Source organism: Eublepharis macularius, chromosome 10, assembly GCF_028583425.1.
Source record: "Eublepharis macularius isolate TG4126 chromosome 10, MPM_Emac_v1.0, whole genome shotgun sequence".
Taxonomy (NCBI): Eukaryota; Metazoa; Chordata; class Lepidosauria; order Squamata; family Eublepharidae; genus Eublepharis; species Eublepharis macularius.
This window is the reverse complement of record NC_072799.1, coordinates 26,817,635-27,105,992: the sequence shown is the minus strand read 5'-3', so window position 1 is coordinate 27,105,992 and position 288,358 is coordinate 26,817,635. Positions and strand designations below refer to the sequence as shown.

General features: G+C 42.4%; 8 protein-coding genes across 9 annotated transcripts; 5 read left to right on the top strand and 3 right to left on the bottom strand.

The window, feature by feature from the left end:
- The first annotated feature begins 22,066 nt into the window (after positions 1-22,066).
- LOC129336643 (histone H2A.Z) lies at positions 22,067-24,321 on the top strand. Its single transcript, XM_054989892.1, has 5 exons — positions 22,067-22,246; positions 22,712-22,789; positions 23,066-23,179; positions 23,437-23,566; positions 23,708-24,321. Exons 1-5 carry the CDS (start codon positions 22,244-22,246, stop codon positions 23,767-23,769), a joined length of 387 nt encoding a protein of 128 aa, XP_054845867.1. The 5' UTR covers positions 22,067-22,243; the 3' UTR covers positions 23,770-24,321.
- A 1,879-nt stretch (positions 24,322-26,200) lies between these two features.
- Positions 26,201-56,483, top strand: DNAJB14 (DnaJ heat shock protein family (Hsp40) member B14). The gene is made up of 8 exons (XM_054989807.1): positions 26,201-26,621; positions 37,030-37,204; positions 40,166-40,311; positions 41,253-41,435; positions 45,016-45,110; positions 46,452-46,561; positions 47,722-47,894; positions 49,422-56,483. The coding sequence occupies exons 1-8, from the start codon at positions 26,489-26,491 to the stop codon at positions 49,544-49,546; spliced, it is 1,140 nt and encodes a 379-aa protein (XP_054845782.1). The 5' UTR covers positions 26,201-26,488; the 3' UTR covers positions 49,547-56,483.
- Positions 56,484-58,570: 2,087 nt separating this feature from the next.
- LAMTOR3 (late endosomal/lysosomal adaptor, MAPK and MTOR activator 3) lies at positions 58,571-70,487 on the top strand. Of its 2 annotated transcripts, none has more exons than XM_054990057.1 (7): positions 58,571-58,672; positions 61,610-61,657; positions 62,090-62,124; positions 63,433-63,491; positions 65,679-65,812; positions 66,822-66,885; positions 69,720-70,487. In XM_054990057.1, exons 2-7 carry the CDS (start codon positions 61,649-61,651, stop codon positions 69,791-69,793), a joined length of 375 nt encoding a protein of 124 aa, XP_054846032.1. In that variant the 5' UTR covers positions 58,571-58,672; positions 61,610-61,648; the 3' UTR covers positions 69,794-70,487. The 2 variants fall into 2 exon arrangements, with proteins under 2 accessions (XP_054846032.1, XP_054846033.1); XM_054990058.1 differs by lacking the exon at positions 58,571-58,672 and adding an exon at positions 58,724-58,745.
- A 2,179-nt stretch (positions 70,488-72,666) lies between these two features.
- DAPP1 (dual adaptor of phosphotyrosine and 3-phosphoinositides 1) lies at positions 72,667-96,874 on the bottom strand. The gene is made up of 9 exons (XM_054990696.1): positions 96,631-96,874; positions 90,520-90,642; positions 88,363-88,496; positions 82,991-83,121; positions 81,516-81,563; positions 79,456-79,518; positions 78,520-78,605; positions 76,630-76,717; positions 72,667-75,044 (listed from the first exon to the last, which is right to left on the bottom strand). Exons 1-9 carry the CDS (start codon positions 96,726-96,728, stop codon positions 74,991-74,993), a joined length of 825 nt encoding a protein of 274 aa, XP_054846671.1. The 5' UTR covers positions 96,729-96,874; the 3' UTR covers positions 72,667-74,990.
- Positions 96,875-139,565: 42,691 nt separating this feature from the next.
- Positions 139,566-153,505, top strand: C10H4orf54 (chromosome 10 C4orf54 homolog). Its single transcript, XM_054990417.1, has 2 exons — positions 139,566-144,506; positions 149,487-153,505. Exon 1 carries the CDS (start codon positions 139,566-139,568, stop codon positions 144,486-144,488), a length of 4,923 nt encoding a protein of 1,640 aa, XP_054846392.1. The 3' UTR covers positions 144,489-144,506; positions 149,487-153,505.
- A 10,703-nt stretch (positions 153,506-164,208) lies between these two features.
- On the bottom strand, positions 164,209-210,863 carry MTTP (microsomal triglyceride transfer protein). The gene is made up of 18 exons (XM_054989816.1): positions 210,712-210,863; positions 202,101-202,288; positions 200,146-200,289; positions 196,493-196,600; positions 189,318-189,434; positions 187,892-188,031; positions 187,188-187,338; positions 182,959-183,119; positions 181,628-181,796; positions 180,447-180,554; positions 179,265-179,477; positions 177,429-177,640; positions 174,561-174,658; positions 174,341-174,462; positions 172,582-172,809; positions 167,491-167,615; positions 166,448-166,618; positions 164,209-165,805 (listed from the first exon to the last, which is right to left on the bottom strand). Exons 1-18 carry the CDS (start codon positions 210,770-210,772, stop codon positions 165,637-165,639), a joined length of 2,685 nt encoding a protein of 894 aa, XP_054845791.1. The 5' UTR covers positions 210,773-210,863; the 3' UTR covers positions 164,209-165,636.
- An 11,561-nt stretch (positions 210,864-222,424) lies between these two features.
- TRMT10A (tRNA methyltransferase 10A) lies at positions 222,425-250,508 on the top strand. Its single transcript, XM_054990249.1, has 8 exons — positions 222,425-222,493; positions 225,697-225,937; positions 229,857-230,019; positions 233,574-233,645; positions 234,056-234,130; positions 235,621-235,770; positions 242,666-242,771; positions 249,431-250,508. The coding sequence occupies exons 2-8, from the start codon at positions 225,738-225,740 to the stop codon at positions 249,598-249,600; spliced, it is 936 nt and encodes a 311-aa protein (XP_054846224.1). The 5' UTR covers positions 222,425-222,493; positions 225,697-225,737; the 3' UTR covers positions 249,601-250,508.
- A 6,497-nt stretch (positions 250,509-257,005) lies between these two features.
- On the bottom strand, positions 257,006-268,735 carry C10H4orf17 (chromosome 10 C4orf17 homolog). The gene is made up of 8 exons (XM_054990416.1): positions 268,597-268,735; positions 266,510-266,704; positions 264,922-264,989; positions 263,593-263,745; positions 261,661-261,742; positions 259,652-259,820; positions 257,537-257,580; positions 257,006-257,226 (listed from the first exon to the last, which is right to left on the bottom strand). Exons 1-8 carry the CDS (start codon positions 268,733-268,735, stop codon positions 257,006-257,008), a joined length of 1,071 nt encoding a protein of 356 aa, XP_054846391.1.
- Positions 268,736-288,358: the final 19,623 nt, after the last annotated feature.

Genomic DNA, 288,358 nt, shown 5'->3' with positions numbered 1-288,358 from the left:
ATCACTCATACATTGCTAATAAAATTAATATTATCTACTTCTCACCTGAACCACTGCATAGCTTTCTCTTCATTCTTTTGTACACCAGCTCCTGTAATGAGACAAAGGTTCATCAACAAGGTTACCGACTTTTCCTTTTATTGGCCTCTGCTTCTCTGCTTAATAAATGCTAGCTATCTTGTGGCTAGACAGAAGCTGCTTAATAAAAGCTAGCTATCTTGTGGCTATTTTGTGGAGTGCCACAAGAAAGCTAGCTATCTTGTGGCACCCCACGTCCAGTGAGGTGCCACAAGATTGGAGAAGAGCAAATGTTATCCCAATCTTTAAGAAAGGGAAGAAGGGTGACCCAGGCAACTACAAGCCGGTCAATCTGACTTCTGTTGCTGGGAAGATATTAGAGCAGATTTTAAATGGATCGATCTGTAAGCATCTGAAGGACCACTTAGTGATCCAGGGAAGTCAACGTGGTTTTGTCCCCAACAGATCTTGTCAGACCAACCTGGTTTCCTTCTTTGATCGAGTGACGAGCTTACTGGATCATGGGAACTCTGTTGACGTGATTCACCTGGATTTCAGTAAAGCTTTTGATAAGGTTCCCCGTGACATTCTAATGAGTAAACTGGAAAACTGCAGATTGGACTATAGGACAGTTCGGTGGACAGGGAACTGGTTAAAGGACCACACCCAAAAAGTGGTGGTCAATGGCGTCTCATCAGATTGAAGGAAGGTGTCCAGTGGGGTGCAACAGGGCTCAGTTTTGGGCCCGGTACTTTTCAATATTTTTATCAAGGATCTGGATGAGGGGGTAAACGGGCTACTCATTAAATTTGCTGATGATACCAAATTGGGAGGAGTGGCAAACACCCAAGAAGATAGAGTTAAAATTCAACAAGACCTGAATACTCCGGAGAAGTGGGCAGTTGTGAACAGGATGCAATTCAGCATAGATAAGTGCACAGTATTACATGTGGGCAACAAAAATGTGAAGCACAAATACAGGATGGGGGATACACTTCTGGGTAGTAGTGTATGCGAAAGAGATCTTGGAGTAAGAGTGGACTATAAACTAAATATGAGCAGTCAGTGTGATGCAGTGGCAAAAAAGGCAAACTCAGTCTTAGGTTGTATCAAAAGGGCCATTGCATTGAAATCGCAGGTCATAGTCCCTCTCTATACTGCCTTGGTCAGGCTGCGCCTAGAGTACTGTGTGCAGTTCTGGAGGCCTCACTACAAAAATGATGTGGACAAAATTGAGAGGGTGCAGAAGAGAACAATGAGAATGATCAGGGGCCTGGAGACTGAGCCCTAAGAGGAAAGGCTGAGGGCCTTGGGAATGTTTAGTTTGGAGATGAGGAGATTGAGGGGGGGACATGATTGCTCTCTTTAAATATCCGAAAGGCTGTCATTTGGAGGAAGGCAAGGAGCTGTTCCAGTTGGCAGCAGGACTCGAAGAATTCTCTCAGTGTCAATGTGTAGTGAAAATGTTAGCAAGTAATTTATATCTACTCAGGAAGGTGGGTTTGGGCTGAGTCATCCTGTAAGAGTTTCCCAGGTTTTGGCATGCTAATGGGGGGAAGCTTCTCAGGATACAGTGGTTCTTTTGCATATGGATTGGTGGTTGATATGCTAATCTTATCTGTAGGGCTATTGTAAGATTTATTTTGTTAGTCTGGTGTTTTTCAGGACTGGAAACCATGCCCTCTTCATTCTTAAACTCTTTTCTTTCCTGTTGAAATTGTGCTTATGCTTATGAATTTCAATGGCTTCCCTGTGCAATCTGACAAAGTAGTTGGATGTGTTGTCCAGTATTTTAGTATCCTGGAATAAGATACTGTGTCCTGTTTGAGTTAGGCTATATTCAGCCACTGCTGATTTTTCAGGTTATCCCATTGGAAGTCACTGGTTGTCAGACAATGGTGGAATAAGGCTGTTACATCCTCTGGAAAAATCTGATTAATGTGATTGTGTCTTTTACCGGAACCTTAGTAAAAAGGGATACAGCATCAACACTGATGAGTATGTCCTGTGGATTGAGTTTCAGAGGACTAATTTTGTTTATGAAATGTGCTGAATCTTTGATGTAAGATGTGGTTTTTCCCATGTAGTCCTGTAGAAGATTGGCCAGATGTTTAGCTAATTCATATGTCGGTGAACCAATGGCACTCATGATGGGTCAGAGTGGGACTGAATCTTTATGAATTTTAGGGAGTCCATATAGTCGTGGTGGCTGTGCTTCTGTCTTGCATAGTTTTCTGTGTGTGTCAAGATGAAATAAGGAATTCTTGATCAGCGTGTTTGTTAGCCTGATGATTTTGCAGGTTGGATCTCGTTTTAGTTTTTTGTATGTGGAAGGGTCCAGAAGTTCATAAATCTTCCTTTTGTATTCTTCTGTTTTCATGATCACTGTGGCATTGCCTTTGTCAGCTGGTAGAATAATGATGTCTGGATCCGCATTGAGGGTCTTGATGGCGTTCCTCTCCTTGTGTGTTATATTGCTGGTGGGAAGCTTTGCCTTTCGTAGAATCCTGAAAACACAAGAGTAGGGTACAAAGTCAAGAAAACAATAAATATATTAAATACAAATATAATATAGTGAAATATAATATAATCAAAGTAATAAATAAACAGTCAAATCAATATAATACAAATAGTTATAACCAGGTGCTATATCACAGGACACAATCACCAGGTAAGTACAATCTATGGTTTGTATGTCAATATCAATGTAAAGTCCACCTGGTTATAACTACGTGTATTATATTGATTTGACTGTTTATTTATTACTTTGATTATATTATATTTGACTACATTATATTTGCATTTAATATATTTGTTTTCTTGACTTTGTACCCTACTTTTGTGTTTTCACTTTCTGCACTGATATTACGTTTGAGTGGGTTCCTCCTTCGTATGTGCCTTTTCGTAGAATCCTGGCAGTCTCTCCTCTTATTTCCTCAGCTTCCTCTTCAGGTAGATGACGAATGGCAGCTTCTACATTTGCAATGATGTTTGAGGACAGCCACTTTTAAGTCAGCAATGGAATGTCCTGGAAGATTAAAATGTTCTCCCACTGGTTTTTGAGTGTTGTGATTCCTAAGTCAGATTGATGTCCATTTATTCTTTTGCGTACGGACTGACCTATTTTTCCAATATAGAGAGTAGAAGGGCATTGCTGACACTTGATAGCATATATAACACTGGAAGATGAACAAGTGAATGAACCAGCGATGGTATCACTGGTGCTATTAGGTCCAGTGATCATGCTGTCAGAGTAAATATGGGAAAAGTGTTGGCATCTTGGTTTATTGCAGTCCCTGGTCCCATAGTCTGTGTCTGTGTTAGGAAGTATGTTATTGTGAGTGAGTCACATCATAGACTATATACCATTTTCAGAAGTAGATTGCAAAAAAAAAATATTGCTAGTCTGCAAGTATTTATCTGCAGCTTTGATTGAGTGTATAAGATTCTTCATCATCACATCATATTACTTGCATGTGCTTTGCCTATATTTTCTCAGCAATACTTAGAACAACCCTATAAGGTGGGCAAGAAAAGGTTTGCCTCCCAATGCTATTATAGGTGGTGGTTGATATTGTTGATTGCTTGTAGCTGAAGTATAATTTTTGATGTCTATCAGCATATGTATTTTAAGCTGCCTTGGACTCTTTGTGGGAAGGATATGGTATAAGTATTTTAAATACCAACATTATCTGTAATGCATTCCAGTCCATCATCAGTCCAAGGTTAGGACATAAGGACATAACAGCAGCCATGCTGGATCAGATCAGTGGTCCATCTATTCCAGCATCCTGTTTTGCACATCATCCCATCCGATGCCCCCAGGTTTTAGAGATCTTACAAACACTCAGATTCATACTCTTGGTTATTTTAGCTGATGACCGTCTGTCTGGGGGTAGCACCATCACCACTGTACTTATCGGAGACAAAGGGCAGAGGGCTGCCCAGCAGCAGCCTAAAGACAGCAGATGCAGTAAGACAGTTTGCCCTCTGAGGGGTGGCACACCCGACTGGCAGCCGTTCCCAACCATCAGTGCTAGAGATCTGAGCAATCCTCAGGGAGGTGGAGGCAGAGAGAAGAAGGGGCAGACACACCCCAGGGAGTCTCCCTCTTTGGGCCAAAGACTCAGGCTGGAGAGAACACACCCTCTCGCTCTCATTAGCTAACCATTTACAGAGTGGGGGGAGAGAAGGAAGGCCTAGAGTGCTGATAACTCCATTGCCTCTCAAGCCTGAAACGGGTTGAGGCTCCCACAAGGAGACCTGCCTCTGGAAGGTGTTTTGGACTCACCCAACTCCAGTGACAAGACAGACTCTCACACCATCCAAATTCTAGCATTTGAGGAATATATCTAAACTTGAAGGCACTTTACAATCTAGCCATATCTAGATTTGTGCCAACAATGCACCACCAATGGGTAACTGTAGAGATATTATGGTTCGCAAAAACAAATGCTACAATCGTACAGAACTGGATTCCTTCAATGGCACTGAAGACAACCATAGTGCAAGCCGAGATATTAACTGGTTTATATCATCCTTACCTTTTAAATATCTCTGTCCCACAATATGCTGGGCATTGGGATAGCCTAGGTGAGCATACATATGAGCCACATGGAAATGGAAGTTTTCATAACATAGCAAGATGTACAGCAGGAGAAAGATCGCGCCAAAAATAGTCAGCAACTGAAAGAAGAAGAAAAGAACAGATGCCTCTGTACCCACTTTCTTTGTTCCTCCACAGGGTTACCAACTCCAGGTTGGGAAATTCTTGGAGGTGTGGGGGGTAGAGCCTTGGGACGGTGGGGTTTGGAGAAGAGGAATTGTTTTAGAAGCACTAGCATGAATCTGTGCATGGTTCACGTTCGGATTACTGGCAACTGTTCACCTCAATCATTTCTCTTTCTGTAAAACATCTCTATAAAAAGCCCTTCAGTTCCATAAAAAAAAATCTGCTTCCCATTCCCTTCATGTACAGGTTATTCTAACACCTCCACTACCCCAACAATACAGTTTGATTTGAAGATCTGATATGGTTTCCAAGTGAGTTACATTTGGCTCTAGAGTCATAGGTTGCAGACCCCTGCATTAGTTGTTCATACAGCAAAAGATGGGCTGAAGCTCATGAGTTCATCATAAGTGAGCAACAGACTTCTGCTGCAGATCAGCATAGAACATTGGTTATTATTATTGGTGTTGTTTGGTTTTAAAAAATAGTTTTCTAATGTCCTTGGATGAGTGGGTAGATGCATACGCATCTCTGTATTGGGCTGGACAATTGCAATTTGTTTTTTCTTGTTTGATAAATAGAGAGCCCAGACTTCTTTTGTATGGGTCACTGGTGGGCCATCTTATCAGCCAATTTGCAGGCAGTGGCTGACAATTTATGCAAAGCAAACAATATCAGACAGAAGAAATCTCTGTCTTCCACAATGGGCTCAAATATTAATCAGACAACCTCTGGATCGATAAAGTCCTCCTAAGCCTTTTAAGCATGACAAATTATGCTTTTATCCTACTACACATGGTTGTTGTTTTCAAAGACAAGTCACTAAGAAGGGAAATTGATCACTCTGTCCTAAGCAATAGGTGCCACCTTGAACAAGGCTTTCAAAAGTACCCTTGAAATGCTTTGTGATATTATTAGTTGTCCTCCAGTTGTTGATTTCCCCCCCTAAAATTGTGTGATACGTTTAAATAAATCTCATTCTGTCTGAGTCATGCAATACACATACAGATATTATCTTTTTATGATCTTTTATAAGCATTTAAAAATAATATGAAACATATAGCCTTGGGTTGACAATGAGAACGCTGATCACTGAATGAGCCGAAATTAATTATTTTGCTACATAGAAAGCTGGGCTGGGCAAATTTTGTGATGTTGGAAAGTTCTTGTTCATTCACACTAATTACAGTAGTTGGCAGCTAGTTCTAGATATCCATGGTCCCCCACCCTCCAAGACAGCAGAAGATTTTAAAATCCTGTTAGCAGTGTAGAAACACCCCATGGTGCTGGGGTGGTAACGCAAACAGGAACTCATTTGCACGGACAGATTAAATTAACGTTATTTTTTATGTTATTTATAGCCCATCTTTTTCACTGAGGGTCAAAGTAGATTGGATGAGACATCCAACAAACAATGTAACAGGACTGGGGAAACCATGTGTCACTTCTGACATTCAAATATACTGCCCCTTGTTCTTTGCTCTATCCTTGCTGCAACCCTCTTCTCTGGCATTCACTTCTGACATGACATCGCATTTGGCCCAGCTTTGTGAATTGTGGTGGCTCAGCAACAGAATACCAAGGCAGCAGCGATGGCATCCAAATCCTCCTTTGTGGACGCTACTCCTCCTTCTTAGCTGTTTGGGGCAGTCAATCAGCATGAGTGGCCCGTCCACTGTGACTGAGTCCGATTATGGCTGTGCCTAGGTCTCTTTCAGGGTTTCCTGGTAGCACATGTAGGACTTGAAGTGGGGACCTCAGATATGCTAGGCCTGTGCTGTTCAATAGCACGATGCCTTTCTCTACGTTCTTTCCTGCACTGATATATAGAGCTGATTTCAACAGCAGGGACAATGGAACGTTCCAAGTGCCCCATGTTGTGCCATTTCCTTGTGTGCCCAGTTGGCTGCATGGCTAGAGAATTTTCAACAGTGTCTGTGGTGTTCATCCTGCCTCTTCTGATTAGTTCCTGGATAAAATACAAATTTTGCCTTATCCTTGGCAATATCGCTCTGTCTTTAGGGTATTAAAACAATTTATGAGTGCTTTCCCCCACTGAGCTACTGAGATGACGACAGGAATGCCTCCTCTGAATGTGCAGCTGAATGTTCTCTAGTGGCTGCCTTGGTGCCTCTGTTGCCTTGAATAAAAGCTGCTGCCTTGGACATTATCTGGGACTTGAACCCTTGAACGGTAGTGGTCATGGCCGCCTTCTGCCAAATGAGCTGTGGAAATATCTGGCTAGCATGCCAGGAGAGGCCTTGCTTGTTAGTGGTCAGAACCACTCTCATAATATTAGAAGGCTTATGGTTATGGATATACCATGAACCCCTTTTTTGAATGTGCTTCCAGCACTAAAACTACTGCCCGAGCTGGCAGAAAAAATGGATTCTGCTGCCCAAGCAGGAAGCCAGATCCCACCTGGGAGATGGAACATGCAAACATGGGGAGAAACAGGTGAGGCCAGCTTGACCCCCTTCCTTGTCCAGAGGCACACTAAAGATTCTGATACAACAGGGCCTTCCTGAATTAATCAATGCATCCCACCCTATTGATCTCACCTTACCACTTTCCTAAACGGTTCAGAGAAATGATAGCTGCACCCATCCAACTCACAGGTCATCAATCCTGGGGCAAATCCACACGCCCTTGGCGCGTCCCGGCATTGTGCTAAACGTTCGCTAAACACCCGGAAGTATAGCGTCTTTCTAGCGCGATTCAGAAATTGCGCTAGAAAGACGCTATACTTCCAGGTGTTTAGCGAACATTTAGCGCAACGCCAGGATGCTCCGAGGGCGTGTGGATTCAGCCATAATTTGATAACTTTAGTTCTGCTCAGGAAGACTTAATCAAACCTTCCAAGTTCGTTACATCCTGGAGACATTTTACCGGCTTATTGTCCCACTTTGGGAACAGTTTGCCAGCTCTTTGTCTCACCCTGAAGACAACTTCGCAATCCTTTGTCCCACCCAGGACCAACCACTCGAATCTTTGTTTCTAGTGTAGAGGATGCAATCTTGCCCCAAGGAAGAATCCATGGTATAAGACAGGCTGCCCCTCAGCTACAAACTGTATGCATGCTTGGATCCAACATTCCACCCTCAAACTCCGTTCAAGCCCTCCTGCTGCTCAACGCTCCTCCTCTCTCTCGGACATCTAGATGGTAACTATCATGCAACTTTTACTCTCTTTCCTAGTTAGCCTTGAATGTGTGTTGTGTGCTACTGATTTTTGTTATTTTCAATAAAGATTCCCTTTTTGTTTGAAACATCTGTTATTGACAAGAGTTCTCTAGCCAGGATACTCCTCTTATACATTGGTGGAGATCCCTCAGTTACCCTCTCTCACTGGCTCCTGCTTGCTGCTAATTCCCCACAACTCACAAGGAGAACTTCCCCTTTGGGTAACACTTCCTTCCTCAAAAATTGGTGCATCAAAAGGGCATGCTTGCCGCCAGGAAGAGGTTCAAACGCCTATCTGCAGAGCTCCCTGAAGTATGATAGTTGCAGAGCTCCTACTGGTCATGGCATAGTTCATCCTTCATATACTGAAGGGATGCTGTTCCCTTTGTTGCTTCCTATGCTTGGGGACATGGTGACATATGGATACGTGCGAGTACTGTGTACATTGGTTGCTGATTCCATGTGCAGTTGACACAGGGACGTTGTTGGAATACCATTTTGTGATAGATGCGTGCAGTCAGTGTCACTATGGACTCTGATGCAGTTGCTATGTGCTCAGTCAACTGGAGTTGAACCGTCTTCATTTCTTTTCTCTGCAAGTGGGTATAGGATACTGACTAGCAATGCAAGTGCCACTGTCCCAGCAATGTGTCAGCATCCAGGGTTTAGGAATGAGCTACCAATCACATTGTATGACCTCAAACACTCACAAGATACCAGAAGCATACTGCATGTAGACTACAATGAATCAACTAGGGTGCCAGAATGGCTTGTCTTGTGCTTTTAGAAATAACCTTGATCTGCAGAAAGCTGGTAAAGTTTTCCACAGCATGAAGATAAACATTGTTTCCTGCTAATGTCAAACTGAAATTAAAGGCACAGATACAGCAGGCAGATGAAAAGTTGGCAGTGCTAGAATCAACATGTTTCAAAACAAAATGCTAAGAATTGTAACAAAGGTATACTGGTTACTGAGCTGCCATTCATATTTTAATACTCTGCTGCCTCAGAGCCATGCCAGCCTAATGCGTTAGATGCTTTTGTACAAACAGGGGATCCATCAACAACTCAACATCATAAAAGGCAAACAAGCAACATCAGCCCCAGTTCCCAGCTCTGGCAACTTACCTCCCATTTACTCCACTCAGAAGGAGAAGGTTTCTTACCCCTGTGGGATAGATTTGTCTCCCAGATCTCAGCAGGAGGACCTGTTTGGCTCCTTCCTAATCGTTTCCGCTGCACTGTAGCTGATTTCATGTCCCTCCTTGTTCTCTCGTACTTCCCATTAACAAGCATTTTACTTCAATGAAGCACACTCTGCTTTATTCTCCTCCTGTAACTCCCATTCACAGTCTGTGTCCAATCCCCAATCTTTTCTTTTGTTTGCAGGTCCTGACATTGCTTCTATCTCTGATTTATAGGCAGCAAGAAGAGGTTGCACTGCTTATGGTAGCAGAGAGCAAAGAAAGTGCTTTTCTTCCAATTAGTTTCATCACTTTTGTTTTTGGCAAGGTTTGGATGCTTTAATTGCACGATAGACATGATTTCATTGAGGCTCAGCTTTCCACAGAAATGATGGGGGAAACCCAGCAGCCCAGGCAGAGAGAGCAGGAGTGAGAGAAGTGGCAACTCTACCTCTGGAAAATGCTGGAACATGCTAAACTTCTGCGTGGAATATTTATCAGCTACACTCTAAATTCATTCAGCCATTCCGTTACATGTGAACAACTACATTTTTTCACCTAAATGTTTTCAGAACCAGCTTGATTTCAGTCCAGTGGCACCTTAGAGACCAACAAGATTTTCAAGTGTAAGCTTTTGAGGGTCATAGCTCCCTTCTTCAGATCCAGCTTGGCACCCATTTACCATGTTAATGTTCAATCTATTGTTAAGTAACAAACAGGAGCAAAACTATATTACATGATTTTATTGCATACCAAAATAACTATTACTTAGCAGTGTCAGGGAAAAACAGAGGAAGGAGATGCACCACTTTAAACAAATCTGTATATAGTTACCCTTTTATGCTAACCAACGTAAGACCAAAGTTGCTTCCACACGAAGCTCTTTTTCTGCATTCCCTCTTTCCCAACTGAAGCAGTTCTAAAAATTGGGGTTCTGCACATTATCATAGTCCACCGTCCAGGTTTTCCTTGACATGACTGCAGACTTCCCAATCCTGTTCTGGTATGATTTTCTGTAAAAGATCCTACCCAAAATGTGTTTGGGGAGGATATGGATGGGAGTCTGAGGATTTCTGGGCCTCCCTGTCTGATTCTGGCACCACATCCTCCACTGCTTCCCCTTGTGCCTGCTATTCTCTTCCCATATCCTAACACTATAGCTATATTCCTGCTACTGTTTTTAAAAAATGGCAAAAAAAAGCCCACAGGAAGTGAGGGGGACAGGAATGGTAGACAGAAGAGGAAAGTATGTGGAGAAACCATGTTTTCATTTTACAAGCCAAAGCTTCATGCTTAGGATCTCTTAAAACCTAAGATCAAAAGGATATGTGTTGTTCCCTATTAATCATGAGTATAAATTTACTTAAGTGAAAATCCTCCAAGTATGAAAACAAAGTCTACCTATCTCAACAATACCAGTAACCAACAAGCACTAAGTCACTTGCTGGAATAATTTTTATTAGTCTTTTAGGTACCACTGGACTTCTTTCATTTTATTGGAAATCAACCTTTAGTCTACCAGTCTAGCCCCTGCTCATACTTGTACTAGTGAATCAGGTCAGAATTTATTAGGAATGATCACTTCTCTATTTTTGCACTATACTGCCATCAGGTGGACAAAACAGTTTTAAAAACATGTTTCTAGATGAAGCTGTCTTCTTAAATATTACATGATTCTCCTTCTCTTCCTCCAAGGAGCGAGCTGAGAGCAGCATTAGAATTGCCAACTGGTCTGAAGGAAAATGCCTTGACCCTTTAATAGAAGCTTAATGGAATGTTATTTGTCAGGTGCTGTTATTTACCTCCATTGCATGAAAAGCATCAGCTATCCATTTCCACACATTAAGCCTCTATTAAAGGAACAAGAAAGGAAAATGATTAAAGGGTCAGTTGCAGAATGGAACCTTTGTTAAATGGGACGTATCTTTAAGTAAACATTTTCCCTGTGGAGATGGTTGTTACTAGACTTTCCTTGGGAATAGGGCACTACATAGAGTGTCATGTGCAACCAGTTTTAATTCTGCTTATAACTGATGAAGATAGGGGCACCATATGGTCTGGAGAATAATGTCCTGTCCCTTTAATAAAGGCTTAACATGAGGAATGGGGCAGCTGAAGTTTTTTGCAGTATGGAGGTAAACAACATTACTTGGTAAATAAACCTCCATTAAAGAGCTGGGACATCTTTCGCTAAGCCAGTTGGCAACCCTAATAACTTTTGTTTGATGCTAAAGATATGTAGTAAATGTACCTTAATGGTTTGATCAGCAAATATACATTGCATACCATAGAGCTTTCTTCCAAGTAAACGTGCATCGCCTTGGGCTGTATCTTGTTCCAGTTATTCTTCCTGAAGTTTACCTGAATTCACAATAGTAAAGAGTCCAGTAGCACCTTTAAGACTAACCAACTTTATTGTAGCATAACTATTACTTAGCAGTGGCAGTGAAAAACAGAAGAAGGAGATGCACTACTTTAAACAATTATTATAGCATAAAGCGACAATAATTGTAGCATAAGCTACAACTAGCACACATCTGACGAAGAGAGCTGTAGCTCTCAAAAGCTTATCCTACAATAAAGGTGGTTAGTCTTAAAGGTGCTACTGGACTCTTTACTATTTTTCTACTACAGGCTAACACGGCTAACTCCTCTGGATCTATGAATTCCCAATGGTGCTCAACAAGTATATAAAAAGGCATTCAGGGCACATTCCCCCTCTTGTTTGTTGATTTTCATCAAAAAAGCCTATCTATTGAACAATGAAAAGGGTAAGATAGATAAAATTGTATATGATTAATGTTTTTATATCCAAATAATCTAGTATATAGTTATTTTGTTATGTAAATGTACTGCGAAGTAAGAAACCTAATTTTTTGATGTCTGAGAGATGACTAAAGGCTACAGTTTCTGTCGACAGCTCTTTTAGACTTTTCATTTTTGGCTAGCCCACTACATATTTCCTTGTTTGCCAGTTCTCAAATACTAGGTTCACTTCTTGAAGTCAAAAACTTTGGTTGGCTACCAAAGTTCTTAATCTGTTTATCAGAGCTGATGGCATTAACTTTTACTTGAAATTAATTTTCATTTTAACTTATTCAGGATGGGGAAGATGCTAAAATCAATTCAATGACTTTTGGTGCTGAAGGGGTTCCTTGCAGGCTGTTAATTTTTGCTAGACTAGGTTGTTCTAGGTGGGAAAGGCTGTAATGGAAACAATGTTTTTGTTGAACATAAGTGGCTACCAATCAAAGTTAACAAAACTGCAGGCTGCAATACAGAACTCTCAACAAATTTAGAATGAAAAGAAGTTGATCAGGTAACTGTACTAAGATGATCAGAGGGATACTATAAAGCAAGATGTGTGTGGGTTCTACTGTATATGAAGTTTATTGAAAAACTAGGCATGCATACATGTATAGTATAAATTGTGTAAGATAAGCCAAAGTAGGCTAGTAAAAGGTCCCTAGATAGACAGGGACCTTGTTTATTTGTAGTCCCCTGTGGAATCTTGAGTCTTTGTGGAAACACAGCCCATTCAGGCCTCTCAAAAGATGATGATGAAATGCCATTACTATATCCTCACTGTTCTTCTTCCTGGCCTCGATTCAGAGGCATGTGGTGGAGATGCTGCCAGTTTTTCCTCCTACCTTGTTCTAATGTACAGCTGCCTGTGTCTTCCTCGTTCATAGCTGATGTTGGGAGGGAAAGCTTTGTATGCTGTTGTAGCTGAACTTGGAAAGGGGCACATTTCTACAGGAAAAAGAAATGAGAGATGGGTTATAGACTTGTGGGGTGAGGAGAGTATTAGAAATAGTTATATTTCATTTGGTAGCAGAGTTTCTTAGTCAGAAGCATTTCCCCCAACTTGCAGTAATTAATCCTCAGGCAATCAAACTGTAGAAAGATAAAACTTGTAGTTATTGAGGCAGATTCCATTCATGGCAATATCTTGGAGAAGAAAGAAAGAGTCCCAGTCTAAAGAGCCACTTTCCCTATAAATACCACAACCAGAATAGTCCAGCGGTGAGGCTGCAAGGGGGTCTGTGGATGAGGCCTTCATGGCAGAGCTCTGAGAAATACATCCTTCCCTTTGGTAGGCCATAAGGCAAGAAAAAAGAAGTTTCCCAAGAGACACAAAGACAGAGAGAAGCCAGGAGGCGTTCCCAACTTAGACAAAGAAAAGCAGCTTACTATCAAGAGAACTACACATACACACAGAGAAACATACAGCGCCCCCCAATGTCCAAGGCTGAGTCACCTATTCCATCACTCCCTCTCGACTCAGTATGCCATTAATGTTCATAATGTTCTGATCATTTCACAGACCTTGATACTTGTCTCTTGAGAACGTCCACTGTCTTTTCTTCAGTGGGACAGTAGTGCAGCTTGACAACTCCTCATCTCTGAAGTTCCCTTTCATACTGCTGTTGGATTCCAGTGTTCCTTGTGCATGCGGTGTTCCCTTCTAAAAGAGAAAGACTATACAACTCTGGTTATTCTTTAAACTGGTAATGGTTCTTCAATGCCAAAATCCTCAAGTAACATTAAAAGCATCTCTAAACCTCTACATGCTTCTTAAGGTGATACAAGTTCTGCTTCGGTAGAGGAAAGAACAGTAATTTCTTATTTACTACTTGCCAAGGTTATTGCTCCATCCCCATAGAAAAATACATAACCAGTAGTAGATTTCCAGTCTGAATTTTCTTTAGCCCAGTCTGCATCAGCATAGGCCAGTAGTATGGGATTTTTGGTAGCTCGCTGCCTTAGTTTAGAGTCTGCAGTACCCTTTAAATACCCCATTGCTCTTTTTACTGCAGACCAATCATTCATGGTAGGGTTGCTTACCCTACCATGTCTGGTAGAGCTCCACTTGGTTTCTTTTCTTTGAGAAAACCTATTTCCATTGGTGTGGGTATTAGATTATCATATTCTAGACCAAAACTTCACAGAAAGTCCAGTGTCTTCTGTTTTTAACTTAGAAGATAACTGCCATCTATTTCTTGTTCAATCTGAATTCCCAAGTAAAAGTTAGCATTGCCCAAATGTTTCACTTCCTTGTTTAGATGAAATATAATTTCAGCACAATCATCTTGGTTTTCATGACAATCAAATAAATAAATGTCAATTTCCCATTTTTGTGTATGTTGTAAAGACAGAGGTCAGCTTTGCCTCATTTAAAGCCTAGATCAAGTAACAGTTTGCTCAATTTATCATTCCAGAATTCTGCAGCTTGCTTAAGCCCATAAAGTCCTTTCTGAAGTATAAATACTAGGTGTTTATTCTTTTCATCTATGAATCCAGGTGGTTGCTGCATGTATAATTTTTCCTTTATTTCACCATGCAAAAAATACAGTCTTTATATCCAGATGTCCTGTTTCTGGAAACTGCTATGCTTAAAAGCATCCTGATTGTGGAATATTTTACAACTGGTGCAAAACTCTGGTCATAATCTGGTCCATACATCTGAGAATATCCTTTGGCTACTATTCTAGCTTTGTATCTCTCCACCATTTTAATAATTTTTAGCTTTAAAAACTCATTTACTTCCAACAACATTCTTACTCTTAGGTAGTTTAATGAGAGTCCATGTCTTGTTCTTGTATAGAGCATCCATTTCTTCTTGTGCTGCTTGCTTCCATTTGCTTGCTTCTGGTTCAGGCATTCACTGAACTTCAGCCTATTATGTTGGTTCTTGTGGTAACAACGGCCTCACAAGATACGTCAATCTCTCAGCTGGAATTCCTCTGTTGGTGCACTGAGAGTGCCCGAGGTCTTGAGTCACCTCTGCCTCCTCAGTGCCTCTGGTTTTTCTGACACATCTGCTGGCTTGGGACTTTCCACCTTTACTTCCTCACCTGGTTGGGTATCTGGTTGCTTTTGCTCAGTGGCTGCATCTGTCGTCTCCTCACCTGATTGGACATCTGGTTGCATGCAAAGTGACATTATCTGGGTTATACAGCAGCAGCTGGTTGTCATTGCTATCTCCCTCTGAAGGATCAAGTGTGGGAGCACTCTGGTTGTTCCTTTGTTGCTAAGTAATTTTACTGATCTGGTCCTGTTCCCCAATGATTCTCCTAAGAGATTACACTGTCTTTTGCAGTTTTATTTGTTTTAATATACACCAACTTAGAATTTGCCAGTGTTGTTGCAATGACGCTTCTAGATTTTTTATCAGCATCCAGCCAATTCTTCACATTTGAGTCATCATCTGAACCAGAAGGTTTTAGTTTATACAAAATATGCTTTCTCTTCTTGCAATTGAGATTGTAATCTAAAAAAAATGAATCAAAATTCTCTCATGTTAGCTTTTCTAATAAAGCCTGTCTTTTTGACATTATGAAATACTCGAAAATAATTGTCTAAAAAACCTTTTATTTTCTGATTGTATGTGAAGCTGAACTCAGCCAGTCAAAAAAGTTTAAAAGAAGGCTTCTCTACACATTGGAGCCTGGGAGGGGCTGTTAAACCACTCAGCCAGTTCTTTTGTTCCCTTTTGTTAGTTTGTCTGCCAATCAATAGCCTTTTGTTCTCTCACTGAATGGCTCTGAGGCCAAGTAGGATGGAGAAAAACCCTTGCAGTTTACAATTTAAAACTCTTAGGTTACAGTTTAAAACTCTTAACATCTTAAATTCAGATCTGGGTCCATATAACTTACAGTTTATTGAAGTAGATTCCATTCATGGCAATATCTTGGAGTAGAAAGAAAGAGTCCTAATCTAACAAGTCACTCTTCCTATAAATACCACAGCCAGAATAGTCTGGTGATGAGGCTGTAAGTGGGTCTGTGGATGAGGCCTTCATAGCAGAGCTCTGAGAAATACATCCCTCCCTTTGGAAGGCCATGAGGCAAAAAAAAAAATCTCCCAAGGACACAGAGACAGAGAAGGAATCAGGAGGCGTTCCCACTTTAGACAAAGAAAAACACGTTACTATTACACATATACACAGAGAGACGTACAACACCGCCCAATGTCCAAGGCATGCTGAGTCACCTATTACATCAGAAAGAAGGGTGTAACAGGGTGAGAAAACAGATGGTGTATACAGAGATGTTAAGTGATGGGTGGAAAATGGTGTTGGTGGAAGAAGAATGCATCGACTAGAGAAGCAAGAGATGGTGGTTGACAAATGAGACTATAACAAGAGATTGAAGTTAGGAAAAGTGGGTAATGGATGTGGATAATAGAGCACAATAAATACTTTCCCTAAAATAAATATTAATTTGGTAAACTTTATCCATGGAGCTCAAGGCAATGAGTAACAGAGTGACGTGACCCTTTAGTAAGAAAAGATAAGGTTTGAGTTATACATATTGTGTGAAATGAGGTCTATCTATAGCCAGACTTTGCGTGTTCAGCAATTTCAGATCTTCCTAAGGCACCATTATGGAAGTGTAGTTTGAACCCCATATATACTGTGTCCCTATAGGAGGGGAGTTGTAGAAAGGTCTTGAATGTCTCGAGGGAGGGGAAAACACCAATATTTGTCCTTGATATACTGCTGAGCACATTTACATAGTTCCGCTTACATTCTTGGGCCATTTTCTCTCTTTGTACTGCATCCACCTTCAGGATTGCAAGTGTGAAAAAACTGCAGTCTTAGACATGAAAACTAATATATATGTAGATAGATCAAGATGGGTAGCTGTGTTAGTCTGTCTGTAGCAGTAGAAAAAAGCAAGAGTCCAGTAAGACTTATATAAGACTTAACAACATTTGTGATAGGGTATGAGCTTTTGTGAGTCACAGCTCACTTCTTCAGAGACTCTTTTCTACTTGTCAGGTTCCGCCTTGGGCGTTGCCCTGTGAGGCGCCGGCATGCCTGACTTTGGACCAGTGGTATCATCAGGGATTATGCAGGATGTTTGCCATTAAAGGTATTTGAATTGAATTGATTATGCGGGCTCCCACTCTGTGGAAGGAGGGGGGTATACCTCACCCTCGCACCCTCTCAATCAGCTTGCAGGCCCGCTCAACTGACAGAGTCCCGGCTGCCTTCCATGACAGCTGGCCCCTTCCCTCCTCCGGACTTACTCTTCCTTCTCCCTTTCATCTTCCTTCCACTCAGTTCCCCCCCCTCTCTCAAACTCCTCCACACTCCTACACAACCCACCCCACCCTGTGGGTGGACTTCCCTGGGCAGCCACACCTGTGTCTCCTCTCACGCGTCACTCTCTGGGTTAGATTGAATGAAAGCCAAGCTACACGTGACGCCTGACACAGGTTGGACACTTGTCAGCTTCCCTCAAGTTTTGATGGGAAATGTAGGCGTCCTGGTTTTACAGCTTGGCTCTCCATTACAGCTGCAAGACCAGGATGCCTACATTTCCCATCAAAACTTGAGGGAAGCTGACAAGTGTCCAACCTGTGTCAGGCGTCACTTGTAGCTTGGCTCTGAGTCAGCTGCAGGTGTGCCACAAGTCCCTGAGGAAGTCGTTTTGATGAAAGCTAGGACTGTCAGTGGCTGTATTTCTCCTGTAACACCTTGTTAAGATCATGTGAGACACCTGTAAAAAGAAACTACATTACAAAGACCAGCACAGGAATTTTCATTCTTCACCCAAGGAGTTCTTACCTTGTTCTAAGAAGAAACAAGAATGGGGTTGGTGGTCCCCTGCGGTTAAGAATGTCCTTTGGAGACACTGGAGACACTTTAATAAGAGACATTTGAAGGAACTGTGTTGTAACATGATATGTATTAGTACAGTAGTACAATGAATGTTGCATTGTGATGTGACTGTATTGTTTGCACATCATATTCTTTTTCACATTGATAAAGTTTGTTAATCATAACGTGGGATATCCGTGTGTGTTAACACATTGTTGCTATTGTCTGTAAACGGGTATCAGGCTTGTTTTGCTTATAAGCTTTCTCTACTGAGCTGACTGCTTGGGGCAGGCACACCTGTGCCTCCTTGGCTGGCTGCCAAGCTTTTCCTGTAGAGTGCCTCAGGCAGCCCCACCTGGGGTTGTTTTGCTCCCAGCTTTGCCTGGACCAGGCTACTGCCTTCTAGCTGGCTTGCAGCGGGGCTCTGTGGAAGGAGGGGGGTATACCTCACCCTCGCACCCTCTCAATCAGCTTGCAGGCCCGCTCAACTGACAGAGTCCCGGCTGCCTTCCATGACAGCTGGCCCCTTCCCTCCTCCGGACTTACTCGTCCTTCTCCCTTTCATCTTCTTCCGCTCAGTTTCTCTCTCTCTCTCTCTCTCTCTCTCTCTCTCTCTCAAACTCCTCCACACTCCTACACAACCCACTCTACCCTGTGGGTGGACTTCCCTGGGCAGCCACACCTGTGCCTCCTTGGCTGGCTGCCAAGCTTTCTCTACTGAGCTGACTGCTTGGGGCAGGCACACCTGTGCCTCCTTGGCTGGCTGCCAAGCTTTTCCTGTAGAGTGCCTCAGGCAGCCCCACCTGGGGTTGTTTTGCTCCCAGCTTTGCCTGGACCAGGCTACTGCCTTCTAGCTGGCTTGCAGCTGGAGCGTGACTCTGTGCTGCTTTGGCTGCCTCTCCTCCCTGGCTGGTAAGGCTGCTGGCTGACTGCCTTTGCGTCTTGTGCCTCCTCCCTCAGGTCTACTTCACCCCGGGGGTCCTCACTCTCCCTGCCTGGCTTCCTGGCCTCCACCCAAAGGGTGGGGCTAGCTGGCTTCCACCTGCCTCGCCTGACTCTCTGAGGCTTGGGTGCTTCTCTGCCCTCCTGTGGCTGGGGTGCCTCCTTCCCCTCTCCAGTTGTTGGTCTGTTCTGGTCCTGGGTGCCCGTTGGGGTGGCTGGGTGGCTGTCCCCCAACTGCCTCCCGTCCCCTCCTCCTGGTAAGTCCGGGAGCTGAGCCTCAGATCCCAGACACTACTGCTACAAACAGATACTGAAGAAGTGAGCTGTGACTCATGAAAGCTCATATCCTATCACACATTTCGTTAAGTCTTATAGGTACTACTGGGCTCTTGCTCTTTTCTAGAATATATGTGTGTCCTCATTTTTTTTTTATTATTATAATGTACTCTTGGAGAACCTCCTCTTGGCACTGCTGCAATCTTAGGCAACTATAACCGGAAGCTAATGAGAGAAATTTACATAGGAGAATTAGAAGTATAGCCTGTAAAATCAAGACCCAGGCTCAAAGCAAGATGGGGTGGGAGGTGGGGTGTCTACTGAACATAGAGGAAGGAAAAAGAAAATTATGGGCAGAGTAAAGGTGCCAGTTAAAACTGCCTGGAGGCTCTGAATCCATAAGAGTTTGTTGTATGGCCAGCTACAAGCAGTTAACCCTTTTTAAATAAGCAGGGTAATGGAGAATCACACCTACTGCTCAATCTTTAAAAAGGACAGGGATTAGGGCACAAGCCATTTTGCAAGGGAAAGCATCTGCCTTACTCATAAATATGAAGGAACGGCCTGTAATTCCTCAATTCAGCAAAAGAAAGGAAAGTGTACAAACACTAAAGGTGTGATACTTCTGAAATTCCGGGACTTGGCCCTGGTATTTGAAATCAAAATTATGAGGATGACCATCAAATAAGCCAAGATAATACCATCCTGTGTTGGCTCATTTTATTGCTGTGAAATAAGATTGCGAGCCTCCAGGTGGGGCCTAGCTATCTTCAAGAATTACAACTGAACTCCAGTCAACAGAGATCAGTTCACCTGGAGAAAATCAAAAAGAGTCCAGTAGCACCTTTAAGACTAACCAACTTTATTGTAGCATAAGCTTTCGAGAATCACAGTTCTCTTCATCAGATGCATGGAGGGCAAGAAGAAACTGGTCAAGTATAGAGGAGGAGAGGGGAGGGAGGAGTAGATGCAAACAGCTCCTTCTGATATGGAGATCAGTTTGCTTCTGTAAAGGAAATCAGTTACTTTTGATAATGAGATAACCATTCATAGTCCCTATTCAGTCCCAGCTTGACAGAGTCAAATTTACATATGAATTCCAATTCAGCAGCTTCCTGTTGGATTTTGTTTTTGAAAGGTTTCTGTTGAACTACAGTGACCTTTAAGTCTTTGATGGAATGTCCTGGTAGATTGAAGTGTTCTCCCACTGGTTTCTGGATGTTGCCATTTCTAATGTCAGATTTGTGTCCATTTATTCTTTTGCGTAGAGGTTGGCTGGTTTGTCCAATGTACAAGCTGGGACTGAATAGGGACTATGAATGGTTATCTCATTATCAAAAGTAACTGATTTCCTTTACAGAAGCAAACTGATCTCCATATCAGAAGGAGCTGTTTGCATCTACTCCTCCCTCCCCTCTCCTCCTCTATATCTGACCAGTTTCTTCTTGCCCTCCATGCATCTGACAAAGAGAACTGTGATTTTCGAAAGCTTATGCTACAATAAAGTTGGTTAGTCTTAAAGGTGCTACTGGACTCTTTTTGATTTTGCTACTACAGACTAACACGGCTAACTCCTCTGGATCTATGACCTGGAGAAAATGGCTGCTTTAGAGGATGGATTCTGTAGCATTATACTCCACTGGTCTCTCTGCTCCCCAAACTCTGCCTTCTCAAATCTCCTCAAATATCCAGGAATTTTTCAACCCAGTGCTGGCAATGCTATCCCTAGATTGGTGGTGAACCTTTAACAGCACCAAATGTAAATGATGTTGGATAGCATCCTTGAATAGACAGTTCGCTTGCTGGGCTGAGTTTGATCTCTGATGTAAATGTGAGGCAACAGAACTTGTCTTGCTTTCACTTAGCATGTACTTTAAACTGGGCTTCTTTCTGCCCTCAATGCAAAGAAGCTAGGGGTGCTCATTTAGAAGTCCTGCACAACAGTGGCTTACTAGTCTTCAGCATGCTTCCTGCTTTACATGTCCAACTTAAACAAAACACTGGGTGATTGCAAAGTTACAGGTGTGAACTTTTTCTGCATTGTCACTGTCACATTGAAATCTGGCCCAGATTTCATGGAGCGCAAGGTGGGGGTGTGAGAAACAGCCAGCAGTTTCTGGAACAGTTTAGCTGAACTGGAGAGTGCAACTTGAGGACTGCTTACCACAGCTGTGCTCTGGGATTCTGATGCAGACTGTGGTGTCTGTTTTCAGAAGTGCATTTGCCGTCACTATGCTGTACATATTACAAGAGCAGCTTAAGTTCCCAGTGTGCTCTGATCTAAAGAAAAGCCAGTCAGCACTGTTTCCCATGCAGCTTTTGGAACTGGAGAATGGGAATAATACCTTACCCTGCCATCTTAGAGGTACTAAAGATTGCCAATGCCAGCTCCAATTTGGGAAATTCTGGGAGATTTGTGGGGAAGGGCAGAATTTGCATAGGGGAGGGACCTCAACAAGGTATAATGTCAGAGTCCACCCTCCAAACTGGATATTTTCTCCAGGGGAACTAATCTCTATAGTGGTTGTAATTCCAGATCTCCAGCTACCACCTGGAGATTGGCAACCTGTGTACATTCAGATTTCAAATATGCTACAGGTACACAATGATCTGACTTGAAGGTATTGCAATATGTCATCTTTTTTTTTTGCATGAGGGATATTTTCGAGCATCAGTTTGCTTTGAAAAACGTGCTTCCCTCATTTATGTTTTTTTTCCTTTTAAACCCCATCACGAAACACGTTTCTGTGTAATTTTCTGAAAAACTCTACTGGAGTTTTGCTTATTTATTTCATTTTTTTAAGAACCCAAACGATGTGGAATCGGTGTATGCTGGCGTCTTGACGCGTGACAAGAATGGCTGCCATAATGGCTAACAAATTTGGTCCCGGTCAGGGCGGGAGCCAAGGAACCGCCCACCACACAACTCGCCACGCCTCAGGAGGACCGTCAGAAGGGGGAAGGGGAGATGTGGCACTTTAACCGTGGGCGGGGCCCGACAAAACCGGCCAACGCCGCTTCTCCTCATGGAGACAGCCTAACTGACGTCTACCGCCCCGGTCTCCCATTGGTCCGATAGGAACGCAGGAAGAACCGCCCCTTTTCTGCTATAGGTTTAGTCGGCGGTTCAGGTTCCCCGGATGTGGGTACGTTAGAGCGGGTATAAAGGATTCCTGAAAGGGCGGGAGCAGACGCAGTTTTGAATTGCGGCGGGGTGAAGAGAAAAAAAAAGAGGTCTGCCTTCCGTGGCTTTAACCGTCTCTAAACCGCCTCCTTCTAGAGCGACGAGTTCTCGTTCATAATGGTAAGCAGCTCTCTCTTCCTTTCTGTGCGCGAGAGCGAGAGAAGGCCTGAGACACATGAGGCAAACGTTGAAGCTCGCGAGATGAGGGCGTGGGGTGAAAGGGACAGACATCGCGTTAGTAGTAGCTCGTGGCCTACTTAAAAAAAAAGCAAAAAAAAAGGGCGAAATGAAGCAGAGAGGGAGGGGCGCGGTTAAGCGCAGACTGTTGCCCGTCGTCGGGTGTAACTTATGCGGCGCATGCGTTTTTGTAGCCGGCTTGTCGTGGTGCTGGGCGCATGCGCGTAGAATCAGGCGCCGCTCCCAGTCAGGAGGGGAATGAGCTAGAGGGTTTCGGATACGCATGCGTGCGGGTTTGGGAACTAGTTCTAAAATGTACGTTGTGCCAAACCTGTTCTGGCTGGAAGAGCGTATAATGTTGCGAAAGCAAGATGCTCGCTTACTACCTCCATTTCCTCTGTGAATTAGGCTGGGGGCAAAGCTGGGAAGGACTCTGGCAAGACCAAGACTAAGACGGTGTCTCGATCGCAGAGAGCTGGCCTACAGGTGAGCACATTGCGAAGTTCGAGGTGGGCGCCCTTTATCAAAGCATCGTCATCGTTTTCAATCCTCTTCTGCGGAGGGCGGGGATTTTTGGGTAAAGCAATGTCGGTATAACTAGTCATTTACTCACCACCCACGTGGCCTGCTCGTTTGTCTTCTGATTGTACTCTAAACAGTCCCGTTTTTATTGTCCTTTACTGTTTGAATGCTTTGGTAGGTAGAAGCTTATGTGAAGAACTTCTTGTGTTTGCACTATGACTCTTTCTTCTGCATGCACAGTTCCCTGTTGGTCGTATTCATCGGCATTTAAAGTCGAGGACTACAAGTCATGGGCGAGTTGGGGCTACAGCTGCTGTGTATAGTGCTGCTATCCTGGAGTACCTCACAGCTGAGGTAAGAGCTTGTGTCTTGGCCTCTGCTGTTCAATGTGTGCTGCTGGAGTTATTGGGGGTGGGATTTGAGAATGAGCTGGAACAAGCATCCTGAAGTAACATGCAGAACTAATCAAAATTTCTGTTAATAATAGGAAGCAAAAACTCAGTGTCTAGGGCATTAGAAGCCCATCAGAATAATGCTGCATCTGCCTTGAAAACAGTATTTGGTGTGTTTGAACAAATGCCCTCCAATTGACAGTAAAAATTTCCTTGCAGGTGCTTGAGCTAGCAGGAAATGCATCCAAAGACTTGAAGGTTAAACGAATCACTCCTCGTCACTTGCAGCTCGCAATCCGAGGAGATGAAGAACTTGATTCTCTCATCAAGGCTACAATTGCTGGTGGAGGTTTGTGTCAACTTGAATAACACAAAATATCTTGTAACCATGTAGCATCATAGCTTTGCTCAAATGCTATGAGTAATATGGACTACTGGTGACTTTCATCATTTGGACAAAGCGGTATAATTTTTTTCTTTGCCTCTTTAGGTGTAATTCCACATATCCATAAATCTCTCATTGGAAAGAAAGGGCAACAGAAAACCGTTTAAAGGATGTTTGGATCCCTTTTTTTGGACTCTTAACTGCTCCGTTGTCCAGTGTTGGTGGGTTTCCAGTGGACTGCATCTGTGAAACACAACTTTGCCTTTCTGTAACCTTGAAGCTGAAGCTCATTGAGCTTTCTAACAAACCAACAAACCAAAATTCCTCATTTGAAGTCTTAACCTAATTTAAGTGTTACGTGGCTTCAGAGAAGCTGTTGTCTGTAGTGGTTCTTGACTGTTTTTAGAATTGTTGGATTTTAATGAGATTCATGACTTTGTTGCTGATCTGTAGTTTTTTTATGCTTCAAGTTTCTTCATTCAAATTTTTGCATCTGTAAGCTAAGATTTAACTACAAGAGACTTCTGATACTAAGAACAGGAGCTGTACAAAACTAATAAAGGAACATGAAATACAACGCCCTTGTTGCTGATGTCAGTCTCTTCTAGTTAAAAGTAAAGGATTTTAATAAGCAGAAACTGAAATGCATTTGTGTTGTGTTTTTTGTACAGACCTTATTGCTACTCTAGTGGATAATTCAATAAATGTTATCAATATGAGTATTTTCTGCTTTGGTTATTAACATTATGTGCCTCTGGCAAACTTCTGGCTAGTCAAAGCTTGCAACATAGTCAAACTCTTGAGAAAGAATCAAGTAAATAAGAAACTGGCTATAAATACCCTATTTTCTAACCTGTTAGTAACAATTATTTTTATAAATTGCCTTGAGCAGGACTGAAGAGGTGACATAGAAATATCCTAAATAAAAATAAATATACTGATTTATACCATATGTCAATATTCATAGCAATGACTGTATTTAGACATGAAATGCTGAGTATTTGTCAGTACTCATTTCTTTTTCTGCTCCCATTTACTGTCCATATCTTGCTGCATAGAACGTGGTCTGTAGGGAAGAATGAGCAAGCTAGCCAACTTGGAATAAGAGAGAGCATCATAGGATCTAATAATGAATGACCCTGGATGGAAATGTTTATTGCATTCGTTCAGCCTAGCAGATGAAGGTCATGATACTAATTGATGATGAAAGTGTAGGTGCTGATTGGCAAAAGCATTACTGGTGCCCCAGTGCTGCTTTTTAATTCTCCAGGTATTTCTGCAGTCAGCACAATTTACTTAGTTGTCTCCATTCAGTTGGGCAATGTTGAATACTAGATAACACTTAACATTCCATGTACCTGAAGCTAGTTCATGCTGTTGTGAATTTCTTTTATGCCATTTTAAGTCCACTTTTCTCACTCAGATAAGTTACTGCTTTTGCATAGCTGAGTGGCCTGAGTATATAAAGATCTCTTACCCTGGTTTTGCTACCAAGTACAGTGAAGCCTCCCTAGTCTCACACCAATGGCTTGAGTTTAAACTTTTAATAATGCTATTATTGATGGCAAGGAGTCTCATGGTGCAGAGCGGTAAGCTGCAATACTGCAGCCCAAGCTCTGCTCACGATCTCAGTTCAATCCTGGTGGAAGCCGGGTTCAAGTGGCCGGCTCAAGGTTGACTCAGCCCTCCATCATTCTGAGGTCGGTAAAATGAGTACCCAGTTTCCTGGGGGTAAAGTGTAGATGAGGAAGGCAATGGCAAACTACCGTTAACAAAAAGTCTGCCAAGAATTTGTGATGCGACGTCCCCTATGGGTCAGTAATGACTCGGTGCTTGCACCTTTACCTTTTACTATTGATAGCACAGTTGTCTCCTAGTAGATGAACAAAAATAAGGCGTTTACATTTGAAATTGTGCCCAACGTTTGGGTATTTACTGACATACAAAGATAGAGCTAGAAGTTGCCCTGTTGCCTACCTACAGGACTAGACCTATATTACATATATCTAAGTTGGCATCTGCAAGAAGTATGAAAGATGCATACTTACTAAAAATAATTCAACTTGCACAAGAACAGTCATGCCAAACAGCTGACATGCAAAGATGCTCAAAACTTTGAGAACTTTAGGCTATATATGAGAGAGGTGGAAACAGAATGGCTGCAGCTTATTCACATATCATTGATACCTGAGAAATTCCAGTGAAGAGCTTGAGTAATAAAAAGTGAATGAGCTGCAAGCATTCTGATATCAGTCCTGACTCATTAAATTTCTTCCACAGTGTACATCTCCTTGCCCCGATTTCTCTTAATAGGTACGTAGGGGAGAGGGTATGCAGAGCAAATGTAGTTGGGCGGTTTGCATTACATTGGATGGGAAGAACAAGACGCGTTTAGGGCGAAAAGTTTGCAATGAACTGGTTTTTCCAAGGTGCCCCGGTCTGCCTGATCCGCTGCCTCCCAAGGGCATTGCCGGGTGCGCTCCTTTCCACGCCAAGCGCTTCCCTGCCGGCCGGGCGTTTGGATGCCGGGGGCAGCCGAGCCGAAGGGCGCATGCGCAGAGCCATCCCGGCAACCGGTCGCAGTCTGTCCCCGGAAGCGAGAGTGGCGGCGAGGGCCCGGCCGGCTCCGCGGTTCGTGCGGCGGGATCAGGGCCGGCGCTCTACGAGCAGGGAGGTGAGGGAAGAGGGGCAGGAGGATGACGCGCAGGGCCGCCGCTACCCCCGATGGCCGCGGCCTGAGAGGCACGAAGTAAGCCGGAGGCCCCGCGCCCTCCCAGCCCTTCCCGCTCCCTCCGAGGCGCCCGTCGGGTGGGCCCCAGCGCTCTGGCCCCGTCAGGCCCCTTTTCACTGCGCTGCGGTGGGCGGAGGCGGAGGAAGGAGAAGCCCATGGAAGGGAACCGCGACGAGGCCGAGAAATGCATCGGCATCGCCCGAGAAGCCCTGGAGACCGGCAACCGGGAGCGGGCGCTGCGCTTCCTCAACAAGGCCCAGAAGCTCTACCCGACCGAGACCGCCAAAGGTGAGACGGGCCGAGGAGCAGAAAGCCCCGGCCTCCGGGGGCCCGCGGCGATCGGCGGCTGTACGCCGCTGTCGGGGCAGAAACAGCCGAGAGCGCTGTGGCACCTTAAAGGCGTTTGTTCGCTTTTCTATCGTAGCATGATTAGGGGGCACTTGGTTGCTATGGCTTCACGGGCCTCCCTCTCTGGGAAGCGGCCCAAGAGCTTTACACGTGAGGGAAACTCTCCTTAGCACAGCCTGCCCAGTAAGGTAGGCCAGTCAGTCCCAAATTGGAGACAGCGTGGCTGAGGCGAAGGGGGAGGGTCTTGCTTAAGGCCATCTAGTGAGATCTGAACCAGGTGGGCTCACACTTGATTCTCTTACAGTGCAATCCAGCACAGCATTACTCTAGTTTCAGCATATTGAAATCAGTGGGTTTAGGTTGGGGTAATGCTGCATAGGATTGCACTAACAGATTTCCTCCAGTCTATGCACATTACAATCAGTGGGCTTAGATTGGAGTAACTGATTAGGATTGCACTGTATGCTATGATAGCTTCTAGCAAGATAATATATGGCTTATCTGTAAAAATGATAGCGTTTTACATTTAGGTGGTTGAGTAGATACTTTTAGGTAGGTAGCCATGTTAGTATGCAGTACAGTGGCAAGATTTGAGTCCAGTGGCACCTTAGAGACCAACAACATTTTCAGGTATCTGAAGAAGTGAGCTGTGGCTCACAAAAATTCATACACTATCACAAATTTTGTTAGTCTTACAGATATTACTGAACTCTTGCTCTTTTCTACAGCTACAGACTAACACAGCTACCCATCTTGAACATTTTCGGGGATGAGCTTTCCAGAAACAGAGTAGAAGGGAGCTCTGACTCTCAAAAGCTCGTACCCTGAAAATTTTGTCATCTCTAAGGTGCTCCTGGACTCAAACTCTATGGTTCAGTTGAGTGTTCAAAGCACATCTTGCTACTACTTACATCAACCCTGTAAGGTATAGTTGGCATTATTGCTTCCCTGCTTGTTACTACTGCTCTCACTGTTCTTTGTTAATGAAATATTACAGTGTTGCTTAATTGTGGCACAGCTAATTAGTAGGCTTGCAACCTTATTTTTTTCATTCTCACGGTAGATACGGGCTGGAGTATGGTATATTGGGGCAACTGCTCAGTTTCTTTAGTTTTTATACTTAGCACATACACAATATAGACATTGTGGTAAGATGTAAATCATACTTGTTGAAATTTTAGAAATTGAATTTGGGGCACATTGGTATATAAACAAACCAGTCTAAGTCTGATTCAGACTTTATGAGTTTTGTAAGGGAATAATATATCATAATACATTTATTTAATAATAATTACTTTATTAGTATCACACTTTCAAATAGGCCAATATTTTTATTCCCATATATGGGAGATTGAGAGGGCAGAAAGAGAGGTAGTTTAAGGCTACCTAGTGAATTTGGCTTTAAGGTGATATTTGAATCATTGTTACCACACAGAACCAGTATGGTGTCGTGGCTAGAGTGAAGGACTAGTATCTGGGAGACCCAGTTTCAGATCCCCAATCGCTATGGAAGCTTGTTGGTTGACCTTGGACCAATCACAAACTCTCAGCCTAACCTACCTCACAGGGTTTGTTGTGAGGAAAAAATGAATGAGAGGAGAATTATGGACGCCGCTCTGGCTCCCCTTTGGGGATAATGGCAAGACATAAATTACATAAAATAAAAATGTTGGATCACAGTTTGTTCTTTTAACCTTTATACTTAACACACACACAATAAGGAGGATGCAGAATGTTTTGGTAGAGTTTCCTGCTTTCTTCATGAGTCTGTAGTTTGCGCGAGGGAGTGGGTAGAAGGAAACTGGTTTTGATCCATTGGATCATTTCCACAACTATTTTCTGCCCAGAGAATGCAACTCTAGCCTCCCTCCCCCACATGTGGCAGCCCAAATGCTGTTCTTGGTGGTTCCCTGTCCCCAAGAAATAGCATTTCAAGGGACATTTTGAATGCAGCTGGAGAAGAGAGGTGGAGGAGGAGTGCTCTGTGGGGAGACGCTCATCTATAAAAATGCTTTGGTGGAGCATTGGCCCACAATCCAACCAATGAAACTTGGCTCTATGATCTGTGTAAATTATGCACATCAGTTAAATTTGTATTTATTTGCTAGTCTAAACAGTTTTGCTTCTGTTTTTTATGGAAGGGGACAAAATCCATGACTGCATACTCTGCTCTGCTCCCTTCCCCTGCAAATACCCACATATACTTAGGCCAACAACTAGAAACTTCTTTAGTGAAAACTTTGATTCTCGGGATGCTGATTTGCCCAAGAATAAATTCTATTGTATGAATGTGGAAATACATACAGCTCTGATCTTACAGTTCTTTGCCCATCTTCCATTTTCTGTCTGCTTGTTTCAGCTCCTTATCCATTCCTAATTCCCAAATCATTTTCTCTTTTTAGTTTTGTGCTGTTGTCCTATCCATTTAGTTTCCAGCTGCTTCTTGAAATATACTCAGAAAAGTGTTTTTAAAGAATGGAGCAATTGCAATTCTAGTTGTATATGTTGAGAAGTGCCACTGCATTATTTCCAGATACCTTAGCTCATCGGAGATCTAGGTTGGACCAAAGAGTTATCCAATTTGATCTCCGCTACAGAGCAAGACTGCTCACCTACCAGTCTCCCACTCATCAGCATCTGTCAACTAACAAGCTAATGTCTCACCTTTTCAGCTCTAAATAACCTCTTTTTGCAATGCTTCTAAAACATCAGTGACTCGCTTCAGTAGATAGCCTTCCATGAAGCTTGGAATAAGTAAATACGTTGAGCTACACCTGGATCAATGTGGGAAGAAACCCAGGATAATGTAATATTAGCTTGCTTAAGAAACATGTCCCCCAAAACTGTGAAACCATCCCCAAGAACTGTGAAACCACAAACAACTTCATTATATAATTTCTCCCAGATATTCTTTATCTCAAAGAGCTGGCCTTAATTCATGACCATTGCTTCTATTTTAACTATTTAGCCTGAACAAAACATGTCTGAACACTTTATGAGGGCTTTGAGTTCTCAAAGCAATTTGTGCCTTATTACTGTGTACTAATACACACGCCTTTTAAATATTGCTCTTCCTTGAGTATTTTGATGTTACACATATATGTTCTGTTAGAAATAACAAAAGATCTACAAGTAGCTAGGCTTGTAGTTAGAAACTGAGGTAGAGAAAAATTTAATAAATCAGGTAATAAATTGATAGTGAAGATAAAACACAAGCAAGTTCTGAGATACATTCTTCAGAAGAAATCCACAACAGAACATATGCTTAGCCAATAACTTACTCAAGAGATATTCCAAAGACAGGTAAAGTTTCATTTTAAAATGCTGCCAGGCATGTAAGAAAAACTTCACACTTGTGATGTTCCATGTGTCTGGTATCTGGATTAAACCAATTCACCTTACCTGGATGTACAGTATTGCTATTTTTAAAATTTTAGTTGTAGTCGATCTTACCAAGTTTCAAGTAAGATTACATGGTGTAAAACAATGCAGTCAAATAGCATGCACCAATAAACAATGCAATAAATAGGACTGGGATTACTGAAAATGCAAAAATTTAGCGTTCCATGAATCTGTGGCCCACACTGGTGCTCTAATGGCAGGCTAACTTTGCATACAAACAGCTGAAAACTACATTTATATGAGACCCTGTACACAAGGAATGTTACATTGGTTCTTTATGGTTATATGGCACCATTTAGTCATTTAATTTGGGTGGTGTAGTTGTTAAACCAGAGAAGAAGCACATTCGGTTTAAATAAGCAAAATTAAAAGCGGAGTTCAGTAGCCCCATAAAGACTAACAACATATTCCAGCATTAACTTTTGTGATTCAGAATTTATTTTTGTGAGTTAATAAGCTCCTACTCACAAAAGCTTATGCTAGAATTTCTTTAAGGGGCCATTGGCTTACTGCTACAGCTACCCATTTGGAATGATCCAATGACCATCTTTATCTAAAAAGAATACAAGTGAGTGACATACAACTATCTTTATGTTCCGTTATAAAAGATTGTATTCTAGGCCAACCAAAAGACCTTATTCTATTCAGTCACTTCAGTCCTGGTGAAGATCCTTTAAGACTGCTGTTGAGTTCAGTTTATTTTGCAGTACTAGTGTCATAGACAGTGCGCTAGTCTGCAGCAGGAAGCACAATTTTAAATTAAAATCCAGGAGTAAATTAAAATAGTTTCTATGTATTTCTGTTTCGTTGTGTAAAATGACACAGATAGCAGCAGCAGACTAATAGGTTGATAGGCAGGCACTATGGTAAAGGGGGCCCCATGTTATCTTTGCAAAGAGGCCCATGGACATTCCAACTTCACAATGTTTCACTAGTACAGTGGTTCCTAATCTTTAATCAACTTCTGCCCCCAACTGCGTAACATTATCTTCACATGCCCCCTCCTTAGCTACAAGTTTTTAAAAAGACAAAACAAAAGACATCCTATTATTGAGACAGTGTCTTATATAGTCATAATAACGTTATCATCATCTTTGGATTTCAAGTTAAGCTATATAATACTAAAACACTGAACTGTTATCATATGTGTCAAACACATTAAAGCATATTAATTGTTGCCCAAATTATTCACTTTTAATTAATAACCATGTTGTATGAGGATGAGGATAAAGGAGAGAAAAGGAGAATGGTGTAAGGCACTTTGATTTCCCCTTGGGAATGGGGGGGTATAAATGAAGTAAATAAATGTAGTATACACAGGAATTATCATTATCTAATGTTTTAAATTTTCTTCAGTGAAACTTTTCATTTTGAAAGAGTAAAGTCTTTGTCTTATAAGTCATTTCACTCATTCCAAAAGAGACTTTTTTTCAGTGCTCTCCAAAATTCTCCAGTGTTTCCATTGAAAAACAGTCTTCAGAGGGGAAAATGCAATAGATGTTCCTTAAAAATTCAGTTCTCCCCCGCCCCCAACCCCTCATATCTCTTAATTTGTTCTTAAAGATTGTTCTGTAAATATTAGAGGGGAATCACATGATAAGGAACTTACCTGTCAAACAGGGCAGTCAAAACTAGAATGCTACATTTTTAAGTCTATTGAAGTCTGCTTAGCATTGTACTGCGAAGTTCTTAAAATCCAGTCCATCCACTTCACATGTTGAGGGCTACCCTAGGACTTTGGTTCTTGAAGTGTGAGGCAGGTTGGTATTGCTCATTTTTTAATGTAAGCAATATGACTGCTTCTGCTTTTCTAAACCAGAAGGGCATGGCTGGCTGGTACATTAATTGATTGACTATGAAACTTTTGGAACCTGTTCATAGTGCTAAAAGACAATGGACCTGCCCTTACGTATGTGGTTTTTGTGTCTGCACCTGACCATGACAAAATGTCTGCCACGGGAGGAAGGGCCAGTCACACACAAGAAAAGGGGATGGGGAATATAAGCACACAGAGAGAAGAGGCTGAAGGGAGGGGGGGGTAACATGAATGGAGAAGATAATGACCAAGGGCAGGGGGGAGGGTGCTTTACTTTTCTGTTGCTCTCTAGCCCCCATTGCCTCACAGCTGATCTGTGGGTCCTGGTTACAAGATCCTGGATCCTTCCCCAGTGAATAATAATAATAATAACTGTGCGTATGTATCACTCTTCTAGACAGATTAGTGCCTCACCTTGAGCAGTGAACGAGTCAGTGTCTTTATTATCCCCACAGTACAGCTGGGGCTGAGAGGAGTGGCTTACCCAAGGCCACCTGCTGAGTTCATGGCAGTAGTGGGATTCAAACCAGTAGAGTGCTGATTCACAGCCAAACCACTTAACCACTGTGCTACAGCAGAAGAGAGGATCCAAGTGAAAAGTGTCTCAATTTGTATCTAGGCAGGCAGTCACTGCTTCTACTTTCAGAATGGCCCTGACTGCTTTCCGGAAGGATATGGCAGGCTCCTGGGGAAGTGACTGCGGGTGTCTTGCCACCCACAGTCACTATGTTGGGGAACCCTGGTATAGACCCTATAGTTTCGGTTTCCTTTTGATGTGCCTACTCACATCAAAAGGATTAATGTTTCCAGCAGACCCGTTTGTTATTTATTTTGGTTTAACACTTGGAGAACCCCAGCTGTCTTGATTTGTTTTCTTAGGCCTCCTGTTGCCATGTTTGTAGCCATATCTTGACTGTTTTCAGGGGTGGGGGGAGATGTGAAACTTCGATATATAGACTTAAAACATTCATTATAAAAAGAAGTAGCTGTGCATTGTTGTTGCTGACGTTTCTAATTCTTCAGTATAGTGAAGGATATGGCTGTGCCACTAATGTCTATACATGAAGCATATTGAATATTATAGTGAGAAGCCGAGTTTGCAGTGAATTTATGTTGTAGCTATTTTATATCACTATGTAAATAATATACATATGGCAGATTGGACTTATTTCACATATTATGGAATAAAAAACATTTCGATGTCCTCCCCAGCCCTGTAATGATCCCCCCAACCTTGTTTCTGAGGTGGCAGCAAACGTGTTTTCAAATAAGTGCTGCTATTAGAAATAATGAGAGTTGCTCTGGATTGTGGGAATTAAGACCTGCCTCTTTACTTGACTTGACAGTCTTGTGCTAGGCTGGGATTGTAAACCAGTTTTTTTTTTAAAAAAAAAAGGCAACCCCTTGTCTGCTTGTTAGCCTTTAATGGCAGATTTATGGAAATCTGCTGATTAAGCTTTTTAAGGCACGTAGTTAAGCATTATAAGTGGCTAATGTCTACAGATAAAGCTTTTCTTAAAGGCACAGAAGGCAGGATGGTTAAAAAGGTTGGCAACTTTAGATACATGTGGTATTTTGCCCCTTCTGACAAGCCACCTTCACCCTAATAGACTTTTAATTCTGTTGAAACCCTGTTAGTCTCTAGTCTAGTCTAAGACTAGTCTGTAAATTATGTAGAATGGCACCCAACCCTCATGTCATTGTAACATGGAGATACAGTGGATCGGGTGATACATACACCAGCCTAATGCTCCTCTGATCCTGTGGTGGCTTAAGACCCACAATGCTATGCCTTTCCGACCTATGTGGCAGTTTTTGATACCAGGGCAAATACAGGATTCTAAATGACCCATGATGTGCTTCTCTGTTCGTGCAGTTAGGTGTGTGTTTTGAAGTGTGCTCTGTAGCATGTAAGGTGCAGAATCTAGTCTTGCCCATTTTGCTGCAGACAGATCAGCTCTGCTTTTTTGCCACCTTTGTTTTATTGCCCTTGTTGGGATCAAAATTCCATGTTAACCTGTGGAACTCCAGGATGCAAGACTATACCAATTTGCACATTTTGTATGTTTTGTTTCTATTTGTCATATTTCTGTATATAAGTAATTACATATAGCTACTCCTTTTCTCCTCAGGCCTCTCTTTCACTGAGGCCTTATGTAAATGTTGCAACACTTCCTAGGTACTTTTGAAGCTTTAGGATTGGACTGGGGAAAATTGGAGGCAAAAGGAGGCCCAGTCATCTCTAAGGAGGCTGGGCCATGAGAAAAGTAATACAAGGCCACCCTAAAGGGGGAAGGTGTTCTCCCAGGAGCCGAGTGGCAGAAAAGTTACTGCTAACAGGAAAGGATCCCTCACCAAAGGAGGGTAGGTTGGACCCAGGAAGGAGGGGGGGAAAGTGGAGGGACTTTGACTCCAAAAGGATTGGATAACCAAAAGGGTGAGATGCTTTTGGATTCCTTGTGGTTATACACACCATTCTTGATATGATTTATCTTGACCTGGCTATCTTAGACATCTGAAGTACTGAAAAAGTACCATCTACTTTGTGTCTTTTGTAGTCCTGTTCTATTTGAATGGGGAAATGGAACCTACTCTATGAGTATCTACATCTTTTTTGTGTTTATTTAGTGCTTAGCCAGGCATTCTATAATACACAATGTATATAAAACAAATAAAAGCCACCTAGGAAAGCCTCATGGCCAAAATGCATCTGGCTACATATGTATAGTGATGTATGTAACAATATCTAGTAAATGGCATCCTCATGTGTAGGAGAGCAATTGTTCAAGAATTTCTACATGTGTTCAAAAATTTCTACATATATATATGGAACCAGAGTGATACTGTTTTAATCATACAGTTTTAATTCTTGGAATTTTATTAAAGATTTTGGTACTGGTTTTTTGGCATTGGTCTTGGCAGTTGTATGTATAATTTTTTTCTTTCATGGTCAGGTAGGGTAGCGACCAGTCAGGCAGCCGCATTAGGAGGTTTTGTTTTCTTGTTGATCCCTTTTATGCATTAATGTTACCCATGCTTGTTGAAAACCTATCCCTTGTTAAAACTGTTGCTCACAAGTACTTTTTTTAAATCCTTGTTCAATAAAGCACTTTGTTTTACTTTGCCTGGGTCTTCACAGCTCAAACTCAACTGGTTACGTAGTGACACTCTCACCAGTAGAGGGGTGCTGTCTGGAAAGGTGAAGGAAGAAGAGGGGGGTACTCCGGCAGTACTCTGCGCTCGCAGACCAGAGTGGTAGCAGCCAGTAAGGCCCATGCCTGCTCCAGGGCTGAAGGGGCAAAATGGAAAGGGAGAGATATGTGTGGGGATAGAGGGCTCCTGGGAGGGGATGCCCATTGGAGACCAGCCCCCATGTGGGCCCTCTTTCCTGGGAGAAACCATGGGCTTTCTATGGGGTTTCCTTAGTCAAATGAATTATGGAGATGTCTGAGTGATATGGTTGGTGTGTAGCCTTGCTTCCTTCCCAGAGAGTCAGTCTGACATAAGGCTGTGTGTTTGCTGATGGGGAGTCAAACCCCCGTCTGCAAAGCTTCTAGGAACTGAGCTGTTACTGGGCATGCCACAGTCCTCTCTACAATGGAAAGTGGTTTGTTGTGTGTTTTTCCTTCCACTGTTGAGTGGGAGAATGGTGGCAACAGGGAGGTGTGGCAGCATCCCAGGTTTATGATTGAGCTCCTCAATTTATATTCTCTTAACTGGTGGTTAATCTAATTAAAAAGTTTCCAGTCTTGGCACTAGTTATTCTCTGGCATTGATGCAAAGTAGGTATTAAGTAACGAAGGGCAGGAAAATTGATACATCTTAAGCCTTAACTCCAATTCTTCCTTCCTTTTTTCTGATGGAATCTATTTCAACACCCTGGATACATGTTCTTTTCTCTGGGTAGGGCTTAATTCTCCGTAGGTGGCCTTGGGTAAGCCACTCCTGTCAGCCCCAGCTCCACAGCTGCATTGTAGGGATAATAATAACACTAACTTGTTCACCGCTCTGGGTGAAGCACTAATTTGTCTAGAAGAGCAGTATATAAGCACTTCTTCTTCTTCTTCTTCTTGTTAGTCTTTCTCACTGAGACTCAAGGTGGATTACACAGCGTAAATCAATGCAATAAGTAAAATGTGACTAATAATGCAATCGGACTAGGATTACAGACATTTGAAGCAAAGTAAAAAATACTAGACATGGTATGTTAAACAATGCAGAAAATGGCATTATATTAGAAGGCAATGCATGGGAGCAGGGTAATACACACAGCAAATAGATAATATATTTACAAGTGGGGGACCCCAAGGGCTTTCACAGACATCACATATTCCCCTCCCCCAGTTTCCTCTTTTCCTTTCCTGAAAACTCCAACAGCCCCTCCCCTTTTCCTGCTTCATTTCCTCCTTCCCACCTACCAGACAATCTACCTTTACATGCCCCCCCCCCGTCTTCTGCTTCCTCTCTCCTGGTAGCCTCTGTCTGGGAACCCTGTGGTGCAGTGCCAGCCACTGGGCTGGACTTGCCTGCACAGTGGGGAATTAACATAGACTTGCAGGGGGACCTCATTCCCCCCCCCCGTCTCCCCTTCCCCATACTACTTCCTGTTTCCCTCTTTCTGGCAGCTGTCCCCATGTGCTTGGCTGAGGTCAGAATTAGCAATGAGAAGAACAAACATTTTCTGGTTCTCCCAAATCTTACTTTGCAATATTTATATTCATTTTTTAAAGCTACAGGTGCTGCTCCTATTATTTGGGGTTAGGTGAATTTAACTCCCCAGTAGCAACCTTATATCCAGACAGGAAAATTTTCACAGCTGAAATGGCATACCAGAAGCTTCCTTCTATAACGTAGAATCTTTTATGTATCTTTTCCATAGCAATATTTATGAATATAAAATAAAAGTCTACTGGCACCTTAAAGACTAACAAAAATTATTCCGATAGAAGGTTTGGATTTTTTAAAATGAACTGGAATAAGTAAAGAAAATAATTTTCTTACAAAGTGAAATAATTTGTTAGTTTTTAAGATGCAATTGGACTGTTTTGTTTTGCTGCAACTGTCTAATGTTGGCTGTCCCTTTGGAATGATTATATTTGAATATGTAGCTTGTGTCCTTTTTCTCTGCAGTATTGTTGGAAGCAATTATGAAGAATGGGAGTGCTGCTGGGAGTGGCGATTACTGTCGAAAGCCAGCAAGCGGTAATGATCAGAGTAAACCCAATGGCATGAAGGACAGCAGTGCATCGGCTGCAGGTGAAAGTGGGAAGGCTCACACCAAAGAGCAAGTGGAAGGCGTACAGAGGTATTGCTTTAAGTAAACTGCTCATTCCTTTGATAGCACCAGTGTTATAGCCTAAGAGTCCAGGTAAGAAGATATAAAGAAGTACCCACTCAAACGTGCTTTATGTGCTTTAGGAACATTGGCTTAGTTCATAATGGCATTCCGTTCCCTTGAAAAGACATTAAGCCAATCAGAGCAATACTGCTGCAACTTAAATGGTTTGATGTAAGAGTTAATCTCATGGATGCCATATTAGAAACTTTTGAATCGAATCCCCTGCTTTTTGTTTAACAACATGCCTTAGTAATAAGTTATTCAGGATAACCAAAAGGACTGGGGAAAAATTATGTGTGTAAAGAGAGGCTATGTTCAGTGCATTGCGGTTTCAAGTTTCTTAACTTTGATAGAATATATAAACTTGCGCATATAAATCTGTGCTTTTGTCAGTTTCTCTAGCTCTTCTGATTTCATGCTAATAATGATTGTTTGCCATGTAATGTGTTCACAATTGAGCCCTGTAAGTCTTTGTATGCAGTTGGATTATAAAATTATAATTGTAATAGGATACAGGTAAAATACCTAATTGTAAGCATGGTCCTCCTTGGTCTTGTTGACTCCAGCTGATTACCCCCCCCCCCTTTTTTTTTTTAGTGCCTTGATTGTCAAAGGTAGATAGTCAAGCATATGTTGGATTGTCATCCTAGAACAGAAGATAAGTGTGACCATGGTACATTGTGAAGTAAAATTCCTGTAGGTGTTAAGGACATGATAAGTAGGGATAATGGCAGTCTTCATAAAGAGTGGTGGAAGTGTTTTCGACTCTTATTTGCTGTATTTGGAGGCATTTATTGCAGAGAATATTTTCACAGTGCTTAAAAATGTACATCTGGTTTCACTTTGAATAGCTGAACAAGTGTTAAGAAACAGGCCCCACTTTTTGTGGAAGCAGATCAGCCCCCACTCTCCCCTTTCATGAACAGCACTTTATAATCCCTGTAAAACAGATGCTGAGGAGAGGAATAAATGGCCCTCTTTAACAAAACAGACATAGTGGTTGAGGGCGGCAGTGATGTGGGCAACAGCGCCCCTTCCTCGTCTTCTCAGTGGAACAGGGGCAGAATACAACCAAGAGGAAATCATGAAACTGCCCAATCTCAGAATAACTGGGTCAGCTATCTTTTTATTGGTATAGGCTCCTTTAGGCTGTGCGCTAGGGAGAAAAAATAAACAAGCACCTTACTCTTGTTTTTTTATATCCTATACCCAAGAGATACTGCTCACCAGCAGGGTATCCTACTACTTCAACAGAGTGTTGCTCAGTGACAATTTGACTCAGTTGGGACCAGTGCAAGATGCAATAATTTTCTCCTGATTGCATAAGTACTAACTGATGGTGCAGGAGCTGTGAGGGAGGTTGAACAGAAGATTGCTCATTTTGTTGAGTAAGAGGGTCTGGTGAGAAGCATGTCTTTGTATGTGAAAACTTCACATTCGCTATGATGCTTGTGGTCCCAGCAGTATCTACAACTTCATCGAATCTTGTTGAAGAGAAATACATGGGCTTCTTTAATTTGGCATAGCTGTTGATAGGAGGGAGAATAAGCCATGCCATCTTCCTGTGTTACACTTGTGCTGGTTTGAAGGATTGTTTTGAAACCAGTTTACTTTTGTGAGGCATGTTTAAGCTTTATGTTTATTTCAAACATGCTTTTTTTGAGAGAGGACCATGAGGTGAGCCTGGAGCAGAACTGCTCTTTCTCCTTTGAAGAGGAAAGGGTGCCTAAGGGCTGTCTAAAAAAACCCTGCAAAATATTCAGACCATTCAGTGAGAAATTACGAATTTGTGGATTCATTGGCTTATTCTCACTAGCCTGAGAAATAACCTAACTTGTTTTTTCCAATAAGTAATTCAGCATAATAAGTTTTATTTTTCATTTGTAATTTTCATTGAAAAAAAAGGTACATAAGTAGTCTATATCTGTTAGGCACTGATCTCTTGCAGTTTACTTTTTGTACAGGAAAGTTCTAGTGTTTTTTCCATTGTAGTATGTAACATATCTATGAATGGTACACCTCAATGACCTTTTATTAATTAACAAAACGTTTGCCAAATTATGTGGCTGTGAGATAAGGAATGTTGTCTGAAATTGCAGAACTGTCCATGAATAAAAGCAAAGGGTGGTTTGGAGAAAGACTAGAGAGCTTGTGAGCTGCCATGATTTTTGAGGTCCATGCTTGAGAAGTACAATTGTGCCCTCTGTCCCTGGAGCTTTTCTTTGGTAGTCTCTAGTGTCTAAAACTATGTCTTTCTTGATTGTTACATCATTGACCTGGTATTACCTTGACTGTTGCGAAAGTAATTGTGATAGTGGCTTTGAATCTATTATTTTTGAAGTACTTACATTTTAACAAATTTTAGAAGAACACACATTGATCAACATACGTTCCTGGCAGGGACACCATGATCACGAAAATATACATACACAATTAAATATGTTTTTGAAATTGTCAGTTATTCCAAAAGACAACAAGAGTAGTTCATTATCATTGCTATTCAGATCCACTCTGCTCTTTAAATAAATGGGTATTTTCTTAACTGTCACTCTCTTGCGTATCAGTAAGAAAGGTTTTATGTATTGTCGAAGGCTTTCACGGCCGGAGAACGATGGTTGTTGTGGGTTTTCCGGGCTGTATTGCCGTGGTCTTGGCATTGTAGTTCCTGACGTTTCGCCAGCAGCTGTGGCTGGCATCTTCAGAGGTGTAGCACCAAAAGACAGAGATCTCTCAGAAAGGTTTTGTTAAGAGTTCTGGTGACATGGAGAGATTTGCCATATCATAGGCAAAATAAACATGAAGACTGAAGTACAGGTTCTAACTCTGTTATTCAGACACAAAGTAAAAGTGAACCCTTTTTTGTATATTTGAAAATTATAACCAATGAACGTTCTTTAATGTAATTAAGTTCCATTACTCTCCTTGCAGTATAAAGAAATGTAAAAATTACTATGAAGTCCTTGGCGTGTCCAAAGATGCAGGTGAAGAAGACTTGAAGAAAGCTTATAGAAAGCTAGCTCTGAAGTTTCATCCTGACAAAAACCATGCACCAGGAGCAACAGATGCTTTTAAAAGTAATATTTTATAATTCTCTTGCAGGGGAGGGAATGTTTCCTGCCCAACTAATTGTGTTGATACTTGACATTTTAACAGTGGATTGAATCCAGAACTACTTCCTATGAGAGGAAGGACACTTTGAGATTCAACTCTAAATATGAATCGTAAAAAAACTTGAAGCATCTGAACAAAAGAAAACCAGGCTTGCAGTCTTAAAAAGTCCTTACCAGTCCTTACCCTTTTACAGAGAGATTAATAATTGTCATCCCTGTTAGAAATACGGACGGCAATCCAAAGAATCATTCAGAATAGTTCCACATGCACAGGGAGCGTTTGAACTTGTGTATTTTAAATACAGGGCCCTTTTCATACTACTCACTGGCTTCCGAAACATCACGCGATGTCGCACAAAACTCGCGCGAAGAGACACTATCTTCCATGTTTTTCGCGCTACATCTCGCGATGTTTCGGAAGCCGGTGAGTAGTGTGAAAAGGGCCCATGTCACAGTGTTCCTGCCTGAGGGGAAATTCCTGAGGGGAGTTTCAAAAGCAGTTTGTGATCTATCTTGATATATCATTCAAAATGAATAAATTTGAGCAGATATCTCCTAGGCACACATTGGTTAGACAAATATAACTCAGGTATCATTGTGTTGTGATAACTGTTTGGCCTTGTTACCAAGGCTTACACAAGTTTGTCATACATTCATTTCCAGCTGTGTAAAGAGGAAGGGATGGAGTAACAAATGGTTCAATTCAAGCAACGTAGTATACAAAATCCACACCATACTGTTTTTGACACTGTGACTGATGTTGTCTTAGATGCAAGGCTTAGTGCAGGTTAATGTGTGTCGATTAATGCTCCTATATATTGATCATTCCCTTTACATTTGCTGCTACTATATATCTATCTCAAATTATTATTTTTCTTTTCTCTCCCCTCCACCCTGCATTTCAGAGATTGGAAATGCGTATGCTGTGTTAAGCAATCCAGAAAAACGAAAGCAGTATGACCTTACAGGCAGTGAAGAGCCATGCAGTCATCCCAGCAATGGTAGATTTAATTTCCACAGGGGGTATGAAGCAGACATTACTCCAGAGGACCTATTCAACATGTTCTTTGGAGGAGCATTTCCAACAGGTATTTATCCTGTGAAGCAACTGATCCTTACCTTTTGTACCAGTGTCCCCTTATTCTCTTTTTATCATTCCACCATTCACTTCTGTCTTCTTCCATCCCTGTCCTAATATTGATTGAAGAGTTCATGTTGGAATCCATACTACATTTGTGTTCTGTACAGACCTAGTACAAAGCACCAAATAACTATTACAGCCAGGGGTCATTTCGTAGAAAAAGAGCTGGAGGAACTTATTAGCATAACTCATTAGCATATGCCACACCCCTTGACAGCACCAGAAGTGTGTCATTTGCATAACTGATTTGTATATGTCACACCCCCTGACATCACCTATCCTGGCTGTTTTGGACCCAATCCTGGCCATTCGGGGCCAAAATTGGGCCCAAAATGGCAAAAGGGGCTGAAAATGTCCAAAAGGGGGCCCAAAATGGTCAGGATCAGGCTGCTGCTGAGTGGGAGAGTGATCCACCACCTGTCAGAGGCCCAATCCGGGCCATTTCGGCCCCAATCCAGGCTGAAATGGGCCCAAAATGGCTGCGAGTCAGGTAGGCGGGTCCACCTGACATGTGACCTCTTTGGGGAACTGCCAGAACGGCGTTCCTGCACATTCCACCTCAAAATGAGCCCTAATTACAGCATTTAACTATTTTATTACCTTCACAGTGTTTATCAATTGCTACAGGAACTCGGCCTAAACATTTAATGATGCATTATATATTGTTAGTCCTAGGGTTGCTTACTGGCTTAAGAGAAAAATGCCCTGTCCCTTTAATGTATGGAAATGGAGAACATGTTTGCTTCGGGGTTTGAAGCTCTGCTTGCCTGTATATTTGCTGCCACCAAAGGCCACCTTAGACCTCCTTGGTTTAACTTGTAATATAGGAAGGCTTGTTATAGATAGTAGTTTAACATTGAAGGGTGGTTGTGAGTTTAAGAAAGGATCTTTTTTCTTAAACAAAAGTAGAATTTATATATATGTAAATAAGAGTGATGATTGCCGAGTTTTGATAAGCGTATTGGTTTCCAAAGAGTTCTCAAGCTTGGAGGTTTCACAAATAATTCTCTCTTCTCAAAGGTTTATTCACAGTCTCAGTCTCACAGAGTGACATGCCACACAGATCTTCACTAGCAGACTAAACTCTCTTCTCATCCACACAGATGTAGATTTACTCAGGTATCTCCACACAGCTTGCCTGACCTAGACAGATAAATCTCTCACTCAGATAAACACCAGCTGACCCAGGCGCACACATAGTTTGCCTGACTTAGAATTTATCAGAATGAGACCCCTTTTAGGCTTACACGCAATTTGCCTGACTCAAGTAGAACACTTTCCCACAGCATTCAGACTAAAAACTGCAGTTCACTCCGTCCCCTAGGGTAATCTAGCTACTGTCAGATCACATTCCATCCAACCCCTGTCCTTCTTTCCTCAGAGCGGCCTACATTGAAACTCAAACAATTTGGAAAAAAAAAAGATTAGCAACCAGAAATAAAATGCAAATTAAATACATTACAGGCAAACATTACAGAGGTAAATAGCATCACCTGATAAGTAACATCCCTTTAAGCGTCTGTTGAAGAGAGAGGACACTTTTTTCTCAGTTTATTGGCAACCAGCCCCATCTGGCACTTTATTGGCTGCACACATACACATCCCAAGCTGAATAAAGATACAGGATTCTTGTGAAAATTTCACCACAGATGCTAATTTCTGCTCTAATCCAGCTGCATTGTACCTTTACATCCTGACTCCCTTTTTTTGGTTCACTCCTCCCGCCTTCACAAAGGCTCGAGGTCCTCCATTCCTACTTGTATCTGAAGAAGGGAGCTGTAACTCTTGAAAGCTCCTACTCTGAAAACCTTGTTGGTCTCTGAGGTGCCCCAGGACTCAAATCCTGCTGTCCATGAGGAACTTAGTTTGCCTGTTCCAAACTTGAAGAAAAGGTTTGTGAAGCATGAAAGATTATCTGCATCAGCAGCCTTCAGTCCAGTAAAAGAATTTTGCTTGGATGACTGATGTACAGCTATCCATGAAAAGGGCCAAGTGTTTGTCATGTGCTTTTGAAAGGGCAAGATATAATTTATACCACTTTGTAGGACATATTGTATATTTTATGGTCTCAACCTGAATATTATCCCATTTCAGTGGATTCATCACTGGCTTTGTAATGGAAATGACCTTGGTAGCCCTGACTGATGACTTTCACTGGAAGAGTGACAGGGAGTGTGTCCCCCTGTTGATTCTCCTAGACCTCTCAGAGGCCTTCAGTACCATCAACCACATGGTATTCTTCTGAAGAGACTGACTGGGCTGGAAGTAGGGGCCACCATATTTTGGTGGTTCCACTCTTACTTGACCAACCAATTCCAGAAGATGGCACTGGGGGACTGTGGCTTGGCTCTGTGGCATTTATGCTGAGGGGTTTGGCAGGATTGCCTGTGCTATTTAGCATCTACATGAAACCACTGGGAGAGATGATCTAAGGAGGATTTGTGGTGAAGTGCTGCCAATTAGCAGATAACACCCAGTTCCATTTCAGCTTATTGGCTAAGCCAGATGCGTTTGTGAAAGTCCTAAACAGATGTCTGGAGAAGGTAATGGAATGGATAAGGGCCAGTAAACGGAAACTCAATCCAGACATGACCAAGGTGCTGTTGGTCAGTGGAAAAGCTTCTGGGGGACTGCTGAGCCAGCCTGTCCTGGAAAGGGTTGCACTCCCCGTGAAGGAGCAGGTCCATAGCTTGGGGTGCTACTGGATCCTGGCCAACAGCTGTTGGAGGCGCAGGTCTCTTCTGTAGCAAGTAGTGCCTTTTATTGGATCTGGCTAGTTCGCCAGCTACTGCTATTCCTCAAATTGGCTACAGTGATCTACACTTTGATCACATCCAGGTTAGATTACTGTAATGTGCTCTGTGTGGGGCTGCCTTTGAAAACAGTTCAGAAACCTCAGTTGGTCCAAAATGCACTGGCCAGGCTGCAGTTGGGTTGGTTATACAGATCGTATCACCCCTGTGCTGCAAGATAGCACTGGCTGCCCATCTGTTTCTGGACTCTTGCCTTTAAGGCCCTGAATGGCTTGTGGCCAGGGCACCTGAACAACCATCTCCTCCCATTCTATCCAGCCTGCCAGTTAAGGCCTGCATCTCAAGCACTGCCCTTTTATTCTCCTGCCTTTAGAAGTGAGGCAGGTGGTGACTAGAGACAGGGGCATTTTCTGTGGTGGCACCTTGCATTTGGAACACCCTCCCTCATGAGGCAGCCTACATTACTTTCTTTTAGGCACCAGGCTGAAACACATATTTTTACTCAGGCTGTTAATTAGGGTTTTATCTTACTCGCTTTTTAATGACCTGCTTTTGTTTTATGAATCATATTTATACTGCTTACGTCCAATTGCTTGTTTTAATACTGTGATGTTGTTTTAATTGTAAGCCACCTTGAGCAAGACTGAAAGAAGCAGCATAGAAACATAAATAAATAAATAAATTTTAGGGCTCCTTTTCCATCTTTTCAGTGTGTGTGTATTTTTTTTAAAAAATATGCCTTTAGAATACTCTTCCATTCCCTGTTTTCTTTAGGTAGCGTGCATTCATTTTCTAATGGGCGGTCTGGCTACAGACATCACAATCAGCATCGTCACAGCGGACATGAAAGAGAGGAGGAGAGGGGTGATGTATGTTTGCATTCAGCAAAACGTTACTTGGTCATGTACCTTCTGGCGAGGAGTAGTATTCCTTGGAGCAAACCTAAAAAGTAACATGTCTTGCAGTTGGGTTGCTGCTGTCAGTGTCCGTTTACTAAAATGAGGCAAAAAGACAGCAGCCAATGTTAAAATGCCTATTCTGTTAATATTGCAGATGGTTCAAATGTTTCACTTTAAATCAAGTGCTGGATCCTGTCAGCTTTTCCACTTGATCTCCCCCAGTTCCACTCCTTGTTACAACTCCTCTTGGTTTTTGTCCATGTGGTAGTCCCACCATACCCAACGTAGTCTTTTCAGTGGTCAAATGGAAAAGCAGGTGGATCCAACTCTAGGTTCTGGGCCACAGTCATGGAACTTGGGCACTTGGCTGCTTATGGGGCACAAAGCTTATAAACGACGGCATTTGGATTCAATTCCAAGGTTTGAAAGTGAAGATTGGGTTAAACTGGTTTTGAAAAGCTATAAGCCATTCTACTTTGTAAATTTTAAACTATTTTGTCAGGCCAAAGTTAAGATTAATTAGATTGTTTATTGCACAAATGCTTCCTGGTTTGGAATAATTACTGTAAAGTTGGAGGCTGCTGATTGTTTTTTTTTCCTTCAAATATTATTTTGGTCTTAATGTAATCAGAACACTCTTTAATAATGAAAGATCATAATAAAATGCAGATGACTGTAGTTTAGTAACAAACATTCTGATTTTTGAGGTTTCTTGCCATGACAAGAAAATTACATATATTTGACCTGCCACAACAATGATGAACGAGGAGGACATCTTGGTAGAATTCAACCACTTAAATAGCCATTCTTCGGTTCAGAAAAAACAGCAATATCACTGATGATAGAGCACAAAGGAATGAGGCAGCTAGAGTGGAGGACTAGGATCCAAGAGTCTTGAGTTCAAATCCTTGCTTTACCAGGAATCTCTTTGGATGATCCTGGGCCAGACACACAGCCTAACCTATCTCACAGGATTTTGATGAGGAAAAAGTAGGGAGAATGATACATGCCGGCCTGAGCTTGGAAAGGCAGGATTAAAATGTAACTAAAATAGAATGAGTTTAAACTTATAAGCACACAGGGAAATACCTCTTCCGAACGATGAAAGAATACATCATAAAATGGAACAAGTCGCCTTAGGAGGTTTCAAAATCTTTTTCTTCGGAAACTTTCAAGAAGATAAGAGATGGGAGTCTGATTGAAGTGGTTTAAGTTCCACTCTTTCTCACCTGAGCGTAGCAGGGGATAGCTAGATGCCTTCCAACAAAAAGGCTCTGTGGTTTCATGTCTGGTTAATGTTTCATTCTCCAGGGCGGCTTCTCTATGTTCATCCAGCTGATGCCAATTATTGTGTTGATTCTCGTCTCTTTGTTGAGCCAGTTAATGGTGTCTAACCCTCCTTACTCCTTATACCCAAGATCGTAAGTACATCTGTCTAAGTTATGTGTGTATAATTAGCTCTGACATTTAAAAATACTTCTGTAGCTTCTGAATTTTCGATCTTCAGTATTGTGGAGACTTTCTCTTGCTTGCATCAAGTCAAACTTAAAATAATTTGCCCTGTTACATATATTTATGAACATGAAAATGTCAGATCTCTTGTGTTGTGCACAACGCAACCTGTGAACCTTAATGTCTGGCTTAAGTTCAGTTCTGTTGAATTATAGTTTTTGAGAGTGCCAATATTGTGGGTCAGCGGTAGTCTTATAGCACTTTACTTCAGTGCTGGCAAGAATTTCTGTTCCCAAATTTCTGTCCTTCTGGCACACATCAGTTTCTGTGCAAAAGATTCCTTAATGGATGGTTGTTCCTGTAGGACTCTTATGACAAATTTTATCTGTTTGTTCATAAAATATTACATACAGTGACTGTAAGAATGCAGATGCAGGCAAGGATTTAAAAAGCTGACAGTGAAATGTAACCATCTGGTTCTAGTTTATTTGTGCTTAGTCTACATTCTTTATCTATAGAGATAAGAATCTCAAGGCAGTGTACAAAGTAGAATAAAAATAAAAACAATAAAACAAGTCAATAATATTAAATAATAAAAAGAATTAAAATCTATCAATTTAGCAGCATGTAAATATAACCAAATAAAAATATGTAATTTTTAATTTAGCAACAATGAAATCTGAACACTTTAAACAAGGAAGTGAAATGTATAATTTTTTAAAGTCCACAAAAGATTACAGATTAAAAACCAAGTCATGTGGCAAACCAGTCATAGGGAAGATTTTTACTGGAAACTGAAAGAAGAAAGTTGCTAGATTTTTAAAAAGTGGATTGGTGTTCTCTAAATTGAATTTATGATTCTGTCTTGGGACTAGCTCTGCCTGAGAGTCTCTCTACACAAGACCACTTACATGAGGACGCTCAAGTGTAGGGAGACGCAATGTTAGCCAGGAAGCATAGTTTTAAAAGATGGCACCAAAGGCTCTGTCAATTTCACTTCTCTACAGGGAGATACGTAGTTTAAAAGAACAGAGCAGGCAGTGATCGCTCCTCAGAGCTTATTTTTCTTGACTGTCTGCAGTATTGGAATAGTCCGAGAGGCTGACAAAGCATGTGGGTCTCTTTGTAGGAGTTCCGGTCAGACCATTCAGATGCAGACAGAAAATTTGGGAGTTGCTTATTATGTCAACAAGGACTTTAAACATGAATACAACGGAGCATCACTTCAAAAGGTGGAAAAGAATGTGGAAGAGGACTACGTATCCAATATTCGAAATAACTGTTGGAAAGAGAGGCAACAAAGTAAGTTACATTGATGCTGAGAGTTTTTGCAGATGTAGGTGCTGTGTTCCATTACTAAAGTTAAAAGGTTCTTTTAAAAAAAATACATCATGTTTTACATATTGGGTTGGCTCCACTGGAAGAGTTCATTAAAAAGGCTGTCAAAGTGGATCCTTCCCCAAGTACCCTGATGTTTCTCCGGAAGCTTCTTTGAACATCAGGGACAGCCTCACAAGACACAAAATAGGGGCTGTGGCAATAGGGGAGAGGAATCAAGTAAGAACTCTTTTGCTCTTCTACTGACACAACACACAAACAAAAAAGGTGCAACCCCTGTTCCTTTGGCACATTTTTATTTATGTATTTTTATTTTATTACATTTATACCCTGCCCTCCGCATGAACGAGCTCAGGGTGGCTAACAACATCAAAAAACAAAATAAATACAAACTTAAGACACATCAAACTATACGAGGGAATCACTGTTCTTGCAAGTCTCCCAATCCTCAGAGAGGAGCTTTGGAACAAATGGCATGCTATTGGGGGAAGAGGATGAAAGATCTGCTCCTTCAAGACCTTCTGGGAACTCTTATGGCCGATCCAGCCGATTATTTCAACCTCGCTGTTAACAGTGTTGGTGGAAAGTTTCTGTGTCATCTCATGCAAGCACAATAGGCAATCTTAAGAAGCCATTATTTTCTCAGCCTTTCACTTTGCTCTACTGCCTGCTATATAAGAATGATAATGGTACTTGAAATGCACACTAGAGATGTTATTTAATGATATAATAATAATAACAACCACAGTGCCACCCTTCTGGACAGATTAGTGCCCACTCAGAGCAGTGAATAAAGTCAGTATTGTTATTATCCCCACAATAAGGCTGGGGAGCTGGGGCTGAGAGGAGTGGCTTACCCAAGGGAGTAGTGGCTCATGGTAGTAATGGGCGTTGAACCAGCAGAGTGCTCATTCGTAGCCCGACCACTTAAACACTGTGCTACAACAGCTTGTTCATGAAAGAAACAATGAAGCCAGGTGGCATCTCTGGGATGGTGAAAATGCATGTAGATCTAAATGTGTATACAGGTGTCAGTTTGGATACGTGACGGGGCACCCTGGAAGCGGCATGTTTAGTGAAAAGGGATGATGGGTAGTAAAATTTATGCATTGCACAATCACCTTTTTGAATTGTCGCCAATCACTGTTGTAGGTGGAGATCCAGTGGGGAAAATCAAGCCAGAAGCACAGTAGTTTAGTATTGTGGTGGTGGAAAGTGCAGTCAATTCATAATCAACTTATGGCAATCCCTGCTGGGGTTTTCAAGGCAAGAGATTAACAGAGGTGGTTTGCCATTGTCTGCCTCTGCATAGCAACCCTGGTCTTCCTTGGAGGTCTCCACTCCAGTTACTGACCAAGGCAGGCCCCTTTAGCTTCTGAGATCTGACATGATCCTATGCTATCCAGGTCTGGGTAGTTTAGTACTGGCGTCACAAGAAAGCATTAGGTTGTTATTTACTGTCAATATAACACTTAATTTTTGTTTTTAAAGAAACAGATTTATTATATGCAGCAAAAGTGTATCGGGATGAACGTCTTCGGAGGAAAGCAGAAGCCATTTCCATGGACAACTGCAAAGAGCTGGAACGGTTGACCAGTATCTATCGAGGAGGATGAGCTAGATTTTTGGCCTGTGCTACTTGAAGTACATGCTTTCTCTATGTATAAAAACAACACAAATCTGTACACTGAGAAAATACTATTCAGTCATAAAAGCTGAAAAGAGAGGGGGATGTAAAACTCTACTGTGTAGCTGTTTCCAAAAACCGTATGCTGAAATACTGGTATCATTAATAGTCTGTTTACTTAGTCTAAACTATAGGGCAAGGTTTGTTTACATCATTGAATTGTCATTTAAGTTTTACTCCCCAAGCTTCTGTGAACTTTTTTCTGCAAGGAAGCAGCAGCTCAGTTGGGCTACTACACTTGTAGATATGTAGACCATATAGCAATTCTCCTTCTGAAATACTTGCCATGTAAATATGTGTGGGAAAAGAACATTTTTGTGTATATAAAAATGTTAAGGAAATCTCAAAGGCATTTAGATGCATTAAATCTTTTAATCTCATGGATGGAATAAATATTATGACTCCATCATTCCTTACTCAGATGTCATATATGTTGAACTGAAAGGGGGAAAGTAACAATTCCATCTCTTAGGCATAAAAGCTTCTAGCTTGAGGGAAGTTGGTATTTTTTAAAAATGACTTGACTGTGTAGATTCCTGGTATGTTTGGATAAAGCAGTCTGGTGACAGAGGATCAGAGTTCTTGTTGTTATGGCCTTAATGCTTTATATCAAAACAGTGGGAAAATAGACAACTCGCTTTGGCGGCACATATACTAAAATTGGAACAGACAACTGTACCAGTCTACTGAATTAAACATTGACTCCAAATGAAAAAAGTTGAATAGTTAGTACTTGGAATAGTTAATAGCATTCTGCTATTTTGGCGCTCCAGAAGAATAACCGATGTAATGAAGCAAGTGATGCTATTGTACAATCCTGGTTTCTTTTAGTGTGGTTTACAGTCTCTCATACGTTCTTTAAAAATTGAAAAATGGGTGTGAAACTTACAGAGGCGTGCTCTGAATCCTAAATACGCATTTCAGAGGCTACGTTTCTTTTACTGGCAACTTTTTCCGTTTTTCAGAAACCAGCAATTTTGTTAACGTTCAGTGCCGCTTCCTGTGCAGGCATCAAAAGTGGATGAGGAAAATTACTCCGGAAGTTAAGCCTTGTGCCTTTGGACTCTTTTGCTTATACATTTAGCTGGTCAGTGAATTACAGCGACGACCGGTGGTTGGAATGGTGCAGCTTTGCCTAGAGATAGGAGCTAAGAAGTTGGGAGATCTGCTGTTTCAGCCAGATGTGTGCATGATAGATTTTGTAAAGAACGTGGGAGTAGAAGTGATCTAATCCTAAGGACTATTTATAAAAGTGCATAGAGCCACTTTTGATGATCTACATTTAATAGGGCATTTTGAGAAATTGTATACTGAATACTAGGTGCGTGAAAACTGAGGGCTTGGTTTGACTTAAAATCTTTGAAAGCTGTTGCACATTTAATAGGGAAATGGAGGGGTTGACATCCCATATATGTTGCAGTATAGTTAATATCAGTCCCCAAGGGGGCAAATTTATTTAAGTTACACTATCAGATACCACATTCAACTATAATAGAAAATTCCAGCTGATTTTTTTGGTGAAGCAACTTACTGTGGTAAAAGATGGGTACAGAATTTGGTTTTACAAATAGATTAAATGTTTCTGGAGTGGCTTTAAAATCCGGTATCTGTCATTCTAAAGTCCATAAGAACACAGAGCCATGACAGATAACTCTTAACATGAAGCCACAGCTACGTAAGAGCCTTTCCCTTTCCACAGCCAACCATAGGAAGACCCATCCTGTGTTTGGAGATCTTATTTTCTCGGTTATGCCTGTTGCTGTATGTAACCTTTCAGTTAATTTTTGCATAACCACTCTTTAAAGGAAATGTTTTGCATGTGAAAAGAAATCATGAAACAGACTGGCTTTTGAGTTGTGCAAGCAGCATCAGATGGAGGAGGCTGTTTCTTATGTCTCTCGAGTCCAGATCCAAAATACATTTTCAGGAGAGTTCCAAATTGAGGGAAACAATGGTTTCTGTGCTTATTTTCCCCCCATTCCTGCTATTTACAATCAAGAAAGAGTAGCCGTGCAGCAGTTCCTAAGCATCTGTACGTGTGAGGTCCTAACAGGCTGTTTTAATCATTTTGTAAAAGTGATAACTTACAGGTTTTGTTTGCACTATAATATCCAATGAATATATAAGCCCTAAGAGTATAGGTTATCTTGAGGTGATCCAGTCCGCTGGAATTAGGAAATTAATGTTCTGAGCATTCTGAAACATTGAGATTACATGCAGTATCATAGTTTTAAAGTTTGCCTCCCCTTTCTTATAGGAACAGAATGGGTTAGACAAATGTTAACTGCAGGCAATGCAAACATGGAGATGAGACACTTCTTGACCTCCTTTGTCAATATTGAAATTATGGATCTGGTATTTCATAACCCTGCCTCTATCTGAAATATGCTGAATTAGGTACCGTAACATTTGATCAGTGATCCTGAATACATGTTCTCGGAACTGAGTTCAGTGCTCCCTAGTAAGTATGCTTAGGATTGCAGCTTTAAATACATTGCCACAGTAAGCCTAATCTACATTGCCTTGTTTCCAGGATTCCTTGCTATGATCTGATACTTTCTTGAACCTTCTTTTTTTTTCCAGTGAAGCTACATACATGTACTATTTTCTAAAGGTAAAGTGCTTAGATGACTTTCCCCAAGTGAGCAAAATTCTGTTTCAAGAATCATTAAGCAAATGTTGAGAAGGCCATTGGTAACCCATAGTTTAAAAATACCTGTATGGTCCTTGATTATGGTTCTGGGGAGGTCATATCAGGGAGATCAGTAGAGGAGGATGAACCTTTCCACTACTTCTGATCTCCCCCTGCCATATGCAGCTATAATGAAACTGGGCAGTTGTAGACATGGTGTCAATTTGCGTGGAGCAGTGGCTGCGAACTAGAGCCCTTGTATGCATTAAAAGTCCACACTTGACCCCAGCATCCAGAAGGAAGGACACTTTGAATTCTGTGACTTCACCCATATTTAATGAACAGAGTTTAAAAAGGAGCTGTAGATGTTGGTAAATGCTCAACTTATTTTACTTAACAAACTATCTTACTAAGCAGTTAATGCTGCCACTATAAATCAACTGGGTTGGATCCTGTGCCCGGTGAAAAGGATGGTGCTGGTGGAGGTGGATCTTTCCCACTGTCCCCGCAGCAGCCCGCTTGAACTCCAAACCTATGATGCTGGAGAGGGGGAACTTGCATGGTCAGCCATATAACGTGAGTGGCTGTGGTGAGCCGAACGAAGTGAACGACATTGCTCTTAGCCCTGCAGAGTGCTGCCTTTTTTGTGCTCCACAAGGGCTGCCGGGGAAGGGAAAGAAAACCTCCTCCTTCCAGCAACCTTAGATTGGCAATACATAGAATCTGCAAGGCAGTGACACCATCTGAAATTAGTGGGTCCTGCTTTTATGTAACGCATTTATGGTAACAGCGTTAAGTGTCTATGTGAGCTACTGGTACCAGTTAACTATGAAAAGCTAACCTTTTGTGTAGGCAAGCTTACAGACTGTTCAGACTTTTAAAATCAAACCTTTAAATTAGCTTATTTCATCCCTCAACATGATTTTAAGTGGGTAAATTCTTTTAATGCAAACTAGTGTGGAAAGTTGCTTTCATTGCTTAATCATAAAATCCTCTCTTTATACTGAGTGACCCGAGCATTTCCTTTCTAAAATTGAGGTGTCATTCTTTGGTTTATTACAATGTGTGCATGTAGTTTTCCACTGGAATTTAAAGAATGTCCTTTTGAGGGCATTTTGCTCTATGACCCACAGGCCAAAAGCATGTTGTAAAGCAACATAACAATTGCAAAAATTGAATAATGTCTTTTGTTGTTGTTGTTGTTGTTGTTGAGGATGTTTTTTCAAAAACTGAATATTCAAAAGGATAGATCAAATAGTCCATCTTTCTAGTTAAACCGTGTTAGTTGTAATAGCCTCACACCTAGGCCAGATTAACACACACCTGAGATCAGGGATCAGTTTTCCTAGTTTCATTTTTATTTGATAGTAGCCATATGGGGCTATGAATCTGACCAGCACACAAGCACCATGGTGGGGGTGTTTAATCCTTTTTCTCCTGTTCTATTCCCTTCCGCACACAGGATTAGAATACCTTCCCTCTTCCATTTCTGCTTTCCTGGTTCGATTAAGAAAACAAGATGGTGGGGTGTAAGGGGTTAATCACTTTCACTCCAGTGCTACTATTCGCATCCAGTTCAGAACCCCATGCAACTCCCTTTGAATACAGGTACTGGGAAAGCCAATCACAGATACCCGTATAATGTGCACTTTGATATTAGCCAAGTGTGCTGCCTCACTTGGGTCAGGCTAATGTTTTTTATCTTGTGACCTCAGTGGAAATAAATAGGCTTAAGAGTTTATGCTTTGCCTTAAGGAGGTCAAAATTGGACTGCCTTTTTCCCTAGTTCTTAGCAATCTGCAATTTTCCCAGTAGTCTGCTTTGAAGTTTGAAAAAGAGGAGAACCTAAGAGCAAGATTTCCTTTCATGAATGGCTACTTAAATGCTTTCACTGTTCCGTCATATTCATTATAGGTCCCTTATTTGGAGCAGTCATCAAGGTATACATTCTGATGCTTGTTCCCACATTCTTTAGCAGCTACCAACGTAAGCCACATGTGGAAGCCTAACAATGCATTGTGATGCTTTGCAACTACTAGTTCAAAATCTTTAGTCCTTTGTATACATTTCATTTCTTCCTGTAATCTGTGCTTTTTAGCCAGTAAACATCAGTATATGCAGTACAGCGTTACTCCTCGATTATATATATAGCCATCCTTTGTGCATCTTCATAACTGCCAGTTTCTTAATTTCCTTGCCAGTTAATCCACAGCTTGGTCTCAGGGAATTTGAGATAGTTAGAAAACAGCAACATGGAAAAGAAAAAACACTGTCCTCAGTTCTCAGAATAGCCTTATTGTGATGCTTTCTTTTCTGATTTGTACCATATCATCTTGTAGATCCTCAGCGGTGTCACTTGATGGTTTGCAAAAACACTAACCACTATGGAGCAGGCCTTATTTGCTGCCCCTCCCTTGCCTCCATCCCCATTCCAAAAACCCAAGTGATGTTGGCATTCACTAATAAGTTTGACTGTAAGCAGTTTTCAGAGCACCACTATGCTGATTTTTTTCCTTTCTGATTTCATTTCCATTTTCAAGACATCTTTTTTTGAACTTTCCTTTTTATGAGTTGTAAGAACATATGATGGCAAAGCACTAGGATATGCTGCGTTATCCTGGGAGCACTGCGGATTAAAATTTACAGAGTCATTAAAGGGCATGACCTAAATTCAAAAGCAAAAATGTTGCCATCTTCCTTGGCATAAGACTCCCATTTGTCAGCTCCCATTTGTCAACAGGAAGAGGAAGAATGGAAATGCTGTAGTCTTTTATACAGCATTGGAAGGATACAAGCATAGGCCCTCTGTTCAACACATGTGAGCCCTACTGAAATGAACAAAGGTTGTCCCATGAAAGTGACTAGTGAATTAAAGTTCTGAAGTTTAGGCAATATGTGACCCATTTATTTGACATCAAAGCTGTTTCCTAGTTTGCAAGACAACTGGGTGTTTCAAAATCACTGGATTAGATACAAGCTTGTTTTTTTTAAACCCTTCTAAGCATGTTTAACAGAACCATATACCTTATATTAAGGATTACTTTGAAATAACAGTTGATTTATTTTGTAAAGCGTCTTAACGTGTGTTTTGCCCTTGTTTATTTCCAGTTGACACCCATTCCTTATTTTGGTGATTGCTAAACTTGTAAATGGTTTGCATGCTCATTTGTATGCACAGATGTATATATTTCTTTCCCAGCTCCATACCACAAAACTTGTGATTGTGTAATATTTTACCACTGTATGTTTGCACAGAATACCATTAATAGTTTTGATGCTATACTGAAAGGAGCGTTTTTAGATACATTTCTTCAGTCCCTTCCCACTATGGCCCAGTAAAATCAAAATGCTTAACCATGGTTAGCATCAAGGACTGTTGGTTGACCACACTGGTTAAGATCCCAGGCAAATGAAATCATGATTTAACTTGGCGTGCTTAGCTTTGTCTATAAAGGGTGTATGTATAAGGTATACACCAGCAACTCCTGTATGTTACCTTACAAAAGGAAATACTGGAAAGAATGAAAACTGCAGTGACAACGGTTTGCTTGGGTGGTTTTATAAGCCAATGTCCAGTTAAGGTTTGCATTCTGGTTTGAGGCCAACCCTTAACCAAGGTTTTGTTCGGACATAAGACTTAACGATGGGAAAATACTATGGTTACGCATTAAATCGGAAAGCCTATGTAGGAGAATGTTCAGTTTTTTAATAGGGTCAGACCTTTCAGAGAAAATCCCGTGAACATCTGGTTTTGCCAAGAGCATCCTCTACTGTGAAATATGTTTTGAAAATGTTTTATAGACCAATTGATGCTTCCAAATTGGTTGCCCTTGGTTGTTCTTCTGATGGTAATCTCTGGTTTGACACTGGGGTTTTATAAACATGTCAGAAGTCTACAGTCTTGGAAGTAAGTTCTATTGATATCAGTCAGAGTCTATTTTTAAATCAAATGTGTCTAGGATGAGCTGCAAGACATGTGTTCCCTACCAGCTTTAAAAGTTGGAAGGGACTTCGGTGTTAGTTTTTGAAGGGCTGGTAGGATTAGAGTTCTACAAATCATGCTTATGAAACCTATAATGCAGTCCTTTTAAAGGAAAGGCAGAGAAATTTAAGGTGGCATCTTAACAGAGAAGAACTTATTTTATTTAACTATAGATTTAATGACTAGGTTTAAAAATGAAATCTGATTTGTAATGTACCTAATGTAAGATCAGACTTATATCAAAATAAACTTATTTTCTGTGTGAATTAAAGCTGGTTTCATTTAAAATGCCAGAGCCTGGGAGTAAGACAGGATTACATACTTCCTATACAAACAGGAAGCCTGCATTGCGCATTGGTTACTATACTGTGCATGATGCTTTGAACTGTACTCCACTATCAATCATTTTTTAAATATGCTGTACAAGAAACTGGATTTCCTGTAACATCACAAACAGACTAGCATGCATTGGTATGATCTTGAATATGAAACATCTTGTCAGATCACCTTTCACAGTATGAGCTCTCAAGAGCACCACACTAATCACATCAAGAGGCTTCTGGTATTCACCAAGGGAGGTGAGGAATGTTTCTGCCTTAATTTTGGCTTTTTCAGTGACAACCCCTTGGAATGGGCTTCCAAAAGAAGTGCAAGAAGAGCCATCTTTGTCAGAATTCAGAAAATGCAACTGGTGGCATACAGGATCCCAGTCCTTGTGGTAGGGTTGCCAACCCCCATCTTAATCTCCAGACTACAGAAATCAATTCCCCTAGAGAAAATGGCTGTTTAGGAGAGTGGATTGTATGGAATTATACCCTATTGAGGTCTCTACAGAGGTCCCCCATGTAGTTCTATGTTTAATGAACTAGTCTTTGAAATTGCTTATGTTCTATGGTTGTGGGTTTTCCGGGCTGTATTGCCATGGTCTTGGCATTGTAGTTCCTGACGTTTCGCCAGCACCTGTGGCTGGCATCTTCAGAGGTGTAGCACCAAAAGACAGAGATCTCTCAGTGACAGCTGCTGGCAAAACGTCAGGAACTACAATGCCAAGACCACGGCAATACAGCCCGGAAAACCCACAACAACCATCGTTCTCCAGCTGTGAAAGCCTTCGACAATGCTTATGTTCTGTTTTCAGCATTTTTTCATAGAATCATAGGGTTGGAAGGGACCTCCAGAGTCATCTAGTCCAACCTCCTGCACAATGCAGGAACTCCACAACTACCTCCCGTTCCCCCACACACTCCCAGCGACCCTTGCTGTATGCCCAGAAGGTGGCAAAACACTGTCAGGATCCCTAGCCGACCTGGCCTGGGGAAAATTGCTACTTGACCCCAAGGTGGCAACTGGCATTACCCTGGGCATGTAAGAAGGGGCCACAAGAACTAACACTGATGTAACCCTTCCTGCCCTCCCTCATGATCTGCCTAGGTTCACAGAATCAGCATTGCTGTCAAATGGCCATCTAGCCTATGCTTAAAAACCTCCAAAGAGAGAGAGCCCACCACCTCCCAAGGAAGCCTGTTCCACTGAGGGACTGCTCCGTTAGCAAGTTCTTCCTAATGTTTAACCCCAAACTCTTGATTTAATTTCAACCCGCTGATTCTGGTCCAAACTTCTGGGGCAATGGAAAACGACTCTACACCATTCTCTATATGACAACCCCTCACATACTTGAAAATAGTTATATCACTGCTTAGTTGTCTCCTCTCCAGGCTAAACATACCGAGCTCCTTCAACCTTTCCTTATAGGACTTGGTCTCCAAACCTCTCACCACGTTCGTTGCCCTCCTCTGGATTCGCTGCAGCTTGTCTGTATCCTTTAGTTGTGGTGCCCAAAACTGAACACAATACTCTAGGTGAGGCCTAACCAGAGCAGAGTGATACCATCACTTCGTTGCTACAACCTACCTTTCAAATCTGTATTGGATTTCTGCTGGTTGTAAATCTTGGCAAATTTGCATTTGTAGACCGTGTTACATTATTTATTGGAATGTCCTTGACCTTGAAACTGACTGTAATAACTCTCTGTAATCTGCCTTGAGTCTCAGAAAGGCAGACTACAAATAATGTAAACGCAATAAATAACTCCATCCTCCCAAGCTCTACAAAGCTCCAGAAATGTCCCACCCTAGAGTTGGCAGCCACAGCTTGTGGGCATTTTCAGCTACGAATCCACCCCTGCTCTTTTCCCGCTAATGCAAAACAAGAAAGCGACCTTTCACCATAAAGACGCCACGTCCTAGAATGGTCAGGCTCCGGCCTTTTCCGGTTTTCCTTTTTTCCGGAAATCCCGCCCTTATTCGCACTTTTTTTTGGCTCTCTGTCTATGACAAAACTGGAGCGGCGACGAGGCAGGAAGGAAAGAAAGAGTCGCCTCGTTGCCTCTTGACAGTCACATGACGGAGGGTTAAAGGGGACGCGGTCGTAGTTGAAGGCAGGTGTGTGAAGGCTCTGGGGGGTGGGAAACGGGGGTGGAGGTGTAAAGATGTAACGCCCGCTTCGCGGCTTCAGGTGCGTGAGGTGCCTTCGACCCAACCCAGTGCTCAAAACGGTGCATAGGCGGTGTAGCTTCTTCCACCCACTTTGCCTTTGCTCTGGGGACGTCAATAGGGAGCTTTGCCGCAGCGGGGCGGGGGTTCTTTGAATTGCTTGGCTGATGCGAAGAGCGTCGGTAGCTCTTTTTTTCTTCAGTTAATCTAATCAGAGTGTTCGATGGGGGAGCCCGTTGTGTTTCAGTGAGATTGCTTAGAAATGGGATGCAATTGCTGGTTAAGTGTTTGACCAGGAACCACAATGTCCAAGGAGCAGTCTTGTAAGCTAGTTTTTGTGAACCGTTCCTATAAATTATTGTGCACAAGCAAAATTAGTGAAACATCATAGCTTCTGAAGCTTATTTATTTGGAAGCCAGTTTCACCAGTTTCCAAACGATTATGCTCAGAGATTCAGTCTAAATGCTTTCGTTAGCGCCCAGCCTTCTAGTAAAAAGCTGACCATATTATTTTCAGGCTAGTAGCCGTGTTGGGCTGCAGTAGAACAGCAGGATTTGAGTTCAGTGGCACCTTAGAGACCAACATGATTTTCAGTATATGAGCTTTCTAGAGTTAGAGCTCCCCTCTTCAGATATGAGTAGCAATGGAGATCCCTAAGTCTTTAAAGTCTCAGGGATCCCCATTCCTACTTACATCTGAAGAAGGGAACTTTGACTCTAGGAAACTTATAAGGTCTCTAAGGTGCTCCTGGTCTCAAATCCTACTATATTATTTTCAATGTATCTTGTAACGAAATGCTCCATGTGCTTAGAGATGCTGTTTATCAAGTTGCATCTCTGTTTTTGAAAATAGCTCCATCTTGAATGTACAGGAGCCTGTTAGCTGATTCAAAATGGAAGAATGAATTAAGACAAATTAAACCATTCCATCTAAAGATACTCAAACAGCGAGATTGGCCTACTGTGTTCTTCGGAAGGCAACTAGAGAAGTTTGTGGATTTCACATCACCTGCTTTTTCGTTGGAATGGGTTGTAATTTCTGAGTGCTGTTACTCCATGCTAAGTGTATTAGAGCCAACACAAAGGAAAGTTGACAATATAGTTTTACAAAGAAGCCATAACTTCAGGAAATGTTACGGAGTTAGGTGGAAGTGCTACTGATTTGCTCATGTAAATGATAAAGTCCTGCCAGTAGAAAATAAGCAGCACTTACTTTTTTTGATTATGTATATGTTTCCAGAAAAATAAAATGGGAGAGTTTCAGTTTCACTTGATAAATAGCAATTAACAATGCAATTCTAAGCAGAGGTGCACCATTCTTGATTTCAATGGACTTAAAAAGATGCAACTTTGCTTATGAATTGTATCGTCAATTACCACTACAGACACTAGGCATATTTGGTAGTGTGTATGGACCTGTTTCATTATGCCTGGTGTATCCATGCACTATAGTCATTATAATTAATTGTTCACTTGAGAGGTATACCACCAACTACTGAAGCCATACAGTTGTGTATAGGTGACCCAAACTGACACGTGAATTTTGTCAAGCAAGTAAGAAGAGAGACTCAAAAGAAACAAGATAGCCAAAGAACGGGAGGCCAAGAGAAGCACAAAGGGGTTAAAGAAAATGCCTTTATAAAGTCTGGTTCTCTTTCAGTTAGATTATGCTGCTGCTGTGTTTATAAACCCTGCAAATATAATATGGGCATCTCCCAATAAAATATGAAGCGCCGTGTCTACCTATTTAACCTGTTGGTTAGCAAACGCAATACTCTCTGCCGTTAATATGGGGAGCCTGGCTGTTGATCCTGGATCCAAGTAACAGCTTTTTAAATCTATGTAGTATAGCCATTGCTGCCTCATGTCTTGCCCCACCCTGAGATCATTTTGCACTAAGCAGGGTCCAGTGCTCCAGACCAGTAAAATCTACAGACTTGGGCTTTCTTCATGCAGTAGTATCTCTGTTCACTTTGTTATTTTTTACTCAACATCCAACACAATCACTTGCTATTTTGTGACTTTTTTTGGTGGTCCTAATAAAGATACTGCTGTCTGAATTTATCTTTTCTAATGAACCAACGTGTCTGTCTTAATTTTTTTCATGTCACCGTCCTGTAGTCAGGATCATTTTGTATTTCTTTGGCTCTATGCTTTTTTGTTATCCTTTGGGATTCATTGTCATAACTAAGTGACTGTAAACCAGTCTTAACCGTGAATCATTTGAAGCCAGTTAACTTTGGCTTTTTGTAGCCCGTATTTAGGGAAAATTGTGACAGCATGAGTAAAGCCATAATCAGTACCTGCATTTCAGACTTCTTACAATTGGCTTAGTACTGGCTGGAATTGTCATGGGTCAACTTTTCTGTGGATTTGTATTTCCTAGGCAAGGCACCATATGACCATTTCCAAATTACCAAGATGGTTGAAGATAGGGATAGAAATTTTCACCATATTTATATGCTGGCTTCCACAAAATGTGGATGTGGCTACAGACAATGCAATGCAGTTCAACACTATATAAAAATAGACCAAAGACTCAATGTACTAACCAATTGGCAACAATAGAAAATGAAGCAGAAACAGGAGAATGGCTAAAACCACTAAGATAACGGAAGCAGCAGACCAACAAGACAAGAAATAATAATGATAATCATCAAGGGAAATAGCTGACCAAACTAAACAAAAGGAAGTTGGAAAATAAACAATGCTTAGCCTTCATCAAGAACTGGGGGAAGCATTCCGCAGCCATGGGGCAGCTACCACCTGCATCACTTCTGAAGTGGGGAGGGCACAGAGAACCTGAGATGTAGAACACAGAGCTTGGTTGGGACTATATGAGAGCAGATAACCTAATCACAAAACATGTAACTTGATCTTTTCCAGGAGTCTGGACGATTCATTTGACCATAAGTGTTTAATAACATGGCTGACGTAAGTATAATTATCATTGCAACACTTGAACAGAATGCAGTGCTTGACCCATTTTTGATGCTGATGGTGTAGGCATCATTAGATTTCAAGAGTCTTAGACTTCATGAGATTGCACTGTAAGTGACTGTTTAAAGGACTGCATAGGATCATACTGCATGTGACTGTGTTTAAAGGGCAAACATCTTGTACCCTTTCTTTTCTCTGCATGCTTATTGAGTTGCTTGGGGATTCCAGTTAGTATTAACAATTATGATGGCAGTCTTGGGCATGATTATTTGGAATTCAGTTCTATTGAACTCCATGGGGCAAGTAAACGTGCATCCTATGTAAGTAAAGCCTGGCTCATTTCTGTTTAATAAAACCAGAATGGAACTGCATCACTTCTTGTATGTGACATAAATGATTCAGGAAACTTCTGTTTTCCTTTTCTAGGATCTGAAAAGATTTCTGTACAAAAAGCTGCCAAGGTAAATTGCCTGCTGAGATTAACTTTCTGCACTTGCATTTGTCAAATATCCTAACGTTTTCTGCGAAATGGAATTTGAGAATAAGTCCCATATATTTCCATTAAATTCACTATAGTGATGGCAAATGGTCATTGCTTTTTAAGTACCTATGCCATAGATATTTGTGTCCTTATCTGGTTGTGCACATCAGTATGAAGGGAAAGGAGTGTTGCCGAACATCTAAACCGATGGTCCTGCTTTCTCCTCTGTTTGCCTTCATCCTCCTGCTCCCGTGGACTAATCAGCTTTGTTCTCACAGTAAGCCTGTGTTACACCTACATATTTCAGCTGCCGAGCTTGACGGTAGCTGCAGGTCATTTTCTTGGGCTGCTCTGATATCACAGACAACTTTTCAAACTTTGGGCTGAAAAGCTGACTGCTTTTTAACTATTTGATATATGGACATCTTTGGGTTAAATTAAATGTCATTGATGCATATTTCATGTACTTTCATATGACATCCTGCAGTATAGATTAATTGCACATTTCCCAAAGGCCTTTGTTGGGAACTGGCTCTTACTTGTAATTCTTTTATTGCCAGTAAACCAAGTCAGGATCCAAAGGACTGCAGTTCAATCTTCTGCTGGTGCTTTCGATGCCTCACTTTTCCTCCTGTAGCCCCTTATATGCCCCTGGAAGCCAGGAGTGCCAAGACAGCTTTTAGAGGAGCAGCATGCAAGGCAGTAGCAAGGGAGTTGCAGCTGGAGAGGGGGAGTCACCCACCTTGGAACTCATCTGGAAATGCTTTCTGTTTACATATGGATACCAGTTTGGATCAAAGCCACACACATCAGTAACTAGGCTTCATACTTCCGATAGTACAAACCCTAAGACAGGCAATTCATGAACTGAAGACTAAAACTGTGTGTCCCTTAAATGCTTGTTATCTTTTTTCCAAGGAGCTCCTAGTAGAATCCATGAATTCTCAGAAAGTAGGTCTAGTGTGGCTTAGTTTCAGAAATGGACCTATGCCTTTGAGTCCTTTTGGAAGGATCAAGAATGGAAAGAACTCTCCGAACCTTACAGCCCATGAAAGAGCCCTTAGGGTTGAATGGTGACAGCAGTGCACTTGCATATTGATTGTGTTTTAAGATTATTTTTCAGACAATACATTTCAGTCTTGAAAATCCATGAACTAGCCTTTAAATGTCATCTGATATTAAAGATTGTAATTGTTAAATGGATTAATTGAATGTTACTTAAAAGCAAAACAGCAGCAGCAACAGCCATGCAAAATATTTAAAATCCTACTCCATTTTTCTCCCCCAGTGTTGAAGGACTTCATGCTATTGTCGTGTCAGATAGAGATGGTGTGCCTGTTATCAAAGGTAACTGCTAACTATGTATTTTTAGATAAGTGAATGGAAATATCTGACTGGAGAATGATTACTGTACATTCCAGGCTGGATCCCATGGTTGCAGAAATGGAGGGTGCTTGCAGAGGTGGATCTTTCCTCTCTTTCTCAGCATCCCTCTGTGGCACCCTGCCCAGGAAGGCATTTCTAGGGATCACGTAACCCTCCGGACATAGGACGGCATCGGCTCATAGAAGACTGCAGTGTGTGTAGTAACTGGACAGAATCACCCTAGCTCATTTTTCCATTGACAGAGGAAGTGAAGCAAGCTGTCTGTTGGCACATGAGCAACGTAAGAGAAATTTCTGCTCTGCCAGCTTTTTTTGTGAACGCTTCCACTGGATCCCAACCCTAAGTATTTGAAGTACAGTTTTGTTGAAAGGCAAGATATTTTTGCTCAAATTACAAATGGATGGCAATGTGGGATCCTATCACCCTTCAGAGGTACAGTGTCTGTCAAATTCCTCTACATCCTCATTCCAAAGGGGGATTTTAAAAAAATCATCATAGCACAAGACCCCTCCGCGTATTAGTTGTTCCCTGCCAGCAGAAACGAACCAATGAAGACATGTGTCAGCGGGAAGAGCAATATGTCCTTTCCTCCTCACCTGGATTGCTGGAAAAAAGTACTAAGTTTGAGGAAGCTGGGTGTAAGCCACTTCCTCAGTGCTTCAGTGTTGGGTAACGGCATGAGCTGTTTTTTCATGTATTACGCCAGTGAAGACAAAAACCTTTTTAGACTTTATGATGTAGTGAAGGCAAAGCTGCCCTCAGGGCTGTCTGGACATGGTCCCAAATGTGAGGAGAATTCAAAGTTATCCGGTCTAATTAAAATATGCCTTAAAAGCATAGTGTTCTGGCACTTGATTATCCAGGGCACTTAGTTAACCAGCATCACCCAGAGGGCAAGCTCCTCCCCTCAGCCTCCATACCCCTACGCTAGCCCCCTAATCCTGCCTCACCAGGCAGCCAGCTTGATGCCTCAAGCCATTGCTGGGCTTCTGACAGCCAGAGCTGCTAGCCGACATCCTCCTCAGGTGCCTTCTTCCCCCTTAACCTCCCCTGAGCTGTTGGGAGCCCGCTCAGTCAGAGGGCTCACAGGCAGTTGGCCCACGACTGCCTGCTGCCTAGAAGAGTTCCATGGCTGTAGGGAAAAGGTCCTGTCACTTGCTCTGACTTTAACGGTATAGAACCTTGAACAAAGTAGGCCTGAGAATTAGCTGTTTAGTTTTCAAATCTGCAAGTATGTATTGCTTCTTGTTCTCACTGTCCCAATCTTGAGAAAGATTTTCATTTGACACCTGGAATAAATAAACGTCTGACTTCTCTTCAACCAGAGGGCTGACTATCTGCCAGAGATTGACTTTTAGAGAGAATAATCCTCTCAGTGCAGCGTTGTGGTTTAGAACAGTCGAAGAAACACTTAGGGCATGAAATTTGTACTTTGGTAGCCAGAAGAGCTCAGGGAGATGGCTAGGTAATGGTGCAGGGCATCCTATCCTTGCTCCCAGATTATTGGAAGCCTAGCTCAGTACAACTTGAGAGTTTCACCAGGTGCTCCCTGCACTTTTCCAGAACTTCATTCACAGCTGTGGAAGCTAGAGTTTTCTTAACTGAAAGCTGAAATTATTGAGATGCTGATAATCTGTAATGAAAATGCAAATGTCTTGCCTCTCTCTGTGCATGCATGTGTATCACATTCTTGGTCTGCCTGCAAGGCACTTTTTGAATGCTTAAGCAAGAGAACGTATTCCAGATCACTTATTACAGATTCAGACATCCTGGGTGTGCATGCACACATGCTCCATACATTTAAAGCGTGTTGGTGGATCAAGGAGATTCCCAATTAAATAAATAGCAAGGAGATGACTGGGTGAGACTGAAATTGGCCTGCTTCTGCAGCATCCCAGAGGGAGGCCAGTAACAATCCTTTCTCTGTGTCCTTACACTCATAGATGTGCCAACTTAGTGCAAGTAGTATGACTTTAGAAGACTCCTTGTGTTGTTTATCAATGCTCAGTATTCTTTCTCTTGATTATGAGGTCTAGAGTTGTGACTTTCACCGCTCATGCTGCTCTTCAAAAAGAGCAATACCAGTTGTTCTGCAGCAACATACATAGATGCCAGATACTGAATGTCTTCTTGTTGTTGTTGTTCTAGTTGCCAACGACAATGCTCCAGAGCATGCTCTTCGGCCTGGTTTTTTGTCAACTTTTGCGCTTGCAACAGATCAGGGCAGCAAACTAGGCCTCTCTAAAAACAAGAGTATCATCTGTTATTACAACACGTATCAGGTAAGAGGCTGTTGTGGTGTAGTGGTTAGAGTGCCATATTAGGATCTGGGAGAATCAGGTTCAAATCCCCACTCTACCATGGTGATGTTGGGCCAGTCACATTCTCTCAGCCTAACCTACCTCACAGGTGTGTTGTGAGAATAATATGGAGGAGAGAAGAATGATATGAGACAGCTTGAGTATCCATTGGGGAGAACGGGGGTATAAATGAAGTAAATAAATAAATATTTCTTGGCTTGCTTGTTGTGGATGAATGGATTGGTTTTGGAAGTGATATTGTGTGAGCTTTATATTAGTCAAGTCAGATAAACAGCTCTAGTTTCTTTCTGGGACTTCTTCCATCCCTCAAGCACAACGTTTACAATTGTTGAGTAGTTTGCTGTATCATAAATGTCCTGGGCATCATTCTTCTCCACCCCTCTAGTATACTCCATGTGCCCTTTAAAAATGAAGTTGTGTGTGTATAAATGAACATATGTTTATGGATGTATATAATCCTTGTAGCAAGGAGACTATAGTAATAATCTACTGTGTGAGCAGGATTCCTCACCTTGTAGGATTCGTCCATGGTCAAGAGTGGTAGGGCATCTGCTTTGCATGCAGAAGGTCCCAGGTTCAGTCCCCGACATCTCCAGTAAAAAGGACCAGGCTGTAGGCGATCTGAAAGGCCTCTGCCTGAGATGCTGGAGAGCTGCCAGTCAGAGAAGACAATACTTTCCTTGATAGCCTAATGGTCTAACTAGGTATAAAGCAGCTTCAAAAGGGTACCTTATAGAAGGTGGTAGGGTTGGAACTGCTAAGCTGCAGTAGAGCAGCACAGTCAATTGTGGTTTTGAAGATTGTATTAACACTGTTGAAAGCAATCTTTTTTTTTTTTTTGCTAATTGCTTAGAATACTTGGTTATATTATCTTGTATTAAATTTGCTTATAAATATAATTTGTCAACTGTCAGGAAAAGGCTCCTTTATTGTTTGATTGTTTTTGAAGTCACCGTCTCCTTTTTTACAGGTGGTTCAGTTCAATAGGCTACCTTTGGTAGTCAGTTTCATTGCTAGCAGCAATGCCAATACAGGTATGTTTCCAGGATCAAGACATGTTGTCATCTTCAGTATCCAGATTGCTAGGTTCAAAGTACATTGTAGAATACATTTGTTCAGACATAGATATGCACTCAGTGGTTTAGGAGCTCCATGTGTCTGTTTGAGGTGCCACCTGTGACTTGAACCATTCCGCAACATGGCATCCACCCCATTTTTGAGTTTATTATTGTTGTTGTTGTTGTTGTTATATCCTGCCCTCCCTGCAAGTGGGCTCAGGGTAGGTTACAACAGAAGATAAAATATACAAGATAAAATCACAATAAATTAACACAGCTTTTTAATAAAACACCTGCTCACCGTATAAAAACCATATAGCATCTGATGGAGGTGGAGGTGCGGCTTAACCATGTGTGGTTGCTCATATATAGGGGGTAGATGGTCAATACCCCTCCCCTACAGACATAGAGGAGACTGGGAGAGAGGCTCATTTGATGGAAACCCTGATGGCCTCAACCATACGCCTGGCAGAACATCTCCATCTTACAGGCCCGCCTGAAGGAGACAAGATCTTGGTGGGCCCAGGTGTCCTCAGACAGAGAGTTCCACCAGGTCGGGGCCAGGACCGAAAAGGCCCTGGCCCTGGTTGAGGCCAATCGAGCCTCCCTGGGGCCAGGGACCACCAATACTGGGTGGGTAATGCTATTTCCCAGTGGGGCTTATGGCTGGCAGCTGGTTCCCACTTGGCACAGAGAGAGATTCTAGCCACCCTGTCTCTTGCAGTATGGGAGTTCAACTTGAAAGGTACTCTTAACACAGGGAAGCATTTCTCTTTTAACATCTGATTTAATAGAGTTGCTTTCATGCGGCTTTGAGTCATATTAAATCTGACTTGCAAGCCCTTCCCTTCACTACAGATACACAAGAGCTAGCTAAGGGGAAGGCAAGCCTACATGCTCAGAGGTACTCTGGTAATTTAAAAAGCTATACATTCAGTATTAGTTTTGATACCTCATTGTGTGTGTGTTTGGTGGGGTGATAAACAGGACATTCAGTAGTCATATGGCTCTTTTAGTTGATGGTAATTGCGAATGTAGCTCTCCATTAGCTGTGGAGTGAGAAGCAGTGTGACTACGGTTTCAGTCTGTTGGGAGGGGGCAGGTTATCCTCTCAGGCTGCATCAGTTTACAGTGCAAGCACAGTGGCTTAGACCAAACAGGTGTAGTAGCATCCTGTGCCAAGGCCAGCAGGGCAGGACTGCACAGTTCCACTTGCCACTAAACAGGAAAAGGAAAATTATTGCTTTAGCTCTTGGTTGGTTGAGCTGCCTCGCAACACTACAAGGGCATTGACTCGATGTCCTCTGAGGCCAAAAGTGCTCTGCAGGCATCTCCATCCTAGCACTGGGGTGTGGAATTTATTCAGCTGGCCCCAGGCCCAGATTCTACGTTACTTCTAGCTGAATCCAGTTGTATAGTCGCTTCCCCCCTCCACCCCCAACAGCAATGATTCTTTTAACTCAACTGCTACCACATGGTTGAAGAGATGCCAGTTTAGCTCTGGGAAATAAACTGTCTCCTCTCGTCTCTCGAAGGCTGCTTCTTCAAATAAAGACCTCTAAACCTTTCCAGCTACTTTGCTAGTCCCATAAGTAGCGTGGGCTGAGTTAGACTTCTGAATAGGTGCAGAATAACAACAACAATGCCAGGTTTATGAAATCCATTGAATACATAAAGGGGAAAAATCCTATAGTGAGAAAAACTATTTAATAACCACAGAGTAAAAGAAAGGTATAAAAGCAGACCTAAACTGTACCTTTCTCTTATAATGAAGTCAGAGGTAAGAATAATAATGTTGCCATTACCCAGTTTCAGTTCCCATGTTTTTGTGATGGTTCTGACAGCTTCTTGAAGCCATCTTTCCACTGTGCCAGAATCTCTCCTCAGAAACTCCCTTCTCTCCTTGAATTCCTTGGGTTCCTAACTCCTCTCTAATAAAAGGGGTCCTTCTCCTTATTCTAATCAGACCCCTTCCCTTATACTTAGTGGCAGGGCTTTTTTTCAGCTGGAATGCGGTGGAACGGAGTTCCGGAACCTCTTGAAAATGGTCACATGGCTGGTGGCCCCGCCCCCTGATCTCCAGGCAGAGGGGAGTTTAGATTGCGATCTAAACTCCCGTCTGTCTGGAGATCAGATGGCGAGGCCACCAGCCATGTGACCATTTTCTCCAAGGGCAACCCACTGAGTTCCACCAACTCTTTTCCCAGAAAAAAAGCCCTGCTTAGTGCTATATATACCTAATCTCGTTGATCTCAAAAATTCTAGTGAACCAATTATTAAGACGACTCCTTATGTTACAGGGGAGAAAAACTTATTCCATTGTCTGCTCACCATTAACATATCAGTTGCCACCCTCCTAGCTAGGCAAGCTGAACAACAATTAGAGAAACTGATTCTGCAGCTTTTATTCATCTGGGAGGGCTATGTTAAACTAGCCTCTGAACTCTAGCAGATCTTGAGCTGAAAAGGTACTTGCACAGCATTAGACTTAAAATATAATTCTCTCAAAGACTGGCTCCGAAGCAAAAATAGTATCTGTTGCTGCCCCCAGCCTATAAAACATTCCCCTTTTGTGCCAGGCCTGGATTCTGTTTCACCTCTTCACAGTCTGGCTTTTAGTCATCTACTGTGAGATCGCCCTCTTATATGCTGCTCACTTCTGTACCAAAAAGTTGAAGCAAAATTTAGGTTCTTTCCAAATACTCATTTTCAGTTTCATCTGTAAAGGGAGGAGGGCAGATGGCGTGTGCTTACAAATGCCTCCCTTCTGTATGCTATAAAGATTTCTGGTTTTTTCCCCATATTTGTAGGTTTGATTGTAAGCTTGGAAAAGGAGCTTGCGCCCTTGTTTGAAGAGTTGTGGCAAGTTGTGGAGGTGTCTTAATTTAATCCATCTACAGAATGCAACATCTCAGTACCAGAGAGAAAGAAGTCAGTCCTTTTCAATGACCTGTCATGCAAATGTCACATCCTCTTGTTTTAAATTTAAAAAGGAAGACTCTTCATGGCACTGCACCTGAAATCACACACTAGTATATGAAACGAGATTGGGAGAGATGAGTGGTGACTGCCTCTATTAAACTATGAGGATCTTTGAGTGACTCCTGTGGAGTTAACCTCAGGCATGCATTGTGTGGATCGTATTTCATGAAAGCTCCAAAGCAGGAAAAATATGGTTTGATTGAATAATGCTACCCACAGCTTCCTTACTGTGTGGGGGCCTCTGCCTTCTGCGCTGTCATTACATAAATTGGGAGAAAAACATTATTTTAGCATTATCTTACAAAGATAACATTGAAAGGGGAATTTTTGCTAGCACTGATATGCAATCGATAACTGAGTAAAAAAACCTTATAAAGTTTACTGCTTTTTAACAGATACTTTCTAGCTCTAAAGCACGTTTTGTGCATAAATCAAAGTTCCCAGTAATTGTTCTCTCTACATGATTTCTTTATAAAATAAAATCTGTGTCATCCTGGTTGTCACTGATGTCCAAGGACATGTAATTGTGGTGCTTTGTTGGCTCATTTACCCTTGCTTGTTTCTAAATAAATTTAAATAAAAGTATTTATAAGATATACAGTCTGATCTCTTTCTTGAGAGATGGCTTTGTAACTTTTGCATCCTTTGATACATAACGCCTTTATAATTTGCAAGCCAAAAATACAATGTAGAAACCTAGGTAATGGGAATATTTGTTTTCCTTACTGGATAAGTTTGGTGAAAACGCAAGGTTTTTTAAAAAAGAAACTATATTGAATTGCATATTCTTCTTCAAGATCAAAAAGAATATTACAACAAAATTCAGTGAACCAGAAAGGGATAGTTAAGGAGGTTGTGCTCTGTAGGTTGAGGATCCAACATACTGGAGCTTACCATTTTGTTCTGACTGCGCTCTGCATAAGAAGTGTCTTGTGTCAGCAAGAAGGTCCTTGCACTGAAAGAATGTGTGAATGCCAGTGGAACAAAGTTGTAGGATCCTACCTGATATTATTTCAGCCACTGACACACAAAAGAGGTTTGAGAAGTCTAGATGATGTATTTCACTCTGAGAGCAATTGCATGACTGTTAGTTCCTTCATGACGCATTTTTCCCCATGTGGTTCACACTTGTGCAAAAAGAAGTGTAAAGTAGGATACAAATAGAAATGTGAGCATATGTATTTAATTCTCATGCATCTGTCTGGAAAGCAATGTGGGATTTTAGGTTATTTTGCATGCATCAGTGACAAAACTTACACTTGGCTGTTTTATGTACATATAAATTTCAACAAAAAACTAACACTGAAAATCTGTTCCTAGTTTAAAATATGACTAGATTTAGGATTCTGACCCATTTAATAAACAGATTTAGAAGCCATTTGTGATGGAAGAGTAAAACCTTGTCTACAGTAAAATGTAACCTTGCCTAAGAAAAGCAGGAGCCATTTTTTTAACTAAAGCGAATGAGCTAAACCTACCTGGAGAGGTGACAAAGATTTTACAGCAGCATAGAAGGTAATTTGCGGCAGATTATGGGGTGAGTCCAGACTCAGTTTTTCTTTCATGCAAGGCACTCCTCTCAGGGGTTCAGAATGTTCCTGCCTCCCCCTGTTCCCTTCGCAGCCCACTCATCTCCCCGGAATGCTTCTCTGGGGAATGGGACCCTTGGGAACAGCATGAGAAGCAAATCAGGGGTCTGCAGCAGGAAAGGGAATTGGTAGAAACTGCCACACACCCACCCTTTAGCAAAACATTTAGTTTGGATCCAACTCTCTGGATTCCATCCAGCTGTCATTTCCCATTCAATCCCCTTCTGTGTTACAGTTGCTTTTTACCATGAAAGACCCATGATTCCCAGCATAGCCTTTTTAGTGATCAAAAGAGACCTCTCTTTGCTTTTTCACCAGTGGGAAAGTTAGTTGGATCCAGCCTTGCTATATAATGAAAGTGCCATGCAAAGAGAAAATAAACCTGAAAGGCCATACAAAGTTTCTCTTGCTGTCGGAATGGAATGTAAATTTTAGAGTAGGAAATAACAAAAGAAGGAAGTAGAGGACTTAAAAGGGAGAGAGATTTATCTTTAGTTGTAATAGTGGTTTTGCATCCTTGAGCATGTTATCATTTTTATTTATTTTACTATATTTATGCCTTGTCTTTCTCCCCACTGGGAACCTAAAGCAGCTTACATCATTCTCCTCTCCTCTGGGTTACCCTCACAACAACCCTGTGAGGTAGGTTTGGCTGAGTGTGAGTAGCCCAAGGTAACCCAACAACCTTCCATGGTAGAGTGGGGATTCGAACCCGGGTCTCCCAGATCCTAGTCTGACACTCTAACTTCTATACATCATATAAATAATAATAACGTTCAATTTATATACCACCCTTCAGGACAACTTAATGCCCACTCAGAACGGTTTACAAAGTATGTTACTATTATCCTCACAACAAAATACCCTGTGAGGTGGGTGGGGCTGAGAGAGCTCCGAGAATCTGTGACTGACCCAAGGTTACCTAGTTGGCTTCAAGTGGTGGAGTGGGGAATCAAACCTGGTTCTCCAGATTAGAGTCCCGAGTTCCTAACCACTACGCCAATGATGGGGTTAGGGTTGGCTACAAATGATACCAGATCGTGATAGGTAAGGAATTACTTTGAATATGCCTAGGTCTTATTGCTACAGTAGGTTTTTTGACAGATTAGAGAAGAAAAGGCTATAAAGTTTTGATTCTACAAAATACATTGTTTTATGCCACTTGTTCAGTGAGAAAGAACTGGGTGTTATGCTAGTTCTATTTCATCATATAACCTGAATAATTAATAAAAAAATCTGCCACAGGTATCAGCACTTGGGCAAAAGTTAATGGCATGAATTCCATCTCATCTAAGAGGATGCAAAAGTTTACTTCTGGAATATCTCCCTCTGTGAAACCAGCCAATGCTTATAAAATAGCACATACAGTATTTTCCCTCTTCCGTTTATTAGAAATGTATAATAAAGGTACAAAAATGCATGAACTCGCGTTGTTCCTAATACATTTATAAAAAACGCTACTGTCTTCTGGTCCCATTCTCCAGTTTTCAGTATTCACAGTATATTTTGAAATGTTTCTAATACTAAAGACTATATTAAATATGACATAGAACTATTTCTGAAAGGTTTTTAAAGAGATAGAAATCTAACCAATATGCTATTACGGTCTCCGGTTACTTCGTCTTTCTGGATAGATGTGGGAAAGAGTTCTCTCACTTCTGTCAGTAGGTATAGCTATTCATGCACGCGCACATTCCCACTCATGCATACGTTTTTCTGTTGTTGTTTCTGTTGAGCCCACCCATGATACTTTCTCCAAAGGCAGGTGGTGCGACTTCCTGTGTGTTAACAATGAACTGTAAACGTGTGGGGGGGGGGGGTTAGTTTCGGTGTCATCAGCACAACAGCATGTCATAATAGGCCCAATGCCATGTGTTCTGCTCCAGTTGAGTCAAAAACTGTGTACTGGATTTCATTGCTGGAATGGGAACATTTTGCCAGCTCTGTTGTGTAGTCAGATATGCAGTGTCCCAGGTGTCATTTACACTGCAGACTGGATTGATGTAGGGGTGCACATCTCCATTTTCTCTGTGATGCAAATGCCCACCTTCACCCCCTCCCCCCCCCCCGCTCCCTTAGGCTGTATGTTCACTGTTATATGCTACTGTATTAGACTAGGAGCAAGAATTTTTTTTTGAAAAATCAGTTTGGGTTTAGAGACGTGTCCTTCCCCTGCTCTCTCCCTCCCTCCCATCCACATTTTACTTGCTTTATACTAGTGTATCATGAATGATTTTACCCAGGTATTGTGAATGGTTTTATTGATGTTTTATTTTCTTCTGTGGTACCTTTTATTGGTGTTTTTGTAAATTGCTGGTCATTGACCGTGGAAAATAAACTACTACTACTACTTGCTTTATAGAAAGAAAACACACACACACACACACACACACACACACACACATGAGTGAGGGGCAGAGAAGCCTACAGTTGAGAGGCATCTGTGCCATAAATAGTTGTAATGTGAAAGAGGGTATACAACCAATTTGGCTTCAACGTGCATGTAAAAAACAGTCGGTTGTGCTGGTATTGGTAGGCTTGTGAATTTTAAAAACCAAAACTGTCAACGTCATCGGAAAGCATTCTTCTGGGTCAAAAGCACCATGCACGGTGCTCTGTTTACATATGGAAGCTTTTTGAGTCCCCCACTTGCACTGCCTGCCACTTCTACTCCACCCAACAAAAGCCGTACTAATCACATAATAATCTTCCAAAGCAGTTCCCTGTGAGGTGTGGGGGGGCATGCTGCTGTCTGAAAGAAATGCTGGCCCTCCAATGTGTAATGGGGAGGGGGCTGGTCTTGGCCCTTTATCAAGACCACACACACGCACAGTTTTAGAAGCTGTAGCAGACCAGGTTAAAAACCACTTTCTTTCTTTGTAGTGTACATGCAGCTTATGCTTGAGCATCTGGAGGAAATTATTGGGAAGAGGCAGAGTATGCCAGGGTTTTAGAAAAGAAGCTTTCAAAGGTAATTCAACTATGATAATATCCAAGTCCCTTGAGTTAACTGCAACACCTGAAGTGCTTTCTTTCATTCTGTGCAACTGAAATTATCCACACAGGAAACAGGTATGCATGGCAGCGAAGACCGGAATACACAATACCTAAGCAGAAGATAGGGCATTGGCTATCATCACATCCAGATTTGGTAATGGTCAATCGTTCAGATGGCTTTTTTTTAAAAAAAGAGTTATACAAATTCACGGAGGGTGGTTTTATCAGTAGCGATTAGGTAAACGAGGCCTTTCCACCTTCAAAGGCAGGATTCTTCTGGTCATGGGCTGCTGGGGACAGACATCAGGGCTGGGTAGCTCCATCATGCCATCATCATGCCAGAGTCCTAGGAGCATCCAGACGGTCATGGCCAGAGACACTGCTGGGCTTGAGAGATTTCTGGTCCAACCCAACACAGCAGGTCTTCGGTTCTTCATGAAGGCAGGCTTGATGGAGCATTGACTTGAACGCGCAGGATGGGCCTTGTGCAGGCAAAGCAGCTGTGGAAGTTCCCTACGGCCTGAGAGTGCCAAAGCACTGGCGTGCTTGTTGTTTCCTTATCTGGGACTAAGCAAAACAAATGAAAACAGTAAACATTTTTAGGTAACAGCGGTTTGGACAATGTCTAATAATTTAGGCACTTAATATCTGAAAGAAGAGGAGTTCCCAACCCCTACCCCCCATCCCCACTGGCCCACTGCCTAGCACAGACTCTATTTCCCACCTTTGCTGTCATCTGTTCTGTTGGCTCTGGTTACTGCCTGCCCCTGCCTGCCCCCCATCAAGCTGCCTTTGGCTCCACTTTCTTTCCCTCCCATCTTGATTACTCAGTTGCACTCCATCTCTTGCTGCTGCCTCGTCATTGGCTTTTTGTCACTCTCATTGCAGCTTCTAGGAACAGTCCACTCCACATTCATCTCCAGGTGACTGTTATCATGGTTGCTCATCGGACATGCGGGAAGCAATTTTGATGTCTGCCTGAAAATACATCATTCACACTGCCTGGGGATTTAAAACCCCAATTTGATTGTTTACCTATTTTTCCAAACGCAGGTTTTCCTGCGGTCTGGCACAAACATACAGCTGAACCCCGTCAGGCCCCACTTGCTGATTTTTTTATTATACATGATATGTGCTATACATGAGTTGCAATAAATCAAGCAATTCCAGCTTTATTTTGGGCCCACTGTCATGGTGAATGGCTGGTTTGTTCAATCAAGGTGTTCCTTCTGTCTGCTCTTGACAAACAGAAATCTAGAGTGCCAGGGTTCTACTCCATTTATGGAAATGATGGCAAATTCTATACTATTCCCATTTATCTTGTTCATCACAGACAGGTTGTTGTGACAAGCTAGGTCCACCCTCCAAAGGGTAGCAGAATAATTACATGAACTGCGTCTACACCCTTATGTAAGACTCAGAGACAAGATGACAATCACGCACATCTCAGTCTGCCCATAAAATGCAAACTGCAGGCTTATGTGGCCTCAATTTGCACAGGGCAGAGAAGCGGGGAGGGGCGAGGGATGCCATCAGCAGAACGAACAGTTTCAAATAGCAAGATCCAATGGAAGTTGACAAGAAAATCCCCTTCTCTTCTGCTCCAAGACCAATTGAGGCGGCACAAGCAAGTAATTTGCATTTTATGGGCTGATCAAGATGCATGACTTCTGTTTCCTCTTTTTGAGCCTTCAGACTGGTGGTCCGCTTAGCTCAGACTGAGAGCAACGTTCTAGAGTCTCAGGAAAGATAGGTCATTCCCAACACCTGCTAATGGAAGCGGCAAGGACTGAACTTAGGCCCTTCTGTCTGCAAAGAGCTACAAGCCCTCCCCACTTCCAGCCTCTCCCTGCTTGCCTCTCATAATGAACTCAAGTGGCCTTCAGGAGTACTTTCTGATGAAGTACAAGGAGCTGCAACTGGAAAAGGGAAGCTGAGGATACCCTGATTAATACGCCGAGTCCCGACCAGGCTTGTTGTATGCCAGTTTATTTATACAGATGGGGTCATTTTTTCTTTTAAAGTGCTGGTGAGGCCAGAATAGAAATCTAGCCTGGTCCATTGTCAGCAGGAAATGTTGTGTCATCATAAACGCACCGACTGAAGAGTTAAGTAATGCTAGCTGCATCTTGTGACATAGCCATTTCCTTACCAGTTTCCACTGCAGTATCTTAATCCACTCATCGGCTTCTACTCCAGTCTTTGCATAAAGATAATATGTCCTCAGAGGGAATACTAAACTGTTTAAAAATAACAATAAAGACATTGTATCATAAGCAAACAATAGCTGTATTTAGTTATTTAGGAATTTTATATGCTGCCTACAAGTAGCTTGCAAGCAAAAAGCACCACCACAAAATCATTAAACCACTACAAATGGCCAATATAAAAACAAACAAGCCATTAAAAATAAGCCATTGGCATAAAAACAGCATAAAACAACCACCGTGCCCTAAACATTTTATAAAACGGACCTCACCCCAGAAGCAGACAATAACACAGATAAAAAGATAAAGCCCTCTTAGTTAAGTGACCAGATCAAAATAAATGTTTTGACCTGGTACCTGACAGTATGGGAGGTGCCAGGTGAGCCTCAAGGAGGAGGAAATTCCAAAGGTGAGGTGCCACCACTGAAGATGCCATGTCTCCAGTTGCCACCCACCTCACTTCTGCATGCAGGGAAACAGACAGCAAAGGCTTTGGTGGGAGCTCTTAACCCAGCAAGCCAGACAGTACAGGTACCCCAACCCCAAGCCGTTTAGGGCCTTAAAGGTAAGAACCACCACTCTGAATAATGCCTGGAATCAGATGGGCAGCACTTGCATCTCATTTCACAACTGATTCTGAAGCTAGAGAGAGAGGGAAGCGCTCAAACCTCTCCAGTGAGGAAGAAGCCTTAGTCACAATGGTGTTCAAAGCCCAACGAGCTGACCCACAGAGACTGATCGCTCACTGGGAGGAAGCAAGCGCAGCAGACAAACTCAAGCTAACCAAGGCTATATTATACTTTATGGGCCAATGAAAGTATGAGTAAAGCCTCCTCTGTCCTCCAGAATGAGGTGGGTATGAGATGGTAGGGTCCTGAAGTGGGTGTGCAGGTGTGGAGTCACATTTTCAGACATTCCCGTTTGCTAACAAAAGAAAAAAGAAATCCTGCCAACGGAGAATTTAGTGCAGCTGGGAGAAGAATGGACTACAATCTTTCTCTCTGCTGTGTTAGCTCTGTCCATGAGAGAGCATTTAAAATATCGTTTATTTTATGAAAACTGCTCCTTTATTATTAAAAGGACAAGCTCTGTACTTTTACTCAGTTGAATACTCTATTAAAAGAAAAGTCTGCAAGGCATCAGATAGGTATGAGGAAGAAAGGGAAAGTATGCACGAGGCCCCCAAAAAGTGGGGCATGGAGAAGTTAAGTTGCTTGAGCCCCAGCAATTCAAAACGGATTTACTGTCATTGTGATCAGCTTTGCTGGGTTGTTATACTTTTGGCCCAAATCCATGTTATATGCTAAGTGATGTGATGATGTGAGCCGCCTTGAGCCCATTCGTGGGGAGGGCAGGATAGAAGTCAAAATAAATAAATAAATAAACAATGTATTTCAAAGCACATGTTGGGTAGGCGTTTGACACAGGTAGATGCTTCAAGGATTCTCAAATATTCAGGACTCCCTACAAAGATGTACTCCTAAATGAAAATGAAAATGCACGAGAGACCATCAACTCGTAAGTCACCACATGTGAACCAGCACAAACAGAAGGCAAGGAAGCTAGCCCAAAGGCAGGAAGGGGCCAGTGAGCAGCTGCTCATGGGAGACTGTCTAAGTGAGGAGAACAGGAAGATTTCTCTGTGGCAATTCAGAGTAGATTGTGGTACAAATTAGGGAGGCACCACAGAGTACAGGAAAAATGAACAATCCCCAAGGCGTTTAATGACCTCTTTGAATACATTATTTTTCGGATGACAGTTTCTGAGGATGATCATGAAGACAGACATAAACACACAGAAAAATCTCCAAAGTTTTATTTAGGCCACAACTTACCAAAAACAATTGACTTTTTCCTGTGAATAGTCAAACTGCACTGCTGTGCATTCTGTTAAGTCTAGTGCTCTGATTGGCTCTGTGGACTTGAAAATAAGTTTGTTTTTGAAATAATCATACCTTTTTCTTTGAAACTAGCAAAAGTTCATTTTCCCAAAATAAAAATGCCAAGAAAGATGCCATGGCTCTTTCAAGGCCATGACGGCCACATTTTATACAATTGTAATTTTGTATGTTCACAACTTTGATTCTTATCTTTTTGTGTTTCCTCTACTACTACTACTACTACTACTACTACTACTACTACTACTACTACTACTACTAATAATAATAATAATAATAATAATAGTGTACTTATATACTGCTCCTCTAGATAAATTAGTGCTCTGCTCAGAGCTGTGAACAAGGTCAGTGTTATTATTATCCCCACAATACAGCTGGGGAGCTGAGGAGGAGTGGCTTACCCAAGGCCACCTACTGAGCTCACAGCTGTAGATGGATTTGAACCAGCAGAGTGCTGACACACAACCCAACCACTTAACCACTATGCTATATGCTTCTTCCTTCCAGAAATTTTAACTCATTTTTTAAAATTCCACTCCCCGCCCGCCCCAAACCAGTAACTCTCTGCATGCTTGTCTGTTATGAACTGGCCCTGAATCTAGTCAGAAATTATACAGCTGTATGTTTTGTTGAAGAGTAAAACTGCAGTGTGATGCTGGAACACAAACCACTATTATTTGCTGCCAGGGGAAGCCTGCCCAGTACACACTCCTAGACTATTGCCTAAGGTGCTAGAGGGCAAGGGGCATCAAGGGCAGCCAAGTGGGGCACCTGTTCCAGTTGCAGCTCTGGGTACACCCGCCCAGGTCAGCTTTACCTGCAACGAAAGCCTGTTATTCTGAACGTACTTCCAAGTATAATATTCTTACTCACCGTCTGGTCTTTATAATATTTCAGCTCGTTCCTATGCAGTGTGAACCACCTAGTTTTCCAATTCTGAAAGAATAAAACCCCAAAAGAAAGGAAAGGTGAGGAATCTGGACTTCATTTTTAAGGAAAATATAAAGGGCTACAGAACTGTTGAAGTAGTCTGAATATTTTTTTAAAGCAGACAAGCCAAATCAAAACCAAACCGCTGCCCAAGGACCAAAACTGGCCCTGAATTTAATCTCAAATTTAAATGAGATGGTCAGCAGACCGAGGAGGATAGCATATCATACAAATATGCACATCTCACACCTTTCAAAGGCCAGTTTTAAAGTGAGGGGTCTGTCATCTGAAAGCTGTATTGCATTGCTTCATACTTAAACAGCAGGAAGTTAGTTCATGCTGGAGAGCCAGTGTGCTGTAATGGACAGGGATCTCAAGAGACTCAGGTTCAAATCTCCACTCTGCTATGGAAGTTTGCCAGGCAAGTCATCTGCTCTCAGCCTAACCTACCTCACCGTGTTGTTGTTGGGGGGATAATATGAGTAGGAGAGAACAATGCTGTATGCTGCTTTGGGTCTCCATTGTGGAGAAAAGCAGAGAATGAATGAATGAATGAATGAATGAATGAATGAATGAATGAATGAATGAATGAATGAATATCTGAGCATACCTAACACGTGCAGAGGGCAAATATCCCCAGAAAAATTACACACACTTTACAGATGCAGAGGAGTTAGCCGTGTTAGTCTGTGGTAGCAAAATCAAAAAGAGTCCAGTAGCACCTTTAAGACTAACCAATTTTATTGTAGCATAAGCTTTCGAGAATCAAGTTCTCTTCGTCAGATGCATGGTACAGAAACTGGTCAAATATAGAAGAGGGGGGAGGAGGGGAGGAGAGAGAAGATGCAATTAGGGGGGAAGAGGGAGGATGCAACCAAAACATTCCTTTGCTAGTAAATGTAAACATCTCCTTTTGGAGTGGAGATTAATTGGCTTGTGTGAGGCTTCAAAGGAGTTTGCAGTGTTGGTTTGTAGCAGCAAAACCACCAGACCATCCAATTCCAATGTAGTATAAGCCTTCGATAACCACAGCTCTCCCCGTCAGATGCATCTGACAAAGAGAACTGTGGTCCCCGGAAGCCCACGCCAGGTGCCACTGGGCTCCCCCAGACCCCGCCTCTCACACACTTTACAGATCACCATTGGTAATTGGTAATACTGGTGAGAAAGCAATCGTGGCTGTAAGGGCAGTTTCTTTCTGAATTTCTCCCCCCTCCCTTAATGTCTCAGGCACTCTATAGCTAGTGTAATGTAATGGTTAGAGTGTTGGATTTGGACTTGAGGGGTTCAGGTTTAAGTCTCTACTGAGCCATAAATCTCCCTAAGTGACTGTGAGCCAGACTACTCGAGTGTCAGACTAGACTACCTCACTGCAATATTATGAGGATAAAATGGAGATGGAAATCATGTGTGCTGCGCTAAGAGCTCCTCTGAGGAAAGAGAGAATCATAATAATCCACAGCTTGATCTTTCAGAACCTGCTTTCCCTGATTCCAGATATATGCATTTTAGTTCTAGTTCTAATTGTTTTAATGACTTGGGGGCATTTTGGTCAGTTTCAATCAGGGCTTTTTTTCAGCTGGAATGCGGGGGAACGGAGTTCCAGAACCTCTTGAAAATGGTCACATGGCTGGTGGCCCCGCCCCCTGATCTCCAGACAGAGGGGAGTTTAGATTACTGGCACGGAGGGCAATCTAAACTCCCCTCTGTCTGGAGATCAGGGGGCGGGGCCACCAGCCATGTGACCATTTTCTCCAAGGGCAACCCACTGAGTTCCACCACCTCTTTCCCCAGAAAAAAAGCCCTGGTTTCAATGATTTTTAAGATGTGATGTTATTGTGTATGTTTTAATTTGTTAGCTGCCTTGGTGGCCCTCACACAGAAAGGTGTGATATAAATTTTGTAAAATAAAATATATTTCTTCTGTTTTGCCTCTGGCTGTGCATCCACTCTGATAATTTGGATTTATAGTCTGGGCAGAAAATCCCTGCAGTGTTTCTTACCTTAACTATTTTGCCTTGTTTGGTCAGATAACCTTCTTTCGTACCCAGCTGCAGTGAAAGAGATAAAAGGTTTACATGTGAGGAATAGGTGGGTGGAGGAAGCAGAGGACAAGGACAAGTAAACTGATAACAAGCCATAACAAAACTGTTATTACTGACATAAGACAAAGTACAGCAATAGCTTTCCACCTCACTGTTGCTCACCTTGTCTTTGTAGCTGCACTATTGTATTTCTGCCAAGAGCATCAGCTCTTTGCCTGTCAGGGTTGCCTCAGGTCCCCCATGTTAAAACAGAGGCAGGGAGTGTGGCAAGCAGGGCTTTTTTTCTGGGAAAAGAGGTGGTGGAACTCAGTGGGTTGCCCTCAGAGAAAATGGTCACATGGCTGGTGGCCCGTCTGGAGATCAGAGGGCGGGGCCACCGGCAATGTGACCATTTTCAAAAGGTTCCGGAACTCTGTTTCCCCGCGTTCCTGCCGCGTTCCTGGTGGCAAGCATACACTCCTGCATCCCCTAGTGATTACGTTATTTCTGGTGCAACCCAGTAGCGATGAGTCATACTAGGGGCTGATTCTTAAAAAACAGCCCCAAACACTATGTTCTGGGCTGATTTTTTAAAAAATTAACTAATTCCCCAATACAGTGAAACAATTTTTTCATGTGTTAAGATGGTCCAAGATGGCAAATCCAGCTTTATGTGGCCAACAAATTCCTGTATCTTGAGGACAAACTAGATGTAAGACACTTTTGTCTTCCACCCACCCACCCACACACACACGTGTTGAAACAGCAACTAACCATTAATGACAAAGGGGAACAAAGGGATTGTTTTAAAGTCCCAATTACAGGCAAGGGCTCTATGAAAAATATGAACCTAGCGAAGCTTTAAGAAAAACTATACTTAGTATGTATATAACATTTTATAAGAGCATGCCACATGTTTCCTGAACACTACTAACAACAACCCTAGAAGGTAGGTATTGTCTTGTCATTGTAGATGGGTTGCTGACAGAAGCTGATAGGTAGTCCCAGACTCACCTGGGTTTTAGTCCCCTGAACCCCAGAAGTGCCTTTTTGGGGAGGGGGGCAGAGGTAGTTGCTAAAAGAAGGGTGAGGTGGGGAAAGATCTGCTTCTGCTAGTGGAATGAGTGTAAGCCACATCACATTGCATTTAGTAAGATATAAATAGCTTTTACTGGTTCAGCCAATAGTTGTGTTTTAATAGTTGCTTTGCTAACACATTAATATTTGGACATTTGTTCCATTAGGGAGACCGTAGTATGTTGCCAGGCAGACTAGGTCCTCTAGACCTGAAGGGGGAGAAAGAAAAAGGAGAAAGATGGAGGAGAAAGTAAAGCAGGGCCTATAACAAAATAATAAAACCTCTTGTTAAAAATCCTGCCTGATGTTGCCTCCTTGCCTGCATTAAGCCAGAAAACCAATGTTCCATCCAGTCCAACAACAAAAAAGTAACTCACCGACGGAGCGTTGGGGACAAGATCAATTTCTGTTTTTCCTGTCTGCATTGCTGTGTGAACCCGCACAGATTCATAAATAGAAGGTTCTTCCACTTTTTTAGGATATGGGTATTTCAGTACAATCAGAGTACCTAAATAAAGAGAAATAAAGATTCTATCTTTCATGTTTTTATCCCCAGCTCAGTTTTCCCTGGTCCTGTGGAGATACGATCGGACTACTGATGCTCAAATGCCATACTGGTTAGTATGGGGTATGCAGAGGCAAAATACTAGACTATTGTGTAAAGATAAACCTGCATTTCATGAAGAATAAATGGGTTTGACCAGCCAGCCTTTTTCACTCAATCTCTCCTATTTTCCCTCATTACAGCCTCATCTCACACGCCTTTTGTCCATGCTGGTCCCGTAATCTTCAACATAGTGTTTTTGGTGGTCAAAGAAAACATCCCCTCCCTTTTTCAACAGTGGAAAAGCTGGTTGGATCCAATACATTATATCTGAAATACATTCCCAAGGTTTGCACTGAATGTAGCCTCGTTGATGGCTTATCATGGGCTGGGGTTAAGAGGTTGAAGAGCTCATAAGAAACCTTGGGGTCCACAGGAGAGTCTGAGGGCACCTTACTAATATGATCTACTATGGTATCAGATGTAAACAGGAAGGGCGTACAGCTAGACATTCTTAGCACTGCGGTGGCTACTTGGTTATCACCTCCCTCCCTAGGGAGATCTGCAAAAGAACAGTTTTTTAAAAAATAAACGACAAGACTTCTTTCTTTTTTCTTTTAGAAGAAAAACTTTCACGGGCCAGATCAAAGGGAGTTGTTTTTAGTAAAAATAGTCCAGCACTGACTTACACACACAATCACACACAAAACCTTTAAAAAGCTCTGTATATGTTTCTGTGTGAAATAAAATAATTAATTAATAAAGAAGGAAGAGTTGGATTCCAGAATACGAGACAGAAGTCTGCATGGGAGATAGGGAAGTATGCCAGAATTATTTTAATGGCTTTGATGCTAAATTCAGTTTTGTTATCTGAATTGTGCTAACAGTTGGACAATCAGGGCGCTTCCAGGACATTATGCTGCTGTAAATGACTGAAGGATATATTCTGGGAAATGCACTCCAGCTTCTCTTAGCAATGTCACAGAGGAAGTGGAACTGAGAGTTCTATCCCAGCATCCTCTGCACCCCTTCAAATATACTTGCCACAAGCAGCCAACTGGGTTACTTATGGGGTTGGAGGTGACCCATTTGAACCTGCAGATGCCATGCAACCTTATGATAGCTATTGGGTTGAACCCACTGGAAGTATTTATGGCAGGCGCTAGGAGAGTTAATCTTTCTATGCTTTCCCTCCTCCAGGCAGCATATTTGTCCCCCAAAAGCTGGTCAAGAGAACCTTAGAAGCATAATAGGCCACAGCACCAGGTGGGATGAGGGTTGCAGCAACAATTAGAAATCATGAAAAATAATTTCTCTCCCTCTTCTACACATGGCTTACTTTAGCAGGACAGCCAAAAAAGGGACATCCCCCCTTGTTGTCATTGCCTCTGACCCATGGCACTATTTGTTTGTGACTGTGAGGCTCTCTCCATTCTCAGAGAGGAGTTTCAAGGCAAGTGACAGGCAGCTCAGAGAAGGAGAAGATGGAGGAAGATCTGCTCCACCAGTATCTTCAATGATGTCCTCTTTGTCTCAGCAAAACAGAAACTATTATTATAATCAAACGATTCTGATAAGAGGCTGTTTGTGTGGCCAGTGCCTCCTCCCACAAGTCACTAAACTGTTTTTTGGGATTCTAATGGGACAAAGGAAGGATTCTTGGGCTTTCCTCCAACAAGCCAGTTTGTATCCCTTCTGGCCCCTTGTGTTTGAAATTGACAACTATCTCTGTCAATTCTCTCCTCCTGTGCATTGTTCCATATAGGAAACCAACACAGCAGGACATAAGTTAATTGGCATTATGAGGTTTCACACCTATTTTGCAGCCCCCTGCAGTGTCCATTTAGGCACATGAAAGGACTTTCACAGAGCAGGCAGAATCCGATTTGGGAGTCGGTAAGCCACTGGATGATTCTATCATTCAACACAGGAGATCATGTTCACTGATATCATATTGCACCAGGTCTTTAACTGTTAATGGATGTAACAGATGGTGGGGAGCAAGGGCAGGAACCCACAATAGCATGCAAGGTTCCTCAAAATATTAAGACAGAATTAATATTAAACTGTATGTAAACTGTACCTACTAGCTACATAGGATGCAGTCTAGGAGGAACATCTTGTCTGCATTTCTCAGTGAAACTAATGGGTGTTGAGCAAGGCCATAAGTTCCCCGTGGTGCTTGAGAAACCGTTCCTATGGGTATTGCCAACAACCTAAATTGTTCGGCTTCATGGAATGGATCCAACAGAGCATTTCCACAGACTGAAAGATTTTGTCCAGGGAGCATGACTTTCATACCTTGCCTCTCTCTGAAGCCCCAAATGCACTCTCCCTGAGTGCTGTTCCAAGTGCAACATTTCACATGGCATTTGGGGCTGCAGTGGAAGGAAGGAGGTGAGAAAGTCACACTCCACAGATAGAAATCCTTCCATCTGGGGAAACGCTTTGTTGGATCCAAGCCTGCATTTGGTGACATGATTTTATTTTTAAAAGAAATTAATGTTGGAAATCCTGAGAGGGTGTTGGTACAACTTGAAGCATACAATTGTTCCTCCTCTCCAGTGAAGAAAAGTTAAAAATAATATATTTTAACTAACAAAAGAGTAGGTTCCTTTAGATCACATTCTGATGCTCAGGATCTCATGGATATGGAGATGCAGAAGGAGGGACAGGGCAGGATAACACAGCTTGGATGGAGCTGTGGTATGTTAAGGTACTCCACTGATTTGTATGTCCCACCCAATTCCTCACCAGGCAGGAGAGCACTCAAATGGTTCTTATCTGGGGTCTTCCACAATCCCAGAGACATCTCTAGAAATCAAGGCAGGAATTAGGGCAGCTTGTAATCAAACAATAGGGCATGTACAGAAGGCAGGTACTTGAGTGCTCTTAAATGTCAGCTCCAGGGGTCATTTCGTAGAAAAAGGAACTCATTAGCATAACTCATTAGCATAAGCCACACCCCTTGCCATCACCAGAAGTGTGTCATTAGCATGACTGATTTGCATATGCCACACCCCCTGACATCACCTATCCTGGCTGTTTTGGACCCAATCCTGGCCATTCAGGGCCGAAATTGGGCCCAAAATGGCAAAAGGGGGCTGAAACGGGGCCCAAAATTGTCAGGATCAGACCGCTGCGGAGCGGGAGAGTGATCCACCACCCATCAGAAGCCCAATCTGGCCCGTTTCGGCCCCAATCTAGGTTGAAACAGGCCCAAAATGGCTGAGAGTCAGGGGGGCAGAGCCACCTGTCATGTGACCTCTTTGGGAAACTGCAGGAACTGTGTTCCTGCATGTTCCCCCTCAAAATGAGCCCTGGTCAGCTCCATATAGCTTCTTTGTCATGTAATCGGTTGATAATTAGAAACTTTCTTCTTCTTCCGGGCCTGTTCTTAGAGGTAGATGTCTATCAAAAAAGATATGGGGCACCTCTTGTGTTAAATAACCAACCTATTTAAGTACCGTTTAACAACAACGCTCAAATTTCAGCACAGTGAGTCAACTGGGGCCACATCAATGCTGGTCTGGCACTCATGTCAGGAAATAGATATGACACTTCAAAGAGATGGAACCATTTCTGTTCTGGACACCAGTCAGACTTTTGCTCTCAATCCTTACAGATCCGAGATAATATATTCAAACTTAAATAATTAAAATAAAGAAGGAACGTTTAATTCTTCCTTCCCAAAGGGCACATAGAATAATGTCAGCAAAAATTATACTAAGCAAAATGTTATATAACTATTTAACAAATTCTAAATTTGCAGACACAGAAACCAAGGATACCAGAACCTGGAAAACACCTTAACACAGGGAACAAGCTTAAGCAGGTCTGCTCAGAAGCTAGTCCCATTTTATTCAATGGGCTTACTCCCCAGAAAGTGTTGTTAGAATTAGAGCAATAGTATAGGACTTGTAGAGAAGTGTTCTTGTATTATATAGTTTGTCAGTGATTATTTAAAAAGCCAGAGTGCTTAATGAGTTTTCCAAGGGCTTTTTCCATAACTTCCATTCCTCGGCCTCATGTTTGGACCTTCTGACATTTTCATTTTTGAAGAAATGTTTTAAAAGTCTGGATCAGGCCAATTTCATCATAGTATGCCAGGATTAAATTATTTCTACCTGCAGCCATTATATTTTGAGGCATAAGGCATGGCACTCATTTAGATATTTAATGCTTTGGAACTTGGCTTCTTGAAGAGCCACTGGCTTCCATATGAAGCTTTCTGAAAGATGACATCTGTAGCAAAGGTAGATGCCTCCATTTTCAGAGATAAGGTAGGTGGCAGAGAGAGTTTTTTCAGTGATGACTCTCCATTTGCAAACCATTCCAGATGAGTCAGGAATGGTGCTTATATCACTTCACTGGCAGATTAAAATCTTTATTCATCGAGGCTTTTAATGGCTGATTATTACTCTTTTTGCCATTTTATTGGGTTGTATTTGATTTTTATGGGACTTTGTGCCCACTTCCAATTGTCTCATTACAGCTGCTAATGTTGACTTTTTTGTTTGTTGTTCAATCTTTATTAGTTTAATGGCTTTTCCTCAGATTTATGAATGTCTTCATTTTATTGGTCCACTGTTTTGAAGAAGCGTAAAAGCGGCCTGTATATTTCTTAAATAAATCAATGTTTCATATTTCCCTGATAGTTTCTCAGCATTTTCCCAATCAAAATCTCTCTCTCTCTCTCTCTCTCTCTCTCTCTCTCTCTCTCACACACACACACACACACACACACACACACACACACACACAGCTTTTTCAGTTAGTGTGACTCAAACTGTTTATTACTGTGAGGCGGATCCATCAAGCTTTTTCTGATGATGAAAACAGATCTGCTAACGGAAAAAGATTACCAAATATCTATGCTGGGGATCATGGGAAAATCCATGTAGGATGAGGGCTGTAGTAAGGAGGGGAACTGGGCAAGACTCTGTGAAAAAGCAGCGTGGATCCAACTCTAAGAGCTGAGCAGACTTGCTACTAGATTAAAAACTGCTACTATATTATATATACTGGTGTAAGAAAATGCTTTCTGAAGCTGAAACACCAACAGAAATAACCTGATATAAAAGAAAACATGAAGAACTGCAGCAGGTAGTTTCTGGAGAAGGGAGGGGATCAGACTAAGATGGAGATAAATACAAATTCACAAAAATATCATCTAGTACAAGTATTAAAACAAATGTCAGCTACCTGTCTCACTGCCAATTAAGGGCTGGTTGGCAAAATGCTTTATCAAGTCTTTCAAGCTTGAAAATTCATTAAAACCGAACTTGAACGAAGCTCCAGTGTACTCCACATGAAAATGTTTGACAGAATCTTTTGCTCTGGAACAAAAAATTATCTCAATTAGGATGGCAACTGATTCTCTGACACCTCACTAATTCCCTAGTCTTAAAAACTGTGGCCAGGGTGAACTGACTACCTTTTCTTTACAAGTAGCTTTCTTCTATTCTTTCTGTACATTTTTTACTTTATCTTAGATAAACATAAGGCTGTCATTCACTTCTATGAAGAAACATTGTACCTTGCCTCCATTCTGGCACCGGCTATCCTGGCCTGAACTGGATGGGTTCCTCTGGGATAGAAGACAAGTAACTTTACCCTCTATAAGTATATCTACACAAGACATCTTACACAGGGATGCTCAAGTGTAGGGAGACGCAATGTTATCTGGGAAGCATAGTTTTAAAAGATAGAACCGCAGAGGTTGCTCCTTAGAGGGTTTGTTAATTTCATCTTTGCCTCCAGGAAGGCTCTGTCAATTTCACCTCTCTTCACAAGGGTAGTTTAAAAAGACAGAGCCATGGAGATAGCTCCTCAGAGGATTTGTTAATATCATCATCATTGACAGAGCACATTTTTGCCTCAAAGAACTCAGTCAAATTGATTTAATATAAGCATGTGCTGAGCAGTTGAATCAATGGGACTTAGAAGTACTTAACTCTGGCCAGATCATCATTTGGAAGGAAATCTACATATAATTTATTTTATTCAGTTTATATTCCACCCTCCCCGCATCAGCAGGCTCAGGGCGGATTACAATTAATACAGTAGTATAAAATACATATAACTTTAAAACCAATAAAGCTCCTTAAATATTTAAAAACACACAACAAAACAATGCAGCAGCAGATTTTAAGGACATATAGGAGCAGATTTCTCATCTTAGATATGCTTATTAACAAGAAGAGATTGACAAATATGGTGTTTAGTTTCTAGATACCCTATAGTAGGGTTCAGTATCACATGGTCTCCATGTAACCCCCACCCCCCAAACACTATTGTGTAGCCTGCATATATTTGATTGAATTTCAGTTAAAAACAAAACGTATCTCATCATTCTACTTGTAAAAGACATCTTTGACAAGGAAGATAAGAATTTCATACCATTCTTATACTGCTTGTTGTCCTAAAAATATGATGCACTATGCTAAAACATAGAAGAAAGTCACAAAAAAGGTGCTTATTCAAAATCACTTCATAAAGATTAGATTTTCCCCAACATATTTTGGTTTCTTCCACATGGTGACAATTCTCTGTGGCGATCTCATTACCTCTGTGAACATATTCAGAACAGCAGTGGAGCATCCAAAGGGTGGTGTCTCCCACACTATGTTTGACTCAGCTCCTCACAGACGCAGTCCCTCAGAGGGCATTTTCAGGTTTAACGAACTGGCAATTGTTACATCCCTATAATACTATAACCAATTACTGATTTTTTAAAGTCCAAAGAAGCTCTTCAGTGGCAGAGGAGGAATGATGGTCATGGGTCATTGAATATATTACGGATGGGAGTAGAACATGCAAAAATGTGTGCCTTCCCATCCATACAGCATGAAAACACACTTTGACTACAACCTTTCTCAAAAGATTGTGCCAAGCCACGTTTAGGAATGATTGGAGCAAAGCAGCAGAAAACCTGAGACTTGGGAGGTGGAAGATCGGATGGTGTCATGTAGATGCTACCAAACCAGAGCAAAGTTGTCATGTGGAAGCAACCTTTATTTACTTGTTCATATTAACAATCAGGATAGCAAATGGTCATTTCTTCCCACTTTTTGACACATTGTGCAGGTGTTCAAATCCATGTTTATGAATTTGAGTACCAGGGAGGTGTTGTTTCAGTTCACTAACATGGAACACAATGCTGTGACCTAAGAACATGACCAAGAACATCCTAACTTATAAAAACTATGAAGAATCTTATGGCATTTAGCTGTAGCAAAATAAGCTTTCGAGAACAAGAGCGCACTTCATCCAATCTTGCCTCTGTTTGTCTTTAAGGTGCCACAAGTCTGCCTGAACTTAACACAGCCAACCTCTGGATTCTGTCTCAACATACTTTACCTTACTGAGAGAGAAAAAAGATTGGCCTTGCCATTGCTCTTCCGTAATAGGTAGCTCCCGTCACTGCCATTGGAAAGAAGAAGGGCCTCTGCTGCGTGGCGGGTGAGACTGTCATGATACCACCTACGAAGATATTAAAGTTCAATATCTGTTAGATGCCATATTGGCCATAGTTAGGTACAGAGCAAAAATGATTCCTCTGTTATGGAAAATCCACAGATGTAGAATAAGTCAATCTATAGTAAAGAAAATTTCCGTATATTTCTTTAGCACAATGAGCTATCGCACGTCCATGGTTCTATGTATTTTGCAATTCTATGGAAACACACACACACAACTCCATGGGAAGTGGGTACAAGACGTTGCTTCCTGAGAATCTCAGCATTTATTTTAAAGGTAAATTTCTAGCATTCTGACTGTGAAGATATTTTTGAAAACGAATGGTCAATTTCTGCTGAAGCAGCTAGAGAAGTAACAGAAGAAGATTTTTCAGAGGTTGAAAATAAGGATTGGATCCAGAGTAAATTCTCCGGCCTCTCCTGCCATCCTACTGCCACACATTCATCTCCCCAGGCATCAAATATCAACAGCTGTCTCTGATACTATGTACAAATTAAACAAAGATGTCACCCAGAATAAAATGCACATTTTCAAAGGATGCAGGCCCAGACCTGACCAGTTCTCCCAGGTCCCATTCCAAAGGTCAGCATTCTTCCCAGTACAAATCAGCCATGAAATGTGTTCAACAACATAATTTTTAATTGCACTTGGCATGACAGAGACCTCTGTAACAGCTGCCAGACAAGGGCATCCCAATCAAAGGGGGGAGTCTTCTCTTAAAAAAAAAAAAAGGATGCATATCAGTTCCTAACATATATTTGCATTCTTTAAAAGATGAAAAATGAATGTATTGATAAGATCAGCACAATCAAGATTTTTGCAGTCACATGCTCCTAAGAAGAGACTATGCAGAACTGTACAAAATCCTCGGGGGGGGGGGAGCCTTGAGAGGGGAAGGTTGGGGGAGGAGAGGGACCTCAGTAGAATATAATGCCATACACTCCACCCTCCAAAGCAACCATTTTCTCCAGAGGATCTGATCCCTGTAGTTTGGAAATCAGTAGCAATTCTGGGGGCTCTGCAGGCACCACCTGGAGGTTGGCAACCATAGCCTCAAGCTGTTTTGCCGTGGTAAGAGGTAGGCAGCCAGTGGAACTTTTTCCGTACAGGAGCAACTAGGTCCCTATTATCACTCCGACAGCAATCTGGCTGGTACACTTTGGACCAGGTCAGCATTCTTCTTGCTGGACCGTCTTCAAAAGCAATCCCACAGATTGCATTACAGTTATTGTAACTAGATGTGACCAACAGCAAGGATCACTGTGGTCCAAGTCACAGTTTTCAAGAAACAGCCATTGCTGGTGTACCAGGAGAAGCAGATAAAAAGCTGTACACGTTATGAAGAAGACCTGAACCTCTGTCCACAGGGCAGGATTCAAAGGGAGCCTGTTCACAAACAGCTGAGAAGAAGAAACGTTGCTATAGCATACAGATACCACTTTACAGGTACTCCATCTCAGGATATAAACACCAGCCTGCAACCTCCATGCAGCCAGTGATGCAAGGACTATACACCCCACTTCAACAGAAGCTAGCAGAGTCTCCCACACAGGTTAAGTCTGCAGTAGGTAGCAGAACATCACTGGGATATTTTACCAGTATAACTCCACATGCAAATGGGGGAAACAGGGAGTGCAGTCAGGCACATTTCTAAGTGGCTACAGCCCCCCCCCCCACAAGTCATTGCTACTGCTGATCTAATAGGGATAAACCCTTTTGTCTTCCAGTATCAAAACCCCATGGAGCAGCCCAAACCCAAATTGCAAAAAATGGTACAATGCAAATCCCTTCAAGGGATGTGTATTGGTTGGCTCAATGATTATACTACGTCCTCAACAACTGGATTCCAAAGTATGGGGCTTCCGGAGACAAGGGGAAGTGTCACTCCTGCAAAGCTTTAGCTTACCACCAAGTGCAAAGAACATGAACCCACTTGCTGTTTGTGGCTGATACAGAACATTACTTGTTATCTAATTAATGTATATAACAACAACAGTGTTACCATCTTTCTGGGCAAATTAGTACCCACTCAGAGCAGTGAACAAGGTTGGTGTTATTTTCACAGTACAGCTGGGGAGCTGGGGCTGAAAGGAGTGTCTTACCCAAAGCCAGCTGCATGGCAGCAGAGGGAATCGAACCAGCCGAGTGCAGCTCATCCACTTAACCACTGTGCTTCAGCAGCCATTGAAGGCAGAAAATGTGAAATAGAAATGTTTATGAACACATTTCTGCCTCACCTTTTCTGTCATAAATGGCAACTCAAGATGTCTTTAAAAGCAACAATACGTTAAAATCAAAAGTCATAACGTTTAAAAATATCAGCAGCCCCCAACTCAAAAATAATATAATCTGCTACCCAACCTAATCAATGCTGCTGATTTATTTTAGTTTGGTTTGTTTGTTTTGCTCTGTGGAATGTCTGGCAAAGTCTTTTAGCTTATTTTAATCTGATAAGTGCTTTGAATGTATTTTATAACGGATGAGATTCTAAATATTTTATAAATAAAAGAATAAATGTCAAGGTGGAAAAGGTAACAATTAAGTTTTCCATTATGGGCACAATAGTATTCCAAGATCTTGGCCTGTTGTCGATGATATTTCCGCCATTTTACTTGCAGTCTAGTTGGGAAAACAAATTACCACAGAAGGAAAATTAAGCCCTCAGTCATTCTGTTTTGTCATTGTTGGAGGATTTTGCTGCTTCACAGGAAACTTGTAACAGCCAAGAAGAAAAGGCCATTGAGGTTTCTAAGAAGATTTGAAAGAGTTCCTCTTTTGAACATTCTGCCAACACTATTTTCAGTCCAATGGACAAATAGATGGCATTAAGACCAAACCAGTTGTGCAACTGAACTGTTAGTCACGCTTTGTCATTGGATGGTTCTTACTGCTTCACACGAAAGTCATTGAGTTCAAGATGATGATGTCATTGAGGTTTCGAAGATGTTTCTTAAAAGTTTCCTCACTTCCTATACTAACAAATTGTGCATAGAAGCTGTCATTTTAAACTTGAGTTAGTCTCCTCAGTTCATTGTATAAGTGGCTGTCACAGCACTTTTTTAAAAGATTAAAGTTTCACAAAATGTTGCCTGGTTTGGGAGAGCACTAGAGAGCAGAAACATCAAACATGGTTTCCATTCCTTCAAGGAGAAGTAAATTAAACTGCTTTTTGGGAGACAAGGTTGGAAGTCGATGCTACCTGCCAGAGTTTTCTGGTGAGCCAGGACAGTATGTATGACTGGAATATTTACACAACCAAACATCAGTGCAGTACAATTACATCACTGTCATTTGGTTGTGTACATGAATTTCCATCTCTTTAAAAATTAAAGAATCACCTGCATTCACCTCCTCAGCTTTCCAGAGAGAATCACACTTGCTTTAGCAAACAATCTCCCAGCTCATACCAAAGTCATATATAACAGCATTTTCATAATATCGTTGTGCTCGTTTTTTGCAGGAAACTGAATAAGGTATTTGTTCAGATAGAAGGTACTTTCTGCTCAATGTATAATCAAGTCCACTTGTCACTAAGTGGTCACACTGATATTCAGTACTGTTCATCATTTTCAAATGCTGCACCCTTCAGTCTACATAACTGAAAACACATTGGAAGTCATTTTCTACATGGAAAGTCCATATAAACATTGAAATAATTTTTTTTATTGTTTTGTGGCCAAAAAAAGACCAAGTATGTCATTTAAAAAAACAACTACTGAATAGTATGCATGTCTGAATGAGGGACTTCTAATTCTTTTGCCTTGACATGCAAGGCCTTTCCACTAGAAAACTTTTCTTTCTTTCTTTCTTTCTTTCTTTCTTTCTTTCTTTCTTTCTTTCTTTCTTTCTTTCTTTTTCTTTCTTTCTTTCCTTTCTTTCTTTCCCACCCCCCCTTTTTTTTCCTCAGTGAAGACCCAAAGTTGCTTATAACATAGTTCTCCCCTACTCCATTTTATCTTCACAATTGCACCAACCATGTGAAGCAGGTTAGGCTGTATCTGTGTTACTGGCCCAAAGTCACCCGGAAATCTTCCATTCCAGAGTAGGGATTTGAAGGTGGATGTCCCAGGTCCTAGTCTGGCACTAACCATTATACCACACTGACTCATGCTAGTTTTTGATGTGTAGGGAATTCTTTTTGTATAGAGGAGATTCAAACAATGAACCCCTACTTGAAGTCTGAAGTGTTATATTTCTGGCACAGGTTTACCACTTTTGAAAGTAGACCTTAAGGCATCTTTCCATACCCCACGTGGCATCTTTCCATTGCCCATGCAGATTTCCCACCTGACCAGATGGCAGATGTAGGTTACCCCAGGTTCTGGACAGGTGGTAGAATCCACATGGAAGAAATAATGCTGATGATGTGTAACTCTTCCCTTCCTTTTAGGGTTACCATTTTCCTGCAGGGGGCCATGGCGGCTCATCTAGGTAGTGAGAGAAAAATGGCAGTGTAACAGAGGTGGTTTCCACCATCCCAGTGCACTGACGACATTTCGTGTGTGACCAGAAGAGATGTCAGCATATTATCAGGAGAAATTCTGGCCATTGGCCAAACTCTATGGGTTAACCATAGAGTTCTGATTTATCATTAAAGCATTGCAGGCGGCACACTGATGTCACTTTAGGTTGCCCAGGAAGTGATGTCAGTGCGATGCTGGCAAGGGCCGTCCCTCCCACCTGCTGCCAGCCTCATGCTAGCAACCCTACTTCTTCCAATCCCACCTTTAAGAGTACTGGCTCCTACAACTACAGCTTAGTACTAAGAATCTTTAGAAACGCTGGAAGTCAGACAAGTTTTAAGAGCCATAGATCTCCAAAGTATGGCCTGGGGATCAGGAATGTGCTCTAGGCAGGCTTGAATATTCCATCTCCTCCATTCCACATCTTCTCTCCTGCTCAAATCCTCCCTCCCTTTCTGTGGTTCGCTGTAACCAGAGTTTCGCATAACAACCAATTCAGGACTATGTTTAGAGCTAACTAGGATGCCTTCCAAATTATTTGAAATCATGGTTTAGAAAGGGATTTGAAAACCCTGATTTCAGACTAACCCGTTACTCACACCACATGCAAATGTAAACTATGGTTACAGTAAACTATCAAAAGGGCATGGGAATTAATCTGTGGGAATAGTGAAAGAAAGGAGCAGCCCAGGGCAATTCTCTCAGTTTCCAGACCATGTTTTAGAGATTGGGAGCATGCCACGGTTAGAAGAAATGTGGCATCTTAAATACAGTCAATGACAAGATGAAACTTTTTAATAACAATCAATGCTACCAGTTGCTGCACAGGGTCAAACCATCTTATTCCCCACCTAAAGCACCTGCTGTAGGGAACCTGCATTCTTACACCAATGCATTGCCATATTTTGTCACTGGGGGAAAAGTGATCTGTGGTGCCAGGAGTTTTGTGGGTACACGAATAATCATTGCAACGACTGGTGCCAAGACGCTCTCCCCTTCCCCCATGTCCATTCCATCTTGTAAACTTTTTAAAATTATTCCTGCACCCAAAAGGGTTTAAATGGACTTTCTTTACAAACTGGGCACTGTCCACTGTACCACTCCGATACAGGAGAGTTCGTGAAGGTTTTTAAAACTGTATTCTCCCCAGCAAACTCCCAGAGAGTCTAGCCTCTCCCCTGAGCAGCCTCTCATCATTTGGAATTTGCTCCCATCTTCTATTGCTTTTGTTGTGAGTCCTCATTTCCAGCACTACCATGAACAACCCTGCATATTAAAAGTAGGGGGAGCAGAAAACAGGTTTCTCCCATGCGGCAAGGACATCTGCCCCCAACCCCAGACCATCCCAACTATAGTGCTTGTTCTGAACTAGCCCCAAGGAAATAAAATCTTGGGCGGGGGAAAATATCTGTAATCAAAAATGCCCCCTGCTGTTGTTATCTTCAGCTGGATAACAGAAGCCATGTATCACGCTTGGAGAACAGGAGTGGACTCCTCCGTCTACCACAGCGGCAGCTGTTTTTCTTACCCTAGGTCCTGGAGCTCCTCTTCTACATCGCCGTACCCCAAGCGGTGGCCCTCCTGGTAGCTCATCCTCCCTCTTTCTTCCAGCTCGGCTATGCCCATCCGCAACACCTGCTGCTCCTTTTCAGGGTACCTCTAGCCCCAAGAAGAAAGAGATGGGAGTGGAGATACAGATTGGTGTGTTGTCCTTTATCTTTGGCTCCTTCTGTTAAGAGCAGGGGGAAACTCCACGACACCAGCAAGTTGCTCCTGCTTCTGCTCAGAGTGAATGAGGAAGTGAAAGTGAGTCCCTCCCTGCCTGCTCCAGAGCACCCTCCCTTGCCTCTCTGGTTCAGGCAGAGAGAAGGGGGAGGCCCTCTGGAGAATGCAGCTGGGGCTGTTCCACCTCTCTTGCTGTCATGCACTACAATGCACTGTTATGAGCATAAAGAACGGGTATTGTTTGCTCCAGTGTTTTGTTTGTTGGTGCGCATATGTGTGTGACAGATCCTCAGATGGGTAGACAGGACTAGATTTTGCATTTTAACTATTGAACAGCATTTTGAAGCATCTCATTCCTGTGCTGAGTGAACTGTTTTTCCTTTGGACTAGATATTGTTTTGAACCAGCCTCTCTCCGTTACATCCTCCTCCGTACTTTTATGTTGTGTATATAAACTGACCTGATGGAATACACATCTGATGAGGTGAGATCTAACTCATGAAAGCGCATGCTGAAATAAATGTTACTCTTTAAGGTGCCACTGGACTCCTGTTTTAATGTGTAAAAGAGAACATTGATATCTGTGCATATACATTTGTTTTTTCCAATGTTTATGATTTTGCAAACAAAAGGCAACCTTAAAATTCCTGGTAGCTTATAAGGTGGTGTGGTAAAAGTACATACCAGATTTGGACATATATCAGGATTTGGACATATAGTAAAATAATTGTCTTTCTATTCTCTTCTAAATATTCTGTTAGGACAGAATATCAGGGAAACAGAATGGTTTCCAATTGGCAAAAGGGTCAGACAAGGATGTTTATTATCTGTTCAGCCTATATGCAGAGCATATCATAAGGAAAGCTGGATTAGATTTAGAAGAAGATGGAGTGAAAATTGGTGGAAGGAACATTAACCCTTTGAGATATGCAGAAATGACTACTGTTGAAGATTAAAGAAGAAAATGTCAAAGCAGGATTACAGCTGAGCTGAACATTAAGAAGACAAAAGCAATGACTGCTGAGTAATTACACAATTTTAAGGCTAACAATTAAGAAATTGAAATTATTAAAGATTTTCTATTCCTTGGCTCAATCAACCCAAAGGAAGATTGAAACCAAGAAATCAAAAGGAGATAGAGACTTGGAAGGGGAGCCATAAAAAAACTAGAAAAAATCCTTAAGGATAACAATGTGTCGCTGGAGACCAAGATCAAGATAATCCACACTATGGTATTCCTCATTACGGTACAGATGTAAAAATTGGATAGTGAAGAAAGTGGACAGGAATAAAATTGATTCATTTGAAATCTGATGCTGGAGGAGAGTTTTACAGATACTATGTACGGCCAAAAAGACAAAAGGTGGGTTCTAGATCAAATCAAGCCTGAATTCTCCCTAGAAACTAAAATGACAAAACTGAGGCTATTGTACTTCAGTCACATCATGAGAAGACAAGACTCACTAGAAAAGTCAATAATGCTGGGAAAGGTGGAAGGCAGTAGGAAAGGAGGAAGACCGAAAATAAGATGGCAGGACTCAGTACAGGAAACCATGTCTTCCAGTTTGCAAGGCTGTTAACGACAGGACATTTCGGAGATCTTTCATTCATAGGATCACCATAAATTGGAAGTGACTTGATGGCACGTAACACATACATACAATTGCCTGTCTGTATCATCACATACCCAGGAGCTTGTCTGTGATCTTTGGTGTTTTTGGGATGCTAACAGACACATGGATTGAGTGTGGCTGATACCTGAAAGCTACATGGGGAGGACTGAATGAGCAGCAATCTGTGTAGCACTAACAAATTAATGCAGCAGAAATCTTCCATGCTGATTAGTATCTTTTCCTTGAAGTAACTTCCTCATCTACTTCCCGTTAGCATTTTTGTTTTCTTACCCAGCCTTGGGGAACAAAACAAGCCAAAAGGCTTTCATGTGTCTCTCTGTGAACACAGTTCTCATTTGCACTCGATCAACAAAAGGCTGGCCTGGGCTGGCACTGTTTGGACTGCGTCATTGGAGCACAGCCTGTCTTCATCTGTGGTTTCCTTACTTCACCTCCTGCCTTGGCTTTCGCTTCAGGTTTTGACCTTAGTTTTAATTCTTCTACAAACAACACCAGAACCACTAAACATGTCTAGAATACTCCCCTAGTAAGGTTGCCAACTCCTTCTCGGAAAACTGGAAGATTTGGGTGGTGTCTGAAGAAGGCAGAGTTTGGCGAGAGGGGTGATCTTGGCAAGGAGTCTGCCCTCCGAAGCTGCTATTTCCTGCAGGTTAACTGATCTGGAAATCAATTAGAATTGTAGGAGAACTCCAGGCCCACCTTGAAGTTGGTAAACCTTATAATCAGTCAAAACAGCATTGCTGGTATGTCTTCACCTAGCATCTAAACATCAATAGCAAAGGCACTGGGTGACTCTCAAGCAGGAGGTTGTTCCAGAGATGTGACACTATAGTTCAGAAGGCCCTAATTATGGTCACTACTTACCTCAGCTCTAAGTCTCAGAAAAAAAATTCAGTGAAAAGGGAGGTTCAGATGGAAAGATACCCTGCTTTCAGGGATGCATAGGTTCAAACCAACATTTGAATTGTGCCCAGTGTAGGTTTTATAACTCTGATATGTCTTGTCATAGCAGTTTGGACCAGTTCATATTTCTTGGAGGCCTTCAAAAGCATATGGCATATTATAATAATCTTACTTTATCTGAAACGACAGCACATTCAGGGCCTAAATACAAGCAACATTTTTCTCCAGATCCCCCCTAGGTATGCATGATCCCCATGTGATTGCAATTTTCTCTTGGTAACCCAATTCAGACCAAGGCACTTGGGTTGCCAGCACTGGCTTGGCAAATGCTGGGAGATTTTGAGGGTGGTGCCTCGGGGGAGGGTGGAGTTTAGGAAGGATGTGATATCACTTCTGGGTGACACCCTAGGAATTCCCCCTAATCTCTATGGTAAAGACCATAGAGGAATGGGGAAATTCTTCAGCATTGTTATGGAGACTATTTCCAGACTTTTTCTCCTGATCCTCAATATTTTGAAGACAGGGGATTGGGGCTGAAGTGGGGAGGGGGGTTACCATGGAGAGAAAATGTCAAGCCTAGGCATCAGCCTGACCTCGAAGCTGTTTTTCCAACATAAAACTGCCCCACGTGGTTCTATTTGTCTCATTGAATTCCAGGATACATCTGATTGTATGAGAAGAACCTGAGGGGAACATAATGTGTAATAAGGCCTTCAGGAAAGGTCAGGGTCAGGATAATAAAATCAGGGGAGAGGGGATAAACACCTTCTCCCTGATAGGAATCAAGACCACACACTCCTGTGAAATGATTCCTTCGCATTGAATTCCAGGATACATCTGATTGTATAATAACCTGAGGGGAACATAATGTGTAATAAGGCCCTCACAAACCACCAGATTTTAATAAAGTGCCATCTTTTGCATTTGATCAAGAATTAAACATTCACAGGCCTGGCTTGAGGTTCCATCAATTACAAACATTCATACACCTGATACCAGCCAAAATGCAAACTATATTCACACGCAGCTTTCTAACAGCAGGAGATTTCTTGGCCTCCATCCCAAAGCCACAGTTTATCTGGAGGATTATTCCTTGGAAAGAAAAAGAGAGAGGCAACTTATCCACCATAACAGCCAGTGAACACTAGAGAGCAATATACTTATTTATATTAGCTTGAGAAGATTTATTCACAACCGTTGTTCCTTTAAAGCCATTATGCTTGGCTACAGTTTAGAGCTATCTTACAGAGAAGGTAAAACAATAAAAGTGCATGTGTATTGCTACTGTGCCAGCACTCTTTTTGACTAATACAGTCCACAATGTAGTTAACAAACACATTTAAAACAACTCCTGACAATGAAAACAAGTAAATATATGTTAAAACTACCATCTCAGAAAGAAAAAAGTGAAAATGGACTGCAACCTATGTGAAAATACACCAGCTGGTAATTTTAGGTGAGAGCTCTCCATAGCTTTGCAAGCCAGTGGCAACTGGAAGGTGTTTGGGGAGGAGGGGGACATGGGGAGCACCATGTTATATCACTTATGGGAAAATCTGAAAGTAATAACACACCCTGTAGGAATCAGCATGTTCTTTCTTCCAGACTGGTAGCATCCCAGGCCCCACACACCCAACCCACTGAACTCTGGTGCCTGAATAGAAGAAAGTCAATTAAAGGGACTTTCAAGTATATAATGAAGTTGGTGAATGCTTTTGAAATTTAAAATAATTCCAATCCATGTTATAAGTTTCTAATGAAGCATAGCTACTAATAGGGGCAGTCTTAGTGATTCAGGGCCCCTGAGCAAAATTTCAGGATGGGGCTACAGAACTACTGCCCCCCAGGACCACATCAACCCCAAACAGGACTGATGCTTTTGGAGCACACACATAATGTCATCTTCCATCCATGCTCCTCCCATTACCTTTTGTGGTTTCTCAGAATTTGCTCCAACGTCTCCAGAACCTGGGCTATTTCCACATGGTCTTCCTTGGCTTCCTTACTGCAGCACCGTTTGAGAAGCATCCACAAGATGTGTTCCTGTATTTGTCCTTTGCAGTGATCTAGACCTATATTTGGTTCAATATGATCGTTTTGGAGAGACTGCAGTTCAGATGTATCTGGACACCACATGGACAAGAAGGCGCACATTTTTTCATGTCCCTCCCATAGTGGCACCATTTTTCTTAGTTCAGTCTCTATGGTGGTTATCTCCCCTACAAACACACACACACACCAGGCTTTTAAAAAACAAAATTAACAATAACTGTGTTATAGCATTATAACAATCTATTGCAACAATGTACTACTCCCCGGTTCTTCTTCCTCCTCCTCTTCCTCCTCTTCTTCCGCTTCCTCTTCTTTCTCCTCCTTTTCCATTTCTTCCAAGCTTCTAGCACTTTTCTTGGCTGAATTATTAATGGAAAGATATTGGCTGCATAGTAACATACTTTGTAAACCGCTCTGAGTGGGCATCAAGTTGTCCTGAAGGGCAGTATATAAATCGAATGTTGTTGTTGTTGTTGTTACTGATTCTTCTAAAGCCCTTGTGAGGGGAGGCAGGCATAAGGAGAATGGGAGGAAGGAATGGAGAACTGATAGGCATGGAGACTCCAATGCACCAATGAGCCTGCAACAGGGAACCACCGCCACCCCATGTGGAAGCCATCACAGAGCCCTGGGCTAGATTATATTATTGTTGAAATCTGTTGGTTAAAAGTCACAGATTTTCCATGCATTTCTTTGAAGCCTTGTTCATAAAATTGGAAGTCACAAAATAGATTTTTCTAAATTTGTAACATGCTGATCGAATATGGGCTTGCCACCTGTTTCTTATTTCATTGAATGATTCCTTAGTTAGTTATTTCAGAAATACACATAGTAAAGAGGGGATCTCCACGGTAATTGTAAAAAAAAAAAATTATTACAAGTATGGTATATTCTAATAAAGTACTGGGAACATTCTGACACATATTTTGCTTTCTTACAGTCTCACAATGTGTTGCTAATTTGGGGACTCTTCCGGTGGCAACTCTAGACAGAAGAGAGAAAGGAAGCACAGAGTCTGAAAGCAATGTTTCACGATCAGGCGGGTCCTCCAGCAGCGATGGCGAGGGGGTGGCCGTGCTAGCCCTACAGTGTGGGTCCGCCCCTTGTCCCTGGCACCGGCCACCTACTCGGCTGGGGTCCAAAGACCTTAGGGGGGAGAGAGGGCTCCCCCACAGGCCTCAGAATAGGTCCCCTGGTACTAAGCACAGGGCCTGTCTGTCCAGTGGTGACCCTGAGAAGCTGCCTCTTGCGTCAGGGTAGACTTCTGCTCTCTCTCCTCCCTGGCCAGAGAATGGAGCCCTCCTTTATACCTTCCCTAATGCCAACCCCACCCCAGCTCCCATGACCCCACCTCCAAGGTAAGGCCCAACACCTGGCCCAGGTGGAGCCACATGCTTTGGCCCTGCCTCTGCCTAGGCTGCTGACAGGGCCTGTCTCCTGCCCTTCCCTGCTGCTCCCACCCTCTTTGGGGGCCCTCCCAAGCCACCTCCATTCCTGGCGAATCACCACCCATCTGTGGGGTTGTGAGGGTGTGCCAGTCCTGGAGGCGGGCCTTCGAGAGCAGGGTCAGCATCGTGCTCAGTGGTGCAGTGCTGGCCCAGCACCTTGGAAGCTAGCCACAGGCTGCACTGTGCAGTCTTGTCCTCACTACCTGTCAGCTGTTTGGTGGGGCTTCTGCGCAGCTACTGTGGCTGCTGCGGGCATTGGGGAGTTTGGCAGGGCCACGCCACTGCGGCCTCGTTCCCTTTGCCTCCCGGCCCTGCCGCGTCACCACCACTTGTCCCCCAGTCTGGGAGCAGGGCCGATTCCAGATGACTAACCTTAAGTCGCTTCATGCCGCCCTCTTCCGGATCGCGACGGGGAAAATGCGAAATATCGCGTTTCCTCGCGCGAGTTTTGCGCGTCGTCGCGCAAAACTCGCGCGAGGAAACGCGATATTTCGCATTTTCCCCGTCGCGATCCGGAAGAGGGCGGCATGAAGCGACTTAAGGTTAGTCATCTGGAATCGGCCCTGGCCAGGCCAGCCGGCCATGCCGCCTTTCAGCTGGCGTCTGCTGGGCCCACTTCCCAGCTGGTAAGTGTAGTCAGCGGATGGGGGGGGGCGCACTGCTGCCTGGCCAGGGAGTGGCTGGCAAGGCCATCCCTGGACACAATGTCACCATTTGGTTATTTCAAGCAGAGAGCCTTCCTGCTTAACATAGAGAGCTGGGTACTAGAAGCAGAATGGAATCTTTCTTGTTCACATCAAAGTGGTGATTATCCTACTACTCCACTCAGCCAAGCTTGGAGCCTTATGCCAGCCCAAAGAGACTTCCATAGGAGGAAGTCTCTTTAGGTTGGTGGAAGGCTCCAAGCTTTACTGAGCAAAGTACATTCACTTCTGCATTGTCAGACTAACTGAAAAATACAGCAAAGAAACTGTACCCTTTGCTTAGTGCTGTGGTCATGTCTCTACCCTAATGAGGAAATGGAAGTTATGGCAAGAGAAACTGAGTAAAGAGAAGTTGTGAATGCAGTCCAATCAGATCAGAAGGGAGGAAGCTGAGGAGCAGAAAATCTCCATCCAAAGACATTAAAATAGCTGTCACGTCAACCAATCGGCCCACTTGCTGACAAATCTACCTACAGAGTGGCTTAGCATTACAGTACTGAGCAAATACTGTCATAATATTGCACAGGTTGCTGTGCTATTTGTTACTAACTTGTTCTGAACGCTAATGAGATAATATACTAAGTGCCTGCAACCCTCCTATGACTCACTTTTTCAATGACAACAGTGCAAAGAAGGGCCAAACTGACCTAACTACACATTACATTTTCCCAAGGGAAAATACTGGTATAGTATCCAGATCTGGGTTTTATTCGGGAATGTATTTGGCTCCATTATTCCCTATGGAGGAACATATCCAAGGAGTGCTGGGGGGGGGGGCTGTTTTTTTGTGCAAACTCCATCAAAATTGCAGGGAACATAGTATTTTCCATCCACTACTGACCCCCCCTCCAAAGTTTCAAGAAGGTTGGACTGAGGGGCCCAATTCTATGGGTCCCTGAACAAGGTGTCCTCAGCCACTCTCCATTATTTACTGGGAGGGGGGGTGGAATTTCAAGGCTTTCCAGGGCAAAGAAAGCTCAACCAAACACATAGGGACAACCCCTGCCCAAAGCCAGTCCCAATGCAAGTTGAACCAATAGAGCCCAACAGAACCAACACCAAACCAGAGAATCTGAGTAGAACCAAATTGAAGGAAGGGACACTGCTGCAAGCCCAACAAAAACAGTGTCACTCCAAAAGCCAGACAGAACCCAGGGCCAATATGGTAACACAACAGAACAGAGCCAAGTACCAACACATCAACTACACAGCAGCAGAATCACCAACCTGGCAGAAGCAAAGTCCACTACAGGCAAAAACAATCGCAGGGCAGACCAACTATTAACAATTCTTTAAAACATTCAAACAGCAACCTGACCCTCACAACAACAGCAGCTAATAATATGTAGCAATTATCAGCAACTCTATAAATATCAAACCACACCAACAAGTAAAAAGAAAATCTGCCCCCCACAGCAACAATATTATACAACTACCAGAAAACAAGAAAAAGCACTCCCCACAATAACAAAATCAATTAAATAAAGTTTAAAAGGAAACTTAAAAAGGAAAAAGTTTGCCCTTTTCCTTCTCCTACCCAACCCAACACAAGGCCAATCCACCACTACTACCACCCCCAACAAGAAAAAAAACAGTCTACAACTCTCAAATCAGGCAGAAGTGCCTCAGGTGGTCCTCCAAGCAGGCAGGCAACAGTAATCCAGAGTACAGATCCAAAAGGAAGCAGTAAATCCAAAAGGCAGACTCCCAGAGCAGCCAGATGCTAAGAATACTCACAGCATACTCTCCAGAAATCTCACTCAAAATGGAGCCTGCTCTGAGCCAGGTCTGCAGCCGGGTCTGCATTTATGCTCTTGTAAGAATCTGAAAAATGTTCTTCCATAAAAATAATTCCTGTGGTTGGCCAGACAACTAGAGCCCCTCCACACATTGGTCACTCACTCACTCTGCCTCACTCCCCTTCTTCTTTTTGAGGGGAAAAAGTTCAGAAAAGAACACAAGGGAAAAGCTAACCAGCCTTAAAATGGCTGGTGCAATAATTTCTGGATAAACCTGAGTAATTCAGATATATTTTGGAATCCAGTATTTGGTATACTCTAATATATTCGGATTTGTCTGGATATGCTGAACAATACACAATACCGGTAAGGTATTATTCAGGTATATTTTCTGTTCAGAAATACTGAGTCGCACACCCATAACTGGGACCATTACGGCACAAGGAGTGTTATGCTGATTTTTCTGCTGAGGGTTGTTTGTTTTTAGATACACACTGACTGGTTTTCAGTGTCAGGAGTTGTCTATAATTGTGTTTGTTAACCATCCTGCAGACTGTACCAGCCAAAAAGTCTGTCATGAGACTAATCGCATAACTTGCAAACAATATCCAAGTGTATGAGGGAGGTAGGGGTATGAGTAAGACCTGAGTAAGCATTACATTATGAGTAAATATCACATTCTACCCATTTATTACAAAAAAAATTTCAAGTGAAATACTTGGGAAGTAATCTTGCAATAGAAAAGCAGTCTAGAGGAACAGTACACAGGCTATATAGAACAAATAAGAAGCAAAGGAACTGTACAGAAAGGTCCTTAGGATCAGACTGTACAAAACACAAATGGTGGACTGGGGATGATTGTAAATAAATTTGCAGGCTAATTCAAAGGATTTTTCTGCATAATGATTTTATTTGGTAACAATGGGCATTCTGAATGTGAGTGACAAAACAGTGTTGCTTGGGGGCGGGGTTTAAAAGTCCTAACTAGGGTTGCCAACTCCGTCTTTGGAAATTCTTGGAGATTTGGGGGTTGTGCCTGGAGAGGTCAGAATTTGAAGAGGGGAGGGAACTAAACAGGATGTGATTTCATGTCCTGTGACATGCCTGCGTAAACTGTACGCTCCTCCAATTCCTCTGCTTCCTGTAAGATCATTTTGTCCCACCAAAATTCCAATTTTAAATCTAAATATCTCACCTCACATCACTTCCGCCTACCATTTTCTCTCACCAGGTTTTCGCTGGAACAGACATCATGCCACAGGCCCATCAGTCATTTTTCATTTTATTTTTCTACTGCCACCATTATGAGCAGCTGGTGGGGGGGGGATTCACAGCCCCTACTAGTGGGGAAGCAATGCTGCCAGCATGCTATAACTAGTCCCACCATGCAGCAGGGTCTGGCTTTGGGGTCCATTTTAGATCTATGCTTTTATCCAATACATTCATTACTAATTGTGTTCATCCACATATTAAGCAATATATCTTTTCTCTTCACTATGGCTCAGGATGAGTAATTGTTATTTAGGAAACAGGCTGGAGGTGGGGGTAGTTTAACACAAGAGCCCTGATCCAAGTCAAGACTCCCTTTCTGCTGTTTTGAAAGAAAAGATGCTGAGATGACCCAATCATGAATCAATTTCATTTTGTCAATTTAAGAGCTTATTTGCAAATCTTTCTGAACCACTGAGCACTGTAATATCTCCCTGTACTATAAATGGTCCCTGGGTGATAAAAAGTCATATGTACTCTTGCTTTCTGGTGGTATGGATATCGGTTTAAGTTACTCCTGTTTTTTTGAAAGGAATCAATTTAACCAGCATTTAAATGGGTGCTATGGCTATCAGAAAGCCACAAAAGCCACACAAGCAGGAATTTTAGTTACTGGTGGCATTTCCAAGTCACTGACAGCTTGGTTGGTTGCCAGAGGCTTATTTAGAGTCCCAAATGCCAGCCCGTGCTCTCTGCACGGAAGACTTCTAAGAAGAAAAGGTTCCTCATTCCACAAAGGCATTCGAAAAAGTCCGGAGGCTTTAAAGTCCCCTTGAGTGGTGTCCAATGCGTTTCATGCTGTATATTCAGACCAACTTTGCTCTCTCCCTCTGCCCCTTGCCAGTGATTGATATGAATGATGAACCTCAGCTCTGCTGTCTTCCATTTTGGGTTGAGGCATTTGGGTCACAGTAAAAACCAATACTTTGTCACATTAACACCTGCCCCCAGCAGCCTATCAGCATGTTGGTTATAAATAGAGATCCTCCCAAGAGGCATAGTCTTACCTGGAACAGTCATCTGTGAGTATTAAAAGCCACGATTCGTGCTTGTCTATTGCTTGGCACTTGTTGTTGATTTTTTTTTCCCTTCTGAAGGAGGTTGGAGGAGGCAGGAAGTATTTCTTTCAATACTGTATAAAGTGCGCTTTGTGGGAGTGGAGCGTTCAGGAGCCCATACACTCTTTGACTCCAGGTGGATTTATTCAGAACAAGTTCTACCTTCTGACTCCACATTTTTTCAGCAGTAGACTCTCCCCTGTACAATTTGGGGGATGTTTTCAAGACCACCTAAGCGTAGATTAAATAATGGCTTCAAGGTGTAATCCTGTGAATCTCATTTCAATTGTCGACAAATCAGAAATAGGTTACAGCCAAATGCATTTCCCCTTCTCCTCTCCCTTCCCCAAACTAACTATGGTACTCTAGTACAAACCCCATACTTAAAAAATGATCTAAGTGTGGTGAGTTGGTTAGATTGTTAAACCAGGACTTGGGAGGTCTAGGTTCAAATCCCCATTTACCATGAAACTCACTGATTGACCTTGGAACGGTCTCTCTGCCTCAGCCGAACCTACCTCATAGGGTGGTGGTTGTGATGATAACATGGAGAACTGCATATGCCACCCTGCGCTCCTTTGAAGAAGATCCCTAGAAACATGATACCATTCTTAATATGAAAGAGGAGGAGGGGGAAATCAGTTCAAAGAGAAGAGAGGGAAGCATGATTACAATTGGCCTAGCGTAGTTTGCAGTGAACTGATTTACCGCATTTGCTCTGGATTAGCTCAGTTGCTTGCCTATTTATGCAGCCAGGGTAGTTAAAACTTAAGAAAATGAAACATAAGAAAATGTTTCTTGCACCCGTATCTGTCTTCCAAACAATCTTTACATTATATTGCCGAAAGCCTGAGAGATCTCTGTCTTTCGGTGCTATACCTCTGAAGATGCCAGTCACAGCTGCTGGCGAAACATCAGGAACTACAATGCCAAGACCACAGCGATACAGCCCGTAAAATCCACAACAACCAATCTTTACATTCCTCTGTCAATACACTTTTTCCTAGATTAAAGAATCTGGGATATTTTCACAGTCACTACACTGTTCTTTAAAAACTCTTAGGCTAGGAACAAGTTTTGATATATAGATTGAGAAACTGGATCACACCAGTGAGTTTACTTGTTTTGTTGTGATCCATTTGCATTAATTTTCAGCTCTACTTTAAATTTCTACTTGACTTTCCAATGAATGGTGCAGGCCAATGCTTGTGTGGGGGGGGGGGCGAGGGGAATTACTCTGAGCTCACTCTGAATCCAGGGAGGACAAGGTTTTGGTATGAGTAGTAATCAGGTTGCTGCTCTTATTGCACTGGTTGCCAGCCTCCAGGTGGGTCCAGGAGATCTCCCAGAATTACAGCTGATCTCCAGACAATAGATTCTCTAGGTTCCCTAGAGAAAATGGTTGCATTGGGGAGGGGGGAGGTTGAACTCTATGGCATTATACCTTGCTGAGGTCCTTCCCCTCCACAAACCCTGCCCTCCTCAGGCTCAACCCTCAAACCTCCAGGAATTTCCCAGTCTGGACTCGGCAAGACTACCTATTACACTCTTTCCTGAAGCTATTAGACATAGACAAGCAGAGGACTTGCAAGGACTTGTGGGGGCACTTCATTTTTCCTTCCTCACTATGTCTTCTTTTCCTGAAAGTCCCCATGGCCTCTCCCATTTTCCTGCTTCCTTCTCTCCTTCCCACTCACCCATCAACCTACATTTATCTGCTTCCCTGTCTTCAGATTTCCATCCCTCCTCCCCCTGGCAGCTTCTGCCCAGGAAATCTATGGTTGGTTGAGTTGTGTGGTGCAGTGCTGGTTGCTGGGCTGGGAGCAGTTGCATGATGGGAAACATGCAGGGACTTGCAAGGGGGACCTCATTTCCCCCTGCATTCCTTTCCCCACAGCATTTCTTCTTTCTCTCCTCCTGGCAACACCCATATCCTCACCTTTCCCTGCTTCCTTCTCTCCTTCCCACCCTTCCCCAATCAATTCTGCCCCATATTCAGCTATATTTGTTATTTATTTACTTCATTTATATCCCACCTTTCTCCGTAATGGGGACCCAGATCAGTACATCATTCTCCTCTCCTGTATTTTATTCTTATAATAACTCTGTGAAGTAGGTTAGAGTAAAGATGTGTGACTGGCTCAAGCTTACCCAGTAAGCTTCTCTAGCAGAGTGGGGATTCAAACCTGGGTCTCCCAGATCCTAGTCTGAAACTCTAACCACTGCACATCCCTGGTTTTTGTGGGGTGGCTGCTGTTGAACAGTACCAAGCAGCCAGTCCTGGGCGAGTCCTGCAAGTTGTATGGTATCACACAGGCCTTTTTCGTGGACCTCTCCAGGGGAAAATGATGGAGAAACACACAGGCCCCCTTAAAAATGGCCATTTCCTCCAGGGGAACTGATCTCTGTCTGGAGATCGGGGGGGGGGGGGGCGGGACCATCGGTCACGAGAGGTGCCGGAACTCCATTCCACTGCGTTTCTAAAGAGTCTTCCTTCAAAAACTAGAACAGCTCTGGAAAGTGTCCTGCCCCTTCCCCATGCCTTTTACTGAAAGAAACCAAAGCTGGCAATACTGTAAGCTTCTCTAGCACTTACCTCATGCCACCAACGTGGATGTCTTTCTGGTGCCTGCATGGGGTTGCCAGTCTCTAGGTGGCTGGAGATCTCCTGGAATTACAACTGGTCTCCAGGCCACAGAGATCAGTTCACCTGGAGAAAATGGGTACTTTGGGGGGTAGAAGCTATGGAATTATGCCATGCCAAGGTCCTTTCCCTCCCCAAATCCCACTTTCTCTAGGTTTCACCTCCCAGATCTCCAGGAATTTCCCAACTTGGAGCTGGCAACCCTACGCCTGCATGATGACATCACTCCCAGAAGTGATGTCATCACGCAGGTTGTGGGAGTGCTGATTACAGGAATCCTCAGAGTGTTAAATAATTGGAAGTTGTATTTCCTCTCTGTTTTCTAATTAGTCAATTCAAATAAAATCGTAAAACACCAAAAAAAAAAAGTTTCCTGGCATCCACTTGCTTGTTCTCTCAAGCAAAGAGCCAGTCCTGGCTTTCCTCCGTTTCACTGGAGCAGGTAGTTCTTAAGAAAAGCTCAGTCAGGAGGCATCATTTTGGAACTTGCAGGGAGGACCCATTTGGGAAGAACACCTCCATCGTAGCAGCATGCTTGCCTTTGACTAGCCTAATGTTTTGTGGAAGCTCCTGATGCTAAATGACTGGGTCCTGCCCTTAAGGCAGCTGCTTCGTGATCGTTCCCACCTCTGATGGCAGCCATTTTATTTTATCCTCCACGACCTGTTCTCAAAATTCACAAAGTGCCCACTGTTCCAGCTGGGTTGAGGACCCCAGTACAGGCCAACTGGGCACTAAGTATTAGTGCATCTTCTCTCCCTTGCCCCCTCGCCCCAATCCAGTGTGATCCAGACCTCTCCCCTGGGTTATTTATTATAACAGAGGTGATAACAGCTGTTGAAGGCCCCCACGTGACTTACATGTTCACTTTGTGCCAACAGGCCTGCCAGTCCCTCAAGGCTTTTTTTATTTTTATAGAAGCTATTCATAGCAGCTCCCTCGACCCACTTCAGAAGAGCTATAATTAGCCCTTCTTAAACCCCATTCAAGATAAACAAAACACAGATGGTGTGAGTGAGTCCCAAACTCATGTATATGGGCAAATAAGGCAGGGAGGCTTGGCTCTGCAGTCCTAGTCTGGCTGCAACGGAACAGCTCTGGTTTGGGTTAGTTGAAGAGGAGCCTTTATTCAGCCCCAGCACAACTTAGCCGAATTTGGTCAGTCGATCAAGGGAAGCATTTGTTTCCATTATTATTTGCAAAGCTGCATGTGGCTATGGCAACATAAAACAGATCAGGTTTCAGTTCTCTTTCAGACTGCCTATTTAAAGTATGCCCAGCCCATTTGCTTTCACTGTGGCAGATTCTTTTCTTCAAGCCATTCATTTAGCTTTGCCAATGCATACACCCAAGTCTCGGGTCAGCAGCTCAGTTTACAAGAGGACCACTGAAAAGAATCAAACTTGTTCCTATCTCTGTAGTTCTTGGGTTCTGTTTCTTGGTCATGCTAGATTATTAGAAATGTAGAGGATTCAATTAAGTCAGACAAACATTATTCTTAGTTTTCGGGGTACTAACGGAGAGTTATATTATATGATTGTAGTGAAGCAGCTGGAAGAGCTAGTGTTGTGTATTGCCAGGCCTGGGAGACAAAGGTTTAGATGCCCACTCTGCTACGGAAACTCAGGGGATGACCGGGAGATGGTCATTATCTCTTGCAGCCTAATATATTTCATAGGATGATTGTTATAGGGATAACACAAAAGGCAAGAGAATGAGGTTGTAAACCACACTGGGCTCTCATTGGGGAACAGAAATATCTAAAACTAGCAACAATACCCGTGCTGTGAAAAAAATATATAATGGGCTCTAGAAAACTGATTCCACGGGCCCCCTCTTGGCAGCAAGCAGGTGCACTTCACTGCAGCCTAGAGGTCAGAGTGGGAAGGTGCTGAGGGGAGGCACGGGGAAGAGTGCTTAGGCCATCGATTTGGTGGGCTCCCTCCTGGTGGCAAGTGGGCACTTCACAGTGGCCTCGAGGCCAGAGTCACTGGTAATGCGCCTGCACGAGGATAAAAAGTGAGTTGTCGCCAATTCGGCTTACCTTTTATATATCAGGAAAGTTGACCACAGTAGTCTTTTTTCTGATCACCTTCATTTCAATTATATGTGTTGTTCCTCTGTTACAAATTTAATGGAAGAAGAAAAGTATACATGGGATCCATCCAGGAGGCTTCTGCAAGACAGCAAATTTCAAAGTGTCTAAATGTGAGAGGAGCTTCTTCCACCAGCAAAGTCTAGGGATATTCTAAGTGGCACAAGCCTATACAATGTCACACTGCCCACTGCTCACATTGTCATGCTGAAAATAACCCACCAGCCTCTAGAAGAGGAGGAAGCCAGAAAGGGTCCCTTGCATGCTAGGAGAGGGGAAAAATGGGATTCACAAGGCAGTGAGAGTTCTACAATGGGACCTGCACTGCCTTTCTCTGGTAGAAGGAGCTCTCTTCTAATGCAAGAGGCTTCTTTGTCAACCAGCAGAAGGCTTCTTGCACCAGAGGAAAGCACCACCATGAGCAGAGCAGATCTGTGGGATCCAATTCATGAGACTTGAGACCTCAGAATCACAGAGATAAACTCCAATTCCTATCTATTGGACCACATCGACCCTAGAAGCAGTGTGGGACATTTCTTTTTTTTCTGCTCAGATGAAAGGAAACATGCCAGGGGGCATATTGAGAACCAGCTGCAGCTTGTGTAATAGAGTGTCTGGCAAGCCTACAACCAAGGACTTTACAGTAATCCAATCTGGATGTATGAGAAAGTATAGCCTACTCAGAAGATACAACATTTAATCCATCTCATATCTTTAATCCATCTCATATTTTGCAGGTGATTTTTCCCCCCACATCACATTGGTGAAGAGCAAGCTGCAAATCCAAAATAGCTCTGATATAGCTCACAGGTTCACAAATAAGATAGCAATCAACAACTGCCAGAGTTTGAAGGAAACTTTGCATATGAATTTGTATATTTTATAATAGCACGAAGAATGAAAGTGTTATACTTGCTCAAGTCTCACGAAAGAGCCAGAGCGAACAAGAGGCCTTCCTCCAACTTTGGCAGAGAAAGTATTCACTGTCATTTTGATTTGTTGCAAGGGGAGCACGTTTGTTTAGGAGATTTCTAAGCCATCTTTCCGAAGTCTTGCTTGAGACAGCTTACAATTAGAATAATAAATGACCAGTATAAAAAAGCCATTAAAACAAGCCTAGGGACAAAAAGAATAAAACGGTCCATAAAACAGATCTCAGGTGTGAAGTAGACCATAAAATAGCTAGAAAGATAAAGCCACTAATTAAAAGCATGGGTAAAAATATCTTGGTCCGGCACCTAAGAGAAAAAGCTACTGTTGGGGAGCAGAGCAGGCGGTACAGTAAGAGAATCCCTAATTCTATCTTGAGTCCCCAGCATTAAGTGTGTGTGTGTGTTATGTGCTGTCAAGTCACTTCCAACTTATGGCAACCCTGTGAATGAAAGACCTCCAAAACATCCTGTCGTTAACAGACACATTATGTACATACACTCAGAACTGGGACTCTAACGAAGCATCTGCTGAGTGCGACAGAGGCCCATTAGGGCTGCCAGGCCCTCCCTGGGCGACAGGGGGTTCACCAACCGCAGCCTGCGCTTCCTGCTGCTACTCAGCTGGCCAGCTATGGAAAAAAGAGCGGGGAACTGGGGAGAAGCTGGGCTGCACGGCAACATGCTAACATCACTCCTACTAATCTGTCTAGAAGAGTGGTATGTCAGTGCAGTAATTATTACAATGAGAACTCCAATATCAGACACTTTGTTATCTCTTCTTGCTACCTCTTGCTTTACTCTTGTAGACTGCCAGGGCCACAGGGTATAAGCCACAACCAAAAGCCTTTCAGCTTGCACCAAATACTTGTGCCTAGAGTTGCCAGCTCCAGTTTGGAAAATCCCTGGAGATCTGAGGGTGGAGGGCAGGGTTTAGGAAGTGGAGGGATCTCAGCGGTTAAAATGCTGTAGAGTACCCCTCCAAAGCAGCCATTTTCTCCCGGGGAACTGATTTCTGTGACCTGGAGATCAGTTGTTATTCCAGGAGATCTCCAGCCACCACCTGGAGGTTGACAACTGTACTTGTACCCATGGGAAGTTGAAGAGTTTAAAAAGTATTACCTGTTATAAAGGAGAGGGCAGTCACTCTCAGCAGGTCTTGTAGCTGACTCAGGTATTTCCACTTGCACTCCTTCCCCCTGTACCCTTGGCAACCTTGCAGAACCACAAGTGACAAAAGGCACAGATTGGACACTTGTCAGCTTCCCTCAAGTTTTGATGGGAAATGTAGGCATCCCAGTCTTTCAGCTTCGCTCTCTGACTGCTGTCCAACGGACTTTTCAACTGTCACTTGTCCAACATTCCGCCAAGCTGCCTACATTTCCCATCAAAACTTGAGGGAAGCTGGCAAGTGTCCAATCTGTGCCTTTTGTCACGTATGGTTCTGCTCTAAAGTTTGCAATGTTCTCTCTCTGTTCTGGCCTCAGGCTTTCCAGTCTGCTGGTCTCCTTGGAGCCAGATTTACCCTATGGGTGGCTCCTGGTCAGATCTTGGGCACAGGCAAAGTCACAGACTGGAACAGGAAAGGTCTGGAATCGGATCTTGCACCCAAAGGTTGTGGCATTGTGAAATAGCTGATTCAGCAAGGTTGACCAGGCCTCAGCCTAAGTAGGCTGGGAGGCAATTGGCCCCGGTTCCTGAGGCTGTACTGAAATGTGACCAGGATCTAGCAAGGAACTCCCTCAGTGTGTTGCTGTAGTTCTACAGTGGGGTTGCATGCCATCAGTCTAGCACTTCGCTTCCTCTGTGCTACCTTGGCTGGGGCCTTCTGCAGCCACCGTTCCTGTGGGCTGGAAGAGGGTTCGGGGGGCACAAGCCAGTCCTGCCTAGTAGAGGTCTGGCAGCTATCTCAGAGGCCAGTGGCGTGGTTTCTCTTGACCGGGGCCTCTGGCACTGATCGTATATTATCCACAGGCACCGCTGTAGTGCTGGGCCCTTCCTGGTTCCTCCACTTCCCCTCGGCCACTGATCTTGAGGACTCTGACTCAGAGCCACTGCACAAATCAAGACTACGGTTGCTTGTCCCTTGGTGGGGGCAGAGGATCTCCTGCTCCCAGCCCCGCCCATGAGGGTGGAGCCTGGAGAGGGCGGGGTTTGGGAAGGGGAGGGACCTCCGCAGGTTATAATGCTGTAGATTCCACCCTCCAAAGCAACCATTTTCTCCAGGGGAACTGATCTCTATAGTCTGGAGATGAGTTATAATTCTGGGAGATCTCCAGCCGCCTGAAAGCTTGCAACCCTGCTCTGACTCCACCTGCAGAGGTGGTTAGCTGGCCAGAGACAGAGCCTTTTCATTGGTGGCACTCTGCTTTGAGGCTCACCTGGCACCTTCTTCATTCTTCTTTAGGCCCCCTTGCTGGGGGCTGGGGATCCCTTGCTCCCTTCCGCTCCTCATCTGGGCACTGGGGGAGGAAAACGGATCTGGCAGGAAGGCACAGGATTTGGGGAGCAATTTTTAGTTAATTGTCCCCTAGCAAGACCTGTAGCTTCCAGGTCAAGTCAGAGAATAACATCATTTTCTGGTGCAATGCGTTAGCACAGAAGTATGTGAATGCTTTGTGCATGCACAAGGGTAAGTATCTCATTCTCCCCATCCCCACAACTCCCTGCCCCACTGTTTAGCCTCTTGGGGACCTGGCACCCCACTTTTAGGCACCAGGCCAGAATTTTTCTTTTTACTAGAGGTTTGGTCTTTTAAAATGTTTTTACGATCTGCGGTTAAAATTCATTAGTCTGTCAAATGTGTTTTTATATGCTTTTATGCTTCTGGGATTTATTGACTAGTATTTAATTACTTGTAAGTTTAATGATTTTATCCTTTTATTTTGTAAGCCATGTTTGATTGATTGATCTGGTTTACAGTTGCTCTCTTTGACCAGCAGAGAACCCTTCTGCTTGAACAAAAACAACAAAAGAATATATTTAAGAGACACTTTAGATACTAGCAGTTTGTCTACCTGATTTTCCTGAGGTATCCTTTTATCAGATCATTTTCCTTGTGAGGAAAGTGTATCAAAGGCAGAGACACCACTACTCTTTTTGAATAAAACATCAGTGCTGCTGCTTCTTCCTCTGGCCAAATCTAAATGGTATCTCTTCCCCCACTCCTCCTTCCCCTCTCAGTATACGTTGGTAGAACACTGGTAACAATCCCACCCTGCAGGTAGGCCTTGATTTCTTATCTGGTCTTGAATATTCTTTGCTCAACATGCTTGTTTTGTTTAATACCTTGCATTTCTGGCCATATTGACACCCAAGGTGATGATGTACAACTTTGGGGGAGGGGAGAGTTTAAAATGGAAGAATTACTGTTCTTTTTTTAAAAAAAGATACTGAGGCTGCTGTGAGCCTAAATTGTTCCTCTTCATCTTTGCAGCACTGCTAGGATTACCAGCTCTGGATTGTGAAACTCCTAGAGATTTTGTGGATGCAACTTTGAGAAGGTGAGATTCAGTAGGGTAGGGAACCTGGCCCAGTATACTGCCATAGAGTCCACTCTCCAAATAAGTCATTTTATCCAGGGGAACTGATCTCTGTTGTCAGGATATCAGTTGTAATTCCAGGAGATCTCCCACCGCCACCTGGAGGCTAGCATCCCCAAGGAGGGGTTAATCTGCTCTGCCAGAGATGCAGCAGACTGTTGGGGATTAATATTATTGTTATAATTATTTCCTTAACACTTAATTCATTTCTATGCTACCTTTCTCCCCGCTGGGGACCCAAAGTGGCCTATATCGTTCACTTCTACCCTCATTTATCCTCATAACAACCCTATGAGGTAGGTTAGACTGAGAGTACACAACATGCCCAAGGTCACCCAGCAAGCTTCCAGGGCAGAATGGGGATTTAAAGACTGATCTTGTGTGAAAGGACAATTTGTCTCTTGCACTGCAAAGAAAGTTCGAAAGCTAGCAAGCCAAGGAGACTAATTTAGAAACAGCAGAAGAAAAGTTCATTAGCAAACCGGTTAAGGTCACTGTACCTTCCCTTGAGGCCTTCTGATTAAAACCTCCTATCTTTTCCCATTTACTTTCAACACCTCTAAAGTAAAGTCAAGCCAAGCCAAGCCAAGCCATATGCAAAGAAGTAATTCATTTTAAAAAATGTAACAGTTGAAACCCTGGAGGAAAAGCTTCCAGTTTCTCTCCTTTTTGCTCTAGAAAGTGCTAAAAAAAGAAAATCTCAAGGATACAGCATCCTCAATTCCAAGGCTGGACAATATGGCACTTGTATTTTGTCTGTATCTAGGGCTTTTTTTCTGGGAAAAGAGGTGGTGGAACTCAGTGAGTTGCCCTCGGAGAAAATGGTCACATGGCTGGTGGCCCCGCCCCCTGATCTCCAGACAAAAGGGAGTTTAGATTGCCCTCCGCGCCACTCACAATCTAAACTCCCCTGTCTGGAGATCAGGGGGCGCGGCCACCAGCCATGTGACCATTTTCAAGAGGTTCCGGAACTCCGTTCCCCCGCGTTCCTGCTGAAAAAAAGCCCTGTCTGTATCAAAGAATGACAAAAAGGGGTTGTCTCTGGCATTAGACTCCTACGTTCAGGAATTTCATCTGGGTAAATCTACAAAGCCTCTAGAGTTGCAACACTTTTATTGAAAAAGGAGCAGGTGGAAGAAAGCTGCAAAGGGCACAGAAGGACAGATATCCAGAATGTACATGAAGGCCCTGACAATAATAATGGATCTCAGTTTCAGGGGGAGGGGATCAGAAGACAGGAAGGAAGTGTGAAAATGTACAGGTTAATAGCAGGAGCCAGTTGGAATCAGTCAGTCAGGGCCAGAAATGTGATGATGAGACATGATGGTACACTTGGAGCCTATAGTAAGTCAGCTTGAATCAGCGACAACCTAAATTTAAGTACAATATGCTTAACCTATTCGTTTAAATTAAATTTGATCTTCAAGTGCCAGGTGCCCAAGCATACGCAGGTTTTCTGTTCTGTTCCATTCACATGTTACATCTGTCCAGTATAGTGTTATCCAATTAAACAATTTTTTTCTTTACAAATGTAAAAACTGCAACCTCATTAGTAGTGGTAATAATATTTCATCGTATCATTTGGTAGGTAACGGTGCAATCCTTTGCAGAGTTACTCCTGTCTAAGCACATTGAACTCAGTGGACTTAGACCAGCGTAACTCTGCATAGAATTGCACTATAAGGAAGCCATTCTAAGTCCTGCCTCCAGACAGCTTGAGATGGCAACTAAGTGCTGGCATTGACCGATGCTAGTGCGAAGATGTGCTGACATCATACCAGAACCATGCTGGCACATCCCCAATGCCACTGTAAAATAGGGAATAGTTACACATAGATTAACTATGCCACTCACCTGACAATAGTAAACAAAACAACAAAAACAAATATCAGTAATTATGAATGCATACTGTAGGTTTTAATTGTAGTAATTCTTCACTAAACACTGTCTTGTTATGGAAAGTATCACTATATGTAATATTAAACTGGTTGGCCCTTGTGTGGATAATGATAGCTGCACAATGGGGACACACCAGGCAAGATAGGGGGTATGATACTTGGGGTGAGCTCTCTTAGTATGGAGAAAAATAAGACTGTAATTAAGCATGGGTGCCTGTAGCTACCAATTCTAAAAGTGGCCACTACAGTCACCTAGAGGCTTTTGAGTTTGTGATGGCTGCTTCACTGGCTGCTATGTGAACTAGAGCATGGAATTAACAAACGTGGTAAGAAAAAAGCTGAGTCTGCACTGGTCCATTTTGCCAGTTCAGTTCTCATACTGCAGCATTTTTTTTCATAACCATCTGCACTAGATTTGCTGCCATGAATAGTCACTCCGGCCACTATGTGGCTTTTCCCCAGCTTTCCTGGGAAAGCTTATACCATGACTTTAAAAAAAAAAAAGGCTTTCCGATAGGCTGTTTCCTTGTGCATACTCTTTATTCTGTGTTTGGTTTTGCACCCTCTTCCCCGCCTCCTGCCCCCTGCCAGCCCACTGCATCGTGATTGGCTGCTTTCTCTAACCAGCCACTCCCTCTCCCCACCTTTCATTCTTCCCCCACCCCTCTTTCCTCTTTTTTAAAAAAAAAATTAAGTTCAGTGCAGGATCGATGAATTGCTGGTTTGAAAGCTAGCAGGGGGAAGTCCCCCTCTTATTCTTTTTGCTTTGGCACTGGTTGAAATATTTTATAAGGGTCTAAATATCTGGGCATCAGAAATAATTGTGTTTTAGATTCCGTTTTTTATCCCATGGAGGAAAAACAGACGCTTGGGGGCAACAGAGAAGGAGGTAGGAACGGAGCTTTGCCAGTAATTTATGGCTGTTCCGACGAGAGGTGTGAACGGCCACATACAAGCTGATTCCATGCCTTTCGACTTCAGAGAAAGTGAGGAGTTATGGCTCCAGTGCAGAAGGGGCTAAAATCTCAAAAGTTGAGAGTCAAATCAGGGATGCCCTTGACAATGAAGGACATTTGGGAGAGACACCTGTGGAACCTTAATCATCAGGCAATCATAAGTGAAAACATTTAGTAAGAGAGGTAGTAATATATTGCCACATGTGCATTCTAAATTTATACAACCTGATTTATTCTCTCCATGAAAGCCCTATCCTATGACTTTGTGCTGCCTCATGTTAATGCTTATTTTGTACTCCTCAGTTTCGTCTGGTTAAAAGTTCTGCTGCAGAAATTTTAATCTCTTAGCAGCTTATGGTATATCTATATTTTAACAGTGTTTCACACACATTTACTATACTATAGTGCATTGGAATGCAATTTTTTTACCAATTAATACTATTCAAGTGAACTTGCTAGGGAAAAGCAGGAACGAGGTCTTGGCTTCCTTCTTTCTTGGAGGAGGTTTTCTCTTTTGCAATTAATACTGATTTATTTTTTTTTATTTTTTATGATAGTAATTTTATAGGCTTTACATAGAGGTTGAATAACATAAAGAATAAGATTATGCCTTATGAAACCCCATAATATAACTGAAGATAGCCAGTCTCCAACAGCAACCCTCTGAGCCTGAGGAACATCTTAAACCAGTCTAAGGCACTTACCTACTTCTGTCTCTAAGCGTCTCAGCAGGATGTCATGATCTTCTGTATCAAAGGCTGCAGATAGAGGAGCAACAAAGAAGCATGGCCTTTGTCTACATTCAGATAGAGGTCATCCACTAAAGCCACCAGAACAATCTCTGTCCCATAGCCCAGCCTGAAAAGAGTCCAGAGCATAATAGTTATCCAAGAAGTCCTAGAGTTGGCCAGCTATTGCTCTCTCAATTGCTTTGCCTAGAAAGGACAGATTAGATACTGGGCAATAATTGGCCACTATGGGACCACCTCTCTCCCTATGCAGCTTCGCTCATCTGAACAGCACCTTCTGCAGATACCACCCCACAAACCGGCAAAATCAACAACCACCCATGAACGTGCATTCTTTGTGGTGATTTCCGCTTGTTTCCAAATTTCTCCAGTCTATAACCTATTGTACTGTTTGTTTGAATGTTCCAGCTGTTGATCATGTTGAGTTACACTGTGTAATCTGCCTTGAGTCTCAGTGAGAAGGGTGGGAGGTGTTGGTTGTGTCCAGAGCCCTCCTGAGATAAAAGTTTAAGGTAATGTAAGGAGGAGTGGTAATAAAGATCCAAGGCAGTTTAACTAAAAACATTACAACCATGATGAGTGAATATGAAGTAGAAATTTAGCAATAGTAATGAAGCAATAATCAAAGGGTCAGTTCAGTTGCAGGGCCTGGTAGAACCTTGGCTGGTCAGGATTTATTTCCAAATAAATATATAGTGAGATCTTGTTAGTGGGGATGGGCTCAGTCAGATTTTTATGTGGACTATAGCACTATATTAAGCAGCACAGGAACCACAGTTTCAATTCTGCTTGCAAAGGATTGCATAAAAGAAATGAAAGAACAACACAAACGTGTAAAAAAAAAATCCAAAGACCCAATAATCTGCTTTCTGATGTGTCACCATAGCCAGTCAGCCAGCCCATCAACGAACGGCTCTCCCTAAAAATGGACTGATGGTCTGATTCAGTATAAGGCGACTTCATGTGTAAATGTGTAATACCTCCTCCTCACTGGATATTTTGCTGAATTAAATTTGCTGGATATTTTGCTGAATTCTTCACAAGGCCTCATCAAAGGGATTTCACCAAGAATTGCCCAGTATCTACACGCTTACAAATCTTAAGGGCTAGAACTTTGCTTTAAAGGGGGAGGGGAGGTAGTTTATATTCTCAGTATGTGCCTAATGTCAATACATTTTTTTTTGCTTATGTCATGCTATCACAGAATTGCAGGAGCCATACCACCCTTAAAAATTTTATAGTATTAGGTAAAATTAGAGCATAAGCTACATGAAAAGCAGCTCTAGAGAGGCTAGTTTGGTTTCTTCTGACATTTTATGAAGATACATTTTTTGTTCAACCTCATTTAGTAAACTCTCATCTGCAAACAGAATACAAAGGGGTTTTTTTTACAATAACAAGGGGACAATAACAAGGAGAGTTATTGTCCCCTTGCTATGGCAGCACCCCAAAAGATTCTGTGAACCTAGAACTGTGAAGGTACATTCATGTTTCAGAGGCCACTGAACATTTGTGCATAAACGGATGCCTTTCCTGGCTGCCTTTTAGGCCAAACTATGAACCATCTGGTCTGGATTAGAAAGCCTGGCTAACAGACAAAAGCAGCTGCTATATGTAATTTTTTTTTACTGCTTCTTCAGTTACCCCTTTCATTGTAACCTTGAGTGACCACCTTTCTAAGCAAAGAAATTCAATCTCTCCTTTCTATCCTGGAGTCCCTAGAAGTCAAAAATTACAGATTATAATGCATTTGCAAAGTAACAGAATTTTATAGAGGTGTGCTTTGGTTTACTTGATTTCATGTTCATCATTTTATTAAATCATATCTAAAAATTCCTAGTTGTACCTCATTCAGGGAAAATGGCGAGGAGGATGTTTTTTACCGTGATATGTATGTATGTGTGTATGCATGTATGTACACACACACATCAATTTGTGTAACCCCCCGAGTCCCAAGGGCCAGGTTCAATTTCTAGAGATATATTTACAAATTCAAAATGTAAATCCGATTTATTTTAACATAACAGAACACAACTATGAAAACGTTCCCAAAGTTATCAATACTGGGTCACTACCCCAGAGCAGAGTCCTACTCACAAATCCACTCGGTAGAGGGTGCAGAAAGTTCTGTGGGTTTGGGCAGAGGTTGTCCCAAATGTCCAGAAGGCCTTGTGACAGCAGGACTCTTTTTGTGCAAATGCTGCATGAATCCCGGAGCTAGCTAGCTTGCTTGCTGCCCTAGGAGCAGTTCCCCTCTCCTCCTGGCCAGATGAAGTGGGGCAGCTCTGTACTAGGGTGCTGGTCTCAGGCAGTCAATGAAGAGTTCAGCTGCCAGCAATTCCTGCTCTTTGCTTTTCCTTGCTTCTTCACCTCTTCCCAGCTACTCCCAGGGAGAAGGGTTCAACTCTTCCCTGCTAGCAGTTTCAGCTCTATAACTTTCTTAGATTGAAAGCTTGGAAACAAGCTTTGCTTTCCAAAGACCAGTAGTTTCCACACTCCTCCAGTCTTTTCAGCTAGCCTAGTCCTGCATTATACCACCTCCTAGTCATGATGACTTTTTAAAATTTTATTAAAACACAGGCCCCATGAGTCTTTGCTAAACATGCAAATTAATAAAAAACTCGTTACACCTCAGTTATCTGCTAGTCCTGTCTGCTAATCTGGTCTATCTATATATCTGCAGTCTATTAATCAGACCTAGGTCCTAGGCCCCAACCTTTTTTTCAATATAGGCTTACTACATTCGCAGGGAGAAACCTTGAAAAGATTCTGTTCAGATGATCAAGGTTGTCGCAGTGGAGCATAGAAGGAGAGGTGGTCCTGCAGGTATGTGGCTCCTCGGTCACAAAGGACCTTGCAGGCAATAACCACTACCTTGAACTGAGCTGAGTAGCTGATCAGCAGCCTATAGAGCTGCCGCATTTTGTACCAAGTGGAGTTTCTAAGTTGACTTCGAGGGAAGACTTGTGTGCAGTGCATAACAGTCGTCTAATCTTGACATTACTAAAAGCATGGCTCTATGTGTCCAATTCACCCTATGTGTCCAAGCTGCCAGACTAGATGAAACTGATAGAATGCTTTTGATTGATTGATTGATTGATTGATTGATTGATTGATTGATTGATTGATTGATTGATTGATTGATTGATTGCAGCTGCATTGGTTAATTCAGTAGTAACACTGGGTCTAGTATACCACCAAGATTCTTGACTGAATCAGAGAGTGTTGGCTGAATCTCACTAGAAGTGAGGAGTGTTGTGTTCTTCAAGACCTCACCCTTCCTGACATTACCTCTATCTTGTCAAGATTCAGTTTCAACTAGTTCACCCTTAGCTACTTAACCACAGTACTAAGGCACTGGTTCAAGATCTCTATAGAATCACCAGATTATTTGGATAGGGAGATGTAGAGCTGGGTGTCATTCTCATATTGACAATGACAACCTACTCCAGAACTGTGAATGAGATCTCCTAAAGGCCACTTCTAAGAGTCCCCCACACAGCAAGTCCCACACTGGTAATGGTTGGTCTCCCATAGTGACCCTCTGAGTCCTACCCCTAAGAAACAATTTAAGACAATCCAAGGCACATCCTTAATCCTAACTTCTGCTCAGCGCCTCAATAAAATGTTTTATCATGTTTTTAAAATTCTGCAATCTGCCTCAAGTCTCAGTGAAAAAGGTGGACTATAAATGAAGTAAGTGAATGAATAAATATTGGAATGTAGCGTAAAAAAATCTCCAAACATATCCTTTGGCAGACTGTCAAGCAGCCTTAATTGGAAAGCCAAGCCAAGAAGGAACTATAAGACATACTCATCAGATTTTAACCTAGTACTCTCCTTCAATCAGCTCAGGATTGTGTCTGTGGCTTCCCCACCACTCCATGAAGTACAGTTAGACTGAAAGATGATTACCGCCAAATCACCTAGTAGGCCATGTGGTTGATGGAGAGTTGTATCTAGGTCCCTTCAGCAGGACTGATGACTGTTCTAATCACACCACAATGTGCCTGTAAACTTATCTAATGGTTATACCAGAGGGCCTCAATCTTGCTGAGCATGGGGGTACCTTTTTGAGAAAGGATAGTAGACACCACTACAAAATGGTTGCTATGGGGGGAGCACTTACAAAATGCCAAGCATCCTCTAATTAAAGGGCAGCTATTTCTGAACAGGTGCTCCTTGCTGACTCCCCCCTCCCTCAAGTCTTCTGAAGCACCTCCTGCTCCAATGAAATGGAGAGTAGCTGAGATTGGCTATTTACTTTGGAGAAAAGATGTATGGGGGAGAAGCAAGTGGCTCCATGATCCCTATGGGTATCACATTGGGGATCCCTGCATTATGCTATCTTCCCAGGAAATCCTAGGAATTATAGTTCTCTCAAGGTAGAGAATTCTCAGCTCCTCATCACAGTAAAGTTACCAGGATTCTGTATTTATCAAAGCTCTCCTTAAAAAATGGGCACATTTTCCCATTGCTGGTGGGGATATAAATATATAAGAGAGTTCTGGGATAAAGTCCTTAACCCAATATTCCTTATGACATCTTACAATATAGCTTTTAAACTAGAGTTGATCTTCCTTAATTATTGGGAAGACATGGCCATACCGCAAATTAGATGTGACCTACTCTCAATATTATTTGTGGCAGCAAAGACTGCAATCGCAATAAAATGGAAGTCACAATATCCACCATCTCTTAATTTGTGGTATACTAAAATTTGGGAACAACTGATAATGGAGAAAATATCGGAAAATATACTAATGTCTACTAACCCAGCATTATCATCAAACCTATATACAAAATGGAGCCCCTTTTTGAGTTTCTCACAAACGAGTTATTGACATCTAACTTACCTTATCGAGATATCATCAACCTATATATGTAAGATCTTTGCTCTTCAATGTATTAAGCTATGTATAAAACGCAATTTCAGGAAAAGCACCTCTGTTATTTAGTCTCTTTAGACACTTTATGTAATTTTACAGTGGATAGTTACTGTTATTGTTCATGTTTATGTTTATAAAAAAAATTTTTAATTTTTTTTAAAAGGCTGTCCTTAAACATGTCTAAAAACAAACTAAGTTTATACTGTAGTTGGAGTCCAAGGTCCATGCAGCTGAAGGAGGAGGGAACCTACAATGCTCACTTTCCAGACATGTGAGAAACGGGTGAAAAAAAGAAGCCAGACGTCTGTCAAAGGTTCCAAACCACCCAAATTGCAAACCTTATAACTTCCAGGTTCATTAGGAATAGCCTTTCTTGAAGGCGGATGGAAGAGCTGGTGTCCTGTACCACAGTTGAAATGTGAAAGAGATTAAGAGAAGGCACACCTGTTGTGGCTGGAAAGTACTGTGGTGTCTATGACACAAATGCACATGGGTCAGGCAGCTGGCATAGCATCACAAGCCTGAACGCCTCTTGAATCTTAGGCTGCCAAGACCACGTTAAGGCAGTTTGAAGGAAGAAGGTCGTTCTGGGGAAAATGAACAACAAATGTCTGTATAGGCAGGAAAAGGAAATGTTTCAGTAGGTTTTTGTGAAGTGTGTGAGTCATTCCAGTAAGGGTGTGTGTCTGTGTGGCAAGAGACGGACAATCTCATGAAATTCAGAATACATACTGGAATTCTAGATTTCAATCTCTGACATCCATCACTGTTTCACCTGCTACATTTTTTATGTATATGTGTACCCACCAGAACTGGCATGTTTGGGGTATGCAGAGTGTTGAATACCAAGCTACATTTCTGTTGCTTCATGTGATTTTTAAAGAGACATCCTATGACCGTATGCACAGTCATCAAAATCCGCTACAGCGCTCCCTGACTACCACGTGTAAGTTTCAAGGCATATGCAAGAGAACGTTAACGTTTTCTATGCAGTGGACAGAGACCAGATGCCATGAACCTGATGCCTGACATTTACCCTGTTTAGACCAGTCCTGCACTCAATGAGGATATGACTGGATAGTCATATCCTCATTGAGTGCAGGACTGGTCTAAACAAATTAGGAAGCAAAATTGCCACTTATTACACGCACGCACATGTACCACTTCATCAAAATGTCAGGATAATTCACAAATTGCCTCATACCAAATCGAACATGAGCTAAATAGTGACTAGATAAGGGAATAAAGAAAAAAAAAAGGCTGGCCACAAGGCAATCCTGCAATGAAGTACAGGATGCATTTAATCAATGGGCCAGTTTGCATTTCCTATATGAGTTTCCTGGACATCGTGCTCCAAACAGAAGGCCCATCCAGAATTATATATGGCAGTGGGGTGAAGTGATTTATCCAAAAGCTGTATCAATTGTCCTAATTCAGTGAAATCATATCAAGAGATATTGAACAGGACTCAGTGCATTCCAGGAGATGAACACACTTTTTGTTTGAGTTTACAAAAATCAGTCACAATCCAGAGCGTGCTAAAGTCTGCACTGCAATCATACCCTGTCCCTGATGTACTGTGCTATGTCAGTGAGATTTACTTCCTAATAAGAGTGCCTAGAGTTGCAACCTTAGTTCTGATGCCAATAAAAGCAGGATTTCAATGTTGCAACAACAAAAGACCCAACCAGATTGCAGTGACTCCAATTTATATCAAGATTATGGTATAGAGACAGAACTGTATGTGGGGAAACATCTCAGACTCCCAACACATTCTTTTCCTTCCATTCCAAAGCCTCTGGAGGTATGTATAAAGCATAAAGAGCAATTGACTCTATTATAGTGGGAGAATATAAAGTAAATATAATTAACTGTAATTAATAATTAACTGTGACACTGAGAGATCTCTGTCTTTTGGTGCTACACCTCTGAAGATGCCAGCCACAGCTGCTGGCGAAACGTCAGGAACTACAATGCCAAGACCACAGCTGTACAGCCCGGAAAATCCACAACAACCTAAATATAATTAAAAATTATACAGAGCTCTTGTAAAAGTTTTTCTAAAAAATGAAATTTATAAAGCACATGAAGTACCAACTGTATGCACCAATGGTGTGTTACTAAGTTATGATTTCCCCCAATATCATTTTTCAGCTTCATACAAAGATCAAATCTTGATAGATTTGACATGATATGCTCTTGAATCTGAACTGTATAGTATGTTTTTCAACTAGATTTTGAAAAACTCAGTTCTGCACTCAGGTTTTTAAGTTTCTGGCTTGGATCCTATGCCTTCCTCTAGCTTGCAAAAGTGGGTTGGATCCAGACTAAATTTTCAAAGGGCAAAATGGAGCACTCCTGCCTCCCACCACTCCCACTGCAACCTGCAGAAACAATACTCTTGGGGGGCTTGGGAGCCTGAGGAATGACATGAGGGGGGGTGGTCTCTAGTAGAAACAGAAAATCAGCAGAAAGAGGGAATCAGGGATCCAACCCTTTGTTTATCAGAGAGGGCAGTCTTCCACTACAGAGTGGCACTAGGTGCTTTTCAACTCATTGAAAGATACCTGGTTTTCATAAGTGGAAGCATTTAATGCTGGTGGAATGTGCTCCAGAGCAGAGGATCACCTCTGCAATAAAAAAGTGCTGTGCAAATGGAATGCATAGCTGCCAAGCCCCCATTTCCTGACTTAGAAATGGTTTCTTCCTTGTTATCTCACTATTTATCCTCTCCACAATAACCCTATGAGGTAGGTTAGGCTGAGAGAGAGAGATAGCGTGACCTGCCTAAGGTCACCCTGTGAGCTTCCATGCAGAAGCAGATTGCAAACCGTTCACAATGGCATTTATTGCTCTCCTCTATATATAGCAAATCCAGTTTCATGGAGGCTTTGATTTGAAAGCTGTTTGATCTGTCTTTTCATCACCCGGTGATGGAAAGCACTTTCTTTCCTCTGCAAGGCAAGCCAAGGAAGAAATATCTGCCAGATTTGCAGTGCATGAACTTCAGCGACTATGACCAAAAATAGGTGGTAAGGTTTGCAGTTAACTTGACAAACATCATTGTCTCTGTGCAAGATCCTGAAATGTGCAACACAAAAACAATGCATTGTTTCAGTGTAGCAAGTGAACAGAATGAAAAGAAGTGAACTGGCACATTTCATTCTTTGGAAAACTGTTGCTTGTGGGAAAGCCATTTCACAGAATGCAAAATTGTTTTATGCATTTGGGGAACCACTGGGCAAAGAGTCCATATTTTCATGTTTAGATTCAAATATGGGAATTCAGTGTACATGGCAGAGAGGTAAAAAGTGGATCTGTTCCTATAGCCAGAAGTCAATTTTTGTACATCTTGAAAATGCCCCCTTATTAATCTAAGAGATCATGCATTGCCACCCTCACTGCAGCATGGATAGAATGTACAGGAGGAAATAGTGCTGAAACAGCATGGCAGATAAGTGGTGCAAGCCACCTTTCACACTATAACATGCTTTGCGAATTGTACTTCTGCATAATCTGATGTTCATGTTTCTCCACCACACGATTGCAACAGTGTTCCAGAGAAGTGTGTGCATGACACCAGTAAACAAGCAAAAAAAGAAAAGCTGTCACTTTAATGTGGGCAGGCAACAGACATCCCATTAGCAGGACAGCCAAGTACAATACCTGAAAGAAGACCTAAATACCTGGTAGATAGATGCCACTGTCCCTATCCATGCTTCCCCTCTCCCAAGTCACACCACACTTCCATCTGTTACCTTGCTATTCTGCCACTGAGTCTCAGAAAAGGGGGGATAACCTTGGTTGAGGAACACGTCCTGCACCTGCTTGGAGACACACACACACACCCTGCCGTTTCTTTCATTACTGGCTTGCAACAATTAGCCAGCACTCTGTAACAGGCAAAAGTAAACTACTGGAAGATCAAAATCTTTGATGACCACACCTTTAGGTTAAAAAATGGTGACAGCTATCTCCTTCATTCCCTACATATGAACTTCCTGTGAGTTTCTTTCTGAATATTGTTGACAACAGTTGGCTAACCAGTCATATTCAGTGTTATGCTTCTGTGATTTTTTGATCTAGATGGATGCTACCAAGGACAGAGTGGTAAAACCTCTGATCTAGCATGGACAGACAAATCTCCCTGGGGAGAGTTCCAGAGTTTTGGTGCCATGACTGAGAAGAACTTCTCCCAGGTCACCACTCACCTAATCTCAGAAGGTAGGGGCACCTAAAGCAGGGCCTCAGCAGATGACCACGGTGGTTGGGTAGGTTCATAAAGGAGTAGGTGGTCCTTCAAGTATGTTGGTCTCAAACCATATAGGGCTTTAAAGGTCAACACCAGCACCTTGAGTTGTACCTGGAAACAAATTTGGGAGCCAGTGTGGATGGGCCAACACTGGAGTGATATGGTCCACTCTAGTCAACCTCATAGATGCAACATGTTGTACCAACTTAAGTTTCTGAATATTTCTCAAGGGAAGCCTCATGCAGAACACACTGCAGTAATCTAATGTAGGCGTAACCATGGCATGCACCACAGTGGCCAGATCTTTTCTGACCAGGAAAGGCCACAATTGGCTAACCAGTCGAAGCTGTTAAAATGTACTCCTGGCCACAGTTGCCACCTGCTTACGCAACAGTAGGTCTGGGCCCAGGAGTATCCCCAAACTATAGACTTGCTCCTTCAAGGGGAGTGCAACCCCACTGAGAAGGGATAATCTTGGGTCAGACCTTTCACTCCCCAGTAGTTCTTCCATCTTGTCTGGGTTAATCTTCAGTTTGCTACCCTGAATCAACTCCAAAACTGCCTCTGGGCACTGGTTCAGGGTTCCTATAGCCTCTCTGGGATCAGCTGGAAGAGCTAAAAACAGCTGAGTGTCACCTGCATATGGAGTATGAGAAGCGAAGACACCCGACTTACTGGGCGGATGGTTTGCTGCCATGGGCGGGGAGGCAGGGCGAGGCATGGCGGCCGCCATGTTGGCTTGCCCAGCGTTCCCTGGGCTAGCCGGCAGCCAATGGAATTCAAATCCCAGCTGCCCAGTCGGAGGTGGACGGGAGGTGGACGGTCGGGGGGTGGGGTTTGCCACTGGACCTCAGGGAAGCAGTTTTGTGTTTAAACCGCAGCCGCCCCATGCCTCCGCACTTCGCTTCTGGCTGTGAAATCCCACCCACCACTCCCGCTTTTCAGTTCTTTGCTTTTCTGTCACAACTTCTATGGCGGTTGGTCGTTGGATCGGATCTCTTTTGGGGGAACCAGGGCTGCATGCCCAGGTTCCCATTAAGGGGATTCCCATTAGGAATCTTGGGAGTGAGTGATGGAGGTGCATGCCCAGCTCGGGGGCTGCCAGGGCACACTCACTTCCAGGTGGCAGGGGAATCACGTAGGGGTGTACAACCATGTGATCTCCCCCTTTCATGCCACTCCTTGGTTCCCCCCTCAGCTGGGGTCTGAGGGGGGAGGGGTCATCGGCTGGTAGGCGGGTCAGACGATGTTTTATGGGGATCCTATCCACATGACTGCCAATGCTCCTACTTGTTGTTTTAATAAAGTTGTGGCCTATTTTCACTCCAGTTGTGTGTGGTCTGTGTTTGTCGCCTTGCCTCCTCCTTCCTCCTCGCCATTAGCAGTAGGCTGCAATATGGAGCAAGTCGACTGCTCATCAGTTGTGAAAACAAATGATTATAAAGGCTGGGATTCCTTATTTCTCCATCTTCATAACAACCAGACCATTCATCAGCAGATAATTCTACCTGTACAACCGAGGCTAAGATAGTTGCATTACTACATTTCTATTCTACTGGAATAAGTCTTTTGCAAATACCTTTTGCAAATATTTTTTCTTGCACACAAGTTTTTTTTGCTTGAGCATTTCCATTCTGATCCATTTGCATGCAAACACAGAATTACCTTTATTCAAAGCCTGTTCTTGTTGCATGGAGAGCTTACAGTTGAAATGTATCTTGTTAGATTCCAGCAAAGCCAGCTATTCCTATAAATATTCGTTCACACCAATGGCACTGTAAACTGCCGATGGATGCAGTAAAGATTATGAGAATATCAGAATGGCAGGTGTTTACCTCTTAATTGGTTGGATGGAAAAGAATTTACACCACAGCAGTGCAGGCATGGCTTCACTTTCTTTTCTAAAGTTTCTTTTCAATTAAACACAGGGCAAAAGGGGGAAACTTAAAAGGTTAACAATTTCATTACTTTGTCCCGCCTTGGTCAGCATGTTTGCAAGAGCATCTGCTGTGACAGTGTGACTTGATTAAGAGGAAAGGCAGGACTTTCTCGTATGTGTCATTTCACAAGTACTTTTGCCCCTGACTCTAATAGGGGCTCAGTTACATGGCAGCACATTACACGGTGTAATATAACATGCCAGAATCTGATCCTTTCTCATCCTGGAGAGGAAATGTAGTCTCCCATTCTAAGGGGCAATGTAAGGCCTCTAAATCCTTTTAATCTCAGTCACTCAGGTTAAGGTCTTGAAAGTTGTCCAGGTTTACAGTTCCACTCCTTGGAAGAGGGTCCTGCTTGCAGAGAAAGACAAATTTGAGAAGGTTGCCAGGAGCAAAGCATAAGGTTTTTTCACACATCTAAAATGACTTATTGGAAGTCCTTAATCTTTCAAGCAGACCACAAAGCTGAAGCGAGTTTGTGGTTTTTTAAAGATGTGGTTATGGGACTATCCTTCTTTAACTCACAAAAAGAGCTGATCTTAAGATGTGGATTATCAGGATGCTTTAACAGAAGACAAAATCCAGCCAAAGGCAGTAACAATTAAGGAGATCTACATATGCAGCAGACACTGAGACCTGAAGAGGCAGAATAGTCTCTGTTATTACTGTAGGAAAGCAAATGTTAATTATTAAGGCAGTGTGATACAGTGGTTAGCATGTTAGATGAGAAGCTTAAATTCTCTCTGCCATGAAGCAAACCAGCTGAATTGAGCTGGTCACTTTTTAAAAATCTGAGGACAAAATGGGGTATGAGGACAAAATGGGGTATCATTCATGGTTCCCTGTGTAGAAAAGTCCTGCAAGCAGAAAAGCAGAAAACTGGAAGAATAGTTTCAAGTCCAGCTTTCTTCCTTTGCTTGTCCAGAAAAATAGACGTAACCAGGGCTTTTTTTCTGGGAAAAGAGGTGGTAGAACTCAGTGGGTTGCCCTCGGAGAAAATGGTCACATGGCTGGTGGCCCCACCCCAGATCTCCAGACAGAGGGGAGTTTAGATTGCCCTCCGCGCTGCTGGCAATCTCAGCTCCCCTCTGTCTGGAGATCAGGGGGCGGGGCCACCAGCCATGTGACCATTTTCAAGAGGTTCCGGAACTCCGTTCCCCCGCGTTCCTGCTGAAAAAAAGCCCTGGACGTAACCAACTACAAGTAAATTATCTCTTAATCTAACAAATGCTGAATTCCTTTGCCCGGAAACCATTGTCACACTGAAATACTGAATATTATACATGGTATTAAGATCCTTATTTTAACCAGTTTTCTTGCAATTAAATCACACTGAATTTTCCTATATATTCTATAAAGGGAGGGGGGAAAATGGAGTTCAGGATTCCAGGAAGCTGCTCTCTGGAGTTAAAGCCAGAGGAAGAACAAAATGGAACTGATCGGACTGCTCAGGCAAAAGGCTTATACACTTGCCAGCTCCACACTTTCCCAGGTCATTTAATCCTTCACTAACATATATTCAAAAGTTCCTCAGCAAGTAACGTCTTCAGTGAGCTCAAGTTTCCAGACAAATGCCCTTTTCCTAGTGCTTGCTTTTCACCTCCTGATGCAGCTTTAGCCCAAGGAGGGGCTGATGGGTCTGGGTTCTGGCTGTGGACTGAAAGATACATCATTCATTCCATGTACAGCAACCTCACTTCCTCCCGTTTGCTTTTATGGCATGACTATGAGTGAAGTACTTCTAATTCTGCATTGAAATATATTTTATGTCCCTGTTTTCAATCTGTGAAATTCTCCGCTTAATGTGGTAACTTGTGGTCTTCAAATTCAACTCCTGTTGCTTACGAAGCTGAAGTTGGTTCCCAGTTCCTTATTCCTTATTCGTGTCAGGTTCAGAAAGCTTTCCTGTATGTTATAACCAAAGAAACTCCATTTTAATTCTTTCAGTATTATGAGTGCTTTCTTCACAGGTGCCAAGAGGTTCACAAGCAGCTTTCTCACAGAGGAGGATTGTTTTGGCTACCACTGTTCCAGCCTTGAGAGACTTTCAATTTCTCAGCTTCAAAGCGATTGTTTTGAGAACTATGGGGGGAGGTTGGGCCTGCTGGGATCTCTAACTTTGTACCTTATGCTTTGCCTGTCATTGGTAACAATTCACGTGTACCATCCTGAATATTGTATTCAGGCTCGTGGACTATAATCAATTCTTTCTTCAGTAAACTTTTTCAAACAACGGGCTTTTGTCTGATTGCATAAGGTAGTCTGGAGTAAGGACATTATCTAGCCACAGTTCTGACAATTCGCAGAGCAAAACACAAATATTGGGGGGAATTGAAAATATAAATTGCTTTTATAATGATTTCAGATGCATTGAACCACTTCAGACAATTCTGTGTATTTCACTTGATTCCTACCTTATGGTAATTGCAAAAATCAGTCCTTAATGGGAAAATTGCTGGTTGTGTTGACATCTTAAATTTCTTGCGGGCTGCCATCCATTTGGGACTCATCTGGAAGGTGCATTTAAACAGTCTCTCCCTTCTCTGAATGAAACGAGGTGTTTGTAGTTGTCAGCTGGTGCAAATAAAGTACAAATAAATTGTCTGAAGGTCTCTAGCGAAATATGAAATCCACACATCTCTAACATTGCAAAAACTCTTAACTTGTTTCATTACAGCGACAGCTCCTTCAAACAACTCAGAAGAGCTTGATTCCTACTGCTATAGCACTTGTCAAAATGAGTTGGTCTTCCTTCAGTATGTCCATAGTGATTTTGAAATTATCACCTAATACTTAGGTTACAATCTCTATCCGTCTATCATATCCAACAATTGGACAATAATGCTAAAATAAAGATCTGCATGGACAACATGTCATTCTATATTTTTCATTTTCCCTGGCAGTATAAAGTGAATGTATTCAATGAATATTCAATGAATATAGACAAAAATAAGGTGCTGTTTTTTTCAAGAAATAATCTTCTAGGAATTCAAGCAATAAGTATGATGCGATCTTTCAACACTAGAGGGCTGTTTTGCACAAGCAGACTGAGTTATTGGTGATGCTATTTGATGCCAGACTTCACTAAGGAAGCTACACTGTTATTTTCATATTGTGAAAACATTTAAAATGCTGCATTTAAATTAAGGTTGAGATACCATGATGCAGTTTAGAGATTCCACCCCCACCCCCACACACACACACATCTCAAATGTTTTCAAGTATATTTTCCCTGCAAGTCCACACTGCCTTTCATAATCAATTTGTACATTGGGGACTGCCGTTCTGCTGCAACTTTGTGGTCACAGCTCCTCCCAACCTGTTGCTGAAGGTGTGAAATTGTGATGCTTTCCTCTTCTCCACCCCAGAGACTGAAATCCCACCCACCCCGTGTCCAGATGACTCAAGAAGTATTCACAATCCAAACCGATTTCCAAATTTGGATGTCCTATCTAGCAGGTTGTTACATTATGAAAGCTGTATGATTGGCTCAATGCCTTCTTCCGATGGAATATCCAGCCCGTAACCTCACCTATCCTGAGCATTCAATTTTCCTAGAAATGCTTTCTTCATTCTAACCCGAACTGTATCTCTTTATTGTTGGAGACTTTTACTGACAGTGGTACCAAAGTACTTATTAGGAAACCGGTGCTTTTAAGGATTGACGTATTCTGCATATTTTGCTACTGGTAAATCACACAAGTGTTTCTTCATGATTTTATCCAACAAAAAATTAAAAGCATTCAACTCTCTTTTACTATCTTCCTGTGGATATATTTTCATTCCACTTCCACAGTGGTTAACCTTTCTGGCACCATAATCCTTTCAGCTTGCTGTCAGAATCCTCTTTTTTATAAGTAACAAATGTGAAAAAGGGAAATTGCAAAATAAAAATATATTTATTTTCATCATGTGTTAAATCTGCCGGCTAATAAAAATATGGTATTTACTTTGCTAAACCAAGTTGATTAATTCTTATGTTCAAACACAAGCTGGTGAAAGTATTGGTGTGATGGCTGAAATTGCAGCTACTTGCTATGCTAGATGCAAGGCATTGTCATAAGTACATTTGGTGCATTGGAGGTCTTGCATAAGATCCAGTCTATTCCCTGCCTCACATTTAGTGGAGATCATTGTAGAAACACCAACCTTATAGCCATTTGTTGTGGCAAATTAAATGAGGTCTTCGAGCACTCTGCCAAAGACAATCAAGTAATAACTACCAAATTTTGGCCCCAAAGTCAAATCAGGTCAGAATTTCAGAAATAAGCTTTCAGCATGTTATCTTCTCACAAACCAAGGAATTTTTCTTTTGCTGTGCTATGCTAAGCGTTGCCCTGATCTGGATGGCTCAAGCTAGCCCAGTCTCATCAGACCCTGGAAGCAAGCAGCGTTGGCCCTGATTAGTACTTGGATGGGAGTCCAGGGTTGCTATGCAGGCAGGCAATGGCAAACCACTTCTGTTTATCTCTTGCCTTGAAAACCTTATGAGTTGCCCTAAGTCAACTGTGACTTTGATGACATTTTCCATTTTCCACCCCCAGCTTTATCTTCTTCCTCCACAGAAAAAAGTACCAAAGTCTATTCATTCTTTTCATGGTATATTCCACACCAGGATAGTAGCCACTAATGGATCATTAGCAAATGAACCTTTCTTTGGTTGCCTAAAACAGAGGCGTCAGTTCTGACAACATGGACAGATACATCATCAAACTCAACTGTACATTGGGTAAAGTTTAATTTACTTCAATTATATCCTGCCTTTCTCCCCAAGGGGGACCCAAAACAGCTTGCATCATTCTCCTATTTTATCCTCACAACACAACCCTATGAGGTAGGTTAGGCTGACAGAGTTTGACTGGTCCAAGGTCTTCTAGCAAGCTTCCATGGCAGAGCAGGGATTCAAACCTGGTTCTGCCACATCCTAGTCTGACACTCTAACCACTACACACTGGCTTTCCTGGGTGCTTGTAAAGGAAACTAGTGACATCATCCTATGAGAATACTTACAGTATTTCTTGTTGTGAGAGGTTCTGCAGATTGATCTCTGCAAAAAAAAAATTCTGTTGACATTGGCCAACTTTAGGATGAAAGGCTGGTTCACATTGCTCTTCAGCATTCTCTCCCTTCCTGAAACACGGTGATTTCTTTTCTCATCTCCGACATGTAGTTAAAGATTTACTGCTCATAAACAGCAAATATCTGTATGGAACAGGGGTACTTGGAATTTGCATTCAACTTTTTTGAAAATACTGACATTTGCAGCATTGCCTCCTAGATGATCAACAATATTAACAATGTGGGAGAAAACATTAATGAGAACAGGGTGTGGCGACATCACAACCAAAGCATACAATGGGTGTGTGGGGTATGTGACTTGCATCATGAACACTTGGACCTGAGAACAAATATCCATCATTGATGGTGCCTTGTCAATGCATACACCAACTAACTCCACCCACTGCAGCTCCTTCTAGGTGACAAAACTCCAACATCCTGAACACATCTTCTCCACAAGTAGTCTTGGTCACCAATTCAGAGAATAGATAATTTTACTTTGGAGAGTCACCTTTGGTTACTGAGTATAAACAAGCAATTGTGTACAAGACATAGGTCTGTTGTTTGATCTAACTGAAGCACAAAGTAGGATCTTGTTTTAATTTCTGCAACTTGATCAAAAATGTCTTTGCTCATCTCAAATGTTTGGCCTGGAGGGGACATGCCTGGTTGCCTAATAGGCTTATACACATTGAGAGGAGGGAAACTCAAATGAAGGAATGTTTATTGATGATGACAGTACATGCAATGAATAACTTACTAGACTCGTAAGTCAGCTAGTTGTTATCTCATCCCTTTCCAAAAAAGGCTAATTTCCCCCACCCCATTATGACACTAGATGTTTTGGTATGAATTTTGGTTGCCTTTCTTCTATTAAAGAGAGATTCACCCTAATGATAAAACAGCGCAATATTTCATCTTACTTGGAATTATCACACTTGATCTTTCAAGGTTTTGTACAAATTTTAATCATGGTTTAAAAAAATATATCATTGGTTATCTTAAATGGCAATTCTACATATCAGATTTAATACTTCAGACAAAAAAGGAAGTGTACATCTTGACTTAACTTTTCAAGTTTGCTTATAGTTTCTTTCTCTGTTAATGAACATATTCAAAGAACATTTTTCAAAGCAAACCAATTTCAGCTTCATAGTGCCTAACACATTCACATAATTGTTTCATTGATTTTCATACTGGGTATTACCAAATTTATTTCAAAATACAAAGTCTAGTTCAAAAAAGGGTATATATTTTAACATTGTTTTTCCAGAGACATGTCACTCAAATACTGATTTTTTCCAAATTAGATTTCCAACAGAAGCATCTGCTTTGCCCGACATGATTTTACCTGATATAGTTTTTTGAACATCATACATACTTTTAATTGTATTTCCTTCCAACCCCTTCTCACCTCAAATATATGAAAGTAAGAAGGGACAAGAACATTTTTAATAGAGGGGGTTGGGATTCTAGCTATGACTGATGGCTGAACACATGTATTTTTGCTGTGTACAAATGTGATAGTTTAAAATAGTACTTTATTCAATCGGCTGAAATGACACACAGTCTATGTATAGTTAATAGATTTGACCTAGCAAGCTACACTGATGTTACAAAAATGCTCAGCAGTTTCTTTACTCTATCCAAAGTGACTATGAAAATCCACACCAGTTTGACATTTTCCCAGCACTTCCCTCCGATTCCCCTTTCCATCAGTTTAAATTTGCTTTTTGTGGGATACAAAGAGTTTGTTATCCACGGAGCAACTCTACCAGTCAGACAGAAGGTAATGATTTGTTATACAAGATTGTCAGCTGTCTTCTGTTCTAAAAAGTGATTAGTTCTCGTAACAGACAGCTATGATCCAGCAAAGTTAAGATATACTTAAGTTATTTTAATAGGACTGAAATGCATGACTGTGATCAGTATGTCTTTAATAACTCTTGGCCAAAAGGGGCATGTTTGAGAACTTTAGAACGTTAATTCATTTAGTTTCTGACAATTTAAAAATTGTTACACTATAACCACTATAACTATTATGAACAACAAAACAATCCTAAACAGATTGTTTTCAATGGAATTCTGTTTATGATTGTGTTGTAAATCTGTTAAGATACTGTTTTCTTACTTTGCCAGCATATTTCTTACAGAAATGAAAGTCATGATGGAAATGGTAAGGGACAGGTGTATCTGAAGTGTTGCTTAGGGATGTAAGAATGTTGATATTGGGCTACCTAAAGAAAACTTTGCAGAAATTTCAACCAAAGTGATACAGAACCTTTAATACGTTAAACATGGATTGAAACCACTGAAGATAGGATGTTCCGAAAACTGAAAGTTTACCACCAAAAGATGCAAGATACTTCGTATCTTCAGTGCCTTACTCAGGTTCAGTTCAATGTTATGATCTTGCTCATGAAAAAGAGTCTGGGAACTATATTTTACAGCATTATGTGCTTTCCATGCTTCCCCTACTCTGTTCTGTAACAGAGTTTACTCAACAACCATAACACTATTTAATAAATGAGGCTAACAGCCTCTTAAAAACAACTATAAAATGAACAGGACCACCCCCCTCAGAACTAGGAGTGCAAGAATTTCCATACGTTTTCTCTTCGTTTTGGGATGACGAGAAAGCATATGGGGAAGTTGAGCTGCAGATGCTGCTAATGCGGCTACTTCTGTTACCAATGGCATTCAGACTGACAGCTCTTCGTGCCAAACCAGCAACTGTACTCCATAGCTCTGGAATAAGACACTGGCAACGGCAGCTTCCCCCCCATCTCCACAGAGACAACAGCAGCCACCCGTCTTGCTACCAGCCCAGCACTTTCGGGCGTTTCTCCAGGATCCACCACTAAACTGCAGGGAGTGAAGTTGGGAATCGCACCACTGAAGACACGTGCGTGTTTCCCAGCTTTGAGCCTTGGGTCCAAAACGCTTTGTTTCCTTCAGCCAGCTTGCAAAGAGATCGGCATGGAAGTGCTTACAAAGTCGCCTGCTGAGCAGATCATTGCTCCAAAAGGGAAAGCTGGAAAGAGCAGCAGCCAAATGATGAAGGACCATTCTCAAGAGCCATCAACATCCTCCTCCAAGGAATCGAAATATGTGGAGATTTATGATTTCCCTGGAGAAGAGAGTCCCCAGACTCTAAAACTGACTTTGGCAGGGAATGGAAGTAAAGTGGCCTTTATCAGACCTAAAAATGGATCTTGTGGGATCAGTGAGGTTAACAGATTGGCTAACAATATGCTGGCAGACAAATCTGCAAACCAAGCACCCCAGGACTATAAATCTAAAATGCAAGGCACTCCTTCCCCCATGGGAACGAAGGCGGATGAGGTGGGGGGAAGCATCACTGGCACCAGCCCAGGAGGGTCTAATGAGAACACTCTGTCCCCTAGTATTTCCAACATTCAGCTTTACACAAACGGCTGTCCAGAATCCTCCTCATCCTCTTGTCCTTCACCAGTACAAACAACAGGCAGCTTTCCAAAAATGGATGACATGGGAACAGAGGGGAAAACCTCCTCTTCTTCATTTGGATATGAAAGTGATGAGGATGATGATGCAGACTGTAAAGAAATCTGTCTGAGTAACCAGAGAGGTGGGCGCAGGCATGCTTCACAACTGCTGCAGTCGCAACACAGCTACACCAGTGAAACCAACAGTAACAATAATGATGAAGCACATTATATTACAACCCATGAAATCCAGCTTAGCGAAGTAGACCATGACATGGACTTTGATTATGGATTAGCTTCTCGGTGGGACTTTGAGGACAACAATGTGATTTATTCCTTTGTGGATTATGCTTCCTTTGGGAGTGAAGAGACCCTTGCAGACACACAGACAGAAGAGGACAATAGCTGTTATCTCAGCACGACCACCAGTGATCTCAATAACCAGACAGACAGCATTGATAATACTAGCAGTACAGAGATAGTCAGCATTAATTCTGAAAATGATACGCCTAGCGCAGACAAATGCGCCAGCTCGGAAGAAAGTCAGTCCAAGAACCTCAGCAACATGAGTGAGAATTCTGCAGGCCAGATACTCCTATCAATCAAACCAACTTCCAGGGCTATAAATGAGCCTAGCAACCAGCAAGAAAAGCAAAACATTATTTATGCTGCCAAGCATGAAGGCGACATGAGCCTCTGTGTCTCCACAGCTCATGAACGAAATGCAAGTTTAAAACAAGATGTGTTTCATGACTATGCAAAAAAATTCATTGCAGTACCTGCACGCTTGCAAACAAAGTGTGGAGCCATAAGAGCAAGGGAACTGGGAGGATACTCAAGCGGTGCTTCCAGTGTGGTAAGTGAACTGGATGATGCAGATAAAGAAGTAAGAAGCTTGACTGCAAGAGCATTCCGGAGCTTAGCTTATCCCTACTTTGACACCCTGAACCTGAGCTCCAGTGAATCTTCCACATCACTTTCAGATCATACCCTGGGAATCAACCGGTGGTCAACTTACTTGGATTTAAAGTGTGGCAGCCTTGGGCAGAAAGCAGAACAGAATCTTTTCAAAAGCAGCACTGCATCTGCTGGATGGAACAAGAGCACTGGAGCAAAGACATCCAGTGACCAGTTCTACATTCACTCCAATAAGTCGCAGACTAAAGCGCTAGAGTTTGTTGTCAGCAAGCTTGATGGGGAAATAACGCATGTTGAAACACCACCTTGCTTCGAAAAACGGATCCAGTCAGGCTCCCGGGTTGTTACTTTGTTGGAGACTTTGAATTTCAGCAGCAATATTAATGCGGGTGTCCCCAGACCTGCTAAACCTTTGGAAAATGCTGCTGCTGGATCAGGTTGCACAGATGAGATTACAGAAACACTGCCAAGGGAGCTGGGCAATGAAACTTGCAAACAAACTGGGCTGGCTGCAGAAACCATGGAAGGCACACAGAAGAAGTCAAAATTTGCCTCTAGCCTCCTCAAAAATGTTATCTCAAAGAAAATGCAACTGGAGCATGAGTTCAAAATGGAAAGGGGAGAGATCACAGACAACACATATTCTGGTATGTCCAACTCTTTATCTTCTAGAGAGGTGGATGCCACCTCCAAAGAGAAGTTAAGAGATGGGGGTTTGCAGAGGCAGAATTCTAGATATTCAGAAGGCAGCTCTGACTACACAATTGTAACAGCAGATGATTTGGGAGAGTTTTTTGAAAGCAAGTCCCCTACCTCCAAGCGGTCTACTCCCTGGGAGGGAAATATTAGCCTGGAACGATCCCTTTCAGAAACACAGTTGGAAGAGGCATGCAAAATAAAAGAGAGTGCGTCTGAAACTCTCAAGGCAACTTTCCTTCGTAGCCAGAACAGTGCATTTAGAACATGGAGAGAAAAAGAAGCAGAAAAAAAAGAGGTGAAGGAGCTGGTGGGGAAACTGAAAACTTCTCCCAAAAGTGACTGGAAAGCTGATTTAGGAGAAATCTCAGCCAGCAAGTCAACTAAAATGTCTCGCCTCTTTGTCCCAAATATTCAACAAACAAGCAAAGAAAGACAACCCAACAAACAGGTAACAAAATATTCTACAGCAACCAGTGCAGAAGCTCAGACAGCCATTGCTACCACGATGATAAAGCCCAAAGCTCCTGAAATCAAGATCAGTTTGGGTAGTGTGCAACAGAACAAAGATCATCCTTTCAATATTGCTAAGCTCCTCACACCTAAGATAGCTGGGAATGTCCCAAATTTTTTCAAGGCAGCTGAAGATACCAGATGTCAGCAGCAAAAACAATTTAAAGGTGAGGGACTGGATAAAGTGCCCCAATTTCTGGTGCGTGATGTACGAGAAAGCAAGCCTAAGGTCCAAGGGCCAATTCATCAGGTGAGAGATGTCAGAAAACTAATCAAAAGTAATTATGGCTACGAGTCTGGTGATAACAACAGTGACAGAGGCAGTGTCAACTCTGATCAGGGAACCTCTGAACAGAAACCCAAGCAGCTGGTGACAGCCGGCATTCCCAGGCCTCTGTCTCCCATGGTGATAACTTGTCAGGCCGTAAGCAACAGCAAGGAGGACAAGAGGTCCAGCAAGACTACAGAGTTGGGGGCCAAAGCAAGCAGTGGAGGCAAGTTGCTGCCTTCCAACCAAGAGGGGACAATCCTCGTGCACAGGACATCAGGGAGGCTGCCTGTGGCGACCATTGCTCCTAACAAAAGTGACCCTCGCCAGCCTGCTGTGCTGAAGATAGTCTCCAAAACATCTGTGCCCTGGAGGCAGCAACCACAGCCTCCACTGCAGCCACAACCTACAGTGGTTGAGAAGAGCAGCAAGGTAGGACAATTGGTGGTGTCCGGAGAAGAGGATCTTTCTCGGGAGGAGATGACCAAGACCTCCATTACCGTGAACCACCAAGCACTGGAGAAGCTCACAGCAGCAGTCCGAAGCATGGAGGAGCTCTACAGCTTCAGCAAGAATGAGTGGAAGCGCAAAAGCGACCCCTTGCCCATAACTGATAGCCACGTCTTGTCCCTCATAGCCAGTGAGGAACGAGCCACAGGGTCTCTGCATGGCATCAGGGAAGAGCAGATGGCTAGTGCCAAGGCAGAGGACCACGCTTCAGGTCGGAGTGTGCGCCTGACAACATCTCCCAGCAGCATGGCCACGAGCAGGGCTGCCCCTGAGCGCCAACCGCGCAGCAGGACTGCCAACCACACAAAGAACGTGGAGAAGGTCTCCGCCAAGATGGCTGCCTTTGAGAGTCTGGCACAGTCTCACGAGCGGCCACGGGGGCTGGGCATCCGTGGGGAGGCCACAACTGGCACTGCTGCCGCCTCAGGGGCTGTGGAGAGGGGCAGAGCGCCAGGGGTGCCCCGCAGCACCTTCACCCTCGGCGCTCCCAAGGCCAAACCTCCTCAGGAGCCGTCGCCACCGCCACGAGGCCTCAAGGGCCAGGCCAGGCCTCGCTCCATCAAACTCTTTGGCGACAAGCTAGGCCCCGCCGAGCCCGACAAGGGGCCCAAGCCGGCGCCTCCCGACTGCGGGAACTACTTAGCCCTCCCGCTCAAGGACGAGCCGAGGGGCGAAAGGGGCACCTCCGGCCTCCCTTCCGCAGCTCAGGCGGCGGCCGCACTCTGCAGCCACCATCCCCAGCCCCTCAGGAGCCACGCGGGCAGGGAGGAGGCGAGCAGCGGCGGCCTCGCCGTCCCTCAGCCGCCTCTGCCTCAGCAGCAGCCCCAGACGGCGGCGCCTCAGCTGGAGGTCTCTCCCGCCCCCATCTTCCCTCAGGCCCTCTCCCTGGCCGCCTTGACGGGGGCCCAGCCCGCGCCGCTGCTCTGCTTCTCGCCGCCCATGCCAGCCCCGCTGCCGGCCGCGGCCTCCTCCGAGGCGGCCGTCTTCCCGCCCGCCCCGACGCAGCGCAAGGTGCTGCTGGACCTGAGCACGGGCCAGTGCTACGTGGTGGAGGCGCCCGCTCCGCAGCCGCCGCCCCCGCAGAAGAGGCGCCTCTTCGACCCCGAGACCGGCCAGTACGTGGAGGTGCCCCTGCCGGCCCCGCCGCCGGCGGCCGTGACGCCGCTGAGCCTCCCCATGTCGCCACTAGCCCTGGGCGCCGCGCCGGCCCCGTATGGCGCGCCCGCCGCAGCCTACATGATCTACCCGGGTTTCCTGCCTGCCGTCTTGCCCGCCAGCGCCCTGCAGGGCCCGCTCGGACAGCAGCCCGGCGAGCTCAACCCAGCGTCCGGTAGCAGCGCCAGCCCCGCGGCAGAGAGCCCTTATTACATGCCCACGGGCAAGGCCGCCCAGCAGCAGCAGCAGCCAGCGCCTGGCGGCGAAGGGAAGGCTCCGCTCATCAGCATCACCTCGCAGCCTCTGGGCCCTCGCATCATCGCGCCTCCCTCCTTCGACGGCACCACCATGCGCTTCGTTGTGGAGCACCGGTGATGGCTGATGCTGCGACGGGTGAGTGGAAGAACCAAGCACAGTTATCTATTTTACTTTTTAAAAAATCTCGCCCTTTCTTCAAGGACCTCAGGGTGGCCGGCCATTTTACCCTCACAACAACCCTGCGAGGTCGGTTAGGCTGTGATAGGTCTAGTGTCATCCAGCAAGCTTATTGGCAGAATGAGGATCTGAGCCCAAGTGACCCAGATTCTAGTTTGACACCACAGGGTGGTGTACATCCCCCCGCCCCCCCAGTCCATTTTACTATGACAACAGCCCTGTGGGGTAGGTTAGGCTGAGAGAGTCCAGTGTTGTCCAGCAAGCTTCTTGGCAGAATGAGGATTTAGTGTGACACAGTACCCCACTACAGAAAATAATCATGAATTTCATGTTAGTCGGACCCAGTATAGTATGTCAGTCTTTGCTTCACATAATATTTGAGAGCGGTTGGAGGACAATGTATATACATTGTCACACACGAAGATTGCCTTAGGAGCTGTTTTGCATGGTACAGCTTATTCATTTATTTAGATATTTATAGCCTGCTTCTCTCCCCAATGGGGGCCAAAAATAGCTTATAACATTGTTTTGTTGTCGTCTCTTTTATCTTTATAAAAACAACCCTGTGAGGTAGGTTAGGTTAAGAGGGCATGACTGGCCTAAGGTCAGAGGGGAGACTGAGCAAGCTTCAAAGGCAATGTGGGGATTTGAACTTGGATCTCCCAGATCCACTTCAGCCACTGTACCACATAATCACAGTTATCTAGTGGTGATACACAGTTGGCACAATAAACACTTTCATACATATTATATGAGTGGAGGGAGTAATGGTAAGAAGAGCTGTGTCACAATACACTCACCAAGTTCCTCCATGGATGCCACTATAGAAATATGTGCAGAAAGTTGCATGCTATTGTGGGATGAACACATGCCTGTTTATCTCCCTCACATGCACTGAGAATCTAAGGTTAATCAAAACAGGCGTGTGTGTATATCGCATTCCTTATGCAATGATGCACTTGTAATCTGCATATGTGTTTCCTACAGAAAAGTGAAATCCATGTAGAAAATAGTTCCATGGGAAGTAACCCTGATTTTGGTGATTAATGTGACTGAAACATTTGTGTAAAGTTTTCCTGGTGTTTCATACAGGCTTACTTTCACCATTGGAACCAATCATCTTAAAGAGGGGATGAGGGGGAAAAGAACATGTAGTATGTTTCTGGGGAAAAGTGTACATTGCAGGAAAATTTCATGGTGGCGGGGAGTAGATGCACAATTTCAACATATTTGGTTCCTGAAGCCTGTTGCGGTCTTCCTCTGATTGCAGAGGTGAATTCTGACAAATATCTGAACTGGCAACCCCGCTATGGGGGGTAGAAGAAGAAGAGAGGTGTGTGTAAGTGTGTGTGCATGTGTTCTGATATACAGTATTACAGGTAGGTGTTGAGATTTCACATCACCACCTATTTCACCTCACATGTCAAATAATATAGCAGAGATGATGAGTGGCTTTCTCATTACTCAGGTGTATCATATGAGATTGCCTGTTTTCTGGTGGTACTTTTACTGATAGGCAGAAATTCAGTAGGTAAAGCTTTTCTCAACATTTCAGCTGCATGATAGAGAAAACCTCACCTGCTGTTAGAGGCACAAGCCATACTAGAACTTTGTCCCCACCTAACACGTCTGTTTTCTGCTGCCATGGTCAGCATGGGGTGTGCTGTATGTCTTCGGCATGGGGCAATATTGGCAAAGCATTCTCCTGCAACATAATGTGCTTTCTCCCACACTTGCAGTTTAGGGCCTGGTCCTTCATAATGAAAAGTATCTGTGTATGGAGGGATAAGCTCCAGAGTAGTAAATCTTTCCTCTTAATGAGAGGCATACTCTCTATTTGCAGTTACTCAAATAGCCTTGTCAGATTTCTACATAGAACAGAACTGCAAACAAACATGATCTTCTAACTTGGGGCTGGTGTTAGCCCATGATATGATTTTAAATATCCAATATATTTAAATTTGTATATTTTTAAACAAACAGATGCATGTAGCTTGTATAGCACGGTCCCTAATATGCTTTATTACAAGATTTATACAGACAATTGCATATACCCAAGGAAGCATTTCTACATGGGTCTACTTGGAAGTAAGTCCCATTTTAGTCAGTGGGGCTTACTACTGCAGAAGCATTCTCAGAACTGCAGCCTGAGTCTGTTTCTTAAAAATGAAAACCATCTGACACATACAAATAATAGCAACTGATGGTCAGTAGTGTTAATAAGGAGGCTGGCTATCAGGTTTTAAAGAGCTCTTCCACAAGGGAAAAACGTGGTTTTCACAGATACTATTTTTGCTGAATTTGAGTAAAGGGAGAACAAGAAACAAAAAAAATAGATATTAAGGTCCACCTCTGTTACAATTTTTTGGATTTGTTGTAAAAGGATTTTATACAGTTGATTTTTAGCCACAAATGTGGTCAAAGTATGTTTTCGCTAAATAATGGCCTAATTACATAGGATAGGATTCTAACAGTGCAATCCTAAGGAGAGTTATGCCAGTCTAAGCTCATTGATTTCAATAGGCTTAGACTGGAGTAACTCTCCTTAGGATTGCACTGTAAGAGTTGCTTAGGGTTAAGCAAAGCACTTCGGCTAGGCTAGCAGAATTTTTAAAAAAGCAGAACAGCTGATTCCCCATTACCATACCATAGATGGCTGATTCCATACCACAAATGGCATTTTGGTGGGGGGTGGGAAGGCTGCATTCAGAAGAAAAAAGTTTTAAAAGTTTAAATACATTTTAGGCTCACAGAACTTATTTTACAAGTCCTTTAGATTCTGGCCATGGTATGGTATGGTATGGTATGGTATGGTATGGTATGGTATGGTATGGTATGGCCATGCCCCATGGCGCAGAGTGGTAAGCAGCAGTACTGCAGCCCAAGCTCTGCTCATGACCTGAGTTCAGTCCTGGCGGAAGCCTGGTTCACGTAGCCAGCTCAAGGTTGACTCAGCCTGCCATCCTTCCGAGGTCGGAAAAATGAGTACCCAGTTTCCTGGGGGTAAAGTGTAGATGACTGGGGAAGGCAATGGCAAACCACCCCATAAGAAGTCTGCCAAGAAAACGTTGTGATGCAACGTCCTGCCCACCCACCCCCCTTTATGGGTCACTAATGACTCAGTGCTTGCGCAGGGGACTACCTTTACCTATGGAAAACACCGCATTGACTAGCAGTAATTGTAAGAATCCACACTGTACACAAATGGAAGTAATTGATCTGTATTTCAGATGGGGCAGATGTATGAAATTGTACTGGATTCTAGCCCGTTGACTTTCAAAAATCAAGATCCTCATACTGAAGGAGTTAATTTTTTTTCAGAGGTGGTGAATCTCCCAAGTTCTTGTGCTACCAAACAAATAGCCCTGGCTTCTACAAATATTACCAGTCATCTAGCAGTTGTTTACTGATGACCATTAGCTTATGTGAAGAAAAGTATATTCAGGTCCAGGGCTTCTTCTTGACCACCATCATTTGAAGCAGAAGATAGCAGACTGTTGCTATGGTGAGTCAGGAGCAGAGCTTCTCTATCAGTCAAAAGGTTTACGAGATGGTGCTTTTCATTTAGAGAGGCAATGTCAGCAATTGATAAGCATGCCAGAGCAACACAATGCTTTTAAGTACACAACAAAGAGCAAAACATAATTGATATTGGTACCTGGTTGCCTGCACTTAAGGGAGCTGCTGACTTGTGCTGCTGAAATGGACACCATACCTTGTGGACTGCAAATGTGTTCTTAGCATTTAGCTCTCCTGTTTCTTTGTTGAGAGTCCTAGGAGAAATGATGGCAGCAGCTCTGCCAATTTGAACTTGGATCTGTAGCACCCCCATAGAAAGTAGGGTGTTCTTTTATTTTAGAGCCTGGATGGGCTCCTTCAGAGGACCCCCCCCCCCAACCACAAGCCACATGTTATGAGCAAAAGGGACAGATGGCTTAGAGAAGCCGAACCTTCCCTCGTAGCCTGCTTCTTACAATGTTTTTTTCTCAGTTGTTCCAGTATCAGAATCACAACTGAAGGGAAAATGCTCAGGCAGAAGGAGTGTAGGAAAGTAAGCTGCCAGAGGGTTCTACGTTCCTCATCTCTGCGTCTGTTTTGCTCCTTAAGGTGATAACTTAGAGCCAAACTACAAGTGACGTCTTACACAGGTTGGACACTTGTCAGCTTCCTCAAGTTTTGATGGGAAATGTAGGCATCCTGGTCTTGCAGCTTGGCTCTCCATTACAGCTGCAAGACCAGGATGCCTACATTTCCCATCAAAACTTTGGTGGTAGTACACCACGTGCCTTGCATACAGATGGCCCTAGGCTCAATCCTTGGAATCTCCATTTAAAAGAACTTGGGTAGCAGGGATGGAAAATATCTGTCTGAGGGCAGAACTACATGTGATTTATTTATCGGCAAGCTGCAGTTGCTGGGGGTGTGATTTACACTCTTTCCCGTATGCCATTTACCTCTTAAAATCACCAACCCAAAGCTGCTCTTTACCTCTGCTGGAAGGGGTAAACATGGGCACCTGTCCATGTAGCCCAGTGGGAAGTAAAAATAGCTCAGAGGTAATATGGGGCGGGAGAGTAATGCCACAGGTAGAAAAGTTTTAAAGTCTTTTTCTCACCCCCCTCTACTTTTCCACTGGGAACTACAGTAGGTAGAATCTGTAACCAAAAAAAAGTCATTTAATGCAAACATAGAACTGCACATAATGTATTTAACCAGAAGCACTGGGTTTTTAAAAAGATTTTAAAACTAAAAATGCATTTAATAATGACATTTTTTGCAATTTATGGGGTGAATGAGGCAAAAATTGTAAAAGCACTGTGTACAATGACATGTATTATATAAATGATTGATAATCAGGGCACTCTTGTAAGATGCTTTCTAGCAACCTTTTTGGGAGTAAATCAAGAACTTAATTTGTATGTTTGCTTTATCTTACAGGCGCAAAGAACAAGAATTTTTCTCCCTTAATCTGAAACTAATTTGGTAATGCTAAACTCTCATTTACATTGCTGCTTTTGCTTTCTCGTGCATTTCTCATGCGTTGCTTTGTATAAAACAAGTGTGAATGTTTTTTCATGTTTGCTTGATGCCCTTTTATTGAACTATGCATAAATTTAATTATGCACATGTGAATGAATATATTATGGTATTTTCTGTAAAGTTTTTTTAAATGTAATGTAGAAACCTGGTAGTAATCTTTGTACCTACGTAACATATATGGTTAAGAAACTAGATACATGTTTTATGCAAATGAGTGTTTAAAAAAAGCACTGATGACCATCCTTTTTTAAAAGCAACTTTGTGGATGAATATACGAGTGGAAGAAGAAAGTGTGTTTAACCACACTCCAAGTCATGCCCCTCTCAAATATTTTATTCCAGGCTGTCAGAGTTCTAGATGCATGTTTACACACTGGTGGAACTCCATGGGAGGGAAAATCAGTTCAAGAGAAAAGGTTTAGGAACCCCTCATCCCTCACCATTTTTCATCCTTCCACAGACTGGTTTGTTGTGAAAGCATTTCCTGGGGGCTGTGCTAGACACATTTGTGTGTAATTTGTAGTTTGCTTTTAAGATTAACTTGCTACATTTCATAGGTATTGCCTAATTGCAGGAGGAGGGACATATATGTCAAGGTGGCATGCTATAAATTGAAATTTAGCTCTGTCTCTTTGCAAGTATTCAGGATTTGCAAGTAATAACCCGTGCACTGACAGGACACTTAAAGAATGATGGTCCTGAATCAATTTTCATTTAAGTCATTTGTAGTATTGGAATAATCTTCAATAGCACTTTAATGAGCTCTCTCCAAATATCTAGGTTCCAATTTAGCTAAAACTAGGTATATTTAAGTTGCACTGAAAACATGTTAGTCATAGCTAACTTTCCTTTGTTCTGTATGTGACTAGGTCTTACCTACACACCAGATGGTTGGAGATCTATGGTCAGACTTTCTGACATATTTTTAAATGTAAAAAGCAGCAGGGGAGAAGTTGGATTGGGGCCACAGTGCTTGGGTAAGCCTTTCTTCTGGTATCATTTTCCAGACAGAAATTGTTTACCCAGATTCTGTTCACTATATCGTGAAAAAAGACTGGTACCATATTGTACCAATCTTTCCCTCCTCTTACAGGAACTAATAGACACTGTCTGCCCCCCCCTTCATGTTTTTGGGAAATGGTTCAAAGGAGTGGAAAGGTTTTACCCCTTCCCTCTCCCGGCATTGCAGCTGTGATCCAAATCTGGCTTACCATGGTTCTCAGGCTAAAAAAACCCAAAAGAGTTGAGGGATCTGATCACGGGCCTCCTGCCTAATGTTTAGTTAGACTCTTCACCATGACTAAATTTAGCAGGTCAGAGAACCTATTCTTTGATTCATCTTTAGTGTATATTTTTGTAATAATTTCGGCTCTCATTGTGGAAACGACTAAAAACTTGGTTTGAGTTGCTTTAACATTTAAAATAAGTTTCTTTGTACTGTTGTGTGACATCACCAGGAGCCTTGACTGCCATGATTCTTTTTTTTTAATGTTAGAAAGCTCTGAAAGGAAAGCAGTCTTTGAAATTGTTCTTTTCTGGCAGGGCTCCTTGTGCCTTTAACTGTTGTGTGAGAGACAGAAATCCAACTAATTAACTTTATCGCTGTATGTTATGTGGAGAAAGATGTATGCCTGTTAAATTTCTGACTGTTGTTCAGTTGCTCCCCCCCCCAAAAGCTTGAATTTTAGAACTCATAAGGAGAAGAGGATAACGTTTACTTTACTTTCATCCCCCCACCCCTACAAATGTATGGCTTTAGGGAAAATTTCTTCAGCAAGTATTTTTTGAATAGTATTTTTTGACTAGATTACCAATCTAGTCAGTGGTTTCTTTTCAGTGTCCTAAGCTAGCACATGCCTGTTTAGCATCAGGCCGAAGTTTAAATATTTACCTCAAAGCCTCCCTCAAGGGAGAATTAACACTTTAGTGAGATTTGGAAATGGAGAGGTATTTTACGTGCAAGTGATGTTATCTTTGCTACACTTGCTGTGCAGTCCTGTGCAAGGTTGCTCCCGTCCAAGCCCACTGAAATCAGTGGGTTTAGAATGGAGTAGGTCTGCATTGAATAGCACTGTGAGGATGTCACATCCATGCCAGAGCATACTGAACTTCCAGTCTGGCACTAAAGTCCCAAATCACCAGTGCAAGCAGCAGTATCCCAAACAGATTGTGCAGGGGTTGTTACATCCTTTTGTGCTACTGATGCTTACCTTAATGCCACCCCCCCCCCCAAGCTGGTGAGATTTGGAGAACTGCAGGTGGATTTCCACTTACAAAATGGGGGCTTCTTGCCTCCTTGTTTCTGCTTTAGCTTCTTGCTTCCTTCTCCTCTGAAAGCAATCCTGGGTCTATGGGACTCTTTATAATTGTGTGGGATATAGTAAAGGGGCAGCCAGCAAGTGAAGGAACAAATTGGTGGAAATAGGAATCCCTCTCTCTGGCAAGAGTAGAAGTGCTTTTTAGTTCCTGACCACTGTGTATAGATACTATGCAGATCACACAGATTCATGTCCTCTGACAAACTTGCTCACCTAGCTAATCCCTCCTTCTAAAAAACCATCGCAGAGGTAGGTATGTCTTTAATTGTATGTTGCACTGAAGCCAGTACACTCCAGTACCAAAGAAACTTAGTTAGGGTTAGCATGCCACTTTCCCCATATGTCCTCTACCATTTGCCTGTTGTGATTTTAATCTTGTTGCCGCTGAAAAGAATCTGGATCTTCCTGCTCAGGCAAAAACATCTGAGGAATTCTGAGAGAAGGAAAAAATATTTTCACAACTCTTGTGAAATTTCTCAGGGAGATTTCACACATTCTTAGACATTAGCGAAGCTTGTTGTCTTTGTGTGTTATCATATTTGTCTGTAAACCCAGGTGTACTTCATTTGTTAACATTCATTATGCTGCTGTGAGAATAATACTACAGAAATTGAAGCTAGAGACACACAAATCCTGTACAAGGAAATTATGCTCTATGCAGACATGAAAGGATGTATATACAGCTCTCTTTGAACTAAAAGGAGTTTTTTATTTTGTAAGTCATAGGGGGAAAAGTCATAGGGAAAAAACGTGAATTTGCTCTTTGCTCTATTAATCTTTAACATATGCATGCCCTGGCCTTGTTGATGGATATGTAGGTTGACACTATTAATAGGAATGCCTTCTTTATATTACAGCTTGCTTGAAAGCAGGCCCCTTATTTAGGCTGCAGACAGAGCCACACTGATCCATGCTACTGTAGCCTCCAGGTTGCACTACAGTAATGCACACTGGTTGGGGCTGCCTTTGAAAATGTCTAGAGAGCTTTAATTAGGGTGCCGGCTTTCTCTCTGGTAGGTCTAGCACTCGGAAAACACCTACCAGAGCAGATGCAGAGGGTGCCTTCCCAGGTTTTATTTGCAAAGGCATGCAGGAGAGTTCTGTTTTAGAGGGCATTTGGCAGATTTGACTATATATTTAATCTCTATACTGTTTTTATTTTGTTAATGAACACCTATGTTTTTGGGTCCTTACACCTTACTGTTTTGGCTGTTTAAGAAAATAAGGCAAGATATAAATATTTTTTTTTTAAAAATGAAGGCACTTCAGAACTAAAGGCATAATTCAGACCATGACATGTTGTACGATGAATCTCCTTTCCAGCAGCCAAAGGCCTGGCAAGCCCAAGACATATCTGGCATACTGCAGTGTTTACTGTATTTCACATAACTGGTGGGAGGAATCACAACAGCTCCCAACCGATCAGAGCAGCATCAGAAAACAGTGCCTAGCATCTAGACCCCAGTTAGACTGGTATGCCAGTGTGGCTGATTAGCCATCAACATGGGTTTAGAGTCCATACCTTTAGATAAAATAGTCGTGCTTCTTTCCTAACTCAACTATATATAACAAACAAACAGTGAAATCCTAAACAGAGTTACTCCAGTCTAAGCCCACTTAAATCAGTAGCCTTAAACTGGAGTAACTCTGCTTAGGATTTCACTGTTAGGCACTCTTCAACTATGAGTTTTATCCATTTCTCCCTTATCAATGAATGCTTTTTCAAAAATAAAGTATGTTTTGACAAGCTCTAAACTACATAGTACTTGAGCTCAGGGGTCATTTCGTAGAAAAAGAGCTGGAGGAGCTCATTAGCATGACTCATTAGCATATGCCACACCCCTTGGCATCACCAGAAGTGTGTCATTAGCATAACTGATTTGCATATGCCACACCCCCTGACAGCACCTATCCTGGCTGTTTTGGAACCAATCCTGGCCATTCAGGGCCGAAATTGGGCTCAAAATGGCAAAAAGGGGCCATTTGGGGCCCTTTTGGCCTCCGATCCAGACTGTTTCAGCCCCAATCCAGGCCGTTTTGGCCCCAATCCAGGCCGAAATGGGCCCAAAATGGCTGAAAGTCAGGTGGGCGGGGCCACCTGACATGTGACCTCTTTGGAGAACTGCTGGAACTGTGTTCCTGCACGTTCCCCCTCAAAATGAGCCCTGCTTGAGCTTCAATCCAGCACACTGAGCTTTAGAGTGCCTAGCCCTGTTCACCAGGTTGTGGGCTTGTCCTGAAACTCTGAATTTAAAATTTGTTGATGGGGCTGGATAAGATGGATCACTTGATTTGCCACATTGTGAAGACATTTTCATGCATGCCATAATTATTAACTGGATTATCACCACTGGTGTAGTTTATTTGAATTTCCTTCATCCCAAAGTGATGACTTCCTTGCATTAAACAAGCTAATACAGGAGGAACACTACTCTACCTGCTTATGCCCCAGAAAGTAGTGGTAATGGTAGACAGAAGAAAAATAATAACAGATAACACCAAATATTCTGGAAGCTTGAAAATGTGATTGCAAATCCTCTTTCCTTCAGTCTATTTAAAAACTGGATTCCTGCACAGTCAGAGCTGCAGTACAGTCATTCACATGTGCTTACAAATAGGCTCAAAGGGGCTTTTAGTGGCATGTGTGAAAAAGTTCTAACACAGTCCCCTTTTCCCTATTCAAGACACTGCAAGCACATATCTAAGATATGCTAATCACACACACCCCAGCCGCCCTGTACTATATGAAGAGAAATCATACCAACTATGAAGAGTGTAAACAAGTAGTTTGCCAAGTTCAGCCCCCATTCAATTCTGCAGTATAAATAATTTAATTTTTCTCCTAATTTTTTTTAAAAAGCTCCTTAGAAAGTGGTACATCCTTGCTGTTTTCAGAAAGCATCCTTGATATAACATATTGTTATTTTGCAGAGCTTGCATGTGCTTCTCAAACGATTTCTGTGTGATCTTTTTTTTTTTCCAGACTGCCGGACAGTACAGGGGCAAAGGTAGCTTAGCCATGCTCTCATGCACTTATTATAGGCATCGATGTAATCATCAATGCTATGATCTATCCTGGTGCTCATAGTTCCAATATACAGTTTACGAGATACAGGTTTGCATGCACAATTCAAACACACTCTGCAATTCAATACTGAGTTGGGCACATTTAACTCTGTGTTAGACTGTGGCCAGAAACTCTCAGGGTTTACAGTTTTGTTCAGTGTACTTGAAAGCAAAAGCTGAAATATATGTTAGCACAAACATGGAGTCGGCTGTCCTGTGTTGAGTTCTCTTTCCCTCCAGCATGCCTGTGTTCAAGTTACCTTGTGTCCTGAAATCATGATGGTGAATGGGCTCCACTCATCTCCCTCCACATCTTTGGCAGAAGAGGAAACTGCCTCATGATGTCAGGCTATCATGAGGGTCCATTCACACATTACAGAATCCTCATGTTCATTGGATCTACGTGTAAGTTTTACGATGGAGATACTAGTGCCTCCTTGGGGCAGTTTGTGAATGTGAAAACAGCATGTGGAGGGGGAGGCTAAAGCCACTTCCCCCTGTGCACTCTGGTTGCAAACAGAAAACAGCTGGTGTGTGTCTAGAAAGCACCAAACTATCATGTATGTGATACAGAGTGCTTGTGTTGGTAATGGAGACTCGGGTGTTTCTGATAACATATAGTCCTGCCTTTTTAAAAGTGCCCTATATTTAAGTATTTGTAGAAATTTTATTTTGTCAAGTGCCTGTAAAATGTAAGCGATCCCATGAGGCAATGCCAAATGCAATCTCTTTTCTCAGGGCAGATCTTCTCATTTGGCATACTTCACTTCTAATGCCAGGCAGTGCTTTATTTTGACTGCTCATACCAAATAGATTTAGTAATTGTAGCGAGAACTCAATTTTGTAAGATTGCTGTGAGAGTCTTGATTTAATACAGTCCGAGGGTGCGGCACCGCTGCCCCTCGGACAAATACTCTCTGGATCCAAGCCAGCAAAGGTGTTAAGTGCTCACACACTTAATCTCAGTAGTTGCAGTGAAAGCTAAGCATATGTGTCAATATTTTACTGTGTTGGGGCCAGAGGTTTCGTTAATTACTTCACAGGGTTATGCCCCAAATCCCTAAATGTGTACAATCGGGTCTATGAAGTTGACCCTTTCTGGAAGTATTCAAGTTCTAAGAGGCTGGGGAAATCCAGTAATACGGTGCTTTGCGAATGTCTCTACATTTCAGGGTGGGGTCATATTTCAGTGATAGAGTACATGCTCTGCATGTTCAATACTTTAGATTTAGTGCAATTAAATCATCTTGGGTAGCAGAGCTGCAAAAGGCTTGTCTGCCTAAGACCCCGGAGAGCTGCTGCCTGTCTGGGTAGTTAGTGCTGCAGTAGTGGGTTGTTGGTCTGGTATAACCCAGCTTCTTGTATCTTAAAACACTGGAGTTATTGAGCAAGATGAAGTATAGTCATACGTTCGGAATATTGTTGTATTTCACATAGAGACAGGCTTGCATGGTTTTTCCGTTGCTGGTGAGGCTGCTGATAAAGTGCAGCAGCAATGGGGTTTCCCTGCAGTTTCCCTGCCCTGGTCCTCCAGCTGCAACCACACACACCCCTGCCCCAGCCCACTGGGCCTTTTGCAGTTTTGTTAAAATCAGCACTCGAATACTGTTGTAACAATATATGAATGAGTATACTAGGAGCTCTGAATTCCTAGCTTTCTTTTTAAAAAAAAGTCAGTCTGTAGTCACTTCCATTGTGGAGATATGCCTTATACCTCTGTGACAGGAGGATGCTAGAATATTACGTTATTTTTAAAAATGCAAGCTGGGTATTCAGGGAACCTGGTAGACATATTGGTATATTGTTTGATTGATACGATATTCTAGTGCCAATGTTTTAAAAAATAAAAAGCCCCCAAGACAGGAAGGAATGGCCAGTATGGGGAAAGGGTTTGGTAAAATGGCTGCCATATCTGAAGAAAAGCCACTCAGGCTTTACTGTGATTTTTCACAAAACTTCAGTGCAAACCAGGTTTGAGAAGGATTGGAGAAAAGCCCCGGGAACTTCAGGAGGTGCACAAAAGGGCTGTGATGCTGTGCGGAAGCAGGAAAATCCCCACTTCCCAAAGCGCTGAACCCAGGGTAGATAACCCATGTAAAAAACAGCCCACAAAAGCCTGTGTTGGGAAATGCCAACTTTACTATAAATACAAGTTTCTAGACATTGTGGCTGCAGAAAAAAGCCCATATCTACTAAAAGGTCTGAAACTGTGTGCAAGTTTGGAAGAGCTTACAAGTGTCAAGAGTTTTCCTTTCTCGCACAGGTCTCGTCCTCTCCCCACAGAGTTCAGTCCAAAACCCTTCTGCCCTACTTACTGCCTGCCATATCCTGTTCCATTTTTTTAAAACTAGGACAATAAAAACCAACCTTGCTTGGCTGGCTCTGTTCCACATAAGATTTTACCATGCTTGCTGATGCAGAATACTGTTTAATAAATCAACTCTGATTTATTAATGATGAATGAACCAAGCTGGTCGATTACATCAAATACACAAACAACATTGGCAGATGTTGTGTAATTTGCATTTTCTGCCCACAATCTAGCAGAATGTAAAATTCTCAATCCCGGGTTTTTTAAAAATCTGCATAAAACTATGATGTCACCAATCTAAGGGTTACAGCCAGTTAAAGGGAAAACTCATCCCAATCATGATCATTTTTAATGCTCATGCGTCATATCAATGGTTTGGGTCTACAGTTAATGGGGGAAACACCCAGTTGGTTTCATTGGATTTTACAGGTGGTTGTAGCTCCAGGTGTAAGTATTGTACTAGATATCTATATCTGGAAATGACTTTTAGACTATTATGTTTGCTGGTGTTTTGCTTTTTGTTGCTGCTGCTGTTTCTTCCGCCTACATTCAAAGATACTTTTGCTATGTGGTTTTGTTGGTCACAGTGCCATTCCTTCCTTCCTTCTCCATTAGAAATTGCAGCAATGTTTTGGCTAACTAAGGGCAGCGATTATAAAAAGTTGGTTTTTAAAAATTATTTGAGTTTCTCTTTTTCTTTTTCTTTTTTTTTTGGATGGGTAAGATCAGTATCCAGGGATTTAAGAGTAGAACTCTTTAAGAGTAAATAAATGGCAAAGATTGTGAAAAAGAATGTCTGTTATACGTTTGGTTGGAGTGCAGAGGGCGAAACAGTGATGGAAGAACGGTTTGAAGACTTTGTAGTGATAAAATGGACTGCTGCTTGTGGAAAATCTAACAACAATTTGAAAAAAGTTGGTTCTTCATGCTGCTTTCAACATAGAGGAAATCGTAACAAGTTCTTGGCTGAAGTCTGAAGTGATCCCAGTAGAGAATGCTGCGAGCTTGGAGTTTTGAAGACTGCAAACCCACCGCAGGAACTGCACTCCTCGTGGGCCACCCTCTGGAATTCGTCATTTCCGGTGTGTCGCACATAGTGAAGATTTAATTGTTTGAGGATCATGAGATGAACTATTCAAAATGTTTAAACATCACCTTTGTAAGCAAATGAGCAAGCATTTGTATATTTTTTGAATGTTATGACAAATCAAATGTATTTTTCAGTAAACTACTATAAACAATCCCTCAGCTCACCGTCTGGCTTACTTTTAAAAAATTAGTTCTACATTGTAGTGGCCACAGTTTATAATTAATACTGCTCATAATGAATAATGCTACTATATTATCAGTTGTGCATGTCGTACATATAATATGAAGATTCTTGTATAGAAGACTAGAAATATGTTCTTGCCAACAAAATAGCTCTAATCCACAATACTCTATAGAACTCACAGCAAGCCTAACAGGATGGTTGTGGTCTCATTGTGTTAAGCATCTGACTATACACTTCTGGTTCTTGACAGTGTTGTTTGTATTGGTAGCATATCAGATTTAGCTCAATTGTCAAGATTCATGGTCCAGGAAATCAGCGATGAAAAGAGTTTTCTGCACTGGTCACCTATTACACTAGCTCCAGAGAAACTTCTATTAATAGCAAATAGGTGAGCAGCAGAAATATGAAGACTAGTCTATAGAGATGGATTCTGCAGTTACTTATGATCAATTCACTGAACTGCGCAAGGAGCCACTACACCTGAGTAGTTTCTTCTGATCTTTGGCCTATAGAAGCTATGGAGGTTTGGTGGGCATGTCAAGAAATGTTAGGAAGGAGTGAAGGTAGGTAGGTTGCTGTTGTTTTCTGAAAAGCAAAAACTTGCATATCCTGTTCCTTTGAGATCTTTTTTTAAAAAAAGCGTTGGCATTGTCTCATTTCAGTGTAGCTGATTATCTGTTTTAGTGGTTTTACTTACTGGTATTTAAATTTGTTTTTTTATTATTTTTATTTGTATTTTTATATGGAATTAATATTGATCTTGTTCTTAGTTAAAATTTAGGTTCCATTTTTTTAAAAAAGGTCATAGCTGGCCAACGTTGCCACAACTGGCAAAATCAGAAAAAGGATTGCACTTCAGCAGCTGTGGCACGGACCATTACTTGCCCTGTTACAGCTGACCCGTGCAATTCATCCCATTGAAATCACTGTTACTATCTTAATTTAAATTAAACCCTTATCTGGATTATAAATGAGCTGTAAAAAAAAAAGAATTCTTGTTTCTGCCAAATAAATTAGCTTGGTATATTTCTTCATTTCACAAACTAATGCAGTGTTTAAGACAACAATGACGGGGTGTTTCGGGGGGGGGGGGGTGGCAGCATGGCCAGCAGCATGTGGAAAATTTGCAAGGTTAAAGTTAGCAATGGACTCACAGGGTTGCTTAGCAAAGGCATTCTTGGTTAACTAGCAGGCCATCACAGACTCCTTGAAAGCATGAAACTAAAATAGTTCTTGTTCCTCAGTAATAACCTTATGCATCCAATCAAGCAGATGCTTCTTTGCAATGTGACTTTTATGAAGAAATATTTCTGAAATTCTTCTCCTGTGAGTCTCTTTATTACAGCAGCCCCATTTCCTCTGGACTCTCTCTCTGCTGGCAAATATCCATATTGTCTGGATTACAAGTCAAACTCATTGTACTCAACATATTCCACAATAGATTATTTTAAAATAATAATTTATTTTTATAATCATAAATAAGAAATTTATTTATTAAGAAATTATTATTTATTTATTTATAATATTTATACACCATCTTGCTTCAAAGACAGGACCCAAGGTGGCTCTTCCTTGCATAAAATTTTGTGCTGCTCTTTTGTGCACACTGACACCGTGCAAAAATACACCAAAAACAATGGTCAGCATTTTTTAAAAAATCAATGCATAAGTGGCTATGTTAATTGCAAACATGGAGTGACACAAGTCACAAAGGGCACATGAAACCTTGCACTCCCTAAGGAATGGGATAAAATGAATACAACTTTCAAATATCTATGACTGTTTTCCAGACTGGTAACTGAGACACCTTTTTTCTGAATAAAATTGACAAACCAAAATATTATTTTTCAAAATGGTAAGAGCAAGAATTACCCTCCCTCAGAGGATCCTTCCCCCGGGTTTCTGTTTTGAGTTGCTGGACTAGAATAAAAGGGAGAAAGGGGAAAGTGATGACTGATATAGAGACATGCCTGGAACTACCTTTGCTGTAGAATTCCATATTTGAATTGTTCCAGGCAAAAAATTTCTCCAAACAACTCTGCTTGCATGTTGAAGAACAACCCCATGAAGTCAGTGCAAAGGCTAGGTTAGAAGTATTGTCGAAGGCTTTCACGGCCGGAGAACGATGGTTGTTGTGGGTTTTCCGTGCTGTATTGCCGTGGTCTTGGCATTGTAGTTCCTGACGTTTCGCCAGCAGCTGTGGCTGGCATCTTCAGAGGTGTAGCACCAAAAGACAGAGATCTCTCAGTGTCACAGTCTGCCTGTGTTTTGGTGCTACACCTCTGAAGATGCCAGCCACAGCTGCTGGCGAAACGTCAGGAACTACAATGCCAAGACCACAGCTATACAGCCCGGAAAACCCACAACAACCACAGTTAGGTTAGAACTCTGCTGTAACATTATTTGTCTGTATGCAGGGATTCTGTGTTTTTATCTGAAATAGGTTGCTTATGATTGTCATCATATTTTAGTCCACTGTAGGATTGCCTTAGCAACATAGACCTCCATATAAGTAAACCATTACCTTCTGATTTGCAGCTGTTGAGCTAAGCCCTTTCTGGCATCCCCATTATGTCCAGCTGTTGGGGGGTCAGATATCTTCAGAACTAAGTGCGCTGCTATGATATGATTGAGGATCTGGGAGGGCATTTATCACTTCTGAAGAAGTAACAGTGGCTTCTAAGGCTTCAGCTTGCTGACAGCTACATTTGATTTAATTGGAAGGAGTACTGTTAAGAGTTGATGGAACCTAGAGGTTGACTGAGCAGAGCAGCTGTTTGATGGCAAAGGACTTGTTTCTATTAATTCTAATGATATTTTCCCCTATCAAGGCATGTTCCATTGCCCAGTAATCAAAAAGCTACATACCCATGGTTTTCTGCACAAGCCATGTTCTTATCAATGGGAACAGCACAACAGCACCTTTCTGCTGTGGAAAGTTACCTGCTCTTTCTTCGTCCTCCCACTGGCTGAGCCTCACTGGAACCATGCTAGAAGGAAACACTTCACACAACTAAAACTGTATGTAATTATAGATCAAGATGCATAGCCCTGTTAGTCTGTCTGTAGCAGCAGAAAAGAGCAAGAGTCTAGTAGCACCTATAAGATTAACAAAATTTGTGGTAGAAGTGACCTGTGACTCACGAAAGCTCATACCCTTTCACAAATTTTGTTAGTCTTATAGATGCTACTGGACTCTTGCTCTTTTATGTAATTATGTAGTACAAGATGTGGAGATGGCTATGAGCTAAGGTCCTAATGAGATATTACAAGGATATGTGACTGCTTGTTCATTTTGACCGCAGTCTACCCCCTAACACAATAGAAGACGAGAGATGTTAAGATGTTGTGCTCAAAATTCCTCCTCACCCTTCCCTTGCAAGGGACAGCCAGTGAAGCAGAGGTCAGAAAATTGAGTGTAATAACTTCATGTGATGTTTCTTTTAGTAGAAGTTTCATGGGAGAAAAGGTCAACAAGGTGTCATTCGATAACATTGTTTGTGCCTTAGATTGCTTTTTAAAAAGGATTAGACCACTTTAAGAAAGGAAGACCACACCTATTGATGGCTATTAGAACTTCCCATTTTCAGCAGCACTATGCCTCTCACTAATAGATAATGGGGACAAAACCCAAGATGGCTATCACCTCCATGCTCCGCTTGTGAGCTTCCCAGAGGCATCTAACTTGCCGCCATTTTGTCTGAGTCAGAAAGAAGGTAGCTGGATCCAGATGGCCTTATGGCAGGCAGACCCCACTAGAATTACAGTTATTGTGTGAACAAACAAGATAGCAACATTGTCTTCTCAAATATGCCTTTCTGCTGCCACCACCAAAAGTACATATCCTTCACTACATGAACAACAAAAGTGTGATAAACTTCTCCATTGGCTTCATTGTATTTTTAGGTTCTGAATGGAAATGCTTTTTGGAAAAAGTGAAAAACAAATACACTATAATAAGCTCACTGAAAAGAAAAGTGCTGGATATGGAACACTCATTTCTTAGCTCCTTGCTGGCAAAGAAGCTCCAGCGCACACATAGGAGTGAGCCTGTCCATTCATTTCAATGTAAGGACAGCTCCACACATGCAGGAAGTGAATGGGAAAGTCCCCTTACCTAAATGTTCTGGATCAATTGCATCTTTAAAGATCAAATCAGATGAGCTGGAAGCTTGCTAACTTTTTTAAGTAGCAGCAGCTGCTGTGCAGGAACCCAATTCAGCTGAGGGCTACAGTAAAGGGTAAAGAAGGCATTTAACTCTTCTTCCACCACTGTGCAGTTTTGCCAATCAAGCCAAACTTCCCTGTACACACCAGAAAGGAAAAGTGATAGGGTGCCCTCTTTTTTCCCTTCTAGGACAAACATCAGTGTGCATAAAGGAGGGTCAGTTTAAATTAGAGGACCAGAGCTGTGGGAGGGTTAGACCTCCCCACACAACTGCAACTGCCCTTTTAACAACATTAAAGATCTGACCGTGGACCTCCCAGCTTCAAATGTCTTTGGACCCTTAAACGTTGACATCACAGTAATAGCTACAGCAGGTGGAGCTGTGGATGTGTGTATTGTTCATCTGGTGGACTGAAAATGTGTTCAAATAGGGTTCCCTCCCCCCCTCCCTCTGAATACAGTTTGCCTCAGTTTCTTGGGGGGGAGATGCATGCTAATTATTATATCAGAGGTAAACATAAGGAAATCAGTCACCTAAGATTTGCCAAATAAGGGATTCAATACTTCGGGAAGCATAAGCGTGTCATTTATTACACAGTAGTAATGACAAAATTAGTAAGGCTCTAATCACTTGCTTCGGAAGGACTTGGTGAGTGGAGTGTTTGAGGAACGGCCTGGAAGAAATTCTGTATTTTGCTAATGTAGGCTGCAAATGTCCTTCAGCAAGGAAGTCTTGGTTTCCCAAGGAATGATTTTGGGTACAATCCTGCCATCGCAATGTTCACATGAATTACAAGCTGTAGAATTGCATCTGTTAGCTAAAATTACTCTGCTGAACAATTTTTAGTCATTTACACAGAAAGATGTCCACTTTCTGGTAGCATTGAATTCTTCCTGCGCAGGAGAAGATATGCTGGGTTTTGTAAAGACTTTTAATTTTGTCACTGCTGGAATGGTTCTAGAGTAAAGAAAACTCTTACTGAGGATAGGGGTGAATCTGCAATGATAAACGTGGTATAATACAGCAGGACCACTGTTAAAGAATAGACTCTGAGGAAATGTGGTGCTGCCCTACTCCAAACCAAAGTTAGGTCATGTCTGAACTTCCCATTATTCCAATAAAGTACATAAAAATGATGCCATAAAGGATGCTGTGTTGCCATCATTTCAAACTATTCAGGCCTTGGCAGAGTAGCCATAATGATGGTGTCTTATCTGCTGCTTGGATCCCAGAGTGTTGCAGAGAGGGCAAAGGGAAGGGAACTAGCAAGATAACAGTAGGAAAACTGCAGAGAACTTGTGTACAGCCCAGAACTAGAAGGAAACAAAATCTACAAGTAGTGTCTTCTAGTCATTCTTAAATTAATCAACTATTGTGAATAATCAGCCCCACTCCACCCCACCCCCTGGAGAAGTCAGCTGTCCCGGATTCATGGCCTTTATTTCTTACCCGTCAAAAAATCAATCTTGGATTGAACCAATATGGCAGATTTACAAGAGATTTTATGCAAAACCATTACCATATGTGGGGTGGAGATAATGTAACAATTGCTCATTATATATTAATGAATTAGAAACTCTTTCCATTTCACATTTTGTAATGATGGAACTAAAAAAATAAAACGTAGCAAAAAACAATCTAGCATAAATGGGATGCGTTGTGAACGCTCAAATTTCATACAATGGCCAACTTAATGGGACTATCCTATTGGCAAAAAGATCATCGTAAAGTAATAGGGGGGATGGTTACTTGCTGCTCTAAGATTTTCAGATCTTCTGGCCCAATTTTATGACATGCGAGCACATCTCATATGTCACATCATTTTAAGATGGTATTTAAAAGCACTAATATACACTATATTGGTATCCACTAATGTTTGCTTGAAGAGGAGCAAAATTTTGTTGTGTGCTATGCATGCTAAAACCTCTCAAAACTTCTGTCAAGTATATCTAACCCTTTTATACAAGGTACCTTTTAAAAACAAATAAATAATTTATGACGACAAAAAAAAATGCTTAAAAGCAGTAAACTGCTTTCTGATCCAGCAACCCAGAAACAAACAAAAGGAATACTAAGCTAACTTGCAAAACTATATCCAAATAACTCTTCATATAGCACCAGTAAAAACAGCATGTTACCTTTTTCATAATATGTGTGCTAATATGTACATTCTATTCATATATTGTCTTAGCTCTGAGGCTTTCTTTGAGTTCTAATTAAAAACAAGCATTGCGACAGCATACAAATGAAAAATATCTTTCACCAGGAGTATCTACACAAACTCCATTTAGAGCAATGGTAGTTGTACATTTAGAGGAATGGTAGAGGAATATAGTTGTGCTCTGGTACAATTCTTGTTCAGCCAGGTTGAACAAAAGATATTCTTTCTTGGGTTACATCATGATTCTTTGGGCTAGTTCTAGAATACTTCTGTATGTTTTCATCATTGGCTTTTAAAAAATGGATACCACTAATGCCATAATCCCTCGACAATGGGTCTTCCTTGGAGTAAGGTGACTGAAGATTGCAGCCAAAATATATTTAGAGAGAATCATTACGTTACTGTGTAATTTTTCCAATCTGCCTATCAGAGCCATGGATTCCAATATATACCCCATTTTAAGAGATGCGTTTTTGTTTTTAACCCCATAGGGACACTCAGTGAGTGCTTGGAATTGCATCACGTTGTATTTTTTCCTTTGCTTGCTACAAAAAAACCCCTCTTAAATATTTGTAAATACGTAAACACAGACAGCATAGCCACTCGAGTCTTGATTCTAGTAGGCCTCTTGAAGTTGATGGCAAAGTTCTTAAGGACTTGAACATTGTGATTCAGGCCCCAAGCTAGTGCAGTACATTAAAAAACATACTTCCGCCATGGTTTTGCTAAAATTAAAGATCCAGCACCACCTTTAAAACCAGCTTTCTGAGGATTCAGTCGGGTCACTGAAAACTTGTCTGCATGTGTTGGAATTCTCTTGGTGAAGGGGGTATTGAGAACCTGATAGCAGCCTTGCTTTTCCTTTCCGGGAAGTATAAGGTTTGCCTGAAGGTAGGCTTTCATATTTGGTTATGTATTGCCTACAACAACAACAACAAAAAGATCTTGTTAAACGATTACAGGAAAAGCAATAGAAAACGTTTATCATGTGTGTAATTCTTTTTAATGTAGTACCCAGCTTCAGTGATTTAAGAAAAAGTTAATGTGGCTACAATCGGGGTACAGCTGAGATTAACCCTTGCATTACAATGGCGTGTGTGGCCTTCCTTTTTTTTGAGACAGCTCACTTAGCTCCTGTGGTTCCACCCCATTTCTATTTAAGGTTGTAGGACATGGGAGATGCTTGTGAATTTCATTAAAGTCCCCCTATTTTACCCCCCCCACACTCCAAATTACTCAAGCTTTGGCTGAGATGGAGCAAAACTCTTCTTATATCAGCCTCTTTCACCCATGCACAGGAATAATCGGGAAAAGGGAATATGTTTAGCACCCCACATATTAGCATATAGCATATAAAGCCTATCCTATCCATAGTACATCATTTATAAAATGAAGATTTCCAAGACAATACGGGATTGGCCCCCGTGAGTCACAGCCTAATCCTAAACTCCATCATCCTGCATTGTAACAGAGAAATTAGAACAAAAGTTCAAAGCCAAGCATCCAATTATATGGCAGCATGAATCATGTAGCAAACTAATGCCACTATTTTTGTTTCCTACCTGAATGGAGTCCCGATTTTGTCCACCTCTATGCAGACTAAAAACGGATACTGTGAAAATTGAACTGTAGTGACCACATTCAGTGATGCTTCAATTTCATAACTGGTTTCCATGCCAGCCTTCACAAAGGAAGAGTCCACAGCTATGTTGCCAACAACCACAAAGCTTCCCCTGCAAAAAGAGATTGAGGAACAAGCAAGTTTCAGGTGGGTAGCTGGGTTGGTCTGCAGTAGATGAGCAAGGTTCAAGTCCTGTAGCACCTTACAATTATTCCTCTACGTGAGGCAGGGAGCAGCGGTGCTGATTCCCACACCTCCCACCCAGTAAGTCTGCTTCACTGCCAAACATCCACATCAGGAGTGTCTATACAGACATCAGGTAGTTGATTTTCCAATAAAATCTGGAATGGATCACATGATATGTATACACAGATGCTCAATTTGAACACAAAGCCCTTGTGTAGATGGTCAGAGCGGAGATGGTGTGCAATATGAAAAGGAAAGCACGCCCTTATTTCCCAAAGCATATATAACAGTGATGGGCAAAAATGTCATCCAATACCGCCCAATCTCTTTCTCTCTCCGTATTCTACAAAAGTTCGTGCTGTTTTGTTAGACTTTAAGGGGTCATAAGATTCCTTTTTATTTTCAAATGCAGCAGACTAACAGGGCTACCCCCTGGAGGTATTAATTAATATTATATTTTATTTAGTCAATGCTTTAACTGCACTATTACAAGGGAAGAGTTTTGGGCATCAAATGGGCTAAGCATCCACCAATGAAAGAAAAAAGAAAGAAAGGATGTCCTCTATTCCCAATACATTTCCACATCTCTAAACCAGGTATGATTTCCATGCTTAATTACTGGCTGCATCATTTCATATAATCATAGGGTTGGAAGGGGCTCCAGGGTCATCTAGTCCAACCCCCTGCACAATGCAGGAAATTCACAGCTACTTCTTCCCCACACGCCCCCAGTGAACCCCTGCTCCATGCTCAGAAGATGGCATTCCCCTGGGTTGTGTATACAATGAGTTAACTCACCGGGTTTTAACAGTGGTTTTGGATTCTCTGTACCAAAGACTAAATTCCAGGGCACCTGAAATGTCAATAGACAAGCCTCCCTGGAACTCGGTACTACATGTCAGCCCAGATTGCAGCTGGATAGTCTAAAAACATAAAAGGGCACATTGTCAAACGTTACAAAATAGATGACATTCCTGTTCATTAAGATCTCATTCTGAAACTCATGCTAAAAAGGGAAGTATTATTTCATGTTACAAAGTTTTAAGTGTGAATACTTAAGTGTAAATATTTATTACTGAGTTTGATTCCCCACTCCTCCACTTGAAGCCAGCTGGGTGACTTTGGGTCAGTCACAGTTCCTCCAGCGCTCTCCCAGCCACACCCACCTCATAGGGTGTTTGTGGCTGGGATAATAATAACATACTTTGTAAACCTCTCTGAGTGAATGTTATGTTGTCCTGAAGGGCGGTATAGAAATCAAATGTTTTATTGTTGTTGTTGTTACACTGCTTTTTACCATTCTAATGCAGGTATATCCCATGACTCCCATTTAGCCTGCTGACAAAGGAACTAAAGAGGGTCTTCAGAGGCTAATATCTTCCATGCCCGTCCACGCTTAGTCCCAAACCCTCCTTCCCCTTCATCTACAAGAGCCATACTGCTTACTCCATGTCTACCTCTAAACAGTTGCTCACCTCAGCTCAGATACGTGTGTATATGCACATACAAAACTATGTTTTTATCTACAAGCCGCAGTTTTTAATGGAAGTAATAAGACAGAGGGGCTTCCCTCCCAATAAAATGTTCACAGTCCCATCATGTATGGAATCAGGAGAAAGCAGAATTGTTCCATGCCTGTATCTTCCCATTTGCAGAAGTGTTCCACATCTGCATCTCTACAAGTCAAGCTGAACCTCAATTGGGGGTGGGGTGGGGTGGAATCTATATTCATTATTTGGCTTCATTTTAAAAAGTGGATCAAGAAAGACATGGGAATAGGGCAAAGAGGAGAAGCCTAAGGTTGTGTCTACTGTACAGTTTTTAAACAATTTAATGGTCACTCCCTGTCCCAAGAGAACTGTAATAACTGTAATTCTATTAATGTGGCTAGAGATGTTTAACAGATAATTTTCTGCATCCTCAACACACTACAATCCCCATGATTATTTTGTTAAAGAACTAATGGTTAAATTGAGGTAAAATTGAAAAGGATTTAAGGTGAAGTTAGAAGGGGACAAGTCCATAGAGATAGACGTCAGTTTCAAAAGGGCTGTCTCCTTGCAACAATTTTGAGGGTAGTTGTGAAAGGACTGCATGTTCAATTATTATAATGATTTCTGCTTGGCTAGGATTACCCAGATGAACAATACTAAAAGTACTGCCTTTCTTCTAATAGACTTCATTCACCAAATCTGACTATTTATATCAGGCTGTGCTTTTATCGCATCTAGTACATGATCAATGACTGGCTGTGATAATTTGAGAATGAATGAAACAGAAAAAAATTGCATGGAAGCAGCAGTGAGGAGGCAGAGAACTGTAGCTATGAACAGTAGTAAAGATCCATGAAAAGGGTTTGGGGGGATTCTCATAGCAGCCTTCCTCAAATTGCTGTTGTTGAAGCAAAAAGCAAACTGAAAATATCCTGGTCAGTTCAAATAAGTATGTAGATATCTCCTTGCTTTGCATTGCACATGAAATTGTTACCATGTGAGAAACATAGAGCTGGAAGGTACCTCCAAGGGTCATCTAGCCCAACCTCCTGCACAATACAGGAAATTTACAGCTATAGTCTCCCCCCCACCTCCCACAGTGACCCCTGCTCTATGAACAGTGGAAGGCAAAAACCTCCAGGATCCCCAGCCAACCTGGCTCGGAGGAAAAGTCCTTCCTGATCCCAAAGTGGCGATCTGCATTACCCTGAGCATGTAAGAAAGGGCCACAAGAGCCTAGCACCAGCACGTCCCTTCATGCCCCCTCTCTCCTGATTTTGACAATGCGTTCAAGAAGCAAGGCAGAATACTACATACAGACACACATGTACACACCGCTGTTCCTCCAAAAGGAAAACCAAGAACGTTTCACAAAGGCACAACAATCTCACGTAGCACAGGAAATAGGGGAAGAGTTGTGTAGGGAAGTTGCATCACTACAGCTTGTGCAAATTCCCTTTGCTAGTTTCTTCTGAACACGATAACTCTTCACCTCCAAATTCAGTGACTGAGTACACGATTAAATCCTTCAGATGAACTACATCGCACTCAGTACCATGTAGGATTCTCACACTGGAAGCTGCCTTAAGAGCATCTTTTAGCCATTTGAAAATGCTGCAGAGGAAGTATAAGGAGACCTTTGCAAATCAAACATGCTTTCTAGTCAATCTAGCTTCTTTGTCTGCCTCCAAGCCCAGAAAATACAAATATCCACTTAAGAGTTACTTGAGAAAATGGAATTGCTTTTGAACCTAAGATGACCAAGCGCAAGGCCCTTTACTGATGCTACTTTGGGGGCTTTGGGGGAAAAAATCCATTCCTTTCCTGTATTAGGCCTCTGACAGTAACACAAAAGAGCTACTGTGAGAAGTGCCAAATGATTTCCTGCATAATTCACAAGGAGACATGACTTTATGGACAACCATGAGACGACTGCATTTGCTGAGGTTTCTGCCAACACTGGAGCTGACAGCTGTCAGAATCTTTTACAGCTGGACTGGAAATCCATCCCACAGAGTCAATTTTGGAAGTGATAATAGCTCAGGGTCAAAGCAAGTCACTTCATTTGAATGCTGACAGACAGCCAAGATTTTAAAGTTCACACAGCTTGGAAAGCAGATTAACTTTATATATAGCCACTCTGGGTAGCATAAAATAAGGTTTGTTTGGGTGGTACGATATATTATGCTTAGTTCTTTGATTTAAAAAAGATCTTTATGAAAAATAAACAGAAGGCAGCCATAGGAGCTGAGATTTGGGGAGGGGAGGGGGAGACTACAACAGTGATCTTTCTCTTTGCATTGTTTTTCTACTTCAAGTCACCAGTCCCCAAACTGTTTTTACCTCTAGTAGGGAACAAACTTTGTGGATACCATGGATGGCCAAAAAGACAAATAAGTGGATATTAGATCAAATCAAGCCTGAATTCTCCCGAGAAGCTAAAATGACAAAACTGAGGCTATCATACTTTGGTCACACCATGAGAATACAAGACTGTCTGGAAAAGTCAACAATGCTAAGAAAAGTGAAAGGCAGTAGGAAAAGAGGAAGACCTAAAACAAGAGGCTTGACTCCATAAAGGAAGCCATGTCCTCCAGTTTGCAGCATCTAAGCAAGTCTGTTAATAATAGGACGTTTTAGAGGTCTTTCATTCACATGGTCGCCATAGGTCGGAGGCAACTTGATGGCACGTAACATAGGGAAAAGATAAACTCCATACATTTTCCCCAACAAAGCTACAGATACCTCATGGGTGACAAATTTGGGCAGGAAAACAGCACAAGGAGAACATTAAACAGCCCCTCTTCCACCATGCTAGTCTCCCCCTTTAAAATTCAGCCTGTGCAGTTGCATTCTGTGAAAGAAAATTTTGACAGAACTAAATGTAATGTGTGCAGTCCTTTGAGCAAAACAGGATATACGTATGTCTTTTTAAAATACCAATTTTTATATCATTTAGGTTAATACCAGCATGTTAAATTTGGCCCACAAGCAAATTGGGAGCCAATTAGATGGAATGGAGCGAAGAAGTCCCTATAACCCACTCTGGTCAGTGTTCAGGCCACAGCATATGGTACCAACTCTAGCTTCCGGACAGCCTTTGAAGGCACCTCTTCATATATCACATTGCTTTAATTGAATCTAGATGTTACCAGGGCATGGACCACAGTGGCAAGACCTTCCCAGCCCAGGAATCGTTGCACCTGACTCACTTGCCAAAGATGGTGAAAGTCGCCCTCCAACAGGAGGCCCAGGTCCAGCAGCACCCCCAAGCTATGAAGCTGCTCCTTTAGGCCAATAATGCTGTGTGAGGGACTAATACAGTACAGTGATCAACTCCAGGAGAATATGAAAATTAGCCTGGGACATGGGATGCTGACCATTGCCCATTAGCTGGCTACCTGTCTTACAACTTGCAAAACAGCAGCAGGGTCTTTGTACTTTTCTAGTAGGTAGAACTGAAAACACTCTGTAGTGGTTTTGTATTATAAACAGTGAACAATTTTTAAAAATTCATTTATACTTAGAGGTTCTTCTGCAAGCTGCTGGTTGCTATGGCACAATGGCCCTGTGGCAGTGGGGCAAGGAGAGAGTCAGGCTTCCTCTTTAAAAGCCAGACCTCAGTGCTTTCCAGTTTCAGCTCCAGCTATTTATTTCAAATATTTATAGCTCTTGTTTTTTAACCATTTGGATGTCATGTTGCAGGGCTGGGAAAGACTGGCTTGAGTCTTAGAGAGTCGCTGTTGGTCAAGGTAGATTTAATTCAGTTCAGGCTCGTTACCAGATTTTTTCTAACTAGAAAAGTTCTTTTAAACTCTTCATCCGCCCTGAGCCTGCTGGAAATGTGGGGAGGGCGGAATATAAATTGAAAATAAATAAAAATAAATAAATAATTTATTTTGGAAACCAGTTCACATTTAGAACCGTTACTACAGCGACTAATAAAGCTCAGACAGCTTCCATCTATCCAGATCGCACACGACGTCTCTGAATGCCATCAAAATTATACACATTTCCTTAGGAAAGAGGAGACTTTTCATTATGTGGGTACCTCATATCATTCATATGACTATCTGGTTGGCCAAAGATAAGGCTACCAGAATCTACACACTGGCACAGTTCTTACAGCAAGAAGCCAAGGATTCTGCAAAAGTATTTTTGAAGCTTAGTGTATGTCAGGCAGTCGGGGAGATCAGTCCTGGAAACACCATGCATGTAGGCTCTACAGAACTTAAAAGCCTGATCATGTTTCCACCCCCATAGTTCTGAATACAAAATAGACCAGTGCTATTCTTACCTTACCTATGATAACATGCTGCCTTGTATAAGTTAAGCAGGGGTGGGAAAAGGAAATGTGACATGGAGATAACGGAAACATTCAGTATATCAAGCATACCTGTGAGTGATCCATCAGAAGAATGAGTCCTTTCACCACATGTACAGGGTCATCAGAGACAGAGAACATTTTAGACATTAAATCTCCATATCCATGGAAAAAGGTAACAGGCCTAAGTTGAACATCAAACAGGATTGCGGACATGCCAGCAAAGGACTCCAGATCTTCTTCACCTTCATCTGCAGATGCAGCTATAATGGATTCCAGACCCTGAGCCTCAATCACTACCTAAAAGAAGACAGTGGTACACAGTTTGCAAGTGTTTTTGTTAAAGAACAACAGATACACACACAGAGGCTGCAATCTTGGGAGTACCCCTGGGAGTAAACCTCAACGTATAAAATGGGACAGTTACAAATAGACCTGCTTAGAATTGTGGTCTCATATACATCTAACTTGCAAACTTCATTTTGTAAGACAAAACAGCATCGAATCAAAATAATACATAGTTTTCTTCAGTACTTGGTTTTTTATCATTATATTTTACCTTGCAAAGTGGAAATCACCAAAATTACTAGGAGCTATACAGTAGATAAGTAAAATGAAAGCCCACTCTCAGGTTTGCAATCTAAAACATCAAAATAATAAAAGAGTAAGGGAGAGAAGTGGACGTGGGCGAACCTTGAGTTAACTGAGAACCAGAGAAGAATCAAGTGTATGCCAGTAACTCTCAGTTGGCCTGAAACAGGATGTGATCAGCCACATAAAAGTGGGCTGATTGAATATGTAGTCCTTTCCATTCTTGCTTTCCTCTCTTATTTGGCTATCCACATTTAGGAAAATTTCTGATTGTACCACCTAGCCATTGCATCTTTTAAAGTATATTTCTTCTAATTTAAAGAGAGTTTCCAAATGTGGCCATAACATCTTCAAATGCATTTGTAACATAGATCCTAGGCTTTCAGCAATGTGTAGAATGCTTTCTAGCCTTGGTTGTTTCTTCTTATCTAAATCAGGAGTCCAACACCTTTTAAAAAATATACAACATAACCAAATGTACCTATTCAGTTATCTTATGTAAAAAGTCAGTCGAAGAGCACAAACGTTAATAGCAAACCTTAACACTGATACAATTAATATTTCAGTTAATCTAAAAAGGAATCCCAGATTTCAGCTGAAAAGATCAGACACAAAGAAGCTGCAGATTCACATCAATATACAATTCCATTAAAACTAAAAAATGGAAGGGGGTGCTTTGAGCCTAAAGACAAGATAAAATTTGATCAATTCAGCCAAATTATAACGGCATCCAATAACAGCTGGGGTTTATTATGGCATGTATGCACAACAGTTCTGCAGAAGAGACATATCTGTACCTAACATCTTGGAGCAATTGCTGTTCCTCCCTGCCACATCTTTTGAATGGTCCGGAATGAAATAAACACCTTTCACTCAAATCACCCTTGAATTCCCAAAGATTCAGGCCTGACTAATATCCTAAAATGTTGATCTGAATCAGAAGTAAAAGAGATTTATAAATATTTGTACAGGATTGTAGATATTTTAAAACAGTAAATTCTTTAGATTTGTATTGCATCCTTCCTGCAATCCTTCCTTGTAAAGTAGGACAGACAGACAGGAAATGAATGACCACCGGATACCTGTATGCTTCAGATCTGAACAGGGACTTCAGCCAGGTCTCAGAGGTCCAGTGCAACCCCCTGTCCTCTATACTAAATACACAGGTATGTCGAATTCATACCTGTTGAGTTAGGTCCCAGATCTCATTTTAGTAGTACATGTGATGAATAATACTTACCTGACTGGCATGAAGTTGAGCACGTTTATTGAAAATAAAGAGATTCATGTTACTTCTCCTCAAGATGCCAGAACCAGAGTAGAGAATGTCAAGACTATATGTGGATGCTACATCTGCGTCACCTTGATTAAGCAAAGGCAGATATTGTTATGATTCTGGCAGCACTGAGAATTTTTTTAAAAAGTCAATGAATCGACTACATAGTTTATTCGTCACATACGCAGTAGGTACCCGGAGAAGGCTGAGGAAGAACCCATCTTCGAGAATCGGTCATAGTTATGAATGAACATGTCCTTCAGAACTCTGCGGATCATTTTGCTGAAACACAGAAAAGTGGTACTATCCTTAGTAATCAGCAAATTATTATCTATTAGTAATATTAACAAGTGCCAACATGCAGAGAAAGGGAGGGTTTCCCTTTCCCCAGGCCGATTCAACAGCTTTAATAAAAGCCCGGGGAAACCTTAGATGTTTCAGTGTTGTATAGGCCTAAAGATTTTTAAAGCTCCCTCCAGAAAAAGGTTTCAGCGAAGTTCTGATCTTTGCATAAAAATCACTGAAGGAAACTATTGAAGGGATCTTGTAAAATAAATAAATACAATAAAACTAGTTGACAAAATTTATGCCTTGTCATTCTGTTCTCATAAGGGTCGTGAAGGCGGCTAATAAATTAAAACATACATAATAAAATCATATCTTAAAAGCCATTAAAAACAACAAAAATAATTAAAACAATGAAAATCACAGCTAAAATATCTATATCATAACATAAAACCCCCATTAAAACACTGGGCAAGAAAGTGGGAACGCCAAACAAAACAGTCTTCACCCACTGGCAGAAGATGGCAACATAAGGGGACAGATGAATCTCCTGGGGGACAGACTTTTACAACCGTGACCTAGAAGGCCCTCCTTTGGGTTGCTATCCACTTAATTGTGTAAGATGGGGGCACTTAAAGAAGGGCCTCTGAAGATAACTGCAGTGCTTGGGTAGGTTCATAAGGGAGTAAGCGGTCATTCAAGAATGATGGTCCTAAGCCATATAGAGTTTTAAAGGTAAGCATCAGCCAGCACTGGAGTGATACAGTTCCTCTCACCCACTCCAGTCAACATCCTGGCTACAGCATTCTGCACTAATTGAGGTTTCCATGCATTTCTCAAGGGCAGCCCTAAATAGAGTGCATTGCAGTAATCTAATTTAAATGTAACCAGGGCATGCACTACAATGGCCCCATCTTTTCTGCCCAGGAAAAGCTGCAGCTGGCAAACCAGTCAAAGCTGGTAAAAGACACTCCTGGCCACAGCTGCCACCTGCTTATCCAGAAGTAGGCCTGGGTCCAAGGATACCACCAGACTACAGACCTGTTCATTCAAGGGAGTGCAACCCCCACCCAGAACGAGTGACTCCTTAAATCCTGGGTCAGACCTTCTGTTTGCCAGTAGCATTTCCTTCATGTCAGGATTAAATTTCTGTTTATTAGCCCGTATCCCCTCCAAAATGACCTCCAGGCATTGATACAGGGTTTCTACAGTCTCTGGAATCAGCTGGAAGGGCCAGCTAGAGCTGAATCTCATCTGTATCTCAGAGCCAAGCTACAAGTGACGCCTGACACAGGTTGGACACTTGTCAGCTTCCCTCAAGTTTTGATGGGAAATGTAGGCATCCTGGTCTTGCAGCTGTAATGGAGAGCCAAGCTGTAAAACCAGGACGCCTACATTTCCCATCAAAACTTGAGGGAAGCTGACAAGTGTCCAACCTGTGTAAGGCATCACTTGTAGCTTGGCTCTCATCAGTGACAATGCAGCCCAAATCTCTGGATGGCCTCAACCAGTAGTTTCATGTAGATGTTAAAGAGTATAGGAAACAAGATGGAATCTTCTGGGATCCCATAGGCCAAAGGTGAAGTTGCTGAGCAACAGTGTAGGAGGCTGTCCACTGGCCTTGGATAGGGCAATGCAGTATAAGGAGGAGGCAGTCAGTCCTCGTGAGTATTTGCAATGGCTCTGGCAGTATCAAGCAAGGTGGACAAGGAGACTGAAGCTGGTTGCTGGCGAGAGTCTCAGACCTATGCTCCAACTTGGTCTTAGGTTTCTTTGGAGGTGGCTCTAACAAGCTCATTGGAATCGATGTTGCCCTGTGTATGGAATGAGTGGGCAGATCCAACAATGGAGCTGAGAGTGCTGATACTACAGAAGGTGTATGGGTCCTTTTCTCAGGATCTGAGTGGCTCTTAGAGGAAAGAGTTTCTGGCGCCAATAAAGCCTTCTCCCATATAGCTCTGCCTTTAACTGGGAGGCCCTCTTGCTGTGTGCCTTAGGTATAAACTGCTTACAAGCAGGACAAGGACCCACATTATGAGCTTCTCTGAGACAGAAGAGAGACAGGCTGTGGTCCTCCTCCTGTGGTCTGGGCTATTTTGGTGCCATATTCAACACACTTTTTAAACACAGCCATCCCAAGAGGAAGGGAAAATCTCAGATACCATCTCTGAGTAAAATCTGACAAAGAACTGAAAGAAGTCTGTGAACTGAGGAAAGTGAAGCACATAGAACAATCCTTTTTTCCATTGTGGTGAAGGAAGGATCAAGAGAGAGTGCTCTCTTCCTTGGTCACATGCCAACTTTGGCAGGAAGGGGCGGGCTTGTGCCAAGAGGCAGGGGAGCACATTGGGAAGCTTTGGAACTTTCATCTCTGCAGCTGGCCTGCACATGCGCAATCCCAATGTTGGACTGTACAGAAGCCATGAAGATGAACAAAAATAAAACAATTTAAAAATAAAGTATAAGCCAGCATACTTAATAAATAGTACTCACATCAAGTCCTTTACCTCCCTCCTGCAACCCAACCAACAATAGTATAGCAGATGCAAAAGCTCTCCTAAAAAGTTCTGAACTGCACCCCTTATAGAATGGTCATAAATATGTAGAACTGTCCCCCCCACCCCCAATGCAGGCAATGGAGAATATGGTGAGAGTGCTTCCAAACCAGCCCTGCTATTTAATAGATACCACATTTGACTTCCTTCTCATTTCAACATTATCTATACGCATACATAGATATACAAATAACAAATGAAACCTGATATACCTGGCAGGCTTTTCAAAATGCAGAAGGTCCTGGACTAGTGAAAGCATGTATTTATTCATTTCTGGCGGCAGTTCTCCAATGGAGAGGAGGAGATTTTTTACTTCCATGTAGGAAGGATTGCTGCTAAAGATGATGGACGCTGCTGTAGTGCGTACCGTCTTTTCGTGTATTTTCTGATTCTGGTGATAAATTCTGTTCATTATTTTCTTCACCTAGTTCAAATACAACGTGGCCAGTAAGAGGACGTATGCATAGCTGATAGCAGAGTGGAGGCAAGGAAAGGATTTGCAACCAGTGATTGAGAACAAGCAGGCCACTGACTTCTCACGCTAGGTTTATGCTCAAATACAATCTAATAATCCACTGTATTGCGCTGGGACCAGGACTGCTTGATCACCTGCTAATTTGCAATCAGTACAGCTGAACATTTAACAAACAGTATGCCAGTGTTCACGCTAAAAAGATGGTTGTAGATGTGTAATCTCATACTGCTTTCCTGCACATTCCCCTGTGGCTGCCACCTGCCTCCTTAACTGCATGTTTGTCACATTTTTAAAAAAAAATTACAGTGGCTTACAGTTTTGAGGTGCCTTTGTAATTCCTCTTGTCACTGCCCGACTCAGCATTTATTAATGTTAAAGACAGGCAGGCAAACTGTCTAGATACGGATGCATTTGTGCATAGACATTCTTGCCTTGCCTCATGGGAACTGTAGTATCCCCCTAGCCCTTCCCAAATCATCGTTATGAAAAAATTGTTCCACTAACAAAAGAGATGTCACAAGGCTGCATGGCTTGAATTCTTAGCTCTTCATATCTGCATGACCCAGGGTTTTTAAACAGAAAAGACAGTACGCAATTTAGATTGGGGATATTTCACACATGTGCATTTTCTCACTGTCTCACAGTGATAATGTATAATCCCCTAGGCAACTACATGACTTTCATCCTACTTCATAACTAAGAGCTGCTACGATTATCTGCCTTCCTGCACTTACAACCCTGTAGTATAGTATATAAAACGATCTATACAGGAAAGCTAGTAGTGGCAGGCTGCTACTGCAACAGGTGCAAAGCTGCTCAGTATGCCATTCTGTTCAAACTTTGAGCAAAACACTGAGGTGATCTAATGAGGTTCTCAACTTATGTATAAATAATTCAATCACAAGTGTCAGTCATGTTCATTTGAAAGTTCTTAGCACCCCTGTCACAAGCAAGAGAGCTTCTACAATTCTACTGTAGCTTGGAGATTACTGATTGCCAGAAAGACCTTCTGGCTAACTAGTGGCTTTTTCTATGAAAGAAACTGGTACAAAATCATACGGATAGCTGTCTAGCCTGGAAGTGTAGGAGTAAGAATGATTCTGCACTCATGTTGCATTGTTTAATAGATGTCTTATTGCTGTTTGATTGCATTATATATAGGTTGCAATCTCAGCAAGGTTTCTCCATGAGACAGGTTAACCATGAATAAAGAAAGGAAAAGAAAAAAAAATAACTAGATCAAAGCATAGTACATTTTGATGTCTGAACTCAGACAATCTAACAAACTAGGAAAAGAAAAACATGTGTCATCTCTTCTGCATTGTTTAAATCCACACATCTTACTGGTGGTGAAAGAGGGTCCAAGAGAAGAGGTGAGGCCCTAATGTTACCTTGCCCCAAATGCCTGTCATTGAGTCTTTCTGGAAACACTTCAGGTGCTTTTAGAATTGCTATTAAGACACCTCTGGCTTTGGGAACAGAATAAATAATGGAGGGGGGAAATCTCACTTTCCTTTTGAAAGATTCTCTGGCACTCTCTTTTCCTTAAGGCGACTTTTTTTTTCCTTTTTACCTCGCTGGTGAGGAAAGCAGGGTCGTATCTCTGAAGGGTAGAGACGGCAACATTGCTGATCGGTCCTTCTCCTGACTCAGCATATTTCAAAAGCAGTGGGATAGCTTCAGGCAGAAGGGCATTCTTTAATGCTAGTAGGTAAATCTTCACATCCTCCTCCTTTTCAGTCCTGCTCAAGCCTCCCAAAATCAGTTTCTTGGCTTCCATAACAGCCTGGAAAGAAAATGTTGGCACTTTCTAGGAATGTTTCACATGGAAAAGTGCTCTGTGGATAAACTTGAGCCCTTCGGCCATTACAGTTTTGGCAATCCAATTGCACATAGGAGAGTATGCATTGTGTGATACTTTTGATACACTGGGACATCATTTTGTGTGGACAGGACAACAAGAATATTTTCCAGCTTTGGTATACACAATCAGAAACCTAGATATTTGTGTCTGTGTGTTCTGAAACTGGAAAACACATGTGATGTCCTATTCACACAAAATGGTGACTGCGCATATCCAGAACTATTGCAGATAGCATGTATATTCATTATACAAGGTGAGAATCACCAAAATCATAATGACTAGACAAGCTGGGATTGAAGAAATACAGGAATATTAAGCATCTATAAATAAATACAATGCTTTCCTCATTGGGTCTGATAAATCTAGTGATACGCTCTAATGCTGTACTCAGCTATTATTATGGATGTGAAAGTGATTGGAGATCAAGACCCCACCCATGAGATAAGAACAAAGGATCAAGTGGATGCATTAAGAAAAAAATAGGCACTTGACAGATGGTGCCAGCAGTGTGCTAAGGTGCTGCGATACAGAAATGGCACATTCCTTTCCCCGCAGGTCACACAATTTACACTAGATGGACAAAGAAGCGAAGAGCAAGCAGTGAAGAGGTCAGGAGTTGACCCTAGAAGGAAGGTGATGAGAGGGAAGGAGTAAGGCAAGGAGATTATTTAGGTAATGGGTCTTCAGGAGGGACTTGCAGGAAGAAAGGGAAGTGGCTTCTAGTACTGAAAAGGGGAAGTTTTCCCAGGGATAAAGAGTAGCATGGAAGGAGACAACAAGACAACAGTGGGCAAAAAGGATGAAGAAGAAAACTTCACAGATGTCCAAGTCCACAGGAATCTCCTCCTGCCTTCCACATCCAGGATTCTACTAGTAGGAAATAATACATACAGGCAGCTTGCAGCTTCCTCTGTCACACAGCTTTCTGATGAGAGCCCCAACGATGATAAGATTGGTTTCTCTGATTTCGTTGTTGCCGATGGGGCTGCGATGTATATTCTGTTATATAAAGGGGGGAAAGCTATTGTTAATCTCTGAAGTGAGGTTTCAGGGTGAATTTGTAACAAGGTATGTGGTCCCCCCCTGGCCAAAAAATCTGGTGTAGTTCACTAGGAATGTGCATTTGGATATTTCCAGTATGAAACAGGGCCTGAAATTTCCTGTTTAGTTTCAGATCAGAAATACCCTTTCTGATGTAAACAGGGAATTTTGGGCACTGTTTTGGATTGGAAATATCCAAACGCTCACCCCTAAAACACACCAAATACTGCGAAAAGTGAAAAGATAGTTGCTCCATTTCCAGATTTGTTTATGGAAAAGTGAATTCCTTATGAAAGTGGAACTACTTCGCAGCAAAAGGAATTGCACATTAGTTAGAATGGGGAGACCAGATTCAAAGGCCCACTCAGTTGTGAAACTCACTGAATTCCTTTGGACCCGTCAGAATAACCTTTCTCATAAAGTTCTTGTAAGGACAGCATGGAAGAGGAAAGAACCACTCTAAGCTCCTTGGAGAAAGAGCAAGCTAGAAACTGACAAAATGTTCTAAATGTCCAAACATACAGTCCATAGAGTGAATTTGCTCCCCTAGAAGAGTGCCATCTGATTTGCTGGATAAGATGGACTGCGTAACGTGACAGAATGGAACTCATCCTATATCCTAACTCACTGATTCATAAAGTAGGCTGAGATATATCCACAGTATTATATTATTTTTTACCAAAAATGAGGCCTAAAGCAAACTTCACTGAGTTCAATGGGACTTATTTCCATATAAGCACATAGAATTGCAGCCTTTACTGTCTTGTTTTTGTGAGTTCACATTTAGGTTTTTGAAAGGTTAGGCACTGCCTCTCCTGAGCACAGCTGTCACTCTTAGAGCTCTGAAGTGAGCAGAGCTCTGAAATGATCAAGCAAGATCACTGCAAAGCAAGCGAATGCACAGAAGCAGGGAAAACACAGAACCATGTCATGTAGATGCTCCTCAAAACAGTGCTACTATAAGGAAGACAACGTGGAGCAAAACATCCATGTAGAAACAACGTGTTTCCTCTGCCATCCTTGTGACTTACTATTAAAGATTTCAGCAGTAACTCGTTGGGGTGAGAAGCAAGTCCGCAGGCATAGAGGAACCGCTCCAGAAGGAGAGGGCTAGTCTCATTCTTGAAATCCAAAAATTCCAGCATAGCCTCCAGAGAAGCTGAGGTCTGCGCAGAGACTACAGCATCGACCAACTGGGGGCTGTATGAGAGGGTGGGGGAGGGATGTACAAAAATAATTATTTATTTTAAAACTTGACGAGGCACACAGGCTGACAAAAGATTCGTTTATTCTGGTAAAACATTGTTTCTTGACATACAGCTATATATTGCATACAAATAATTTAAAGGGGCCATTTCCATTACTATGGAGCAGGCGCAACAGCAGCAGGACCACCACAGAGGCATTAGCATTAAGCCCTTCATGCTCATGTCCACCGTCGAGATGGAGCTCTAATTGTGGAATGGGTCTCTCCTGTCTCCCCCTTCCTGTGGCAGTTCCCTGAACCACCCTTGGGAACCTTTGGAAATAACATAGGACAAGGTGTGGGAGGCTACATTTCAAGGGGGGAAATCCACAGAAGCCTTCTCCGTCCACGAAGAGAAATGTCTTCCATTCAAGCAAGGCCTCGTTTGGGTCCAAACCACTGTAAGCTACCTTGGAGGTCTGTAATGAGTTTAAATGTGTGTTCTTTAAATGCTTGGTGTGGTACAGATGAAGAGTTGGGGGGGGGGTGAAAGAGAGGGATGAGATGATTAGTTGATGACTGAGAGAGTGGGCGGAATGAACTGCAGTTTTTAGTTACTGAGTGGAGAGAAGAGAAAGGCAGGATAAATCTTTAAAACAAATTATTTTAAGTATTTGGGTAAGGTAGAAGATATTTCAGAGAAGGTAGAGGGGAAAGGCCCTTTCATTATAACCCAATTCGAGGGAAGCAATGTATGTTAAAAGGATTATTTTCTGAACTTTTAAAAATACTGCCTAATCAACACAGAGTAATCAGTCTTCCCTTCTTTGATATACATAGTACATTGAGGCATTTCATAGTTTTCAGAAACAGGTTATCATGTTGTACAGCCAATATGTTTGCTTTAGATACAGGTTATACCGAAGTAAAATAGTATGTGTGAATGGAGATGGCCCTAAAATCATCATTGAAACCAATGCAAAGGACTGTCCAATGACATGAAAAAGGGCATGATAAATTGCTTTATTTTCTTTAAATTGCTTTGGTTGTCTGTTCATGCCAGTATACAATCCTGTCCTGCAAATATTTGCATGTGGCCATTCCTCTTCAACATATATGCAAATTTAACATGATGAACACACAGTAAAACAGCAAAATGGGTTGTCATTAACTCACAGTACTGTTGCATTACTTTCACTTCTAAGGATCTGAAGGATCTCTTCTTTCGCAGCCCCCCTCAGGTTCTCAATAAAGGATAAAAAGCCTCTCACGGCATCAGCTTTGGAAAGGTTTTCTGGTTCCAGCTTTTTTTTAATAGTATTCCAGTGCTGGAAGAGCTGCCAACAAGGGACAAAAAATGGTGGTAAATCTTTCACATTAGTTCTGAATTCTAGGAGCTGCTGACTTTAACTGGTCTTAAACAGAACTGCCCACTTTCTGATCTGAACTGAAGTGAAAAACTGCACTTTAGCCTGGAAAAAAAAGTAAGTTGGATCCAGTCAACTTTTTCATTCAATCTCACCTAGTTGTCTTCTTTACTATAACTCCCATCCCACAGCGCTTTTGTTCACGCGGACATCAGCACAACCGATTGTGCGATCATGGGGTGGGGGGCTCCTTCCTTTTTCACTAAAGATGGCTGGATCCAATCCAATATTTATTATCATTATCATTTTGCAGGCAAAATCTAACACAAACACCCTGCCCCAGTATGGACATTGTGTGCCCTATAGCAGTTTGCCTCATTTCTTGCATAGAATCCAGAGGAAAGTCAATGAGAAATTAATGGGATGCAGTCAGAAAGAAGAGGGGAGGGAATCACGTCTCTGCTTCAAATACTGGGGTGAACAGTAGCAGATCCTGCTGTTGACCCCAACAGTGTCTCTCAACTGCACCTCTTTACCTTCCGCAATGTAAATAAATGTTGGTGCCCATTCATGAGAAAAAAGGGGAAGTTCTATATTAAGAAGCACAGTTGTAGTGGGGCAAATTTTCCCTTGACAGCATTCAGCCTGTTTTTTCCTGGTCTGGGGGGTAAGTGCGGTATGTCTTTGCATGCATTTCCTATATCTTGGAGCCTCCCCCTGCCCATCCACCTGTCAAAGTGTCAGGAATTTCCTAGTCATTTGTGTCTCTCATACGATATATATTTAAGCTACTTATAGTTTGAGTATGTGAAGGCTGACAGCAATTTCAATAATCAGTTTAGATGGAAACATTTTTTATTGTGTGCTGCCAGGTTTATTTGATTACAAAGCTATTCACATAGAATGCGGAAGTCTTGAACTAACAATGCTATAGGTTTGTTTGCAACGTGCCTTAAAGAACAAACTGAAAAAAACTGAACATGTACACAAGCAGGAAACATTATCTGGGAATCGGCTCTAGAGACAGCTGCTTCAAGAGAAGAGGTAGGCAAACCTACACAACGTATTTATGGAATCGTTTACTAGAAATGGTTGCCTCTTCCTTCCGCTCTCTGCCTACTTGATTAGTTTACATCCCTAGAAAATGACATTTGACTATTTTTAATCAATTTCTTACAACTATATAGTAAGGAATTATCAGCAGTATAAGGCGATCAGTCATCGTTCAGGCTTGGAGATGGTATTATAAGAGTTATCGTTATCTGACGTACACACATTCATTTTTCAGGTCAACCATAGTCTCTGATCATTGGATTTGCAAGTATATATCACAGTGTCAAGAAAACCTTGGCTAGCTCCCAACAATGCAAGCAGCACTACCAGGGCTTTTTTTCAGCAGGAACGTGGTGGAACGGAGTTCCAGAACCTATTGAAAATGGTCGCATGGCTGGTGGCCCCACCCCCTGATCTCCAGACAGAGGGCAATCTCAACTCCCCTCTGTCTGGAGATCAGGGGGCGGGGCCAGCAGCCATGTGACCATTTTCCCTGAGGGCAACCCACTGAGTTCCACCACCTCTTTTCCCAGAAAAAAAGCCCTGACCACTACTATGACAACAGTTAAAGACATCTATTGGCTAGTATCTGTGACATCAATGGTGATTCTTCATCCATCCCTAGGCTTGGAGGAGTTTTATTTTGATCTTACATTGTAGGATATGTCCAGATTCACTTTTTTTGCTTAAGCTATCCTGCCTCTTTTTTAAAAAAAATAGTGCAGGGCTACCCTCTCGCATACAACAATGATCCATCCTTTCAATAATCTCAGTAGTTTCTTCCATTTCTCAACAAGCACAATCCTCTGTATGGCAGCCTGAATGTCCAAAAATATCTCATGGACTTTAACTCTGAATCTTCAACTATACTTTTTTTCAGATTTCTGCCTTTGGAACACCTTGTGGACTTTTGTTCTCCATGAGGAAAACAGAAATCAAATAGCATCCTTTAAAAAAAAACTCCCACAGAGAAGCTGAGAGGGTATTTTGGCTTGTGCTATCACCTGCCTCCACTTCTGTTATCTAGTATTATCTATGGCATTCCTTGGCAAAAGCTCAGCTGTTCCTTCCAGCAATGTTTATTGCTGCTCTCCAAACTAGGAGAGCACATCAACACCGGCTCAGCTTTGTTAAAATATCCAACCTCCAATGGGTCAGAGATATGAAGCAACAGCAGATGATGCTGCCCACAAATAGCACCACTATTTCAATGGTACAGAGGTCAGTTTACCTTAATTCTAACTAACCATAATTAAGTAGTAATAATAGAGGTGCAGGCTATATCCTGTGGATTAATAACCAGCAGGGGTGTGTATTAATAACCAGCAGCTCCGTGGCAAACTCGTTAAGGAAGTAGCATTTAGAGCGCAATCTGGTAAGTTGAGGTGGTAGTGAAAATATCCAGCAAATTTGGGTAGTAATTGGGCAAGGTTCTTGGACTGACGTCATTTTAAGCAGCATTGGCTGTCTTTCTGAGACTCAGGGGCAGAGGGGATGACACATATTTGATGATTTTTCAGCAAAAAATTGATTGGGAATGAGATATAAGCTGTTTTCACATGCGTGCATAGCCCTCTGGAAAATCACGCAAAACCCATGGCATGAAGCATCTTCCTAGTGTGATTTCCCAGCATGATCCCCTTTAATGGTGCGATGACGTCAGAAAACGTGCCATTAAACAGGATCGTGCTGGGAAATTGCGCTAGGAAGACGCTTCGTGCCGTGAGTTTTGCACGATTTTCCAGAGAGTTAGGGCATGTTAAAACGGCCATAAACTCCCCCTCTTTGTTTCATTTTCCTCTGTTTGCTTTAGCTGGTGTCTGACCGATTCAGTGCCTGTTAGTGAAACTCTCCACTTTTTTAAAAAGCACCCTGGGTGAAGGTGAAACACCCAAGAACACTTGATTCCTTCATTTCAGGAGAACACAAGGAGTAAAAAACGGTACAGCTCTGAAGAAATTTTCCACAAATTTGTCTGACCCATTTGGATTAGTTATATGAGTCACTCTCAGCTATGTTGAAAGGGTTTCAGGTTTTATGAATAATATCTATTGAGGGTGAAAGTCAAGTATTTCTCTTAAACTGGAATAACTGCAAAATTACTTACACTGTAACCATGACTTTCCAGGTTATTTTATGCAGTAAGTATGAAATTTTAGATATTATCCTTCCAAAGGAAGTTCAGAGAGTAGAACACAGTTCTGTTTTCTGATAAATATACTCATTGATAGTGGTATCGACTGGCAAGCATATTTTTTACCACAATCCAAAATTTAAAACATATGTTAGTACCAAAGCTAGCTACTTACCCACTTAAGGCCCGATGCTACAGCATTTTACATTTCACCAACAAATAAGTAGTTCAATATGCCACAATTACCAACCAAGTAATGTAACATTATGCCCTGCTGTACTCCTACAGCTGTGTTTCCCCGTCAAGGTTCTACAGAACCCAGGGCTTCCATGAGAAATTATAGAATAAATAAATAAAATATTGGAAATACCACAAAAAATTCAAAATGTCCTTCAAAATAGCACAGTTATTAAGGTTATATTTAGTTGTATTGTGCCTGTGTTCATTTTGTATTGTTACAGAGCACTGACAATACAAATGACAACAATTTAGCAATAATTGAATTGCATTCTCCACCATAAACTTTTTCTCGCCTGTAAACATTTTCATAGGTTGGGGTTCCTCAGGATTTGAAAAATTAATCCAGGGGTTTCTCCATGGAAAAAAGATTGGAAAACATTGTCCTACAGAGATGTCTGCCAAGTTTTCATTGCGCCTGGATGATATTCTGAGAGGTTGAAACTGACAGCGCAATCCCAAGAGTTACTCTAACCTAAGCCCACTGAAATTCTTAGGACTGCACTATAATTATAAATAAAAATTTTTCATAGTGTTCCAATTATTCCAGATAGCCAGCACTGCCTTCCTACTTGAACTTCAGGTATACACATCTTGATCTTGTATTTACTTACTGAGGGACAATTTTTGCATTCAATGTTGACTGGTTCTGCTACCAGTGAAACAGCTCCATAATTCGAATCCAGAGCCTTGATAATACTGGCAACTTGCTTCCCAACCATCATCCTTGGGCCAGCTTCTGTTGACTTCAGCTCCAGTTTTTGCCTGTATATACACATATATAAACACTGCTTTTGGGTTGTGTTTTGAACATATATTCCATTTAACAGACAAAGTTCTCAATACTGATTCAAACAGTAGCTTATAATTATCATGATTATGCATTGCTTCATTTCAGAACTGGTAGGTAAGGATTGCATGTTCTAAGATATCTTTAATGGAATATCAGCCATAGACTGTTATATATATTCAATGATGGATACCATCACACAAGTGAGGAATTATGCATCTGCTACAAACTTCAATATTCCAAGTAGCTCAGCTTTCATTAAAACAAACCCAACAAGTAAAGTTTCCATCCTTTCAAGCGCTCTCATCTTTAAATCCTAATATGGTGGTGATATTTAGCCAGTGATCTAAGCAAAAGTAGATAGGTGAAATAACAGGATGACAAGTCGATACTAAATAGAGTTCACACTTTTAATTTGTTTTCTTTAAATTATAGCATTTGAGTTATCAGCAATGGATATCATGCCAGCAGTAAAAGCATCACTAATGATTAGCCGCTGATTATTCTGGCAAAATAAACCCATCTTACTTTGAAATGACTTTTGCGTCAGTTGCTCGCCCAGTATTCGTCTTAAAAACATGATTTTCTTCTGCCCGCACAATTTTTAAAAAAGTGTCTTCCAGCACATAAATGGCAGCAGAAGTAGATTTTTTGCTGATGTCTAGAATCTGAAAAATAATTTTTAAAAGATGTCTGACCACCAAACTCTCAAAATAGGCCAAAAAAAAAAATCTAGTAAGGAGTTCAAGTGTGCACCTGTAATTCAGGAGGAGAATGCGATGTGTGTATTCAGATTCCTGCTGTCCACACAACACTTATGCTCCCATCTAGCAACTCTACTAATGTAGGGAACTGTAAGCCACGCACAGACAATCAGGACATTTAGGAGATTCTTATTTCACCCACGTCACAAAACTAGGAAAACAGAAAGCTCCCAGTATAGCTGTATTCAGGGCCTTTTTTCAGCTGGAACGCGGTGGAACGGAGTTCCGGAACCTCTTGAAAACGGTCACATGGCTGGTGGCCCCGCCCCCTGATCTCCAGACAGAGGGGAGTTTAGATTGCCCTCCGTGCCGCCAACTCCCCTCTGTCTGGAGATCAGGGGGCGGGGCCACCAGCCATGTGACCGTTTTCTTTGAGGGCAACCCACTGAGTTCCACCAACTCTTTTCCCAGAAAAAAAAGCTCTGGCTGTATTCCATGACTAGAGAATAGTAATGTAAGGTTAGTTTCAGTTTAGAAGAAATTACAGGGCAACTCCACACTTTATATAGCAAGTATGATTGCTCTGGAGATAACCCAAGAGTACGCACATGTATACTGTCCACATTTTGTGTGTAGCAGGAACACTAGTGTAACGCTGATGTTTTAAGTACTAAATATGTTTGCCATCTGAAGTGCGGAGCAGCACTAACAAGGCATAAAAGATGTTTATAAAATGAATGATGGTGAGAGAATGAATAAAATGAATTGTTTGCCCTCTTCCATAATGGCCTTTGGGCCATCCTGTGAAATCAACTAGCAGTAGATTCAGGATAAAACTCTTCAGGCAACATATAATGAATTTTAAATCCATTGCCACAAGTTAGGGGGATGGCCATGGCTGTTAGAGCTTGGACAACTCTGAAAACACAGAATAGACAACCTCATGGCAGATAGGTTTCTTGATAGCTGTGACAGCCAGAACATTATATCCTATTTGCCAAGAACTGGACAGAAACAGAGAGTGCTTATCCTCATTATTCCCCGTATGTGAGGTTCTCAGACCTTTGGTGGGTCAAGCAATGCAATTTTTATCTCCTTACATCAGACCCTGGGACTCAAATCCAGACAGAGACTCAAGAAGAATCCAGAATATTAAAGAAGGTAGATCATTCGTCTAACAGAGTGTACCTTCTACTGCAATAAGACAAACTGCATTTACATTTGCACTGGACTGAAGAAGTTATCTGTACCTGAAAATGGCTGGTGAATCCTGTCCGTTCCGGTTTGCATGTGTTCAAGGCTTTAATTTTAGTGATTTGATTTGGTCGAGCCTGGTAAGTAACATTGCATTTCCCAGAGATATCCGTCTAGAGAAAGGACAGTAAGAAGTTCCCGGGTCAAAGCATCAGTAATACTGCAAAATGCGTTGGAAATAGCTGGTCCCAAGCAGCTAGATCTTCTCCACTGTAGTTTTCAATTTTTTTCATTTAATTTTTTACCAAACGGTAAATCAGTTTGCCATGTTTTACCTTAATTCCACCTCCCTTACCCGATTCAGTTCCTGTAATTAATTTTAGAAAAGTAACTCCTGATGCGAGTAACCTATGTAACATATATAAGAACTGTGAACTTATGCAATATTATGATTCCTCTTCCATGGGATAAAATGCAATTTGCAGTTTTGCAGTTCACGAAAGAGGAACCACAGTCCCATGCAAGTTCACACTTCACAGTGCTACTGTTATACCTTTGTAACTGACCAAGTCACATTCTTTCCTCTCTCATCTCTCTCCTTCTCTTAAAAATGTAAAAAAAATGGTGAAGGTGTGAAACCCTGGGAGGGTGTGTGTGTCAGAATTCAGAAAATAAAACCTCTGGGGGGACTCCCTCCCTTTTTTGAAGTCCCCCCGCTCCCGTTTTTCCAATGGAAAATGTGAAAATAGTATGGAACACTTCTATGGAGTGCCTTTTAAGATTAGACTGCAGAGTCTAAATGTGTTATATGAATATTTTTATGTAAGACAATATGCAGCAATTCCTGGATATTCTGTAGATATACATATTTTCAAGTATATATTTATTGTTTAATTGTGTCTTGCTTTGTCTACAATACATATGCTCTAATGTGTATGATCTTAATTATTTCACAACCCACAGTATACAATGCAACAGTTACACACTAACAGTGAAACCCAACTGAGAGTTATACCCTTTTAAGTTCATTGATTTAAAGGGATTTAAACTGCTTAGGACTGCATTGTATGGCACTAAGAACATTTACCTCGGAGTAAGCCTCATTGAATGAGACTTACTTTTGAATATAGACATGCTTAGGACTGATGTCTAGATATAAAGTTGCCAGCTCCAGGTTAGGAAATTCCTGGAGATTTGGGGATGTAGACGAGGGAGGGTGGGGTTTAGCAATGGGAGGGACCTCAGCAAGGTATAATGCCACACAGTCCACCCTCCAAAGCAGCCATTTTCTCCAGTGTAACTGGACGGTGGAGATTAGTTTTAGTACCTGGAGATCTCCAGGCCATACCTGGACATTGGCAACCCTATCTAGATAGCATTTTGATTAGTGGAGAAGCACTCAAAGTGTTTACTGGACCAGTATTGTTTTGAATACCTGTGGCTTTGGAGCTGTGAGAAAAAGACACCATCGCGAGATCTGCTGTGGGAAGACGGGAGACAGGAAGTGCGTAATAACAATAGAGTGGCTGGAGAGAAGCGGCCCTTGCTGGAGGGCAGGAAGTAGGGAATCGCCATTTTTGAAAGGGGAAGGGTCGCGGCTTCAGCGGAAGAGGAAGTAGGCCATCTTGGATTACAAAATCATAGAGAAACCATAGAGAAAAGACGCCCGACATTTTGGACTCTTTAAAATTTAATTTCTATAAGAAGACCGGGACATTTAAAATAGAAAAACGTTAAATTTTACGCCACGGAGTTAAGGAAGAGAGCGGATTCGTGGGAGCGAGCTAAAGCAAGCCCCACGATGTCAAAAAAAGAGTGGCAATCGGCAATAGAAAACCTGGATAAAAACCTGGACAAAAAACTTTTAGATATGATTAAAGAACTTAAGGACACGAAATTGGAGCTGATAAAAGAGGTTAAAGAGGTTACACAGACAGTAAAATCGGAGCTGTCAGAAGTGAAAAAAGGTATGGAAACAATACGAAGTGAATTACAAGGAACGCAGCAGAGAGTTAAAACAGTAGAAGACGCGATGGAGAATTTAGCAGACACGCAACAAACAGAGATGAGATTGGTGAAGGGGAGAATGTCAGTTGCAGAAACTAAACATATGGAGAAGCAGCTACGTTTTCGTGGCTTGCCAGAAGTGGAAGGAAAGTCAGCGCAAGAACAGATGACTGAGGTGTTGGCTGAGTACCTGGGGGAGGAGGAGGAGGAAGTTGTGGCTATCCTAGATGTGGCATACCGTGTGAATTCGAGAATAGCAACCCAGAGGAAACTACCAAGAGATGTGATTGTGCAGTTTACAACACGAAATATGAAAGAGAGGATTGTGACAAAACAGTTTCAAGATCCATTGGAGATTGATGGCAAGACGATTATTATAATGAAGGAACTGCCCAGATCAGTGTTACTGGACCGGAAAAAATATAAAGTGCTAATTCAGATTTTGAAGGACATGAAAATCAGGTACAGATGGGAGTTACCGGAAGGAGTGTCCTTTGAGTTTGGAGGGGCCAAAAAACGCATCAGATCTGAGCGAGAGATGGAGCGATTTATTAAGGACAATGAAAAAGACTTACCAACAAGATCATGAGTATGGAGTGTAAAGTATTATCTTGGAATGTAAATGGACTAAACTCACCGAATAAGAGGAAAAATACTTTTCACTGGCTACTAAAACAAAAATGTGACATTGTTTGTTTGCAAGAGACCCATATCAGAAAGCAGGATGTAAAATATTTAAAATCTGGAAAATTGGGCAAAGAATATGTAGCGGCCTCCAACAAGAAAAAAAGAGGAGTGGTGTTGTACATAAAAGAGGAGCTACAGCCAAAATTTGTTATGAGAGATGTGGAAGCTAGATTTGTAGCAGTGGAATGTATTTGGAATTTAAAGAGAGTGTTGGTAGTCAGACTTTATGCACCTAACGGTGCAAAAGAAAGCTTCTTTGAGGATTTAAGGAAGCATTTAGACGATCTTGTATACGACCAGATAATTCTTGCTGGAGACTTCAATGGAGTGACAGACTTGGAACTAGACAAAAAGACTACAACGGCACAAAAGAAAAGAGGACTATTACCAAAGCTTTTTTTTGAGTTGATTCAACAAGAGACTCTTGAAGATGTATGGAGGAGAGAATATCCTAAAAGCAGACAGTTTACTTTTTATTCTGCAAGGCATTCTACATTATCAAGAATTGATATGATCTGGGCCTCAAAAGACTTAGCATTATGGACTAAGGAGGTAGAAATAATGCCTATGGTAGGCTCAGATCACAACCCAATTATGTGGAAATTTGGAAAAAAGAGAAAAAGGAAAGCATGGAGAATAAATGAGGACTTGTTACAGGAAAGAGAGAATATGGAAATACTGAGAAGAGAGACAAAGTTTTTTATACAATACAACGTGAATAAAGAAGTACCAACCAATAAAGTTTGGGATGCTTACAAGGCGGTTGTAAGGGGCATACTAATGGACTTAAATGGTAGAGCAAGAAAGAAGAAAGAGGATAAAAGACAAGAGATTGAGGAGAAAATAAAAGCCAAAGAAATACAGCTAAAAAAGAGACCAGGGAAAAAGAAGGTATACCAGGAAATTAAAATACTTCAAGAACAGCTAACAGCAATGAGCAATAAAGAATTGGAGTGGAATCTCAAAAGACTGAATCAAAAAGCGTTTGAGGGTGCTAATAAACCTGGGAAGCACCTGGCATGGCAATTGAAGAAGAAAAGGGAAAAGAAGATAATAAATAAAATTTGCGAAGATAACAAAACGTATTTGGAGCAGGCTACCATTAGTAGAGCCTTTTATAAATTTTACGCTAAGCTGTATAATAAAAAAGAAGTAAACAAAGAATCAATAGCGTCATATTTGGAGAAAACCAAACTTCCAGAAATCTCGGAAGCTTGGAGAAATAAGTTGAATAGTGAAGTAACTGACGAGGAAATAAGTAAGGCAATACAATCTGCAAATCTAGGAAAGGCGCCAGGGCCAGATGGACTTACGGCTAAATTCTATAAGACAATGGCTAATGAACTGGCACCATTCCTAAAAGAGGTGATGAATGGGGTTTTAAGGGATCAAAGGATTCCAGAAACTTGGAGTGAAGCGAATATATCATTGATCCCAAAAGAGGGCCAAGACCTGACTAATGTGAAAAATTATAGACCTATATCGCTACTCAACAATGACTATAAAATTTTTGCGAAGATATTGGCGGAGAGATTGAAGGGGTGGCTCTCGGAAGTCATAGAGGAGGAACAAGCAGGCTTTTTGCCAGACAGACAAATAAGAGACAACTTAAGGACAGTGATCAATGCTATTGAATATTATGACAAGCGTTGTGACAAAGAGGTTGGTTTCTTCTTTGTTGACGCTGAAAAAGCGTTTGACAATTTAAACTGGGACTTTATGTTTGCCACTATGGAAAAGCTACAATTGGGAGAAAGGTTCATCAGAGCAATTAAGGAAATTTATAGAGACCAGACTGCAGCAATTGTGGTGAATGATGAATTGACCAAGAAATTGACGATAAGTAAAGGAACAAGACAAGGTTGCCCGTTATCTCCATTGTTGTTCATTTTAGTATTGGAGATTCTGATGATACAAATACGTCAAGATGATGAAATTCGTGGAATAAAAATAAAGGACTATTCATACAAGGTCAGAGCATTTGCGGATGACATAATGTTAATTGTAGAGGACCCATTGGAGAACATGCCAAGAGTGATAGATAAGATCAAGGAGTTTGGAGACTTGGCAGGTTTCTTCATCAACAAAAAGAAGTCAAAGATATTATGCAAAAATATGACTAAGCAGAAACAACAATTGTTAATGGAAACAACGGATTGTGAAGTAACAAGTAAAGTGAAATATTTGGGAGTCGAATTAACTGCAAAGAACATAGATCTATTCAAAAACAATTATGAAAAACTATGGACTCAGATAGAGAGAGACTTGATTAAATGGAATAGATTGAATTTGTCATGGTTGGGCAGGATTGCAGCAGTTAAGATGAATGTGTTACCAAGAGTAATGTTTTTGCTACAGACAATACCAATCATCAGAGACTCCAAACAATTTGAAAAATGGCAGAGGAAAATATCAGATTTTGTTTGGGCAGGCAAGAAGCCTCTAGTGAAAATGAAAGTTTTACAAGATGCAAAGGAAAGAGGCGGAATGCAACTGCCCAATCTGAGACTTTAGCATGATGCAATCTGCCTAGTTTGGTTGAAAGAATGGATGACATTAAAGAACAAGAAACTATTAGCCCTAGAGGGATATAAAAAAATATTTGGATGGCACGCATATTTATGGCATGACAAAGTAAAGGTCAACTCGATGTTCCTGCATCACTTTGTTCGGAGAAGTTTATACATAATCTGGAAGAAGTACAGAATTTATCTACAAGAAGGAACCCCTTTGTGGGTGGTTCCATATGAGGTGATAGACCCGAGAGCTGTTGATAATGAACAACAATGTTTAACGTATAAAGAAATAACTAAAACTGAAGCATCCAAACTTAGAATAAAGACACAAGAGGAACTATCACCTAACTACGATTGGTTCCAGTATAGACAGATCAGAGACTTATATAATTCGGACTCTGTAAAGGGAGGTATACGAATAGAGAATTCGGAACTAGAGCAGACCCTTCTTAAAGAAGATAAGAAAAGAATATCCAAGGTATACCAAGTACTGTTGAAGTGGTATACCGAGGATGAGATAGTTAAAACACAAATGGTGAAATGGGCTATAAACTTTAATAAAGAAATAACAATGGAGGCATGGGAATACTTGTGGAAAACTACAATGAAGACAACGACATGTATTAATATCAAAGAGAACATTTATAAAATGATCTATCGTTGGTACATGACACCAAAGAAGATTGCGCTAGGGAATTTGAATACTTCTAATAAATGCTGGAAATGTAAGAAGCATGAGGGCTCCCTCTATCATATGTGGTGGTCGTGTGAGGTAGCCAGGCAGTACTGGGGTGAAATAATAAGAGAAATGAGTGAAATTTTACAATTTCAAATTAATAAGAACCCAGAACTCCTGCTACTGAACTTGGGAATGGAGGGAATTCCAGCCCAACACAGGACGTTGATATTTTATATGACAGCAGCAGCTAGACTTTTGTATGCGCAAAAATGGAAAGTACAAGAAGTGCCAACTATTGAAGATTGGACTTACAAATTGCTGTATATGGCTGAAATGGACAAGATGACAAGAAAATTGAGAGATCTGGACTCAGGGCAGTTCAACACAGACTGGGAGAAGCTGAAACAATACCTGGAGAAGAAATGGGAGGTGGGAGGAAAACTGTGGCAGTTTGAGAACTACTGAAGTATTGAAGTAGAGGGGGGAGACTTTACCGGGGGGAGAAGAGATAAATGTGAATTAATAAGCAGTCAGATTAATAGATTGACATATATATAGATATATATAGGTTAACAAACAGAACATAGAGAAAATAATTAATTATAAGGACTAAATATAAGGAGCGATTAACTAACAATATTTTCTTTTTTTTCTGACAAGTTTTGTACCAAACTGAATGTCTGAAGATATAGATGGGTCAAATTGATTGACTACGTGAGGAGAGATATATAGAACTATTATAAAAAGATAGAATGAGTAATATATATAGAGAATAAGTCAAATTGTTTGATATAAACGAATGTATGATCTATATGGTTTATGATATATAGAAATACCTGAAATTGAAAAATTGGGATAAATTGTTTATCTAAGATGGAAACAAAGGCTTACAGTTTGGGCATATAATGTTAAAAATAGTTAAGGATGTACTGCTTAGAATAATGGAAAATATATATTTGTTTTAGATAGAGGAAGCTAATAAAAGTAAGGGAAAGGGGACAAAGGGTTGGAAAGCTGTTGGAAGTCAACAAAAAGGGGGGGGAAGGGAGGGGGTTAGAGATGAAAAAATTGGGGAAAATTGAATGTAAATGTGGAAATAATGGATTCTAACCCAATAAAAATTTTTCAAAAAAAAAAAAAACAAAGTGTTTACTGGACCACACATTCTATTGCAGTAAGAATTTGAACTCTTTTCACTTTATGCAAAGATTGTTTCCTTACTGTCATGTTAAATAAGTAACAAATTGCCTCTGCATTACGTATGGAGTCCAGAGCACCCAAATATTTCATACGAGCACTGAACATTTGAGATTGCTTAGCTTACATGGCAAAAATACAATACCTCACTGACGGCTCCAGAATTCATCTGTATCTGAAACAGGCTTGCTAGACCTTTCTTGAGATTCTGAACAACAGCGGGTTCACTTTCATACGAGTAGAAGTTTTTAATCTAGCAGAGGGGAAAATAACATGTAAAAGAGCAGGAATTGCTTTCCAGATTTCAGGTTTGATTACACCACATGATCATTCGGAAGGTCTTCCCCAGGCAGCTCCTGGTATGATAAACACATCTGTGGTAAAAAAAAATCTCACTAGTAACTTAACTATCCACTCAATAGCAAACTGAAGTGGAGGAAACAGGGAGGAGATTATTTTACTCTCAGATTTCAAAGATTCCTGTTCAGCAATAAGAAAATAAAAGATAATTAGAAAACGGGGAATAGGTGGACAGTTTTAAAACCAAGAACTGTGTGTAGAGTTTGGCCTTAAAGAAACTTGGACAAAATAAGCTCTACCTTGGCCATGGATTTACCTTAGGCAAATAATTTTATCTCCTTTTCTCCTTCCAGTCTGAAAAACTGGGACAGTAATGACCTTACTGGGTAGTTGTGGGGTCTAATGGGATAAGAAAGCTGACCTTTGTCCAGGAAAAGTGTCTAAAGGGCTAAAACAAGATACAAGAATGCAGTTGAATGTCAGGGAAAATCTCCTTCCTATAAAAGTAATTCAGCAATGACAAGAAGTCACCAAAGGCAATAAAATGTCTGTTTTTAGAATTTATCAAAGACAAGTTTACAGGCATTAATTTTTTTGTATAAGAGTAGGTTTATTGTACTAGACTAGCAAAAGGCCACCAGAACTCTGTGAGTCTATTATTCTATACACATCATAGAAAACTAAAGAAGAGTTCAATGTTTAACACAAGAGATCTAATTAATTTTTATTTAGTAAATTGATATTGTACTTTTCTACTCTTAAAAAGCATCCGCACAGATTACAACAATTAGACAAATGCAGGAAATATATCAAGTAAATGTTTAGTGGCAGCTGATAGAAGGAGCAGCAAACTCATATAAAATTACTGAGAGCTGAATGATGAGCAGGTAACCAGACCCTTCTAACCTCCATCTAGTGTTATTCAAACTGTGGCCTGGGAACTCAGGATTTTCTTGGAAATCCTATGAGGGGTCATCAAAGAAAGATTCAAAACGACAGACCCCTTTGGCCTGTTTGCCCACCTCTATTGATCTTTCTATGCATAGGCACAGAAGAATGCTGGATGTGTTCCCAAAGACAGTCACAGTTACTGTGGGGCAAAACGTGCTCATAGGCTGATGGTCAATAATGCTCATAGGCCAATGGCCAGGTAAATAGTGTATCATAGAACATGCCCCAGAATTTTTTGCAATGTACAGGGATTCTGTGGCATGCACACAATAGCTCCTTGGCAGAGATTTTAATTTGTTAAGAGATGCCAATTTGAAGGAAGATCATTCCAAAATGAATGAATTCAGCCTGAGAACATGATAAAGAATGTGCCTGATGTATATTTCCCAATAATCCCTCCAATTGCTTCAGATAACATATATCATGCACTTTAACCTAAGCTATAAGCAGGCAAAATGAACAGTACCTCAATCCATGACAGAGACGTGTCAAACTTAGAATGATCTTTGAACCTCCAGGCAAGACTGTGCTGCATTTGAGCTTGACACAAGACTTTGTACCTTCAAGCACAACTCAAGGAGTTACAAAGGGCTTCGCCATCCCTTCCCCTCTTTAAACCAGGATTACAATAAAAATGTTATCTCTTTTGGACCATCTGGCGTTACAGAAATACATAGCTCCAAGAGGTATTACCAGTGTCTTTTGGCAATGTAGTCAATCAGCATCTTAAGCTATGCAAGTGGGTGAAAGCAGTTCTGCTTTGTTGCTTCATGAAGATCAAAAGGTTTTCTAAACAGCATGTAGATGAGTCAACTCAGGTCCTGTCCTATCCCGCTGATAATAACATGTCATCTCTCAATTTTAGTGCACTACTTGATCAGCACATCTATCTGATTCAGCTACCATCACCAGTGCAACATCACATACTATGAAACGATCAAAGGCTCTCCAGTCTTTGACAAATGCTTTCTGAGGCACAGTGGCACATTACATTAGGAAGGCTGGGTGAGTTCACATGGTCCAAGCTGCCTGGGCATGATGGATACTGACTGTCCCTAAGAGCACAACTGCACTGAATGTACCAGCATCTCCCTGAACATAGCCACTCATTCCTGGTTGCCCAGGATAGCCCTTGATAACAGTTCTGATGCTAATGGAAAGGAGGCAGCAGTGGAGATTTCAAGTAATCTGGCTGAGCCAGCAACTCCATTCATGGAAGAACAGGCTGGGGGATGGAGCAGCACCTTCAGACCTGAACCCCGGAGCCAGTAGTTCAACTCCCCAAAAATACCTGCCCCCCAACTGCCTCCAAGATGACCCGTCTTTGCAGGGATGCAAGACTGCAAATGAGAGAATGGGGCCTTTAAGAGTCACTCCTGACCAAATCTTTCTGAGACTGCTCCGGTGTTTAAGAATTCAATCTGGCTGTGGCAGCTGTTAAAAGAAGTTGTTAACTGCACAGCTATCTGATATCCTGAAGCTCATCTTCTGCTCCTCATACTGCAGACAAAGCAACACTTTTTGTACAACCTGCTTCTGCAAAAACTTGCCTCAGCCCTGCAGGGATCCAGCCAAGATGGGACAAAGGCACGTCAGCCCCCAAAATATGGAACCTGCACCCAAGAAGCTGAAGCAGGAATATTTGAGGTCTTGTGTTCTCTGGGCATGCGTGCAATTGAGAATGGCTCTGTTTGCATTGTGTGGAGGCACTCTGGACAGTGCGAACTGGCCTTTCATTTTGTATCAAGGACAGGAACAAGATTATATTGCCATTCTTCGGAACTGACTCGACCAGAGTTCCCCACAACGTAGCATCTAAACTTCTAGGAAGATATTGAAACTTGGAGTGAGATGAGTACATTAGGATACCCTCAGAGGAAGTAATAGGCATCTGGCTTTTATGAAGCTGCACAAAGCTGGCTGACAGTATATAGAAAAAGGCAGCCAGTAACAGATAAAAGGATTGAACAGGCAGTAATAGATCATAGCAGTATCATAGCAGCTTCATATACTGCTGTTTATAGCAAAGCTACACAAGGTGCTGAGACTTCTGTAAATGAGCTAGAACGTCTGCATGTGCTTTTTTAAAAAAAAAAACAGGTTCACAGAACCCCAATCCACAGTCATTTTTAGACCCACATTTTCTCCTCTAGGCACTTAAATTCCAATATATTTATTTTATTTACACAGCTATCTGTGCAAAAAAACAAGGGTGGAGAAACTCCATATGCCCTCTACACATGATCTATCCTCTCAAAGCAAGCAACAATCCGTTTCAGTACTGGCTGCAAAAGGAAAATGACAAAATAGATCATGCACAGCAAAAGGCAGCCCACCTGCAAATTAATAAATCTTAAATTTTGCTACTTACCTGAAATTGCAAGAACAAAGTGGTAGTCAAACATGTCCCAGGTCACATTATGTGGTTAGGTGCTGTATTTGGCTTATTCACAAGGCATGGATGAAAACATACCCAAAGAGATGATTTAACTTGTAGATTTGCCCCAAGAATGTACTGAAATTTCAAACCAAAGTTTTTGTTTTTACCTTTCCATGGATCCATTGGAGAACTACAGGTCTTTTTAAAGCTGCCAGATATTCCTTTCCAATTATTCTATCTGTGTTTTTTCCATTAAAAATGTTTTTCTCTGCAGGACGCTCATTGACATTTTCAACTGTTACATCTGTTATCTGAAAACAGGAGAAATGGAATCAAGACGTATTCATATCTGCAGGAAAAGTTTTCACATTTTCATTCCTGCTTTCAGTATAAATCTGTTGGTTTGGATTTTTAATCTGGAACTGGCATTATTTTCCCTGCAAGCCTCTCTCCTTACTCTGTGGACACACTCATCCAATCCAAAATGTTTCATGGATTTAGCCCCTACTTACCAGCATTTCTTTTAATTGTAAGTACCAAGGACAGAATCTGGGATCTTATTCATGCAAAACATCTGCTCTACCTATGGCCATTCTAAAGGGATGCTCCCTTGTCCTACACAAGGTCAGGGAAACCTGTCCCTAGTATTCAGGAGGGAAAGTGGTGAAGGGGTAAACTCTGTACTGTCTCATGCTGTAAATATGCTCCTGCTGGGTAGTTTCCACAAACTGCTTGTGTTTTATTTCAGTTCTGTGTTCAGATCTACATTTGTTTTCAGATTTCTGCAATCTATACTCCATTGTATTATTTATCAAACGTCTCAGCCACTGAACATACTGACTTACACAATGTTATCTGCCTTGAGTCTCTGTGAGAAAGGCAGACTATAAACCACATAAATAAATACCCTGTACAGTCAGGACTTTGCATTGTTGAAACTATATCTATGGAGCCTTCCACATGGGAATGAGGTTTTGTAGTTTCTCCATTACTGGTACAGCTGCAGATAAAGCAACAGGAGTTCCACATGGCCATTTCTCTATCCTAGTCCCCCAGCAGTAGCCACTTCCCTCTTCTGCGACCCCAGAGCTTTTGCATTTTTTAAAAAAACTGGCATTAGAATAGCTTTATATTGTTGTAATTATAAGCGTAGCAGGTTCTCTGAATATCCAGTTTTAAAAAAAGATAAGTGTCTAAGCCAATTGTTTGCAAAGTTATGCTTTTCCCCTTATATCTCTGCAAGCGAAGGCATCAGGGATTTACGTTTTTGAAAAATGAAAGCTAAGAATTCAGAGAAGGTGCAGTGCCTATTGTTACAAGAGTATAAAGATATAACAACATTCTAGTGCCAATTTTTAAATGTTAAGAAAAGAAGTAAGAGTTCTCCACTGCTGGAACTCCATACATGATAGAAAAGATGAGCGATAAATCTCTATCTACAAATAAAAGGTAATCCCTTACTCCCAGCCTCTGCCTCCTCCCCACCCACCCCTGGCCAGCAAGGAGGGAAAGAGTGAGGAATGGGCCCAAATCAGCCTCGCTCGGGGAGCTTCACTTCCTTGTTGCACTGGAAATGACATAATTCCCAAAGTGACAAGGAAGTGTTTTGGAGCATGCACGCACCCCTTCCCCCACCCATCCCCCAGTTTGAGCTTCAGGGGACCAGGGGACCCTAATCTAGCTATCTAGTCTTAGGATGCCAGTGGATGGCAGGCACAGGACAGGAGGTCCTGCATTCATGGTGCAAGATGGGGAGGAAAGATGGAGAATGTGATGAAGACAGGAAAATGAGGTGTCATGAAGATGAAGTCCCTGAGAATAGTGTGCTACACAATGGATAGTGCCAGAGCAGTAAAGAGCAAAGTGTAAACAGATGCGTGATCTTTCTATCCTGGGAACTTAAAATTTTCAATTTAAGTTCAAGTTATTACCAAGATTAAATTCTTTGGAAGGCTTGACAATCAATTATGTTTACATTTATACAGGGGTTTTTTGCTTACCTTAAAAGTTTTATTCATTTTAACTTTGTGTCCATTTCATGGACTTTTCATTTTTCTTACATAAATCATATCCAACACAGTTAGCAGAAATATTTAATATGTAATTTCATGTAATTGCCTACCGCTATTTTGATCAACTGATCATCATCATTATTGGGATTTCTCCATACTAGGTTGACGTCCACTCCAGATGAAATTCGGAAGCCCACACTCTCCTGGAGTGACCCTTTAACTCTGTCAATAAGCACTTCAGTGGAGTAGGCAAATTTATATAACTTGTCATTGTTAATTCTTGGTCCAGTATTGTGACCTGTGCAGAAAATAAAAAAAATTAAGTGATGAATCCATCATATTCTCTTCCTTTCGATACTTCAAGCCTTCCGACATGGACACCTACTAATACGAGAGTGCTGGATGAGCTTGCTTACTGTTCTGCATATTTTCAAGGGCATTTCCTCTTTATAAATCCCGAGGGCTACCAATGCCCTGACCTGGATGGTCCGTGCTAGCCTGACCTTGTCAGATCCTGGAAATTCAGCAGGGTTGGCCCTGGTTAGTACTTTGATGGGAGACCGCTATGGAAGTTCAGGGTTGCCATGCAGTGGCAGACAGTGACAAATCACCTCTGTTTATCTCTTCCCTTGAAAACTCCAGCAGGGGTGGCCATAAGCTGTCTGAGAGTGGACAGTATTTTGCATACAGATTTACCAAGCTGGCAATGTGGAGAATCAATTTTAACTTTTAACTCCTATCACAGCAGGGAATGGAAAAATAAAATGGAAGGTAACATTTGGCAGCTCTCTCATTGCAGAAATCAACAGGGATGGGTGCCCCATTCCTCTACCAGCAGGAGTCAAGAGGTGGCATAGGCAACAAGGGGCAGTTGGGTGAGTACCCTACAGGCATAAAGCTGCTGGTTGGCCAGCTGTTTCCACCAAGAGCCAATGGTGTCATCGCCCTGGTGCTACCTCCTGCTCCATCTCACTAGCTGTATCTCCCACTGCAGCAAATCCTTACTTCAAACTTATTCTTGTGTACTTTTAACAGCCTGTTCCTACACAAAAGATCGGTGACTGGCTGAGCCCCACTCCTCTCCCACTGCAACCTTTCCCTTTACATCTCCACAAAGTGCATTCTGCACTCATTTGCTCTGCAATAGGCTATACTGCACTGTCTCCTGAAGCAGGCCGTGCTAGTAAATTGACCACAACATTTTCTTTTAAAAATATTGAATAGACATAGGAGCCCTGCTTGATCAGACCAGTGGCCCATCTAGTCCAGCATCCTGTCTCACACAGTGCCAACCCGTTGCTATGGAGGGCCAATAACAGGGCATAGAGGCTGAGGCCTTCCCCTGCTGTTACCTCCTGGCACTGATATTCAGAGGTTGACTGTCTCTGAATGTGGAGGTTCCCTTTATTCACCATAGCTAGTCACCACTGATAGACCTCATGACTCTGTCTAATCCCCTTTTAAAGCTATCTGTGCCTGTGCCCGTCACTACATCCTCTGGCAGTGAAGTCCATATCTTAATCACTCATCATATAAAAGAGTTTTTCCTTTTGTCCATCCTGAATCTATTCCCTATCTGTTTCATTGGATGCCCTTGAATCCTAGTATGATGTGAGAGGGAGAAAATCTCTCTGTCCAACCACTCTACCCCATGCATAATTTTATAAACCTCTATCATGTCCCCCACCCCTAGTCCTCTCTTTTCTAAACTGAAAAGTCCTAGATTCTTCAGACTTTCCTCATAGGAAAGGCCTTCTAAGCCCCTGGTCATCATGTGTCCCTCCTCATACTTTCTCCAGCTCTGCAATGTCCTTTTGGTGATATGGTGACCAAAACTGCACACAGTATTCCAAAGCAGGCTGCACCATAAATTTATACAGGGACATTATAACATTTTCCATTTTATTTTCAGTCCCTTCCTTAATAATCCCAAACGTAGTTTGCCTTTTTCATTCCTGCAACACACTGAGTTGACATTTCGTTGAGCTGTCCACTCTGATTCCTCAGTCTCGGGAAGCTCAGACTCCATTCGCATATACTTGAAGTTGGCATTTTTTGCTCTAATGTGCATCACCTTACACTTGCCTACACTGAACTTTATTTGCCACACTGTTGCCCACTCACCCAATTTGTTCAGATCCTCCTGGAGCTGTTCACAATTGGATTGGATTTTCACCGTCTGCAATAGACTTGTGTCATCTGAAAACTTGGCCACTACATTGTTCACCCCCAGTTCCAGATCATTTATGGACAAATTAAATAGCACTGGTCCCAACGGTGATCCTTGTTCGGACCCTATTATTTACTTCATTGCAAGAACTGTCCATTTGCTCCTACTCTTTGCTTCCTGTCATTTAACAATTTTCAAGCCGTAAGAGGACCTGGCCTCTTATCCCATGACTATTAAGCTTCCAAAAAGACTTTGGTGAGGAATCTTGTCAAAAGCCTTTTGATAGTCCATGTCTGCTGGGTCACCCTTATCTACATGTTTGTTCACTTTCTCAAAGAACCCCAAAAGATTGGTGAGGCAGGGCTTGGATTTGCAGAAGCCATGCTGATTTTCCCTCAGTGGGCATAGTTCCTCTAGGTACTTAATAATTCTAGTTTAATTTCACAATAGATATAGTTGTATTGATTAAAATGACTGAAAATCACATATATTCAGTATCTTTTACTCCCTGAATAAGTGATTGGGGAGGTCCTAATATATGATGTCTATCAGATACCTTTTTCCACATGTGTGTCAACATTCTCAAAGAACTCCAAAAGATGGTAAGATGAAACTTCCCTTTGAACATATGAACCTGCCTTACTCAGGTTGAACATATGAACCACCTGCCTTACTGCCTTACCATTGGCCCATCAAGGTCATATAGTCTACTCATACTAGCAGCACTTCTTTAGGATCTGAGGCAGAGATTCTTCACATCCCCTGCTACCTGACCCTTTTAACTGGGGATACAGGGGACTGAACCTGGAGCTTCTGCATACAAAGCAGATGCTTTACCACTGAGCCAGAACCCTATCCATGGTTACTGAAATGATCTAGTCTCAGGCAGAGGTCATTCACATTACCGACTGATTCTTTTACTGGAGATGCCAAGTATTGAACCTGCAACTTCCTGCACGCAAAACAAATACCCCAGCGCTGAGTCACAGCACCTCCTCTTTAAAGAAGCCATGCTGATTTTTCAGTACAGCAACAGCTTCATTAACCTAAATCCTTGCTTTCTTTGTTTAGTATAACACCCTCTTTTGATATGGAGTGCAACCATATAGCCTTGAGTCTCTCATGTCCTTAAACAGGACTAGGCATGGACTTAATACAGTATTTTGATATATTGATTCAGAGTCAAGAGTGCTTCTGCGGTCAGAGTATCTTTCAGGGAGGAGCTGTAGACCCAGCTTGACTTGCTGCTCACCACGCTGGTAGCTGTCCTTAAGTCTGTCTATAATTAAATCATGATACCGTATAATACAGAAAGTTATGCTGCTTGAGCTGAGACAGCTGTCGGGGCCTGTACCTTTTATTAGTGTACTTGACATGCACAGCATGTGCAGCTCTAACCACTAGCTAACATTAAGACCATTAAGTTACATTTTGTAGTTTCTTGTAACTTTAAATAAGGGTGAAAAAAGCTTTATATGCAAGCTGTTTATTGGAAAATACTGCGACGATAGCTTTCAGTAACAACACAGTTGGCTATAATCTGCTTAAATTAACAAAAAATATTTACAAGCAATCAAGACAAGATATCCTGAACTCGAGCCATTCTGCAACCAACTACTTGGTCATCCAGATTAATAATAACTACTTTGTTGTATCATATGTACGTAATAGCAACCTCAGCACTATACGCTATTTGGAGATCAGGAGCAGTGGCTTCTATTTGGGAATCAGGCATAGCTTCTTAAGCTTGCTGAAATACAGTCTATGTGGTGAGATACTAGCCTCCCCCCAATTGTACCCACCCCTTTCCAAATGATAAAGAAGCTGGAAGTGCAAGTACACCAGCTTTGAGCTCTGGCTTCCTTATGTACCTGTGCTAAATACTGGATATTTTGGGGCGCAAGGGGACTGGGTCCCTAGGGACAGCTTGCAGAAGAATCTGGTGAAAGCAAGCATGTGGCATGTACCTCGTTTTTCACTGGTTAGTCATATTTATTGGTTCAAACAAATCTGCAGTAAAGAAAACAAGTCTTATTTGGTCTCATTTATAAATTCACCAGCATATCCTATATTAAGGATTAAGTCATTTCAAATACAGAAAACATACAATGCAGGTTTTGTTTGCACTGGTAATATGGCTAACTTGGAATATTATGTAGATTTTGTAATTTGTTTAAAACACAAAAATTGGTCTTTGAATTGATCAGAACCTTGGTACTTCTCACATGCTCATATAGTGCTGAATGATCCTAAGTATACTTATTTGGAAGTAAATCCCATTACAAGAAATCTTGAAGATGATAGGCTTTGTGGTAGCTTTAAGTAGAAAATGTGGCCATTAAAGATGAAATCTGGAAAGCTGAATATAGGTAGCACCTATATTTTTTGGCTGGTTCTAGGGTTACCAACTCTGGGAAATTCCTGGAGATTTGGGGAGGTGGAGCCTGGAGAGGGTGGGGTTTGGAGAGGAGAAGGGCCTCAGCAAGGTATAATGCCATAGAGTCCACCCTCCAAAGCAGCCATTTTATCCAGGGAAACTGATCTCTGTTGGCTGGAGATCAGCAGTAATTCCAGGAGGTCTCCAGACACCACCTGGAGGCTGGCAACTCTAGCTGGTTCCTAGAATTTTTAAAAAAAATGGCCAAGACCTGACTGAATTACAACAGTAAATAAAGTCTGGCTTACATTTCCCACACAGCCCGGAAAACCCCCAACAACCATTTCCCACACTGCTCAGATTTGGGGGGGGGTAGTTAATTTGTAAATTGCCATGAATAGAAGAAGATATATTTTAAATAAATTGTTTAAATAAATATAGCTGTAAATTCTTTACACTACTTTCATGGATTTAAATAACAGAATTTTAGACTAAAGGAACTTCTCCAGCTTACTGTGGGTCTGGATTGCAGTGAGGAGTGGGTCGAGGGCGATGAGAGCTTCTCATCCCCCCTCGTCCCCTTGCTAGGTTCCAGCCATCTTAGGGGAGGGGAGCGAGGGGCCGCCAGCCATTATTGCACTCCACCCAGCCGCCATATTAGCGGTGGCAGTGTTGGTTGGGTGGAATGAGAAGGGAGCCTCCTTACCCTTTTCTTCTTCAGACAGTGGCAGCGTTGTTCTTAACACCCCCTCTCCAACCCTTCCTTTTATTGTCTACGTTCTGCTGTGGTTTTGCTTTCTCACAACTAGTGAGGTGTGACTTGTAGGCATTGGGCTGGATTCATGGGGGAGGGGCAACTGTGCCAGCTAATCATCTCACCCCATTGTCAGGGATCTCTTTAAGGGATCTGGGGGGAAGCAAAGCAGGGATGCACTTAGCATGGGGCTATTGTCCAGCTTCACCCCCAGGTGGCAGGAAACTGCTGGGACGGCACTCAAGGGATTCATATCACCTGCCATCCCATAACTGGTGCCCAGCAGGAGGGCTGGAGTATGTTGCCATCAGATAACAGTTGGGTCATCTGATGCTGTGGACCTGTTACCTATGCCATGCCAATGCTTTAACAGCTGTAATTAATAAAGTTGTGTCCTACCAACCAATGTTCCCTCTAAGCTTTGCAGTGTTGTGAGCTAAAAATCTACTTTGTGAGCCAAAACAACAACTTTCATTAAAGTTCTGAGTGCACCTCCTTTTAAAAAAAAATTACAATCAAATTGTTTTGATTACAATCAAAACAAATTAACAATAAAAGCCATTAGGTGAAAGGGCCACAAAAATCAGAGTATACTTCTGTATAAAAATGGATATGTCCATGCTGATTACAAAGGGGTTGCTGCAAAATAAAGCAGACACGCAATGGCACCTTAAAGACTAGCACGTTTATATCAAGATGAGCTTTTTTGAGTCAGTGCTTACTTCTTCAGCCTCCTTCTGCACCAAGGCCAAGTTAAATGATGCCTTCACCATGGTGGCGGCTGAGGCTCTACCTCCTCTCCTCCGCTCTCTGGGGCTGAGGGGATCCTAGCGATTTCAGGCTGCATGGGTCAGGCCAGACCCGATCACTCAGCTCTGCTCTGTTCCCCAGCTACAGAGCCAGCAGTGGCTGGAGGCGCTCTCTGGCACCACCCTGGGGGCCAAACCAGCCACAGCCAGGAAGGGAGGAGGCTCCATCCCCTCTCCATCCCTATAGGGCCCACCTGCAGATGCTGGCTGAGTGGGAGGGCAGGGCCGCCTGAGGGTTAGTATCTGTGAGCTACATCTGAGAAGCTGTGAGCAGAGGAGTCAGAATCTGTGAGCGATTGCTCACGTGCTCACATTAGCGGGAACACTGCTACCAACTTGTGTATGTCTTCTTTGCCTGGAACCTAAGCTTCACACCTTGCCCCTGCAGCCACAGCTTGCTTTCAAACTTAAGGTACAAGAAAAATTGCCATCTTTCAAAACAGATTTGACTTCACTGAAAATCTGTTTTGCTCTGTCATTTCTTTCCATTTCAATTTATTATAGCCATTTGCTACATTTGAATTACTAACCATAATTCAAAAGATACAAGTTTTCAAACAAAAGAACACTGCTGTGCTAGAGAGTAGCAATAAAAAATTCTTGAAAAAAGGAAATAAGAGTGGTTAAGGTGCCATTCAGTTTTAAAAAGGAGTTCATAACGTCAGTCTATTGGCAACTGGTGAAGTAGTTAGCTGAGCATTCCACTGTGTCACAGCATCCAAAGTCATCAGGTCTCACAAACAACATACTAAAGCATTTGTAGTGATCCACTAACACAGCCTAACAACATATTATCCTTGGGTCTACCATGAAGACTTTCAATCAGAGATGCCCTGGGAGGTCCACATCCTGAACTGAACTCCTGGGGGGCACAAGGGCCCAATTCAGACTGGGACTGTGAGGAAACTGAGCTTCGGCATTTCTACCCTGTGTCATTTTTTTCACCTGCAATGGCCCTAGAGAGCTGCTACTTGCCCTCCTGGGGAACCTACATGTAGCCATGTATGGGTCAATTTCCCCAACAGGGCAACAGCACAGAGAAGATTGAAGCTTAAGTTGCCAAAAGACCGGGGGGGGGGGGAAATCCTATTCCTTTAACAGAGGTTTAATGTGTAGAATTGGACAGCATTGGAGGTAAATAACATCAAATGGTAAATAACAGATGAATAAGACTTTATTAAAGAGACATTTTTTCTCTGGACAGGTGGCAACCCTACTGAAACCTCTCCTTGCTTGCTGTGGTCCCGACCTGAATCAGGCCACCACATGTGTAGGAACTGAATTTCAAGCATGGAACTCACAAGTCATCCCAGTTTAAAAATCATTGTGGTGGATCCTAGGAGGTCGCAAGAACAAATTATTTATCATTAGACCCATAGTTGTGACTTGGTCTCTTATCATGGATAAGCACCACTGAGGGAAAATAAGCCCCCAAGGGAAGAATACTCCCCTCAATATGTAACCAATGGGGATCAAAATAAGTCTCCAGTGCATGGCGGAGCTACATGCAGAGATTCAGGTTCTAGCAGAAGAGAGAGCAGCTGAAAAAATGTCTCAGGGTGGGAACTTTGAAGGCCCAGCCTTCCATTCATACACTCTTTTAAGACCACAGTACCAGACTTCCTAAAAATATTTTTTCTAACCTACATTCCACCTTAAACAATCCCACATAGAAGACAAAACAAGTGATAGTCCTTTGAATTGGTCCTTTCAGGGCATCATCCTAACCCAGCTTGAAGATTTTTTAAAAAAAATATTTTATTTTGAATTTCCAAATCCAATAAACAAAGTTAACAAACAACTGCAAAGCTTGAAGATTGGTTGTAACTGCTGTTCTGTATTCCAGACTAAAATTCTAGATGACTAAAGGTTGGCTACAGAGAGTCCTACGTTTAGTCAAAGAAGTTCCTATTTCAGTCTCTTGTGTCGTGTGGCTAGTCACATCATGTCAACACAAACTGAATAGCCTGATTTACCTCATGCACAGGAAGTTCACTGACTGGCCAAGTAGCATGTACCCAATAGGAGGAAAGGACGCTCCACAGTCATCATCCTGAGCGAACTTAAATCTTAACATCAACCCCATTTTAAGAACGGCTGTGGTTGTACAAGGACTTTTCAAGGTTTCTACAACATGGTTAAACTGAAGGTGACATGATCTGAGCTATGCTATTTTGGATGTGACTTTTTACTCCATTCGGTTTTAAAAACTCCCCTGATTCAAACTGCAAACTAACTAGCATCTTTGTATTCATTCCAGTAGCAGTTCAATCATTCAAACTGACATTGAGCTCAAAAATAATTAAAATGAATTTGTTAGTATGAGAATAATCGCTTCAATGTCAAAGAAAATTAATTACATATATTACACCCCCACACATACACAATTTTTTCAAAAAGAAGACTCTACTAAAACTTTTGTTTCCTAATACTGGAAGATAAGTATTATCTAAGTAGTACTGTGGGATTTGAAAACTGATTTTATCAAAATTATACTAGAAGTAAGGGTCTGAATTGGGAAGATATTTGTGATCTCATCCATAAAACTACTCAGATACTGTCATGAATAAAAGGCACCAGTAACAAAAGATTCACCAAAGTAGTAACTTACCTTTCACAGATGCCGAGTACGTGGAAATGATGCACAAGAAAAGCATGGTAAGGAGAATCATGCTTTCGTCCTCTAAGCTATTAGCTAATACTATGAAATACTGTAAGGCTATTGAGAAGCGAACTGCTCAGACCGGAGTGAAGCTTGAAAAGAGGGCTTCAGAATCTGTTACAATAATGTTTATCTAGATGTAGTAAGGGTCAGATTCCAAACTCTGCACCTGGGTACTAAGTTCATCACAGATCTTTTCAGTTAATGATTACGAACTGAGGTAATCAGGGACATTCAGTGATTTCATGGTTCCCTTTGGTTTCCATTAAGACAGACAAAAAATCTGCATGCTGCTCAGTGGCTCATATGCAACGTACTCCATCTAAATAAAATTAGCATGAAACAGTGAAGAAACTCTTCAGATAAATTAGACTTACAATATGCTACCTATAGAACTTGACCCTTCAGAACATGTTTTCTTTGCACTTTTTCAATATTGCTTTTGTAGTGTTGCTGCTCGCAGAGTACATACATACCTCTCCTGTTGCTGTTTTCATGAAATGCAGCTTTGAAAATTATACTGAGGTCTGAACAGGCAGAGCTTTGTATTAGAGTTGCCAACTGCCTGGAGAAAAAACTCCAGCCATTTTAATAGGGGCTTAATGGGTTGTTTTTTACCAAGTGGTATTATTTACCTTCATGCCATGCAAGGTTTCCATTGCCCATTTCCACACATTAAGCCTCCATTAATGGAACATGACAGTTTTATCCAGGACTGCTGGTAACCCTAATGAGAACCTGTATCTCATCCCTGACAACTATATTAAAAAGATCTGAGGTAGCAGTAGTACACCTAGGAATGATTTCTGAAAATACCAGTATATGAGATACTAGAGAGCCAAGACTGGGATCTCCCATTTTCTAAAAGTCAAAAACAGTGTGGTGTAGTGGCTAGAGTGGCAGATTAGGACCTGCTCTGCCACAGAAGCTCTCTTGACGTCCTTGGACCCATCACACTCAGCCTAAGCTACCTCACAAGGTTGTTGTTGGGGAAAATGGCAAAGAGAACGATGTAAGCTGCTTTGGGTCACCGCTGGAGAGAAAGGCAGGATGTAAATGAAGTAAAATAAAATAAAATTCTGAGCAGGTTAGAGTCAGATCAGGGCTGTAGTGTTAGAGGTTGGGAGGATGATCTGTATGTTAACCTCAACCTTCTTGTGGTGACTTCTGATGAAGGATTTCAACAGCAAAAGATAAGCAGGAGGGGGGTTATCATAGCAGGGCAGGTCTTCCTTGGTGATCTCCCATTGAAGTACCAACCATGGCCAAATGTGCTTAGCTTTCAAGTTCTGACAAGCTGAGGCTAGTCTGGGCTGTTCAGGCTGCTAAGGTAGCCAACTACCTAGCGAAAAAATGTTCTGTCTCTTTAATACAAGCTTAATGAGCTGTCATTTCCCAAGGGGTTTTATTTACCTCACCATGAATAGTTTCAGCTGCCCATTCCCAAATATTAAGCCTCTATTAAAGGGCAGGATATTTTTCTCCAGATCTGCTGGCATCCTTTACTATGGTCCCAATCCAATTGTTCCCTGCTCCCACAGCGACTATAATTTTTTATATTGTCCAGGAACCAGATGATGGATCAAGCTTGATCCTGATATCATGAAGATTACTTTCTAGATAGCTTTGTCAATGCTAAAGTAGATTCCAGTTTAAGACAACTTCACAGAATTTATATGTAAATATAAATCAGAATGGAGCACATTACTACACACCAGAGAACAACTAAGTCAGTCTTTTCAGGAAGAACATAGCATTACCTTTGATTTGAACAGAGCAGCCAAATAGGCCCTTCCTGTACACCTCAGTTAAGCCTTGCTGGCCAGTGTTCTAGGGTTAAAGTACTACATTTGTCATAATTTTTTCAGAGTCCAAGCCATAAAATGTTAACATTATCATCTAATGATACAAATTATGCTCCCTTTGACCAAGTCAAGCTCAATAAAACAGTCTTATTCTGCCCTTTGCATAGGGTTGCCAACAGTCTATGCAAATAGAGGTTTGATGGGTGGAAATGGGCAGGTGTAGCTTTGCATAGCATGGAGGTAAATAACATCACTTGGCAAATAACAGCCCATTAAATCTCTATTAAAGGGATAGGATATTTTTCTCCAGGACAGTTAGCAACTCTGTCTGCACATACTATAAATGATTTAGTTGAAGATAAATCTCCCTCACAAATTATTACTTTTGTAATACTGTCATTCAAAAAATGTAATTGCAAGCTGATTGTCCTGATGAGCTAGTGTCTCATTGTTGCTGCAAATGCTGCAATACTCTTGTCACGGCGGAAAATATAGGGTCAAGTTACAAACTAAAATAAAAATATTGCAAATAAGTATTTATTATGAGCGTACACAAGGTTGTAGTTAAAAACAAGTTAAACGCATAGGGCCCAAATTACAGGCTACATGCATCTATTAAAAGTAACTAAATCATTCTCCATATACAGATGATGCTACAGTCCAATGACAGACACAAAGACAGATCAGATGCATTTCGGCCCTCAGGCCTTCCTCAGTGGTCAATTGTACAATATTTATGTTAAACAAGCACACCCATACATTTAGAAACCAATATAAAAATGCTCCTGATGCTCTTGTCTTTCAAATTCAAATGCTTAGCAGACTGTAGATTGCACTCACACAGTGGTCTTCACTTGATATAGTATTCTGAGGCTTGGTTTCCAACGTCTTTGGGTGTGTTTCATCAATCTGCAGTTATAGTGGAGTCTGCACACTTTTCTTGCTTCAGCCATCTACTATCACTCACTCACGTGCACACTGATTATCTTTGCTGGAAGAATGACAAAGGGAGTGTGTCCTTGCAGCTGTTGATACTGTCAGGGCTTGCCGCAGCTGCCGCTGGGCGTGGCACTGGGCAGTCTGCTCCTGACGTCACAGGGGGGCCAGGGACTCTGCAGGACCCTGCTCTGTGGAAGGAGGGGCGGTATACCTCACCCAGACTCCCTCTCAGTCCACTCGCTGGCCTGCTCAACCTGGCCTGCTTACCCTCTGCATCCTCCTTCATCTCCTCCTTCCAGAACTCTCCTCCAAGCCACCACCCTTGCATCCTACTGCTCTCACTCCACATCATCACTCCTCACTCACACCCCACCCCCTCAGAGCTCTTCCTAGCCACCTTATATAGGGCTTCCTTTCCCCGCCCTGCCCTCCTTCTAGGCTTGTTCCCTCTCCTGACTTGGCCCAGCTGTGCCTTCCCTCAGGTGTTTCCCTCCTACCACTAATCCCTTCTTGGCTTCCTTGCCTTGCTGGCAGGGTGGGGTTGAATGCGAGCCATCCCCAGCTGAGGTCTCTTTGGCCTTGCTCACGAGGAGCTGCCCCAGCCGGCTTCTGTGCTGCTGAGCCTGCCTGGCCTTGCTCGCGAGGAGCTGCCCTGGCCAGCTTTTGTGCTGCTGAGCCTGTCTGGCCTTGCTCGCGAGGAGCTGCCCTGACCAGCTTCTGTGCTGCCTGTTCATTGATGCTGGGAGGGGCTACCCATCTCCTCCCCCAGAATGCCTGTGGCAGCTCCACCTGGAGGGGCTTGGCTCCTAGCACCTCCTGAGCCAGGCTGCTGTCCTCTAGCCAGGGTGTGGCTCTGGGCTGTGGTGGCTGCTTCTCCTCCTTGGAAGGTAAGGGCTCTGTCTGGGCTGTTGCTGTGTCCCTGTTCCCCTTGCCTTGGCCCTTTTCCTCTAGCCTGCTTAGCCCCCTTTCTCCCCCATGGTGGGTGGGACTAGCTGGCTTCTCCCTGCTCCCTCCAGCCTTCTGAGGCTTTGGCCTTTTGCCCCTTCCCCCTGGAGTAGGCAGGGTCTGGCTCTGTTTGCCAGACAGAGCAGCTGAACTGCTGTCTCCCGGCTGCCCCCTGCCGCTGTCTGCCAGCAAGTCCGGGGGCTGGGCTGCTGACCCCGGACACACCCCCCCTCTTAGCCTGGACGTTGGCTCGGGGGGGTCTGGCTCGAAGAGCCGTGACATGAAGTCCGCATCCCTATGGCTGGTCCCCCGGCGGTAGGTAATGGTGAACCGGTATGGCAGTAGAGACAGGTACCACCTCAGGATGCGAGGGTTGTGCTCTTTCATCCGGTGCATCCATTGGAGGGGTGCATGGTCTGTCACCAATGTAAAGGGGTTATTCGCCAGATAATACCGCAAAGCCCCCACGGCCCATTTGATGGCAAGGGCCTCCCTCTCAATGGTGGCATACTTCTGCTCTGCTGGCTGGAGCTTGCGGCTCAGGAACAAGACGGGCACCCTCCCTCCATCTTGCTCCTGCATCAGGACCGCCCCCAGGCCTGAGGCCGATGCGTCAGTTGCCAGTACGAAGGGTTTCTCAAAGTCCGGATTCCAGAGCTTGGTGGTGTCCGATAGTGCAGTGCGTAAGTCCTGGAAGGCAGCCTCCCGCTCCGGCGTCCAGCCGAGGCGACTAGGGCTGCCCTTCTTCAGACAGTCCGTCAGGGGGGCTGAGCGGGTCGCAAAATGGGGGATGAAGCGCCCGTAGTAGCCAAGAAGCCCCAGAAACCTCCTGAGCTGACGCTTGGTCTGTGGTTGGGGCACATCCCCTATGGAGGCCACCTTTTCAGGCGGGGGTCGGATCTGTCCACCTCCGATGACAAATCCCAGGTACTTGAGCTCCTGGAATCCCAAGTGGCTCTTCTTGGGGTTGGCCTTCAGCCCTGCCTTCTGGAGTGCGGTGAGGACTTTCTCCAGGTGCTGTAGGTGGGAGGGCCAGTCGGGACTGAAGATGACGATGTCATCAATGTAAGCCATTGCAAAGTCCCGACAGTCCCCCAGGACTTGATCCACCAGCCGCTGGAAGGTAGCCGCTGCCCCGTGGAGGCCAAAGGGCATGCGGCGGAACTGGAAGAGGCCCCGGGGGGTGGCAAAGGCCGTCTTCTCCCGGTCCTCCAGGCGCACTGGTACCTGCCAGTACCCTTTCGTCAGGTCGAGGGCGGACAAGTACCGGGCCGGCCCCAGTTGCCCCACTAGGACGTCCGCCCGCGGCATGGGGTATGCGTCGAACTTGGCCACTTTGTTCAGTTCCCGGTAGTCAATGCAGAAGCGAGTCGACCCGTCTGGCTTTGGCACCAACACGATGGGGCTGCGCCATTCACTTCGGGACGGTTCAATCACCCCCAGGCGCAGCATTTCCTCCGTCTCCCGATCCACCGCCTCCCACTGCTTCCGGGGGATGGGTCGCCAGGTTGCCCGTGCAGATTGCCCCGGCTGGGTGGGGATGGCATGGTGCACCAGGTTCGTGACCCCGGGGCGTCTTGAAAAGACCCCGGGCGCTTGCTTCCACAGGGCCTGTAGCTGGGCCTTCTGTGCAGGGTTGAGCTGTGGATCCACCTTCGGCTCCTCGAACTCCGGGGCGTCAGCGGTCCATGGCAGCTCGCTGTCTGGGAGGTCTAAGGGGTCTTCGGCCAAGGCGCACCCATCCTCTGGCCGCTCATGCCACCGCTTGAGCAGGTTCACGTGCAGGGTTCTCCGTCGGCGTCGGCCTGGCCCGCACTGCAGCTCATAGGTGGTGGGGCCCAGCACCCTCCGAATTTGGTAAGGGCCCCTCCATGGGTCCCCCTCCTCCCGTGGGAACACCGAGTGGTGTACCAGGACCTTCTCTCCGACTTGGAAGGTCCTCATCCTTGCGCCCCGGTCATAGGCCGCCTTCTGCTTTGTCTGGGCGTGGGTGAGCTGGCGGTTGGCCTCAGCCTGGGACTGCTGCACCCGCCCACGGAGCTGGCTCATGTACTCCGGTATGGGGGGAGCAGGGCTGCTGGTGCGGGGACCCCACTGTTCCGCCAGCCGAGAGAGCATCCCCCGCGGCTTGCGCCCGTACAGCAGTTCAAAGGGGCTAAAGCCAGTGGACGCCTGCGGGGTCTCCCTAAGGGCGAACATGAGGGGGTCGATGTATAGGTCCCACTGTCGAGGCTTGTCCCGTGTCATCTTCCTCAAGGCTTCCTTGACGGTCTGGTTCAGACGCTCTGCCAAACCGTCAGTCTGAGGGTGATATGCCGAGGTGAACACCTGCCGGATCCCCAAATTCTGGCAGAGTTGACGCATGGCTTTGGCCCGGAACGGCCCCCCCCGGTCTGTCAAGATTTCATCAGGCAGTCCCACCATGGCAAAAAGCTTGGACAGGGCTCGTATCATCCCCGGGGTCTGCATCGTCTTAAGCGGGATGACCTCAGGGAATCGTGTAGCATAGTCCACAATCACCAGGGCAAAGCGGTGGCCCCGGGGCGTGCGTGGCAGTGGGCCGATAAAGTCCATCGCGATGCGCTGGAAGGGCGTCTCCATGACGGGCAGCGGGGAGAGGGGGGCCTTTGGTGGGCGCCGGGCTGCCACCCGCTGACAGGTGGGGCACGAGCGGCAGTGGGCCTTCACGTCCGCGTTCACAGAGGGCCAGAAGAACTGCTCGAGGATCTTCTTCAGGGTCTTGTGGTGCCCCAGATGCCCGGCCCAAGCGTGTTCATGGGCCGTGCGGAGGACTTCTGCCCGGTAAGCTGCCGGCACCAGTAGCTGGCGGATCTCTCCCTGGCCGTTTGGGGCACGGGCTAGGCGGACCCACACCCCTCCTTGCTTCTCAATGCGGGGAAGCCGTTGGGACCTCCGCTCATCCTGCACTCGGTCCTCTTCACGAGCTGCTGTCTCCCGCAAGCGCTGTAAGGACTCATCTGCCCCTTGGGCCTCGCAGAAGGGGCGGTCGGCCAGGGGTTCCGCTGGTTCCTTGGCCTGCGGGCCTGCTCCTGGTCTGGTAGAGGGACCCTCATCCGGGTCGGGGGCCTCCTCTACTTGCAGCGCTGGGGCAACCTGTGGGTTTGCCAGTCCCTCGGCTGCCTCCCTAAGTAGCCTGGAGAACCCCGGGGCATCTCTCCCCAGCAGCATAGGGAGCGGTAAGTGGGCTACCTTGGCCACTTCCAGGCGGCGGAGCGCTCCCAGGTATTCCACTGTGATCCAGACCATAGGGTACGGCTGGGTGCGGCCCATCACGTCTGTCACCGGGACCCAGCGATGCACTGGGGTGTCAGCTGGGATAAGTTGGGAACGAATTGCTGATACTGCGCTCCCTGAGTCCAATAGGGCTTGTAGGGTCTGCCGTCCTATTCTCACGGTGGCGCACAGCCCCTGCACCGCCTTGCCGGCTGGTGGGTTAATTTCCCACGCGAATGCGCATACCACTGGTGGAGTGGCTGTGGGGGCGCAGGCTTGTATCTGGTGTTCCACCGCCTGTGCTAGCTTCACCTGAGCTGCTTGGAAGGTTGCCTCCAGCTTCCTCCACACCTCATCCAGGTGTGCCTCTAGCCATGGTCTGAGCTCTGTAGTGGCATTGGGATGCATCCCCTCGCCTGGCGCCTGCGTTGGAACGACCTTCCCCGTACGGGCCACCAACTTGTCAGGGCTTGCCGCAGCTGCCGCTGGGCGTGGCACTGGGCAGTCTGCTCCTGACGTCACAGGGGGGCCAGGGACTCTGCAGGACCCTGCTCTGTGGAAGGAGGGGCGGTATACCTCACCCAGACTCCCTCTCAGTCCACTCGCTGGCCTGCTCAACCTGGCCTGCTTACCCTCTGCATCCTCCTTCATCTCCTCCTTCCAGAACTCTCCTCCAAGCCACCACCCTTGCATCCTACTGCTCTCACTCCACATCATCACTCCTCACTCACACCCCACCCCCTCAGAGCTCTTCCTAGCCACCTTATATAGGGCTTCCTTTCCCCGCCCTGCCCTCCTTCTAGGCTTGTTCCCTCTCCTGACTTGGCCCAGCTGTGCCTTCCCTCAGGTGTTTCCCTCCTACCACTAATCCCTTCTTGGCTTCCTTGCCTTGCTGGCAGGGTGGGGTTGAATGCGAGCCATCCCCAGCTGAGGTCTCTTTGGCCTTGCTCACGAGGAGCTGCCCCAGCCGGCTTCTGTGCTGCTGAGCCTGCCTGGCCTTGCTCGCGAGGAGCTGCCCTGGCCAGCTTTTGTGCTGCTGAGCCTGTCTGGCCTTGCTCGCGAGGAGCTGCCCTGACCAGCTTCTGTGCTGCCTGTTCATTGATGCTGGGAGGGGCTACCCATCTCCTCCCCCAGAATGCCTGTGGCAGCTCCACCTGGAGGGGCTTGGCTCCTAGCACCTCCTGAGCCAGGCTGCTGTCCTCTAGCCAGGGTGTGGCTCTGGGCTGTGGTGGCTGCTTCTCCTCCTTGGAAGGTAAGGGCTCTGTCTGGGCTGTTGCTGTGTCCCTGTTCCCCTTGCCTTGGCCCTTTTCCTCTAGCCTGCTTAGCCCCCTTTCTCCCCCATGGTGGGTGGGACTAGCTGGCTTCTCCCTGCTCCCTCCAGCCTTCTGAGGCTTTGGCCTTTTGCCCCTTCCCCCTGGAGTAGGCAGGGTCTGGCTCTGTTTGCCAGACAGAGCAGCTGAACTGCTGTCTCCCGGCTGCCCCCTGCCGCTGTCTGCCAGCAAGTCCGGGGGCTGGGCTGCTGACCCCGGACAGATACCATCTACCATGGTATACTTATGGAGAAGTTGGCTGCATTGAGAGTAGGGGGAACCTCGTTTTGCTGGTTCTGCTCTTACTTGGCTGGCTAATTCCAGAAGTTGGTGTTGGGGGAATGCTGCTCAGCCCCACTGCAAACTAATATTCTTTCTAGAAACTATGATTGGGAAAGAAAAGACTTGCACAACATACTGTATATCTAATCAGACAATGAAACTGCAGATTCAAAGGCCAGAGTGGACTTTTGAACAACTATACTACACATTGTACATTCACTAGTACAGAAGAAGGCAACCAAAATGATTAAGGAATTGGAGCACCTTTCTTATGAGGAAAGGCTGAAGAGTCTGGGATTTCTCAGTCTAGAAAAAGGGACAAGATAGAGGTTTATAAAATTACACATGGGGTGGAGAAAGTGGGTAAAGCGAGCTTTTCCTTCCTCTCCCATAATACTAGAACTCAGGGACACCCAATGAAATTGATGGTCAACAGGTTCAACAGACAAAAGGAAGTATTTCTTTAGTCAACAAATTATTAAGCTATGGAGTTTGCTGCCAATGGATGGCCATGAGCATAGATTGCTTTTACAGGGTTATGGAAGACAGGCCATCAGTGTCTACCAGCCATACTGTGTAAAGGGAACTTCCATATACTGAGGCAGCAAACCTCTAAACATCAGTGCTAAGAAACAGCATGGGGGAAGACCTTAGCTTATATGCCCTGTTCGTTGGCCCTCCAGGGCAACTATTCACCACTGGGTAAAACAGGATGCTGGACTAAATGGACCACAGCCCACAGGTCTAATCCAGCAGGCTGTACTTATGTTCTTTCATTGCTGATCTAACAATCTGGTCCTACAATTTGTTCTTTCACATCTTGTCACATGTATAAAATCCCTCCTTTTTATTTTTTTATTTGTCTGAAACAATAATTTGTCTCTTTTCTCTATACTTGTAAATTACTGTTCCACCCATGAATATGGAATGATTCTGGATGAATTGTTTAAGAATTTGTTATGAGATGTTGTGGAGGGAAATCAGAGGTCTGTACCTTACCAATATTTTGAGCACAAGCACAGTGTAAAAGCTGGAGTTGTGCCAACAGAAGTAGCCTGAAGCTCATTTGGTAACCTTGGTCCAGACACACTCTAATCCTAACCTACCTCACAGGTCAAGATGGGTAGCCGTGTTAAGTCTGTATGTCAGAAGTGAGCTGTGTCTCACAAAAGCTCATACCCTACCACAAATTTCGTTAGTCTTATAGGTGCTACTGGACTCTTGTTCTTTTCTACTACCTCACAGGGTTGATCTGAGGATAAAATGGGGGAAATGTATACCATTCTGAGCTCCATAGAGGGAGTGGGTAGAGTGCCCTCAAGTCATAGCTGACTTATGACAACCCTGGTGGGGTTTTCCTGGTAAGAGACCAACATAGGTGGTTTGCCATTGCCTGCCTCTGCAACCCTGATCTTTGTTGGTCTCCCATCCAATTACTAACCAAAGCCGCCCCTGCTTAGCTTCTGAGATCTGACAAGATCGGGCTCACCTGGGCTATCCAGATCAGGGCCCTTGAAAAGAGAGTGAGATAAAAATGCAATAAATAATAAGGCTGGTAAAGAGATCTACTTTGTTGATATTTTTGCAACCCAGTCTTAATTATGTTTAAAGAGAAATAAGTCCAAGAGTTTTTCATTATTTGTAGGAAAATGTCTTTAAATGGATGAACATTTCAGGACTGGCACAAGTTTCCCAGTGTGCTGGTACTGCCCTCTAACACCCTGGCTATTTGGTACCAATAACATTAAGGAACAATTTTCCCTATAGGTACCGGCCTGTTTTTTCAACTTATCGTCCAAGATCCTGCTTGCTCCCATTATCTGAAGTGTGATGGACCAGACCTTCTAAATGGCACCAATAACGTGGAACTCACTCTCAGCTTGATGGATTTTAGACCTCAAGGCTTAAAAGGCCATACTTTTCTATAGGGCTTTTGGGGAGCCAGTATTCCAGTGGTGTACATATGTTGCTTTAAGAGAATGGTTGTTGTGAGAGGAGATGTCTTTAGTTAAGAAATGAACAGACATAGGAATGTGAACAGACATACAGGAATGTGTTTGAAGTTACTTATCTTGTTGGAGTCCTTTTAATCAATGGATTCTTAAATTTGGAATGGAGGCTTTATTGAGTACATAACAATTCCTTCTTTTACTTATTTTTTATTGGTAGGTCTGTGCTGTCACTGTGTTGTTAACACTAGTTTTACCATAACTTGTTTTTCTGCAGTTGCAAACCATCTTGGGATCATGTGCGGAAAGACGAAGATGTAAATATCTCAAATCATAAATAATGTGATGTCATATGGCAGCACACTGTAAGATGGTTACATGTGTGCGAAAATCAGCTTGACTGAGAGTTCATCTGCAGGCACAGTTCCTATACAGGCAGGAGCCTGGAACGTGGACTTTTGTCATCAGCTGCCAAGGGCTGGAAGAAACCACCATGTATCCATGCAATGTCTAGATTAACATTATTGTAAACCACCCTAGGAACTAATTCTGGCTGGGGTGGGGTGGACAAGGATAAACTTAATTTCAGTTGGGGAGTGATGTAGTAATGTTGGACTAGAAACTTGGACAGTTGGGTTCAACTCCACACTGGGTGACCTTGTTAGCCCAGCCTACCTCACAGGGAGGGTGGGTTTGTTGTGAGGATAAAACGAGAGCCCATGAATGCTGCTGTGTTCCTTGGAAGAAGCACAAGATGGAAAATGTATTAAATATTGTGCTGCTTACTGTTCAAAGGGGTTTTATAGCGCTGCCCTTACGCACCGGGTGCCATAACACATTTATTGTAAATAAATCAGAATGAACACGAGGATCGTTGCCTCAGTCCACCAATTTTCTCTTTCTCTCATCCCTCCGCCCTCCTGGTATTGCCTACTGATCTACCAAGCGAATGAAACGTGAAGTTTTTTCAGGCCCACTAGCACAGCCTCTACTGCTTTACTTGCCAAGCCGCGCCTTTCTGCAGCTACGACCGAGAACCAGCCCAACCATTCAATCTAACTCCAGCGAGCTGGCAGCGCGGCGCGGCGCGGCGGGGCGGGGCGGGACTGACTGACAGAACTCCCTCCCCATTCACGTACCTCCCTCAGTTGGAAGAATTACGTCAATAGAGCGCGCCGGGCTGTACCGTTGTCGCCGTTCGCGGCCGGGAAACGCGCGGCTGCTGGAGCTCGCGGGTGGCGGTTGCTGCTGGTGCGCGCGCAGGCAAGTGAGTGTTTTCGCGCTTTGTCTTGTCAGCGCGGGAGGGGATTCTTTTCGCCCCTGCGCCCCCTTCAATATTAAGGCAGGATGTTGTCTAGTCAGGGAGCTTGGCTCTTCTCGTCCTTCCCGAGGAGCAGCTGCGGAAAGATGTTAAATATTAGAACAGCAGGATTGGAGTCCAGATTTTTAGAGTGTTAGCTTTTGAGAGTCAGAGCTCCTTTCTTCAGATAAAGTTAGGGAGCAAGCCTAAGCAGTTCTACTCAGAAGTAAATCGCATTTAATCCCAAGGGGTTTACTCCAAGGAAAGTGTTGTTAGGATTGCAGCCTTTGTATCTGAAGAAGGGGGCGTTGACTCTCGAAAGCTCATACTCTGGAAATCTAGCTGGTCTTTGAGGTGCTACTGGACCCGAATCTTGCTCTTCTACTGTAGATCAACACAGCTACCCACCTGAAACTAGATTGTAAACATATTCTGTATCCTTCTATTACCATTTGATGTCCACGGAAGTCAATGGGCTGAGAAGGGTGTTACACTGCTAAGCACTCGATATTTACATGTTAGAATTGGACAACTCCATTGCAGTATCATGCAGCTCGATGTAGTAAATGGCTTAAATCACCTATACATAAAAGTCAGGAGAAGTATGGCTTGTGTTTGGAATTCTGAGGATGAAAGGGAAAACTTAAGTTACAGTACTAACTTTTACCAAAAAAACCATATATCAATATATGTCATAACAGATAGCTGTGCAAGACTCCCCACCCACGCACCCCCCCAACCCCCCCCCCCCCCAAGGCAGGGTATAATTCCAAATCCCACAAAAAATTCTGCATTATACTGGCTTATGTGCTCATAGGTTGGTTGCTAAGAAATATTTTTACATTAAATAGGTTTATAAGAAAGATGGACTAAATAGATAAAAATAAATAAATAATGAAACAGTGGTCTTGCCCTGACCTGGGTTACCCAGGGCAGAAGCTAAGCAGGGACAGTCTTGGTTAGTAATTGGATGGGAGATCTTCAGTGAAGAACAGGGTTGCAGAAGCAGGCAATGGCAAACCACCCCTGTTAGCCTCTTGCTTTGAAAACCCCACCAGGGATTACCATAAATTAGCTATTACTTGATGGCATTCTCCACCTCCAAAGCAGTGGTTTTAGTCTGATTTAAATGTGATACTAAGGCATTTTCCCATGGGGCCAGGTGGGGCATTGCAGTGACATGCATGTGCTATTTATGTATAGCTGCTTTGCATGGGTGGCCCAGTTTGCAGGCAATGGTGTGTGTTCCCCAGGGAAGTGCTTTTGCTATATCAGCATCACATTTAAACCAAGCCTTAGACATTTTCTGTTGTCATTTTGCAAAGGATGTAAAACAGAATGGTTCAGGAAGACATTTCTATAAAGGAAACAGGGCTATCCTATAACAGAATGGTTCAGGAACGTGCTTTATAAAGGAAGAGGGACTACCACTGAGTTAGGATAGATTATCTGCTTGCTGTATGTATTATCCATCTCCTGCTGCATTTTTTAGACTAATGTAATACTATTTTCCTGTATAATTTAACATGTTTAATACTCTGTGCTTTGTTACGATTTTTGTAATCCCAGTCCATTTCTTATTAAATGGTTTATCATATTGATTGCATTAATCGGCCCTATATAATCCACTTTGAGTCTCAATGAGAATGACAAACTATAAATGTAGTAAATAAATATTCAAACCCTGAAACCTGCCTTTTACATCAGCCTACAAAGTAGAACCTACTTTTGACTGATCTATTATTTATTTTACTAGCTTTTGAGCCAATTGTCTCTCACAGCAGCTCCTATCAGTAAAGAGATCCTCTGCTCTCAGGCTTAACAAGACAAGACCTGTAAGGAAAGTGGGGAGGGGAAAGGGGAAGAGGTTAGTTAGTTTTTCTGTCTAGTTAGGGTGAAACTGATGTTTTCTTACTGGTATTCTTGCTTGGCATTTAGTCATATGGCTGGTGACAAAGGCCAGAATGTCATTTTCTTCACTTCTGCAGTCTTACTAGTATCTCTTTCTCTCTCCCCGGCCATATTGATTCTTCCTCCCTCCTGCTTTTCTTTAAAAAGTAACAAAAATGTGGTGGTGCCTCTGGGGTGACCCATCTGAGGTCACAGTATAACTCAGTTGGGTGTCATGACCCACCAATTCAGGATCAGTCAACTGAAGTGCATTCAAAAATAAACATTGATTCTGTCTTGGTCTCTATTCTGCACTGAACAAATGTGGAGCGAATAATAATGTCACATATTTATTATACTGTTCCCCCTCCTACAATTTCTCATTTAACTTTCTCATTTGTTTTCATAATTTCATCAAAGGACAATCTGGGTAAAAATGTACATGCACATCTGCTAATGGTTGTGGTTTCCTGCAGTTTATTTTGTTCGCTACTGTATTATGTATCATTCATGCAAATGTCTGCAAAGGGAAAAAATATTTCTTAGCAAGCCAACCATTGAGCTATGTGTTTAACTAGTGTATAGATGATCTCGTATCATATTTGGAATTACAACTTGCCCTACTGTTTGGTGTACTTTTTTCTGTATATATTATTATATGTTCCAGATTTATTTTTGGAAAGTTTAGTATCTTCATTTTTCATTTCCTCCCAAATTTCCAACAATATTCTACCCCCCCCACCCATATTCCAATTAATATCTTTCCCTAAAGAACTAGAACAGAATTAATGGCTGCTTATCACTCTCAGAACCCAGTAAATGAAATACGCCATTATTCCTGAAGTTTTAAACTGCATTAAGTACATTTGTGTTATGTGATGAATAAAATTCATAGTCAGGTGCAGGATATTTCCCCAGACTAGCGCTAGTTTTGGACATTAGTACATTGTTTGATTTATCTAAATTAAGTGGTAAATGAGTTTGTCGAGTTTTAACTTCTGCCTTTCATTTGTAATTCCTGATTTGTCATTATTGTTAGTTTTAGAATTGTACTCATGGGTTCTATTATTTGCCTTCTAGCCAATATATTAGCTGTTTTAAAGCTTTTGAGAAAAATACTTCATCTTTTTGAGGTATCAATTTCAGTGTTTTAAATTTCCAGTTAACCAAATGACTGAGATTATAGCTTCACCTTTCAGTGTGCATGAAGTTTTAGCCATTTTTTTTAAAAAAATGTGTGCAAGCTAGAAGGTAATTTTTTAAAAATCTAACCTTTGTAGTCTTTTTCAGAGAAGAGCCAGAAAAATCACTAGAAGAACTCATGTCTTCTGAAATGCCACCAGAAAACCTTGCATCAGTCACAGTTACTGATATGGAAGAAAACACAAAATCCAGCATTGATCTGAAAGCAATGAAAGAATCAACGCTAGAAAAATTGGAGGGTACTGAAGCTATGTCAAAAAGACAAAGAAAGAAACTAATGAAGCAGAGACAGTGGGAAGAACAGAGAGACCTGCGCAAGTATGGTTTGTTTTGTCTTTTTAATAACATTCAGCAGGCCGTAGTTCATCTCTGGTTATTCTTCCCAGGAAAAGATTCGAAGGTGGAATTCAGGCTTAGATGCTGTCTTCCCTGCCTCTCCTTTTACCCTTTTTATAGAGGAAGAGAATTAAATTACTAAATTATGGAGAGTCCACTTTTATTTTCATGCAGTGTCTGAGTTTGCATGATAAATATACTGGGAAGTCATCATAACTGTAAGGAATATAATTATTTGGTATCACATAGCTCATGTATATAATCTACCTGCCTGAGCAATTATTTCCTCAACTAAGCCAGCAGTTGTAACGTAAGAAATGATTTGTGGTGAAACCTGAGAAATGGTGTATATCTAATTGTCCCTCTCCTCCCCACTGCCAAGTCTGGAAGTAGATAATGCAGTTCTACTCGACAGCACAATAAATACAGTTGCAAAGGAGTACTTGAGTTCAATCTACCCTCTTTTCAAACCCTTTCTCTCCTCTACTGTCCCATGTTGTAGTTGCTCTGTCACATTGAGGGGTTTGGGGTTGCTGTTATGATAATCATACATTATTTTACAGTTCTTGGCTCAGGCAAAACTTACATTTTCTTACTCTCCATTCCACTTGTGCTTTCAGCAAGGTTACTCTCAGTGCAGGGCCTGATCCAAAATTTGCAAAAAAATTAATCAACCTTTCTCTGGCTTTCAGTCAGTAAAACGATCACAAAAATATTCTGTGCTTCAAACTTGACATAATGTATAGCCAGCCTCAGGTTGACTCTGTACCTATTTCTTATGTCAGGTTAAATCTGTTCTAAGTTTCTGTCTAAACCATTGTCTTTAACACCTTAATAGACTTGTAAAGCCACTGACTTTAATTTTGAAGCTAGTAGAAGTTGAAGTACTAGCTCAGTTTAGACATATAGTGAGGAGAAATCTTAAGTAATCCACTTTGGGTCTCCATTGGGGAGAAATTTGGGGTATAAATGAAATAAATCAGGATCTGAGAACATGGTCTGGTTAGTTTATTCTTGAATTGTGTGTGTTTCAAGTTAAAAAAAAGCAGAATTTTGTGTAAACTAAAGCCATTTCTGCACTGGTTATCTGCCCCAGGTTCTTTGGGGAAGCAGGGTTTTTTGCTGCTTCCCCAAAGTATTGTGGTGGTTTTATGCATCTCTTGAAGTTTCCTCAGCGTTTCTCCAGTTTTTCTCAAGCCTGCTTTGCTCCAGAGTTTTGGGAAAGATCTCAGTTTTGGGAAAGATCTGTGTGGGTAGCAGCCATTTCCCTGACCCTGTCCCCACAGCAGCCATTTCTTTCCCCTGCTACTGGAGCGGGGGAGGGATATTGTATCAATATACTGTTGTAGCAATAGGTGTAACAGGTTCTGTGAAATCCCAGCTTTCGTGAATAAATAAGTCTCTAGTCCTTTTCTTTGTAGAGATGTAAGGGAAAAGGCATATCTTTGTAATAGAAGAGGCTAGAGATCTGCCTTTCTTTAATATGAAAGCTGGGAATTCACAGAACTGGTTACACCTATTAATACAATGGTATAGTGCTGATTATTTTTAATTGCAGAGACCCAAGGAAGGGAGAATGGCCACTTCTGGGGGATTGAGGCAAGGAAACCTGCCGTATGGAAGCCCTGTCACTGCTGACATCTGCAGCTGCACCAGAAAGAGGGAAATCCAGTGCATAAACCACCCAAATCAAAAACAGTGTGTGATAGAGGAAGAGAGCAAAAGCAGTCAGCCTCACCCCATCATTTATGGCCTTAAATAAAGAACAGAAAAAACAAAAAAAAGTTACATAACTGATAATGGAAATGCTGGTAATTAATGCAAGCAGTAGGGCATGCATGTGAACTTACAACAGTACTGTAAAGTAAACTGTGTTGTGAGAGAACTTTCCCATTAGGGATAAGCAAGATTTACAGGAGAAGTGATAAACAGGTACAATAGCAGGCTTTTTTTAGTAATTGTTTCTTCTTGAGGAAATTTTTGGTTCTGATGTAATACCACACCATCATTTTGAGTCATGTGAACAAGCTTGAACCCAAGGCTTATTTTTGGGACTCGTTTATGTAGTACCGAATCATGTCATGGCACTGTATCTTAACCTAGCCATTCTCCAAGTCCATTATAATGGGTAGCAGTCATGGAAATCTGAACTTAAAAAGGCTTCTCATATCTTTGAAAGGGAAAAATGACTTTAAAAGCTGTTGGAATGGCTATATTGTAATATCCGTTCCTTCTTCCTGTGCAAATGTTTTTGGAAAGATCACAAATGTGCGGAAAAGTCAACCCATCTTCCAACCTGACCATAATTGGGGCTGTATTCAACAGTCTTTCCTTTCTGTTTGCTGCCAATAACTCTCTGACCAGCCTTTGATTACAATTTTAAATTTGTGGTTGAAATTGAGGAGGAGAGGAAGCCACACACATCCCTCTCATAATTTAAGGTTTGAATTTTTGGAGTGACCCCTCACAGTCTATACCGTTGATGTACTGTGTGAGCAAGAGCCCTATGGTGCAGTGTGGTAAGCTGCAGTACTGCAGCCCAAGCTCTGCTCACGACCTGAGTTTGATTTTGGCGGAAGCCAAGTTTAGATAGCCGGCTCAAGGCTGACTCAACCTTCCATCCTTCCGAGGTCAGTAAAATGAGTACCCAGTTTCCTGGGGCTAAAGAGTAGATGACTGGGGAAGGCAATGGCAAACCACCCCGTAAAAAGTCTGCCAAGAAAATGTCGTAATACAGCGTCCCCCCATGGGTCAGTAATGACTCAGTGCTACCTTTACCTTTTTACTGTGTGAGCAGCTGCACAAAAGCATGTGACCTAGTAGCGACTGCCTTTCCAAAGCTGCCAACACAATAACGTCAGTGGCAGAGCTGCAAAGAGATATTGGGAACTGTCTGTGGTGGGGAACATAAAATTTGTTTTATGCTGTAAGCTGCTTTGAGGACCTAATAGTCAAAAAGCAGCATTGCAATTTAATCTGTCCATCTGATATGGGCACAATGTTCACAGCATTTATATCCTGCCTTTCTGCCAATATGGCTATCCAAGACAGTTTATAAAGTTTTATTTTTAAAAGCTTAAAACCAAGACTTAGAATAACTTAAAAACATAAAATACAAGAACTTGAACCCAAACCACATATCTCTACAGTATTTGGGGCATAGGGGGAGGTTGGCAAAGTTTGCATCTAGGTGCTGAATGATCTGTCTCTGGAGAATATAAACCTCCTTCCCAGTTGGAGCATGTAACCTTGTACGCCCATGATAACTGGTCTGTGGCAAGACACTCGGATGCCACCTCCCCAAAAGCTGATTTATAGTGCAATCCTAAGTAGAGAAACACCATTATAAGCTCACTGATTTTAGTGGACTTAGAAGGGTGTAATTTGTTTTAGAATTGCACCGTTAAAGATCCTTGCAACAGCTCATGATTAGTCTTAATGGTTTTTAATGCCAGCCCACGGGATATTCGTCTGGCCTGGGCCAGGGCCTTTTTAGCTCTGGCTCTGGCCTGGTGGAACATGCTCCCATTTGAGATAAGGGCCCTGCAGGACCTGTTACAGTTCCTCAGGGCTTGCAAAATGGAGATGTTCCGCCAGGCCTTTGGTTGAGGGTCAGCAAATTGTCCCCTTCCTGTTTGCCACATCCCATGCTCTGTTGACAGCTGTCCTGGGCTGTGCTGCGGCTATGTACGTGGTTTTTTAGATATTTATTATAGCCTGAATTGATCATGGCTTTAGTTGTTTTATATTGTTTTTATGGTTTTTAGATATGTATATGGTTTTAATTGTATAATATATGTTGTTAGACACCCCGAGCCTATTTGCAGGCATATAGTTGATATGAATAGATGCAACTGTATAATGCAATAATACTTGTCATTTAACAATTACAATGCTTCAGGAAGAAACGTAAAGAAAAACGCTTGAAGAGAAAACTGGAACGCCAGTCTCAACTGGAATCAAGCAGTGAAGGAGGTATCAGGAAGCGTACGCGTCGGGATGTTGTTCCTAGTACCCTTCGCCTTATAATTGATTGCAGTTTTGACAGTTTAATGGAGCTAAAGGTAAATGACAGTAGTTCTGTTAAATGCAATTTGTTCTGGCTGCTTTGGTTTGACTATAGTCAGAGAATGGCCTGTTTTTATTTAATATCATCTTGAACAATATCATCCTGTCTTAAGGAAGCACAGTACAAGGTTATTTTAAAGCAATGTGGGCAACATGTAATGCTAATCCTTGGTGAGTACCACCAAGGAAACTTGCCTTTCACTTTAAAAAGTTCACATATTTTTCTGTAAATATTTTCCATTTGTTTATGAAACTTACAGGTATGCTGGTCTCACACTGTTTAGAGCCTTAAATGTAAGAACCAGCACTTTGTGCCCAGAAACAGTAGGTAACCAGTGTATATGTTTCAGCACAGTGGTGATACAATCCGTGTAACCAACCCCTGGCTGCTGGATTTTGGATCAGCTCAAGTTTTTTCACTGTTTTCAAAGAACGCCTCATGTAGAGCACATTACAGTTATTTATCTTGGATGTGATCGGATCATGGAGCACCATGGCCAGATTGCATTTTTTGAGGAATGGTTATAGCAGCTTCTCCATTGAACAACAGTGACTTAGTCTTGATGGGCCTGAGCTTCAGTTTATTTGCCCTCATCCATCCCATTACCTTCATGCATCTTTAGATAGATGGTGTAATGGTTAGAGTGCTGCACTAGAATCTGGGAAATCCAGGTTTAGGGCCTTGTTGTGCCATAGAAGCTCAGTGGCTGACCTTGGGCCAGTCAACACACAACATGGTTTTGAGGATAAAATGGATGAGAGAAGAGTGATATAAACTGCTTTGGATCTCCATTGGGGAGAAAGGAAGGGTATAAATGAAATAAATAGTAATCTGTGGAACATTTCCCATACTTCAAACAGATTAGTAGTTTGTTGTATGATTTTTATCAAGCATTAGATATCACATGTACAGGACATTTCAAGTTAATGAAAAGTGTGTGATACAAGAAAATCATAAATAAACTTCTACCCATTATGAGGTACTACATCTTTTAAAATTATATTCCATTTTGTAACACTCAGTTGGTTTCTCACAGCATCGGTCTTCAGCAAAAACTGATACTGAACAGAAAAAAAACTTTTAGAATCTTTCTTATGAAATACTAGCTTGATACTCATGCTTTGCTATGGTATTTAACTACTTTAAATCCAGTTATAATACTTATGGGTATTTTGGGGGTGCGTGCGTTCACATGCGTGTGTGTGTGTGTGTGTGTGTGTTTGAGATGCTTTTGTAGTTTAATAGCATAGTGCCCAAGCTTCACAAAGGTGTTTGAATAAAGTGAAGCGTGTTATCCCTATTCAGGAGTCTTGTAATGCCTTTCTACAACTGTTTGCAGTTTCCTTTATCTGATTTTTACCTCAGAACAGAGTCCCACAGCTGACCAATCAGAGAGAGGGGGGTGCAAGCAGGCAGGACCCTGCCAGCCACACAGGAAAGCCAGGCCCCACAGGGAGATTGACAACCCTAGTAGACTTTGAGGGGAGGACTAGGAGGTGCATTGTACCTCAGGACACATTCAGTGACTCCCAATAGCAACTGCATACTGTTTAGAAAGTGGGGGGTGAGGACCAATCAGGCCGCATACACAAATGACCTCTGTGTTCCAACTGTCTCGAGGAGAGGGGGGGATGAGGTGTGGAATGTTATGAGCTCCAATCAGCCCACATATGCAAATAGCCTTGAAAGGCTGTCCCAATCAGGGAAGAGAGGCTGAGCTAGCAGCGGGCAGGGGCGCAAGCAGGCAGTAGCCTGCCAGCCTCATAGGGAAGCTCTATCCCTTTGGGAAAACACATTTGACCCCTTTTTACCCCCTTAGGGGGCAAATTTCTTAAAATCTCTTCTTGGTGAATGTTTACATCAGGAAAGGAATTTTCTCTCCAAATTTCACATTTTTTAGGTACAGGGATTTGGGCTGGGCGTTGATGAGTCAGGACACTTTTCTTTATATATATATAGAGAGAGAGAGATTGCTTCCTGTAAAATTATAAATTGAAAACGTTTGATCCAGTGTATATTATTGTGCTATTTATAAATAATCATACAGAACACGTTGAGCATAGAGATGGGCATGAACCAGAAAAAAAAAACCGTGCAGTTCATGGTTCATTGCATTTCACGAACCATGAACTTTCACGAACCAGCCCTGGTTTGCGAACCGGTTCATTTGGTTCCTGAAAACGTCACATCGAGGTCAGCAAATTGTCACTTCCGGGCCAGCAGAAGGTCTGCAGGAAGTCCATTCCCTGTTGCCTAGGAAACTGATTGATCGGTGCCAGGCTGTCTGCTGTGACAAACCAAAAAAATGAAGCAGCCTAAAGTTCATGGTGGTTCATCAGAAATGGGCTCTGATTTCGGTTCATGCCCATTTTTAGAGCACCTCATGTATCTGGTAAAAACTGTATATAGAAGGAGGCCAAAATGGGTAAAATGTGGGCTCAGTCTCAAAACTCCCGATGATGATGATGATGATGATGATGATGATGATGATGATATTAACAATAACAACAACAATAATAACATTCGATTTATATACCACCCTTCAGGACAACTTAATGCCCACTCAGAGTGGTTTATAAAGTATGCCATTATTATCCCCACAACAAAACACCCCGTGAGGTGGGTGGGGCTGAGAGAGCCATGACTAGCCCAAGGTCACCCAGCCGGCTTCAAGTGCAGGAGTGGGGAATCATACCCGGCTCTCCAGATTAGAGTCCTGTCCTCTTAACCACTACACCAAACTGGCTCATTTCTGGAGTACTCTTATCAAATTAAAAAGTAGAGTACATCTCCATAAGTCATGCTTCATTTCACACAATAGTTTTACAGTTATTTTCAAATAACTTATCTGAAGTCAGCTCCTAAGCATCTGATAAGCTTTGTGGAGCAACTGAAACCATAAACACTCCTAATACTATTTTCAGTCTCTTGGTTTATATTTAGATCCATGAGTTGTAGGTTTATTACTCTGATAACCTGTCACCTTTCCATATTCATAAATATGTTCTAAGGTGGTTTTCAAAGATTGTAAGATAACATATCATCTGCGTGTAAACTGATCTTTTGTATATTTTTGTTATCCTCTTCCCATTTGACATACTCAAAAAGTTTTTAAAAGACCAATAAAATCAAAATGTGGTCTTTTAAAATTACTTTACAACTACTATGCATGTGATGATTGTTGTGGATTTTCCGGGCTGTATAGCCGTGGTCTTGGCATTGTAGTTCCTGACGTTTCGCAATCAGCTGTGGCTGGCATCAGCTGCTGCTGGCGAAACGTCAGGAACTACAATGCCAAGACCACGGCTACACAGCCCGGAAAATCCACAATAACCATCGTTCTCCGGCCGTGAAAGCCTTCGACAATACTATGCATGTGGTTTGTTTTTATTGGCTTAATGTTTGTTTTACAAAGATAAATGTTCAAAATAACCTTTGTCAGTTAAAAGTTTCCTTTCTCTCTCTTTAGCGTCTCTGAATCTCTTGGTTAAAGCATTTTATGGTGCTTTCTCTGAAGGACAATATAAAAACAAATTGTATTGTATACAGGATGTCAAGAAACTTCACAAGCAAATTCAGAGGTGCTATGCAGAAAATCGTAAAGCTCTTCATCCTGTACAGGTATGCTAGCACAAATCTTTTTCCTAATTACCACGTACTGACTATTTAGTGATGTACGTGAAGATATGTGGTCACTCTCTGCTGAAAATACTGTCTTAGTGGACAATATTGATATGGTTTGACAGTATCTTTGTCACAATTACATTAAATACAGAATTAGAAATTACTTCTGGAAAAATGACAACACACAATATGTAGGTATAATCTTGTCATTATAATAATATTTTAAGAATATTGAGGACTAATATTTTCATGCACGTCTGAGGCAGAATCATTCTGTGAGTTAACCTAAAGTAGTGAAAACTCTTGAATGCTTCAAAAAGAAATTTGTGAGTAGAAATTGGCTGACGAAATAGGTATTTAATTAGGACTCAAATATGACACACTTTCCCCCCTTTTGCCTTTCAAAGTTTTACTTGACAAGTCATGGAGGCCAGCTGAAGGACAACATGGATGAAACAGACAAAGGATGGGTAAATTGGAAGGTAACAAGATTTTTAATACACAAATTAAATATTTATCTGGGAAATTTTTCATTATGAGCAATTTGTGATTTTTTTAAAAAAATCAAAGACTAGAGCCTCCTCCCTTTTTTGAGGCACTTATATAAGTCCTTAGTTGAAAGTACCTCAGTACAAATGGATCAAGTTGCATTGGTGATCTTTGCTTCTTGCCTGTCTATTTTCGTTTCAGTATACTATGAACTAGTCACTGCAGTGTTTTTTGTTTAAAAAAAAGAGAGTTGCTGGTACTGATATATATATTTGCACCAATTTCCACCAGTTCTCCCCTCAGGACTTGAGAGAGCCCCCCCCCCCCCCAGATACTAATACTCAGTATCAGTGAGTACCACCACAACCACCACAAAAAAAGCCCTGAATAACAGCTTACTTTGGTCCAATAACTTTGTATATTGCTGAGTCTCTGGATAACAACTAAAGACTGGCATGCTTGCAGCATTGTACAGAGTCCTCAAGTCATGTAAGGTCCCTTATCACAGCTTTTTAACTTAGTTTCAGAAAGTTCTGTTATTTTTGAAAGTAATCTACAAGCAAGCTTTTGTTGCTTGATATAACCGCTGATTGGAACGAATTTCTTGACCAGGAGATGTTTGCTTCAAATGAACTGTGCAGTTTATGTATTGTCGAAGGCTTTCATGGCCGGAGAACGATGGTTGTTGTGGATTTTCTGGACTGTATAGCCGTGGTCTTGGCATTGTAGTTCCTGATGTTTCGCCAGCAGCTGTGACTGGCATCTTCAGAGGTGTAGCACCAAAAGACAATGAGAGATTACTGTCTTTTGGTGCTACACCTCTGAAGATGCCAGTCACAGCTGCTGGCGAAACATCAGGAACTACAATGCCAAGACCACGGCTATACAGCCTGGAAAATCCACAACAACCATGTGCAGTTTATGGTCTGCAAAAATCTCTTGAGCAGAGACAGTGCGATGTGGAAGATTTGTACCAGGGGATTTGTACCAGGGAAATGTGCGTTCAAGATCCCCACTTAGTTATAGAACTTGCTGGGCAAATCATTATTTCTCAGTGCAGTCTAATTCCCAAGGTTCCTGTGAGAATGAAGTAGAATGAGCTCGTGTTATGAATAAATCTTAGAACATAAACCAGCATCTTTTTATTAGCTAGCTGTGATCAGCAAAGGCTTTTGTGATTATCTTTACAGCATTGCTGCTGCTAGCATATAGTATATGCAATTTCCACAGTCTGGAATGAACTGCTTTTTGTAATAGCGTTATAACTTTCGCAGCATTGCTTTAAATTCTGAATGAAAAATACCTATCAAATAGTAGTATGCAAAATGCTTGTGAGGTATTGGCCATAGTAGGGTAAATCTATTTTACTAGTACCTCAGTCTGTGTTTTTAAATTAGTCACAATTTAAGTTTTAAGACTCACATTTAAGTCTCCCTTGTAAACTGTTTCCTTGAATGTTTTTGCTTGTATTTATGTCTTGAAGGATATCTACATTAAACCAGAGCATTATAGTGAATTGATGAAGAAGGAAGACCTTGTGTACCTTACTTCAGACTCTCCTGATATCCTTAATGAACTAGATGAGTCCAAAGCATATGTTATAGGTGGCTTGGTGGATCACAATCATCACAAGGTATTTTGCTATGGCTGCAGTCCTGTGCACAATTACTTGGGAATAAGTACTAGTGAACTCAGCAAGACTTCTGAGTAAATATATGTAGGATCATGCTGCATAACATTATTTTAAGTTGGTTTGAATACTAATTTCATGAAAAAATGGAGGAGAATGATGTAACCCACTTTGTGTCCCCATTGGGGAGAAAGGTAGGGTATAAATTAAGTTTTTTTAAAAAATCAGAAGAGGAAAGGATTGCTGGTCTAGTCTTTCATGGTAACCTCTGTTTCCAGGTGGTGATAGTAGATCTGTCAACTGACTTCTTCATTGAATGCTTTGAAATTCAGCTGTAACCATTCTTTCTTCAACCACTAATCACAGCAGCTTGCATACTCTTGAGTGCAAATTCTCTGTGGCAGTTAATGAGAGAGTGATGACATGGAGAGGCAGGGAGATGAAACTAAAAGTATTTGAGATTAAGCAAAAAGTAGAGACACAGACAGCTTCCTTCCTCCTCCCCCCTTCCTTCTACCTGTCCTGCAGTTTTGGGGGAGGGAGAAAAGAACCTCAACTGTCAGATAAATCGATGGTTGTTGGGGGTTTTCCGGGCTGTATTGCCGTGGTCTTGGCATTGTAGTTCCTGACGTTTCGCCAGCAGCTGTGGCTGGCATCTTCAGAGGTGTAGCACCAAAAGACAGAGATCTCTCAGTGTCACAGTGTGGAAAAGAGTGGGCCATGGGGAGCCCACTCAGCCCAGTTATAGCAAACTTCTACATGGAACATTTTGAAAAAACAGCTCTAGAATCAGCACCCCACAAACCCAGTGTATGGTTCCGGTTTGTGGATGATACATTCATCATTTGGAGCCATGGGGAGGAAGAATTGAGGGAGTTTTTGAATCATCTCAACAACATCCACCTGAACATACAATTCACAATGGAGAAAGAAAGTGAGGGAAAACTCTCATTCCTGGATACCTTGGTCATCCGCAAAGCAAACTTTCAGTTAGGTCACAAGGTCTACAGGAAACCAACTCACACTGATCGGTACTTACACAAAAACTCCAATCACCACCCCCGACAGAAAAGAGGCATAATGAAAACATTAGTGGATCGTGCAAGACGGATATGTGAGCCGCGCTTTCTCAATGAGGAAATTAATCATCTAAACCACGCACTTCAGGCAAATGGCTACTCCAGAAATGAAATCCGAAGAGCAATCAAACCCAGGATGAATCAAACAACCAAGGAAAAACAGTCACCTACAGGAAAAGTGTTTTTGCCATATATCAAAGGAATTACTGATCAGATGGGAAAGCTTATGGAAAAGCATAACCTTCAAGCAGTATTCAGACCCACCCGAAAAATACAACAGATGCTACGATCAGCAAAAGACAGCAGAGACCCCCTCACCTCTGCAGGAGTATACCGTATACCCTGCAGCTGTGGACAAGTTTACATCGGGACCACAAAGCGTAGCATCCAGACAAGAATAAAAGAACATGAAAGACACTGCAGACTTGGACAGCCTGAAAAATCAGCAGTGGCTGAACATAGCCTAACTCAAACAGGGCACAGTATCTTATTCCAGGACACCAAAATACTGGACAACACTTCCAACTACTTTGTCAGACTGCACAGGGAAGCCATTGAAATTCACAAGCATAAGCAAAACTTCAACAGGAAAGAAGAAACCTTAAGAATGAACAGAGCATGGGCTCCAGTTCTGAAAAACACCAGGCCAACAAAACACTCCACACCCGACAATAGCCCTGCAGAGAAGATTAGCACATCAAGCACCAATCCATATGCAAAAGAACCTCCTCAGGTTACAGTGAAGCCTCCTGCCATTAGCATTCCACACCCTGGGAAACTCTTACAGAATGACTCAGCTCAACCCCACCCCTCCTGAGTAGATACAAATGACCTACATCTTTTCCACACTGTGACACTGAGAGATCTCTGTCTTTTGGTGCTACACCTCTGAAGATGCCAGCCACAGCTGCTGGCGAAACGTCAGGAACTACAATGCCAAGACCACGGCAATACAGCCCGGAAAACCCCCAACAACCATCGTTCTCCGGCCATGAAAGCCTTCGACAATACATTGTCAGATAAATCCTTTGCTGGGAATGGGAGAGGACATTAGTGTATTAGATATTAGTGTCATTCAGCCCACCTCTGCAACTAAGCTCATTAAAGGAATTCCCAGTTCTGTCACTTCTTATTTTCTTTATTTAGCCCTGTTCTGTACAAGTGATAGATAATTCTGTATCCAATTTCTGGAATTCCCAGTTCTGTCACTTCTTGTTTTCTTCATCCAACCACCTTCCGTACAAGAGATGGATAATTCTGTATCTGTTGCTCATGCTGCAGTATGATCCTTAAAACAGCTAAAGCAGGGTCAGCAATCTAACTTTGGCTGCTGGAACTATTAGGAGAACATCCTCTTGTGATTCTGTTATTTTCAATCATGTTTATTGAAGCATTGCCACTCATCCTAAGTAATGCAGTCCCCAACTAGATCTAGACTCACACTATGATAAAACATGTAGAATGTGCAGTTAGGGCAAGCTGTTGATTGGTTGGCATTTGGTCATTATCCTGCACTTCCATTAGAAATCTTAAAAAAGCTTACTTGAGGTCCAAGCACAGAATGGGGCTGTATTTCCTTAGTGTTACCACAGCTGTAGAATTAGAAACTCTCACATATCACTGGACTTTATTTATTTACTTCATTTAAACACCACTAACTTCCCAATGGGCACCCAAAGTGGCTTACACAGTTTCCTCTTCTCCATTTTATCCTTCCATAACCCTGTGAGGTAGGTTAGGCTGAGAGTGCATGACTATAACAACAACAACCACTTATATATTGTCAGGTTTTCCCTGGGGCGGTGTGGTGGCGGCGGCAGCTGAGCCCAGAGTTCGGTCGCCCGGCTTTGCCCTAGGTGGGGCGGCGCTTGGTGTTGGCGTGCTGCCTGTGGGCTCCTGGCTGTGGCTAGGGAATATGCGGGCTCCTACTTTGTGGAAGGAGGGGATGTATACCTCACCCATGCACCCTCTCATGCCACCAGCACACTGCCTCAACCTAGCGGTTCTCCAGTGCATCTCCTCCTCCTCCACTTCTCCTGTCAATCTTCCTCCTCGTTCGCTTGCTCCTCGTTCCTCCACTCCATCTCCTCAGTCTCTCACCTCTCGCTCCTGCACTCCATCTCTCACTCTTCCGCTACACAACCCACCCCGACCATTCTCCTGAGCCCGCTTTTATAGGGCATTCCGTCCTTGCCCCTTATCCGAGGTCCCCGCCATCACCTGACGCGGCCAAGCTGTGACCACTCTCAGGTGTCCCTTCCTTCTCATTACTCCCACTCGGCTGCCCACTTCTCTCAGGTGGGGTGGGGCTGAAGACGAATGCCTCCCAGCTGGGGCTTCTCTCCAACATGTTTCCTTTCCTCCTCCTCCTCCCCCATCCTCCCTGCAAGAGGGGGCTGGCCGGGCCCCTCCAAGCCAGGTGTTGCGTCCTCTGCTGCCTTTGCTCGCAAGGACTGGCACTCGTCTCCCCGCGCTTCGCCCCCTCCCCTGGTGGGCTGGGGATGCCGCTTTCCCTTCGTGCTCAGTCTGGCGCTTCTTGCATCTCCAGCCTCTCCGCGGAGCTCTGGCCAGGCCCGTGAGTTTCTTGTCCTTTTAGGTGAGCTTGGGCGTTTCGTCCCTGCCTGTCTCCCCCCCCCCCCGATTCCTCCTTCTCTCCCCCGGCCGCTGCCTCTGCCTCCCCTTTCCCGGGGCCCCCTGCGCCTGCTGCCAGCCTTCCTTCAGGGGGTTGTAACCAGTCTGGGGTGCTTGGGGTACCCAACCCTGGACATATACCACTCTTCTAGATAGATCAGTGCCTTGCCCAGAGCGGCAAACAAGTTATCCCCACAATACACCTGGGGAGCTTGGGCTGAAAGGAGTGGCTTACCCAAGGCCACCAACTGAGCTCAGGGGAGTAGTGGGATTCAAACCAGTAAAATGCTGAATCACAGGTGAACCATTTAACCACTGTGGTACAGCAGCTTTCCCAAGGTCACTGTGATGGATGGCCAAAGGTCCTGTGGAGGGGGGCGGGGCGGGGAGACAATCTTCTTTAGTACTGTTTGGTGTGTGTGTGTGCAGAGCAGCTAGCCGCCAATCCAAATCCATGGAGGGGCTGGATGAGCTGGGGGTGGGGAGTGTGAGAAAAAGGAGAGTCTCAGTTTTTAGTTGGATAGGAGTTGCAACTCCAGAGTGATAGTTTGGAGAGTCCCCGTCTCAGGAGATTTCAAAAGACTCGGATTGCCTTTGAGCAAGAACAGGTGAAAATAGTAAAGGGATGGAGATAGAATTTTGCCTCTAGATGAGTGAGCTGAAAAAATCCTTTGATAGGAGACTGTGGTGTCAGTCTAGTTTCTGGGGGAAACATGGCAGTTAACTGTTCTCTGCACCCCTAAATTATCAACTGAAACATTATAAATGAATGGGCCCAGCAAGACTGTATTACTCTGGTAAATAGCATCTGTCCACTTTTCTGAATTATTCCTTTGTCCCCGGGAGTAAATAAAAGTTACTGTTCTTTTCCTGTTTCCTTCACGGATGTTGGACTCATATTTCAAAGCCACTTGGGTTAAGTATATCAGATAGAAGTTTGGGATAATGACAACACTGGTTAAGCTTTGAATTGTGCTGCTTCTGTCTGAGTGCCAGTTAAGACCCTGTCCTTCACAGTCACCCAGCAGGCTTCTCTGGCAGAGTGGTGGTTTGAGCCTGACTCTAACCTCTACATCATGTAGGCATTTTTACTTTACTGTTTCATTTTGTAAAATATTTGTTGCTGTTTTGTTTTATTTTTATCTTATGAGATGTAAGTTCTACTTATTTGGTAGAATATGTGGGTATTGGAAGATGATGAGTAAAGTGTAGCTGAAAGAAGATGAATTGAGTAGTGATTATCCCCCCACCCCCACCCCTGATACAAACAGAAAAAGTTCAGAATCTCGGCTTTTGGGGACATAGTTAGAAAACATTTTACTGAAGTCTATTATAAACATATGAGCTTGGATTCTAAGCCTTGCTTCCGTTTGTGCTGCACTGTGGGGATGGTTCTTCTGGAGCTAGGAGAGTCAACTTGTGCAAAACCAGCATCTTTCAGTGAACTGAAAAATACCTATCACCCGTGGAAAGCGCTGTACAGTAGAGGATTGCTTCTGTGGTCTTTTCCACATGGGGCTTTTTTTACCAGTTCTGATCCCATGCAGCTTCAGTATATCCTCTTAGTTCTATACACACAGTCAAAGTACCCTGATTCAGTATCCAGACTGCTTCTTGGACTTTTTTGCATTCTTCACAGTAAAAGGCTGCATCAGCTGCAAATTTATTTCCCCCAGGGTTTTGGTGGGTTTTATCCCTGTGCATATACCTCAATTATTTTTTAGCAGCTAAGTTAAATGGCAGCCTTTTTGAAGTGAAGAATATTTTCTCCAGTGTCAACCCTGGCCTGCATTTCGCCTTCCCCAGATGGAATTTCCCCAAGACCAACCAAACCAAACTGAAGCAAGTAACTGTTGCAAATTAGCCCAACAGAACCAGTGTCATTCATAGCAGGCAGGCCAGTGGGGAAACACTACAGAGCAGGACCAAGTAGTACCCAGCCACAAGCACAAGGCATTCCCTTGCTTCAGTTTGCTTCTGTTGAGCTAAGTTGCCACATTGTCCTTTGCTTCAGTTTGGTTTGGGAAGAATGGACATGATTCTGTGGTGTGATGTTGGTCCCCTTGCTTCACTTTGGTTCGGGGGGGGGGCGGGGGATTCCGTTCCCTTGCTTCAGTTTGGTTCTGTTGGGTTTTCTCTGGGATGAGCTCAGCTTGCATTTGGCAGTGTGACTTGGCCATAGCAACCTTGTTCCTGTGTGTTTCTGCAGTGGGAGTCAGCTTTGACTTTTGTCCCATAGGAAATAATGGAGTGGCTGGGAGCATTTTGTTCAGGAACCCATAGAATAGGCCCCCAGGGACCAATCTTCCTGAAACTTTAAAGGTCTTTAGAGGACAGTCAGGAGTAGGTTCCTTCCAAATTTGGTGAAGTTTGGTTGAAAAATGACCCCCACCCACCCACCCACCAGATAGCCCCCAGAGTGATTTTCCTATAGAAAATAATGGCTAAAATTTTTGGTAATAGCCAAACTGAACTAGAGAATCAATTCAGAATTGATGGCATTCTGAATTTTTTCTCAGATTTGGTAAAAAAAAAAAAATCAGATTTACTGATTTTGGGGTGTGTGTGTGTGTGCGCGCGCGCGCACCCCTACTCAACAATACAAGATTGTGAAGGAGTATGTTTTGTTTCCTGGGTTTTTTAAAGTCCAAGTTGTTTTTTCTCTTGGAACTCTCTTGGAACTCAAATGGGGTGAGGTAGAGGCTAGCCACAGTCCTCTCTAATGTCCAAACTTTGCAACGTTGCAATCCATGTGCAAAGAAAAAAAAACACAATGAAGAAACGACTGATGTTTGTCTTCTCCCAGAAAGCCTGCAGCAGAAATGGGGTGGTTTTTAAGTGCAGAAATAAAAAGCAGACACCACTTCGGTTCAACTCCCTAAAGTGCAGAATTATAGAACTCAAAAGCTGAGCAAGCCCTCATGGGCCAAATACCTGAAAAACCCACTGTAAGTGTGCCATGCAGAAATGGCCTGAGGTAGGTAAAGAAGGGCATAAACAGGAGCAAGGCTTAGAATCCAAGCCATGGTCCATAAACAGTAATAAAAATGTCTCTCTATATATTGAGACTGCTGAAAAATGAGGGAGAAAACAGTAAGAACGTGAGGCTTTGGGAGACATCTTTGAAATATACAAGATCACTTTACCATTGATGATTAGCTAAGTTTTACCCTGTGTCTTCCCTACAGGGCATCACATACAAAAGAGCACAAGAACTGGGAATAAGTCATGCACAACTGCCATTGGGAATCTTTGTGAAAATGAACAGTAGGAAAGTTTTGGCAGTGAATCATGGTAAGTGATGAAGCTGAAAAACAAATATTTCAGAATAATCATGTTTTAGATGTCAAAATACGCTCCACGCTTATTAATGGAACAAGTAAAAACCTGTATGATAAAATGGATGGAAAAGTTTGGAGAAACTATTTCGATGAACTTACGGGGAAAATTTATGAATGAAGGATTCATAAATGAATGAATTTACAGATTGCCAGTTATTGAGAGAGAATTAGTATAAAATGTTCTTTAGATGGTACACTACCCCCAAAGACATTGCAAGAATGAGGAAGGCTTATAGTGGACATTGTTGGAAATGCCAAAGCATGGACACAACATTTTACCATATGTGGTGGACCTGTGAGAAAACGCAAAAATATTGGCTAAAGATACATGAAGAGAAGCAGAAGATTCTGAAACTTAGATTTGAGTTAAATCTGAAAAATATGCTCTTAAACATCCTACCAACTAATCTTAGAAAAGAACAGGGAGCTCTTTTCCATTATATGGTGACAGCAGCAAGCATATTATATGCAGCAAAATGGAAAACAGGTACCTATCCTGACGTGTCACAATGGAGGGATAAGATTTATGAGTATGCATCAATGGCTAAATTAACTACTTATCTGCATAATAGACCGATAGCTAAATTTTGGGGGAACAAAATTATCTTGTATCATAGTATGAGTAAGACCACTAGATGAGAAAATCAGTTTTAACCAATAATTAAAGGCAATAATTCACGGTTTTGCCTGTACCGACAGCAGGCCTGCTTCTAAACGAATTGCAGCATTTGAAACACTTGTTGAAACTTGGGAAATGGCTCTTAAAAATTTTGATTGTGTTCTATCAAGTAAGGTCAGTTCAGTCTGGAGTAACAATGGAGCTCCATATAGTAACTGAGATAATACTTTTATAGAATATAGCTTAATAGCAGCTTCTATATTCTGACCCCCTTTGGACCAGAAAAAACTTCTGAATAGCACCAGTGCTTTTCTGCACATTAGCAGTCAGGTAATCAACATGTCCTTTCATATGTCCGGACAACTGAAATACAACTCCAAGAAACCTATAGCAGAGGACCTGCTCTATGGGACAAGAGTCAATAAACCAGTTAAACACCTTAGCCTTATTTGCAGATACCATTATTTTACTCTTAGTATAATTTATCTCCAAGCAATTTTGAGTGCAGTACTGCAAGAGGGCATGTAAAGCTCTCTTAAGGCCGTTGGGGAGTCCTAGAAAGCAAAACTGCATCATCTGCATAAAGTAATAGCGGAATATGTTTATCAGCAAGCTTCGGGGGGTGAAAATCAAGATTAAATGTTAAATAAAAGTGGCGCCAGAATACATCTTTGTTTTACTCCTCTGTCTGTTCTAAACATCTTTGTTAGGTGACCTTTTGGATTGCATCGTACCCTTATAGAAGTATTTTTATGCAGAGCTCTCAATAAGAACAACTGACGCCTATCGTAGTAGATTTCAACTTATCCCATAGAATAGTTCTCGAAATAGAATCAAGCACAGATTTAAAATCTATAAAAGCTGCATATAAAGAGGTTAGGGAGTTCTGGGAGTATTTTGAGATTAAATGGTCCAGAATGACACATTGATCTAAACACGACCGTCCCTCTCTACAACCTGCTTGCTCCTGCCCCAAGAAAACCTTCCTGGTCCATCCAATCTTTTAACTTCCATTATAGATGTTTCAAATAGAGCTTACTTATTATATTTAAAAGACTGATTGGCCTGTAATTAGCGGGATCCTCCCTGTTACTTTTCTTGTAAATAGGTAAAATTATTGCCACTCCCCAGTCCTTAGGTATTCTACCTGTTCTATCTATAGTTATAAATAAAGAAGTAAGAACCGGAATCCACCATTCAAGGTTCCTCTTAATCATATCTGCAGGTATAAGATCAGCCCTGGGGCTTTATTAGCTCTCAAAGTCTGAATAAGGTTCTTAATTTCTTGGGGATGCATAGGGGTCCAAGAAGGTAAGTTATCAATATCCAGATCCTCCATTACAGGCTCATCTTGATCTCGATAAAAATGCTCAAAATACTTTTCCCAGGTTTCAGGGAGAATTTTATTACTGCACATTGGGGGAGATCTAATGTTACAATTAGAGACCATACGCCAAAATAAACTGGGATTTTTATCTACAATTGCTTGACTAAGTTGATCCCATGCAAGAGCTATGGCTTCTTTCTTTTTCTGTCGTATTAAGGACTTATATTGATTTTTAAAATTTTTCTTCTCCTTTAAACTACCCTCATCATCCTCACACCTATATTAGATATACATATTGTTAAGAGCATTTTTCATAATTCCGCATTCATTATCAAACCAAGACTTCAATTTATTATTATTATTTGGTCCATTTTGTTTAGAACAAAGCTTACCCATAACCTTTTGTAATTCCTTAATAATCTTAATAATCAGTAAATTTACTGTTTCATCCTCCCTCAGCCTACTAGTCCATCCCATAACATTCCAAGACACTAAAGAGATGGTCTGTGAATTAAAATATCCACCATGGTGTGATTAATTATCTAGTCAATCAAAGGAGATCAAATCCAGTTGGTCTGTAGAATCACTATTCACGCATCCATTTCTTGGCACTTCCTTCTTTGTCAGATTATCATAGCTGGGAATCCTCGACGTGGCTTCATCAATATCTATCAGAGGATCCGGGTATACAGACTCTCTAATATTAGGAGTATTAAGAGCAGAAGAAGATTGCAGCCTCTCATCATTTTCCAGGGAGTTGTTATTTTGATTCCTAGTATCTTCCCCTAACAAGAGAAGATTATTCCTCAATGTCTCCAATCTTTCCACAGTCACAACTTGATCCTCTTTTGGTAGATTTATATAGGAATTTATCAAGGCATCCTCTAGGGAGTTATCCTGATTCAAACCTTCATGTGTATTAGTTGTGGAAGATAAATTCTTCCCTGAGGGTTTGACTGCCTTAAGGGACGCTCTAGACGTTAACACCTTCCCACCTGATAGGAGAGGCCAATCAAGTCAGTTTGTGGGGAGTTCCGGCTTGGTCAGCTTTAGTCTCTTTATGATCCTCTTCTAAGTGGGGTATACCAAAAGTGTTTTTCTGGAGTAAATTGTCCAAGGTTTTTCCAGAGTTATTTGTAAACCTCTGTAGGGGAGATATAAGATCTATCAGGTTTTCTGTGCATTCCCTTAGACTATTAAGTTGATTGGTATAATAGAGTAAATTAGGTGAGTGCAGTTCCTTATGTGGCTCCTTAAGTCTCACTCATTGCCAGCTTCACTGAGAATATATCATCTCTTGCATGAGCTGTAGCTTGTAAATGAGAATCTGGCACAGATTCAGTAGCAGATATGGATGGCTTTCCTATGTGTGCTCTAAATGCTGCCCTTGCGAGTAATGGTTTTTCTCTTTCTTCCATGAACACTCTGATTGGAAAAATTTGAAAAGAGGAAAGAAACCTCTTCATTCTAAACATCATGCAAGGAATGGTAGAGTTTTTGAAAGTTAAGAGCAATTTCCAAGCGTAACTATTGCTTGGGAGTTTCTCTTATCTGCTCGAGATCTTCAAGGTGTTGTTCAGTACTCAGCAAGTGACCTAATGAGCGAATAATCAACCTTTTATTACTCCATCTTCCTCAGTTCAAGGGAATATTTGCAATTTTCAATATTAATTTACTTTAAAAAACAATTAAACTGCCAGATTCTGCTTGAGTTTGTGGCTTATTTTGTCAGTCAGGATATGTGTTTGAGTGGAAGGATTAACAGCTGTCTTATTTTGCTTATCAGCAAATGAAGTCAGCTTATCTGTAGCCTCTCCTGTTTGGGTGTTCCTTATTTTAGCTGCAGCCTGGTTTGCCAAATTGGATGCACTTAATGAGGCAGAACAGTCCTCTAACAGTGGAGTAATCTTAGTGAGCTTATGAAAAATCTCAACAACCATCTCTGCCATAAGTAAACATTGGTATCCAACATTCAACAAATCAGCTCCAATAAGCACCCCCTTGCTCAGATCTTCAGTATTGGCCGTAGTTAGATTGGTCTCCAAGGATTGTGTTAACTCTCCCCCTGCAACAATACGTGGAGAGGGGCAGAAGGAGAGAGATGAATACAGTCATTTTCTGCTGTTTCTAAGGGCCCCAATCTTTTATCAGAATGCAAAGGAGGGTCACTCACCACATCAATCAAGAGCATTTCGTCTTATTTTCAATTGCGTCTCCGGTTTAGAAGTACCTGGGGAATCCTAGGAGTGTCTTCTGGGACGCTTCTTGTTTTGGTTACTTTTTTTCTTCATAATTAGAAATCTCTTATTTCTTAACTCGCTTAACGCTCACTTCTTGCTTCGATTCCCCTTTAACAGCACCTCCTTTTCTGGGCTGATTATACTATGCCAGACTAAGTGAAAGGATAGACTAAATAAGTAAAGGGATATTATAACTTCCCAAGTTTTCAGCCAGTCTTGTCTTGCTTATCTTGCTTGCTAGTCAAGGACAGAGGTGATAAAAGTCCGCAGCTCTTCAGTAGTTTCAGTATAAAGTGGAGAGCCTTGATCTGGTGCTGCTGCCTCTATGCCGCCATCTTCCCGTCAACCGCCATCTATAGTTTGATATTTCCAACACTTTCCTTTGTCGTTTTTATCTACTTTCTCAATATCCTTTGGAGTAATATACCATCTGAAGAACATTTTGAACCAATTTTCTCTTAACACCTGACTGACTGAATTTAATTCCTTTTTCCTATAACCATTCCCATTGGTGCATAGGTATTTGCTCTCTGAAGTTCTGGATCTATTTAATCATACATTTTAAACCTGTTCTTCTGTTTCTAACTGAAGCAATAACTTACATATCCATTGTAATAAGTAATCTTTGTTTTGTAATCAGCTGTTCTAACTCAGTCATCTCTCTTAAAGTGCCACCTCCCATGTTAATAATCTTCTTTAATCTTGAAACTGATTAGTAATATGGTAACCACTGAATATTCATTCCTTCATCCCTAATATCTTGCCAGAAATTAAGTTTCCCTTAAGAATTTACCATATTGCCATATGTTAGGATGACATTCTTGATGACATCATGATAAGCTTTTATCAGGTACATGAGCAGAGAGTTTGGAGGACTCAGTATATTCTAACGTTTAAACCATCTCTAATTATATGGCTCCTTTCTTGTGTTATAATCATCTTGGTTGATTTCTTTTTCCATAAATAATGTAAACCTTCATCAAAACTTGCTGATTTGAGTTTAACAATTCTTTGTCTTGGATTTTTAACCCAATCTGCAATCCAAACCAAACCTGCCACTTGATTATATAATTTTATGTTTGGAACCGCTAACCCTCCTTTCCTTTTCTCAACATGAAGTATTTTAAAACTTATTCTTGTTTTCTTACCATTCCAAATAAATATATTTATCTTTCTTTGCCAATATTCTTTCTTTTATATATCTGTATCTATCCATCTGTCTATCTACACGACTGGACATATATACAAATATGACTGGACAAAATTGCAGTCTTTTTAAAAATAATTATCAAAACACCTAGAAACTGATACAGTTTTATCAAGTTGGAAAAAATTAAAAATCTCAGGGCTGGGGAGAATTTAATTTTGTCAATACATTCATTTTGATTGCCGAAATTCTCCCCAGCCCTGAGATTTTTAATTTTTTCCAACTCGATAAATCTGTTTGTATCAGTTTCTAGGTCTTTTGATAATTATTTTTTAAAAGACTGCAATTTTGTCCAGTCTCATTTATCCCCAAATATTTAATGAGTGTGGTGGTCATATAGATGGCAAATTTCCTGGACAGCAGCAGCCCCAAACAGTTTTGGTTTATTAGACTGATAAACACTCTGCGTTATACCATTCTACCAGTTGACATGTTATAATACCTCACTGATGAGGCATTTATTTATTTTATAGTCCACCTTTATTGGTGAGACTCAAGGTGGATTACAGGATATAAAACATTGCAATGAAACAGCATAAAATGTAATTTGACTAGGATAACAGAATTAAGAGAACAATGAGAACAAACCATCTAAGTCAAGATATACTATAAACAATACAAAAAGTGGTTTACAAGTGCTAGTTAGCATAGGGGAAATGCAGTAAAAGCACGTTGCCATCTCTCTTTGTATTATGGGTCTTTCTATTAAATAAATACTTTCATCTTTTAGAAATGTTTTGGTTTTTTAGTAGTAACCCTCCTTTCTCTGCCACAATTCCCCCTATTCTCTCCCCGCTGCCCGGCCCCCTGTATAACTGGTTATAAAGGTGTCTCCAAAACATGTGCTGAAATTTAACTGAGCCATCAGACTCCTGCTTATTCCACATTTGTGTTCAGCATTGGGTTTTATTGGGGGGTTTTATCTTTATATAAAAATATGTAAAAGTCATCAATTAAAGTATTCATATACTTATGAAAATATGGCATCAATCTGTCAGAATCAGGTAACCCAGCAGTGCTAGTTAACATAGGGGAAACCTTGATAGCTCATTTCTGTAGCAATTATATTCTGACCTCTTGTGGCTGGGAATGCTTATGTTCCATCAAATCAACAACTGTTGATTGTGTAGTGCTTTTATTTTGAGCTGTGTTATGTGCAGTCTGTTACTGAGGATATACTTATTAAGCAGTAACTGACTTTTCTGTCTTTTGGTTGCAGTGTTTGAGATAATACTCGCATACTTAGAGAAAAGAGTGTGGGAAGAAGCATTTTTCACTGTCTTGCCACCGCGAAAAGGAGCCAAACCACTGAATGAAATAACTGATGCCTCTATGTGCAAGCTACAAGAGTCAGAAGTAGTTCAAGATGAAGTCTCTGATAGCGACTAATTTCCAATGGGAATATACATGGAAGTATCATGGACTGTGAAGAGAGGAAGCATACTGTACTAATAATGCAGAACTGTTCGTGGGGCATTGCATAACTTGGCAGTTCACTTCAAGCACAGAATTTACATTATCACGTCTGAACTGTATCTTTACTTTTAAAATATTTGATCTTTAGCGGCTTTTTAGTAAAGTAAAGGGCACTTTCTCAGGTTTTTTATGTTTCCCAAGGAAGCTAATATTTATTTTACTCATAAAAATGTCAATATTTGCCCAGAAGTAACTTTTTCTCTTCTAGAGCTGGCAATAGAGTATTAGTGATAGTGAACAGTGCCTTGACTGAAGCTCTGCTGTATGTAATTCTTAATTTGTTCTTCTGTGGTGTTCTGAAGTCTGCCCTGCTTTGGGGTATTTTGGTGCACAAATGTTATATTCCAATTGGAACAGTAATGTCTGGTTTCTTTCTTAGAAAATATGAGAGAAAAGGCCTTTGAGGCCCTTTTCCCATGGCTGTCTTAATACATTTCCCTCTTAATCTTGGTGCAGATGTGTGAACTTGTAAGAGAAACACGGGTTCATTCTTTATGTTTACTCTGGTGGAGATGACTCCACAGCAGTACATCTAAAGGCCCTTTTATCATTGTAAATGAGCTTCTTGTGTAGTGCAGTCTTTCCTGCCCTCTGAAGGTAATATTACAACATCAACCCATGCTGCAGCTACTCCCCACACTCCAGGAGTGACAAGTTTAGGGAATAACTATAGAACAGGCTCCTTCCACGTCACTTGGGATCTTCACATTACCTTCACAGCACAGGAGGAGACTGTGCTATAGCAGCTCCTGTGCTAAAATATGAAATGGGGGGCTTAAGTACCACTATAGTCTGATTGCAAAATAGTAAAGAGTCCAGTAGCACCGTTAAGACTAACCAACTTTATTGTAGCATAAGCTTTCAAGAACCACAGCTGTGGCTCTTGAAAGCTTATGCTACAATAAAGTTGGTTAGTCTTAACGGCGCTACTGGACTCTTTACTATTTTGCTACTACAGACTAACATGGCTGCTCCTCTGGATCTATAGTCTGATTGGTAATTGTGTTGGACAGAAGCAAGCTTTGGTCACCGAATTGTTACAATGACAGTTTATCTTAATTTCCAGTTTGGGCAATATGCTAAATATGTTAGATGCAGTCTTTTAGTGGCATTATAATGTTGCAGGGGCAAATGTAAGCATAATATTAGATCTTTAAAGGGCTTCAGATTTCAGCAGTTCAGAACTGCAGTAATATTCAGTTTGTTAGAAGATCTTGGCACGACCTAGCCAAAATTGAGCACCTTTTAATTCCACTTAGTTCATTGACGTAGAGAGTTGAACAGTTTTTCCACTGACATTAGTGAGATTTACAAAGTGCTTAAATTTGGCTAGAGTGCATTCATAGTTCAAAAGTTTGCTACATAAAAAATATTGTGGACTTCATAATATCTAAATAGAATGGAATGGTAGTGTTTTGCCTTGATTTCCAGACCATCTCTTTTAAAATTGCAAAGAAATGTATAGTTCTTGGTCATAAATCCTGTTGTCAATAAACCAAAATGCTGGAAAAACTTGCATTTTGATACCTGTAATATTTAATCTCATTAATGAATTTTCAAATTCAGCACAGTACAGCATCTCATTTGCATACTGTGTTTCTCCCTTGAAATTAAGAACTGTTCCAACTATTTCTGGCCAGTAGTTTTATCAGAACTTCCACGTTATTTGTCCTGTTTTGCTGAGTAATTTATTTGCTTTAGTAGAATCTAGTTATAGTGAATTTAAAAATAAAATCCAAAGAAATTTCATTAGAAAATTATACTTTTTTTTTTTTTCCAATATTGCTTCCCTCCATTAAGTGTTGATAGCTATTTTGGCTTCCATTGACGCTACTAAACCAGTGTAATCTCCAGGCTTGTTAATGTAGCGACTACCACATTTTCCTTCAGTTCTTGGCTTTTTAAACAGACATGTATGTCCTGTTTCATGTTGGACAAACATTTGATCAGCTACTGGAGTTTACCATGCATTTTCAATAGGAAGCTACAATGTTCTTCTTTCTAAATGGCTAAAGGTATATGTGTGCAGGACATTCTGTGAATGTATAAAAGAGACCTTAACATTGGGACATTAAATATTTATTATCCATCCTTGTTTTAAACATCCAGCCTGATGAAAAATTCTGAGGACTTGAAAGTTTACACACTCATGTTACTTTGGTCCATTTGCAAGGTATTACATGGTTTTTGTGTTTGAATTTTTCATTATCTGTGGAGAAGGTGTGGCATGCTTGAGGAGCTAGCAGAGAAGAGAGCAGGGACTACCTCAGGATACCATGGAGGAAGCCTTTGTACTGAGCCTGAAGTTCAGCAGGCCACAGTGATTCAGCAATATGTTCTGCATCTTCTTAATGAAACTATTGTCCCTGAACCATGGAGCCATGGAACCCTTTGCCAACTCTGTTGCACTCTTGCCCCCCACCCCCTCGTGTGGGCCAGTCTCATCCACAGCCACACACCTCATATGTCATTTCTCATTTGCACAGCTTTTTCAGCAAGAAAGCATACTGTCTGCATTGTTAATTGTCATAGAACTAATCTGCCATTTGTGGTTACTTGTTACCAGGGCTTTTTTTCTGGGAAAAGAGGTGGTGGAACTCAGTAGGTTGCCCTCGGAGAAAATCATCACATGGCCGGTGGCCCCGCCCCCTGATCTCCAGACAGAGGAGTTTAGATGCGGAGGGCCATCTAAACTCCCCTCTGTCTGGAGATCAGGGGGCGGGGCCACCAGCCATGTGACCATTTTCAAGAGGTTCCAGAACTCCGTTCCCCCGCGTTCCTGCTGAAAAAAAGCCCTGCTTGTTACACAACAGAACAAATCATCCTTGGCACTGGCTTAGCACAGGACTACTAAATCACAGTCCATTAGTAAAGCGTTCATAAAAAAATCATTTTCATTCTTTGTTTCTCTTGAGCATTACTTGCCTTTTTTAAGGATTGTTTCTAGTTTCTAGTACCCATAACGTCGTGGATGTTTACAGTACATTTTTATTTTACTCTAGCCAATCTCTAATGTCATGTTAATAGCTCCATGGAGTAAGTTATATAAATATGTGCCCAGGAATATTAGGTTGCAGTCTGAGCACTTTTATAAAGTGTTTGACATGGATGTATGACTCTTTAAATTAGTGTATCAGAGCCTTTTCAATAGCTCCAGACAGACAGGATCCTGAAGACTTCAGACTCAGCTGTTAGTGTAAGGGAGGGAGAGAGTTTGAAGATGGGCCATATCACTTTATTATAGTACAATGAAATGTGACCACCACACCAGAATAGTCTTAGAGGGAGTATCTCTCATTTCTGTACTCTGACTTGTTTGCTGGTTCTTTTGGTGGAGCACTCAAGTCAGCAGAAAAGCAGGTGCACTTGAGTATTGGGTGGAAGGGGAATTGGAGGGCATAGGCATTACTTTTCCTTTATGCAACTTTGAGTAGGATATCAGACTGCTTGTTGTGCATCAGTTTAGAACACTCAAGATTAGGACTTGGATCTTGTGTGGCATTTCAAAAGCGGCTCTTCTCCCCCATTTCTACTGTGGCATCTCAGAATTCCCCTGTAATGATTTTTGTTTTTAAACCTGCCCATGAATGTTTATTTGCAGCTCCTTCTTACATTACCTTACAACTTTTACCTCGGGAGGGCACTGGTCACAACCAACACTCCTTTTTCTTTCATACACACAGTGCTTCAGGTGTTCTCTATTTTATCCAGGCGTATACCTCAAGAACACCTTATGTGCTAACACCACACGTTGCGTCTCGCCCTGTTTGTGTGACCTACATATACACCTTCCCAAAAGGTTTTTGCTGCCACCAAAGGCTTTCACCCTAGATCTCTTCTGTTTAACTGGTATTATAGGAAGGCTTGTTATAGATGGTAGTATGACAGAAAGGCCAGGCATGAGGGGGGTTGTGAGGTAAAAAAGGGATCCTTTTTTGCATAACCAAAAGTAGAATTTATTTATAAAAATGTATGATGATTGCAGTTTTTAAAAAATTATATATCTTTTCCCAATTTTACAAACAAGTAAATTATACATTATTCTCAAATCACAGATTAGTTGTGTCATGAAAAAGATAATACAACGCAATACATAGGGATTAATACCATCCCTTCTGCTAATTTGTCAAATTAGTCCAATATAACTATAAACAAATGGATCAGAGAGAGATGAATGTTTTGTGTTGCTTGTATAGCTTAAAAATGGTAACCATTGTTAAAAAATGTGAACTGATAATACGGATTTTTTTTATAGATTTGAAGATGGTCAGAGATTTTACCCATGATAAAGACATCCCATAGCTTCTTGTACCAGTTTGACATAGGTGGTAGATTCTTCTTTTTCCAGGATGAAGCTGTCAACATTTTTGCAGCAGAAAGCATAATAAAGATCAAGCTTTCCTAGTGGAGGGAATCGTGGTATCTTCCCAAAGACATAAGAAAATGGTTTCAGGACGTTTAGGGACTTTATATCCAGTTACCTTTTTAATATGTAAAATAATTGAGTCCCAATAAAATTGAACTTTGGGACATTTCCACCAGGAGTGGAAATAATCTTCAATTAAACCACAATGTGTCCAACAGAGAGGATGAATGTCTGGATTAATATGGTGCTACTGAAGAGGTGTCATATACCACCTTGCAATTAATTTTAAAGAAATTTAATATTGCTTTAGATTGTAAGATTTTTCCTGACCATATAGTTTCCCATTGGGTATCAGACAAAGTGATACTGTAATCTTTATGCCATTTTGCCTGATATAGTAAGGGAGAGTTCCCTTCCTTTGAACTGAGAATCTCATACATTTTTGAAATTAGGCCTTTTTGAAGTGTTCAAAGTTGCTTTAGAAGGCATTCAAAATTTGTTAGATAATGCTTGCTTCCTGATATAATCTTGCGACTTTCCATGGCTGCAGAGTTTTGATGAGTATATTGGTTTCAGAATACGTTCATAAACTTGGTTTCAAAAACAGTTGTATATTCTGAAAGGTAAATTCAGAGACCCGGTCGCAAAGCCTAATTTTCCAAACAGATCCTCGCTAACAGAGCAAATACTCCTCTCATCCACATAGACATGGATTCACTCAGGCCTTTCCACACAGCTTGCCTGACCTAGATAGAATAACCTCTCTCTAAAGTACATATAGACTGACCCAGGCTTACATACAGTTTGCCTGATTTAGCCAGAATTTCTCAGAACTCCATATAGATTAATTGAACTTGTCAGAATGAGTCTCCTTTCAGGCTTCTATACAGTTTGGCTAACTAAACCAGAAAGAATACTTTTCCTTGGCACTCTGTCTAAAAACTGTAGTTCACTCTGCCCCCTGGTGTATAGCCACCATCCAATCATATCACACTCCACTCACCCATCCAGCCCCTCCTCCTTTTCTCAGAGGAGTGAAGTTAAACCCACAATAAATATGAAAAAAAACATATTAACCACCAGAAATAAAAGACAGGATCTCATGTGCAAAACATCATATCCCCCTTCCCTGAGCAGTTACCTGGAGGTCCAGGGATGCTGGATAAGGGGCTACAGTTTGGTGCATATACAGCACTTCCTGCTTGCACATGGTCTTTGGGTCTCAGCACAGACTTCTTGAGAAGTGCATAGGGAAACTTGAAATGATATTTAAACTGACTAAGTTACAATATCTTATAATGACTAATATTTGGCATAGGGCAGAATAGCCTTTTGCGTTTATTTTGCAATTCCATCAATTAACCAAGATGGGTAGCTGTGTTAATCTGTCTGAATCAGCAGAAAAGAACAAGAGTCCAGTAGCACCTATAAAATGAACACAATTTGTGGTAGGGTATGAGCGTTCGTGAGCCACAGCTCACTTCTTCAGATACATCAATTAACCAGTTCAGTTTTCTGTTTATTCCAGGTTTCATTTGCATGGAATAAATATTGAATTAAACTTGCATGAATAATTCTCGAGACTTTCCATTGAGTACTGGAATGTGGTGCTATGTTGCATGATTGTAATATGTAGGCAGAATAGTGGTGTACTAACAACTTGAGTAGATTAGAAAACAGGTACAGGAACCATTTTTTACTATTGGTTGAGCTCACTTAAATAGCAGAATGCAAGAGAGTCCTTTCAGAAATGCCAAATATTGAAAAATTACATTGTAATGACTGCCAGCTTCGCTTTGTGTATGTCTACGAGAGAATACACTGTTCTGAATTTATCCAAACTCTATTCACTCTCAAGATAAGGCAGAATTTCAGACAAGCATCTCTGGAACTCTTTCATTTACTTGTTAGGCAATGTTTGTCTGCAGAATTCAGATTTATAAATTGCCTTCTAGGGAATGTCATGGTGGTATGCAAACAGATCACAGTCCATGTTTGCAATTCATCCTAGAGCTTGAAAACCTTTTAATGGGCCAGATTGTATTGGATTCCTGCTAATGTTATGTCTTTGTATGTATTCACCCTATGGCATTGTTTATGGAAATGTTCTTGATTGACTGTGCTAATCTCATACTGTGTAATCCGCCTTGAGTCTCCATGAGAAAGGCAGACTATAAATGACGTAAATAAATAAAATAAATAAATGCTGCCCATGGAGAGATCCCGGGAACAGTATTTGAGGAGGCATTTTGAACTGAAGCAAGAAGAAACAGGAAAGGAAGTTGTGCTCTTAGGCCAGAACTCCTTCTACCCACAGAAATGCTCTACTGAATCCAAGCTTCTGTCATTATACTGTACATTCATTATAGCTACTCATGGAATTAATACACCTTTTCTTGTGTAATTCTCATGGAACAGCTACATGGAAGTTACTGCCTTGGCATTCTTTGTCTTGGTTCTAACTGAACTCCATTGACCACAGTAGATTGGCATGGTACTATAGGATTATAATGCAGTTCCTTTGATGGATATTACAGAGCTAAGTGTGAAAGAAAATCAGATAACCTATATTGAGTTGATGTATCATGATGAGTCTCAGGGTGGGCCTGTGGCGCATTAACTGTGAAGTGTGTTCAGACTCTAAAAGTTGTAGAGAAATGGATCCACGCTGTCCATGAAAATATCAATGATGTCTTCTCATATCAAATATCAGATGCATGTCATGAAATCTTGCAAGAGAGGAAAAAATAAATTTATTAACATTTTGTTTACCATTTCAATATGCTAACAATCAAGGAAGTTTGGAATAGTCTGTATTTATGTGCTTATGCATAAACACTCCACAGGTAATACCAAAGATCTAAATGTGGAGACCACAGATCCTTGTCTAAAAGAGTTGGGAGACTGACCTGATTGTGCAGGATTGACCATGTATCTTCCAAAAGGTCTTCTTCACAGGTTCTTCGGAGGCTTATTTTGTTCTGCATTACGTTGTGGCCGCTTACCACGAGACCTGGTATAGAGCAGCTGGCTGTTGGTTTGTGGTATTCTTGGAGAGGTCTGCTTGCTTTCCTGAATTTTGGGTATGGTGGGAGAATGATCTAAGGGCAGCGAGTCCACAGTTGGGATTCTGATTTTCTCTTTCCTTGTGAGCAAATGATCTCTTCCCCTATCTGAAATATATATTACATTACATTACATTATACCAGTGAGAAGTTTATGGTGGGAAAATTTGTCCATGGATCTTGGAACATAGAGCTTTATCACTAAAACAAAAGCTCGTTGCAATCCTAAGAGTTTTACCCTTCTAAATCTATTAATTTGCATGGGATTAGATGACTAACTCTGCATAGGATTGCACTGACAGTGTCTCTCAGGTGGCAGGCTGATTAAGTTCCCACAGTTTTATGTTAAAATCCGTCTATGTTACTTTTGAATGTACAGTCTCCTGTCCATTAAAGTTCTAAAATTTAAAACACATACCTGATCTTGTTCCTGTACTGGCTGTTGATCCTTCGTTTATATTCCTAAACAGAAGAAAGAAGGCTTGCATATTCTCTATCCAGTAGGTGCAACACAATTTAAGAGGAGAGAGGAGGAAATTCAACACATGCAGAGATCAAGTGTTAGTTAACTAAAAAGAAACATTGGGTTGGAGCCTGCCAGCTTTTCCACTGCTGGAAAAGGGAGGAGGGGTCCCTGTTACAGATATAAAATTTCCAGAAATTATGACGCTGTGGAAGGAGGAGGGTTTTTTCCTATTTTTCCCCCCAGAAAAAAAGGAAATTTGGGAAGAAATTGAAATAACATGCAGTACTTACTGTCCAATCAAACCTGAACTAATTTGACTGCATTAATACCATAAAATGCATCATTTATAACTTACTTAACATAGAAAAATTGAGGTGTTTGACATATTTATGGAATTTAAAAATTATAAATGCATTTGTTTTTACAGGCAAAAATGCTAATATACCCCAACACTTGAGAGAAAACTGCAAGCTAATGCATCCTATGCTATCTTAGCACTTGTATCTTAAATTTTGTTATCTGAAAAGTGGAAAAATAGGGAGTTAAACAGAAAACAAGCTTTGCGATAAATAACAAAATAAATTTAGTTTGCTCAGATAAAGGGTCACAAACTCTCTCTTCAGTGTCTTCTGTGCTCTTTGTCAGAGCTCTGTCTCCTGTCCTTAATAGGGATCCCATTCCCCTGGTCAGGAGATCCCCTGCTCCCAGCCTCCACCCCCTGACACCACTTACCTGACCAACGAGGGGAGGGGAGAATATGCAGGGAACAGGCCTGGGAGCTCTGCAGCATGGTCCTGCATGCACCGGAGGACTTCCTTGTTGTGCCAGGAATTAATATGGTTATATTACAGGGGCAAATGAGGGTTAAAATGGCCCTGGAGGAACCCAAGCTGAGCGGCCTCTGCAGAACTGCAAGCCAACACTCCAGCACCCACATGGGGCACTAGCTCCCCCATCACTTTCTCCTACCAACTGGTAGTACATGAAGCACTTGATGATCTTACCCTGATGAGCACTGTTGCTGAGAGGTTCAAGCCAAGTGACTCCTGAGGCACCAGTAGAATTGCTGGGTATTGATTCTGCTTGTATCTGTCCAATCAAACCCGAACTTTGCTGGGTCTAGACACTTTCTCTTTCCCTGCTGCCTCCAGCAAGTGTCCTTGAAGGCCAGCTGGGTGGCTCAAAATGTATCCTTCTTGGGAACTGAGATGATTTCATTCTTTGTTCTGGCTAGCCTAAACCTAGCTTCTCCTCTTCACCCCCCTGGCTCCTTCGCGCCCAAACTTTAACGGTCCCTATCCTGATGGTGGTAACCTTCCCTATAACTAACGCTACTGACCCCATCCACGTCACTTCTGCCAAAATGTCAATTGGCAGGTAGATTCCCCAAGTTCTCCACAGCAAACACACAGGTGTAGTGATTGAAGTAACTTTATTAGAGATCCATCAAGTTCAAGGTGCTTAGACAACTGAATTGGCAGAAGTGATGTGGATGGGGTCAGTAGTGTTAGTTATAGGGAAGGTTCCTGCCATAGGGATAGGGACCGTTAAAGTTTGGGGGCAAAGGAGCCAGGGGGGTGAAGAGGAGAAGCTAGGTTTAGGCTAGACAGAACAAAGAATGAAATAATCTCAGTTTCCAAGAAGGATACATTTTGAGCCGGCCTTCAAGGACACTTGCTGGAGGCAGTGGGGAAAGAGAAAGTAAATACTTGCGAGATAACTTACTGCCTTAACATCAATAAGAAACTTCTCATGCTCTCAGAGGATCAGTACATAACACAGAATATATTCATGACAGATACGCAGACAGGCATATATGACACCACCAATGACCTTGTAGGGCGGTGGTCTACCTGGGCATTTATCTGTAAGTGAAATGACTTGTCAGCCTCTGTTGTATTATCAGCAATGCGCTCTCAGATGGTGGATGGCTGTACTGTTCTTGTGGGATTCTGAAATACACTTCTGGATAAACATTTAGGATGTGGCTCGGTCAAACAATGCAAAGGCTTCCTTGTGGTAGTATTCCATTTAAACGCTGTTCTGTAGTGATTTCTATGAATTTACCTAAGCTGTTTTTCTTCCTCTGTTGATTCTTTGGCTTTTGGCCCTTTCAGCATAGCCTGCAAATTTAGATGTGCCACTTCATTTCTACTCTGCACATTTTGCTGATGATAATTCAGCAGATCTCTGGTGGTGATGTCTGAACGTATGAAATTTGATATAAACTCCTTTTCTGAAACATCAAGGGGAGAGGAAAGTAGGTCTAATTTTTAAAATTCAGTTATTGAAAATAAGTATAATGTGTATAATGATGTTAAGAAAATGTCTATCATAGGACTCCTCTGTATGAATCATAGAATCATAGAGTTGGAAGGGACCTCTACTGTAGGGTCATCTACTCCAATTCCCTGCACAATGCAGGAAATTCATAAATACCACCCCACCCCCCGACTGCCCCAGTGACCTCTGCTCCATGCCCAGAAGATGGCGAAACACCTCCAGAATCCCTAGCCAAATCAGCCTGTGGAAAACCGCCAGCCGATCCCAAGGTGGCAATCAGCACCACCCTGGACATGCAAGAAGGGCCATGATAACCAAGCACTGATGCAACCCCTTCTGCCCTCCCCCTCATGATCTGCCCAGGCTCACAGAATCAGAACCATGCATGGAAGGGTGCCTCTGTTCTCTTTCAACAGCAGGGGATATTCTGCATGGGCATCCATTTCCACAACAAATGCCTTTTGAAAAATTGGAAAGAGGAATGGGGAATCCGTGAGAACTTCTAATTTTCACCTCCCCTACTACTTCCTTTTTTCCTTCCCTGAAAGCCCCCACAGCCTTCCCCCCATTCATGCCTCCTCCTCTCCTTCCCACCTACCAGCCAATCTACTCCCTGCCCCTGTACTTCATTTTCCCCTCCTTCCCTACCCCTGGCAGCCTCTACCTAGGAAAACTGTGGCCCAGCTTCATGGTGCTGATTGCCAGAATGGGCCCAGTTGCACAGTGGGGAACCTGCAAAGACCTTATGGGGGGGGCAAAAACACAGTTTAAAAACAGTCTAGGACTGCCAATGAACATAAACACAAACTTAATTAAAAGCAGTCTTAAATAAAAATGTTTTCATTTGTTTCCTGAAGATCAGCAGTGAGGGAGAAGCACACCTCTCTGGGTATGCCGCTCCATAATCGTGAGGCTGCCACTAAAAAGGACCTCTCTTGTGTACCCACCAGGTGAACTTCTTTAGCTGATGGATAATCAGGACAGCTTTCCTCTGTGATCCTAATTTCTGGGCAGGAACGTATGGGAGAAGACAGTCTTTCAAATGCACTGTAGAGCTTTAAAGGCCAAAACCAACACCTTGAATTGCACTCAGAAGCAGATTGGTAGCTAGTGTAATTGCTGTAGTACTACGGTCACAAAGGGATCCCATTTCCCCAGTGGGAGTGGGGGATCCCCTGCTTTCACCCTCTGCCCCCCACCTCCACTGACCTGGCCAGCGGGGGAGGAAGGCATGGGAACAGGACTCCCAGACATGCTCTTGAGGCAGTGCAACAGCGTCACTCCTGGGAGTGATGTCATTGTGTCCCTCCGAGAGCTCTCCTGTGCTTTGCAGCAGGCCGATTTGGGCCCCCAACAGGCCTATTTTGGCCCATTTGAAGCCCAAATTGGCCTGCTGTAAAGTGCGCACTCTTGGGGCAGCACAACAGCATCACTCCTGGGAGTAGGGATGCCAGACCCCCGCCCCTGCCCCCACACCCCGCTAAACACTCGGAAATATAGCATCTTTCTAGCACGATTTCTGAATTGTGCTAGAAAGACACTATACTTCTGGGTGTTTAGTGAACATTTAGCACAACGCCGGGACACGCCAAGGGCGTGTGGATTTGCCTGGTGTTTGGCCACAGTAAAAAAAAAAAAAGATAGTCAATTGACAATATTTGATTGATTGATTGATTGATTGATTGATTGATTGATTGATTGATTGATTGATTGATTGATTGATTGATTGATTGATTGATTGATTGATTGATTGATTGATTGGCATACCAATCCTAATTCATTCTTCTTCTTACCTTTGAGACTTGCCTTTGACACCCAGTCCTGGATCACTGCAATGGAATCTATTTGTAAAATATCACGAAGCTTTCCTAGGATCTGGGACAAATCAAAGTGATACAAATGAAAATGTGCCCGTAGATTAGATAGATTTATTGTACAAATATTTTTTTCTTTTTTGGAAAAAAATGTTCAAGGTTGGCCCAAATTCAGTGACATATCAGGAGAGAATTAAATTACATACATGTGCATATTTCCAAAACTAAGCCAAGTTTTGTTAGAATTCTCTTAGCTCAGGCTACATACAGTGAGCCAAAGTTAAAGCCAAAATTGCATGTGAGTATGACACAGATTCATGATGCTGCCTTATACTGCAGGATTTGAGTCTAGTGGCACCTTAGAGACCAGCAAGATTCTCAGGGTATAAGCTTTTGAGAGTCAGAGCTCCCTTCTTCAGTCTGAACTTCAAACAATTCAGGGACAAAACTATACAATCAGTCTTCAAGTGGTGGGTGTGACCCACCTGAGAATTGCATGCTGACCTAACCTGAGTCACAGCATTGGCATCACCACCATGATCAGACAGGGTGACCAGCTGCAATGGAGGACAGACCTCCTGTACCTCTAATATGTACATAAAAGGAGGGATCTCCGCAAGGCTGTTTTGATGCGGAGGTAAAAGAATTTATCAACATTCCCTTTTCCTGCATCTGTTTGGTACAGAAGCCATGCCTGTCAAATCTGGTCAAACTAGGAACCAAAACCAGGATGAATGATAGATAATAAAAACTAAAGGTGGGTTCCATGTTACACATATTTAGAAGTGAATTGTAGGTCAGTGAAATATGTTATTCCAGAGCATCATCTGCAAGGATTTTACAAAATGCAGTATTACATTGTTTCCTTTAGCATCCCTCAGTTTTGCAGTTTGAGAACCATCCATCCTTGGCTAAAAGGAATTTTTTTAAAATTTAAGTTATTTATAGTCCTCTTTTCGCACTGAGACTCAAGAAGGATAACAGGTCTACCATTTTTTCTGCAGAAACAGCCCAGGTTGAAATTTGAAATGGGTAATTGAGAATAACAACAACGTTTGATTTATATACCGCCCTTCAGATCAACTTAATGCCCACTCAGAGTGGTTTACAAAGTATGTCACAATTATGCCCACAACAAAGCACCCTGTGGGGTGGGTGGGGCTGAGAGAGCTCCAGAGAACTGTGACTAGCCCAAGGTCACCCAGCTGGCTTCAAGTGGAGGAGTGGGGAATCAAACCCGACTCTCCAGATTAGAGACCTGTGCTCTTAACCACTACACCAAACTGCTTTGCCTTTCATGGGTTTTGACTACTCATTTGACTTCTGTGAAAAGAGCTTGTACTAACAACGGCCAATGAAAAATATCTTTAAAATTGTAGTTTTAGGTGGGTAGATGTGTTGGTCTGCAGTAGAACAGCAGGATTTGAGTCCAGTGGTACCTTAGGGACCAACAAGATCCTCAGAGTCAGAGCTCCCTTCTTCAGACATGAGTCCCTCAGCCTTTATATCCCAGCCGAATGGGGGGGTGTTACAAGGGAGGGCATCTGGATGTAAAGGTACAACGCAGCTTGACTGGATGGGAGGGGTGGAGCAAAGGAAGATGTCGGGATGTAAACGTGCAGTTAGCATCTGTAGTGAGATAAGAATCCTAAGTCTCTGTTCAGCCCTGGGGAGTCCATTGTTCTGAATCTGTTAATGAATTCAATTTCAGCAGTCTCATGTTATAATCACCCCTTTAAAATTGTAATCTTTCTCTGTCAGTCTAGTACTGCCACCAACAATTTCATATCCCATTTTTTTTAAACTGATTAGTTGGATACAATTGCAAGATCTAAATGTCTTCCTCCTCTTTTCTCGAACTAAACAAAAATGTGTGACACAGGAAAGAACCACTTACTAATGGCCTCTTACTTTTATTTCATTGTCCAGATAGGTTGAGCTATAATTCATATTCTCTATGATTTCTGGTCTGTAACGGAGGGCCAGGGCTGGTGAAAGGGCACGAACGTCAGGAGCAGGCATAGTCTGTGACTTTTCTGGAATATGTTTTCTCAGAGGATCACCCTGATTATAAATCAGCACATAAAAAGATGCAAGTGATATAGATGGAAACAATAAAAATACTACATCAACTGACGTGTAGCAATTGTAAATGTTGCCAGACATCGAAGACCTGAGTCCAACACTAGAGGGTCACCTCTGACATGCCTAGTAAGTCTGGATTAACCATTATGTTAACTATGCTATAATGTAGGGTTCTAGTCATATTTGTCCCCTTATTATGAAGAACGCACTACTCTGCTCTGTAGTAGCCTTCCTTTCCAAATTTATTATGTAACAAAGAGACTGTAATTTTAGGTGCAAGTAATTGCCCCCAAGCATATATGCAAGCAGGTCCTTTGAGAGAATGTTTGGGCCCCAGGTAAAGAATATGGACTTTCCTAGTCAGTTTTGCCTCTTGATCACTACACATTTCCTTTCCTCTTCCCCCATGCCTTCTGAGTTAGTAGGAGGGGAAAGGAGTTCCCCTCTGCAGAGGGCACCTTCAAGCACAACTGAAAACCCAGACCCAAAAAATCTTAGCCTCCCCAGCTGTCTTGCAGGTTTTGTGTAGGCCGAACATGAACTCTCACAGAAGTGAATGGAGAGGTTATAGCTCTTGGATAATTAAGAGTTCTGAAATATACTATTGCAGGGGTTGGCAGTATACAAAATATGCATCCCCGTGCCAAGACTTTTCTAGAGTTTGTCTAAGCATGAGTGCCTGGCCGGAGAATCCTGTATTAGCATGGGGAAGCACAAGCTATGGGAAGGCCTATCACCCACCTCTTGGACAGGGGATGCCTTTGATTTGGTCCTTGTGAGGGGCAAGCAGTAATGTACAATGCTCTGGCATACAGCCACATGCAGTGTGGCAAGAAGCGCTTGATGAGATTTACCCCTCAGCTCACCCCACTGCTGCTGCTTCTCATTCCTCCACTGGGTCCAGGGGCAAAAGATCTGGAGTGCTAGAAACAACCCACAGACCTTCCACTGCCTCCATTACATTCAAATAGACAGTGAGGGCCACTAGAAGCATGTGCAAGCCCCATTGGAATGAATGTGAGATGTGGAAAAGCAGAGAGGTTTTCCATGCTTATTGGACATTGGTGCAAGGATTCATAGAGTCAAAGCCTGAGATGAGAAATCCTGATAGTCTGAATTATGAAGCTTAGTAAGGCCCATCTCATTAGTCATTACCTTTCTGTTTAAAATGAGCGTGTTCCCTGTTCTTTTGGGGAGTTGTGCAATGTCTTCTTTCATAGCATCTAGAATGCAAAGATTTTTAATGAGACTTTGGGCTTTTTCACACTCTCGATTTATTCGTAATGTTCTTAGCAGTTGATCCCCAAACACTGGAATCAGTTTCGGTATGGTTCTTCACATCTGCCTTCCCTTTGCATTTTTACAGTTGTGGAGTTGGTTTATTTTGTTCTGCACATGTCTTAAATCATCAGGATTTTTGAGCAAGGGCGGGTGTTGTCATCACTGGTAGCATCTATGGTGATGTCACAGTAGCACCTTTTTTTGTGCATGCTGATACTGCTAGATCAATATAAGGGTTGAATTTTTAAAAAACTGAAAATATACACATGGAGAAGTCTTTGTATGAGGGTGCTTAAAAGGATAACAGCTCCACCCCCCCCCTACCTAAATCCCTCCACTTACTGTCCAAACTGGAGAGCTCTGCCTGGGCTGACCCAAAGCCAGGAGGCAGAGAGGCCAGCAAAATGACTTCTGTTGGGACACAGCCCAGAGCAGCTGTGGCTCAGGGCCAGATCAAGGGGGGGGGGCAGGGGAGGTAGTCTGCCCCCGGCACGGCCAAAGAGGGGGCACCGGGCGCAGCTGCCAGCTGCCAGGAGTGCACCGGCGGCAGCGCAGGCAGCTGAGTGGCCACCCACGCCATTCACCTACCCAGCAGGACAGGGAGCGTGCGGCAAGCTGGCCACCCCCTCAGCCAGGCAGGTGAATGGCACAGAGAGCTGGGAGGCCACCTGTGCCACTCACCTGCCCCACTGAGGGGGCAGCCAGCTTGCCCCGCGCTCCCTGTCTTGCGGGGCAGGCGAATGGCGTGGGCGACCTCCCAGCTCTCTGTGCCATTTGCCTGCCCGGCTGAGGGGGCGGCCAGCTTGCCAAGTGCTCCCTGTCCTGCTGGGCAAGCGAGTGGCATGGAGGGCTGGGAGGGCAGCCAGACTTGGGTTGTCCCGGGTGCCGGGAACCCTAGATCCGGCCCTGCTGTGGCTATGTGCTTTTCAAACTCTGCTGCTTTTCCTGGCACCAGAAGTGGCTACCCCCCTCTCCTGGCCAGCTTATATCTCTGCAAGGAAAGGGGTTAGACTAGAGACTTACTCTTTTTAAAAAAAAGAAATCTGGGAATTCAGAGAACCTGCTACACTGAATAGTAGGTCAATATAGCAATATGAAACTGACAATTAAAAAGATCAAAACAAAACCAGAAAGGGGGAAAGGAAGTTGGCGGGAAGAGTGGTTCAATGATGATGAATGTCCAGTTATTGAAAAGTGGGTTGAAGGTGGATGGAAATGGGTTGGACAAACAAAACTGAAGAAAACATTACGCAAAAGGAAAAAATCAACTCAAAATTGACTTCCAAAAAAAGAACAGAGGGTAAAAATGGAGCCAGAACTGTGCAGAACCCCCCCCCCCCTTAGCGTGTGCAGCAGCACCCTCCTCCTTGTGCCATCTTAAGTAGTTACTTGAGTGGCTTGTCTGGAAAACCAGTCCTGAACCCATTTGCTGCTTCTTTCTTTATTAAGTGAGCCTACTTACGTGAAATTGGCTTTGGGAAACTTTTCTTTCTGCTAGTGAGAGATGGCAGGCTTGGTGTGGTGGTTTCAGAAAAAGGACATCCCACAGCTGTTCTAGTGCACACGAGACTCTGACGCTGTTCTATCTCTGGCATTATGAAATGTCCTGAAGAATTGCCTGAATCTCTCACAACACAGACGGGTACATTGTTTAATCCTAGACAAAAAAGGAGAGTTTATAATTAGGTGCCTGGTAAATTCTTCCCAGTTGTATGATTGGGTTTGGTGTACGGACGCAGTGCAGATGTGGGTTGCAAACCACAGTATCTGGTTCACATGTGCATGTACACCCCTAAATTATGCATCACTTGGAGCTGGTTCACACCTGAATGCGGCATTTGACAGTAACAGTAGATGATTTCTTACATGACAGGACGAGTCATTGCCGATTAATCACAAACTGAATTTTCATTTCACTCACCATCTGATCCAACACAATGTTTTTCAATGGGGACAGTTCATAAATAAAATTGAAGGTCATCCTATGAATATTCAGATAACAACATCCGGTAATCCACATTCCTGTGTGAACCAACACTGAATGTGTCACAGCTAAATATGCCAGCTGTCTTCATTAAAAATACTATGTTTGAGCTGCCATTAAAATGAAGTATGTGGACTCAGGAGCATCATTCCCTTGGGCATCATTTGATATTGTTAGCAACAAAGACTCTTGCGTGAACCGACCCCTGATTAGGAACCCTAAGAAGAAAGCCGCAGCCTGATGAATCATCAGAGTCTAGCTTACTAAGCCCCACTGATTGATTAGTGGCAGCTTGCTGTGTTCTGTTAAGCTTTTTTATCTTTCAGCCCAGCACTTAACTTGTATTGCTAATGGTACCTCATTGATCCCAAACAAGAGCCCGCAAATATTTATGAATGAGTCCTCTAGGAAGGGAGGGCAGGCAGCATGCTAAAGCCCGATCTCATCAGATCTCGGAAGCTAAGCAGGGCCACTACTTGGATGGGAGACCACCAAGGAAGACTCTGCAGAGGAAGGCAGTTGCAAACCACTTCTGCTTCTCACTTGCCTTGAAAGCCCCTTACTGAGGTTACCATCAGTTGGTTGCTATTTGATGGCCTGTGTGCGCATGTGCACTCCAGGAGGTATAATTAGGTAGCAAACCAACACTTTCTGCCATCGTTATCATACCTGGAATGACTTGACTTGAGAGCTTAGCTAGACAACACATTGTCCTTGTATCCCCCTCCCCATTTTCACCTGCCGACCTGATATGTACTGGGAGTTTGGTGCTCAGAATGGAATTCCCACCTGCCCTGGGTCTCTAATTCAGATCAGGGCTGTGGAGAGACAGGGATTAAGCCTTCCCCCACTGTAGTGTTTTCCTAACCTGAAATGGTCCTAGGAACCGATATTTTCCCTGTTGGGAAAAGTCTTCTCCAGTGAGGCAAATAGCAGCTTCCCTGGATTGTTTCACTTCATGAAAATGGTGCAGGAGGGGAAGGCTTAATCCAAGGCTCCCCTCAGCACCGTGATCCTGATCCAAATTGGTCCACTGTGTGCCTGGCAATTCAGTTCCAAAACCTGGATTTCCTAGCACTCATTTGATCAACGGGGCCCAGGGAGGGTAAAGGATATTATGTAGTTATGGCCTGAGTTCCAGAAACAAAGGACTGAGAATTCCAAAGCTCAAGGGGTCAGATAAGATGAGAAGCACAAGTTTCTTCCATAAGCCAGTTTATTGTTACTGGTATGTTACTGTTATCATTAATATGTTTCACTGTGCCTTCTTCCTTTTACTCATCCCCAGGGAGGTTTTGAAATGTTACTGGAAAAATTGGTGGTGGGTTTATTCAGGAGCCTTATTATAGGGGATCAGTTACTGAGGTTTGGAAAATGGGCCATTGCTTTTCATTATTCCCCTTGGAATCAATACCAGGTCTGCAACTGGAGACTTACTGGGATTGCTTTACATTCTGTATTGCTGCATATATTTGAGAGAGAGAGAGAGAGAGAATATTGCAATGAAATGTGTATTTTCTGTTCATTCAGAGACTGATCATATTAACCTTGAAAAGGCACTTTACCTTTAACGTGGCTCACTGGTCTGGGATGAGGGTTGTGTCTGCATAAAAAGGAACTAGTGTTACCCTCCTTGGGCCCTGGCTTTATAGATCCGATGAGGCTCAGCTGAGGCTCAGGTTGTGCTCTGAAATTGATATTCATCCTAGCGTTTCTATCTTTCCTGCAGTTATTGCGGAGGCAGCAGATTCCAGGAGCATTTCATCAGGTCTGCCCTAATGCTGAAATCACAGAGTAATGGACATAAAGAACACACATATTCGCAGGGCATTTTCATCCCTGAGTCATACTTTTTTGTCTGCTATTATAAAGCTCACATTGGCCATGCTGTGTCTTTGGTTTCTCATGTGGCATTGAGAGGCAAAAGAGCTGCTACTCATTGTGGAGAAGACACAGATGTTCCCCTGCATATGCAGAAACTCTTCTTTGCACACCTTGAGGAATCTAGAATCACAGCCATGTTGGTTGTCTGACACATCATCATCATCATCATCATCATCATCATCATCATCATCATCAACAACAACAACAACAACAACAACAACAACAACAACAACAACAACAACAGGTTTCAGTGGAATTATTTTTGCCAATAATGGTTTAGGAGTGCAGCTTCCATGTACATAGAAATGTTCCACTGAAAGGAATGGGGAAAACTCTAAGGTATGAATTTGGAAGGGCTCATGGTCAGCTCCTTAACACAACTGGAAATAGGGAGGTGTGCAATTGTCATGAGTTTCTTCCACATGGCGATGGTGCTCGTCTTGCTTTATTGCAATGGAGTATCCAGACAGTCCGTTTTCCTGCACTTTCCCTATACCTGTTTCACAGCCATGCCACCAGAGGGCTTTTTTTTTTTTTTGAAAAATTTTTTATTGGGTTAGGATCAAATGTTTACACATTACAGTCAATATTCCCATTTCCCAATTTCTAACCCCCTCCCTTTCCTCCCCCTTTTTGTTGACTTCCAACAGTTTTCCAACCCTTTGTCCCTTTTCCCTTACTCCTTTTAATCTCCTCTATCTAACAAATATATATTCTCCCTTTATTCTAAGCAATACTTCTTTAACTATTTTTAATACTCTGTACCCTGACTATGAGTCCCATTTTCCATAATGGATAAACAATTTATCCCATTTTTCATTATTTCACTTTCAAATATTTCTATATATCATAAACTATGTAAACCATACATTCATATAAATCAACCAGTTTAACTTATATTCTATATGTTATTCATTCTATCTTCTTCTTTCTATTTTAGTTATATTTGTTTACATTAGTATTTCTATTCCCCTTCAGTCATAAGTCTATATATGATATCAATCAATTTGACTCATATACAACTTCAAATAAACATATTCAGTTTGGTACACTGTACGGAATCAAAAAGAAAATATTATTAGTTAATCAATCCTTATAGTTAACCCTTATGATTAATTATTTTCTATCAATATTCTATTTATTATTCTATATATATCAATCTAATATCATAACTGCTTAGAAATTCTCTTTTACCTCTTCTCCTCCCCGGTAAAGTCACCCCCCTCTACATTTTATTGTACTTCAGTAGTTCTCAAACTGCCACAGTTCTCCTCCCACCTCCCATTTCTTCTCCAAATATTGTTTCAGCTTCTCCCAGTCTGTGTTAAACTGTCCTGAGTCCAGGTTTCTCAATTTTCTTGTCATTTTGTCCATTTCTGCCATATACAGCAATTTGTGGATCCAATCTTCAATAGTTGGCACTTCTTGTATTTTCCATTTTTGCGCATACAAAAGTCTAGCTGCTGCCGTCATGTAAAATATCAACGTCCTATGATGGGCTGGAATTCCCTCCATTCCCAAGTTTAGTAGCAGGAGTTCTGGGTTCTTATTAATTTGAAATTGTAATATCTCACTCATTTCTCTTATTATTTCCCCCCAGTACTGCCTAGCTACCTCACACGTCCACCACATGTGGTAGAGGGAGCCCTCATGCTTCCTGCATTTCCAGCATTTATTAGAAGTGTTCAAATTCCCTAGCGCAATCTTCTTTGGTGTCATGTACCAACGGTAAATCATTTTGTAAATGTTCTCTTTAATACTAGTGCATGTCGTTGTCTTCATTGTAGTCTTCCACAAGTATTCCCATGCCTCCATTGTTATTTCTTTGTTGAAATTTATGGCCCATTTCACCATTTGTCCTTTAACTATTTCATCCTCAGTATAGCATTTCAGCAGTGCTTGGTATACCTTAGATATTCTTTTCTTGTCCTCTTTAAGAAGGGTCTGCTCTAGTTCCGAGTTTTCTGTTCGTATACCTCCCTTTACAGAGTCCGAGTTATATAAATCTCTAATCTGTCTATACTGGAACCAATCATAATAAGGTGATAGTTCCTCCTGAGTCTTTATTCTGAGTTTAGATTCTTCAGTTCTTTATAAGTTAGACATTGTTGCTCATTATCAACAGCTCTCGGATCTATCACCTCATATGGAACTACCCACAAAGGGGTTCCTTCTTCCAGATAGATTCTATACTTCTTCCAGATTATATATAAACTTCTCCGTATATAGTGATGCAGGAACATTGAGTTCGCCTTTACTTTATCATGCCATAAGTATGCGTGCCATCCAAATATTTTTTTATATCCCTCTAGGGCTAGTAATTTCTTATTCTTTAGCGTCATCCACTCCTTCAACCACACCAAGCAAATTGCGTCATGGTAAAGTCTTAGATTGGGCAGTTGCATTCCGCCTCTTTCCTTTGCATCTTGTAAAACTTTCATTTTCACTCGAGGCTTCTTGCCTGCCCATACAAAGTCTGATATTTTCCTCTGCCATTTCTCAAATTGCTTAGAGTCACTGATGATTGGTATTGTCTGTAGCAAAAACATTACTCTTGGTAGCACATTCATCTTAACTGCTGCAATCCTTCCCAACCATGACAAATTTAGTCTGTTCCATTTAATCAAATCTCTCTCTATCTGAGTCCATAGTTTTTCATAGTTGTTTTTAAATAAGTCTATATTCTTAGCAGTCAGTTCGATTCCCAAATATTTCACCTTACTTGTTACTTCACAATCCGTTATTTCCGTTAACAATTGTTGTTTCTGCTTAGTCATATTTTTGCATAGTATCTTTGACTTCTTTTTATTAATATAGAAACCTGCCAAATCTCCGAACTCCTTAATCTTATCTATCACTTTTGGCATGTTCTCCAATGGGTCTTCTACAATTAACATTATGTCATCCGCAAATGCTCTGACCTTATATGAATAGTCCTTTATTTTAATTCCTCGAATTTTTTCATCTTGTCGTATTTGTATCATCAGGATCTCCAATACCAAAATGAACAGCAGTGGAGACAACGGGCAACCTTGTCTTGTTCCTTTACTTATAATCAATTTCTTAGTCGCTTCATCATTCACCACAATTGCTGCAGTCTGGTCTCTGTAAATTTCCTTAATTGCTCTAATGAATCTTTCTCCCAATTGTAGCTTTTCCATAGTGGCAAACATAAAGTCCCAGTTTAAATTATCAAACGCCTTTTCAGCATCAACAAAGAAGAAACCAACCTCTTTGTCACAACGCTTGTCATAATATTCAATAGCATTAATCACTGTCCTTAAATTGTCTCTGATTTGTCTGTCTGGCAAAAAGCCTGCTTGTTCCTCCTCAATGACTTCCGTAAGCCACCCCTTCAGTCTCTCCGCCAGTATCTTCGCAAAGATTTTATAATCATTGTTAAGTAGCGATATAGGTCTGTAGTTTTTCACATTAGTCAAGTCTTGGCCTTCTTTGGGGATCAATGATATATTCGCTTCATTCCAGGTATCTGGAATCCGCTGGTCCTTTAAAACTCCACTGATCACCTCTTTTAGGAATGGTGCCAGTTCATTGGCCATTACCTTATAAAATTTCGCTGTAAGTCCATCTGGCCCTGGCGCCTTTCCTAGATTTGCAGATTGTATTGCCTTGTTTAGTTCCTCATCTGTTACTTCACTGTTCAGTTTATTTCTCCAAGCTTCCGAAATTACTGGAAGTTTCATTTTCTCCAAATATAACGCTATTGACTCTTTATTTACCTCTTTCTTATTATACAACTTAGCGTAGAATTTGTAAAAGGCTCTACTAATGGTAGTCTGTTCCAAATACGTTTTATTATCTTCGCAAATTCTATTTATTATTTTCTTTTCCCTTCTCTTCTTCAGTTGCCATGCCAAATACTTCCCAGGTTTATTTGCACCTTCAAACGCTTTCTGATTCAATCTTTTAAGATTCCACTCCAATTCCTTATTATTCATTGCTGTTAACTGTTCTTGAAGTATTTTAATTTCCTGATATAATTTCTTTTTCCCTGGTCTCTTTTTTAACTGTATTTCTTTGGCTTTTATTTTCTCCTCAATCTCTTGTCTTTTCTCCTCTTTCTTTTTTCTTGCTCTACCATTTAAGTCCATTAGCATGCCCCTTATAACCGCCTTATAAGCGTCCCAAACTTTGTCAGTTGGTACTTCTTTATTTACGTTGTATTGTATGAAGAATTTTGTCTCTCTTCTCAACATCTCCATACTCTCTCCTTCCTGTAGCAAGTCCTCATTTATTCTCCATGCTTTCCTTTTTCTCCTTTTCCCTAATTTCCACATGATTGGATTATGATCTGAGCCTACCATCGGCATTATTTCTACCTCCTTAGTCCATAACGCTAAGTCTTTTGAGGCCCAGATCATATCAATTCTTGATAGTGTACAGTGCCTTGCAGAATAAAAAGTAAATTGTCTACTTTTAGGATATTCTCTTCTCCATACATCTTCTAAAGTCTCCTGTTGTATCAAGTCAAAAAAAAGCTTTGGTAATAGTCCTCTTTTCTTTTGTGCAGTTGTTGTCTTTTTATCTAATTCCAAGTTCGTCACTCCATTGAAGTCTCCGGCAAGAATTATCTGGTCGTATGAAAGATCATCTAGTTGCTTCCTCAAATCCTCAAAGAAGCTTTCCTTTGCACCGTTAGGTGCATAAACTCCGACTACCAACACTCTCTTTAAGTCCCAAGTACATTCCACTGCAATAAATCTGGCTTCCACATCTTTCATTACAAATTTTGGCTGTAGCTCCTCTTTTATGTACAACACCACTCCCCCTTTTTTTTTATTGGAGGCCGCTACAAATTCTTTGCCCAATTTTCCTGATTTTAAATATTTTACATCCTGCTTTCTGATATGGGTCTCTTGCAAACAAACAATGTCACATTTTTGTTTTAATAGCCAGTGGAAAATATTTTTTCTCTTATTCGGTGAGTTTAGTCCATTTACATTCCAAGATAAAACTTTACACTCCATACTCATAGTCTTGTTGGTAAGTCTTTTTCATTGTCCCTTATAAATCGCTCCATCTCTCGCTCAGATCTGATGCGCTTTTTGGCCCCTCCAAACTCAAAGGACACACCTTCTGGTAACTCCCATCTGTACCTGATTTTCATGTCCTTCAAGATCTGAATTAGCACTTTGTATTTTTTCCGATCTGATAACACTGACCTGGGTAATTCCTTCATTATGATAATCGTCTTGCCATCAATCTCCAATGGATCTTGAAACTGTTTTGTCACAATCTTCTCTTTCATATTTCGTGTCGTAAACTGCACAATCACGTCTCTTGGTAATTTCCTCTGGGTTGCAATTCTCGAGTTCACACGATATGCCACATCTAGGATAACCACAACTTCCTCCTCCTCCTTCCCCAGGTATTCAGCTAACACCTCAGTCATCTGTTCTTGCGCTGATTTTCCTTCCACTTCTGGCAAGCCACGAAAACGTAACTGCTTCTCCATGTGTTTAGTTTCTGCAACTGACATTCTCCCCCTCATCAGTCTCATCTCTGTTTGTTGCGTGTCTGCTAAGTTCTCCATCGCGTCTTCTACTGTTTTAACTCTCTGCTGCGTTCCTTGTAGTTCACTTTGTATTGTTTCCATACCTTTTTTCACTTCTGACAGCTCCGATTTTACTGTCTGTGTAACCTCTTTAACCTCTTTAATCAACTCCAATTTCGTGTCCTTAAGTTCTTTAATCACATCTAAAAGTTTTTTATCCAGGTTTTCTATTGCCGATTGCCACTCTTTTTTTGACATAGTGGGGCTTGCTTTGGCTCGCTCCCACGAGTCCGCTCTCTTCCTTAACTCCGTGGCGTAAAATTTAATGTCCTTTTATTTCAAATGTCCCGGTCTTCTTACAAAAATTAAGTTTTAAAGAGTCCAAAATGTCGGGCGTCTTTTCTCTATGGTTTCTCTATGATTTTGCAATCCAAGATGGCCTACTTCCTTTTCCGCTGAGGCCGCGACCCTTCCCCTTTCAAAGATGGCGATTCCCTTCTTCCTGCCCTCCAGCAAGCGCCGCTTCTCTCCAGCAACTCTACTGTTGTTACGCACTTCCTGTCTCCCGACTTCCCACAGTAGGTCTCGCGATGGTGTCTTTTTCTCACAGCTCCATAACCGCAAGTATTCAAAACAATAGTCCAATTCCTTTAATAACTTCTTTAAACTGAGTCTCTTTACAAATACAACTCTTGCCGAGTCTTCCCCTCTTTATCATTAGCCTGTTGCAGTTTGAAAATCTACTTTTATTCCTCTCTGCTTTAATCAATCTGTCCCGTAACAGAAGATAGTGATCTTTACCTTCTCATTCACTTTTCTCGGGTTGTAATCGCTGCTTCGATTTTAACTTCTCCTCTCCGTTTCTTCCCTCAATCGAAGCTTGGGTATGTAGGTCTTATGCCAGCCGAATTGGCCCCAGAACTGCCGCAGAGATTGTAGCCGACCCATCGCAGGGTGGGACCTCAAGGATCGGGAGGGGACCCGTTGTGTAGAGCCCCCCCTCGTCCGAGATCTAGCACACCCTAGGGTCTTGAGCGTTCTTTGCCTGCTCTCCGCCTGAGAGCAGTCGGCCGCGGGCTATTTTTCCCCCGCCGGCCACTTAAAATGGCAGTCCGGTCAGCTCCGCAAATGGAGCTGCGTCAGACCTCCATGAAGCCCAAACCGGAAATCCCGCCACCAGAGGGCTTTGTCAGGTTTTTTCTTAATCTGTAATTGACATATTGCTGCGCGATATGTCAGTGACTGAATAAGGGGGGAAATTACTTTGTAAGAAAAAGAAAAAAAAACCCTCCAGTGGTGCTGAGCAGAGTGGGCAGCCTTGGGAGTTTCAAGCAAGGAAAATAGTGCTGATATAGGTGGGGTTTGGACAAATTGACACTTTCCTGTCCACACAATATCCACCCCACTTTGACTGCAATCTTTCTAAAGAGTTGTTGCAAATGACAGTTTAGGGAAGATCGCAGCAAAGCGGGGGGAAAGCCAGAAAATGCAGAAATACACAATAATGTGATGGAAAAAAAATCTCACTTTCAGACCCAAGCTGGACCAAATGTGAAAGCAACCATAATTAATCAATGGAGTTTAAACATAATTAATTTTGTTTGCATTATGGTTTTGTTTGTTTTAATTACATTATGAGACAAAAATGTTGAATCCTCTTACAAAAATCTGTAGTACAAATTCTTTCAAGGTACCTGATAAAGTGCTGTGCTGGGAGATTACTTCTGCAGAAATGCAAGCGGAGTGTCTTTCTTATGTTTTATTGGGTTATATTTTTCTTCTCTTGCATCTGTGGCATTTGTTTTTCTGTGTTAAAATGTTTGAACTGAACAGGCAAGGCAAATTTTTGCATACCAAGACCACATGGTGTTCAGATTTTTCAGCTGTTATTTTTCTCAGTTTATCCTCACTGCTTCATCTCTTCACCCAACATCCTAGGAAAAGGCAGCTAGGTAAGAAGTGAACCTAGGATGGAATTCAAGAATCTTTTCTCTCCAGTGTTCTGAGGGTAGCACTTCTTTTATGACATCTGCCAACCTCATACAGCTGTAAACCATCCAATATTTCTCATGTACCACTGCAAAGATAAACTGCACTGCATAAATGAAATGGAAATCATGCATATATTATGCTCTAGCCTGTTTTTAGTGGGTTTTTATGGTCTAGCTTGTTTTAATGATTTGGTTTTAATGGCAGTATGTTTTTACAGTATTTTTTTGATTGTGAGTCTCCTTGATCAGGTCTCTAACGAGATGACATCAAAAAATTTCTAAAGAAATAAAATAGAGCTAAACAAAGCTATGCTTTTTAAGAGGCTTTAGGAAGCAGAACCCAGAAAAATAGACTGATAATAGATCAGCAACTTAGCTGGGGGCTGGGTCAGCTAAGAGCCAAGCTACAAGTGACGCCTTACACAGGTTGGACACTTGTCAGCTTCCCTCAAGTTTTGATGGGAAATGTAGGCGTCCTGGTTTTACAGCTTGGCTCTCCATTACAGCTGCAAGACCAGGATGCCTACATTTCCCATCAAAACTTGAGGGAAGCTGACAAGTGTCCAACCTGTGTCAGGTGTCACTTGTAGCTTGGCTCTCAGGCTCATCATTTTGTACATCTAAGAAGGAAACAGGCTCTGTAGGAATGGACTTCTGCAATGCAGGTGCCACAGCGAAGAAGGCAGAGCCGGACCTCCAAAGATGGCCTCAGTAGGTGAATGAATATATAGTGTTGTGCTCATTTAGGAGACAGGTCATCTGAAGAAGCATCTGTGCCTCCATGTTCTCGGGAAGCAATGTGAATGTGGATACCAGAGATATTATGAAGGCCAGGAAATGGTTCCCTTCATGCAGGGCATTACATTGACTCCAGACTGGGAATGCTACCTTATGGGAGAGAAACACTGGAGTCCAAGTATATTCTTAAAGTGGAGGGTGAATGTAGGAGAAATCAGGATCCAGTGAGTCTGCTCAAATACAACTTTTTGTGATTGTACTTTGCAGGAAGAATTTTTAATCTCTCCATCCAACAGGATGCTGTCCTTGCATCAACAGGAGGTTATGTCAGGTCACAAAATATCTCAGCCAGGAATAACAGTAAGAAGAAGCTGTTCTGAGTTGCAAGAAAAGTAGCCCACTTATTTGAGCTCTTTATGTTTCACAAAGAGCTATTGATGACTTTACATTTTAAAATAAATCTCTGGGAAGTGAAATGCTGGCTCCATTCAGCTGAATAGCCAGGTGTGAAAGAGATTAGGCTCGATCTCTCTTTTGCACAAGGGAGGAAGGAAAAATTTCTTTGGAAGGTTTGCTGCACTACCCAAGTAATCTAGATTGGGAGATTTATATAATGGATCTCATTACAAGCAGTGCACAAAATGGGAGAGGGGCAACTTAGTGTAAACTAAGTTTCATATAAATGAAAATGAGTCTTGTGGCTCCTTACGAGACTATCACATTCTTGGGCGTACACTTTAAGGACAGAAACCTACTGTATATGAGCTCAGGGGGGCAGATATATACACAGGGCTGTGGAAGAAAAAAAGCTGTAAATAGTCAGGCCATGAATTGAAAGAGGTACAGAATGTGATATGTCTCAGCTTGTATCTCTCAAACTATACAGCTTCCATTTCCTGGTCTTTTGACCCTGATATTTACATCCCCCCCCCCCCGGAACCATATGTAAAAAAAAGGTAAAGGTGCAAGCACCGAGTCATTACTGACCCACGGGGGGACGTCGCATCCTGACATTTCCTTGGTAGACTTTTTATGGGGTGGTTTTGCCTTCCCCAGTCATCTACGCTTTACCCTCAGGAAACTGGGTACTGGGTACTGATTTTACCAACCTCGGAAGGATGGAAGGCTGAGTCAACCTTGAGCCGGCTACCTGAACCTGACTTCCACCAGGATCGAACTCAGGTCATGAGCAGAGCTTGGGCTGCAGTACTGCAGCTTACCACGGAGCTCTTGGAACCATATGTATATGTGCTTAATTGCATATCTCACAAGTAAGGTCAAACTTCATGCATCTATTGAAGTATGTTCTAGTCCTTGAAATCTTATGCCATGATAAAATTGATTAGTCTAAGGTAACACAAGTCTTCTTTATGTTTTGGGCATTGTAGCAGCAGACTAACACGATGAACTCTCTGGAATTAGCAGCACCTTAAAGTCCAACATGATTTTTAGGGTATAAGCTTTTGAGAGTCTGAATATCTGAAGAAGGAAGCTTTGACTTTTGAAAGCTCTTACCCTGAAAATCTTGTTAGTCTTTTAAGTGCCACTGGACTCAAATCTTGCTGCTGTACTGCATACCAACACAGCTATCCACCTGAAACTATCTTCTTGAATTAGTTACTCAACTGGTCCAGAAGAAAGTGATATCAGAATTGTAAGAGAGAACGTAAAAGAAAGAATTGCTTGTACTGATAACTTTTATATAAAGGAAGGTAGTCAGGAAAGGGTACACAGAAATAATTCCTACGCTGAACTAGTGGAAACTTGGTGGGCAAATGGATGAAATTACTTTAATGCATATAAATATATAGTGGGATTGCAATGTAGGGTGCATGACTTCCTGAGCTTTTTCTCAGTAATATTTAGCCCAGCTCTACAATATTTACTATGAGGAGCTACCCAAATTTCCCACCACATTTTGCAGATCTCTACCCAGGGCTTTTTTTCTGGGAAAAGAGGTGGTGGAACTCAGTGGGTTGTCCTCAGAGAAAATGGTCACATGGCTGGTGGCCCCGCCCCTTGATCTCCAGACAGAGGGGAGATTAGTTCGCCCTCCGCGCTGCTCAGTGGTGTGGAGAGCAATCTAAACTCCCCTCTGTCTGGAGATCAGGGGGCGGGGCCACCAGCCATGTGACCATTTTCAAGAGGTTCCGGAACTCCGTTCCCCCGCGTTCCCCCTGAAAAAAAGCCCTGTCTCTACCTATTTAACTTATTTGGAAAAGTGCGAGTCTGTTTCACTAAGGCCAACTCAAATATACAATACAAGAATTACAACAAAAACCCGACATCCGTGTAAGTCTAGTGGTGTAGTAAGCACCACTAGATGGAGGTATTTTACAGAGGAAAATGAAACACCAGTGGGATTGCTCTATTCATCCGTTGCGGCAAAAAAGGAGGAGTCCTGTGACACCTTAAAATCTAACACATTTAATAAATCATCACCTGTTATGGGCCAGAGCCCACTTCATGAAATGCATGAAGTGAAATCTCAGCAGAAATATATACACAACAACTTCAATAAATCCATGAGTCCTTTATTAGAGCCTCAGGATTCTTTCTTGTTCTTGTGGATGTTGGACACTGCTGTTCTTCCAGCCAAGGACTTCTGAGCTTCTTCTCTGCCTACCACATGTTTGTTGTTTTGATTCCCTCTGCAAATGCATGACCTGGACTGGTTCCTATATAGCATCATTAAGAGAAATTTGCTTAATTTCTCTTCACCCAATTTCTCCCTGAAACCCAATAATCCATTTATTTCGGCTCTTGTTAGGAATCTGCAGTCAAGAAAGGATATTCTTTTAAGAATTGCTTTAGTGTTATACAATTTCTTTGCTCTGTGATTTCAAGGCTGATTCAATGTTAAGTAAATAATAATCTTAAACGAGGAACTACAGCCATTTTCTCATCAAGTGTTGGGCCAACATTGGAGCTAAATGGTAAGCAGGTCCCCCACCCCCTTCCACACAGATTTATGGTAATCTCATGTACCCTCCACCACTTCCTTGCACTTCCTGAGATCTTTTCAAAACCTGCTTTACTAGGAGAAATGTTTTTGGAGAAATCGCAGCAAAGCCTGGGTGGCTATCACATGGATGGGGAAGTCTGGGTCTTTCCCAACCCCACTTACATCATCCGCCCCATATTTCTATGCCACAGTCCCTCCTGGTGGCTGCTCCCCCCCCCCCCGAGAACTTTTCCGGGGCTTTTTAGGGGTAATTGACAAATCACTATAGCATCATGATATACTATTTTTTTTAACGCACCCTGGTAGTGTGTGTGGAGGGATGGCCTCTGCAAGGGATGGAGGCAGGGAAAGTGCAGGAACACCCACCCTGTGGAAGCCTTATCACCACTGCCCTTAATCAGCAGCCACTGCAACAACGGATTCATTGCCATGTGGAAGTCACAAACATGTAATTACTTGGATAAACCAGAGCACTTTCATAAATGGAAGAATTTCTTCCTGTGGCACACGATTTCCTCATATACCTTCCATTGCAGCTTTCCAAATCCTGCTCAATCCACAGAAATAATGTGGCGGATACAACCTGATCTGTAGTTCCATGATTCTTTTTTTCACATTTTCATCCCTTTCTTACACAGTGTAGGTACTGAAGCCTCAAGACTGGCACTGGGGAGGAAAGGGGCTGTATGTGTGTGTGTAGCAGGGTTGTTTTGGCTATAGAAAATGGTGTTTGAGGAAAGGGATACCCCCATTCTACCTCCATATTGATCTTCCAGTTCAAATTGCAGTCCCAGCAGCTACATTTCACAAAAAGAACTGTTTTTAAAATTCTGCAGGTCTATATGCAACATGTAGTTCCCCAAGTGTGGTTGCTCTTATGAGGGCAAACGCTTTTTCTGCAACAGCTGCTAAGGATTGCCCATTACCTCCTGTCTGCATTGCTTCTGATTCTTAGAAAGCCACAGAAGACCAGGAACCTGGTGCCATGGGGTGGCCTGACAACAGGCAAGTGAACCCACCTGCAGTAGAATGAAGAAAGTGAAGGATCCGTTTGGATTAGTGGTGGAGGTGAAAAGTTAGTGAGCAGCTCCCTCTTCAAAAAGTGCGGCATGTGGAAGTGGGGACCCCGCAGAAGACAACTGGCTAGGTGCGGTGTGTCTGATTAAGGCTGCCAGGGTCTTGGCATCCCGTGCCATACTACAGAGGCTTGACAGCCCTGGACCTGCTTGGTAGGAGCCTGGGGAGCCTGGGCTAAGGACTGGACTCTAGTGGACATGGCGCTCACGTTGTGTTAGAACTCTGTTAGGAGCTGTGGCTGCCTCCTCTGCAGAGGAGGGGGCCCCTCCCGAGCTTATCTGCTTTCACCCTGAGAAGAAGAACCGTTGTCATGGATACATAACATCGGAACTCCTGAGCTTTCTAAAACATCCTCTCCACTTCACTGCCAGCCGCTTTGCTGTGCTTTTTGCTTTGCATATACACTGTAGCTATTGGGGGATGGGGAGTGGGAACCTAGGCTAGGCTGGCAGCTAAGGGGGTGGGGACTGGGTTGTACTCAGAACTCAGTATAAGCTTGGGGGCTTGCCGCAGAACTTCATCCTGGCAATGAACCGGTACTGGATTGCTGAACTAGTAGATTACCAATAAAGCTTTAACTCATGCAGCTCTGGACTCATGTAGTGAAGTCACTGAAATCTACCTGGCAGAACCTTACAAAGGCCTAATATGTGCACGCTTATGAGGGAAGGCAGCTCAGAGCCAAGCTACAAGTGACGCCTTACACAGGTTGGACACTTGTCAGCTTCCCTCAAGTTTTGGTGGGAAATGTAGGCGTCCTGGTTTTACAGCTTGGCTCTCCATTACAGCTGCAAGACCAGGATGCCTACATTTCCCATCAAAACTTGAGGGAAGCTGACAAGTGTCCAACCTGTGTAAGGCATCACTTGTAGCTTGGCTCTCACTCACTGATATCTCTGCCTAAGTGTCCCAGGTTGCAGGTATGGGAAAGTCTTCCACCAGAGATCTTAGAGAGTGACTGCCAGTAAAAAGTACAATCTGTACCAATGGTCAGAGCCAGTTTGGCAGCTTCATGTCTTTGCAGGATGGCCCTGGGCTTTCCAAATCAGAACAGGAGATTGTAGAGTACAATTGCTTTAATTGCCAATGTTATATTGGCAATTGCCTCCCCTAATAAGATGAGAAGATGCTATAAGATTTTTAGGGCTGATTCTTGCAGGGTAGGATGAAGCTGCAGGGAAGCAAGGAGTGCTTGACAGTTGTTCCTTTAGATTAATACATGTAAAAATGGAAAATATACATTAAAACACACAAACAGAGGTGATGTTTCTTGTCAATGGCCCTGTCTGACAACATGGAATTTCCATTCTGTTATTGCACCAGTACAAGTAGCCCAATTTTCTCCATGCAAGTATGTTCTGCTTATAGACCAACTGGATAGAATAGTTTATTTTAGAGATATGTTATTACTCTGATGTCCAAACAAATCTTTAAGAAGCCTGAACGGAACATATTGGCAGGCTGAACAAACTCTGATATGAAATTTAAGAGCTCAAGTGTTGATCTTCCTACTCAGCAGTCTTTTTTTCTTAGCAGTACTGGGTGTCTAGAAACAATGGCTGTCCCCATTGGCATACATTCCTATCCATATTAAATATTTAGTTGCAGGCATGAAGTATTGCACAGGTTGAAATGGATGGAACAGACTGATTGTGAGGGAGGTGTTAAGGATATTTCAGGCTCACCACATGCATTCATGGAACCATTGGATCACGTCAACATGATTTGGGTTAGAGTCAGGGCTTTTTTTCAGCTGGAACGTGGTGGAAAGGAGTTCCTGAACCTCTTGAAAATGGTCACATGGCTGGTGGCCCCGCCCCCTGATCTCCAGACAGAGGGGAGTTTAGATTGCCCTCCGTGCCACTGAGTGGCGCAGAGGGCAATCTAAACTCCCCTCTGTTTGGAGATCTGGGGGCGGGGCCACCAGCCATGTGACCATTTTCTCTGAGGACAACCCACTGAGTTCCACCTCCTCTTTTCCCAGAAAAAAAACCCTGGTTAAAGTGTGTGGTGTTCTGTAGATATACTCAAACTTAACCCCAGTTCATGTTTCTTGCACCACAAACCTTCATGTGGTGGAGTGGACAGACTATCACCTCTTCCCTCCACCATTTACTTGCTTTATTTCATTTATCATCTGCCTTTCTGGTTGAGACTCAAGGTGCATTACAGAATATAAAAGGAATGCAATAAGTACCACCATAATACTCCCTTCTGTTGAGGTAGAAACGCCCTGTCATTTTCTGAGGAGCTTGGAACAATGAAGGAGCACAAGTAGGACAAAAACTCAAAATGGATGCAACCGATCACATGAGAGAGCACGCAATTATGCCTCCTCTGTGGTAGTGATGGTGATGAAGGGAGCTTCCTTCTCTGTCATGTCTGTAGAATCGCTTCTGGAGGTTGTGAAAAGGCAGTTATTCCAGGTCCCAGAGGATGCTGACCTGGAAAATATGCAGGCCTGCTGTGTGTATGTAACTTTACAGTATCCATAATGCAATGCCATGTCATTGATACGAATACAGCTGAGGGCTACATGCACTGCTTCGGAAAAGCTGTGTCTCTTGGTGCAGCCCCCACACCATATTGTTGCCAAGTAGGCCCCCTCTCCTGCTTTAAGGCCTGCCATGAACTGTGCTAAAGTTTCCTGCGATGCTGTTTTACTGCTACACAAAGATTGCCCTGCACGTGTGTGTTCTGGTACACGTGTCAGTTTCATGCCTGCTTGCTAATTACCCTGCTGCTACAATAGACTGTGTAGTGCCCTGACTCCATGTTTGGATAACTACACAAAGGACTCTTTTTCTGGGCAGCCCTGCCCTGCCCTGTATCTGGACTTCCCAGTGTGTGTTTGGATTGTGTTGCAAGTGTGCCCCGTGCCTGCATTGCCATCTGCCACGGACCGTGCCTGTTCCCTGCTTTGGACTGTGTTTTGTGTGCTGTTTCCCCTGCCTCCATGGAAGCCTGCCTCATATGGGCCCAAGCCGCTGCTAGCAGCCGGGCGCCTGCCGGGGAAAACTCCAGCGAGCCTGGCTAGGCGCTCCCTGGTCAGTTCCCGCCTGGAGCCTCCCGCGAGCCGGTCGCCGAGCTTGCCCTCGCTACCGGGCAGCCTGCTATCCAGCCCCAGCTATGCCCAGCCGGCATCCATGTTCTCAGGCAGCCAGAAGACCCTGGGAAGAAGACTGCTTTGAGAAGCCATTTTGGCGAAGCGGGCACACCACGTCCGCAGCGAGAGTACCTCGCCCCGCTCTGCATATCTTAGGAGCCGCCCCGGAGAAGGAACTAAGTGCCGACCATCCCAAGCACTTAGAGAATGCATCTCAAAGAAACCTCCGCATTCCAGAGCTGATGACATCAGGACAAGCCCTGTCCGCTGGAACATCCTTTCAGCCCACCTGGATTTCCCCCTCCCTCTTTTGTCCCCTCTTCCTGAGGTGTCACTTATCGCAATCAGATTACCAAAGTGGCCCCTCCAAGCCATTCAGTAACCCATTAGACCCTTTGTTTTAATCTGTGAGAACCACCAAGTACAGCACCTGCCCCAGGGTACGTTTTGGGGTATTTAAGCTGGTCTCCCAGACCACACGGTGCTTAGGCCATTCCCATCCAGAACCCCTCGCTGTCTGTGGCTTAGGCCATTCCTATCCAGACTTCCTTGCTGTCGTCTGTGGTCCCAGTGCTGGCATTGGGCCACCCTCGCTGTTGTGTCTCTGCTTCGCTCCAGGATAAGTGAGTATTCCCTCTACCATCGTTGGGAACCTGCTAATGCAAAAGTCTCTATATTTCTGACTCTGTATTTCCTAGTCCTTGTATGTTTTCTTGTATGTATGTGCAAGCTCAGGCTTACGCCACACTATTAGAAAATACACGTGTTTGAACCTATTTGTAGTCTGCCTCTTTTTCACTAGAGTGTCTGGGATCGGGACCTCCGTAGACATAGGTTAAGATCCGCGCTAATTTTAAGTTACAGACTGCTACAGCTAATCCCCCATTATAATAAAGAGCAGTTCTGGTAACAATATCATATTGTATAGTGTACTAAGTATGTGTTTTGATTTCTGTGCGTAGTCTCAGCAAAGAACAGACATTACAGCAGCATCGCTCTGTAAGCACAACCTCCACATCATAAAAGAACATGCCAGCTTGGAACAAATGAACCCTCCTTCCCTCCTCCTCTCTTCATGCTCATTATATGGTACTAGCATCCTGGCTATGTTTTATATCACTTTGTGGTTCCAATGCCCAACACAAACAGATTGTCCATCTAACTTGAGAAGTTTAACATTTATTTTAATAACCTTTTCTGTGTATACACAGTCCTGGACTTTTTTTTTTTTTTGCATAACCAACCCTTAAGGGGCAAGCCAACTTTAATTTGTTTCTCATGCCTTCTTTTAATTTATGAACCTTCACCAAACAAATGATGCTATTCGAGTTGTATCCCTTCCGGATAAGTATCTTCATCATGGAAACGTGCCTTCCATTAATCTCTTCTCATCCATATTCCCACCTCCATCAGGACATCCCTTAACATAACTCCCTAACTTTTCCTGCTGAATCGCTAATAGCCCAATTTTCCAGTCAACTCTAGAGTTCCACAGAACAGCCCAATACAGACTGAGACACATAACAAGTGTCCCTAGTGATCCACCTCTTGTACATATTCCAGATAAACATTTTTGTATAAGTATTGACCCTTGGACACCCAACATATGTATGGCCATCCTTGCATCAATTCAAGAATCAGGTGCTCTGAGAGTATTTTCCATCACCACTCCATTCCTACTTCATTAACCCAGGAATGTGCGCTTCAGGAAAGGTTTTCTTATAACACACACAGGCCGTTTCCACACATCCTTATAGAGTCGTCCCACTCCAGGAACGCTGGCGACTTTCCTCCATGAATCCAGACATCTCCATTTGCGAAACGGTTGCAGGCTCTCTAGTTTCCATTTTATCAGCACCTTTTCTGGGACTGCGGGAAAGTGTGGGAAAGTGCACCAAAACACCCAGAAACCAAACAGCCTGCAACCTTTTTGCAAATGAAGGCGCCGCCGGCATTTTGTGAGTGGGACATGAGTGGAACGCGTGGGAAAAGCCACAGTAGGATTATATGATCATTAGGATTCAATATAGTAAATGCGATCAATGTCTGTTCTATAAGCCTGGACTACTCATCATGGAGTGAGTTTCTGTTAATGTTCCACTTTTCTTTTTCATGTTTGCTGTCATTTATTTTCTGGTTTCTGTTGCTATAGCCATTCCCTTGTTGGTCTACCTGATAGTAATAAAACCTCACCACCATGTATAACTGTTGCTTCGCCTTTCCAATAATTCATGCTCTGATCATATCCAGTTAGATTACTGTAATGTAGAGAACAAAGAAAAACCGAACCAGGAGGTTCGTGGTTTGTGGGTTTCACAAACCACGAACCACGAAACTGGACCAGTTACAAACCAGTTTGTGGTTCATAGGGTTTAAATGCCCCTCTCTGGCCTTAACAGCAGCAGGAAAAGGGGCATTTAACAGTTTAAAGGGCCCCTTCCTGCCTTGCAAGTGGCAGGTCCCTTTAAACTATCAGCTGGCAGGCGGCAAGGGGGATCCCCCCTCACCGCCTGTCAGCTGATAGTTTAAAGGGATCTGCTGGTGGCAGGGCCCTTTAAACTGCCCAAACCCCAGCCCCCCTACCCCCACCCCCAGCCCCAGCCCTACACTTACCTTTCCCTGCGGCGCGGCACCCTTCCACGGCGTTCCCGCCCCTCCCGGGAGAAGACAAAAGACACCGTGCTGCAACGGAAGGTACGTGTGGGGCTGGGGCTGGGGGGTGGGGGTGGATGGTAGGGAGCTATTGTGGCAGGTCCCTTTAAACTATCAGCTGGCAGGCTGGCAGTATCCCCCCTGCCGCCTGCCAGTTGATAGTTTAAAGGGACCTGCCCTTGCAAGTCCATTAAAGGGGCAGTTTAAATGGTCATATCCCTGAGGAAGTGGCCATTTAAACTGTCCCAGTAAATATGACCCAACAAACCAGTATACAGTTGACGGAAGTTCCGTGAAAAGGAGCTTCCACGAACCCTGGTTCGTGAATCCAGAACCGGCCTGGTTCGTGGGGGTTTTTGGGTCGTATTTAGGTTCGTGCCCATCTCTACTGTAATGTGCTCCACATAGGGCATCTTTTGAAAACAGTACAGAAACTTCAGTTAGTCTAAAATGCAGTTATTGACAGGAATGGTTTATGGGGATTGTGCTGAAAGATCTGCGCTGGCTGCCTGTCTTTTTCCAGGCACAATTCTGGTTCTTACCTTTAAGGTGAGACATGTTGTTGCTCTGGATGCTGACCATCAGTCTTCAAGTGAGAAGCAATGTTCAGTTCTTCCAGGGATACATTCCAATTACTTCTTTCTGACACCAACCACTTCAGAGAACAAAGCAGTTGGGCCCAGCAATGATTGTCATTGTGCCAGGACCTGTTTAGATGACCTCTCTCCCTTGAAAATGGAATGAGAGAAATTGCACTGGCCTCCGTATGGTTCATGTTACCGTGAAGGATGCCTTCACATGTTCTTTGAGGTTTATGATGGAAGGCAGGGCTGCCTGTTCTACCACCACATGAAGGATGTTTCCACCCATAACATATGCTCAAACATGTAAATCAGATTTGAATACTCATGTTAAATTTCCTTCAGTGGATATAGTACAAGCTGATCTACCTGAAATCTTTCTTTTTGAATAAAGGTTAAAAGTAACCAGAAAGCTATATAAAAACTTTGCACTATGAAAGGCATACCACTGAATGGAGAAATGAAAGCCCAGCCTTATTGTGATGTTCAGCACATGTCAGCCACAAGGAGTGGCATACTGCCGCTGCGCATTCCCTGTGGGAACTCCATTTTGAAGCAACACAGGGGCTCAACTTGGATTGGGAGGGACCATGATGCAACTATCCCTCTTGCACCATTTTCCTGCACAGAAATGGCCCCAAGGTTGCATATGCATCTGGCTAACTGGGCAACCAACACTCTCCAGGGCCATTTAGTGTCAGGAAGGGAAGGCAGTGCAGGGGGGAATGTGCAGGGGGAAAGTATTGTATATTGAAATTAACAGCTCTTTATTATAATAAACATCTTTATTGGAGACTGGAAGCAGACAGAATGAAGAC

Excerpts from the sequence above, each read along its gene's own strand:
- LOC129336643 (XM_054989892.1), top strand. Across the intron at positions 23,180-23,436 it reads TGGAGTACCTCACAGCTGAG|GTGCTTGAGCTAGCAGGAAA; the intron begins GTAAGAGCTTGT and ends ATTTCCTTGCAG. Across the intron at positions 23,567-23,707 it reads GGCTACAATTGCTGGTGGAG|GTGTAATTCCACATATCCAT; the intron begins GTTTGTGTCAAC and ends TTGCCTCTTTAG.
- DNAJB14 (XM_054989807.1), top strand. The coding sequence starts at position 26,489 with ATGGAAGGGAACCGCGACGAGGCCGAGAAATGCATCGGCATCGCCCGA. Across the intron at positions 37,205-40,165 it reads CAAGTGGAAGGCGTACAGAG|TATAAAGAAATGTAAAAATT; the intron begins GTATTGCTTTAA and ends CTCTCCTTGCAG. Across the intron at positions 46,562-47,721 it reads TACTCCTTATACCCAAGATC|GAGTTCCGGTCAGACCATTC; the intron begins GTAAGTACATCT and ends GTCTCTTTGTAG.
- LAMTOR3 (XM_054990057.1), top strand. Across the intron at positions 62,125-63,432 it reads CTGTACAAAAAGCTGCCAAG|TGTTGAAGGACTTCATGCTA; the intron begins GTAAATTGCCTG and ends TTTCTCCCCCAG. Across the intron at positions 66,886-69,719 it reads TAGCAGCAATGCCAATACAG|GTTTGATTGTAAGCTTGGAA; the intron begins GTATGTTTCCAG and ends CCATATTTGTAG.
- DAPP1 (XM_054990696.1), bottom strand. The coding sequence starts at position 96,728 with ATGGGCATAGCCGAGCTGGAAGAAAGAGGGAGGATGAGCTACCAGGAG. Across the intron at positions 79,519-81,515 it reads AACAAGGCAAAATAGTTAAG|AATTGGAAAACTAGGTGGTT; the intron begins GTAAGAAACACT and ends TTATTCTTTCAG. Across the intron at positions 75,045-76,629 it reads AGATACTGCAGTGGAAACTG|TCCCAGATAAGGAAACAACA; the intron begins GTAAGGAAATGG and ends TGTTTTGCTTAG.
- C10H4orf54 (XM_054990417.1), top strand. The coding sequence starts at position 139,566 with ATGGAAGTGCTTACAAAGTCGCCTGCTGAGCAGATCATTGCTCCAAAA.
- MTTP (XM_054989816.1), bottom strand. The coding sequence starts at position 210,772 with ATGATTCTCCTTACCATGCTTTTCTTGTGCATCATTTCCACGTACTCG. Across the intron at positions 196,601-200,145 it reads TCCAATGGATCCATGGAAAG|ATTAAAAACTTCTACTCGTA; the intron begins GTAAAAACAAAA and ends CCCCTCTGCTAG. Across the intron at positions 174,659-177,428 it reads CATTTTGAAAAGCCTGCCAG|CAAAATGATCCGCAGAGTTC; the intron begins GTATATCAGGTT and ends TCTGTGTTTCAG.
- TRMT10A (XM_054990249.1), top strand. The coding sequence starts at position 225,738 with ATGTCTTCTGAAATGCCACCAGAAAACCTTGCATCAGTCACAGTTACT. Across the intron at positions 234,131-235,620 it reads AAGGATGGGTAAATTGGAAG|GATATCTACATTAAACCAGA; the intron begins GTAACAAGATTT and ends TATGTCTTGAAG. Across the intron at positions 235,771-242,665 it reads TGGATCACAATCATCACAAG|GGCATCACATACAAAAGAGC; the intron begins GTATTTTGCTAT and ends TCTTCCCTACAG.
- C10H4orf17 (XM_054990416.1), bottom strand. The coding sequence starts at position 268,735 with ATGAATATCAATTTCAGAGCACAACCTGAGCCTCAGCTGAGCCTCATC. Across the intron at positions 263,746-264,921 it reads CGCTCATTTTAAACAGAAAG|GGTGATCCTCTGAGAAAACA; the intron begins GTAATGACTAAT and ends ATTTATAATCAG. Across the intron at positions 257,227-257,536 it reads CAGTACAGGAACAAGATCAG|ATAGGGGAAGAGATCATTTG; the intron begins GTATGTGTTTTA and ends TATATATTTCAG.